Source organism: Lynx rufus, unplaced genomic scaffold (assembly GCF_022079265.1).
Source record: "Lynx rufus isolate CCGP_SWC_20201006 ecotype Redwood Valley unplaced genomic scaffold, mLynRuf1.p SCAF_7, whole genome shotgun sequence".
NCBI classification, from domain to species: domain Eukaryota; kingdom Metazoa; phylum Chordata; class Mammalia; order Carnivora; family Felidae; genus Lynx; species Lynx rufus.
In genome coordinates, this window is record NW_025814889.1 from 79,457,342 (window position 1) to 79,734,888 (window position 277,547).

Here is a 277,547-nt window from a genome sequence, read left to right on the forward strand (position 1 = left end):
GAGAGAGAGAGAAGGAGAGAGAGAATCCCAAGCAGGCTCCATGCTGCTAGTGCAGAGCCCAACATAGGGCTTGAACTCATGAAACCTCGAGATCATGACCTGAGCCAAAACTAGAGTTGTATGCTTAACCGACTGAGCCACCCAGGCGCCCCTTCTTATATCATCTTGTATGTTCTTTTTTAAAAATTTTTTTAACATTTATTTATTTTTGAGAGACAGACCATGAGTGAGGGAGGGATAGAGAGAGAAGGAGGGGGGGGGGACACAGAATCCAAAGCAGGCTCCAGGATCTGAGCTGTCAACAGAGCCCGAACTCATGGACCACGAGACCATGACCTGAGCCAAAGCCAGACGTTCAACCGACTGAGCCACCCAGGCGCCCCTTGTCTTGTATGCTCTTTAATCATTCCATAGCAAGTTGCTGCTATCCGTTCCCCTTTCCCTGCTCCCTTGTTATTTTGGAAGTTCTACTAAACCTTTCCATTCCCTTGATAGTTGCCTTCTTTCCCAGCACTGATGATCCAATACCTACTTCATTACCATCATTTTTAATATGCCAATTGTTTCTTCCATTAAGATGTTTTATTTCCTGCCAGATGTTTTATTTTCTACCCCAGTAAGAAAGACCTCTAGAATGCTTTTACTGATCTTTCTTATTGTGCTTCCAATTCCTAGGTTTGGCTGAGGTAGCACAGTACTTATGTTCCTAGATATAATTAGGTGTCTGTCAAGCTCCATGAACATTTAACAGTATGATATTTTGCCAACTTTCTTGCTCACTGCAGGGTTTTCTCCTCCCCTTCATCTTCCTCTACCTTGACTTCTCTATTCCCTAACCAAATTTTTTCTTAAGTATTTTCCTCAGGTGAGACAGGAGATTGATATACTCTTTGAATCCTCTGTAGCTCCAAATATCTTTCTTTTGCTCTGACAAGTGAAAGCTTTCCAGCCGGGGATGAGGTCCCTGGGCAACCGTCCTTTTCTCTCACTGTCCCCACGGTTGTTAGCTTCCAGTGCTGCCGATGAAGAGTCCCCGGTCAATTGGATTCTTTTCCCTTTGTACAGAACTTGCTCTTTCTGTCTAGAAACTTGAAAATGTTTTCTTTAATCTTAGAATTCAGGAGTTTCATGCTTAGATGTCTGTCTTTTCTTTCTTTTCTTTTCTTTTTCTTTTTTTTTCTTTTTTGGTCTTCCTGTGCCCTTTCGGTCTACAAGCGCAGATCTTTCTTTCAAGTCACTGAAATATTCTTCTATTTTTAAATTATTGCCTCTCTTCCATCTATGCCTTTTCACTCTTTTGGAGCTAATATATTTGAATGTTAGGACTACTGGATCTATTCTCCAAGTCTCATGTTTTCCTCGCTATTTCCATCTCTTCGTATTATTTGCTCCATGCTTTGAAATATTTTTTCCACTTGTTCTTCCAAGCCACTAATTTGAGTCTCAGAAGTGACCAGACTTCTCTCTTTCAATACATATACTGACTTTGTTTTGTTGAAAAAATGTTTCTTTAGTTCCAGAAAGGTTTTTGTTTTTTTGTTTTTGTGGGGTTTTTTTTTGTTTTTGTTTTTGTTTTTTGGTACACTACTTGAATCTCTTTAAGTGCTCCTGATATTTTCTTAAGTTGTCTTATAACTCTTCAGTGGTCCCTATGCTGTCTGGTAGGCAGGAAAACCACCTATGATGACCTCATCCCTGTAAAGTCAAGGCCCTCTGAGTCATGTTCTTTCAAGATCGCCCATGGTCCTGACCTTAGCACAGGGGCTCTCCAAAGCCAGTCTCCAGACTCCTGTGTGGTGAAAATGAAGAAGCTCCTCGCCAGGTCTCCCCACATTAGGCCTTCATTTCACTAACTTGAACTTCAAGCCCTCACTTGCACATCTTGCCCCTGGGCCCAGCAGCAAGATGGCTTAGGAGAGGCATGTGTTTGGAGATGGGAGTGGAAATTCCCTTAGAACTGGAGCATACATTAGAATCACCTCCAGAACTTGCTAGTAGAGACAGTTGAGCCCGGCCGCAGAAGTTTCTGATTCATTCATCTAGGTGGCCTAAGAGTTAGCACTGCTAACCGATCCCCAAGGAGTGTTGGTGCTGCTGGTCTGGGAACCACACTTTGAGAAACACTGCATTAGCGGACACCAAACCAGGGGCATCTGGGTGGCTCAGTCGGTTGAGTGTCCAACCTCAGCTCAGGTCATGATCTTGCAGTTCATGAGTTCGAGCCCTGTGTCAGGCTCTGTGCTGACAGCTCAGAGCCGGGAGTCTGCTCTGGATTCTGTGTCTCCCTCTCTCTCTGCTCCTCCCCCATTCATGCTGTCTCTCTCTCAAAAGTAAATAAACATTAAAATTTTTTTTTAGCATACACCAAACCGAGCTGTCCTTCTTCTTCAAAATTACAGCTTTTGTTTACGGTAAGGAAATTCATCCAATGTCAGGGAGGTATCATCTACTCATTTTGCGTTGGGTTCTTCAACTTAGTCCTAGTACTAAGGCTTGTATACAACGGGGCTCCATCCAGGACCCCCTGTCCACCAAAGCCCTTGTTGGTGCTTTGCTGCCCTGACTCCTGGCACAAGAACAGGGCAGTGGCACCCAGAGCAGAACACTTTTAGGCTGAACTGAAGTTGAGTAGAAGTGAGTCAGACCAGAAAGTCTCTCCTTTGCACAGGCTCTGGAGCCCTCATGGTACCCTTGTTTTACCCTGGTGCACAGAGGGTGGGAGCAGCACTGCCCCAGCCCTCCCTCCAGGATGTCAGTGGGGGTGGGAAGTGCCTGGAGTGGGGGTATGCATGTGAGGCAGGGGAGAGCTCTGCGGCCACCTTCCCGCCCAGCAGGGCTCTCCTCCTGGGCTAGGAACCACCTTGTTCCTAGAAAGGGTCTCCTCTCTTCTCCCCTATCTGTGTCCCTCAAACTCTGTGCCCATCTTCTGCCTCAAACCCCTTCCCTTCACCTCCGTGATTGTGTTCAGTCTTTTATCCAAATCTCCTTGCCTGTCTTGGGACCTCCATATAACACCCACCTTCTCCTGTGGTCCCCTCCCCAGTCTGTGTTGGCCCAGTGGCCTGCAGCCTCCATAACTGCCCTAGCTGGAGTTTCTCCCTCCCATATCACTCCTCCCTTGCTCTATTGCTTGGAGCCCTCCTCCTATAACACACACTCCGCAATTCTGAAACACAGACCTCAAATGGGCATTTCAGCAATGTCCAATGATCTTCCAATTAATCTGGAGGACTCCCTTCCCACTTGCCAAAACAATTTCATTTCTTCTCTCCCCACCATCCATTTCCAAGTCTACGATCCCCCCAAAACATACAAACATACGCTCAGCTTTTCTCCACTCCAAGTCCCTCCTATGAGCTGCAGGAATTCGCCCTCTTTCCATCACAGACCATTCTCTTGCCTCTCACCATCTCCAACACTAAGTCCCTTTTATGAGTTCCCGGTGTCAACCCCCTCCTTTCTCCTCTCTACCAAATGGTTCCCATAAGCATCCAGACATGCTCCTCCACTATGTCCCATCTCTAACTTTCTCCCTCTTAGCCCCACATCCTCATGAAGCTCCTACTTCTCAGCTTCCTTCTGGAAAAAGTTGCCTGGGCTCACTGTGGCTGTTTTCTCACCTCCATTCACTTTTGTGTTAATCCTGGGTCTACAAAGGTGTCTCTTCATAGTTTAGTATGGCTTATTACTCCAGTACCCATCCCTTCCTGTCATCTCCTTTTGTGCCAGACAGATTCACTCTAATACATGACACATCTCTATGTATGCTTGAAAAATAGAGTGTTGTACTCTACCTTTTTAATTTATATGAAGTAATTTATGCCATAATTCTCATCCCATTCATATTCATCGCTCTTTGAGATACATAAATGGTGCTACATTCAAATATGTACATTTCTGCTGATACCTGTGTAGCATTCTATATATGCACACACTGATTTTTTATGTATGCCTTAACCTAGTAGTGGACATTTAGTGTGGGCTTAAGGAAACAGGGATTCTCTCTAGGATTTCCTAGGAACTAATTTTTAAGATATGTTTAGTTCCACTAAAAACTGCCAGATAGTCTCCAAAATGGCTAGACCAGGAACCATCTACTTTTTTTTTTTTTTTTTTTTTTACCAGAAGGGCATGAGGTTTTCAGTTTCTTCACATTTTCAGAGCATGAGGTATTTAGCTAATTTTGCTTACAAATTGCCAATTGTACCACAACCAGTTGTCGAAAAGCCTATTCTTTCTTCACTGAATTGCCTTTGCACGTTTGTTAAAAATCAATTGATCATATATATGTGGATCTATTTCTGGACCCATTTCTGTTCCATTGATCTATTTGTCTCGCACCCTGTCTTGATTACTAAAACTCTCTTTAGGTCTCAAAATCAGGGGTGCCTGGGTGGCTCAGTTGGTTAAGCATCCAACTTCAGCTCAGGTTATGATCTCACAGTTCGTGGGTTTGAGCCCCAGGTCGGGCTCTGTGCTGACAGCTCAGAGCTGGGAGCCTGCTGGGGATTCTGTCTCTCTCTCTCTCTTTCTTTGTCCCTCCCCCGCTCACGCTTTCTCTCTTTCTCTCAAAAAATAAACATTAAAAAAAAAAGTCTCAAAATCAGGTAGCGTAACTACTGCAACTTTTTCTTTCTTAAAGTTGGTTTTGGCTATTCTAGATCACTTGCATTTCCATATGGATTTTATATTATTATTTTTTAAAACAACACCAGTTTAGGGGCGCCTGGGTGGCTCAATCGGTTAAGTGTCTGACTTTGGCTCAGGTCATGACCTCACAGTTTGAGTTCGAGCCCCATGTCGGGCTCTGTGCTGACAGCTCAGAGCCTGGAGCCTGCTTCAGATTCTGTGTCTCATTCTCTCTCTGCCCCTCCCCCACTTGTGCTCTGTCTCTCAAAAATAAATGTAAAAAAAAATCAATAAAACGACACTAGTTTATAAAATTTAATTAATTTTTTTAATGTTTATTTATTTTTGAGACAGAGAGACAGAGCAAGTGGGGGATGGGCAGAGAGAGAGCAAGACACAGAATCTGAAGCAGGCTCCAGGCTCTGAGCTGTCAGCACAGAGCCCGATGTGGGGCTTGAGCTCACGAGCTGTGAGATCATGACCTGAGCCAAAATAGGACGATTAACCGACTGAGCCATCCAGGTGTCCCTCCATATGGATTTTAGGATCAACTGTCAATTTCTATAAAACCATGCTAGGATTTCTATTGAGATTACAGTCAATCTATAAATCAGTTTGGGGAGAATTGGTGTCTCAGCAATATTAGGTCTTTCAACCCATAAACATTGCATATTTCTCCACATAAGACTTATTTAATTTCTCTTACCAATGTTTTTTGTTTTCAATGTACAGGATTTGCACATCTTTCATCAGAGTTGTCCACACATATTTCTCTCTTCTTTTTTGATGATAGTGTACATGATATTGTCTTTTAATTTCAACTTCCAATAGTTTGTTGCTGGTGTACAGAAATACAATTAATTTTTGTATATTGATCTTATATCTTGCAACCTTGCTGAACTAGGTCTAGTAGCACTTTTGTAGATTCATTAGAATTTTCTACATAGATGATCATGTCACCTGCAAATAAAAACAATTTTACTTTTTCCTTTCCAATTTTTATGTTTTTTTTTCCCCTTGCCTTATTACCTAGCTAGAACTTCTAGTACAATATTAAATAGAAAGAGGGAGTGGACCTATCTTGTTCCTGGTTTTAGAGGGAAAGATATATACATATGTAGTATATCACCTTTATTCAAGTATATATACTTTAGTGTTACTCAAATGTAATTCATAAACCATTCAATTCACAAGTCAATGGTCTTAATATATTCACAGATTTGTGTACATTTAATTAATCATAAGTTAATTATGTAAATCACATAAAATTAATCACAATTTTAGTACATTTTCATCACTGCTCTCTAAAATCTTATACCCATTAGAAATCACTTTCCATTTTCCTCAAATCCCCCCCCCCCCAGTTTTGGGCAGTCATAAATCCACTTTCTATTCTGGATATTTCAGGAAAATGGAAACATACCATACAGGGTCTTCTAAGATTGGCTTCTTTTTTTAGCATAACGTTTTCAAAATTAAACCATGTTGTAACATAACCAGTTCTTCATTCCTTTGTATGGTCAAATAACATTCCATTGTATGGATATACCACATTTTATTTACTCATTCATGAGCTGATGAATATGACAGTTAATTTTTTGTTCCCACTCGACTAGGCTAAGGGATGCCCAGAGAGTTGAAAAAAAATTTTTTTTCTGGAAGAGTCTGTGATGGTATTCTAGAAGAGATTAGCATTTGATTTAGTAGACTGAGTAGAGAGATCCTGTCTCGCCAATGTGGGCGGGCATCATCTAATCTTTTAAGGGCCCAAATGGAACAAAAAGGCAAGGGAGGCTGGGCGGCTCAGTTGGCTGAGTGTTCCACTCTTGATTTCAGCTCAGGTCATGATCTCCTGGTTGGCGAAATGGAGCCCTAAGTCGGGCTCCTCACTGACAATGCAGAGCCTGCCTAGGATTCTCTCTCTCTCTTCTTTCTGCCCCTCCCTCGCTCATGCGGTCTCTCAAAATAAACTTAAAAAAAAAAAAAGGCAAGGGAAGGACAAACTCTCTTCTTGAGCTGAACACCTATCTTTTCCTATCCTCAGAGATCAGAGCTCCTGGTTCTTGGGCCTGCAGCCTCCTGCTAGGAGTGACATCAGTGGCTCCCTGGTTCTCAGGCCTATGGACTCAGAATGAGTTACACTGCTGGCTTTTCTGGCTCTCCAGCTTGCGGATGGCAGATTGTAGAACTTGGTCAACCTTCATAACCAGGTGAGCCAATTACTACAATAAATCTCCTTTTATAGATATCTATATATAGCCTATTGGTTCTATTTCTCTGGAGAACCCTGACTAAAACAATGAACACTTGGATTGTTTCCAGTTTGGGGCTATTATGAATAATGCTGCCATGAACATTTGTGTGCACGATTTTGTGTGGAGGTATGTTTTCATTTCTCTTAAGTACATACCTGGGAGTGGAATCCCTGGGTCGTATGATAACTCTGTATTTAACCCTTGGGGAACTGCCAGACTGTTTTTCAAAGTGGCTGCACAAGTTTACAATTCCACCAGCAGTGTGTGAGAGTTCCACATTCTTTACATCCTCATCAACATGTGTTATTCCTCTTTTTTGTTATAACCATCTCAGTGGATACGAAGCGGTATCTCATTGTGGCTTTGATTTCCCTGAGGACTCACGATGTTGGGCATCTTGTTAGGTGTTTATTGGTCATATGTGTATCTTCTTTGGGGAAATGTCTATTCAGATCCCTGGCCCGTTTTTTAAATTGGATAATTTGTCTTTTATTATTGAGCTGTAAGAGGTCTTCATCTATTTTAGATATAACTCCCTTATCAGATATATAACTTGCGGATATCTTCTTCCATTCTGTACATTGTCTTTTCACATTCTGGATAGTGTCCTTTGAAGCACAATTTTTACATTTCGATGCGGCCCAATTTATCTATTTTTTCCCTTTGGTTGCTTGTGCTTTTGGTAACATATGTAAGGAGGCTTTGCCTGACCCAAGCTCACTAACATTTACTCCTCTATTGTCTTCCAAGAACTTTACGGTTTTAGCTCTTATATTCAGATCTATAATTATTATGAGTTAATTTTTGTGTATGACGTGATAAAGGGGTTCAACTACATTCTTTTGCATATGGCTATCCAGTTGTCCCAGCACCATTTGTTGAGAAGACTATTCTTTCCCCCAGTGAACTGTCTTGACATCCTTGTTAAAAATCAATTGACTGGAGGGGCGCCTGGGTGGCACAGTCGGTTAAGCGTCCGACTTCAGCCAGGTCACGATCTCACGGTCCGTGAGTTTGAGCCCCGCGTCAGGCTCTGGGCTGATGGCTCAGAGCCTGGAGCCTGTTTCCGATTCTGTGTCTCCCTCTCTCTCTGCCCCTCGCCCGTTCATGCTCTGTCTCTCTCTGTCCCAAAAATAAATAAACGTTGAAAAAAAAAATTTAAAAAAAAAATCAATTGACTGGAAATGTGAGGGCTTATTTCTGGATTCTCAATCTACTAATTTGGTCTATATGTCTATACTGTAGACCACAGTGTCTTGATTACTGTAGTTTTGTAGTAAGCAAAGCTTTCATTGTCCTCAGGACACGTTACTCTTTCGTCATCAACATATGACAGTATGCACTGAATATGGCCAATCTGGAAAACTCACTTGGATAAAGATTAGAGCAGAAATCAATGAAAAGTAGAAAAACAATTAAGAAAGTCAGTAACACCAAAGCTGGTTCTTTAAGAAGGTCAATAGCAATAAACCTCTAACTAAACTGAACAAGAAAAAAAGAGAGGAGACACAAATCATCAGTATCAGGAATGGGAGGTAACAATACTACAGATTCTACAGATATTAAAAAGATAATTAGGGGTGCCTGGATGGCTCAGTTGGTTGAGCATCCGACTCCAGCTCAGGTCATGATCTCGCAGTTTGTGGGTTCGAGCCTTGTGTCAGGCTCTGTGCTGACAGCTCAGAGCCTGGAGCCTGCTTCAGATTCTGTGTGTGTGTCTCTCTCTGCCCTTCCCCCACTTGCTCTCTCTCTCAAAAAATAAACATTAAAAATTTTTTAAAAATAATAAGATAATAATAATAATAATAATAATAATAATTTCTATCAATAAATCCTGCAACATAGATGAAAATAGGCCATTTTTTGGAAGACAAAACTACCAAAGCTTGCTCAAGAAGACACAACCCTCAATAGCCCTCATCTATTAAAGAAATTGACTATGTGGTTTAAAATCTTCCCCCAAAGAAATCCCAGTATCAATACCTGATATATATAACCCTCAAGTCTATCTTTTCTGCCAGAAGGGAACAGCACCAAAACACCTCCGGTTGACGTAAAAACACTTAAACTTCTCATCCAACTTTCTTGGTTACAAGAAAAAAACTAAAAATAACACACTACAAACTAAGGAAATGTGCAAGCTAATTATGTTGGCACCAGAGAATTTGCTAAAAATGAACTTCAGGAATTTTTCAAAACTAGGCCATCAGACCACTGAATTCCTCTAACATGTGAAAACTGGATCTCAACAACTGACAAACTATCAGTCTAGAAAAGAAAGCACAGAATTATTGCTTTGGGGGGATAATATTAAAGAGATGGTGGCTTTTACAAACAAATGGAATTCCTTTTCAGAATAAACTGTATCTTCTGCTTAAGAGACACTTTTGTGACTTTGTCAAGAACCTTAGCTTTGCTCAGCCTCAGCAGCTGTATTTGTAAAATATAGGGTAAAAAAAATCTGCCTTAAGGCCAAGGTTGTATCAAGCGAGTACTTATGGAGGCCTTTCAACTCCAAGACCTATTATTCTATGAAACTTGTAATGACAATGCTAAACCAAGGGTTGCCTTCTTTGTACAAAACCCAACAAGGTACTCTTAACATTAAAGAGTTAAGGTACCACTTAACATTAAAAAACCTCTCTAAAGAGAGAGAGAGAGAGAGAGAGAGAGAGAGAGAAGAATGAAGCACCACAACTCTGTGTTCTGGATTCTCCCCCCACCCCCCACCCCCACCATGCTTGGTTATCAATCCATTTTCTCTGCTGCCCCTGCGATATCTTCCAGGGAAATATCACTCCCCTCTTTAAAGCTCTGGCCTTTTGTTTCCCTTAGCACAGTTAAGATGGGTTGGGAGATCCAAAAGGATGTTAAATTTTAGAAGTCCCTAACATCTACCCAGGAACTATGAACACACCTGGTGCCTAGATTGTGGTGTCTAAATGTCATTCTCCACTAAAAGGAATTAGGGTTCCTTGAAGACATGGCTGATTCCAACTGGAGCAGAGAAGGCACAAGATAAGCCTGGAACATTTTTGTTGTACCAGGAACAAAGGCAGTGCTTTAAAAACAAAACAAAACAAAACAAAACAAAACAAATCATGCCAAAAGGACATAGGAGCCAGATTAAAGGGGCTTCTTATGGCTAAAAGTGGTACAGTTTGAGCACATTAAAATAAGTAAGCATTAGGTGCCTGGGTGGCTCAGTTGGTTGAGTGACCAACTCTTGATTTTGGCTCAGGTCATGATCCCAGGGTCCTGGGGTTGGGCCCTGACTCGGGCCCGGAATTGGGTTCTGTGCTGTACATGGAGCCTGCTTGGGATTCTCTCTCTCTCTCTCTCTCTCTCTCTCTCTCTCTCTCTTTCTGCTCCTCTCCCCAGCTCACAAGGACTCTCTCTCTCTCTCACTTAAATAAATAAATAAATAAATAAATAAATAAATAAATACAGTAAAATAAGTAAGGATAGAAATGGATTATAACTTATTGAATAAAACAAAGTCCCATATTGATAGTAAATAGATGAACGAATGAATGAGTGAATGAATGAGTGAATTTATAAGGAGAAAGGAGGGTTCTTCTCTGTAATTGAATGCCACATGATAAAAGTGGAGGGAATGTTGGGATTAGAAAATCATCATTTTGCAGCCATTATGATGAAAGTTGGCTTGGGCAAGGATCATGAGTGGATACTAAATCTAGCTGGGGAAGTACAAGCAGAAGAGGATATTGTGTAATCTCAGAATGACTCCACATAGATTGTTTATCAGTTGCAAAGGGGAAAAGAGTGACTGTACTGTGTAGAAACCAGACAACATCTTGATCAAATGACATCACCAATAAGCAGATGGACATTGTGGACCTTGGAGAGTACTTCCTTGAAAAGAACATACATGACTTATATCACATTCCAACTCAGAAAGCATAACCTGAATCCAGTTGAGAGGAAACATCAGGAAAAACAAATAGACGAACATTCTTTAAAATGACTGGCCTGTATGCTTTTAAAATGTCAATGCCATTAATGACAAAGAAGGCTGAGGAACTATTTCAATTAAGCTTAGTTCACTTTAGTTTAAGGAAACAGAAATATAACAACAAAATGCGATACATGATCCTAGCCTGGGATCTTGTACTGGAGAGGGGAAATGCCGCCGTGGGCACTATTGGGACAATTGACAATTTTGGAATATGGACTTTAAAGTATAATGTCAATGTTAAACTTCCTGCATTTGATAATTGTACTATGGCTACTTAAGATAATATTTTTGTTCTTAGGAAATATGCACCAGAGTATTAAGAGATAAAGGGGCATATTGTATAAAACCCACTCTCAGATGGTTCAGGAAAAAAATGTTATAGTATGTATATAAAAGAATGATAAAGAAAATTTGTCAAAATGTGAAAAATTAATACACTTAGGTAAAGAGCATATTGGGGCACCTGGGTAGCTCAGTCGGTTGAGTGGCCAACTTCAGTTCAGGTCATGATCTCACAGTTTGTGAGTTCGAGCCCCGCGTTGGGCTCTGTGCTGACAGCTCGGAACCTGGAGCCTGCTTCCGATTCTGGGTCTCCCTCTCTCTCTGCCCCTCCCCCTCTCATGCTCTGTCTCTCTCTGTGTCAGAAATAAATAAACATTAAAAAGTTTTTTTTAAATAAAAAAAGAGCATTTTTTTTTTAATTTTTTTTTTCAAATTTTATTTATTTTTGGGACAGAGAGAGACAGAGCATGAACGGGGGAGGGGCAGAGAGAGAGGGAGACACAGAATCGGAAACAGGCTCCAGGCTCTGAGCCATCAGCCCAGAGCCCGACGCGGGGCTCGAACTCACGGACCGCGAGATCGTGACCTGGCTGAAGTCGGACGCTTAACCAACTGCGCCACCCAGGCGCCCCAAAAAAAAGAGCATATTGAAGTTCTATGTAACTATTCATGCAGCTTTTCTGTAAGTTTCAAATTATTTCAAAATGAAAAGTTTTTTTTTTTTTTTAAGGTACATAAACAGAAGAGAACCAGCCAGATAAGGACCTAAGGTACATAAGAAAAGTTCCAAGTATTGAGTCAAATTCTGACCTTACTGTAGCTTGCTCCTTTTCATCTACTTTCTTAAAAAGGCTCTTACCATCAACCTCAAGAGCTACAATTTCATAGGTGCCCCACGCAGCTTTTAGCCCCTCAGCCCATGGCCTCCCTATGAAGGTACCACTTTCCTTCCCTAGCTGTGTGGAGTCTGGCCACTTGAACATTTAGACTGCTTTAAACCAAAACCAAAACCAAAACCAAATCAAAACCAAACAAAACCTATTCCAACATTGCAACCCACCCAGGTAGGTATTCTCAACATCCTTATTTGCTGTTTGATGCAAAATACAACTTCTCCAGGCCAAGGGCAAGATGGATGTCCGAACCTGTGCATGACTTCCTTCTTCCCACAAGCAGTAAATCCACAGCCTATAATTAATAAAACGGCCCTAACACCCTCACACCTGTGATTTATGTACACACGACAGACAACAGAAGCAGGCTAGGTCCGTGGTGAAGAACCGAAGAAAGATGGCCTGAATTTGGCTTTGACTCCACCACTTAGAAGTTACGTGACTGAGAGCAAGTCGATTACTACCTGGAGCTCATGAGGCATCTGGTAAGTATCAGACTCCATTTTAGGAAGCAGCTCCCAGAGCTTACATTCTAGTCGGATGAGATAGAAAATAAATAAATAAATAAATAAATAAATAAATAAATAAATAAATTGATAGAAGATAGATAGATAGATAGATAGATAGACAGACAGATAGATAGATAAACTGAAATATAGATTATGCCAGATACTGACCCATGCCATGGAGAAACATAAGGCAGGTAACAGAATAGCAGATGCAAGAACAGAAGGTGAAAATGTAATTTTTTAGTAGAATATTCAAGCAAAACTTCCCGAAGGAGATGACAACTGAACACAAATCTAAAGTCCACGAGGGTGCAAACCGCGTAGAAAGATGAATTTTGAGGCAAAACGGGATAGCAGGTGCAAAGGCCCTGGGGCAGTGACATGCCTCGGGTGAGGGATGACTTCTTAAGTCTCAAGCTCTTTGAAGGCAGCAAAAGGAATTACACATAGCAGGAGCTCTGTATAAATGGTGACGGGAGAGAGAGAGAGAGAGCAGGAGGGAGACTGCCATATTGTATCCAGAGATTTAGAGGCTGAATTTCTTTTCTCGTGAACAAATCTAAGTTATTTATTTAAGCCATCTCCTGCCATAAGCAAAGGGATGAAAGATCGGTGTACGGGTCATCATTTGATACAAGTAAGGAAGGTGAGCTAAAGGTACCATATACTGTTCTGGTCCGTGTGCAGAGTCATGGTCTGAACCAGGGCTGTGGTCCTCACTGGGTAGTGGTCCTCTTCACAGCAGGTCAGAAGTGGATTCACGGGAGAGTTACGGAATAGAGAGTACGATTACCATCTCCCCATGGAAAGGGCTTGGACCTGATATGGAGATGGGGGTAGGCGACGAACTGGGGTCTCTCGTGTCCTCTGTGATGCGACTTCAGGAAGATGTTCAGCCTGCTCACTCTCATGTCGGGAAGAGCTATGAAGTAGGTGAGGGCCTTCCACGTTCAAGCTGAGCCCTCCTCGCCATGGGTGTCCCTCGACATGTACCGACCTAGCAGCCCCCCCGCAAAAAAAGGTTGAATTTTTAAAAGAATACTTATTTATTTTTGAGAGGGAGGAGGGGCTGGAGGGGAGAGGATCTGAAGCAGGCTGTGCACTGACAGCACAGAGTCTCATGTGGGGCTTGAACTCAACAGGTTGGATCATGACCTGAGCGGAAGTCAGAGGCTTAACCAACTGAGCCACCGAGGTTGAATTTTGGGAATAGGAAAGTAGGGGCACCTGGCTGGTTCAGTGGGTGGAACATGTGACTCCTGAGCTCAGGGTTGTTAGTTCAAGGCCACGTTGAGTATTCAGCTTACTTAAAAAAAAAAAAAAAAAGATAGTAGAAGCATTAGCTTATAAAGCTAATGGAGAAAACCTGGTGATCAACTGATTCTAGGCCTTATCTTTCCAACCTTCTCTTAAAAATATTTCTCAAATGGAGATGATTTAAGGATTTTGAAGTCTTTGTTTTTGCTTTCTAGCTTTGTTTTGAGTTGAAAATAAGGATTTTTTTTTTTTAGTCTGTCTTTTTTACTAAGTTTAAGACATTTTGCAGATATGTAGAACTCTTTAAGAATAGGGCTTAGAGGGGCACCTGGGTGGCTCAGTCAGTTAAGCCTCCGACTTTGGTTCAGGTCATGATCTCCCAGTTTGTGGGTCCAAGCCCCACATTGGGCTCTCTGCTGTCAGCACAGAGCCCACTTTGGGTCCTCTGTCCCCCACCCCACCCCCACCTCTCAGCCTCTCCTGCACGCTCTCTCTCAAAAATAAATAAACATTTAAAGAAAAAAAAAAGAATAGGGCTTAGAGTTCAAATTATTAATACTCTCAAGCAACTTTATTATTTGGAAGAAGTTAAATACCATTTATAGAGTAACAAGCTTATAAGGGAATTATTAGTAATTTCTGAATAGAAAGGCTTTTTCCCCAGGCCAAATTGTCAAGAGAATTGGGTCTGCGATTTTGGATGTTCTTTTGCTATGTTTTGTACCATCTGTATTTGCCTCTTCAAATAACTTTGGATGATTTTTACATGACCACATTATTGTTCTCATAAACGGTATTTTTAGGAACTGGAAATCTGTCACTCGTCCTTAATAATTTGGGTAGCGCTGGGGCGCCTGGGTGGCTCGGTTGGTTAAGCGTCCGACTTCGGCTCAGGTCATGATCTCACGGTCCGTGAGTTCGAGCCCTGCATCGGGCTCTGTGCTGACAGCTCAGAGCCTGGAGCCTGTTTCAGATTCTGTTTCTCCCTCTCTCTCTGCCCCTCCCCTGTTCATGCTCTGTCTCAAAAATAAATAAATGTTAAAAAAAATTTTTTTTAATAATTTGGGTAGCGCTGTTTCCTCTTTTACCCAACCTGCCAACATGGGCCGCGTTGGCACCAAAGCTGTGAAGAAGGCAGCCCAGGTCGTCACGGAGAAGTACGACACGGGTAGCTACGTCTGCACCGGCAACCGCGTGTGCAAGGAGATGGCCACTATTCCCAGCAAGAGCTCTGCAACAAGAGAGCAGGCTGTCACGCATCAGACGGAGCACATTCAGAGAGGCCCGGTGAGAGGGCTCTCTGTCAAGCTGTTGAGAGAAAAGAGAGAAAATTATGGTCCTGAAGTCTCAGCCCCAGATCAGGAGAGCACGGAGGTAGATCCTCACACCAAGGAAATATTGAAACCCTTGCACTTTGCCAGTCTGTCCGACCTGCAGGTCACTTGGCCTATGGTTGGGATGTGTTTCAAAACACCACGTGGAGGGGCGCATGGGTGGCTCAGTCGGTTAGGCGTCCGACTTCAGCTCAGGTCACGATCTCAGGGTCCGTGAGTTCGAGCCCCGCGTCGGGCTCTGGGCTGATGGCTCAGAGCCTGGAGCCTGCTTCCGATTCTGTGTCTCCCTCTCTCTCTGCCCCTCCCCCGTTCATGCTCTGTCTCTCTCTGTCTCAAAAATAAATAAACGTTAAAAAAAAAAATTAAAAAAACAAAAAACAAAAAACGCCACGTGGAGCCCTTTGAATCTTTCTGCTGGGCTGTGAGATCTTCAATAAACCTTGGACAACAAAAACAAAACAACTTATGTAGCTAATTGTCTCTTTCCCGAAAAGTGACTGAAAATCAACAGTAGTCCAGGATTGTAAGTGTGAGATGGATGTTTTGTTGCTGGGCTCTTCTTTTCTTTTTCTTTTCTTTTTAAAAAAAAAAATTTTTTTTTAATGTTTTCATTTTATTTTTGAGACAGAGAGAGACAGAGCATGAGCAGGGGAGGGGCAGAGAGAGAGGGAGACACAGAATCTGAAGCAGGCTCCAGGCTCTGAGCTGTCAGCACAGAGCCCGACGAAGGGCTCAAACCCACTAACTGTGAGATCATGACCTGAGCTGAAGTTGGACGCTTAGCCAACTGAGCCACCCAGGCGCCCCTCTTACACCTGCCTTTAGAAAAAAAATTCCCATTCTCTATTATCTGGTTGAAAAGTAACAAACTTCAAAACATACCAAAAATATAGTTGAAGTTTTAACTTTATTATTTCCCTATTATAAAAGTAATGCATATTCATTATATAATAAAAGGGGGGAGCACAAAAGGTATAAAGAATTTAATTATAAATTACCTATAATCCCATCCCAGGGAAAACTATTAACATTTGGCATATTTTATTTTATCAGTTTTTTCCCTATGTGTGTTTGAACATAGCTCAGCTATCACTACATATAAAGTCCTGTATCCAGCTTTTTCAATATAACATTAAATTAAAATCATTTTTTCTCATATCAATAAAAATCGTTTGTAAACATAATTTTAGCGACAGCGTAACATTCCATCATGTGGATGTACTGTAGTTTAAATAGTCTCCTAATACATATATATATATATATTTTTTTGTTTGTTTGTTTATTTATTTTGAGAGAAAGAGCATGAGCAGGGGAGGGGCAGAGAGAGAGAGGGAGAGAGAGAATCCCAAGAAGGCTCCGCACTGTCCACGTGGAGCCCAGTGCGGGGCTCAAACTCATAAACCATGAGGTCATGACCTGAGCCAAAATCAAGAGTCAGATGCTTAACTGACTGAGCCACCCAGGCATCCCAACAGCAAATATTTCATAGAAGAGTCAGTGGGTCAACACATATAAACATTGTTAAGATCACTCTGCTCTTGATAACACAGGAAGGGAATACACACAGACAGTGAGGGTGAGGGGGGGTGTCGAGGCCAGCAGCAAGGAGGAGGCTCAGAGGTCCTGGCCTAGCCGTTCCAGCTCATTGAGAAGGAAGTCCATATCGGCCCGGGTCAGTGCAGGGTTGGCCACAACCATACGGAAGAAGTTGCACCGGGTCCCATGGGGCTGGTAGCCAATCATCATGGAGCCCTCCTTCACCATGCGCTCCTTGAGTACTGGGGCCACCTGTGGAAGGGGTGAAGGGAACTTCCAGCTACAGCCTCAGGTCAGGCTCCCCGAGATGTCTTTCCCTCTCACTCAACCACCTTCCAGAGGGAGTCCTCACTGCTCAGCTCCTGACCTTGGCCCCAGTTCACCTCTTCCACTGCATCCAACCTGCTTGGTCTTCTCTAGCTTCTGTATCATTTCCTACCTTACCTATCTCCAAGTTGTCACACAGGCCATTTTCTGCCAAATCCTGATTGTTCCCTGACTCCCAACACTGCTTTAGTCCAACATCTAGCCTTCATCGTCTTTAACACCTTCTTCTCCTCTCTCTGAATTCCCGGAATGGTTGTGATCTGTACCTTGTGATCTACTGTGTAATTTACAAGATTGCATCAAACATATTGGTTTCAAATAGGTAACTCTAATTTTCGAAATAACTCCTCAAAGGCAAGAACATTCTTGTCCTTTCAGACCATCTGCAGCATCTAGTACCAACCTATCCTTAGGGACCAGGACACGACATATCTCCTTTCCTCTAGGAGGCCTGTCTGGACTGGCCTTATAGAGTTGTTCTGCCCCCAGCATCAGTGAATAAGGCCTCAAGTGTCTGTCCTGGGCCTGAGCACCCAGCAGACCTCCCACAGACTACGTACCGCACACTGGTGACTTCTCCCAGAACATCTCTCTCTGTCTTCCTTTTGCCTTCCAAAAACATACCTTATTCCCCATCCCCACCCCCACAGAAATGAGGACAAGCTGGTGCCCTTTTACAGTTCACGTCCCCACCTCAGGAGCAAACTAGCAAAGGGACCTGCTATGCCATTCACAGCCAGCAGGGGGCAGACACACACCAGATGCGTCACCATTCCCTCAACTGGGCTAACCAGAGCCAGAAAAGAGAGAACCTACCTTAGCCAGCCTTTCACTGTAATCTGGGTTCTCCTGCTTCCCCCGCAGGCTGGGGGGCACGAACCAGAAACACACGTTGACAAACTCAGGCTGGGAGGAATGAGGGAGGAGAAGGTGTGGGCTGTGGAAGGGGTGATGATCCCCTCTCACTGCCCCTCTTCTGCATCAGGGCTTTTTGTGTGGGACAGACTGGGGGGGAGGGGGAGGGCGGGGGGGGAGGGGCAGAGGGATGCCAAAGAGCAGACTTGGTCATACCTCTATAACCAACTCAAATCCTTCTCGCTTTTTCAATTCCTCCACCAGGTACCTGGAAACAGAGAGGAAGAAATCACAAATGGAGGAGGAAAAAAGCAGAGATACAGGAACAGAAGAGACCCAGAGAATGGGCCAAGAGACCCTGAGGGCAAGAAAAATGTGAGGTGCAGGGGTGAAGGCGTGGGAGCGGGGGTGGGACAGGACAGGACTGGACAGGGACCCCGGGAGAGAGGAACCCAGACCGCCACCACTCCTACCAGGCAAGGGCAAAGGCCCGGTCCACACGCCATTCCAGCCCCTGCCCGCCCTGCGCCTTCCACATGAGCCACAGCTTCAGACAGTCCACACGGCGGCCGCACTGCACCACCTTGTCTCCGGTGTCCAGAGCCACATCGTAGAACTTGTCCTGCTGGAAGAGGTAGCTGGCCTGGGAGCCGTGGCAGCGCCTGAGCAGGTTCTGTCGGTGGGGAGAGCAGGGGAGAGGACTGTCAGACCCCACCCTCCCCACCAAGGCTCCCTCTGGAGCCGCACAGGGGGGCTTCTTAGCTCAGCCCAACCCTTCTGTCCCTGGCACCAGGCAGAACTCCTGAGATGGCTGCCAGCTGACTCAGGCCCCTTTCTCCGGGTGTTCTCCCAACACCCGGAGTTCTCCCCAAACTCGGCCCAGGAGCCCTTCAATTACAACCTCAAGCTGGACACATTTTCCTTTGCATGAAGATGCGCCGCAGTGGGGGCGGGGGTGGGGAAGCACTGCAGGGGATTCGGTGGTCGAAGCTACTCAGCTTCAGACAGGACAGTGAGAAGGACACAGCAAGGTCACGACCCTCTCTGACTTGGGACAGGGAGGAAGACAGAGGTCCAGGGTGAGAGGTAGGGTGAGGACAGGGGCAGGGCAGACCCACCGAGGTATCGCGGAGAAGAAGAGCTGAGCACTGCAGGCCTGCCGCGAGGAGTTTGTGGGGATTCCAGGCCACGGAGTCAGCCCTGGGGTGGGCACAGCAAAGCCGGATCAGCCGGCTCCTCCTCAAGCTGCCCAACCAGAGCCCCCCCACCCCCGCCGCTCCCCCCACTCTTCCACATCTCCGGTAAAGGGGCTTTAGTCTCATGTCAGCCCAGCAGTCTGCTCTCCAATCCCCCTTCCCCCAACCCCCTTCCCTCACTCCCATCGGAAGCTCCCTAGTCCAGGACTAGTTTCTGGAGCAAGGATTTGAACGGTGGGATTCAGGAGGTAGGTGGCCGTATGCACCTCTGGATCCCATCCAGGAGATGTCTATGTGTCTGTGACAACAGGACGCTCCCACCCCAGGCAGCCTGTGGAGCAAAAGGAATAACATGGGCCTTGGCCTTGGCTCGGCCCACCCCACCCTCAGGCCTCAGTCTCACTCACATCCACGTGGAGCCACAGCCTGTGACGCTGGCACACATCAGCAATTGCCTCCAGGGGGTCAAAGGCCCCCAGCACAGTAGTGCCAGAGGTAGCACTAACCAGGAATGGCACAGCGCCCTGTGGCAGAAAAACAGGGGGGGAAAGAGGCTGTGAAGGTATCGCAAAAGCTTCCAGAGGGGCACCTGGGTGGCTCAGTCGGTCAAGCATCCAACCCTTGATACGGGCTCAGGTCGTGATCTCCTGGTTTGTGAGATGGAGCCCCTTGTCTGGCTCTGTGCTGACAGTGTGGAGCCTGCTTGGGGTTCTCTCTCCCTCTCTCTCTGCCCCTTCCCCACACACTCTCTCTCTCAAAATAAATAAATAAAAACATTTTTAAAAATTGGGGCGCCTGGGTGGCTCAGTCAGTTAAGTGTCCAGTTTTGGCTCAGGTCATGATCTCACAGCTTGTGAGTTCAAGCCCCATGTCGGGCTCTGTGCTGACAGCTCGGAACCTGGAGCCTGCTTTGGATTTTGTGACTCCTTCTCTTTCTCTCTGCCCCTCCCCTGCTTGTGCTCTCTCTCTCTCTCTCTCTCCCTCTCTCTCTCTCTCTCTCTCTCTCTCTCTCAAAAATAAATAAACATTAAGAGAAAAAAAAAAAAAAAGCTACCCAGAGCCTGGTGACGAGGTCATCTCGAAACTCTTATTGCAAAAAAAAAAAAAAAAAAAGAAACTCTTATTGCAATGCCTGACCTGGGCCCTTTCAACCTTACAAAATGTTACTGTCTTCCTTAATATCCAAGTGAGGACACCGAGATCCAGAGCTGTTAAGAAATTTACCCCCAAGCTGAAGCTCCAGAGATGGAATTCAATCCTAGGTCTATCTGCTGGTCTATTTCCAAAGCTCATATGCTTTCAGAAAAAATTAATGTCTTACTGGAAGATCAAAATGGTATTTATAAAATTCTAACACTACAAAAGTTTGTGAAGAAATTGAATTTCTATTTAAAAAATTTTTTTTTAATGTTTATTTATTTTTGAGACAGAGAGAGACAGAGCATGAATAGGGGAGGGGCAGAGAGAGAGGGAGACACAGAATCTGAAACGGGCTCCAGGCTCTGAGCTGTCAGCACAGAGCCCGATGCGGGGCTCGAACTCACAGACCGCGAGATCATGACCTGAGCCGAAGTCGGACGCTTAACCGACTGAGCCACCCAGGCGCCCCTTGAATTTCTATTTAAAAAAAATATTTTTTTTAACGTTTATTCATTTTTGAGAGACAGAGCATGAGCAGGGAAGAGGCAGAGAGAGAGGGAGACACAGAATCCAAAGCAGGCTCCAGGCTCTGAGCTGTCAGCACAGAGCCCGACGCGGGGCTCAAACTCACAGACCGCGAGATCACGACTTGAGCCGAAGTTGGACACTCAACTGATTGAGCCATCTAGGCGCCCCTGAATTTCTATTTTAAAAAAATACCACCAAGAAAAGCCCAGGCCTATATGGCTTCACTGATGAATTCTATAAAACATCTGAAAAAGAACTGATACCAGTTCTTCACAAAAAGTCCAAAAAACAGAAGAGGAACACTTCTGAATTCATCCTGTTACCAAAACCAGATAAAACATCACAAGAAAACCACAGGTGATATCTCTTTGAATATAGACACAAGACCTACAAAACGCTAGCTAATCAAAATCAGCAATGTATAAGGGGCACCTGGGTGGTTCAGTCAGTTAGGCATCTGACTCTTGATTTCAGGTCGGATCATGATCTTGCAGTTCATGAGTTCGAGCCTCACGTGAGGCTCTCTGCCATCAGCACGGAGCCTGCTTTGGATCCTCGGTCTCCCTCTCTCTCTGCCCCTCCCACGCACTCTCTCTCTCCCAAAAATAAATTTAAAAACATTAAAAAAATCAGCAACCTATAAAAAATTATACATTATGACAAAATTGATTTGTCCCAGGAGTGCAAGCTCAGAGTAGCACCCAAAAAACCAATTAATGTAATACAAGTATCAACAAAATAAAGGAAAAAAATACATCTCAATAGACACAGAAAAACATTCAGCAAAATCCAACACTCCTGCTTGATAAAACTACTCAACAAACTAGAAGGTGACAGGAATGTTCTCAACCTACTAGAGGGCAACTACAAAAAAACCCCAGCTAACATCGTACTCAATGCTAAAAGACTGAAAGCCTTCCCCCCATGATCAGGAACAAGACAAGGATGTCCACTCTCCCCACTTCTATTCAACATTATACTGAGGGTCTAGCAGGGCAATTAGGTAAGAAAATAAAATAAAAAGCATCCAGATTAGAAGGGAAAAAAGCAAAACTATCTCTACTTACAAATAACATAATACTGTATCTAGAAAGTCCTAAGGAATCCACTAAAAAAAACTATTAATAAATGAATTCAGCAAGTTTTCAGGGTATAAGATCAATATTAAAAAGTCATCTGTATTTTTATATATTTTCAATGAACAATCCAAAAATAAAATTAAGAAAGCAATTTCACTTATAACACTAAGAGGAAAAAATACTTAGGAATAAATTTTAAAAAGTAGTACAAAACATATACTCTGAAAACTACAAAGCATTGTTGAAAGAAACCAAAGAATATCTAAATGGAAAGATATCCCATGTTCATAGATCTACTAATTGAACATAATCCCTATCAAAATCCCAGTTGGCTTCTTAGCAGAAATTGACCAGCTGATCCTAAAATGCATGTGGAAATTTAAGGGACCCAGAATAGCCAAAACCATCTGGAAAAAGAACAAAGTTGGAGGGCTCACCCATCTTCATTTCAAAACTTACTACAAAGCCACGTCAGTCAAGGCAATGTGGTCTATAGTATAGACGTGCAGATCAATGGAACAGAACTGAGAATCTGGAAATACCACCTCACATTTACTAAGGTCAACTGATTTTCATCAAGGATGTCAAGATACTGAGTTGGGGAAAAAATATTCTTTTCAACAAATGATGCTGGGACAACTGGATATCCACATGCAAAAGAAATTGTTGTCATACATAAAAATTAACTCATAATAAATTATAGAACTAAATGTAAAAGTTAAAAATATAAAACTCCTGGGGTGCCTGGCTGGCTCAGCCAGTAGCGCACGCATCTCTTGATCTCAAGGTCATGAGTTCAAGCCCCACATTGGGTGTAGAACTTACTTAAAAAAAAAAAAACAAAAAAAACACAAAACTTGAGGCGCCTGGATCGCTCCGTCAGTTAAGCGTCCATCTTCGGTTCAGGTCATCATCTCACCGTTCCTGAGTTTGAGTCCCGCGTCGGACACTGTGCTGACAGCTCTGAGCCTGGAGCCCACTTCAAATTCTGGGTCTCCCTCTCTCTCCGCCCCTCCCCCACTTGCTCTCTCTGTCTTCCTCTTTTTCAAAAATAAATAAACATTTAAAAAGTATTTTTAAAATCTTAAAAAATGTAAAACTCAGGTGGGCATGCCAAAAATAAAAATAAAAACAAATTTATAACTCCTAGATGAAAATATAGGAATAACTCTTCATGAGCTTGGGTTAGACAAAGCTTTTGTATACATGACACCAAAAGCACAAGCAACCAAAGAAAAATTAGATAAATTGGACCCCATCAAAATCTAAAACTTCTGGCTTCAAAGGACACCATCAAGGAGGTGGCAAGATAACCCACAAGATGGAAGAAGCTATTTGCAAGTCACATATCTGATAAGGGACTTCTATCTAGAACAGATGAAGAACGCTTACAACTGAAAAACAAAAGACAACCTAATTAAAAACTGAGCAAAGCATACAAATAGACACTTCTCCAAAGAAGTTCTACAAATGGCCAATAAGTATGTGGCAAAATGCTCAACATCATTAGTCATCAGGGAAATGCAAATCAAAACCACAGGGAGATAACACTTCACACCCACTAAAATCAAAAAGAAAAAGTAAAAAATAAAAAACAAACACACAAATAAACCAATTAAATAATGGGCAGGGGTGCCTGGGTAGCTCAGTCAGTGGAGTGTCTGACTTCAGCTTAGGTCATTATCTCGTGGGTTGTGGGTTTGAGCCCTACGTTGGGCTCACTGCTGTCAGCTCAGAGCTTGCTTGGGATTCTCTCTTTCTCTCTTTCTCTCTCTCTCTCTCTCTCTCTCTCTCTCTGCCTCTCCCCTGCACATGCTTTCTCTCTCTCAAAAAAATAATAATAATAATAAACATTAAAAAGAACTTTTTTTTTTTTAATGGGCAGTGGGGGCACCTGGCTGGCTAAGTCAGTAGAGCATGCAATTCTTGATCTAGGGGTTGTAAGTTCAAGCCCCACATTGGGTGTAGAGAGTACTTAGAAATGAAATCATAGGGGTGCCTGGGCAGCTCAGTCAGTTGAGTGTTCAACTCTTGAGATTTCCATTCGGGTCATGATCCCAGGGCCGTGGGATCAAGCCCCACATCGGGTTCTGCACTAAGCAAGGAGCCTGCTTAGGATCCTCTTTCTCCCTCTGCCTCTGCCCTTTCCCCCACCACTGCACTTGCGCGCTCTCTCTCTCTCTAAATAAACAAAATAATAATAATAATAATAATAATAATAATAATAATTAAATTACATTTGGGCAGAGGACCTGAATAGACATTTTTTTCAAAGAAGACAAGCAGATGGCCAACAGACACATGAAAAGATGCTTAACATCATAAATCATCAGGTAAATGCAAATAAAAACCACAATGAGATACCACTCATACCTCTCAGAAAGGCTAGAATCAAAAAGATACATAGAGATCTTGCCATTAGCAACAATGGGGATGGATGTAGAAGGTACAATGCTAAGTGAAATAAGTCAGATAGAAAAGACAAATACCATACGATTTCATTTATATGTGGGATCTAAAAAAAAAAAAACCAAAAGAAAGAAAAGAAGAGAAGAGAAGAGAAAAGAAAGAGAAGAGAAGAGAAGAGAAGAGAAGAGAAGAGAAGAGAAGAGAAGAGAAGAAAAGAAAAGAAAAGAAAAGAAAAGAAAAGAAAAAAGAAAAGAAAGGGGCGCCTGGGTGGCTCAGTTGGTTGAGCATCTGACTTCGGCTCAGGTCATGATCTCGCAGTTTGACAAGTTCGAGCCCCGCATCAGACTCTGTGCTGACACCTGAGAGCCTGGAGCCTGCTTCAGGTTCTGTGTCTCCCTGTCTCTCTGTGTGCCCCTCCCCTGCTCATACTCTGTCTCTCTCTACCTCAAAAATAAATAAAACATAAAAAAAAATTTTTTTTAAATAAAGAAAAGAGAAAAAAGAAAAGCAAAGCAAAGAAGAGAAAAGAAAGGGACTCTTAAATACAGAAAACAAACTGGTGGCGGCCAGAAGGAAGGTGGGTGGAGACATGGGTGAAATAGATAAAGGGGATTCAGAGGTACAAACTTCCAGTAATAAAATAAAGAAGTCATGGAGATGAAAACACAGCATAGGCAATACAGTCAACAATATTGTAATAATGCATGGTGACAGATGGTGACTGCACTTATTGTTGTAAGCACTGAGTAATGTATACAATTGTTGAATCACTACGTTGTACACCTCACAGTAATATAACGCTGTTAATTATACTTAAATTTAAACAAATGAGGCAAAAAAAGAGAGAAATAACAAGTGTTGTTGAGGATGTGGAGAAACTGGAACACTCACACCCTGCTGGTAGGACAGCTGGTGTAGCCACTTTGAAAAACTGGTGTAGCCACTTTGAAAAACAGTCTGGAGGCTCCTCAAAAGTTAAATACAGAGTTACTGTATGACTCAGCAATTCTGCTCCCGGTACATAACCGAGAGAAATGTAAACGTATGTTCATGCAAAAACTTGTACACAAATGTTCGGAGCAGGATTACTCGTAATAGCCAAAAAGTGGAAACAACCCAAGTGTCCATCAACTGATGAGCAGATAAGCGAAATGTGGTCTATTCCATACAATGGAATATTATCCAGCAATCAAAAGAATGAAGTACCGACACACGCCACAACAAGGATGAACCTTGAAGACGGGGTGCCAAGTAAAAGAAGTTCATCACAAAAGACCGTGCATAGTGTAAGTCCATTTCCACGAGAAATCCAGAATAGGCAAATTCACAGAGACACAGAGGAGCTTAGAGTTGCCTAGTAGGAGGTTTGGGGAAAACGGGATTGATGGCTAAAGGGGGCAAGGTTTCTTTTTAGGGTGATGAGAATGTGCTAACATCTATTGTAGTGAATGTTGCACAACTCTGTTAAAAACCATTGAATTGCAGGGGTGCCTGGGTGGCTCAGTCAGTTAAGCGTCTGACTTCGAGTCAGATCATGATCTCACCATCCTTGAGTTCAAGCCTTGCGTCAGGCTCTGTGCTGACAGCTCAGCCCGTGGAGCCGGTTGCAGATTCTGTGTCTCCCTCGCTCTCTGCCCTTCCCCCACTCACATTCGTGTGTGTGTGTCTCTCTCTCTTTTTTAAAAATATTTTTAAATTAAAAAAAATTTTTAATAAAAAATAAAGTATAACAAAATTTGTAGAGACAGTGCCACAAGGCAGAGCATAGGGAATCTAGTCAATGACACTGTAATAGTGTTGTTACGGTGACAGATGGTAGCTACACTTGTGAGTACAGCCTAACACAAACTCGTCAAATCACTGCATCGTACACTTAAAACGAGTGGAACATTGTGTGTCACCTATACTCAATTAAAAAAAAATATATGTATGTCCATGCATGGGCAAAGCGTTTGAATGCTCAACTTACCAAGAAGCTATAAAGAGAGCAAAGAAGCACTTTATTTTTTTTTTTTAATTTTTTTTTTTAATGAGACAGAGAGAGACAGAGCATGAACAGGGCAGGGTCAGAGAGAGGGAGACACAGAATCTGAAACAGGCTCCAGGCTCTGAGCTGTCAGCCCAGAGCCCGACGCAGGGCTCGAACTCACGGACCGCGAGATTGTGACCTGAGCCGAAGTCGGCCGCTTAACCGACTGAGCCACCCAGGCGCCCCAAGAAGCACTTTAAAAGATACTCAACGTCATTATTTCTTAAGGAAACTCGATCACAAAATGATATCACTACGTAGTTATTAGAATAGAAAACCAACAAAAACAAAATTAAAAACCCCTCCAAATAGAAAAAAAAAAATTTTTTTTTATAGAAAGTGCCAAAATGCCCTCCAAGGTGGCTGCAGTGATTCACACGGGCCCCCAGTCAGCGGGGAGTGCTGGGGCCTCCACATTTCCCACTGCTCAGAGCTGGCACAAGCCTCACCGCTGGCCGCCACAGCTTCCTGGGCTTCTCCCTGCACAGAGCCTCCCAGCTCACAGAAACCTTCCACGCTGCACTTAGGTCCCCAGCATCTTCCTTCTGGTGCCACCCTGGAAACTCCACTCAGTGACTCAGGCCTGCTCCTGTCTCTTCGGGTCCAGTCCTGCCTATGGGTCTCGGCAAAGTCCCTGAGAGCAGCACAGAGTGTCCTCACCCCTACTGATCACTTTAGCCCATGGGGGAGATGGGCACCGAGGTCAAGAAGAGGAAAGAACAGGGGTGCCTGGGTGGCTTGGTCGGTTAAGCGTCTGACTTCGGCTCAGGTCATGATCTCACGGTCCGTAAGTTCGAGCCCCGCATCGGGCTCTGTGCTGACAGCTCAGAGCCTGGAGCCCGTTTCAGATTCTGTGTCTCCCTCTCTCTCTGCCCCTCCCCTGTTCATGCTCTGTCTCTCTCTGTCTCAAAAATAAATAAATGTTAAAAAAAATTTAAAAAAAAAAAGAAGAAGAAGAGGAAAGAACAGTGCCTTCAGTAGGGAGAGCCCAGAGAAGCTTCCAAGAAAAGACCAAGGGGTTCTGCTCCACTGTCCCAGCGCCCCTTACTCACTCACCTCAGCCTCAGCCAGACTGATCTGCCTCTCCAGATCTTCAGGCATCATTTTCCCTCTGGAAAAGAAAACTGAGTGGGTAAAGAAGTATTGGGTTTTCTCAGCTAGGAGGCAGACCTGTTGAGAACAGGGTAATGTGGGGTTCACTATGCAGAGGCCACAATGTTGATCTTTCCCTAAGGGGAGTGAGAGGATCTCAGGGGACAGGGCTAGAGACACTGGTAGACAGAAGTGGCAATTCTGTAGGAACAGCGGGGAGAAAAGCCCACTTGGGGCATGGGCCTGAGCCCAGAACTTCTGGCAGCAGGAAGGTACACTGTGCCACGCTTGGTCTGAGCCATGTGAACGGAAGGACCTTCACCTCTCATCTGTCTTGACTATCCAGACACTGTCGGTGCCAAGTCCCAGAAAAGCAGCTCCCTTCTTAATGGAGTAATGACACTGTGGAGAAAGGCAGAGGGCGGATTAGGCTGGGGGCAAGAGGGCAGGGAGGATGGGGAAGGGAGAGACTGGTAAATGTGCGAGCCCCAGTAGATGAGACCCCGTAGGCTGGGGCTTCTCAAACGTTCCTGTGCCCACAGATCACCAGGGTGTCTGGTTCCAATGCAGATTCAGATTCAGTATGTCTGGGCTGGGGCCTGAGATCCGGCATTTCGGACAAGCTCCCAGGTGATCCTGATTCTGCTGGTCCACAGACCACACTCTGAGTAGAAAGGGTGTAGACTATGTCCGCTGCACTCACTGTCCCTTCGCTACCTTCAGACAGAAGGCAAGGTGAACGGAAGCCTTTACTCAGCCCCTTGATTGGAAGGGAGCACCTCTGCCTGGGGGCAGGCTGGCCCCAGAAGAGATGGGTCTGGGCAGGCTGACTCAGCTGGCTGAAGATTAGAATCAGGAGGCCCAGGGTAGGTCTGAACCTCTTCCCACCTCCTTTGATGTGAAGAGCGCCAGGGGTGGCAGTCCCCGGAGGCCCCTCTGCTTGCAATCCGGGTAGCGCTGATAGCGGGCCAGGTTCATGGCATACATGTTGGAGATGGAGCCACCTGTCACGGGGAGAGTGGCACGAGGGAGGAGCAGTGGGTCAAAACTGGAGCTTGCTGCCCCTGACCTCTCCACCCAGGAGAACTGATCAAAGAAGCACGAGACACTGGCTCCCAGGGCTCTGCAAATGGCCTGCTGACAACACAGAACAGCCCCAGGATCCGCAGATCCCCCTGACTACTCCCCTCCACGTCCTGGGCTGACCCGGGACGGTGCCTCCCCTCCCCAGAGCAGGCACTGGAGTGCTGATCCCATGGACTGTTTGGCAAACATGAGGATACAGAGGACTGGGCAGCTTCTCTCTGGTCTGGCCCAAGCCCAGCTGGAGAGGAAACAAGGAGGAGTCACCCCTCCCTGCACAGAGCATGAGAATAGTGGGAGAGGAGGAACCCTCAAAAAGGCCAGAGAGAAGCTTCCTCCTTCTCACATACCAGGGCAGAAGACCCCATCCCCAGAGCTCCAGCCCACCAGGGCCCGGAGTTTCTTCAGCACCTCTTCTTCCATGAGTACGAACACCGGGGCAATTTCATAAGTGTACCTGCCAGGAGAGGGAGGGATGAGAAGGGAAAAGAGGAGGGAGGGCTGGCCAGGTCAGACTCTCAGAGGAGTAGAAAAAGGAGGTGGAGACACTGAGTGAGGAAAGGTCCAAAGGGAGGAATGAGCTGGTGACAAAGAGCCAGAGAAGCAAGAAAGAGGAAAAACTGGGGTCAGGAGGCATGCGAAAGCTGGGAGAAAGGGAGCCCAAAGGGTACAAGGAGAAAAACTGCCAGTAGAGATGCCAGAAAACAGGGGGCAGGGGGTGGGGAGCAAAACCATTCTCCTCCTTCCCCCAGGGCTATGTCTCCCCGAAACCCAATCCTTTGGAGGGTCGGGGAAGCGGCCTTGGGAAGACTCACTGGCTGGTGTTGAGGCTCTCAGTGATAACGCGCCCGGCCAGAGAGTGGGGATCCAACCCTGAGAAGAGCTGGTTGAAGAAGTGCGGGTGACCTGGACAAGGGGGGCGGGGAGCTCAGAGTGGAGTTGCTGGGGCGAACTCCGGCCACTCCTCCCGCCACGACCCAGGACCCACAGGTCTTCACGCTATAGCGGATCACCGCCCGGCACCGCGCCAGGATCTGCTCTGGTGCCTCGCCCTGGCTGCGCAACTCCAGATCCAGAAGCCGCTTCAGCTCCTCTGGTTCCTTCCACTCGCAGACCTAGCAAGAGAAGCAGGGGATTCTGGGGGCCCGTGGACACTCCAGCGACTGGCTGCCCGAGCCACATCTCAACTTGCACTGAAAACGAGTTAGAAATATTTCCAAAGCAACTCATGAACCAGGGTAAAGACGGTGTGACCCAGGATAGAATCCCTGAGGCACCCAGTGAGACAGTGATGAATTCTGGGGAGAAGCCTGGTGGGAGGAGGACATTTCTGAGCCAGGTGTGGTGCGCGGCAGGAGGAGGGGGAAAGGACCCACCTTCTCTGAAGCACTGGTCCCTTTCCGAATGACCTCATCCACCACAATCCCAAACACATCCCGGAGCAAGGCTTCGGCAGCCACCGGGTCCCCATCAAGGGAGAAGAGTGGTTTCGAGTCAGCCATCAGGATAAAATCTGTGAGCAAAGCAGGAGTTATTCCCTACTCAGCCTGTGTACTCCATCTGGAACTGACCAGCGAGAATCCCAACCCCCATAACAGGCCTATGGCCCGAGTCCTGCAGCCCAGTCCCAGCCTTCACTGTACAGACAAGGGCAAGTGAGGGCCCAGGGAGAAAGTCAGTAGCAACAGCAGGAAAGTTAGTGGTGAGCAGGTGGAAACTCGTGGCCACTGCCCACGCAAGGCAAAGATGAGAGGCGTACCTTTCCACTCAGGTCTCCGTTCAAGTGAGCCAGAGGCAGGGCACACAACTAACTTTGAGAGTGTTAGGACCAGGACAGCAGAGGGGGGTGACATATAGGCAGCAGTCACATGACCATGAGATCACTCTCATGACCCTTGCCCCTAAGAGAACTTACAGATTTGGGACAGGGACAGCGGGTTAAGTCCCTGAATAATCATTAGCTAACATGAAGAAGGGGGAGATGAGATGAAAGACAAAAACATTAACATCAGGGTTAAGAGAACAGCCAGCAGGACTAGAGAATGACAGGGCTGAAGTGGGACCTGGCTGCGACCACCACGACCACAGGGAGGACGTGGGGAATGTTCAGCAGGGAGATGAGGGCAGCCGGGGCAGGAAACCGCCGCAGGTGACCCTGGAGACCGAGGGGGAGGGAGCCTGAGAGAGAGAGAGAGAGAGGTGGAGGTGAAATGGTTTATCTTTTTGCATCCCAACCCCCAGAGGCTTTTCAGACCCATCCTGATTTCCAAAGTCCTCTCCTAGAGCTGGGAAAAAGGGGTTATGTTGAGGAAGCATTTTGTTAAACAAGTGTCATCCTGTGCCCCGCAGGCTGAGTGCTCAATACACAGAAAGCAGTTGTTTGAAGTGAGCACCAACTGTGTTCACGACAGGGTGCTGGGGACTGAGAAAGTCCCCCTGTCTGCTGGGAGGACACAGATGCACCTGCAACAGTCACAGCCCAGGGCAGGCTGGATGCGGCCCCCAAGGGCTATTGAGGAAAAGAGGAGATGGGTGGAGGCTGAAGGCTGGGGAAGATGTGTAGTGGGACTGGGGCTGAATCTTGAAAGTGGGCAGGAGAAATGGGATTGGCGAAAGTGGGGTTGGGGGTGGGGAGAGGCATTCGGGGACAGGGGGCTGCCATGAGCTAACATGGGAAAAGAGTATGGAAGGTCAGTGAAGGCGCCAGGCTGGCTGGAGGGAGGTCTGCAAAGATGATATGGGAGCAAAGGCAGGGTGGGCAGGGCTGCATGATTATGGGGAGGCTTGAGTGCCACCTAGGCCCAAGGATCTGGATTTTATCCTGCAGAAAACAGGAGGCCATTGAAAGACTCTGTGGCATGGAATAATGTGATGAAAGTCACGCTCAGAAGACCAGTATATGGCACAGGATTGCAGAATTAACAGGGCGTTGCTGTAAACCAGGCAAGAAGTGATCCACATTTGAATAAGGGTGGCGTGGGTAGGAAAGGATAGAGGAATGAGGAGGTCAGCCCAAAGTGCTGATGAACTGCTAGAACAGAAAGCAGATTCAAGAGTCAGGGTACAGCTAAAGCCTTGTGATGGGCTCCATTCCCCATGGGAGAGAATGTTCGGAGAGATGGTCAAAGAGACAGGGGAAATCCAAGGCTTAGGAACCCTCGCCCCAAATGAGGGGGCGAGAGGATCCAGGAAACGTGAAGAGGAACCTTCCTCAAAGTGGGCTGCTCTGATATAATCTGTCAACAGCTGCTGGAACCCCGCACTAGTTGAAAAACACAGGTTCAAGGGACCGTAGTGGTCCCACCCTTAAACTTTCCCTCAGCAGACTGGGTTTGGGGAAAATAGGAGAGCTGACCCAGGCCTTGCGAATGAAAGAGTCAATCCTTCATCAATGTCACTTTAGCTCTCCTGACAGGTGGCAGCTGTGGGGTGTTTGGGTGGAGAGACTTGAGGGAGAGAAGCAGAGAAAGACAGCACTTACTACATGCCACACTCTGTACTTAATATGTATTATCATCATCTTTGCAACTGTTCAGGGTACGTTTATTACCCACATTTAAATTTTTTTTAATGTTTATTTTTGAGAGGGGGGTAGGGACAGAGAGAGAGAAGGAGACAGAGAATCTGAAGCAGGCTTCAGGCTCTGAGCTGTCAACACAGAGCCCGACACAGGGCTCGAACCCACAAGCAGTGAGATCATGGCCTGAGCCAAAATCAGACCCTTGACCAAATGAGACACCCAGGTGCCCCTATTACCAACATTTAAAGGTGAGGAAGAGGTACCTCTAAGATTCCAGAGGTACTATGTATATCACTTGTTGAGACCACGCAGCCGGCATGTGGCCAAGCTGGGTCTGAACCCACGTGTGTCAGGCTCTGAGGCCCCTGCTCCTAACCATTATGCTCGATTGCCTCTCATGCGGCTCTCTCGGGCACTGAGTTTGCTGTGGTGCAAAGACCACTGGGCCAGAAGTGAGAATGCTTCAGGGCCTCAGTTTCTGTAAAATAAGGGGTTTTCAAGACAGAACCCCCAAGGCATCTACTGGTGTTCACAGGAGCTCAGTGTGGGTAGAAAACAGGTTGCCAGGTTTGTAAGGAGGGAACAGCTGGTGAGCAACGAGACACCCCTGCCAGGAGGGAGGCTTTTCCCAAAGCTCGGAAGAGAGGGTCTACAGGGAAGACTGTGTGTGGCCGCCTTCCCAGCACCTGCTTTAGCCATTCCACCTCAGTCATGGCTCAGAAATGAAAACTGGAGGTGAGGGCTCTAGCACTCCCAGTTTCCTCCAGGGATAAACAGGGAGATGAGACATCACTACCCTTGTTCCCCATACGCAATCCTGCCCTGGGAACCTTAGAGAGGGAAGGGCCCCTGCCTGCAAAGAGTTTTTCTTTTTAAAAGGAAGAAGGACAAAAGCAAAGAAACATGAATGGAGTTAGGAATAGGGCCTTAGCCCCTAGCTGAGAAGATGGTGGTAGGAACAAGTAGCGTTTGTTAAAAAATTCACAAGTTTCTTCCAATTTCATGGGATCTCTAGTCCATTGACTCCTCTAACCATCAACTCCCACACCTGTATTCCTTTCACTTTTGCAACGCAGATTGTATGTTCTGTCGTTTCAACCACTCTTTGTGCAAAATCCTCAACTCCCCGGCCCTTTGGTGCTTCCACCAAATCCACCCAGTGAAACCCCAATCCAATTGGCCAGTCCTTCTCTTACCAAATCCACCAGGACTACTGGATTCTGCTAGTAAAAGCCACCCAACCATTCAAATCGACATCACTACAAATTCATGGTCTCTGTGCTCATTCCAATTAAACACAGCAGGTTAAACACCTACGTTTACCGCTCTTCCTTCCTGAAACTGCTAAAATTGCATCAGTGAAATTTTAAAGCCGGGAGAATAAAGCAAATGAGAAGAGAGACAAGAGGTGAGAGATGTCATTAATCATAGACGATAGAAAGCAGATGAGAAGTGGTAACTGGTTTAGCAAATGGCAGAAAGTCAAACCAGTGTGTCCGCAGAAGGCCATGCCAATGGGAAACGAACTGGTTCTTGGGGCAGAAGCCCAGAAGGGCTCAGGAATTAAAAACACCAGCCATCTTGGAAGGCAGGAAGGAGTTGTGTAAGTTTGTGTAACGAACAGTTAAACCCGCACTCTCCTCCCCCAACCTGTTCAGCTGGGAAACTCTCCTTCTTTCCCCCTACTTCCAAAGAAAGCAAGAGATTTGTTTTCTAGAGAAAATGAAACAGGTAGGGTGGGACTTAGGGAGGCCAGGGAAGCACAGCAGGTGAGTATGAGGCATTGCACTGAGTGGAGGAGGGTGAGAAGGAAGTGACTATCACATCAGCTCCTTTCTTCTAACCAGCATTCAGAACCAGTGGCCAGGGGTGAGCCTTCTAGGGCCAGGAGACTAGAGGATTCCTCTCCAGAGAAACTGACCTTGATAGCCCCAGAGAAAAGACCTCCTGACGCTCTTATCTCAGTCTTCACCTGATCACCCGGTCAGTGGTGCCCACAAGTCAATATGGCCTACCCATGCACTTGGGCCTTCTAATATGCCTGAGTGCCTCCCTCTTCGATGGGAGCGGCCAGCCAGCCAGAGTTACCAGACCCTTGAGAAAAGCCCCTAACCTGAACCACAGACGTAAAAAGACAAACTGAAAAAAGGCATTTGGTGGAAGAAGAGAAATGCAGGGAGAAGAAAGCCTCAAAATTTCAAGAAGATATTGCATTCATTAAAAAATAGGTCGCCCTCAAAAAGGAATACTCAGAGAACATGAAGAAGCTCTAGGATTTTAAAAATATGACAACCGAAATGAAAAATTAGAAATAAAAGGAAGCCAAGAAAATCACACAGAAAGATAAAAATATAAAGAGATGGATAAAGAAAAGAACTTTAGATCAATCCAGAAGGCCCAATAGTCGAGTAATAAAAGTTTCAGAAATAGACGGGGGGAGAAAAGGAGGAAGGAAATCAAAGACATCTGTAAAGAACAGAAAGATAGATTAAATTTTTTTTTTACATTTATTTATTTTTGAGAAAGAAAGTGAGACAAAGCATGAGCAGGGGAGGGATAGAGAGACAGAAGGAGACACAGAAGCTGAAGCAGGCTCCAGGCTCTGAGCAAGTGGTCAGCACAGAGCCTGATGCGGGGCACAAACCCACGAACTGTGAGATCATGACCTGAGCTGAAGTCAGATGCTCAACTGACTGAGCCACCCAGGCGCCCCAGAACAGAAAGATAGATTAAAAGAATCCACTGAATGACCAAAACAAAGACAGATTACAATATTATTTTAGAACAATGGGGGATCTGAAGACTTCCAGAGATAAAACAAAACAAACAAATACACCAAAACCAGGTCATAGACAAAAGACAGGAGAATCAGACCAAATCAAATACCTCCAACACAGGAGAGAGGTGAAGGGAATCCCAGGGACTGTAATGAAGGCAGTAACCATATTCAGAGGATAAAAGCACTCAGTTTTGTGTTATCTGCCCTCTGGATACCTCCCCCCCTCCCCACCGCCTCCAACTTCCTCCTTCTCTTCCTCCCTTCCTTCTTTCAGTATTTGTTCAGTATCTAGTACGTACCAAGCACTTTGGTGGCCGCTAGAGGTATAATAGAGAGCAAAAGACCATAGCCCTAGGGGAACCTGGCTGGCTCAGTCAGTGAGTTCAAGCCCCATGTTGGGCATAGTGCTTACTTAATTAAAAGGGTGGGGGATGGAAATGCCATAGCTCTGTCATGAAGCTCACAGTCTAAGCAAGGTCACTGGTGAGCCAACTCTCATGCACAGAGGTGGTTTTGTTTGGCTTGTATAGTATGTTTTGTTTGTTTGTTTACATAATCTCTAGGCCCAATGTGGGGCTCGAATTCACGACCCCAAGATCAAGAGCCACATGCTCTGCCAACTGAGCCAGCGAAGTGCCCCTGTTTTAAAACTTTGAAAAGTGATTGACAATACTATAACTTCCAGCTCCTCGTGAAAAAAATCAGAAGGCCTGGCAATCATCTGTAGTTGAAGTTGACCCTTTATTATTATTGCAGTTTTGCATTCATGCTTTCTTTCCGATTTTTATTTTTGAGTAAGCACTATATTCAGGTAGTTCAAAAATCAAAATATATAAAAAATATTAATAGTGAAAAGTCTAATTCCCAACCATTCCATGTGCCCCATTCCCCCTTCCACTCCCACAGGTAACCATTTTTAATAGTTTCTTGGGTAATCTTTCAGAGTTTTTACTGTAAATACTAACAAATGTGACTATGTATTCTTACTTTCTCTCTTTTCACACAAATGATAGCACATAATCACTGATTTGTATCTTGTTTTCTTTCAGTTAACAATATATAGGTGACCTTTTATCAGCATATATAGAACTTCTATATTCTTTTTTTAAGTTTATTTATTTTGAGAGAGAGAGAGAAAGAGAGAGAGAGTGCAAGTGGGGGAGGGGTGGAGAGAGTGATAGGGAGAGAGAGAAGATCTCAAGCAGGCTCTGCACTGTCAGTGCAAGCCCAATGCAGGGCTCAAACTCTCATATCGCGAGATCATGACCTGAGCCAAAGTCGGATGCTTAACCGACTGAGCCACCCAGGCGCCCTATTCTTTTTTAAATAGAACAGCTTTATTGAGATATAATTTATATGTCACAAAACAAAACCCTTTACATTGTGCATTTCAGTGGTGTTTTTTATATATACGGTAACAAAATTGTGCAGCCACCATCACTAATTCTAGAACATTTTCATCACCCCAAAAAGAAACTCATCAGTGGTCACTCCTCATTCTCCATTTCCCACCCCCTTATACCTCCAGCCACCACTAACCTATTTTCTGCCTCTACACATTTGCTTATTCCAGACATTTCATATAAATAGACGCATACAATATATGATCTTCTGTGACTGGCTTCTGTTACTGAACATAATGTTTTCAAGGTTCGTTCATTTTTGTAGCACATAGCGGCTACATATCGGAACTTCATTCCTTTTTACAGCCAAATAATCCATCACATGGATATACCACGTTTTATTTATCTATTCACCAACTTACGGACCTTTGGGTTGTGTCTACTTTTTGGCTATTGTGAACAGCGCTGCTGTGAACATAAATGTACAGGTTTTTGTGTGGGCACATGTTTTCAATTCTCCGGGGTACGTAGCTGGTAGTGGAATCGCTGGGTCGTATAGTAACTCTGTGTTTCACTTTTTGAGGAACTACCAAACTGCGTTCCAAAGTGCCAGTACCATCCTACATTCCCATCAGTATTGGACAAGGGTTCCAATTTCTCCAAATCCTTGTCAGACTTACTATTATCTCTTTTATTAATTTTTTATTTTTTATTTTTATTTAAAAAAAATTTTTTTTAAGGTTTATTCATTTCTCAGAGACAGAGAGACAGAGGGTGAGTGGGGGAGGGGCAGAGAGAGAGAGGGAGACACAGAATCGGAAACAGGCTTCACGCTCTCAGCTGTCAGCGCAGATCCTGATGCGGGGCTTGAACTCGTGAACCGCGAGACCATGACCTGAGCCGAAGTCGGACGACCAACTGACTGAGCCACCCAGGTGCCCCTATTATCTCTTTTATTACAGCCATCTGCATTTGTTATTTTGATAAGGATTGCCAACTTCCGGAGGGTACCAGTATACGAAAGTGCCCGTGATCTTGGCCTCGGTGGCAGAGTATGCCTATCAAACTTCTGAATCTTTTTAATTTGAGTACAATATGATATCTTAGAATGGTTTCATTTTAGTTGAACATCTGCATTAGTCAATTTTGCTGTGGTAACTAACGGCTTCAAAATCCCATGGGCTTGCAACAACAGAAGTTTATTTCTCTTTCATGGTTTACATTGGGGGTGGGGTTGGCTCTAGTCCTGACCCACGTGCCTTTATTCCACGACCCAGGATGATGGAACAGCCCCTATCTGGGACACGATGTTCTCATGGCAGAAGGAAAGGAACAAAAGGCAGAGAAAACCACACAACGACTCTTAAAAATTCTGCTCATACCTGGCATATGGCACATCCACTCATATCCCATTGACCAAGGCAAACCCCAGGGCAGCGGGGTGAGGATGTATGTTCCTCTCACAGGGGGGTGCTGCAAAGCTCACGGCGATGGGTGAAGATGTAATCTCTCATCACAAGGTCATGAGACATAGGCCCTTAAAATTTTGCATTCTGTTTCACCGCAGTCCACACCAGCCCACCTCACTCATCTACATTACCTGCCTGGCCCTATAGATATCCAAGTTGAAACCACTGGTCTAAACGCTTCCTCTCCTTTTCCCTCAAGGATACCCTCTCGGTTATCCCCTCACTTCTTCAACTCTCCTTCCTACTACTTCTTTCTCACAGCATTTTAAATACCTTAAACCAAGGGGCGCCTGGGTGGCTCAGTGGGTTAAGTGTCTGACTTCGGCTCAGGTCATGATCGCATGGTTCATGGGTTCAAGCCCCCGCGTCAGGCCCTGTGCTGACAGCTCGGAGCCTGGAGCCTGCTTCGGATTCTGTGTCTCCCTCTCTCTCTGCCCCTCCCCCACTCGTGCTATCTCAAAAATAAACATTAAAAAATAAATAAATAAATAGTTTAAACCTCACACATTCCCACTCCAGCCGCCCCCTACCTTCCTAAAAGGGCTGTCCCCACTCCATCTTCATTTTCTCTCCTCTCACGCTTTCCTCAGCCCACCACGTAGCTTCCACCTTCAAAGCCACCAAGAACTTCCAAATCCAATGGGCACATATCACCCTTATCCGAGCAACATTTTCTTTCACTGGCTCCATTGGATTACCACCAACTGTTTCTCAGTTCCCTTTGCATTTTCACCTTCCCCTGGCCCTCCCTGAAATGCTGGAGTCCCTCAGGGCTCTGTCCCAATGCTTCTTTTACCTGTAATCTGCACCACTCCCTAGACAACTGCATCTGTGCTTTGGGCTACCTCCTGGTAGCTCCTCCATTCCAGACCTCTCTCCTGAGTCCACGTCCAGGAAGCCGCCTGCCCAACTTAGAAGTCTCATGGGCACTTCATACTCAGTAGCTCCAAAACTGAACTCAACATCAGCCCTCTCAAATACACTCTTCTTAGGTGTCCTGGTTTGATGAATGGCAACCATCTTCCACTGGTTACTCAAATCTAGATTCTGACTGTTCTCCTGCCTCCTCATCCTCGACTGATTTTTTTTTCTTTTTCATTTAATCCTCAAATATTGTCACATCTTTCTCTCATTCAAAAACATCAGCATCACAGTAAAACCTGGATAAAGCTTCACTTTTTTCCTATGGGCTATGTTGCAAAATTCCTTTCCTTAAAAAAAAAAAAAAACACTTTAAGGGGAAAATGATGACCTTCTAGTGGAGAAACCTGGTAGACCACCTCACCCAAGATTCAAGGCAACATCACCAATAATGGGATAGACTGACATACCAGCCCTTCTGATGTAAGGCATTGAGAAGCACTCAACATCACTCATGTCACATTTCTGCCAAAAATGCATAACCTGAATTTAATGGTGAGGAAACAGGCATATCTAAATTGAGTGTAATTCTACAAAATAACTAACTCGGTATTTTCTCTTTTTTTTCATGTTTTTATTTTTGAAAAAGACATAATATGAGTAGGGGAGGGGCAGAGAGAGAGGGAGACACAGAATCTGAAGCAGGCTCCAGGCTCTGAGCTGTCAGTACAGACTCTGACATGGGGCTCGAACTCAGGAACTGTGAGATCATGACCTGAGCCCAAGTCAGACGCTTAACTGACTGAGCAACCCAAGCACCCCAGTCACTTGTTATTTTCAAAAATGTCAGCATCGTGAAAATCAAAGAAATATTGAGGAAATGTTCCAGAAATAGAGACATTACAATCAAAAGGAATGTTTGAGGGGCACCTGGGTGGCTCAGTTGGTTAAGCGGTTAAGTGTCTGACTCCTGATTTCAGTTCAGGTCATGATCTCTTGGTCATGAGATCAAGGGCCATGTCGGGCTTAGCACAGAGCTCCGAGCCTGCTTGGGATTCTCTCTCTCTCTCTCTGCTCTTCCCCCAATCCTACTCTCTCTCAAAAAAAAAAAAAAAAAAAAAAATTTAAAAAGGAATGTGTGAACTTAAATCGGCTCCTGGATAAGGAAGAAAAAACCTGCCACAAAGACCATTATTGGAACAACTGGTGGAAACTAACTGTGCATGGCATCATAAATATTAGTATTCGGTCAGTGTTAAATTTCCTGAATTTGATCACTGGATTGTGGTTATGCAAGAGAATATTCTTACATATGCGGAAACATTTAGCAGAAAAGGAGCATGATATCTGCAACTTGCTCTCAGGTCAGAAAAAGGCAACACTTTATGTATCTATAAACATTTTTAGAAGAAGAACAGCTTTATTAAGATATGACTCACATACCAGGAAGTTCACCCTTTTAAATTGTACAATTCAGTGGGTTGTTTTTTTTTTTTTTTAGGATATTCACAAAGTTGTACGTCATTCACACTTTTTAATTCCAGAACATTTTCATCACCCCAAAGAGAAACCCCATACCTGTTAGCAGTCATTCCCCATGCATTTTTAAAAGACTTTAAAAAGATGGAAAAAGCCTTCAAAATATTAATAAGTTATTCCTGGATATTGGAATTATAGATTATTTTCATTTTCTTTTCTAAATTTTTTTTCACGTTATTTTGAGAGACAAGAGAACATGCATGCACAACAGAGGAGGGGCAGAGAGAGAGGAAGAGAGAATCCCAAGCAGGCTCCCACAATGTCAGCACAGAGCCTGACATGGGGCTCAATCTCATGAACCATGTGATCATGACCTGAGCCAAAATCAAGAGCAGACGCTTAACTGACTGAGCCACCCAGGTGCCCCTATTTTGATTTTCTTATACACCTATACTTCTAAAACTTTATATGATAACTTCATATTACTTGTGTAATTAAAATAAAGGTTATTATTATTTTTTAATTTTTTAACGTTTTTTTATTTTATTTTTGAGACAGAGAGAGACAGAGTATGAACTGGGGAGGGGCAGAGAGAGAGGGAGACACAGAATCTGAAATGGGCTCCAGGCTCTGAGCTGTCAGCACAGAGTCCGACGCGGGGCTAGAACTCACAGACCGTGAGATCATGACCTGAGCCGAAGTCGGACGCTTAACTGACTGAGCCACCCAGGCGCCCCGGTTATTATTTTTTTTAATGTTTATTTATTTCTGAGACAGAGGAAGACAGAGCACGAGTGGGGGAGGGGCAGAGAGAGAGGGAGACACAAAATCTGAAACAGGCTCCAGGCTCTGAGCTGTCAGCACAGAGCCCAATGCAGGGCTCAAACCCACGAACCTGAGATCATGACCTGAGCCAAAGTTGGACGCTCAACCGACTGAGCCACCCAGGCACCCCGTAAAATAAAGGTTATTTTTAATCAACAAGAAAAATTAAGGAATTTAAGGGGCAGTAAGAACTCTAAAATATAAAAAATCACCAGGCTCAAGAATGGCCCTAGTACCTCACATGGTTTCCCAACTCCTTGATCCACTATCATTAAAAAGGTCTAACTGGTCACAAAGGTAGCCAGCTATATAGTGCTCATTTCTATTACACAACCCAAAAGGCTCTCAGAGAGAGGAACGGGCTCAGCTAGTTCAGCAAACACTGACTCAGTATCTGCCTGGGGGGGCTGTGTCTGCCCTGTGAGCTCCAGCTGACAGACCAGTAGGGAGGTGGACAGGTAAAATAAAGGCTCACTTGCCACAATAGAATGGAATGCTCACAAGGAAAGGCAGGGCTGGTTAATTCTGCTCAGATTGGCCCAGGGCAGTCTTCAAAGGGAAAACGTTCAGGTCTTAAAGGCGATAAAGAGCTGGTGCAGGAAAAGACTAATCAGGAATCTGTTAGGATACTATTTGAATAACTGATAGGGTGGGCCTGAGCGAAGAGCAGCGCCAAAGAAGTTAGGGAAGTCATGCAGGAGGAGGCCTGCCTGTGGGCAAAAATGACCAGGGCAGTTTCTTAAAGCACTTTCTGCCAGGCTAATTGTTAGAAAGTGACAACACCGACCTCTGTACTGTCCACCTGCTAACAAATCCCATGGACTCAATACCCACATCCATAAAGGCACCAATTCTCTTTATATGTACAGTGATTTCTCTGCTTCTAGATTGTAAAGTCCTGGGGGGTTAAGGTCTTATCTTTAAGGAAAGCACTAAATACAAAACAGGCACTCAAAAAAAAAAAAAAGATAGTTTTAATCTTCCCAACTCTCCACTCCCTTCCCCCAAGGTCTTGCACAAAGGCACTCAATAAACATTTGGATGAATAGACCAACTATTACCTGATACTGAAGAATAATGCTGCATTCCACTTACATTTTATTTGCATAGACCAAAAATCTGTATTAATGATAACTTAGAAAATTTGCAAAGGGTTTTCTTCTTTCTCAAAGCCTTCTCATCTATGACCTCATTTGATCCTGGCAGTAGTGCCAGAAATTAGCCGGAAAGGTATTTATTTATTCGCCCCAGCTTTCAAGATGAGGACTCTCAGTCCAGAGTTAATTTGTCCAAGATTACAAAGGAGACACGACAGCAAGCCTAGATCTCTGATTTTCTGAATTCTAGGCTAGTACCTCTCCCACTACAGTATTGGTTACTTTTAGGTCTGGCATTTCTAACTACCTCTTACCATACACAAAAATAAACTGCAGCAGAGAGAAAGACAAAAGCTGAAAATATACAACTATAAGAATGTCAGAAGGAACTATGGGGAGAGACTTTTTTTTGTAATGTTTATTTTTGAGAGAGAGACAGAGTACAAGTAGAGGAGGAGCAGGGAGAGAGAGGGAGATACAGAATCCAAAGCAGGCTCCAAGCCGTCAGCACAGAGCCCAATGTGGGGCTCGAACACACACACCAAGAGATCATGACCTGAGCCAAAGTCGGACGCTTAACCAAGTAAGCCACCCAGGTGCCCCAAAGAGACTCTTAACAATAGAGAACAAACTGAGGGTTGACAGAGGGAAGTGTGTGGAGGATGGGCTAGATGGGTGATAGGTATTAAGGAGGGCACTTTTTACGATGGGCACTGGGTGTTGTATGTACATGATGAATCACTGAGTTCTACTCCTGAAACCAATATTGCACTACATGTTAACTGACTAAATTAAAAAAAAAAAGAAAAGAAAAAGAAGGAACTACAGGGAAATATTTTTTTAATCTTGAGATAGCATCAGAGAAACCCAAAAGCCGCAGGCAGATTTGACTATGGATAACTTCTAAAATTCTGTATAGAGAAAGACACCATTAAAGTGGTTAAAGATAACCCATGGCTTTATCCCCCCCTCATTATTTTACCCACTCCATGTTTTCCAAAACAATTTTTGCTCTCTTTGCAATTATTCTTTTCCATCAAAAATTTAAAATCAGACTAAGTTCCATGCAAAGTCCTGTTTTAATTAGAACTTAACTTAATCTAAGGCAAAAACTTATGCTGTTACACAAGTGTTTCTATTCACAGACATGGTAAAACTCTTCATTTAACTAAGACCTTTTTGTCTTTCACTAAGATAGTCTGGTTTTCTTAGTATATGACTTGTAGTTTTCTGTTAATTTCTAGAAATTAACACCTGGGGGCACCTGGGTGGCTCAGTTGGTCAAGCATCCGACTTCGGCTCAGGTCTCACAGTTTGTGAGTTCAAGCCCTGAGTCTGGCTCTGTGCTGACAGCTCAGAGCCTGGAGCCTGCCTCAGATTCTGTCTCTCCCTCTCTCCCTGCCCCTCCCCCATTCATGCTCTGTCTCCCTCTCAAAAAGAAACATTAAAAAATTTTTAGAAATGTAATATTCTTACTGTGAGATTATTTCATTTTTATGATGTTATTGTTCTTATATTTGATATATACAATTTTTGTTTGTTAACCTCATATCTGGCCATGCTGCTAAGCTCACTAGTTTTAGCATTTTGTCAATCAATTCCCTTTCTAGATGAATATACCACATGAAAATAATGAGACTTCTCAATGTCCAGGAGCTCCAGTACAATATTAGCTTTGATGGTAAACATTCCTGTCTTATTCTTATTTTTGATAGATTTCAAATATTTTCACATAAAGCATAACTTGCTCTAAAAAGGGGGGGGGCTGAAAGACAACTGAAAAACTAAGAGAAAGGATTTTAAATGCATATAACAAGTAAAAAGTTAATATAACTTAGAAAAGAAGCAACAGAAGTTGTCAACTCCAGTATTAGTGACATGCAAGTTTAAACGATGAAATTACTATTTTTCATCTATCAAATTGGCAACTGCACTGAAAATTCATAGTATCCAGTATTGCTATGTTGTAGGAAATGGAGACGTTCACACGTGGTTCTGAGTGAGCATGTAAATTGTTACAAACTGAAATTCAATTTTATAGAATTAAAATTTTAAATGCACATATCCTATCTACAAATCTATAAGCACAAAAGGATACCTATATAAAGATATTCCTTATGGCACTGTTTATAAAACAAAATAATGGAACTAACCTAAATGTTCATCAGGATGAGTCTAGACAAATCAAAGTACCAATATAAGTTGGAATTTTATGCAACAACTGTTAAAATGTTAAAGAACTTAGATGTCTACAATGTAGCACTTGTGTCTTGCACTGTAGGTGCTCAATAAATATACTCTGGATGAAAAAAAAAAAAGAAAGAAAAGTTTTGTATGAACATAGAAAAAAGCCTGGAGCGCCTGGGTGGCTCAGTCCGTTAAGCGTCCCACTTTGGCTCAGGTCATGATCTCACTGCCCGTAAGTACGAGCCCCGCGTCGGGCTCTGTGCTGACAGCTCAGAGCCTGGAGCCTGCTTCGGATTCTGTGTCTCCCTCTCTCTCTGCCCCTCCCCATTCATGCTCTGTCCCTCTCTGTGTCAAAAATAAATAAACATTTTTAAAAATTATAAAAAAAGAAAAAGAAAAAGAAAAAAGCCTGGAGGTGTATTTGCCAAACTGATAAAAGTGACTATCTCCAGGAGCATAGGATAGTAGAAGAGAAAACTTAACATTTTTTGCCTTTTATTCTTTTGTGTGTGTGGACTTGCCAAAATAAATACGAGCTAATTTTTTTTTAAATTAAAGACTCATTAAAAAAATAAAATAAAATAAAATAAAGACTCATTTCTGATGACGTTTCTCTATGTTATCTCAATTTTACAAGTCTAAGAGCACCAAGGTTTGCGGTCAATGGCTCAAAACATGAATTGCTCAGGGAAATGAAACCTGTATTATACAAATAGTTGGGAATTCCTTTCTTCCTTCGTAATTTTTTTCTTTTGATATTCAATTAATTCTTCTAAACTCACAACCTGATGGCACCTACAGCAGAAGCTGGGACCTAAATCGAATTGACATTTCCTTCCATTAAGTACACTTGACATAGTCTATCTTTAGCGGGACCTCTCCCGAATAGCTAAAGTTGGGAGATTTTGAAGACAGGCTCCAGTTTCCATTTTCCTAACGCCGGGCCCAGGGGCCACCCTGCATCACCAAGTCTCTAACGAAACTAGTCTACTGAGGGGAGTCCTATGGCTTCTTCCTCCAGACGAGGAGACTAATGTCAGAAGCTGGAAAGTCTGGAATGAAGGAATAGCGGTATAAGGTAACAAGACTGGCCTCGGGGTGCGCGGTGTGTGTACACGGCAGACCCGTGCAAAGTTAACTCTTCTCCCAGCTGACTGGGCGCCCCCCAAATCTGCAGAGCTGGGCCTGATAGAAAGATAAGAGGACCTCGGAGCTGGGCCTGATAGAAAACTCAGATAAAGAGGATCTCGGCCGAGTTACGTGAAAAGGCTGGGTAGAAACTATTCAGGCTCTATTTGGGGCTCCAGGCTGAGAAGCGACACGGAAAACGTCCGCGAAGAAGGGAGACTGATGGCGCTTTTTCAAGGAGCCCTACTTAACCAGCCCACCTAGCAGAACCCATCAAACAGCTCCCGGAGAACGTCACTTCACGGTCTTCGTTCCTGCCCTCAGCCAAGATGGCGGCCGAGGCGCGCCCGTACCATGGCGCACGCGCCGTACAGCCGGTCTTCCCTCTTCCCGTCCTTCCGCGCGCCGGCACCGCCCACTCACCAGCTGCACCCCCTCCCAGCGTCCTCAGCCTCACCCCCTTTCTGGCTGCTCCCGCCGGTCCAGGCTCCGAGCCCGGAAGTGGATATTGCGGCTCGGCTAAGAGGACGAGGGGGAGGGGGAAGTACTTCCGGGGGAACGGGCCCCGGGTTGGTGTTTGTAAACTTGCCTCGGTCCCGGCAGGGCAGCGACGGCCACGGGGTTGGCACGGTGCGCTGGGACCTGGAGGAGGCGTCGCGCGGCGGGGGAGACTGCGAGAGGCCGCGCCTGGCAGGTAGAAGCACGCCTCAGGGAGCGCAGCGTCGTCCGGGCCGGCGGCAGCGCCTCAGCAGCTCGCAGGCCGTGGGGCGCCGCGCGGGAAGGGGGAGGGGAAGGGAGGAGGGGCGCGTGGCGAAGGGAGGGGGCCGGAGAGGGGAAGGGGCCGCGCGCGCGCGCGTACCGCCCCCCCCTCCGGCCCGCCAGTCCGGCCGCGTCGCCGGCCCGGCGGAGGGGGCTTGCTTGGCGGGGACGCGGGCGCGAGCACGCACCTCGCGCGCTCCTCGGCGCTCTCCTCCGGCTTCTTGCGGTGGGGCGCTGCGGCTGGGTGGCTGGCTGGCAGGCTGGAGGAGGAGGAGGGAGGGAACGCGCAGCGCCGGCGTCCGTCCGCCTGCCCGCCTTCCACCTCCGCAGCGAGTTTCCGTACCTTCGGGCGGAATCGGAGAACGCGCACGTGTGGGCCGGCCCGGCGCGCACTGCCAGTCCGGTTGCTGCCTGCCGCTCAAGCGTCCAGCGATAGCCCTCGAGCTGTCCTCTACCCCAGTTCTGGCCTCCTTAATAGAGTGCGAGGTTCGCGGGCCGGCCCATTGGGCACAAAAGCCCCGAGGGGCCTCCGCCCCCTTCTATTCCTAAGATGGCAAATCCAAGCAGTTGTCCCGTTGCGGCTCTTCTATGAGAGGCCCCAATTACTTTTACTCCTGTTGGCAGCTCCTCTTTGCCCAGGAGACCAGTTTCTACTCCTGACCTAGAAAGAAAACTCTGCTTGACTAATGTCCTCTTTCTGAGGTTCACGGAGAGCGCCCAGCAAAAAAAAAAAAAAAAAAAAAAGTTCAACCTACCACAGGTCGTATGGCCTGAGAATGTTGCACCTAACAGCCCCATTTCCTTTCTGGTTTCAGGTTTCTGAAACAGATCGTGAACTTCAACGAGAGGATTCAGTTGGAAAATCAAGACTGGCAAGCTTTTTCTTCAGACCATAGGCAGGATCCAGGCAGAGTCCAGGGATTCTTGGAACATCCATCTTCCCCTTGGAGGACACTAAGCTCTGTCTGAAGACAAAGGCAATTCAATATGGCAGCAGGACTGAAGGGACATGAAGGAGTTGTTACAGTGATTTGGTGACAGTTCTTCAAACAACAGTGTCTTAGGAAAGGTGGATTGAGAAACTCCTGAACTTTTGGGTTGCATAAGTGAGAAATCAGCATGGCTCAGGTAAAAAGCTATAGAATCCTCCTCCTTCAAGATCACTGGGAAGCGTGTTTGCAGTTTCACTCTTGAATGCTGTCCTAGTCAACATATTGACCAACCCAGTGAGCCAAGCTCTGTATTAAGCACCAGGGGGAGATCTAGAGGAAGGAAAGGAGACAGGCCACAGCCCCTGCCTTCAGGGAGCTTCCAGTCAAATGAAGGAGGTAGGCTATTCTGCATCACAGGCACTGATGGGACATTGCAAAACAACTATTCAGCTTACACTTGGTACATTAAGTGCTGAGGGGCATGAGGGAGTGAACAGTCTGGTGAATGCTTCATTTGTTTTTTTTTTTCAACAGGAATTAATTGAACTCCTGTTACATGCAAGGCATTGTGCTGGGGATACAAAGATGAATAAGATTGTCCCTGTCCCCAGCAAGCTTCCAGGCTAGTCGGGGTGGGGCGGGGGGCGGGAAATGAAGAAACAGTCTATTATTTATCTTTATATTCACAATACCTTGCATGGTGGTTGGCTAGCAATCAATGAATCTGTTGATTGAAGGAACGTGCAATAATAGAGGTATGTACGCTGCAGAGGAGAGAAGGGTACCTCTGCCTGGATGGAAAAAAGTGGATGGAGCTTGAAGGATACAGAGGATTTTCCTAGGTAGACAAGCAGAACAGGGCAGTCAGATAAGGAGAACTGAATGGGCAGAGGCCTAGAGGCATGGGAGAATGCGATGAGGTTAGGAGTACTACAGGGTTTGCTGGTTAAGGAAGAAAAGATTCAAATGGGTGAGGGAGATAGGATAGGTAATGCTAGAGGGAAAAGTTAGGGTGAGGGAGTTGTTTCCTAGAGAAGTAAGAGTATAATCCCAGGGCTTTTTATGCCTTGCTAAGGAATTAGACTTTATTCTGTAAGGAATGGGAACTCTCTGAAGAATGTTAAGTAGCAGAGTGATGTCAGGTCAGTGTATTTAGAAAGTAATTGTCACTGTGAGGGTACAGGATGGATTGGAGAGACAGGATGATGTTATAGGTTGTTGTAAGTCTGGATAGCAAAGCCATGTGCAGGCACCCCCAGAGCTGCTCCCAGCTTTCTTCCAGGGACCCTCCCCTACCAGTCTCACCAGGATGGCAGCCTGATTACAGTATAATTGGCTTCCTTCCAGCTGCATGCATAGCTTCCTCCTTTCCATGCAGATTAGGAGCCCTTCAGTTTCTTCTTTCTTTGTTTGCAACCCACTTCACAGCATCATGTTCACTCTTGTTCTGAGAACACTGCCTTTCACTAATCACTAACTGGGCCCTGCTAGACATTTATACCTTAGTTTCATTCCCATCAACCATGTGAGAGTAGATACTCTCATAAACATTTTGCATTTAAGGAAACTGAGGCCCAAAGAGGTAGAGTAATTTGCCCAAGATTGTACAGTGTAAATGGCAGAGCTAAGCTTTTCACCTGTAGACTTTTCTATCCAAAGCCCTTGAAGGAGAGAGAAGGGATCCTAGGATATACTAAAAGGAATTTCTTTGTTTCTTTCTTTTTTTAATGTTTATTTATTTTGGAGAGAGAGAAACAGCACAAGCTGGGGAGGGGCAGAGAGAGAGAAGGAGACACAGAATCCAAAATAGGCTCCAGGCTCTGAACTGTCAGCACAGAACCTGATATGAGGCTCGAACTTGGGACTGGTGAGATCATGACCCGAGCTGAAGTCGGATGCTCAACCAACTGAACCACCCAGGTGCCCCTAAAAGGAATTTCTAAGAGGAATTTTTGTAATAAGTCACTTGTGGAAGTTTGCTGACCAACTATTTTTTTGAAGTGTTTCTTCCCCCTCACCACCCCCCCCAAAAAAGGTATTCCTTCAGTAAAAAGAGTAAATTCTCTAGTGCTGGCTAGACTAAATCAGTTGGAAGAAGGTAGCCATAAAAAGGAAATTTTCTTAATCGTCCTTTGTTTAAGTATTGTCTAAAGTGTATATAGAACAGAGGATGTGAAAATATATGGATATGCACACAGATAAATGACTGTGGGAGTCAAGAGAAAGTGATAATTCAATCCTAAAATCCTTCCAAGTGATTTAATTTTTTTATATCTCTTACAATTGATGGCACATAGGGAGTTTAAAATCCAAAGGGAGGAATGACCTAATTTTACTGATAAACATGTTTGTAGAACCTGATAGAATATATATGTGGCACCAGTGAGGTCTGCCAATCATAAGTGGGCTCTGAAGCTGCTGTTGAGAGAGGAAGGAGGCAAGGTCTGCTAGAAATCTCCCCTTTCAGTGAGTCAGCAGGGCAGACACTCAGACACTCATGCCCATTCACAAGGCCTAGAAAACCTAGTAACACGCAGACACACCACACGCTATACCTAGCACTCTATCAATGCCAAAAGTGTTGATAATACTTGGTTATTCACTTGATGTATACCTAAATGCTGATGAATGACAAAATAAGTAACTTGTTCCTGGTGAGGTGAGTTAGGGAGGACTCTTGAAGGAAGCAGAGTTTCGCAGTAAGAGGGACACTCCCTAGAGAAGCACTTTGTTTGTGGCTGGGTGGAAAAGGTAGTTCTATAGAAGATGGCAGCGTGTTTTTGCCCTGCCCTGCCAGGTGACCTGACACCTCATCTCCTTTCAACTTAGGCAAGTCTCCTGGCTTGTGAAGGCCTAGCAGGTGTGAGTTTGGTTCCCACTGCAGCCAGCAAGAAGATGATGCTGAGCCAGATTGCCAGCAAGCAGGCCGAGAATGGAGAGCGGGCAGGTAGCCCTGATGTGCTGAGGTGCTCGAGTCAGGTACAGCATTTGAGTCCGTTGTGGCACCTGGGGATTGGGTGGCCCAAGATCTCTGCCAGATGTCGAGTTTTGATTCCTCGGTGCTTCTGTTTAGGGAACTGGGCAAAAAAGAATCCAGCTGGGGAATGAATGAATATGGGTATTTTAGAGAGCTAAGGAAGGTCTTTTCTATACCTACAACCCTTAACACCATAGTACTTGCAGAGGAAATGGATGGGTACCTTCTCTAAACCTTTGGGGCAGGTGGTTATTCTCATTTATAACTTGTCTGAAAGCAGACAAGTTTGGTTTCCTGTCTTGTGTTCTGAGATAGACTGTGAGTTTAGATTTGATTTGTTTTCAAAGGGCCACCGAAAAGACAGCGATAAGTCCCGTAGTCGCAAAGATGATGACAGCTTGGCTGAGGCCTCTCATTCAAAGAAGACTGTTAAAAAGGCAGGTAATGGGGTAATCCCCAAGTTGGTACTGTTTTGTAATGGGGTAATCCTCCTCTTCTTCCCTCTGTGGTTCAACCTGAAACTTTCCCTTGATGTTTTGGTCACTTAATAGCCAGTGTGTGTGTCACTCAGATTTCATCCATAGGTCACTTTGGTATTTGATGTCTGCCCTCTCTGGAACATCCTTCGTGAGGGAAGGAGGGTCAGGGAAGCATGGGATCCTGTGCCAAAGAGGCAGGTAGACATTCAGAGTGTTGAGTTTGATGGGGGCAGACAGCTTACCCACACCCACCTTCTTCCTCAGAGGGTCTTTTAGTAAGCAGTGTGGGAGATGACAACATCAGAGAGATTACTTTGTCCGGCAACTGGAAATTGACCCAGATTAGAATGGAGGCAAAAAGGAGGCAGAGGGATAGCCTTATGACATGCCTGATTGTTGCCCCCAGGTGGTGGTAGTGGAACAAAATGGTTCTTTTCAAGTAAAGATTCCCAAAAATTTTATTTGTGAACACTGCTTTGGAGCCTTTAGGAGCAGTTACCACCTCAAGAGGCACATCCTAATTCATACTGGTAAGTCTTTTGCTCGTATTTTCAGAGGAGAATAGTCTATGGTTTGTATTGTGTGTGTGTGTATAGCTCTTGTTGGGTTTGTTTTAAAGGCTGGGTATTAGAAATAGAGGAGGAAGGTGAGTGAGTGAGCTAGAGAAATCACATGGCTCTGTTACAGTCTAGTGTCACTGAGAACAACAGCTTTGAGGACCTTTCCCATTAGGTGTCTGCACATTGCTGAAATTTAAAATTTCTGGAAAAATACCTGAAATGAAATCCCTGCCATGTGTACCTCCTTATATTAATTTCTCTTTCCACCTGGGCCAGGTGAGAAGCCATTTGAGTGTGATATATGTGATATGCGCTTCATCCAGAAATACCACCTGGAGCGTCACAAGCGTGTGCACAGTGGCGAAAAGCCCTACCAGTGTGAACGGTGTCATCAGGTAAGCTCACATGTCATCCATCCACCCCACACGTGGATTTTGCCTTCACCAAGAACCAGGGCCAGTTCCCATCCCCTGCCCGACAAGGGACCATCTAGTATTCCTGGCCATGATAGGGTTAGTACCTCAGTGGGAGGTGTATCTCTCTGGCCTTACTGCTGATTGTAGGGAGCGGCCATAAGAATAATTGTAATAACAATAGCAGCATTTCTTGAGGACTTATTTTGTGCCAGGCACTGTGAGAGCATATTTGACATAGATTATTTTATTTAATCTTCATGTTAACTCCATAAACTAGCTGTGTTCCCGTCATGTCACATGTGGGGAAATTGAGATTTAAAGAGGTTAAGTTTCCTAAGGATACAGCAGATCAAGGGTAGAGCTAAGATTCAGTCCAACTTTGGAGCTGGTGCTCCTGGAAGGAGAAATACAATCTCTGCCCTCGGGGTCATATCTGATCTGATGAGAATGTAAGAGCTTGGACCAAAACAAGACAAGAACAAAACATGAGAAATGATAACAGCTAACATTTCCTGGTTGCTTTGCTCCACCCTCTTAAACTGAATCTCAAAATACTAGAATAAAAACTCCATGAGGCAGAGAATTTGCCCCTCTGGTTCTCCACTCTATCCTCAGCCCCAAGAACTGTACCTGCCTTGAGACAGACATTCAATAAATATTGGATGAATAAAGCAGCCATTCTGTGAGTAGGTACTTTTAGTCCCATTGCAGATGAATGTACCGATTAAGTACTGTTAGATACCATGTCCAAGGTTGCACAGCTACTAATTGGTAGAGCCAGGATTCGGACTTCAGAGCTTGTGTTCTTAACCACTGTGTGCTCCTGCCTTCTATGTACATGCTGAGGGCATATGGAATGGGACCTGTGCCTCCTGTGTGGGGAAGACAACTAGCCAACAGGTAGCTGAGTTTCTCCTCTCAAGCACTTAATCCTTCCTTTCTTCTCAGTGTTTTTCTCGGACAGATCGATTACTCAGACACAAACGGATGTGCCAAGGGTGCCAGTCCAAGACTTCCGACGGGCAGTTTTCTCTATAGGCGCAAGGGGCCCTGGGTGGTGGGAGTGATCAGAAGAATTTACCGAAGAGCGCACCCCCTCTGGTCTGATGGTCCCACCACCACCCCGTCTGTACCTGTCCCCCTCCTGGAGGAGTGGACCCAGGAGACCAGAAGAGTGCATCAGGGGACAGCAGCCTCAGAGCCTCAGCTCTGTAAATAATCTGAGACTATGAGTATCTCGGGGAAGTTCCTACAGCATTCCTGGGTAGGGAAGCTAGTCCCTGGACCCTTGGCTGAGGTTATAGGTGGGGACTCAAGGTACAGGACCAAGACTGGTGTGGCTCCCACAACCTTGGACTCCAGCTGGCAGCTGAAATGGAAAGGATTGGGGAGAGGGATTTGTTTGTTTGTTCTATTCTTGTTTTTGTTTATTCAAAAGCAATTTTAGCAGGTACACTGTGGATAAAGGTAATATGGAGGCATAGAGCCCTGGTCAAAGCAGGGACTATGGCTGGTGCAGCCCTCCCCAAAACTGAGTTTTTAGTTGCAGTTGATCCTCAGTGTTCCGCAGCCCTGCACCTCACCTCCTGTTTGAAGGAGAGTAGGATCAGGAGTGGCAGCTGAGCTTACTTTGGCCTCCTTATACACTGTAGGGACAGAAGGAAGAATGGTGGGAGGAGCAGACGAGGGCTGGGTCCAACTGGAGTGGACAGGTACCTCTGATTTCCTTCGGGAAAGAGCAAGAATTGTGCCCAGGGCTGATGTAATGGCCCAGGCCACACTGGTACCTAATGGGGTCAGCTCAAGTGCCTTTTGGAGGAAACTTGGGTGAGAGTGGCCCATGAAGCCCTTTCGTGCCCCTTTTGGGCACTCGATCTTGGACATAGTTTGTGGCTACCTCGCTGCCATTGACTCCTGAGCCAGACAAAGGTGTCGAGCAGGTAGTCATGGATATCAAAGTGGGCTCTCTCTCCTTGTGCCCTCTTAGGAACAACCCGAGACTAGTCCCAAGTTGGGCAACAACTGTTCAAGAAACAAAGGAGTTTGGTGTCCCCTAACATGACTGTTGAGCAGTGTGAGCTGCTTTCCCTGCCCAGTCCTATCACTGTATTCAGGTAAAGGAGATAGGGGTGTGGCTTTTGGTCCCAAAGAACAAGATCTTGGCTTCCTTCTTAATGGCCATCCCTACCCGACAACGAATGCAGGGGAGGGAGGTGCTGCAGAGAAAGGACTGAGGAGGAAACCTTTTGTGGGTTTTATTGTTAACTGTATTCTTTGCTCCTCTCTGCCCCAACACCACCACCTTATCTGCCCCCAAAAAAAGTGATCAGGGGTGTATGTGTGTGTGCGCGCGCACGTGTGCATGAGTGTGTTCATTCACATGTGTGCTTGTGTTTGTATGCTTGGAGATGGCATATTATTGAGCCAAACCCTTTTCTGGCCCTCAACTCAGGGGAGGATGAGCATAAAGCAGCCCCCACCACCACCACCATGAAGGGTGCTTGGGGTCCCAGCAAGAGCTGAGGAACTCAGTTTAGGGGACTGAAGGGCTTTGTTTTGGAGGGAGTTTTTTAGATTGATTTAACAGGCTGGTTAGGGTGTTTAACCCAAGCCAGAGCTTGTGAACATGAATTTTCTAAAGTGAAATAAGAAACCCTCTTCCTGCTATGGAAGGTTCAGGGGGTTGATTGACCCCCACTGTGGCCTGCCCTGACCTGTTGGGGGAGTAATCATGGCGTAATCCTGGATGCTTGGTGAACCTGACCAAGGTGTCAGTGGGGATCTGAGATGGCAACTCCGGGAAGTGTGATTTCATTTCCTCCAAAATGTAGGGAACAGCAGCAGAAAATTCCTAGCTGTTACCTAATCAGGAGGAGATTGGGGCGGGGGGTGGGGGGGGAGGGCGGGGGGCGTCCATACCTCTGAAATGTGAGGATTCCAGGGAAAAAGAAAGGTGTGGCACCTTTCAGATTTTCCCTGATGGCACCTGAGATCCTTTGGGAGAGACACTAGGGAATGCGTTTGCCACCTGTGCTCTTCTAGCTTTATGCCGGCACTTCCATTTGATAGGGTCCAGAACCTAGACCTCGGTCCTTGGAGCTGCCCTGTTGTCCCTGCAAGCAGGGTATCTTCCTGTGTGTGAGTGAGCCCCTTTCCTGTTAGAGGGCTCTGCTGGGGCCAGAGTTGATCATTCACATCTGGCAGTGTATTCTCAGAAGGAGGCTACATTCAGAAAACAGTTGTCCCATGAGCACTTTTGAAAATAGGAGGCTTTGTTCACTGTCACTTGCAGCTAATCTGTGTAGAGTTGGGGTGTGGGTGGCTAGAGTCCTAGGAGTGACCTATGCGCCTACGTGTATGGACGTGTGCTTAGGTCAGAATGTGCCCTGGCCCCCCACAGCCTCAGCCTTTTGCCTGGGTGGGTGGGAGAGAGGGAATGTGTGAGCAGATGTGTGAAGAACCATACCAGAAGCACCCCTGCCAAGGATTGGGTGTGGGGGAAACTCAGGAGCAGGTGGTTCGTTCAGTTGTCCAGGTGTTGAGGATCTGGGGCCAGTGATGTGTGAGGAGAGAGGAGCAAAGAGGTGAAAAGGAGTGATTCAGCCCCCCCCCCCCAGAGGGTCCAGGAGCCCCACTTACACCCCAGGGAAACCACAGCCTAAGAGCGCTTGCAGAGGCTCCTGGGCCCAACACCCCAGCCCTCCTTAGCTGGTGGGGCCTAGCACTGGACAGATGCCTCAGGTGCGTGTGGAGTGAAGGGAAAGGGAGATAGGGCAGGCTCTCAGAGACCAGGACATGGAATTTGGGGACCTGGGAAAGAGAGTAGCACCCGTTCCAGGTGGGCCATTGTACCAGGCCCTACTAGCCCTGCCCTGTACCCATCTCTTCTCCGTCCACCCCCCTACAGCCTTTCATCACTTAGCTACTGATTGTGCCCCATGGCTTGACATTGGAGGGTTAAATGAGACATGGGGTCCCGCCACAACTTCTAACCCTCTCCCCAGATGCTCTTTGCCTCTGCTGCAGTCCTGGGGCTTTTATCTTAACAATCCCTCCTACTCTTCCTCTTTCCCTCCCACCTTCCCTCCCTCCCCCGCCCCCCGCCCTTTTTTTTTTTTTTAATATACTTATTTTGCTATTGGGGGAGGGGAATATCAAATGAACAAGATCACTTTTAAATGGTAGTTTTTATAAGATGTTATAAACTTGTATCTTTTTACCATTAAAGTGCAGTGTATGTTCCTTCGTGATATATTTAGGATATTTAAATAAAAAGAAAATGGGGCTTTTCTACATACTATCTCTTTTTTGGGAAACCTTTTCTTTGGGGCCAAAGTGGTTATCCTTTTTTCTCCCAAATATAACCACCCCAGATGTCCTGCATCCGAGAAACCACCATGTAAAACTCCACAGGAGCAACAAGTAGAAGTGAAAACAGGATATCACTTCTGAATAAGAGAAAAAACATGCACAGCAGAATGAAATAAGGTCAAGTACCAGCTGTGTTTCTCCAAGTGTGGTTCTGTAGTCCTCCTGCAAATGCATGACTGGAGGATTCACTAGCCCACCCTGACCAGCCACTTCCCAGGCAGCCACATACTGAATCTCCTGCACACCAGGTTAGAGGACCTCTCCCCACCCTCAGGTGGCAGGAGGAGGAATGAGCAAGTTTTCCCGAGGCCCAGGCTCCACAGCCTGCTTTGGCCTTGAGTGAAGCAAGATGACAGCTGTGCTCTGAGGTCAGACTCTTTATTGTATACAGGGAGCGGGGGAACTAAGCCCACACTCCTTGTGAGGTAGGGAAGCAAGGTTGCAGTGGGAGGCCGCCCTCGACTGTCACTCTGAGAAGGAAGTAGGTGGTGACCATTCCTCAGCAGTGCCCTACCGGGCTGTTGAGAAAAAGAAGAGTCCTGGGATGAGTGTGCCTCTTCCCCCTTCAAAGAAAGGGACTCCTTGCCTCCTGAAAGCGGGGATTGACCGTGGTCGTGATGGCACTTCTGTAGAGAGGATTGCTGTCCTGAGGAAGAAGATGGGAAATGAGGAAAAACCTCCCGACTGCTCCTTTACCTAGTCCTAAGAGGCCAGCCTGGAACTTGAGCAGCACCCCCAGAGCTGATGGAAGTTAGCAGACGGGTGGGGCAGAGGACGCACAGACCAAAGTGAAGGGGATGACCTAGGTCGGAGGAGTCCAGGTTGGGGGTGGGGCAGGGAAGCCGAGACCAGAGGTCTTAACCAGGGAAAGCGAGCAAAACCCAGCCCAGTGGGGTAGGACACAGTCTCCCTACCTGCTTCCAGTTGAGCTGCTGCCGCTCCTTCTCAAAGCGGTTATATTCTTGGCGATCATAGATTTCCACAGAAAGCCGGTAAGCCAGGACCAGCCCCAGTCCCACTGCCACGATGCCCCCCACGCAGCCCAGCACGATGGCCAGGGTGTGATTTACTCCTGTGGGGAAGAAACAACACAGACTTCTGGGGGCTGGGGCATAGGGGTTGATCAACGGTTGCCCACAATGTGTCCAGCTTCCCTAGCCCTGCTTGTCATTGAAAACAAAGGGAACCCAGCAGGGTCCGAGGTTATCTCTGTGGTGCCCAGGGCCTTAGCTTTGTCCACTTGGTCCATCACCTCTGCTTTTGCCTGGACTCACTGCTCTGCTTCAAACCCTACCTGGTTTCCCATTATCTTCACCTGCCCAAGCCCAGAGTTCTGAAGCCCCACCCATCAAACTTCCGGGGCTCCCTCTGGCACGTCCGCAGCATCTCTGCCCACTTACTCTCTTGGGCTCTCACTCTCAGTATGACCCTGCCTCTGGCTTCCTCCTCCACCAGGAAGAAGAACAGCTGGTTATCCAAGGTCCTCTCTTTGCACCAGCCATCATCCGGGATAGGGTCCAAAACCAGGGTCACGTTGGCATCAGCACAAGCGATACTGCAATTGGTAGCCAGGGGACCGGTCCCAAAGGCCCCACACTCTGCACAGTCCCTGTCCAGTGGACACCAAGAAGTTACCAGCTGGGCAGCTGTGCTCCCCACACCACACGGCAGAAAGAGGTGGGCAGGTGGGAGTGGCTCAGCGACCCCCGCCGTGCTCCTGTTCCCAAGTTGCAAGACGGGAGGCCTCACCTGTGTCTCTCGCATGACGTCTTGCAGCCTGGGCACTGCTCACACAGGGCACCGTAGTAGCCATCCAGGCACTGGCAGCGGTTGCACGTGCAGCGTCCATGCCCACTGCAGAGCACTCCCTCAGGACTGACACAGCTGTCCGTGTCCCCACTGCACTCACACGCTCTGCCCGTGCGATTGGCATGACAGTGACACGTTCCACAAAGGCAGCGGCCAAAGCCTGGGACAGAATCATGCTCAGGGTGACAGCCATACTCCTCACACACAAAGGACATCACATGCCACCACGGGATGCCTAGAGCTGAAGTGTTCTGTGCGTCCAGTTCCCTCTCAAGTGTGCCAAATAGCTGCAACTCCTACACCAGTCTGATACTTGCCCTTAGTGCCATGATGTTCCCAGAGCCGAAATATCCTGGGAGCCACTCTGACCCCACCCTTCCCCCAAAGTCTGCAGGTACCTCCACAGAGGATGCCCTCATGTCGTTCACAGCTGGCATCATCACACTCGCACAGGGGCCCGGAGCTCTGTCCACTGCAGCTGCAGCGTCCACACTGACACCGTCCCTTCCCGCTGCACAAGGGCCCTGTCCCGTTGGGGGCCCGGCACCCAGATTCCAGATCTGGGGAGGACAGTTCAGCCTCAGAGCATTCACAGAGTCGACCCAGACGGCCAGAGTTACAGCTGGGAGGGGAAGGCAGAGCCAGAGGAGGGAAAGGTGGGTCAGAGAGTTTGACCATCCCTTGACCTATCTTTCCCAGGATCCTCTAAACCTAAGCTCTCAAAAGAACTGGAGAGAGATGAGTGGCTGAACGGATGCCGGTGTATAGTTGAGCACCAAGGAGCAAGAGAGCAGAGGGAGTTCGGGGGGAGGCGAGGGTCTTGGCACATCTGGGAAGCTGCACATGAAAATCAGGATGGAGTCTTGGGACGTCTGGCAAAAGAGGTCTGGAGATGGCCAGTGGGAGGACAGAAGGCAGAGGAGGGATACCAGGGCTGGTCATGTGTGGACAGTCACATGGGTGAAAGGAAGCAGGAATCCTCACCTGCACACCCCACATTGCAGCAGCCCCTGGCCATCACTGCAGTGGGGAGCCCGGGGCTGGGTGTCACCGCAGTTACAGTCACACAGTGTGTGCAACTCCACTGTCAGCTCCTCTGAGAAGCCAAGGGCTCGGAGCCTCAGAAGATGGGGCTCTGAGAGGCAGTGAGTAGCTTGGATAGTAACCAAAAAATTCACCTGAGGACAGTGCGGGCAGAAATCAGCCTTGAGATCCTGCACCCACACATGCACACCACACCAAACCCATTGATCATCCAGAAACCTATTCCTTAGGAAATTAAGGGATAAGCCCATGCTAACACCCATCTCGTAGAAACCTGCTGGAGGAAGCTGCTCATTAAAGCCTTTTAGAAAGGATGGATGAAGAACTACCCCACGCTTTTGCATTGTTCTGTGTCTGCCCCCCATCTTTTCCTGCCTGCTTCAATTTCCCACCCCCCACCCCCACTTCCTTCCTTCTGCCTATCTCGGCTGGCTCTTACCGTCTGGTTGATTCGGACCTCGTTGCACTGGCCCCGGTCCCCAGCCTCACGCTCCCTCTCCTCAGGACCCCCACACTGAGATTCATAAGAGATGTGGACCCCAGGAGGGAGTGGAGAGTGTTCGAGGGTCACAGTGGATGATAGGCTCTGTGGAAGAGAGCAAGTAACCACGTGAAGGCAGGACTCCAAACCCCACCTTGTGTCCTCTCCAGCCTTTCCAAATTCTGCCATGACCTGCCCCAGCCTGCCTTGGGGACCCCTTGCATTCTGCCCTGTCAAGAGGTATTTCTGCAGGAAGGGCACTGTGAGAACTTTGGGTGCATCACACAGGAGCTAGAGGCCTCTCGGTTAGCATTTCAGTGCGGCTGCAGCAAGGGCTCCACTGTGGGGGGGGGGCCTGTCAATGTGCAGTGGCTGCTTCTCAAACCCCAAATGACGACACATAACCTGTGTGCATAAAAGGCAGAGTCTTTAAATCGAGTTTGCCCTGGGAAATTTGGTACCGTCTCAAATTTTCTCACCATAGGTTTAGGACATGGTGGTCCCTGTCCTAAGAAGCCTAGAGCACGGTTAGAGATAGAACCTAAACCCAAGAAGCACTTAAGAATCTTTGTGGTTCCCTCTACCTGTAAAACTCTATGGTTCCTGTGAAGAATATCTCTGAATTATTTGTAAGCTTAGTGAAAGTAGGCTCTAGATGTCACATTCCTTCTGTACAGATTGACTGGGGCACGAATGCCAGCCCTTCCGTCCATTAACTATGTGACCTCGGGCAAGTCATTCAGGGACCTGTGTCTGTATCCCCACCTATGAAATAGGGATGATAATAGCAACCAGGGGTTTAGCAGAGTTAAGTGAGACGGCAAACAGTATGTGCACTTAAGACAGTGGTTGGCATGAAAGACAAGCTCAGTGAGTGTTCCTTCCCTTCCTTGCCCAGTGCAGGGCTCCGTGCTCGGCCCAAACCAGACGCTTCAGATTTGAGAATGTAAGATTGAGCAGATGAACTAGGAATGACAGCCACAGGCAAACCGTAGGTAGTTGCTAAAAGTGATCAGTCCCTGATAATTCTGCTGCCCCCCACCTGAGGCCCCTTCCCAGTGTCCGCCCTCTCCATGCTCCCCCGGTCCCAGCCCCTCACATTATAGGCATCCATGATGAGCTGTACCACGTTGCTGGAGTCCTCACTCAACTCCCCAACTGCGGACTTAGGAATCAGCTTACTCAGCTCCTGAGTTAAGAGGAGTCCAGGGAAATGGTGGGTCACAGCTCTAGGGAAATGGGCTTCTGCGGGTCTGGAAGGAGGGCATATGGGGGTGGGGTGGAGAATGGGGTCTTTGAGGAAGTTGAGAAAGGCTTGAAGTGGGAAGGTCTGGCATTCAGCCAGCTCTCACCTGGTAGACAGGCAGTGTGGCACTGGTGACGGCAAAGATGGGCTGGATGTTTGCTGCAGAGAGGGCCTGGGCTACCTGACCCACAGAGGGGTAGTCCTGGGCAGGGAGCGGGGAAAGGTGAGCACCACAGGTCTCCCCCATAACATCCAAGGTGCCCTCAGCCCAGGAAATCCAGGAACCAGGGCTCCACCAGCTAGAGGAACCCTGGAGGCTCGGGAAGGCAGAAGGGGCTAGGGAGTGGGTGGCACAGGGTTCTGTCTGAGCAGTGGGGGCACATGGAGCGAGGAGCTGGTGGGACAGATGGCAGGGTGGTCACTGGTAAGGACAACGAGGCTGGGGAGAGGGGGGTCTGGGAGTAGAGGAGGTGTGGCTCGGATGGGGAGGGGTGGAGCAAGGGTGGGGACTCACAAACTCTGGGCTTCGACTATAGAGGCCATTACTGTCCAAGTGGCAGTGCCCGTCGCTGGGCATGAAAATGCCACCCAACTTCCCATCCCCAGCTGTGTGGAATGTGTCATCTGAAGTGAACACCAGCAGTCGGGACACATTTCTCCAGCCAATCTGCTCCTGGAATCGGGGTGGGGGGTGGGGGTGGAGGTAGGCTGTGCACCTGGGCTCCATGAGCCAAGGATTTGCCAGCCTCATTCTGAGTCACTTTGTCTATCTCCATACCCAGCCCCCCCCTCCGCCATCCCACCCCCCCCCATCTCCAGCTCCCTGCTTCCCCCCAATCTCCCAGACAGGGCTGCTGCTAGAGGAGGCCTTCTTATGAATTAGAAAAACATGCCTCTTCCTCAAGATATTTTACTCCAATCCACCAGGAAATTATTAAAATAAATATGCAAACTCCAGTGACTATGGTACAAAGGACACCCCCAGAACCAGGCACTGCACGACCCTAGGTGGCAGTCTTGGCCCCAAAGGGTTCTTCAGACTCAGATCCCCTCCCCGCCTCCTCACCTGGCAGAGCGCAGCCTGCAGAATGGCATCAAAGCCACCTTCAGGGGAGTCCAGGTTGCCAGACACGCTCTGGCGTCCCACCTCCCGCTCGAAGGCCTTAGCATCCGAGGTCAGGGACAGCACGTGGCGAAAGCTGAAGGGAGGCTGGCAGCGCTCCAGCCGGGTAGGGCAGGGGTGGATAAGTTTGGAGGGCACTGTGCTCACAAAGGGCAGCACCGTTTTGTCCACGAAGGAGCCAAAGCCTGGGGGGGGGGGGTGGAGAATCGCGAAGGTTGTGCCCAAAGTCAATGGCCAGCAGCAGGGTGGAAGGTCTGCTGCTGAGGACTCAGAAGGCAAAGGTCCTTGGGAAGTGGGGGGGGTGAGGGGGACAGTCAGAGAGGAGCAGAGGAGATCACGAGAGCGGGTGCTCCTAGAGCACAGGGACTGAGTACCTGGCAGGGACAAAGGGTTTAGGCCACTGACTCAGGGCAGTGGGGGATGGAGGAGATTAAGAGGAGGATGAGGGGAGGGTCAGACAGGATCTCTCTCTCCCGAGGAAGAAGGAGAGGGTGTAGGGTGTAGTAGCAGCATGAGGCAAAGGAGGGGATCTTGAATAGGGTAGATGTGAGTGTGGAAGCCGCAGCCAGGGACAGGGACATTTAGACCTTTTCCTAGAGACACAGACAGGGCTGAGAAAGTGGCATCAGGGCAGTATCTGGGTTGGCAGGTCCACAGTGCGCTGTCTGACCCCTGGGAGCTGTCTGAATGCGGTCTGGCCAGACTCTGGGCCTCGGTTACCCCCACCCGCGTAGTCTCTTAAATCCCCTCCAGTTCTGTCCCAGAAGGTGGATGTTCTGGGAGAGAGACGCCAGAAACCCGGGGCCTGGCCAGGTCTGTTAAAAACCGGGAGAGGGCAGGCAGGGCCCCTGTGCGCCCAGGACGCTGGCAGAGGCAGAAGCGGCTTTTGCAGGTAGAGGCCGAGCTCACCGATGCGCACTGAGTGGGTGACCTCCTGCAGCCGCGCCAGCAGGTCTTGTCCGAGCTGGCGCACGCGCTCCAGGTCGTCCTTCATGGAGTAGCTCAGGTCCATAAGGTAGTACAGGTCGACCGGGTAGCCCTCTGCCCGGAGGAAGCGCACCCGGAGCTGCTGGGGCTCCCCTGGGGAAGCGGGGTGGGGGATGGCGCGGGTCAGCGAGCGCCATCGAATCTCAGCCCGGACCTCCAGCCCAGCCCGCCGCCCCCTGACTCACCCGGCCGCAGCGTGACCCGGACCTTTTGCGGCGCCAGCTGGGTGGCCCCCTCGCCGCGATCGCCCTGGCCGAGCGGCTGGTCCTGCAGCACCTCCTGCCAGCCGCGGGGCTCCTCCAGCTCCCCCGGGGGGCAGCCCTGGGCCAGCAGCTCCTGTCGCTGGCCGCAGCGCCGCGCCTCCGCCACCCCCGACGCGGTGAAGTTCTGCGCCCAAGGGGAGGCGCGTCGGGGACTCTAGTCCTCCACACACCCCCCAGCCCTGTTCCCAGACCACCTCTCCCCCACCTCCCCCCCTCCCCCCCACCCCTGGGATGCCGGCCGCTCCTAACCCTCCCCTCGCGGTCAGTTCCCTGAGCCCTTAGGATGCCCTCCCTTCCCCGTCCCCCCAACAGCCACCTCGTCTTGTCTTTGTTCAGAGCCCGCTTCCTCTAGCACCCCACCAGCCCCCACCTTATCTAGACAACCCCCTTTCCCTAGCCACCTACCTTTCTCCTCCCCCTAGAGCCACAGACTTCCTGTTGAGATCTCAGGGACCTCACTACCACAAGAAAAAGAGGAGCCTGGCCTCCTAGTCCAACCTCCCCTGCATGCTTAGGCCCAAACTGGAAGGGGGTCAGGCTGAGACCCAGGCTAAATTCCTGGGAAGGGGAAGGACAGGGACAGAAGAGAAGACACCCCCTCCCCCCAGTTGGCTGGCACCCCTGGGACTGGCTGGGAAGTGGCAGAGGAAGGAAATAGTTACAATGGCTTCTCAACTGGCCCTGGTGCCAGACTCAGGTCCAGAGATTGAAGGAGGCAAACACATATCTGACTGTCCCCAAAGCCCCTGCCTGGCACCTCTGCTCTCTGCCTCCTGCTGACTCTGAGTCTCCTCTTCCCGTCCTCCCAGATTCCTGGGCTGGCTCAGCCTCTGCTCAGCCACTGTGGCTGTGCCTTCTCCTTCTGGTGAGTTTGCCCTCATCTCTCATCTAACTCTCCCTCTTCCTTTGAGGGAGACAGTTCTGTTCTCACCCTCGCCCCCAACTCAGTTACCTGCCATGCTCTGTCACTCCATGAGCCCTGTCTCTTTAAGGCATAAAGCAAAGAACGGCCTTGTTTGACCAGCCAGGGAGACACCTGCTCCCCAGCATCCTTCCTGGCCACTTAGGCAGATCAAGCCTTTCCCCCAAGGTGTGCACACCTCTAACTCCTTCCCTTCTACTCCCCCAGCCACAGGCTGCTACATACCTTAGGAACATTATGAGGTACACACACGCCCAACACAGACTCAGAAACCCAGTCACACACTTTCTGCTAAAGACTAACCCCCAGTGTGATGGCATTTGGAGATGGAGCCTTTGGGAAGAAATTAGGGTTAGATGAGATCATGAGGGTAGAACCCTCATGATGGGATTAATGCCCTTGTAAGAAGAGGCACCAGAGAGCTTGTCTACAGCCTGCCTGCAAGCCAAGAAGAGTGTTGCCACCAGAAACCAAATTGGCTGGCATGTTGATCTTGGACTCCCAGCCTCCAGAACAATGAGAAATAAATTTCTGTTGCTTAAGCCACCCAGTTTTGTTATGGCTGCCCAGGCTGACAAACGCACTTCTTCACATGTATACACGTACCACAGGTCCCTCTCCCTGTACACAAGCATGAGTTCCAGCACAGACACACTTCCTCCAAATTTATGGTTACAAGTCTTTTCCGTACATACACAAACGCACAGGTACACAAACATATACACACAGGAAACTTGCATGCTTGAGTATGCACACACACACAACCACGCACAGGAGTCCTATGTGCACAAACTCAGTCACGCACAGGACTGCAGAGAGCACCCGGAAAACCACACAGTCGCAAACCTATCTCCGTTCTGCACATACACATACACAGGGTTCAAAGGCCACGGAACCGTCTTTACCAGTTGCTTGCACCAGGCACAGCTTGGGTGTGAGAGGATGCATTTCTGGCAGGTGGGGGCCGGCTGGCAGGACCCCGGCAGGGACAGATCAGGATCCCCCCGTTCTGTGACCTTCTCTGGGGATGAGATCTTGGCATCCAATTCACTCTCACCTCGGCTCAGAGCCAGCAGGAAAACAAGGACCATTGACAAAGCCACCATGGCCTGCAATACGATACAAAGGGGGACACATGGGTCCTTAGGGAGGACCTCCAGGTTCTCAGTCCTCTAAAATTAGTCTGTGGTTGGGGCGCCTGGGTGGCTCAGTGGGTTGAGTGTCCGACTTAGGTTCAGGTCATAATCTCAGGGTTTGTGAGTTCTAGCCCCACATCAGACTTGCTGCTGTCAGCGCAGAGCCTGCTTAGGATCCTCTGTCCCCCTCTCTACCCTTCCCCCACTTGCTCTCTCTCTCTCAAAAATAAATAAACATTTTTTAATAAAATAAAGTAAGTCAAGGGGCGCCTGGGTGGCTCAGTCGGTTAAGCATCCGACTTCGGCTCAGGTCGTGATCTTCCGGTTTGTGAGTTCGAGCCCCGCATGGGGCTCTGTGCTGACAGCTCGGAGCCTGCTTCGGATTCTGTGTCTCCTTCTCTTTCTGCCCTCCGCAACTTGTGCTCGGTCTCTCTATGTCTCTCAAAAAGTAAATAAATGTAAAAAAGAAAAAAAGAAAAAATACAAAATAAAATAAAGTAAGTCTGTGGTTGTCACTCTCAAAACTCTACCCCAGGGGTGCCTGGCTGGCTTAGTCGGTAGAGCGCGAGTCTTGTTCTTAGGGTCATGAGTTCAAACCCAACCTTGGATGTAGAGCTTACTCAAGAAAAAAAATAAAAAACCTCTACCCCAAATCTCTATCTCCCTTCATAGTTTCACTTCCCCCTGTGGATTCAGCAGTTTCTTCAAAATGTTGGGAAGGGGCAGGTCCCAGGCCTGGGTAGGAGCCTCAGACAAACCCCGTCCCTCCTGTGTGCAGACTTCCCTAGGGCCAACGTGGGCAAAACGGCCTAACAAGAGTCTGGGGACTAGGCCTGGAAGCACTAAGGTCTACATCCGCCCAGGTCTATTCACCAAGATTGCAAGCCACAGTGGAATCAGAACCGAACAGGAAACAGACCGGGTTCTGGTCCTGCTTCAGTCCCTCACTGGCTGTATGGCAAGTCAGACTTTTTCTCTGGGCCTTAGTTTCCACATCTGTAAAGAGAGAGAGTTGAATAAATAATCTGGCAGTCCTTGCAGCTTTCATAATCTTGGATTCTAAGGACAGGAAGAGGGTCAAGGATTCTAAATAAAGGAGGAAGGTCGGGGAATAGGAATGAGAGGAAAGAAGGCTGGAGCTGATGAAGAAGTGTGTGAAAGAAGCAGGGAAGGGTAGCCGACACGGTAGCAAGAGGAATGAAAATTAGACCATAAGAAAACTTTCTAAAAGTCTGGGATAACGGAGGAAGGCAGGCCATGGTTGGCAAAATTTTCTTTTTCCTGTCCTTTGCACAAAGCAAATATAGACTGGAGAAAGAGCCTGTGGCAGGGTAATTCCTGGAATGACCTCTAGGCAAATTTCTGATTTTAAAAAACATATTAATTAAAAAAATGTATTAATTAAAATTTTGAATAGGCAATCCATAACCATGCTTCAAAACTCAAAAAGTTAAATCACAATGGCCTTTTTTTTAGAGGTGGGAAAGCTGATCCTATACGGATCCATTATATGGATTGATTCAATTATATGGAATTGTGGGGTGTCTGGGTGGCTCAGTTGGTTAGGCGTCCAACTTTGGCTCAGGTCATGATCTCGGAGTTTATAAGTTCGAGCCCCAGGTCGGGCTCTGTGCTGACAGCTCAGAGCCTGAAGCCTGCTTTGGTTGTGTCTCCCTCTCTCTGTGCCCCTTCCCCTCCTCAAAATAAATAAACATTAAAAAAAAAAAAAAACCAATCTTGAAAAAGAATGAAATGGGAGGACTCTCACTTCTCACTTGCAAAACTCACTAGAAAGCTATAGTAATCAAGACAACGTGATACTGGCATAAAGATAGGCATATAGATCAGTGAAATAGAATGGAGAGTCCAGAAATAAATCCATCCATTTATAGCCAATCAATTTTCAGCAAGGGTGCCAAATTATTTGATGGGGAGAGAACAGTCTCCAACAAATGGTACTGGGATAACTAGATATCCACATGTAAAAGAATCAAGTTCAATCCCTACCTCACAACATATACAAAAATTAAGTGAAAATGGATCAAAGGCCTAAATGTAAGCCCTCGAACTATAAACTCTTAGAAGAAAATGTCAGGGTAAATCTTTGTGATCTTGGCCTTGACAGTGGATTCCTAGCTATGACATCAAAAGCGCAAGCAACAAAAGAAAAAAATAGATAAACTGGACTTCATAAAAACATAAAACTCTTGTGCATCAAAGAGCACTATGAAATGAAAAGACAGGCTACAGAAAGGGAGGAAATATTTGCAAATCATGTATCTGATAAGTATCCAGAATATATAGAGAACTCTTACAACTTGACAACAAAAAGGCAAACCACCCAGTTTTTGAACAGCAAAGGATTTAAATAGACATTTCTTTGAAGAAGATAGACAAATAACCAACAAGCACATAAAAAGATGCTCAACACCATTAGTCATCAAGGAAATGCAAATCAAATACCACAGTGAAATACCACCACACACCCAGCAGAATGGCTAGAATAAAATAAAATAAAATAAAACAGAAAATAAGTGTTGGTGAGGATGTGGAGAAAATGGAACCATCATACGTTGCTGGTGGCACGGCACTGTGGGGAACAATTTGATAATTCCTCAGTAAGTTAAAACAAAAACTGGGACGTGACTGTTCAAAGCAGTGTTATTCACAGTGGCCTAAAGGTAGAAACAGCGCAAACGTCCATCAACTGATGAATAGCTAAACAAAATGTGATCCATCCATACGGTGAAGCATTATTTGGCCCTAAAAAGGAGCGAAGTGCTGATTCAGGCTACAACATCGATGACCTTGAAAACACTAGGCTAAGTGAACGAAACCAGTCACAAAAGACCACATCTTGTCGGATGCCGTTCATGTGAAGTATTCTGATTCCCCAAATCCACAGAGGCAGAAAGTGGATGCCAGGGGTTGGGGAGGGAGGGGAGGATGAGGAATAACTTCTTGATGGGCAGTCTTCTTTTGGAGTGAAGAAAAAGTTCCAGAACTAGATGGTGGTGATGGTCACACAACATCATACATGTACTTAAGGCCACTGAACTGTACACTTAAAAAATGGGTTAAATGATCAATTTTATGTGTATTTTATCTTATCAAAAATCAAAACATTGAGATAGTGAGAAATCTCCCATACCCATCCTCCTCCTCCCATTTCCACACCTCACCCTAAATGAATAACCGTCATTTTAAGTTATCTTTTGTTGCTGATAATCCTTCTAGAGATTGTTTTATGCATACACAAACTAATGTGAAAATATATACTCTCCAAATGGTAGAATCACATGACAGAAGTCTACAATCACAATTCTAGAATACATGCGGGTTTGTCCCCCTTTTTTCTTTTTTTAAAAGATTTTTTTTAATTTTTTTTTTTTTAATTAATCCTGAGAGAGAGAGAGAGTACAAGCAGGGAAGGGGCAGAGAGACGAGGGAGAGAGAGAATCCGAAGCAGGCTCCATGCTGTCATCACAGAGCCCGATGCGGGGCTCGAATCCATGAACCGTGGGATCATGGCCTCAGCCGAAATCGAGACATTTAACTGACTTGAGTCACCTAGGTGCCCCTTTTTTTCTTTTAATTGCTTTTCTTGGAGATCCTGCTACTCAAGAAAATAAAGAACTTCCTTGTTCATTTTCACAGCGGTATACATTTCCGTGGCATGGATGTATCATATCCCAGTTAGTCTCTCAATGGGATTTAAATTGTTTCTAATTACTCACTGTTAAAACTAATGCTGGGGGCGCCTGGATGGCTCAGTCTGTTAAGCATCTGACTTTTGGTTTCCGCTCAGGTCGTGATCTCACAGTTTGTGGATTCGAGACCTGCACTGGGTTCTGTGCTGTCTCTGCTGAGCCTGCTTGGGATTCTCTTTCTCTCTCTGCCTTCTGCCCCCTCTCAAAATAAATAAATAAAACTATTGCAGTGAAAACCCATGCATTTATCATTTCACATGTGTGCAAGTGAATCCGGAAGATAAATCCTGGGAAGAGGATTTGTAGGGTCAATAAATTGGCATCATTTGTAATGCTGGCGAGTGATTGCTGACGCAACCACCTTCGCAACTATGCCAGTTTATATTCCCATTGGCGGTGTGTGTATGAGAAAGACCAACTAATTCCTTGTCCCAAAACGTCTGCATCCGCCCCAGCCTGGGCTTAGATTCAGACTGGGGAAGGGGTGGGGTGACCTCAGCTGTCCTGCTCCCCACTGTGCACCATTTGGGACCTCAGGTGTAGTATATATATGTCTTGGAACCTCCACCCCCATGCGAGGCCGGTTCAGACTCAGCCTCACTGTAACCTCAGCCCCGCTTGCTCTGCACGCCTGTGGTCGAGGAGGCCTGAGATGCTGTAGCACAAAGCCCAGTTTTGACTCATCTGTCACAGGTGGGGCCCCCAGGACAAGACAAACCAGAGACCTCAAGCCCACTCATGTCCCCTAAAGGGAGCCCCTGGGACTCTCTGGACAGCGTTCCCCCACTCTCTTCTCCCAATTGTCCCCCTCATTTCTTACTTGGGGATACATGGCCTGCCACTTGTTAATTTCTCTCTGTCTCCTCTCTCCCCCACCACCCTCCTGTTCAAAAGTTTGATGACATCCCTCTGCTGCGTTTCTCTTCTCCGCGTCTTTACAGTTCTTTGTTTTACTTCCTTTTCCTCTCCTATCCTAACCAAAGGAAGGCAGAGCTGTCTAACTCAATCCCCTCTTACAAATGGAAACCTGAATCCCAGAGTGATAAGTGACTTGCCCACAGTCACACAATGAACAGGGATGAAGACAGGTCGGGACTCGGTCTGTTTGCCACTTTCCTCGCCTCCAACCCAGGCACCATCATCATCAAAAGCCGTGCCTTCTCCCTTCCAGTTCCAGTGGGCTCCACCTAATCCCCTCTTTCTTCCCTTGATGGGTCCTCTTCAGTCGGTCTTCTTTCCCCCCGTGGTTATTCCCTTTTCCTGGGCTCTATCCTGACTCCAACACCCTAACACCCCCTTCAGCACCTGAGAAACAGAGCATTTTCCCAACCTATCCAGATCTTCGAAATCAAGTGGAATCCTCTGCTGCCCACTCAGTGTCCCAAGGAGGGAAGAGAACCGAGCCACGCTGCCACAGTCTCCCAGGACACCATAGCCAAGGTGCCACTGGCAGATCTGAGCTGAGCACCAGGCACTAGGCAGCAGGGATAGCAGCTGGGGAGTCCTCTTGGGAGAGCCCTACCATGACATAACCCTTGGCACATGGCAGGCACTCAGATGATAGCATCATACATCCCCTTCCTTCTTTGCCTCCCTCCAGGCCCACTTTTGGGAAACACATGCAGGAGAGAGAGGTGAGGAGGGTATGGGGTGGGGGGGGGCGGGGAGGGAGAGCTTGAGAAGCTGGAGGGAACAGGGATGAGGATCTCAGGAATGCAGAAAGGACTTCAGAGCCTTTCTCGAGTCTCACCTGAACCCTGGGTGTCTTGGGATCAGAGCCCAGCGTCCTCTTCCCTGGAGATTGGGAGCAGGGGTGGGGGCTGGGCTAGTAAGGAGAGGAGGCTGGAGGGCTGGTGCCCTGGTACTCACAGGTGCGTGCAAAGCAGCCCTTCCTCCAGCCGCGGCGGCCTTTGTGTACTGATCTGGGAGGCTGCAGAGGAGGAAGTGACACACCCTGGGGTGGGGTGGGGGAGATTTCGGGGTGGTGGGGTAACTGATCTAGAAGGTGGGGCCCAGAGGGGTGGAACTGGGCCAAGGGGGTTGACAATACAGGGATCTGAAAGGAAGCACGGAGGCTTGTCTGTCTACTGAGCACCTACTACATGCCGGGCATATCACAATATTGTCATTAATCCTTGCAACAACTTCATGACATATCCGTATGTTAATGTCCCCCCGGGGTCAAATTTTACAGATGTAGAGGCTAAGAGGGAAAGGTGGACGTTGAGGCTCAGAGGTAAGAAATAAAAATCCTTGCCCAAGGCCACATAGTAATAACTAGCTGGTCTGGGTTTCAACCCAGGTCTGCCTGCCTGGCAAATTGATGGGACCCTTCCACTTCTTCACACAGGAACACGATAGCAAGGAAGAAATATGGAGGTAGTAAGTCCTGGAATGAGTGGGAAATCAGTGGCGACAGGCTCTAATTTTGAAAAACGAGTGCCCACTGTATGATGGTGGATGCTTAACTCCATGGGCTCTGGAGCCAAACTGCCTGAGCTCCAATCCTGGCTCTATCACTTACAGCAGTGGGAACTTAGGTAGTTGCTTAACCTTCCTGTGGCTTCTTCTCATCTGTCAAGTGGCATTCAGGATTGTTGCGGGAATCAAATGAGGGGACTCCTACCAATTGCTTACAAGAGAGCCTGGCACAACCTAAGGGCTTGAAAATAGACTCAGTGGCTGAGAAGTAACACGGTGAGAAGCGGAGAGGCTGAGAAATCCAAGGTTGGGGCACCGGGAACTTGGAGAAAGACACAGGGCCGGGCTCAGAGAATGAGACTGGGAGGCCACTGCGCAGAGACAGCAGTGGCGGCTGGGAAAGGCGTAGAGGAGGCAGAGACTGCGGTAATGGCAAGGATGAAGCCTGTCTGGAGAAGAGGGTGTGGAAAATACCTGGCCCTGGCCCACACTTGACCACAGGGAACTCAGAAGGAACTGGATGTGAGATCTGTCACAGGTCTGTCTTACCTGCCCGGAGGGGCACTCTGTGCAGCAGGGACTGACAAGCCAGGCACCGAGCCAGGTGCCCGTCTCTTAGTGGGTACACAGGGAGCATCAGGTGGGTCTTAGGAGTGTAGCCGCTGGAGGGAGCAACTGGGGACAGGGCTGGGGGGAGGTGGGCTTCTTCGGCTGGCCTCAGGCTACCGGACCTTATACCCTTCCCCCACAACCAGGGGTTACCATGGTGATGACCCCTTCTTCCCCACAGGCCCTGTGGTTTCCTCTAGAGCTTCTTTCACTTTCTTCTTCTGCTTTTCCTCAATCTTCTCTCTCCCCTACTCCCACATCCTCAACCCCTCTCTCTCCCACAAGCACAGGTCATTCTTGAAGGCGGCCAGGTACAAGGTAGGCAGGGTGCTGTCCCAGGGAAGAAGGCGGGCCCCAGGGTGGGGGGAGGGCAGCGTGGAGGGGGAGTCACAGAGGGAGGGGGGAGAGTCCAGGGGCACAGTGGGAAGGCCTGAGCGGGCTGAGGATGGGAGCTGTTGCAGAGGGGAGGCATGGAGGGGCAAGGATGTTAGTACAGAAGGTAACAGTGGGGTCATGGGGATGAGGTCACGGGGTGGGGTGGGGTCAGAAGGGGCAGCGGGAGTGATTTGTAAGGTGATAGTGGGGTCGTAGAGTCAGGGAGCTCATTAAGTAAAGGGAGGGGTGGTGTAAAACAGAAACACTGTAACTTAGATGCAGGCTGCGGTTCTTTTCTTCTGGGGCCAGAGACCCTCCCGAGAACCAAGTGCAGCTTCCATGAACCCCTTCCCCAGAGATGGGCAGATATGCACATACACATAACTGGGGGTGGGGACAACTTAAAAGACCTCCGGGCCCATTCACACCTCCCCAGAGGCCCACCGCATCCAGTCTAAGAACACACACACCTGGTGGCTGCAGGAGGCCCAGACACGCGCCTCCGCCTCCCGCCTCCGGGGATAAGCTCCTGGGGGCTCCCTTTACCCCACTTTCCCACCACCGCCATCCAGGCACATTTCATCCAATTTCCTTGGTTTCCCTAAGAAAGCTGCAAAATCCGGTAGATTGGGAGCTCACCTTCCTCACCCAGTCCCTCTCCACGTCAGCTAGTCATGTCCCCTGCCACTTCCCAGAGGGAGCCACATGCCATGAGTTTCCATCACTTTATTTTGCAAAAATAGAAAACTCAGCAATATGCGATACAGCGGGGAAGGGGAGATGTAAACAGAGGGGAGGGAACAGCACCCTGACCCCCCAGAGAAAAAGGGGAGCCAGTGGGAATCTTATTTGGCAGCTAAATACAAACTGGGGATTGGTGGAAGAAGGGAGGGGTCACAGGGGCCCTGGGCTCCCCCTCCCAAGACCCCTGGAGGAAGGGGTCAAGTCCAGGGTGTAAACAAAAGCTAATAAATAAATAGAGGTTTCCTCTGGGTCAGGGAAGGACCAGCTAAGCAGCGCCCACCCCCCACTCCCTGGGCCAAGCTGCTCTGGAGATCAAGGGGGGTAAGGCACTAGGGGGAGAGGGATCCCCTGGCCCCTCTGTAGTGTAGGAGCGTCCCTGCCCCGGTGGCTGAGATGGGAGGCAGGGGAAGCCCAAGGCACATGACAGGGCTCGGGGAGGGGCTTGTAACGGAGGGCACAAGGTCAACTCTGGGCCCAAGCAAAGAGGTGCCGAATGTACGCGCATCTGTCCCTTTCACCCTCTGGCCCTCCACAGAAATGCAGGGCCCAGCCTGCCCCAACCTGACCTGGCACGAGGATGGGGCACAGAGGGCAGTGTGAGCCCGGCAGATGCATTACGCAGCATGAGGCACCAAGGGCAGGGGCAAGAGGGTGGGCTCAGCCCTCCCCCTGCGCCCCTTTTTTGGTCTCTAGTGTTCCTGTTTGCTCCCAGAGGCCTAAGCACCTGGCAGAGGAAGGGGCTTTGGAACTGGCAGGGTCTTCCTCCTGCCCTGGGGAGCCTGGGACCCTGGTGTCTGAGGGGCAGCGCCGAGATTTTAGAGTCCAAACCCAGGCTCACTCCTCTGCCCTCTCTCCTGGTGGGAGCAGGGCAGGCCCCCGAGACAGGAAAGGGAGCCAGTTAGAACAAGAAGGGGATGAACACAGAGGCACCCCTGGAAACTTTGGCAAAAACAAGGAGCTCACTGGAAGGGGTGGAGAGAGGGCAGAGCTCGTCCTCCCCCAGTCACTGGCGGTGTCTGGGAGATGGTCAGTCTGCTGCCTGGAGCCCCAACCCCCACGGCAGGGGAAGTCAGGGGCCCTGGTCAGGCTGGGGGCTGCAGGCCCCTTTGCCCTGACCCCGGGGAACCTCATCCTCGCTAGAGGCCTTGGGATGGGGACCAGGCTGCGAGGAGTCGTCCTCAAACATTTCAGGGTTCTCCAGCATCTCTCGGATTAGGGGAGGCATCGGGCCTGGAATCTCCATCTTCAGGGTAATGGCCCTTTCTGCTCCTGCAACAGAGGAACAAAGGTTCAGGGGTACAGAGGCCCATGCCCCTTGAGGCCAACTTGCTAACCTTTCTTGGCCTTCCAGGGGCTCCCAGCACAAGCCTGCCACTTGTCTGTCTCAGATTCACCCTCTCTTCTGCAGAGTTCCTGGGGGCCACTCCTCTGCCTGCAGCTTCTACCTGCCTTCTCTGCCAAGCCCGTTGCCATTCTTTCAAGCCATCCCATTGTTCAGACCATCTCCTCAAAGATCACACCGAGTCCAACTGTCACCTCCACTCCCCAGGCACTCCATCCTCCTATGTCCACGACTGGCCAATTGTTGCTAGGCCTGTTCTTACTCACATTCATAACAATAGCTAGTATTTATTGAACACCTACTATCTGCCAGGCATCCTTCTGAACCATCAATGTCCAACAGAACTTTCTGCGATGATGGCATTATCTGCTTCATCCAGTACAGTCATCACTAGCCACTGAGCACTTGAAATGCAGCTACCGCAACTGGGGAATGGCGTCATTAATTCAGGGCGGTTCTAAGCCCGTTGCGTTAACTCGTTTAGCCTTCTCGATAGCTTATGAGGTAGATGTAAGTATAGCCCGGTTTACAAACATGAAAACAAGGTACCAAAAGTAAAGGAATTTGCCCAGAGTCTCCCCACGAGCCCGTGGCAGACCTAGGATTCCAGAGCGCAGGCCGCCCGGTTCGCACCCACTCTGTTCTTGTCTCTGCTTGTCTGCCTGCCTGTGCTGGGAGACCAACAGCTCCAGGGAGAGAGAGGGGAGGTTCCCTCATGACTAACCCTTGGTGCTGATGCCCCGGAGGTCAGTGATCTTCATGAGCATCCTTGGGAACATGTAGGGCTGGCTGGGCCGCCGCCGGCGGGCATAGAGCCTCAGGGCTTCCAGCAGTGGCTCCTGCAGCTTGTCTACTTTTTCAGGTTCCTCCAGGTCCATGCGGTCTACAGGAACAAGCACAGTGCAGTGAAAGAGAAAGAAATGGGGGACACAGTGACAAGTGGCTGATCCCCAGCTGTCCCTGACCTATGGCACTCCAAGCCCCAAACTCTGTCCTATCAGCCCTTTGCCTTATTGTTCCTGGGCCTACCCAGGCCACTTCCCCTGCCCCACGCCCTGTACCTTCTCCCCTCTGGTAAATCACTCCTGCCCACACCCCTATCTCGGCACCAGTATCTGGGACCTCCTCAGCTCTCTCTGGCTCTTCTCTCCTTTTTGTTCTATGCTCCAAGATGCTAGAGGGCCTGTCCTGGGTCTGAGAAGTCTGTGGACGGGGCAGGTGCAACAATCCCAGGGAGAGGGACCAAGGTCTCCTGGCGGGTCAGAGATCAGGTGTGGGCTGTGGTGGGAAAGGAGTCTGAGCAAACGCCAGGGGGCGCCCCTGCACCTCCGCAGATGAGGCAGATGGCGCTGAGCAGTCCTGTCTCCGTGTCATCCATCTCCAGTGGCAGGAGCTGCCCAGCAAAGGCAAAGACGAGGTCTGTGAGGGGCCCAAAGCCGGCGTTGTGCATCTGTGTCCGGTTCAGAGTCAGCCCATCAGAGAAGGTCATGGTGTCCTGCTCTGGGGTGTACCTTGTGCAGATCCGCAGCATCTGGAGGTGGGCAAGGGGGAGGGTTAGTGCTGTTTCTGGGGAGGACCACATGTCCGGTGGGGAGAAGAGGCAATGGGATGCACGTGGAAGGTGAGGAGGTTAAGTCCAGAAAGAGGGCAACCTGCAGCAGGCATGGGAGGAAGGCAGAGGTGGAGAATCTGAAGCCTGGGGAGGGAAGGGGAGTCAGAAGGAGGCAGAGCGTCCAGAAGCGTAGGATCGGGTCTTGGGGAGGGGAGTTAAGATGAAAAAAAATAAAAAGCTTGGGTTTAAAGGCAATCTGGGGAGTCCCAGAATGGAGGGGGAAGGAGAGATAATGAAATCTTTGTGGTAAACCAACTCCTTGGCCTCACATGAGGGTCAGGCCTAGTGGGAGACATGCCACAGGGCTTAACTTACCAGGATGTCTAGGCAGGCAGCCTTGAGCAGAGTGATCTGGTCAGCAATGCTGAGCCCTGTAAAGCCAGGCAGCCGCTTGGCAAACTCCACGATCTTGATGATGCACTTGGTGGCCAGCTCACTGAACTTGTCCCACAGCCCCAGATCCAGCTGCACCCGGTGGTCTGCACTGGAGTTCTATAGGGAGGGCAGGTTGGAATGCAAGCTAAGCCCCGCCCTGGGGGCTATCTTCCTTCCACCCAAACCCCCAGCTCCCCCCTCTGCATTCTGTTGCCTTTCCTTGTCCCTCAGCACCAGACCATGGCCTCAATACAACCCGTACCTAGTCCCCAAAGCGAACAATCCCCTGCCCTCACCGGACTCACCGTGGTGTATTTGCCCAGCTGGCAGAGTGAGGGGAAGGTCTCCTGATGAGCTTTGCTGACCTTGGTGATGAGCTCTTCTAACTGAGGGCTCAGCTCATAGCTGTCAAGCGACCCTTCTTCCTTCACCTCTTTCTTCTTCTTATTCCGGTCATTCCGCACAGCTTGGGGGCAAAGGCACGGGAGGGTCAGGACCCTCAGAACCTCCCTCTGGGTATCCCCTCTCATCCTAATATCATGCGCTCAGTCCTTATCATGAACATCTGCTCCCTGGGACCCTAACCACTGCCTCAGTTTCCCTAGCTCCTACATTAGCTCCCATTCCCAGGCTGGCTCTCTCCAGCCCCACCCAGGGCCTGCAGCCCCTGCTCCCTTCCAGAGCCATTCGGCTCCATCCTGCCCTTCCTGTCACCCCTCAGGAGCTAGGGAGGGGGGGCAGGATATGCGGGCGGCAGGATATCCACTTATAGCCTTGGCAGCACAATGGCGCAGGGGAGGGGACTGGCAAGCCCCCCCCCAACCTCCCCATAAAACAGGGCAAAGTGAGCCGGTAGGTAACCCCCACTCACTCATTCAGAGGAAGGATTAAGCTCTGAGAGGGGAGAATGGCAAGGGGTGGGGCCTCCTAGGTGAATGGCACTAACCAAACAGGACTGGCCAGGGAGGAGGCAGCATCCCAGGGCAGGCCAGGTCTCAGAGGTCAGAGAAGTGGGGGTGGCCAGTGGGAAGAGGGCAGCAATGACAGGGGAGGGCGGAAGGGCTCCTGCTCAGGCCAGCGCTAGGGGCCTACCTTCTTTGGACATGCCCACTTCGAAGCACTTCTGTAGCCGGCAGTACTGGCAGCGATTCCGCGTCACCTTGTTGATGATACAGTTTTTGTCGCGGTGACACGTGTACACCATGTTCTTCTGGATGCTGCGGCGGAAGAAGCCCTGGAGTTGGGGGTGGGGGGTGGGCAGTGAAGCAGGATGCTGGGAGTACCAGCCTCTCTCACAGGCCCTGCGGGTCACCCCAGGCTGGACCCAGCCTGCGAGCCACGTGTGTGCAAAGCAGCTCCTCCCCACTCTGTGGGAATGGCCACCCACGCACAGTGTCCTGCCCCTCTGGTCTGGACCCGGAGGCCCAGCGCGCCCCACCCCCACTATGCACACACCTTGCAGCCTTCACAGGAGCTGACCCCATAGTGGTAGCCAGAGGACTTGTCATTGCACACGAAGCACGGCTTGTAGACCCGAGGAGGTGGAGGGGGCGAGGGCGAGCTGGGCACCATCTCCTCTGAGCTAGTGCTCTGCGTCTCCACCGCTGAGGGGGAAAGCAATGACATGAGGGTCGGGGGAGAAGGACCCCTCAGATCTCCCCGGCATCCTCACTACACAGGCACACCCCATTCCCACTTGTCCCTCCAGCTCAGAGATGACAACACCATCATCACCACAGAGGCTTAAAGTCCCAACAACCACGCACGGCCCCATAGTAAACACTTCCAGAAAGTCCCAAACGACGGCTACCAGTGCGCCTCCCGCCGCAGTCTGGCCGTCTCCCTGCACAACAGTGCCAGCCCGAGCCCTCAGATACTGCCAGCCCTCATGACACTGCGAGGTTCCTCAAATTCCAGGCCAAGGCCATCTTGGAAGTTAACTTCTGGGCCTCAGTTTCCCCAGCTGTGAAGTGGGTAGGTGGAGGGATTATGGGCTGTGGCTCTGCACCCTTCAGTCACTCTCTGTCACATCGGTCCACCTTGCTGGGTTATCTACTTCCCATCATCCTCCTCTTCCTGAGGCAATAGATTTGGGGCTGGGTAGGCAAGCACCAGCCACCTGTAGCTCGCGCCTGGATAAATGACTCAGTACCCCAGGTACCCCGAGGTCAAAGAGGACCTTGTTCTCTCTCAAGTAGTACAGGGTAAATAATCCTCCAACTCCTCCCTCTCATACCCACCCCCCCCACCCCAGATAATGGCCAATGTCCTTTTTCCCAGAAACCACTGAAGCAGTGGAGCAAAGGGGACACAGGTATCAAGAAAAGTAGGTTAGCAGATATGCAACAGCCCGATTTTACACCTGAAGGAACTGAGGCCAAGGGGGGGAAGTGACCAGCCCAGGGACACACTGCCAATTGATGGTGGAGCCCAGGCTCTCAGGTTCTCTGACTAGACCTAAGTGGCCAGGCAGGGAGTCTGAGAAGTCAAGAAGTCAGGGAAGGAGAGAGACTGAGGTATTTGCTCAGAGCCTCAGGTTGAGAAGCGGTTGGGGGTGTAGCAAAGCGGGAAAAGTCAGGTGACAGTGGGTAAACAGGGCTCCTGGGGGAGGGGGAGGGGAGCTATCTCTGGACCCTCTCTGAGCCTATGTCTTCACTCCTAAACTTTCCCCACAAATACCCAATCGCAGCTCAAACGGGGCCTCGGCCCACGCCACACGGAAGGGGTGGGAGTGGGCACCCTCTGTTCAGGAGGCTGCTCAGTAAACCTTTTTCGGTTTTGGGGGGGGGTTGGGGTCTGTGGTTCATCTTCAGAGGCAGAAAAACCTAGAAATTATTCAACCTGTAGGACCCGCTGCCCAAACCTAGAGGGCCCAAGTTAACGCAAGAAAACTCGAAGACCCTCCCTAAGGAGAGTCCCACGCACCCACCTCAAGAGCACCTTCTTCCTTCTAACCCGCTGCAGCCCACCTGGTCAAAAGTCCGCCCCATACCGCCAGAAGGGCAGAAGGAATGCCCAGGATGCTGGGGTTCCGGGCTAGCTCCACCCACCCCACAGGAGGGAAGCCCTCCCCACCCCCCAACACACACCGACACGATTAGCATAAGAATCCTGCTGGAGTGAGATTCCCCAATGGAAAAGGACAGAGAAGAGGGGAGGAAAGAAGGTGCCTCGAGTCTATTCAGGCCCCAGGGCGGGAGACTCCAGGAGGGGCACTGAGAGACGTGGGGCTGGCTGGAATGCCTTTCAGGACCCCTCCTGCAGTCCTAGGAGGGCACACGTGCTGCCCGCAGGCCAGTGCGTGGGGTGGTGCTCACTCAGGCGCTGACGCCCTCCCTGCCCGCAGAGCGCTGCCTCATTTCCTCTCTTGCGAAAGGGCCCTGGGTGCGGTCAGACTGGCATAGGGCAGTGCCAGGCAATTATAAAGACTGGGGGCCGCAAGCAGACAGGCCTGGGGATAGCTTTTCCTGTCTGAGTGGTACTGTCACCCCTTCTGGGTACCCCTCTGGCACAACTCGGCCCCCTGAACCCTCGAGTGCGCCCCAGTGGCTCTGGTCAATCTGAGGGTGAAGGGCACAAGAAGGCTAATTGGGTCAAGCCTGCTCAGATTCCCTTCTTCAGCCCTGGGCTGAGACCCCACCATCGGGATGCTGCTCCCAGGCTAGGCAGGGGCCCCTGCTGGGGAGGAGGGGGGTGGGCTCTGGGTTTTTCTCCTTTTAAAGCCCAAATTGCTGAAATTGAGGAAATTCCTGGCCAGGCTGAGCGGAGCTTCAAACAAACTCTTTATAACCGGCTGTAAACGCTCCCAGCTGCGAGGCGCAGGACTGAGAAGCCCAGACTCACAATCTGATACACACCTCCTTGGAGACACTCTCACACATCAACAACAGTCAGGGCACAAAAGTAGACATACTACCAATGGCTTCCTATGTCCCAACAGGCCCCCTGGCACCAAAGAGCACACACGGGCGGGGGTAAAGGCACACTCACTCCAGCCACACTGTGGAAGTGAATGCACAAATCATAAAGCTGCCCCCCAACATCCAGCTTCCCATTTGCAAGAGAGCAGCTCAGCTACCAGACAAACACCCGGGCCTGCCAGCGCAGCACCAGGACACCGCCAGACACCCGCAAACACACCATGTGGCCCTCCCCTCAAGGGACCTCTTTCCTTCCCTGCTTTAGACACAGGTCTCAACTACTTTCTAAAAGTGTGTGGAGCAGGCCTGAAGCCCACCGAGACCCTAGAGGCCAAATTAATTGGTCCAAATTGAAATGCAAAACCATACTGCCAGCCAAGGGGGGGGGGGGAGGGGCTGCCATGCTCCAGGAAAGGGCTGGATCCCTACCCAGCCCCCACAAAAAGCCCTCCTGGGAGTCTCTCCACCTCAGCACCCCTCCCAACATACCCCAATTCCCCTTTCTATTGGACAGTGAAAGGAAGGTTAAGAATTCACCAGGATTTGGTGCAAAGCAAGAACAGTTCCATGCTTTCTCCACCCTATAAATGCCACACTTTTACTTCTTGCCGCACCCCACCCCAAAGTACGGTCTCCTATTTGCCACCTCCCTCCTTCAGTCTCAGAGTTGTTAAATCTGAGCAGCTCTGCCCTGGAACCAAAAAAAAAAAAAAAAAAAGAAAAAGAAAAAGAAAAAAGAAAGAAAGAAAGAAAAAGAAAGAAAGAAAAGAAAAAGGAAAAGAAAAAGAAAGAAGGAGAGAAAAAGAAAAAAAAAAAAAAAAAAGCCGAACTCGTAAACAGCGCTGCCGAGTGCCAAGCAGCGAGGCGCGTTGGCGGGGGCTCGGTGACCCCGCGAGCGCACTCCCCCAGCGCCCGCCGCCCCGCCCGCCACCCGCCCCTTCCCAGCTGCCCCCAAGCCCCTCGCGCCGGCGTCCGCACCGGGCTACCAGCGCGGTCCCAGCCCGGGGTAAATTTGGGGGGTGTTCCAGGCTCCCCTCTCGGCTCCTCCCTACGCCCACCCCCGCCAGGCACTTCGGCCCAGGCTTCAAAGCCGCCTCTCATCTGGACTTCATTTTTACTGCCTCTCAGTCCCCAGCTTTTTATTACCGCTCTGGAAAGGGGTTCCAGGGCCCCAGGCCTGGCATCTCCCATTTCACAGAGAGGGGAAGATGGATATTTGGGGACCCAGTAGTCTTACTCTCCGTGCCGCTGCCTCCTCCAGGCCACCGCCCCCCACCATAAACAGGCTTTGCTTTAAACTTTACGCTTCCTACTGAAGTTGTGTGTGTTGGAGCCGTAGGAAAAAGTCATCTCTCTGCATACAATCCTATACACATTACCACACAGTGCTTTTTAAGATGGGGGAGGGGGCGCCAGAGCCGAGCCTTCTCCTGGTTGTGTGCACAACCCGGTGCACCCCGCACGAAGAACACACAGGAGGAACTCTCGAACGCAGCACTTTCCAAAACCGCCCCCGCAGCCACGCAGGGGCACACGCCTTCCCGGCCTCACGCCACAAACATCCCTACATAGGGCCGCGCGGAGGACCTGCCAACGCTGTCGGAGGGCGACATTGCGTGGAGAGACCCCCTACCCTCACACCCACACTGCCGACGCCAGGCGCCGCACACTCCAGGGATTCACACGCTCTGCAAATATTTTTTACGCTCTCAACTTCCCACATGGACCCTACTAATGCCACCCACGGCCCTGGGTGCTATATCTCTCCGGGGCCACGGACCTGCGGGCACAAGCTACCAATAACACCTCGGTTTCTCCCTATCCCCAGGAATTCTGGAGTGGCATCAACCACAGCTCCTACCTAAACACCCACCATAAAAACCACACACACTCCAAACACTAATGCACACACCCAAAGGAGTCGCTGAAGTCCCACGTTTAAAGGGCCAGTACCTCTCTTTCGTACACACCCGCCCCTCACATAGAGAGGGTGAGAATCTCCGCTTGCACCCCAGTTCCACCTTTTACACACGGAAAGAGTGAGCCGCTGCTTCTCCTGCACCCCACCCCCCACCCCTGGGCTCTGGTACCTACATTGCAGACTGGCGGGTTGCGGCCAGGCAAAAGACTCAAATCCGGCGAAACAGGAGCTGCCCGTGGCTCTGCGCAGCAAGCCGGCCCCGGGCCCCGACGCCCCGTACAGCCGTCGCGGACCCGGGGCAAATGTTTCCATGCAGTCGTACATCGCGACCCGGCTTGGAGGGAAGCTGGGTGCTAGGAACACCAAGGACCCGCAGCCGATTCCCCCTCCTCCCCCGGCGGCGCCCCGCTCCTGGAGGGGGGGAGGGGGAGGGCTAGCATAGGGCGCCAGGCTGCATGGGGGGTAAGGGGTGGGCGGGGAAGAGGGGGATCCCCAGCAGGGGAAAGGGACTGGGCGGGGCGCAAAGCCAGGGCCGCCGCTTCGGCCGCGGGCCGGCTCGCTCTGGGCGCCTCCGCAGCTAACACTGGGGAGACCTTTTGTAAAAGCGAAGCCCGGAGGGGTGGGGGGTGGGGCTTGGAGAGCGAAGGGGGCCGGGCACTAAGACGAGCTGAGCTGGGAGTGGAGCGCACACTTACACACACTCGCACCCGGCGCGCGCGCTTGCTTAGACACATACCCGTGCATGCATTTATCTAGGCAGGCGCCGCATATTTGCAAATATGCAATAGTGCGCATGCATTTTTTCTGCACGCACATAAAATCACAGAGGCACACAGACATCTATGCAAGCACATATTTGTGCAAGCACATCTGGCTCGGGAAAATGCTTGCAAGCATTCTCTCTCCACAGCCCCGAGGCTTTGCACGCATTTGCACTTCGGCGCGTGCCCTGGTCCGGGATGGGGGGAAGGAATAGAGGAACCAAGCACACGCATTTCCTTTTGAGTTTTCCCCCTATCCCTCCCAACACTCTTTGCACACCAGTCATTACAGGCTGGGGTGTCAGCGAAGACGGAGAAGAGGGGAACATGCAGGTTCCCAGCGCGGGGCAGTTCTCCCGGGCCCGGGGACCTGCACTACCTCCACCCCCTCATTCCCAGGCCTGGCTCCTCCCTCTCCCTCCGCGCGCGCGCTTCGAGGCCGAACCGTACATTCCTGCGGCTCGGCGCGCGCGGCCTCCTCCTTCCTTCCCGTTCTCCCCACCCCCGGTCGAAGGGCCGGAGCGCGCTCCCGCCGTGAACTCTCCGGGACCCCCCCTCGGGGCGGGTGGCCGGGCGCGCTCACCTCCTCCTGACCCGGCCCCGCCCCACCCCGCCCAGGCCGTCGCCAGCGCCGCCGCGGAGTCCCCCGCCCCCTCCTGCGCTGCCTGGAGTCTACTCCTCCTAGCCCGAGCTGTCCTCCCTCCGCCGCGGCCCGGACTGCCTCCCTCCCCAGTCCCCGTAGCCCCGTCGCGCGACCGACGCTCCCCTGGCGCTCCACCGCGTCTCTCACTGCCCCTTTCTCGAACCTGACTTCACTTTCAGAGCACAAAACTCCCACCCCAAACTGCCCCTACGGTGCCAACCGCGCCTCCGACGAAGCTGCCCTGCTGAGTGCCAACTCCCCTCCCCCAGACTTTCTACCGTGCCAGTTGCCCCAAACTGCCAAGGGCCCCTCTCGGCTGTAACTGCGGGTCCGGTCGTCAACTGTTCTCACAGCCATTACATATCCCCCCCCCCATTGGCAATAACAGCCCCTTCTCCCCTTCAGTGCCACACTGAGTGCCCTTCAGATCTCAGAGGGCCGCCTCGCTGTCCCCTCGGTAGCCCCTTCCGGGCACTGAGCGCCCTCGCCCGGCGGAGCAGGGGGTGAGGGGGGCGGGGGGTTGGCCACGTCAAGAGTTTGCCCTAGCCGCCCGGCCGAATCGGGGACCCTGGCCCCGGGACAGCTCCAGCGGCGGCGACTCCCGGAAACCGCCCCCTCCCCCGCGCCCCGCCCGCCCGGCCGCCCGGCCGCCCGGCGGGCCGGCCCAGCCGGCTCTGTCAGCGCGGCTCACACGGGGAGCGCCGGGGGAGCGGGAGAGGCGCCCGGCCGGCCCCTTCCCCCGCCTGGCGGCTGTGGCTGGGCCAGGGCGGGGCGCGCTTTTCTAAGAATCTGTTGTACCGGGTGGGGGGCGCACTGGGGGTGCTGCAGGAGTGGGGCGCCAATTTGGAAGAATGAAAAGCAGGAAGGGGTGCCAGAGTAGGCAGGGAAGGGAAGGCGGGCGCGGAGGAGGGGCCGGGGTGGCGGCCGGGTACGGGGAGGGGGGGGCAGGGCTGGGAAGGAGGGCCAGGCTTGTGGATGCGGGGGGCGGCGCGGGGTGCCAGGCCTGATTGGGGGGCTCGAAGAAGGGATGAAGCGGGACTGCAGTGTTCTTTCCAACCCAGTGTGAGCTCCTTGCTGTTGCCCCCAACCTGAAATACCCCATTTCTGAAGCCAGCCCCCCACCCCCAAAAAAGGGGGGGATGATAGATTTCTGAATCAGAATCTGGGCAGTGGTAAAAAAAAAAAAATTAGGTACAAAATGGGAAATACCCCCCAACCAGGGGGAAAGAGCCCTGATTAGTCAACTCCAGGCTGTCAGTACCCCCCCCCCCCTCCTCCCAAATCTGAAAGGTCCCAATTAAGTCAAGCCTGCCTGGTTGGTAATTAGAACCAGAAGTGGCCAGGCCACAGGGAGGGGGGTTGGGAGTGGGGCACAGGAGGGGGGTGGAGGGCTCCAGGAAGTCATGAGTCCTCAATAGCCCCCCCTTTCTCTTCACCAGATGCACCCCACTCCTCATCACCCCATCTGTGGTGCTTCCCAGGCATTGCAGGGAGAGGGGGCCTTTAAGGGACAAGGCATTAGAGTGCCAGGCCCACCCTTCCCGTCAACCCCAACCCCCCATTCTAGGCAGTCTTACTTAGTACAGCCTTGAGGAGAAGGTAAGAGGATGGGGGGATCTAGTGCCCCCTCTTATCCCCAAAGTCCCCCCAGCCCTTATTGCAGCAATTAGACCCATTAGCCTTCTAGCATTTCATGGGAACCAGATGTTCTCCACCAGCCTGGTGGGAGTATGAGGGGGGGTTGCTGCCTGACTCACCCCCGTCCCCATCTATGATCCCCACCATCACAGTGCACCCCTCCCCACTAGAGCCCCACAAAGTCAAGACCCCGGAGGCAAAGAGAAGCATACCCCTCCCCCACTAACAAGGCCATTAGCACTGAGAGTCTTGTATGGTCACCCCTCAGAGCCTCTACAACCCTGGCAAGGATGAGTTTGGCCAACGAGGGACTGTGGAGGGAGGAACAGCTAACTCCTTATGCACCCCTCCTTTTCCCCCCCTCCTGCCACCTTCTGGATGGGGCTGGAGGATAACTGGCTCTGAATTCCTCCCACTAAATTCTCCTTTTCTTCCAAAACCTTCCCTCAAAAAGGTGAAGAGGGGGCATTTCAAAGCAAGAAGCCCCACCCCAAGGGTAAGTCCTAACTTAGGAGTCCCACCTGAAGGGCGGTGGGGAGGGGTCTCTGGAGGAGGGGGCAGCAGAAGAGAGAAGGGAGGTGTGAATGGGGGACGGGGCCCAAAGCAGGGGTGTAAGGAGCGCTGGGCAGGATGGGGGCTGGGACTGGGTAGGGGGCCAGGAGAGGGGGGGTGCAGCCTGGGCCCCAGCGGCGGCGGCTTGCCCAGCTCCCCCCGCCGGAGAGGTTTCCTGTTGCAATCAAAGCCCCGTTTGTGTAGGCCTGGAGTTGGAGCCCGAGCCTGAGCGGCGGAGACCAGGGAGGGGAGGGGAAGGGAAGGAGGCAGTCGGCTGGGGTTTTTTCCTGGAGGAGGCCTCACTGCCGCCTGCTTGCCACCCTTACCCGCCTGCTTGTTCTGCTGGCCTCTCCCAGAGTCTGGGTTCTCTCTGTGTCTGTGCCTTTTGGCCTGTGTAGTGCTCTGTCACCTTGCTTAGGTCTCTGAGTCTCTCTTTTTCAGTTGCTTTTAAGTAGAACTCTTTTTCTTCCTGTGCCAGCCTGCCCTCAGTTTCTCCATGTGACTTAGTGTGGTGCCGCCTGGGCTCCTTGCCCCAGGGACACCGTCACCAAGTTCAGAGGATAAACAGGGCTAGGTCCTCACCACCACAGACATCTCCTTGAGAGGGGGAAGAGGGAAGTGGGTCCCTCCCGACCCACTCTGTTCCCTGTAGTCTTGTCAAAGCAAACAGAACACATCAGTGTTCGTAAGCACGGAGATACAAAGAGACACGGACCCCAGGGTTTCATGCACACGTGTGAGCACACGCACGTGCACACACATACACACCTCTGCTCTCCCATGCACACAGGCCTGTGCTTGTCTCTGCAGCACATGCCCCCCTCCCGCCGCCCCTCCTCTCCTCCACCACAGGGTTCTGAGATGCCTGCCTTACCCACTCAGGCCCCTGGAGAACCCCAGGGGTGGGGCAAGATTTCCCTTCTCAACGTGGATGTCTCCAAGGTGCTAGGGACCCAGCAGTAGGATCCTGGAGGCAGCCTCAGGGAGAAGTTGCAGGTTCTCTCATGGACCACCCTCCCTCCCATAGACTAAGAGAGAGACACAGACTCAAGGTGAGTGTGGCTTTGGCATCAGACTTAGGCCTCCAATCCCCCTCCATTGGGTGGCTCCAGGCAAAAAAGGGACAGCAGGTCAGAGAAATGAGAGACTAGACCTTTTCACCCCTCAGCTTCTCTCCCACTGTGGGAGGTCTCCCAGACTCCAGGATCCCTTCCTCTCCCCTCTGCCTCCTCATTTACCACTGGGTGCTGCATGCTCCACTCTCATGCAGGCTGTCTGGACCCAAGCCTTCCCCTCCTCCCCACCCCACCAACATCTCTCTGCCCGGGCCTGTCTCCTGCTGCCAGCCGCACCCTCTCCAGCTACCTGCCTTGGTTCTGGCTCCTCCCTTGGATTTCTCCTTTTGGCCCCCACCCCCTCCTTCAGGGCAGCCTTGGGGGATAGAGCCCAGGGTGACCCCTTCCCCAGTCTTGACCTTACTTTGATCCCTGACCTTGATCTCCATGCGTCCAGGGCACAGGGGCCCAAGGAGAGCTTCCCTGGGGGCTTGGCCACTGGCTCTCAGCATTCCCCCACTACCATTCTTTTTCTCCTCTCCCACCTTCCTCCCTCTGCCTTAGTGGCTTCTCCCAGAACCTGAGAAACTCAAGTCCCAAGGGACTGAGTCGTGTGGTTCTCTGCAAGAAGTACATTCATGTGGGAGGATGGTTTCTTCCTACCTCCCCAGGCCCTGGGACAGATTCATGGGGTGTAAATGAGGTAGGGGAAGCCCAGCTGAGGTTTCCAAAAAGGGGGGCTTTGTGCTCTCCTGTTCACCTGCATGCCACCCAAATAACCCCTGTTGGGCTACAGACATGCCACTGGCAGGTCTCACCAAACACCAGACACACCGTCAGCAGCCCTATTAAATACCGCCTCACTCCTCACACTGACTCTTTGTTGCACACACTGGAATTTTGTATATGAGCAGAGTCTCGGGGACATGCTGTGCACACACAACTGCATGTGGTCTACACACACACACACACACACACACACACACACATGCCTTCTCCAGATGAGCACAGTCTTTCCACTAAAGCTGCCAGCCCCATCTAGTCACCCCTTTCTTTACACATACACACGACCCTCCGACTGCCCCTCCTGAAGGCAGGGCCCCTTTCTCCCACCTCCCTCTCCCTGAGCTTGTGGAGCTTATAAAGGATGTCTTTATCTTTTTGTCTTTTTTTCTCCATCTCTGTTTCTATGCCTCTGGAGCTGCCCTTCTCTGTGTCTCTCCTCCCATCACCTCTCTTTCTTTCCAGGTGAGGGCTTCTCACATGTTCACCCTTTACCCCACTGAACCCGGCGGTCCAGCCCTCCAGCTCATGGGCACCCACGCCTGTAATGGCTTGGTCAAGAAGACCAACTACCAAGTGGGAGGAAAGGAGATCCAGAGGGAAGAGGAGAGGCCTAAGGCTTGTCTGCTGTCAGCACTCAAAAGCTTAACCCAAAGAGGGCAGGCCTGAGGGACAAGTAGGGATCTGCAGCACGTGGGCACCATGCCAGACCTAGAGGGAGGGGAGGCATCCAGAACACACATGGCTGGAGGAGAGGATGCTTCTGGAAACACCCCCTCCACCTCCCTGGATTACTTATGGTGCAAGAGCCACCTTCTTTGCAACTGATTCCACCCTCCCTAGCACCAACAAGAGACTTTCCTGACCCCACACATCTTTGGGCACCTGGCTCCATTTCATTTCCTTTTCGTGCTGCCTGCCCCTAATTCAGAACAATATCACCTCTCTATCACAGTCAGCTGGTTGGCCTTCCAGACTCCTCCATTCCCCAGAGTGCTTCCTGGTACCCACCACTGCATGCAGGCAGAAGCCTCAGACTTCACCAGACCCAGCCTTGGCTGCCCATGCAAAGTGTTCCCCACTGCCGGTTGACTCGGGAGGCGATTGTAGACCCCAACATTCTAGACATCTTGGGTAAGAGAACTCTCATTTGCAAACAATGCCATTTGCTCCACATCCAAACCCCCTCCTGTCATGGCCACCCCTGTCATCTACTCCATTAGATCAAACCCCCATCCCTGCCAGTCTTGCTAACTAGGGTGCCAATTTTCTGTAGCACCCACCCTCCAAATGTCTTCCTATTGCCACCTGCCCTCATCCCCCAAGGTCCCTGAGACTCACACAGAGAGGCCATCTCCTTGGGGAGGTCAGGCTGGCCCAGGCCCCGGAAGCTAGGACTCAGCATCTCGAAAGGTGGAGACCCCCTGAGAGCCCCTGGGAAGGCAAAGGGGAAGCCAGCCCCTGGGTAGCCAGATCCAGGCCCCAGGACACCAGCCGCTGCAAAGAGTCGTTCCTTATTGGTGGCCATGGCAGCTGCGGTGAGGGAGGCTGAATCCCCTGGGGTCTGCAGTGGGCGGGGGAGGTCTTCAGCCACAGCCCCCGCCCATGCCCACTGCCCCAGCCTGGGAGGCTCCGTGCCCGCCCTTCCTGGCCTGCCCACTGGGTCTCCAAGAGTCCTAGGGAGAAAGAGAGGAAAGGGAGGGATGAGAGAATGATCACCCTAAGGTTCCAAGCCCCATGGCCCTCTCTCACTTGGAGCCTTTTCCCTGTATGCTTCCAGGGTCTGTACTGCCCTGCCTCAGGGCCCTCTACCACATGGTAGAGGGCAGGGCAAGAGCTAATACAGGTTGAGAAAAACTCCCCAGGGAAAGGTAAACTGGTTTCCAAAGTGAATAATGGTCTTAGGACTCCTGGCAGAGAGGACTCCCAAGCTGAGAAGGGACCATTAAGCACCAGTGGGCTAGACACTTGATTCAACCTTCACATCAACCCTGTGAAGTAGGAATTATGATTCCCATTTCACAGAGGAGGAAACTGAAGTTAAGTGACTGGCTTAAGGTCCCATGGCTGTAAGTGGTGGAGCCAGGATCCAAACTCTCAGGGCGCGTGGCTGGCTTAGTGGTAGAACATGCAACTCTGAATCCCGGGGTCGTGAGTTCAAGCCCCATGTTGGGTGTAGACCTTACTTTATTAAAAAAAAAAAAATATATATATATATACACACACACACACACACACACACACATACATGTGTGTCTATATACGTGTATATATATCTGTGTGTGTATACATATATATATTCAAATTCTCTATTACCCCGGGAAAAGCAAACATCTCTGTTGTCACTTTGGGGCCCTACACCTCTCTGAAGAGGAGTTGCAGTCCGGTGAGTAGGAACACTGACTCTGGAGCCAGGTGCCCTGAGTTGGTCCCCACCACTTGTTAGCCGGACCTTGGGCGTGTTACTTAATCTTTCTTTGCTGAATTTAGTTTCCTCATTTGTCAACAGGGAATAATAATAGGGCCCACTTCATAAGGCTGCTGCGAGGATTAAATGATTTAACATATGTAAAGTGTTTTGAATGATATGGGGCAAATATTACATACTGTGTGTCTCATGTTATTTCTCTTTGTACCTTCTCTTCCTCAATACCTCTCTTGTAATTAGCATTTCCTTCTGTCTCTATCTTCCTCAATACTCCTCTCCCAGTTTCCTCTCCCAGTTCTCTCCAGTTACCCCTTCCTCACTCCCTAACTGGTCTTGCATTCTCTCCTTCAAATCCATAGATGCTGATGGCCACTGTGTGCCAGGTATGATGCCAGGGAGCTCCTCTCCTTGTCCTCCCCTTACTTTGCTTCTCCATCTCCTTTTCTCTGTCTTCTCTGAGCCCTCTGCTTCCAGGAAGACCTCCCTACATCCTATCCTCCCTCCAATGTAGCCTGCCCCTTGAGATTTTAAACCTGAGCTCAAGGGAGGGAGAGAGGAAGAAGGAAGAGAGGAAATGGGAATCCTAGTGCTAGGCAAGTGGTTTCTCTTCTGCTGTTCTGATAAGGGTAATATTGGCTTTCTCAGGAGCCCCAGAACCACCCTCTAGGGAGTGAGGGGTTGGGGAAAGAAAGTCACCCCAGTCTCGGTAACTCCTCTATCAGCCAGAACCATAATGGATTGAGATGCAGAAGGACAGAGAAGGACTAAGAATGAAACACAGAGACCACGGCATGGGCAGGCCCAGAGGTAGGTGATAGGAATTTCTGTATCTCCTTTTATTAGTCTTTGCTTCTAGAATCAATATATCTCAGTCTTTGTACCTCTGCTTTCCTTTCTCTCCCTTCCATCCTCTTTTCTTCTTTTCTTTTCTTTTCTTTCCTTTTCTCTTCTTTTCTTTTCTTTTCTTTTCTTTCCTTCCTTCTTTCCTTCCTTCCTTCCTCCCTTCCTTCCTGCCTTCCTTCTTTCCTTCCTTCCTTCCTTCCTTTTCTTCCTTTCCTTCCTTTCCTTTCTTTTCTATCTCTCATCTACTTTGGCCTTCAAACTCCTGAGGCTAAACTATCAAGGAAGTTACAGGAACTCAGACTCCAACCCCACCACGCTTCACTCAGTCCCCATGTATGAAGCTACCCCTGTTCCTCACCGGGCATCACCCATATCCCCAGCACCCTCAGACTCCTTACCCCAGTCTCTTCCCAGGCCCTGAAAGTCTGAGCCCCAAGCCCCCAGGGTCCTTCTCCTTTTCCTTCCCCTATTCCCTCAAGTCCTCATCCCTGGTTAAGCCCAGGTGGAGCCAGGAGTCCGGGCCCCAGAGGCCCCTGGGCCATAGCTCAACAGGCTGGGCCACATTCCAGGTGGATTAACCCCTCCAATGCCAAGGGTGAGAAGCTACAAAAGCCCCCCCATCTTTTTCAGACTGCCTTAGACAGGACCTGGGATCTGTCTCCAGCACCCACTGTCTTTGCTTCTCACTTACAGGTGGGAAACAGAGACCTGAGGGTGGGGTGGGAGGACTTCGGGTCCCAGAGAGGGATGCTCAGACTCCTGGTCCTTACCAGAGAATGAGGCTGTAATGAGTGAAGGGCAGCCCAGCTCTCCCCCAGACTTCCTCCTAATTTCCCTCAGAGAAGAGACTTGAGAGTTGAGTGGAGAGGGGAAGGAGACAGAGAGGCATCCCATTTCTGAGCCTTGCTTCCTATCTGCCCTGGCTGGGAAGGGAAGGGGAGGGTCTTAAGTCCTGGGTGGAGGAAGGGACCAAGGGATCGAAGACAGTGGTACAGAGAGTAAAAGGCAACCCTACACTAGGGACCCAGATGCCTTGGTTCTTTGGGGAACCTGTGGAAGGAAGAGAGTCCTTCTTTCCTCCCAAGATGCCACCTCAGATGGAGGTGGGGCTGACTAGGGGAAAGGGGCCCTTACAAAGCTGCTTCTCTTAGGGCTGAGGTGGAGTTGAGGGAGGGCATGGATGAAGGGGGCTGCCGGATGGGGGGGGGGGGCGCGTCTCCCTGCTGCCCTGCCTGCTCTAGAGCCTGGAACAAAGCTGCTCTTGTCGGCTGCTCTCCACCCGCTGCCCCCCTCCCCTCTGTATAAACACGACCACCTTTTTCCATGACCCCATCTCCAGCCTGGGCGGAGAACCCAGGCATCCTCTGCTCTAGCCTGGGCCCCCAGCCTGCTCCCCAGGAGGCAGCGGTGGCCTGGGTTTCCCTGGCCTTGTGCCACCCTTGGGGGAGTCCAGACCCTTGAGCTCTCCACCTCTCATCCCCAGGTGCCCTCCCTCCACCCCACTGGCCCCAGGGAGGGGCAGTGCCCAGGAGGCAGGCAGGCAGGCAGGCAATGCCAGTGGAATGTGTGTGGGCAATGGAGGGCACGGGCAGGGTGGGGCAGAGGGGGGAACTGGAGGTGCCAGTTAGGTGGCTTTCTGAGCCAGGGGTGGGGGTGTGCCGGGGCGGGGGTGTGTGCCCTATGCTGCCTACCAGACTTTAAGCTACAGCGTGCATGTGTATGGGTGCGTGCACGCGTGGGCATGTACGTGTGCGTGTGTATGTCCATTTGAGATACCCAAGCTCCAGGCGCCCTGCATACACTGCCCCCTGCCCCTCTTCCTTCCTCTCTTTTCTTGCCTCAAGGGTATGGGACACTGCCTATGGTCCTCAACCCCAATTCAGCATCTGAGGAGTAACAGTAAGGGCAGGAGTCTCAGACCTGATCTGGGATTGCAGCTGTCCTGGACATGCCCTGCCCCCTTCAGGGGGCACAGTCATCTCAGCTTCTTGCCTTACAGACACCTCCTCAGGCTCCCCTGCCCCCCCCCCACACCCATGCATACTCTTACCCTCTGGCCACCTGCAGAGATCCCCTCCTACATACTGGGTCAGGCTGAGGGGACTGGGCTGTAACTGCTGAAGACAGAGAGGCATGTCAATGGGGCTCCCAGACTACAACTCCTAGGTCTTCCTGCTCTTCCTTTGTTCCCTTTGGGCTCCCCTCCTGAATACTCCTGAGGAGCCCCCATCCTTGGCTGGAAGGAACCAAGACTCACCCCCTACCTGGGGACAAATGAGAGGGAATATAGAACTGAGGGTTTAAGGGACCTTCACAGACCCCTACCCTATCCACTTGTCTCTGCAAACTCCTGGACCCAGAGGGCTAGGAGCGCTTGCCTCTGGATGCTTTCCTTGCTTTTCTGATGTCCAAACTGGGCCATTCCACTGGGGAAAGAGGAACTTGGACCAGTTTGGACCAGAAGGCCACCCCTCAGACTCCCCTGGGGAAGCCTGACCAAGGGCTGGCCAAGGTCTTTCCACACGAGAGGGAACCCTGGCTTCCCTCACACTCCAAAGCACAAAAGTAGGCTAGAACCCCTCTGCCTGAAGACTCGTCCCCAAGTGCTCTCCCCACTATTCACAGAATGCAGCTTTGCTGAAGCCCAGCCCAGCCTCAGCCTGTCTAAATCTTCCCCAATCCCTCCGGCATCGGGGCTGACCCCCAAGTCGGGCAGGAAGCCCCTCCAGCCTTGTGGACCGCCCGAGCAGCCCCGGCAGGGACTGAGCGGCGTCGCTCCCCAGCGCCCCCGCCCCCAGCCCACCTCGGCGGGGACCCAGGCGTCCGCGGGCGGCGGCGAGCCTGCTTCCCCGCCTGACTCACCTGGAGGGGAGGGAGGGGGAAGGGAGGCCGCTGAGCCCCAGGTCCCGGCGTCGGGCGGTCGCGAGGATGCGGCGTCGCGGTGTCAGGGGCTCACGGCAATGGGGGGCTCTGGGCGGGGGGGGCACGGGCTCTAGGCTGGGACTGTCCCGGGGCCTCTCGGAGCCCGCCCGCCCACGTGACCGCCCCAAAATATCCGACACATTTTCTCCCAAACCGCACACTGACTCTGCAGGCGGGGACACGGAAAATATTTTCTTTCTTTTTCTCCCTCCCCACCCCCCCCACCTCCCTCCCAGCCCGGCTCCCTCCTCCCCCTCCCGCCCTCGCTCCTCCCTCCCCTGCCGCCTGCCCCTGCCCGGCTCCCTCCTCGGTGCCCTGGGGCTGGGGGGCGGGGGTGGGTGGGAGGGGGACTGGGCGGGGCAGCCCAGGACGCCTGGGTCTCTGCCCCTCCCATTTGCTGGGCTTCAGTGGCTCCATCCCCAGGAGGCCGGGCAAGGCTGGCAGACGAGGTCAGTGTCCTGGGCCCATGATGCCACCCTTTCTCTCTGGCACTTTTCCTCTTCCTGCCATTTAGGGGGACTGGTTGAGTTCTCTGGCCAGGCTGTGTGGTTCAGTGTGGCCAGTGTCTGCTACCTCCCGAAGGGAGGCGATGGGAGCTGTAGTCTCACCATCCCCCGGGTGGAATGATGGGGCAGGGGTATGACAGAGCAAACGCCACAGTCTTTGCCCTTTGCTTCGCCTCCACCTGCAGGTCAAAGTAGTCTCTACTTCCCCTGGCCTATCCCAGATGGTCCCTTGGTCCCAGGAGCAAACTGGTTTAACTAGTGGGATTGGAGGGTGGCGGTGCTGAGGCCCCCCGCCTGGAAGACCTCGTCATCTCACCCTGCCTTGAGTAAGCTCAGGACTTAGGGTGCCTGGGTCCCTGGCTGCCAAAGTTGTCCCCACCTTTGGGCTTGGATCTGGAGGGGGAGAGACTGGCGAGCAGGGAAGGAGGAACCTTAGCTGGGAGTGGGAGGGGCCTCTGGCTGGGTGTGAGGGAGAAAGCCCAAGCAGAGGGTGTGTGTCTGCCTTAACCAGCGCCTGCTTGCCTGGTAGATGCGCCACGAATGTTGTTGACTCTGGGTGTGTGTGTGTGTGTGTGTGTGTGCACGCGCGCGCATGCCCAGAGTCAGTGTCAGTGTCTGATGGGGAACACTCTCTGACTTCAACATGACCACCAAAGACTGTTAGCCCTAGAGTGGGAACCCAGGGGTTTATTTCCATTCTACTGAAGACAGAAGGGAAACGGTAGCAGGACGGGGCTGGACGGGGCTGGACGGGGCTGGAGAGATACGCCCAAAGGACCTTCCCCCAGCAACAACCCCAGGGTGGCCAGCACTGGGGATGTGGACTCCTGATCACATCATCACATTTTCCGTACAGAAATTACTCTGCTCTGTCCTCACTGCCACCCTGAGGCTCAGGTGTCCTCCCTCTTAGGAAAGGCCACTTTTGGTTAGCCAGAGTCAGCTGATAGAGAGGGCGGAAGAAGGGGCATGCTGTGGCTATCTCTGGAGAACAGAAGGCGTCGATGGGGGTGCAGACAAGGCCCTCTCTTTCACTCCAGGGGTGGAAAGAGCTGGGAATAGGTACTCCAGGGTCCCGTCCCCAGGTGGCCTGGCTGCTGTTGACTTTGCTTGGTTACCCTGGGAGCAGCTCTCAGCAGCGTGGGAGGGGCAAGTGTCAGGGAGTTGGACCCAGGCATCCAGGCTGGGGTGGGATAGCACCCGCCTGTGTGGCAGGGATCCTGCCAGGAGGCTGCAGAATTAACCCCTCCAGCCCTGCTGCTGGTGGCTGGTGCAAGGAGGGCAGGCCCAACTGCGGTTTGTGAATGTGGCCCTAATTCCCCCTCCCTGTCCCAGCACATCTGTACTTGGTTTACAGTGAATGAGTCTCCTGTCCTCATGACCGGGCAAGGGCACCACTCCCTCCCTAGCCCTTGGCTGGGCATCCTGACACAGAACCAGGCACCACCCCCGTGACACTCTTCCTGCTGGGTATCTCCTCTCTCAACTCCCCCCACCCCCCCGGCCTTAAGGGGGCTCAGGGGCTGGTCCCCAGGCCAAGAGCTAGAGCTCTGAGACTGTGCAGCTGGAGTGGCAGATGGGAACAGGGAAGCTAAACAGGGGACCAAACACTTGTGGTAAACTGGAAAGAGCAGATCTAGAATTCTCTCCCTTTCTGCCCTTCTCTTTGTTTTGGTTTGTCTGTCTGTCTGCCCCTGTCTTTGTCTCTGGTGGGTGTTTGTCCATCCATCCGTCTTTGGTAACTGTGGCTCCTCCCTTCTGGTGGCCTGCTGCGTCCCCAGCCGAGGACGGCAGCCAGGGGGCGATGCCCAGGAAGCCCCGCCCAGTGCTGGCCCCTCCCCTCAGGGTTGCCGCGCCTCCGCCCCCGCCCCTCCCGGGGACCCAATGACTGGGGTCTGTTTGGAAGTCAAACCAAACATCCAGGCCGACTGGGGATCGGGGAAGTGGAACATTGTGAGGGGTTCAGGTTCTTCTCTCCCTCTTGCAGTAGAACCGGTGTTCTGTCCAGGGATTCCAGGAGGAAGCTTGGAAAGAGGGCCTTCTATTCTGGAAGCTGGTGGAGAGAGCTCCCCTCATTTCTCCTTCCCTTCTGTCATCCCTGTTTCTAGCCTTTACTCTGTTTGTGATTGTTCCACTGAGTCACCCCGGGGCAACTTGGAGAAATCATTTCTTGGGGGCCCTAGGCCCATACCAGGCTTCCTTGGCTTTCCTCATCACAAAGACCAAAAGGAGAGATTGTGAGGACAGGACATCTGACCCACCTACCCTGACTGTGCTATTTTGCACCCCCCCCCATTGTCACCCTCACCCTCTCCCCACCAGAAGGAGGACATTGAGTAGGTGATTGTCCCATGCCCACTCTGGTGCTGGGGAGAATGCCCTATGCCGCTCTCGGAGGTGGCTGGCAGATGTCTGTGGGAGGTGGGAGAGCTGTGTTACAGCCCCCAAGGACATCATTAAGGCACCAAAGTGCCATGGGAGCTTGGAGCCCAGGGCACCCAGGGAGAGTGTGATGAAAACATGTTTTGTACAACACGTGTCTTCTCTTTTCCTTTCCTCTTCTCCTCTCTCACCTCCTCCCCCTCTGCCTCCTCCGTGCCAAGGTTGGTGCCAGCCCTGCCCCAGGTGCTTGCTCAATTCCACCCCTTTGACCAGGCCTAGTTTCACTTTTTTTTCTTTAAGTTTATTTATTTATTTTAAGAGAGACAGAGACAACATGAGTGGGGGAGGGACAGAGAAAGAGAGAGAGAGAGAGAGAGAGAGAATCCCAAGCAGGCTCTGCACTGTCCAACACAGAGCCTGACGTGGAGCTCGAACTCAGGAACTGTGAGATCATGACCTGAGCCAAAACTGACTGAGCCACGCAGGTGCCCCAATGACCAGGGCTATTTTGCCACTTGCCCGTTTGTTGGCTTTCCTAGTGAATGAATTTGTGTGTAGAAGGTCCTCACCAGCCTCGGTACCACCTAGATTCCCATATAGAAAAAGGCCTTGATTTTGAAACACAGGATTTGGGGACTAGCCTAAACAATCCTAGGAGTTTCTTCCCTGAACATCCATTATTCATTATCTCAACAAATCTTTTTTAAGTATCCACTGTGTGCCAAGCAAGTACTAGACCCTGGGAATGAATACCCAGGTATGGTTCCTGCCCCTGCAGGCTCAGTCTGGGGGAGGAGTCTGATGTTAACCAAATAACCCACAAAATTGCAAGTGATCACTAGTATACAGACACCTAAGGTATACAATGAGAATGGATAATAGGAAGATTTTTCCTCCAGCCAAGGAGATCAGGAAAGGCTTCTGGGAAAAACTGAGGAGGAGAGTAAAGAGAAAGGAGGGCAACAAAAGAATATGTGCAAAGGCCCTGTGGAATCAGGGCCCTGCTTCCCAGCCACCCTGCTCCCCTCAGAAAGAAGAGGATCCCCCGCCATGTCTGTTCCCCTCCTGGATTTTTATATGGTACAAGGGAGAGATGATAAGCACCTCATAATGGCCAAAGGGGGACCCTGGGACACCTGGTGACCCCACCTTGAAATGATTCCAGCCATTCCTTCATTTCCTCCTCCGGAAAGGGAAATAGAGGCACAGATAGGGAAGAGGAAACCACAGGCTTAGGCCTCAGATTATACACAGAAAACAAGGCCCCACGTTGTTGCCAAGTCCCCCAGAGTGCGGGATTCCTATGTTTGCCTAGCTGGAGCTGGAGCTGGAGCCTCACCAGACAGAAAGCCTTCTCCTAAGAGCTGTTCTGCCATGCACCTTCCCTCTTCCTGATCCAGCCCTGACCTGTCCCACTCCCTGGAACTAGGAGCATGTCTGCCTCCACGGTTGCCTGGAGTATGTGTGAGGTGAGAGCTCCAGGTGTCTGCCAGTCGTCACGTGGGTGGGTGTAGCAGTGGTTAGTACAGAACCTCAGTCCAGGGGTTAAAGGGTTCTCTCTCCTCTGTCCACTGGGGGGCTTCCACTTCCTCTAGCCCAGACACCTAGGTGCCAATGTTCTTCCCTTCTGCGAAAAGGAATCGAAGGCCCTTTGGAGCAGGGAGCAGGCTTCTTTGTGGCTGTGCCGCCTCTGGAGCTGGCAAAGAGGTCATGGGACCAATGGAGTTAAGTTCCAGCCCTGCTCTGACCCACTTTCCTCCCTGTGTCCACATCCCCTGGAGCAAGGGTGTTGGGTGGGGCCAGCCTGGCACCCCCGCACCCACACCTGGGACTTCCCCTGGATGGAAACTCCCAGAACCTTGGTGTCCTACCTCATCTGCCAACTCCCACCAATTGCCTGGGATCCGTTCAGCTTCAGTTGGATCGCGCCGTCTGCCAGCTCTCTACCAGACTACAGTTCCACTTTAGCCTCAGGGGCCTCCCCAAAGATGTTGTCCCACCCTCTGGGCCCATCTTTGAAGTCTGGCTGCCCCTTCCAGCAGACTCCTTTGAAGAAAAGATGTGGGGGGGCGCCTGGGTGGCGCAGTCGGTTAAGCGTCCGACTTCAGCCAGGTCACGATCTCGTGGTCCGTGAGTTCGAGCCCCGCGTCAGGCTCTGGGCTGATGGCTCGGAGCCTGGAGCCTGTTTCCGATTCTGTGTCTCCCTCTCTCTCTGCCCCTCCCCCGTTCATGCTCTGTCTCTCTCTGTCCCAAAAATAAATAAAAACGTTGAAAAAAAAATTAAAAAAAAAAGAAAAGATGTGGGGCTGGGGCCAGGGGGTTGGGAAGCTACCCTTGGTTGAGCACTTACTGTGTTCCAGGCGCTGTGCTACGCATGTACCTTACTCAATCCACAAAGCAGTGCAGAGAGGTAGCAGTTATCGCCCCATTTCACAGAAGAGGGAGCTGAGAACCAGAGTGGTTAACAGCAACGTGCCCAAATCACACAGCTAGGAAGTGCCAAAGCTGAGATGGGAACCCAGGTCTTGGTGGTCCCGAGGGCCCTTTGCCATAGCCGGCTCCCTCCTCTTCTGTAGCTTCCCCTCTCTCTATGGGATGAGAGACTTGGGAAATTCAATTCAGTCCAATTCAGCAAACATTTATTATCTGCCTCATGCCAGGCATGGAGAGATGCCAAAAATACAAGGAAGGTGGCTGTCCTTGAGATCTGGTTGGAAAAGTCAGGTATAGGAGACTAGGCAATATCTAACTTCAGCATAACGATCTGAGCAAGGTGGTGTGGACCAGAGGGAAAAAAGCAGTACTTTATTTTCTCTTTCTATACAGAATTTATAAATATATTATGAACAGTATGTGAGTAAGCTGGAATACAGCAAATACCTATTTAACTGCCGGGCAAGTCAAGAAATAGTATTTCCTGCACTCCAGAAGCTCCCATGTGTTCTTCCCACAATTCCCTGCCCCCCCTAAGAAGTAACCACCATCCTGACTTTTGTGATGACTATTTTCTGGTTTTTCTTTATAGTTTTAGACCTATGTATGCACCCCTAAATAGTATTGCTTAACCTTGCCTGCTTTTGTAAAATAAATGTTGCTTTTGTTTTATTTTATTTTTTTCAGAGAGAGAGAGAACAGGGGAGAGGGGCAGAGGGAGAGAGAGAATCCATACTCAGCGTGGAGCCGGGTGCAGGGCTCCATCCCACAACCCTGGGATCATGACCTGAGCTGAAATCAACAGTTGCACGCTCCACTGAGCCACCCAGGCACCCTGATCTTGCCTGTTTTTGAGGTTTATGTAAATGGAATGATACTGTATTACTCTTTCGTGTCCTCTTTTGTTCAACTTCCTGTTTGTGAGACACATCCAAGTTTTCGCATATTAACTGCCTTTTTATTGTTTTCATGGTATGCATGAATATATCACAATTTATGACTGACGTTTTTATTCTGTTGGTAGATGTTTGAGTTGTTTTCAGTATGCCTACCATAAACAATGGTGCAAAGAACATTCTTGTACATGTTTCCCAGTACATACATGCAAGAATTCTTCCAGGCTATATAACTAAGAGTTATGGGGCGCCTGGCTGGCTTAGTCAGGAGAGCATGGGACTCTTGATCTCGAGGTTGTGAGTTCGAGCCCCACACTGGGCATAGAGCTTAGTTTAAAAAGGGATGGGGCAGGGGCGCCTGGGTGGCTCAGTCGGTTGAGCGTCCGACTTCAGCCCGGTCACAATCTCGTGGTCCGTGAGTTCGAGCCCCGCGTCGGGCTCTGGGCTGATGGCTCAGAGCCTGGAGCCTGCTTCCGATTCTGTTCACCTCTTGATTTAGGTTCAGGTCATGATCTCATAGTTCTTGAGCTTAAGCCCTATATACTCTGCACTGACAGTGCGGACCCTGCTTGGGATTTTCTCTCTTCCTCTCTCTCTGCTCCTCCCTTTCACTCACTCTCTCTCTCTCAAAATAAATAAACTTTAAAAAATATATTAAAAAATTAAAAATAAAAGGGGGACGCTTAGGTGGCTCAATTGGCTAAAGCATCTGATTCTTGATCTCAGCTCAGGGTTTTTTTTAATATATCATTTTTTAAATGTTTATTTTTGAGAGAGAGAGAGAGAGACAGGGTGTGGGCAGGGGAGAGGCAAAAAGAGAGGGAGACACAGAATCTGAAGCAGGCTCCAGGCTCTGAGCTGTCAGCACAGGGCCCAACTCAGGGCTTGAACGCACGAACGTGAGATCATGACCTGAGCTGAAGTCAAACGCTTAACCGACTGAGCCACCCAGGTGCCCCTCAGCTTATGTCTTGATCTCAGCTCAGGGCTTGATCTTGGTCATGAGTTCAAAGCCCCATATTAGGCTCCATGTGGGGCATGGAGCCTACTTAAAAAATACAAAAAACGGGCACCTGAGTGGCTCAGTCGGTTGAGTGTCTGACTTTGGCTCAGGTCATGATCTCACGGTCTGTGAGTTTGAGCCCTCAGCATTGTCAGACTCTGTGCTGGCATCTTGGAGCCTGAAGCCTGCTGTGAATTCTGTGTCTCCCTTGGGACACCTGGGTGGCTCAGCTGGTTGAGCGTCTGACTTCTGCTCAGGTCGTGATCTCATGGTCCGTGAGTTCGAGCCCCACGTCGGGCTCTGTGCTGACAGCTCAGAGCCTGGAGCCTGCCTCGGATTCTGTGTCTCCCTCTCTCTGCCCTTCCCTGCTCATGTTCTGTCTCTCTCTCTGTCAAAAATAAGTAAACATTAAAAAAAATTTTTTTTAAAGAAATAATGGATTCTGTGTCTCCCTCTCTCTCTGCCTCTCTCCCACTCATGCTCTCTCTCTCTCTAAAGAATAAAATTAAAACATTAAAAAATAAAAAAAAAAAACCTAACAGTCAAAGTGTATGTACAGGCAATTTCAATTTATCAAATAATGCCTGACTGTTTTCCAAAGTGCAGTTTTCCAATTATGCAGGAAGAAGAACATTCTAAACAGGGGCAGGCGTAGGACCAAGAAGAACTGTACACTCTGTTGCCTAAAACCCTCAGCGTTTTTCCCTTTTACTGGAACAAGATCCAAGCCCCTGCTGTGAGTGCCAGGGCCTTGCATGTTGAGGCCCCTGCCCTGCTCTCTACCGGTGCCATTATGACTCTGCCCCTCACCCCCAGTCCCATGGTCATGTGTGACTGCCTAACCCCGCCTCTGCCCCAGTGTTCTTCCACTAGACATCTCCATAGCTCTTTCCCTCATTTCCTTCAGGTCTTTGCTAAAATATCCCTTCTCAGTGACACTTTCTCTGACCACCCAGTTTTAGATGGCAACCTCCCACATTCCTTACCCCCTCCTCAGCTTTGCTTGTCTCCACAGCCTGGCCACCTGGGTTCCATTCAGTCTCAGGCAGCTCTCCCCTGGTCTGCTAGGACTTGACACTTTATCTCCCCCCAAGCCTTAAGTGCCAGCATACCTGACTGTTGGGGGCTGGCTACCTGGCCCTGCTGATGGACTGGCCTCTCGGAGCCACTTTTGATCCGGACAGCCTGGGTTTCTCACAGTTGTTCTCATGCTCTGAAAAAAAGCTCATGTATTTTCTTTATTTACCTGTTTGGTTTTGGTCCCCACCCTGCCCGAGCCCTCACTTTTATGGGAGCTCTATAAAAGAGGCAACCTCGCTGTCTTATTCACTACCCGATATATGATAAGTCCTCAAACAATAACTGTCCAGGCTGGTTGTCAATCTCCCAGAGACCTCTGAGCACCCCTACACCCACACCTGGGAATTGCCCTGTGTGGAAATCCCCAGAACACAGGCATCCTCCCTCCACTGCCAGCTCCCGCCAACTTCCCTGGTTCGGTGTCAGACAGCTTCTGCTGGGAGCTGCTGCTGCTGCTGCTGCTGCTTCCCTAAATCCCCTCTGGGGACTGTCTGGGAGCTCTGGCCGCAGCTTTTCTGGCCATCAGGGCACAAGGGTGATGGGCAGGGGTCCTTAAACAGGCAGGGGTCAGGTGCCTGGAGCTCGAGAAAAACCTTTTGATGGAATAAAGTGGAAGACTTCAGAGATGAGAGGACCTCACCAGGTGGAGAAATGAAAAGGGCACGCTGAGCAGAGCAGAAGGAACAGTGGGAACAAAGGACTGGAGGCATGAGAGCGCATGTCGTATTTGAAGAACACGTTCTGGTCTGGTGCAGCTGGAGGGTTTTCGGTGGAAGGGAGCGTGGCAGGAGAGCATCCCTGGGCTGGCCTGGAGGGGGAGGGCTGGCTGGGGAGGTATGAGCTCCCAGCAGGATCAGCAAAGGCTCAGCAGTGTCTTAGGTTTAATCCTGCCCCCACCCCTGCCTCTGTCAGTCTGCCCCTCCTACTTCACCCCTGCCCTTCCCTTCACCCAACCCCCAGCCTGGCCGCTCCTGCAGCTGAATGGACTTCTCCCTCGGCCTACGCTTGGGCCCTCGCAACAAGAAGGCCACCCACCAACAGCCCCCTACACCCTCCGGGCACGCCGCACCAGCTGCCGCCCCTTGTCTGTCCTGTCCCCCCTCCACCTGTTTTTGCCCCTGCCCTAGCTGTCCTCCTCCCACCTGCTCCTGCACTGCCTATCCCTCTCATGCAGCTACCTGCCCCTCCTGCCCCGGTCTTCCTGGCCCACCCTGTACCTGCTCCTGCCCCCCCTGCCCTGCCTGTCCTCCCCTGACTTGTCCCCACAGCTCCTGTGTCTTGTGTGCTGGTCCGCACGTGACCTGCTGCCACCCCTCACCTTGCCCAATTTACCCTTGCTCCAGAGGCCGAGCTGCCTGTCCCAGCTCCTGCCTGGGCTGCAGTGACAGCTGTGGCTGTGGCCCAGGGGCTCCTCCAGGCTCCACTGGCCGCTGCAGCCGCTGCTTCCGGGGACAACGCACCTCTCAGAGGCACTGTCTCATAGTCTAGCTGGACTGCTGCCCCGCTGAGAGGTTGTCGGTCTGGTCTCCCGGAGCACTTCTGCCAGCTGCTTCCTCTGGGGGGAGGCAGAAGCTCTGGAGTGAGGAGAAGCATCAGCTAAACCCCTCACCCAGACAGGTAGAGGCAGAAGACTGCTCAGAGCCCCCGCGCATCCCCCATAGTCCCTGAGAGTGGGGCATCTGCTTTGATGTTAGTTTCTGGGCCTGCTCCCGCTGGTTCCAGAACCTCCTCTTCTGCAACTTCTGAAATGGCAAGCATGCTTCTCAGAGCCTCCCTCAAGGCCTTGGAAGGTGAGGAAGTTGGCCATTTTCTTCCTGTAGTCAGCCTCTGCTGGACATCCTTCTTGGCTCATCTTCTCTGCAGTTCTCATGGATAAGGTACATCCCTCCTCTAGAGGCAGTAGGGGGCCCTTTGTCCAGGGGTTGCCTCTTGCCACTTGGGCCTCCACCCGTATCCCTTACTGACCCAAAAGTCTGTGGACCCCTTACCTCTCATCCTGAGTCAGGCAAAGAAGGTCAGTGGCTCTTAGCCCAGAGGAGAAGGCTGAGCAGAGGGTTCTTGGCTCTTCCTTCCCCTTGGATATCATGACATCCTTCATGGTCCTTTGCTTCTAGGAACCTGGAGTTCTCTGCCTGGATGTCTTGTCTTTCAAATCTCTGAGTGCTTGCGCAGTGTCATGACCTCAATCTTCCAGCAATAATCCCCTCTGTTACATCCATGCTCATCTGGCATGGGGATAAGGGAAGCTGGGAAGTCTGGTCTCAGTGATCCCATCCATATAGCTAAGTCAAAATACCCTGTCCCTGTGGATAGGACCTGAGTTTGGAGAAGCCACCAAGAGGAAGCTGGAAGTAAGAGCCCCAGGTATCTGCTCAGGGCTGGACCCTAAGATAAAAGCCCCTAAGCATCCCTCCACACTCAAGTCCTCTGACATCAGTCTGTTTCAATGTTCTCTTTCTCGGCCTCCTTCTCTGGGACTCTTTTGAGCTTTCCTTTCTATCTGTTTATCTTTCTGTGTACCCTTCCTTCTGTCTTTCTACATCACTCTCTCCATTTCTATTTCCTTCTTTCTGTCATTGGGAGGTTCTGCCTTCACTTAACTTTGCCTCTACATCAGCCTTCCTCATTTTCTATCCTTCTATTTCTCCCTCCTTCTATTTCCCCATCTAATGTAAAGTCTATTTAACATATATGTCTTTTTCTTTCCCCCTTCCCTGTCTCAGTTTGTGTCTTCACCTCTATTTTCTTCCTTGGTCTTTCAATCCACCTTATCTCTCTCTTTTTCTAAGCAAGCTCTACGCCCAACATGGGGCTCGAACTCAGGACCCGGAGATCAAGAGTCACACGCTCCACTGACAGAGCCAGCCAAACTCCCCTCTCTCTGCTTTTCTATCCTGTTCTGCTTCTGGTGCATTTCATTCTCAATCTCTTCCATTTCTATTTCCCTTTCTGTGCTTGCCTCCCTTCCAATCTTCTGGGTCTAGCTGTGTATTCATTTCCTATCTCTTTCTGCCTCCCCAAATCTGGCTTTCTCTCTCTCTCCCTGAGTCCTGCAGGTGCCTCTACACCATGCCTGTGTCATGCCCATCTCATTACTGCACAAGGTCCAGGACACTGAGTCCTCTGATGTCTGTCTGTCTCACACACACCCCATGCCCTGGAGTGAGTAGAGCTGGACACAGCTACCAGAATTGTCCTTCCTTTCCCCACCATCTAGGCCATCCATCTCAACTCAGCTCCAAGCCCAAACTTTTTAAAAATGATGTTTCTTCCAATTTCTTATTCTGAAAATTGGCAATTAAAAACAAAAAGAATTGGGGTGCTTGGCTGGCTCAGTTGGTGGAGTGTGTGACTCTTGATCTTGGGGTTGTAGGCTCAAGCCCCACGTTGGGTATACAGATTATGTAAAAATAAAATCTTTGGGAAAAAAAAACAATTAGGTATTTATGCTGCCTGTGCTGTATAAACTATATTTCAGGGTAGCCAAATAGCTCTTAAGAAGAATTCCAGCTAATGTGGAAGGAATACGGAATTAGAAAAATCATTGGGCAGCCCTTGATCAAATAATTGATCAAAGCAAGAATCATGAATGGATGAAACCAAAGATGATGGTTGATGGTGAACTTTACAATGGAGGAATCAAGCTGTGACCACCTAACCCCACTGAGGAATCTTACCATCACTAAAAGGGGTATAACCCCTCTACTGTGTACCCTGGGGTGATGCAATCTGAAGCACTCAGCACCACCCATGAAAGACTCTTGCCAAACAAAGGAAAAAAAACACACACAAAACTGAACATGATTCTAATCAAACCTTTAAAACCAACCTCCATTTAACAGGAAATATCAGGGATGGAGGAACAATTTAAATGACACAACGAGGAAGTAAGAAGACACATCCAGAGAGTGGGAACTTTTCAAGGAAATGTGGCTCAATTTCTTCAACTAGTCAATGGCTAGGGGGGAAAATTGAGAGAGGACATAAAAGGACTACTATTATATGGGGCATGTGGACTCTTTTGGTTCCTGATTGGATAACCCAATTGTAAAAAGACAGTTTCAGACAGTTGGAGCCTTTTACTTACGGACTGGAGAATGCCAAGGAGTCAGTATTGATTTTGTTAGACATAAAATGGCTTCGGGGTTTTGTAAGAAAAGGGCCTTATTTCCTAGGGGTGCATATTGAAGTATGGAATGAAGTGACATACTTACTTTTAAATATTTGGGCAGATAAAAAAGAATGGAATTAAAGGAATAGAAGCAACGAAGTGACAGAATTATATTATTGAATTAACTATGTAGGGGTTCATAGAACTCTGCTCTCTACCTGTGTGTATGTTTAAACATTTTCATAATAAAAGTTTTAAATGTTGCTCCTCTGGTAAGCACAGTTCCTCAATATTCCCAGACCACCCTCCCACCTTCCCTGAAAACTAGGACTTCCCCTGTGCCTCCCCAATGCACAGACCTCAGCCCTCCTTGCAGTCTGCTAGAAGCATCTTCTAGAGATATGTTGTATTCACAGGCTGCCTTTTATCCCCTCCAGTCCTCTGCTGGTACATTTCCCATGTTTAGGAACTTTCTCAGCTGTTTTTCACAGTTCTGAGGTGACAGAGGAGCCTTAAGACTAAACATATTTTGGGGGCGGTTGGTTGGCTCAGTTGGGTAAGCATCTGATTCTTGGCTTTACCTCAGGTCATGATCTCATGGTTCGTGAGTTTGAGCCCCACATCAGGCTCTGTGTTGACAGCACAGAACCTGCTTGGGATTCTCTCTCCCTCTGTCTCTGCCCCTCCCTTGCTTACTTGCTTTCTCTCCCTCTCAAAAATAAATTTAAAAACTTTAAAACATTTTTTAATGTTTATTTATTATTTTTGAGAGAGAGGGAGAGAAAGAGAGAGAGCCTAGGAAGGGCAGAGAGAGAGGGAGACACAGAATCCAAAGCAGGCTCCAGGCTCCAAGCTGTCAGCACAGAGCCCAATGCGGGGCTTGAACCCACGAACCGTGAGATCATGACCTGAGCCAAAGTTGGACACTCAACTGAGCCACCCAGGCGCCCCAAATTTTAAAAACTTTTAAAAATTAAAAAAAAAAGACTACCCATATTTTGGGGGTGTCTGCCTGGGTGGTAAGTCAGTTAAGCATCAGACTCTTGATTTTGGCTCAGATCATGATCTCACGGTTCACGGGTTCGACTCCTGCTTTGGGATCCCTGCTTGGGATTCTCTCTCTCCCTCTCTCTCTGCCCCTTCCCCACCCTCAAAAATAAATAAATAAACTTAAAAAAAAAAAAAAAGACTAAACATACTTTGAGGCCCCTGGGTGGCTCAGTCAGTTGAGTGACCAACTTCAGTCCAGGTCATGATCTCACGGTCCATAGGTTCCAGCCCCATATCAGGCTCTGTGCTGACAGCTCAGAGCCTGGAGTCTGCTTCAGATTCTGTGTCTCATTCTCTTTCTACCCCTCCCCTCCTCACTCTCTCTCTCTCTCTCTCAAAAATCAATAAAAAACATTTAAAAAAGACTAAACATATTTTTAATATGTCCCACAATAAACAAAAATAATCCAAAATAATGTAATCTTGCTGTAAGTCTCTTTCTGCCAGGTGCTTCTGAGCAAAATGCGATTCAACAATGGGGGAAAACTGGCCTCCCTCCTGGAAAACAGAAGGTCAGGAATGCAAGGCCATCCTGTCCCATTCCTGCCTTCATTCAGGATGACCTCCACCCCCAAAAGAAATGGGTGACATGAGTCCAAGGAGTCATCCCGGGAATGGGATGGAGAGCATTTGGGTTGCCTTTGCCCTAACTCACTGAATGACCTTGGAGAAATCATGGTTTTTGAGGCTTTGTGTTTCTAGATGAATGCATGGGAACCACTTCCCCTGGGAAGCCCATGGGGGAAGCCCTGGGTTCCCTATGGGAACCACCCTCTGTAGGAGGGTGCCAGTTAGGAATAAAGGCACTTTGGAACTTGTAGATATAAATCTTCGCTGTTTACCTCATCGTAAGAAAGTATTTCTCAAGATATGATCCCAGACTCTCCCACCCTCTACCCTCCAAACTTTAGTATAAAGGAAACCAACACTTGCCAATCACCTGTGCAAGTGAGTGAACTCATTTAATCTTCTCAGAAACTATGAGTGTGGAATTGGAAAGATCTGGGTCCCAGTTCTAATCACGTGACTCTGGGCACATTATTTAACCTTGCCAACTCTCAAGGATAATAATAGTACCTACCTCGTGGGTTGTTTGTGACAGTTAAATAATTCATCTGCAGCAGACAGCCCAGGAATTCTTAAAACAGAGCTTAGGTACATGATAACCGTTTGAGGAGTGTTACCAGCTAATATGGGCCAATACTTTTTAGAGTAACTTATCTGGATTAACTTATTCAGTCATCAAATATTTACTGAATCCTTTGTACTTACCAATAACTGTTTCTTAACTTTCTTAATTTTTTTAATGTTTATTTATTTTTGAGAAAGAGACAGCGTGCGGGAGAGGGAGGGGCAGGGAGAGAGAGATACAGAATCCGAAGCAGGTTCCAGGCTCTGAGCTGTCAGCACAGAGCCCGACCTGGGGCTCAAACTGACAAACCGTGAGATCATGACGTGAGCTGAAGTCGGACGCTTAACCAGCTGAGCCACCCAGGAGCCCCACTTTATTTCTTTTTTATAGTAATCTCTACACCCAACTTGGGGCTCAAACTCACGACCACATGTTCTTCCAGATGAGCCAGCCAGGCACCTCCCCAATAACTGTTTTAACTACTGGGAATACAAGTGAACAAATAGATAAAAATTTGTAAGGAGAAGAGACAGTAAATCAGTAAAACACATAGTGTGCCAGATGGTGTGAAGTATGGGGGAAATGCAGCAAAGGTGAATAGAGGCTGGAAGGATAGCAGGTGGATTGCTGTGGTGGATGTGGTGGTGTTGCTATTTTAAGCAGGATGGCTCAGGAAGGTCTGATAAGGTGACATGTGAACAGAGAACTGGAGGGGCCGAGGGAGGGAACCATGTGGGTATTTGGGAGAAGAACCAGAACCTTGCAGGCCACAGTGTGCAAAGGCCCGGGAGGTAGCCAGTATAGACGGAGTAGAAAGACTCTAAAGGGAGAATTGTAGATGAAATCAGAGAAGTAGCAGAGGAACAGAGGATAGAAGGTTTTGTAGGTCATTATAAAGATTCTGACTTTTACAGTTAATGAGATGGGAAGCCACTGGAAATAACAGTAAGACAGGAGACGGGTTAAATAATCTTTCCAATGTAACACAGCTTAGGTAAGTGGCAGAAGGTGGGCGTTCAGCACCAAGGCTGAACTTGAGCCTTTTTAATTTGTGCACTGCTCTCCTGTGACTGCAGACAAAGGAATTGGGACAGTGAGAAGTAATGTGGCTTGCCCGAGGCCACGCAGTGGTAAGTGACAGGGGTGCGATTTGAGCCTTAGCCCGGCGAAAGTCCTTTACACCACACTGCCTCCCTCAGGTGTCTGGGCCATACTGACGTCGGGCCCGGCGGTCGCTACTGTGAGAAAGAGGGAAACCGAGGAGCCGGCTCGGCTCGGGGTAGCGACATTTCTTAGGAAGCGCCAGCCCGCGAGTCTGCGGCACTGCGGGCATTCTCCATGTTGCGGAGGGAGAGAAAAAATGGATCCTTATTTCAGGGCGGCCCCACAGGCACCCGGGAGTCGAAGAAGCGGGTGTCATGGGAAAACAGCGAAGGGGGTAGGAGCCATAGTAGCAACTACTACTGCCTCTACTCTTTACTGCGGGCGTCGAGAGTTGGGCTCCTAGCAGAGGTTGGGGGGGGGGGCAGAAGGCGGAGCAGGGGCGGAGCTTGAGCGCCGCGCCCCGTCACGTGAGGAGGCCATCATGGCGGCGGCCAGAGGCCTACCCGGCTCCCGGAAGCAGGCTGAGAGGCGGGCAAGCTGCTGGAACCCGAACCCGAGCCGGAGGTAGAGTGAGCAGGGCGTCCGGGCGGCCTGGAGCCGGACGTGTCCGGGGCGTCCCCGTAGACCGGGGCAGCAGGTGAGACGGGGTCTGGGCGAGGCGCGAGTGGGTGTGGCGGCGACGGGGCGCTGGGCGGGGGCTAGGGGGCGCAGGGGGTTGCCTAAGACCTGGAGGAGGGGGAACCCGAGATGCACGCGCGTGACCCTGAAGCAAATCGGGAGGCCCGCGCGGGCGGGAGGGATGCCCTGGACAGATGGAAAGACTTTGAGGGCTAAAACGAGCTCTCGAGAGGGAATGGGAGGTAATAGAAGTATGCAGAAGCTGTCGTGGAAGAAGAGGGCAGCGTCCCTTTAACTCGTGGGGCCGGAATTATTGTATTGAAGGGACTCCCTCTTTGCTATGCCAGGCAAGGGTGGGGCGAGTGCTCAGTCTTCTCCCCTCTCCTCTTACCCCTCCTTGCCCCACCGTGTCCTAGGAGACGGCTCTGGCGGGCCACTCCTCCCACCCACCCAACTGGTCCCTCCGGTCTGAGCTCTAGAGGAGTGGAGTTGAGGGGTGGGGAAATGCAGTTGGCGGGGGGGGGGGGGGGGGGGGGGGGGGGGGTGGGGGTTGGGTGGAACTGCCTTCTGCTTAGACACCCAGCCCCTTGACAGTGCTACCTGGGCAATGGATGTGACTCTCACCCCACCCCCACCCCTCCTTCTCTAGGTCGTCCGGGGGCCCGCCATGCTGGTGACTGCCTACCTTGCCTTTGTGGTCCTCCTGGCCTCCTGCCTAGGATTGGAGTTGTCAAGATGCCAGGCTAAGCCCCCTGGAAGGGCCTGCAGCAACCCCTCTTTCCTTCGGTTTCAACTGGACTTCTATCAGGTCTACTTCCTGGCCCTGGCAGCTGACTGGCTCCAGGCCCCCTACCTCTATAAACTGTATCAGCATTACCACTTCCTGGAGGGTCAGATTGCCATCCTCTATGTCTGTGGCCTTGCCTCCACAGTCCTTTTTGGACTGGTGGCCTCCTCCCTTGTGGATTGGCTGGGTCGCAAGAAGTCTTGTGTCCTCTTCTCCCTCACTTACTCTCTATGCTGCTTAACCAAACTCTCTTGGGACTACTTTGTGCTGCTGATGGGCCGAGCACTTGGTGGGCTGTCCACCGCCCTGCTCTTCTCTGCCTTTGAGGCTTGGTACATCCATGAACACGTGGAGCGCCATGACTTCCCTGCTGAGTGGATCCCAGCTACCTTTGCCCGAGCTGCCTTCTGGAACCATGTGCTGGCTGTAGTGGCAGGCGTGGCAGCCGAGGCTGTGGCCTGCTGGATGGGGCTGGGGCCTGTAGCGCCCTTCGTGGCTGCCATCCCTCTTTTGGCTCTGGCTGGGGCCTTGGCCCTTCATAACTGGGGAGAGAACTATGATCGGCAGCGTGCCTTTTCAAGGACTTGTGCTGGAGGCCTCCGCTGTCTCCTGTCAGACCGCCGCGTGCTACTGCTAGGCACCATACAAGCCCTGTTTGAGAGTGTCATCTTCATCTTTGTCTTCCTCTGGACACCTGTGCTGGACCCACATGGGGCCCCGCTGGGCATCGTCTTCTCCAGTTTCATGGCAGCCAGCCTGCTTGGCTCTTCCCTGTACCGCATCGCTACCTCCAAGAGGTACCACCTTCAGCCCATGCACCTACTCTCCCTTGCTGTCCTCATCGTCGTCTTCTCCCTTTTCATGTTGACTTTCTCCACCAGCCCAGGCCAGGAGAATCCAGTGGAGTCCTTCATAGCCTTCCTACTTATCGAATTGGCCTGCGGGCTATACTTTCCCAGCATGAGCTTCCTGCGGAGAAAGGTGATCCCTGAGACAGAGCAAGCTGGCGTACTCAACTGGTTCCGGGTGCCCTTGCACTTACTGGCCTGCCTGGGGCTCCTAGTCCTCCATGACAGCGATCACAAAACGGGCACTCGGAACATGTTCAGCATCTGCTCTGCCGTCATGGTGATGGCCCTGCTAGCAGTGGTGGGGCTCTTCACCGTGGTAAGGCACAATGCTGAGCTGCGAGTGCCCTCGCCCACCGGAGAGCCCTATGCCCCTGAGCTCTAGCCCTGCTCCAGGATGAGGAGGCTGGGAAGGACTCTTGAATCCCACCTCTCTAGAATTGTACAGATCTCTCTGTGACTGACTTCGCAGCTGTCTGGGCCCTCAGCCTGTCCCGGGGCCCCTCCCGCCAGTGCTTTGAGCCGGAGAGCACGTGGGGGTGATGGCCTAGAAAGAAGATGCCAGAAGTTGCCTCTGTGTTACTCCCTTTCCATTTAAAAATAAACACTTTTAATTGATCATTGATTGGATTCACTTACCCTCACCTGTACCCACATCAGTAGTTTCTGGTGAGTGGGCAGCTGGAGAGTTTGAGGATAGAGATGGGGTTGCCAGCAGACGGTATTTGTATTTCTAGCCTCTCTAAGACTGTCTCTAGTATATATAAACTGAGAGCCGTAGCATTGCCTCGTAGCAGAAATGGGTGGGAAATGCTTGAGGCCTCTAGATCTTCTAGATCTTGTTACCCTGGAGACAGGTACCCTTTCTAGTTGCCCAGCAAGACCCTTGCTCCACATCCAGGGTGAGACCGTGTCTGGAGGATGTGGGATGAATGCACACATCACTGAACAAAGATTCCAGAGGTTTGAGTTGCTTCTATGACCACCCCCTTGGGACAATCTGGGACCTTCCTGCAGAAACAACTTGGAGCTCAGCCCGTGTACGCTACCTGGCAGAATGCACCATTTGTCCAGCACCACCAGGGCTCACCAGGTCCTCTGTCCTGTATCCTTGCATGCAACCTAAGTGAAGGGCATGCCAAGGGGAGAGAACAGTGAATGGCTGAGGGACTGGGACATCTTGTCTGTACCTGACTCTTCCCCACCCAGCCTGAGTGAGGGTGAGGAAGCCATCAGGGCAGGAAAGAGTACCAGTGGGAACACCAGTTTGGTGGGCCCCTCCCTGCCTCACCTGATGGTATCTGCCTTTCCTCCTCCCACCAAAACCCAGGCTTGTCAGAGGAAGCAGAGCCAGCTTTTAAAAAGGTGGGGATGAAGGGAGGGCAGGCTCAAGGTTATGTCCTGGAATGTGCTTGAGCCGGGCATGGGGGACCCACCCATTTTGGAAAGGGATTGACAATATGTCCCTGGGTCCCAGACTGCTTTCCAGACAGGAAGATGCAAGATGGACCAAGACCTGCAAGTTCTGACCTGTGCGGAGAGATAACATCAGCTGGTGCTGTAGGAATTCGGCATAGATAGGCTTCTGCAGGGTGAGGCTGAGGGGGAAGGAATGGGTGGTGGTCTCAGGACCCTATTCGGTAAAGAAGAAGAAGAAAAAACAAGTTCCGTCACCCAGACTGCAGGGAACAGAGGTTAGGTACAGAAAAACAGATATCTTTTCCGTCCCCTATCTTGAAGCAAAGACAGAATCTCTTGCAAAACTCCACTTCCTCTTTCTGCCCTGTTGAGCTGGGCCTACATATATTTTATAGGTATTTGTAGACTCTCCGTCCCTCTCCACCATAGTATGGTCTCCTTGAGGACAGGCACAAGTTGTGGCTTACTTGCCTTCGTGTCCTCCATATGTACACACCAGTGGGTGCTTTGCCCGTGGCTGTGCTTAGTATGTATCTGAGAGGAAACAGGCTAGTCCAACCTGGCTTTTTAAGAGCTGCCCATTTGGGAAGTCTACGAGACTGGAATCCAGAGCCTAGTCAATGATTGGTTGTTTTGGATAGCAGTAATTTTTTTTTACTGATGGAAGCACGAGGAGGTCTCACATTCCTAAGTGATCAGGAAATAGGGAGGAAGAGGAGACCGACTAATGAGGTTCCTAGCTTTGTCCCCCTTGAGCTTTCTCCAAAGGTGCTGGGAAAAAACTTTTTTTACGCACGAGGGAGGTCCACTTGAAGAGCACGTAGCACGTGAATGGCAAAACCAAAGCCAAACTGCTTCATGCTGCCTGCCCAGTGCCTCCTCTATGCCATGGACTGCCTGTGTCCCCTGCCTTTCCCCCTCTAGCCTGGCTCCCTCATCCCAAGCCCTGTCCTGGGAGACGGGCAAGCGACCTGGAGTGTTTAGCCTTGGCCATCCGGTCCACTTTTTGGTATCTGCCCATCTAAGTCAAAGGAGGGATGGATTCACCAGGTGCGCACTGCCTGCAAAACACTGCTTTTGATGCTCTGCTGAGGGGCAGCGTAGGGAACTGGTTAAGAGGATGGTGCCAGAGCCTGACTGCCTGGGTTCAAATGTGTGCCTTCGTTTTCTCATCTGTAAAATAGGGATGATATAGTCATTCCTACCCCCATAGGGCTCTTTTGAGGATTAAAAACATTATTGTATATAAGGGCTTGGAACGGCACTTGGCCCACAGCGTAAGCACTACAGTAGTGTTTGCTTTTATGTTTTATTTTAAAACTCTTCCAATCCAGCTGAGCCGAACCAGATTTGGGTGTGAGAATGAATGGATAGGGCTGTAATGGGGGTATAGAACTTTCCAACGCATCCCAGTGGCTGGGTGATTCCCAGAAGTGTTTATCCTTGGTCCCGGCCCAGATGGAAGCATCAAGCAATTGAGAGGCCTTCTGCTCTGGGGTATGTGAGCAGCTGAGTAGGGTGTCAGTGTGTTCCACTTGAACTCATTTCCTCTTCCTCAAGTGGGAAGGTCAGCTTGGTGTCAGACTCGATACACACCACTATCTTTCACTAAGAGGCTCCTGATTTTCTGACTTCCCCTCCAGCTGGACACATGATTATTTGATTTGGAACTTTGAAGTGATCCTGAGGAGAGCAGAAACATCCCAAGGAACCAGGAGCCAGTGGACAAGAAGGCAGGAGAATTGGAACATGAGGTCAGCACTGGGTTCTGAGACCTGGAGGACTGTCTCTTCCTGGAAATTCAGTCCCTGCTCAGGGAGAGGGGGAGCTTTTCCCAGCTAATGGCCATGGCCCTTTGGCTACGTCTAGGTTCCACTCCCCATCACTGTTCCCCTAACCCCAACCCTGTGGTTCTCTCCGTCCCTTTTATTATTTTTTGCCACCACTTCCTCACAGAACCACAGAAGAGAATTATAAAACAACAATTTGTCATGCTTGGGATTAGATCTAATGTAAAAATACTTCATGTTTGCTTTAAGGTGTGTGTGTGTGTGTGTGTTTTTACAATAAATTGAATGAACTCATTGTAAGATCATCAAATGCAAATACATATATATGTATATATATATACATATATATGGAGAGAGAGAGAGAGAGGGAGAGGCTCCCTTAATCCCACTCTTCATACCGCTGTTTGGAGTCTAATCCACAGATTTAATATTAGTTGGGGTTTGTCATTTTTTATTTATTTTATAAATGGGTAGGGCCCAATTTTTTTTCAAAGTTTGTTTATTTTGAGAGAGAGAGTCGAGGAGAAGCAGAGAGAGAGAGAATCCCAAGCAGGCTCTGCACTGTCAATGCTGAGCCCCACATGGGGCTCAAACTCATAAACCGTGAGATCACAACCTGAACCGAAACCAAGATTCGAATGCTGTTTGGTTTTTTCAAAGTAAACTCTATGCCCAACATGGGGCTTAAACTCATGACCTTGAGATCAAGAGTCCCATGTTCTACCGATTGAACCAGTCAGGTGCCCCAGTTGGTTTTTATTTTGTCTTTTAATAAAAATTGAATCAAAGTGTTGAATCATGCTGTTCTGCAACCTTTTTTTTACCTAACAGTAATCTCGTTTTTCACTCTTTAAAACCATTGAAATCCTCAGGAAGACTATAACAGTCATCCATATATCTCTGACATCTTTATATGGCAATACATATAAAATGTCTATGTAGCATTGTTAGGGCCTTTGGAAATCATTTCAAGGCTATTCTATTTGAGGCTGGCAGAACCCCTGGGAAGTAGTGAGGCTTGATGCTTCTATCCCTGTTTCACAGATTAATAATACAATGAACTGGGACTAGAATCCAGTTTCTCTGTCCAGACTCAAAGTGCTTTCCACTATCCTGTGCTTTCTCTTTAGAAGCTGGGCACTCAAATGAGGGATTGAAATTTGTGACTAAGGTTCATAAATGGTCAGAATTTATCAATCTCTTAATACTTCAGGAACTTCCTATTTCTTGTAAGAAGTAGATGAGGAATAAAAAGGGGTGCCTGTGTGGCATAGTCAGTTAAGCACCCAACTCTTGATTTCGGCTCAGGTCATTATCTCACGGTTCGTGAGATTGAGCCCCGAGTCAAGCTCTGTGCTGAGAGTGTGGAGCCTGCTTGGGATTTTCTCTCTCTCTCTTTCTTTGCCCCTCCCCTGCTCACAAGTGCCACGCTCTCTCTCTCTAAAAATAAATAAACATTAAAAAAAAAGAAGGGTGCCTGGGTGGCTCAGCCAGTTGAGCATCTGACTCCTAATTTTGGCTTAGGTCATAATCCCAAGGTCATAGGATTGAGCCTTGTATCGGGGTCTGAGTTGAATGTGGAGCCTGCTTCAGATTCTCTTTCTCCCTCTGCTCCTCCCTGGCTTGTGCAGGGGTGTGAGCTTGCTCTCTCTCTCTCTCTCTCTGTCTCTCAAAAAAAAAAAAATTGAAAAAAAATTTTTGAATGTTTTTATTTATTTTTGAGACAGAGACAGAGCATGAGCAGGGTAGGGGCAGAGAGAGAGGGAGACACAGAATCTGAAGCAGGCTCCAGGCTCTGAGCTGTCAGCACAGAGCCCAGACGTGGGGCTTGAACTCACGGAGTGTGAGATCATGACCTGAGGTGAAGTCAGACGCTTAACCGACTGAGCCACCCAGGCGCCCCCCCAAAAAAATTTTTTTAAAAAGAGGAGGAGGGGGCCTGGATGGCTCAGTGGGTTAAGCATCCAACTTTGGCTCAGGTAATGATCTCACGGTTTGTGAGTTCGAGCCCCACACTGGGCTTTGCACTGACAGTGCATGGAGCCTGCCTGGGATTCTCTCTCCCTCTCTCTCTGCCCCTCTCTCGTGCTCTCTCTCTCAAAATAAACTTTTAAAAAGATATATATATATATATATATATATATATATATATATATATATATAAAGAAGAGGAATAAAAAGGACAAATTCTCTCCCCTTAAGGAGTTTAGAATCAAGTAGATGTAACAAAACACAGGAAAATAGTTCTAGAACACTTGCTACACAACATGTAAATAAATGAGTAGTGATTGCTAAGATGTAAGCAAGAGGAAATGAGCAGTATGAGAGTTGATACGTTCACTGATCATTTACAAACACCTCTGTTGGGTCCTCTACCCCACAAGAGATATGTATGTAATGTCTACAACATACACTTAGCACCTACATTAATATTATCATTCCAACACTGAGATTCTTTGGGGATGTTCTCGTTCTTGTCTTTGTTTTTAAAAATAGTCTCTGCTAGAATCTCAGCTCCTAAAGAGGTGGATAATGATGAAGAAAGACGATGATGATAGGGGCACCTCGCTGGCTCAGTCAGAAGATGCCACTCTTGATCTCAGTGTCCTGAGTTTGAACCCTGCACTGGGTGTAGAGATTACTTACATAAATAACACCTAGAAAGAAAAAGAGAAAGAAAGAAAGAAAGAAAGAAAGAAAGAAAGAAAGAAAGAAAGAAAGAAAGAAAGAGAAATTAAGAAAGAAAAAGAAAGAGAAAGGAGATAGATAAGGATGAGTTATCCAATAGAATTCATCAGGAAAAAGCTAACTGGAAGACCAGAATTTTGAACTGAATTCTTTGGTGGAGGAAGGAAAGAGAAACAGAACCAATTGAATCTGCACGTTTGGGGATGTAGTTAGTACTTAGCAAACGTAAGCCATTAATGACTGTGAAATATCCCAGTGAAGTGAGTTTTCCTGGTTCTTCCCTTAACCCTCCCCTCTACCTTCTACACCCCATCATGGAGCATTAGATCCTCTGTCTTCCTCATACAATCCAGTTGATGCCGTTTATGTAAAGAGCAAGGCTGGAAGGCCGAGAGAGGGAGAGAGAGAGAGAAAGAGAGAGAGAGGGAGGGCTGGAAGTCATGGTACTCCTGTCAGTGCCCTCAGAAAATTATATTTTTAAAGAACTCCAGGAAAGGCTACGCCCTATTTTCCCAGTAACCCAAACCGCGTGAGTTTCCAAGTAAGTTCTTTTTGTTGTCTACCCTATTTCTCTTCTCTTGAAATTTAAACTCTGAGCGCTGAAGATAAAGGGGAGAAGGAGGCAGAGGCCTGGCTCTCCCGATAGCGACTAAGCAACGGGTAGCTAAGGATCTCCGCCTTGGCGTAAATGGGGAAACCCGCGCCCCCAAGAGGCCTTAACGCCCACAGCAACTCGACCCCGCCGCCGGTATCACGTGATGGTGCGGCGCCGCGGGTAGACTACAACTCCCACTGTGCCGCGCGGCACGCCGGCGTTACAAAGCTCTCGCTCATTGGTCGCTGGAGATATTTGAAAGGGGGGGCTGGCGCGGAAAACGAAGGTTGGGTCTTGGGTTTTTGCCGAGCTCTTCTTCTGGCGAGTAAGTCCTGGACCTGGTGGGGAGGCGACCTCTGGGGCGATAAAGCTCAGAGGAACTCGTGAACGTGTGTACGTGCCAAGGTGAGGTGGGGTCCCGGCGCTGACTTGAGGGGAGGGGCGGCTCTGCGAAGGAAGGTTGGGAGACCTCCGGATGTCCTGGTGAGCTCCGAACTCAGTGGAGGCCTCCCGGTATGGAGCGTTGGGGTGGTGGAATGGGTAGTGAGGCTCCGGATCCCCCGAGAGGAAGGAGAAGCAGAAGCGTCCGTTTATAACGGGAGCCTGCTGTCCTGACATGGGCGTTTTTCCCGAATAGGGTTTCTTTCTTTCTGTCTGTTTTTCTTTCTGTCTTTCTTTCTCCTTCCCTTCCCTTCCCTTTACCTTCCCTTACCTTCCCTTTTCTTGTAATCTCGTAATCTCTACAAAGTGGAACTGGAAGTGACGACCCGGAGATCAAGAATCCCACAGCTCCACTGACTGAGCCAGCCAGGCGCCCCTCCCGATAGGATTTCTCATGGGATTCTTTGCAAACAACCCCCCCCCCACCGCCCCTCACTTCTGCAGCCTTCAAGCCCTTCTCCTGCCCTCCATTATGAATCTTCTCCGCCTACTCTAATCCTTCTCCTTTTCCCTAGCCCTCCAACACCATGAGGAGCTTCAAAGGAATCAACTTTGGGACCTTGCTAAGCAGCGTGAAGGAAGCTGAAGAGTTGCTGCCTGACTTGAAGGTAGGATTGTGTCTAGCTCTGGATACACCTGGCTTTCCAAGATGAGCTGGGGGTTTTTGTCTTATATGAAGAGATAGGCTAATAGGGGATCCTCTCCTGAGAAGCCCCCTTTCTAGTTATCTGTCCCTACTTTGGTGGTCCCAATCACATCTTCCTCTCCTCTTAGGAGTTCCTGTCCAAGCTTCCAGCTGGTTCATCCAGCTGCCGATCTGATGCCGAGAGGAGACAAGCTTGTGATGCCATCTTGAGGGCTTGCAACCAGCAGCTGACTGCCAAGCTGGCTTGCCCTCGGCACCTGGAGAGCCTGCTGAAACTGGCGGAGCTGGCTTACAATGGCTACTTGATGTCTACCCCCCAGCGCCCACCCCTGTACCTGGAACGAATTCTCTTCATCTTTTTGCGGAACATTGCCACACAGGGAATCCCAGAGGCCACGCTCCGATTTGCAAAACCCCTTCATGCCTGTTTGGTGCATTGCTCTCGCCAAGCTGCTCCCCAGGACTATGATGCTGTGGCGCGAGGCAGCTTTTCTCTGCTTTGGAAGGCAGCAGAAACCCTGGAGGAGCGGCGAGCTGCATTATCAACTCGGCTGAAGGCCTTGAGCTTTCTTGTACTCTTGGAGGATGAAAGTACCCCTTGTGAGGTTCCCCACTTTGCTTCTCCAACAGCCTGTCGAGTGGTAGCTGCCCATCAGCTATTTGATGCCACTGGGCACAGTCTGAATGAAGCCGATGCTGATTTCCTAGATGACCTGCTCTCCAGGCATGTGATCAAAGTTTTGGTGGGTGAGGGAGGGGGTTCTCCTGGTCCTCTTTCTCCCCAGAGGGCCCTCTGTCTCTTGGAACTCACCCTGGAACGTTGCCGTCGCCTCTGCTGGAGTGGCCACCATGCCAAGGCCTCGAGAGTAGTGGAGAAGACCCATGATTACCTAAGGAACACCAGTCTGGCCCCCAGCCTCCAGTTATGCCAACTTGGGGTTGAACTGCTACAGGCTGGGGAGGGAGGATCCCAGGCACTGGCCGAGCTTCTGATCAAGGCATCAGCTGTCCTGAACAACAGTGTGGAGGCACCATCACCCCCATTGCGGGCATTATGTGACAGCTGCCAGTTCCTCCTCTCAGGACTGGAGCGAGGCATCAAGAGACGCTATGGACTGGATGCTGTTCTGGGCCTCTTTGCTTTTCTTGGCGGGTACTGCTCTCTCATCCGGCAGCTGCAGGATGGTGTGAGTTAAAAACCTAGAGGTAGGGTGGGAATGTGGTTCTGCAGACTATCAGGCTAAGGTCTTTGGTAAGATCTGGAAGCCCTGGCTCCCTCCTCAGTCAGCTGCTCTCTGGATTATGCCTAGTGCAGCCACCAGAAGCCTAGTCTACTCTGGGAGGGCCATGGCCCCTCCTAATGCCCTTCTTCCTACTCCCTGGGCTGAGTCAACTCTCCAGGACTCTGGGCCAGTCTTCAGTTTGGAGCTCATCCTGTATCTCTGCCTCTCAACCCTACCTTCCCCTTCCTTCCTCAGGTCTGTGGGGATTCCTCCAAGCAGCAGCAGTCTCTGGTTCAGATGCAATTTCAGGGACTTCACCTCTACACTGTGGTGGTTTATGACTTTGCACAAAGCTGTCAGGTACAGTCTGGGAATCAAAAGACCTGGACAGGTCCTGGGGTCTGGGGTTGCTGGACTGCCCTGGTAGAGCTTTGGAGTTGCTTTGGGTTTGGGGTGGGGTAGATGTCACCTTGGACCTATTATGTCTCTTCTGACTCTCAAGACCTTCTTGTCCCTTTAGGTAACTGATTTGGCTGACCTGGCCCAGCTGGTGGAAAGTTGCAAATCTACTGTGATCTGGATGCTGGAGGCCTTACAGAGCCTGTCAGGCCAAGAGCTGACTGACTACCTGGGCATGACTGGTTAGTGCCCTGGGGCCCAGATGCAGGGGGGAAGGTCATCACTCACTAGGCAGACAAATAGCACTTGCTGGATGGTTCTGACCACCTTGGGGGCTCCTCATGGTTTAAGGAGGCAGTGAAAAAAATGTTCTTAAGTGACCCTCATCACTTGTACTTATAAACATTTACAGGGGTGCCTGGGTGCTCAGTTGGTTAAGCATCCAACTTTGGCTCAGGTCATGATCTCGTGTTCATGGGTTCGAGCCCCATGTTGGACTCTGTACTGACAGCTCAGAACCTGGAGTCTGCTTCGTGGATTCTGTCTCCCTCTCTCTCTGCCTGCCGCCCCCGCCCCCGCCGCTTGTACTCTGTCTCTCTGTCTCTCACAAAAATAAATAAAACATTAAAAAACATTTTTTTAAAACATTTATAGTAGTAGAGAAGTGATAAGGCTAACTTATGATAGCAGACACAAGTTTTTTGTCATTGACTTTGAAACATGATTTGGTGTTTTCTTTCATGAAAATGTACCTGATATGCAACTTTATGACCTTTTTTTTTTAAATGTTTTTTTATTATTTATTTTTGAGAGAGAGACAGAGTGCAAGCAGGGGAGGGGCAGAGAGAGAGGGAGACACAGAATCCGAAGCAGGCTCCAGGCTCTGAGCTGTCAGCACAGAGACCAATGTGGGGCTTGAACTCACAAACCACGAGATCATGACCTGAGCCAAAGTCGGATGCTTAACCAACTGAGCCACCCAGGCACCCCTATGACCTTTCTAGAAGTTTTATTTTTTTTAATGTTTACTTTTAATGTTTATTTTTACTTTTGAGAGAGAGAGAGAGTCAGAGAAAGAGGGAGACACACAGAATCCGAAGCAGGCTCCAGGCTCTGAGCTGTCAGCACAGAGCCCGACATGGGGCTCAAACCCACGAACCATGAGATCATGACCTGAGCCGAAGTCAGACACTTAACCCACTGAGCCACCCAGGCACCCCAAGTTTTAAAGAATATTTATAACTTAAAATTTTTTTTTAGAAACCAGGTAAAAATGCTTCAACAATCAAATTGCGCAAAAAGGCATGTAGTCTAAAGTCTCTCTCTCCTAATCCTGGTCACAAAGTTCTCCTCTACTGAGACAACTAATATGATCAATTTCTTACGTATCATTCTGGAGATGTACTGTGTATAAATGAATTTGCATATATACTTCTCCACACCCTTTCAGTTGAAACGTGCATACAGAAAAGTACAAAGTACAAAGTGAACATACTTTTTAAATTTTTTTTTTTTTAACGTTTATTTATTTTTGAGACAGAAAGAGACAGAGCATGAACGGGGTAGGGGCAGAGAGAGAGGGAGACACAGAATCGGAAGCAGGCTCCAGGCTCTGAGCCATCAGCCCAGAGCCCGACGCGGGGCTCGAACTCACAGACCGTGAGATCGTGACCTGAGCTGAAGTCGGACGCTCAACCGACTGAGCCACCCAGGCGCCCCTGAACATACTTTTTAACCAATGTCTAGGTCAAGTAAGAGCATGATTTAGACCTTGGGGAAACCCCTCCTTCTGCCCCCCTCCTAGTAACCCCCCCTCCTCAAAGCAACCATTATCCTAACGGCATACTTTAGTTTTGTCTATTTTTGTATTTTATAATACGTTTTCCCTTCAGTTTATAAAAAGGATGGCCCCATTAAATTATACAAACCCAATGAGTTCAGTCACTGAAAAGTTTTGGAGAACTTTTTTTTTTTTTTTTTTTTATGTTTTTCTTTTATTTTTGAGAGACACACACACACAGTGAGAGCAAGGGATGGGGCAGAGAGAGAGAGAGAGAGACAGAATCTGAAGCAGGCTCCAGGCTCTGAGCTGTCAGCGCAGAGCCCGACATGGGGCTTGAACTCACAGACTGCAAGATCATGACCTGAGCTGAAGTCAGATGCCCAACCAACTGAGCCACCCAGGTGCCCCAGAACTTTTCATATTTATATATTCAGTAGTTGAACCTACCCATTGAGATGAAAATATCATCAGCAGTCACAAAAATTACTAGTTTGAAAATTCTTCCCGGAATATTGAAGCCTGACTTAATTTTTTCCAGCCATCTGTGTTGATAGCCAAAAAGCTGCATAAACTAGAGTTTAGGGCAAATTTTGTTCATTCAACAAATATCTATTGAGCACCTACCATGTGCCAAGCACTATTGCGAGGACTTGGGTATATCAGTAAACGAATCAAAGATCCCTGCCCTCACGGAGCCACAGTCTGGTTAGGGGAGAATGATAATAAGCAACAGAATAATTGAATTATCAATATGTTAGAAAGTGATAAGAAATGTGGGGGCAGGGGGGAAGAAATATAGAGCAGGATAAGAAAGGGAATTAGGATGGGTGAGGGGGCAAGTTACCACTTAAAATAGAGTCAGGATAGGCCTGCTTGGGAGGGTGACATGAGCAAAACTTGGAGGGTGTGATGGAGTTGGCCATGTAGACACCTGCGAAAGGACATCCTTGGCAGAAGAAACAGTCAAGGCCAAGGCCCTAAGGCAGGAACTAAGGCGTGTTCAAGAAACAGCAAGGAGGCTCCTAGTGTGGCTTTCGTGGAATGAGAGGAGGAGGAGATAAGGGATAGGCCAGAGCGTTAACCCCAAAATGCTGCCCTTCGGAGGAAGATGAAGGCAAAAGTTGGCATGTGAGGAAATGGGCCCTGTGTAGGAGTGAAGACTCAGCTTGCGCTTGTAGAACAAGTGCAAAGGAGCCGCTGGTGTGGGTGTGCCTTACAGGAATGGACGTCACGGGCTGAGTTGGAGCAGGTAGGGGAGAGCTGCCCCTATCTCATTCCCTAGCAGTAGGGCTTCCTGTCTGATCTGGAAGCTACTGAGCCGGCCACAGGTTGAGCTTCTCTCTACTGCCTCTCCAACAGGAGAGCGGCAGTGGGAACTATTTCCGCTGTCAACTCTTCTCTCTCTCACTTGCAGCCTCTTACACCAGTAACTTGGCCTACAGCTTCTATAGTCACAAGCTATATTCCGAGGCCTGTGCCATCTCTGAGCCCCTCTGTCAGCACCTGGGGTTGGTGAAGCCGGACACCTATCCTGAGGTGCCTCCTGAGAAGGTACGAGGGCAGGAAGGGAGGTTATGTTGGAGGCCTGAGTAGCATGAAAGGGCCTGGCCAGGACCCTGCCCTGCAGTAGCGTGTTAAGAGCCAAGTACCTGGGACGGTGTCTTCCACACCTCACTTGTACTATTACTTTTTTTTTTTTTTTTTAATGGTCTCACTTTTTATATTTAGCTACGTTCAAGCTGGTGGTTCTCAACCTGGTTGCATGTTAGAATCCCCTGAATGTACTTAAAAAAACTCATTCTGATGCCTGGCCCAAGCCGATTGCATCAGAATCTCTGGTGCTAGAGCCCACGCATCTGGTTATTTTTAAAGTCCCCGAGGAGGCCCTTTAAGTAACCAGAGTGAGAACCATCGCAAGGAGACCCATGAAATGATGGGTTGGCTGGAGTGGCAGGTGAGATGGGTTGTAGAGGGCCTTGGTTTTCATCTTGAGTGAGGCAGATGAGCCTCTCAAAGGAAGGCATGACATCAGCTTGGCATTTTGAGTTTCTCTGGCATCACTATGGTGAATGAACAAGATACCAGGACAACAGTGGGCACCCCCAGTGCTCTTGTAGCCTGGGCCGAAAAGGGTGGGTATCTGAACTGAAGTAGCGTCTTGCGGGATGGGAAGAAGGGAATGGGTGCAAGAAGCCCGGGATTAATTTGGTAAGTGACTGGCTGTGACGGGGTGGGGGGGTGGGGTGCGGAGGGAACGTCAAGGATGGCCTGGCATTTCGGACTGAGAAGACGCTGACTTGTGAGAGAGGGGTTACAGGAGGAGAAACAGGTTTCTAGGGCTGTGGACATAAATATGTGGGTGGGGTGGATTGAAGCCTCAGATTGAGAACCCCTGGGGTGTTTAGTGCTTTGGTGTCTTCTGCCTTGGGGCAGGCTTGGGGGCTGGCGGACCACCTGGTGGTGTATGTACCTGTGTGGCATGTACACCCCACTATTACGGACTCGGTGGTTCCTCTCTGCAGTTTGGTCTCTGCTTTCTATGGTCAGTTGCACAGGTGCTTCCGGCTGCATGGAGAGAGTTTGAAGAAACTGGGTAAACAGGCCCAGGGCTGCGAGATGGTGACTTTGTGGCTGACAGCCCTGCAGCCCTGTGGCCCCCAACACATGGCTGAGCCTGTCACCTTCTGGGTTCGGATCAAGATGGATGCAGCCAGAGCAGGAGACAAGGAGCTACAGCTGAGGTGAGTTGGTGGGGAGGGAGACAACCATGTTTGCTCCCTGGCTAGGGCTAGCTTTTGGTACTGGTGGTCTCGTGTATCCTTCTGTCTAAAAAAAGGCACTGATTCCTCTGTTCGTTGTTATTTATCAAATGCCTACTATATGACAGTCACTGTGCTAGGTATAGGGGAGCAGTGGGGGACAGGCAATGCCCTTGCTTTAATGACTGGGAAGTCAGTGACCTCTCAGCAAGCCAAGGCTGGGACTCCTTGGCACGGGGCAGAAGCTCCATGCTTCACGACTCCCTGACATGGCGTTGGGCCTGCCTTCTCTTAGGACTCTGCGAGACAGCCTGAGTGGCTGGGACCCAGAGACCCTGGTCTTCCTGCTGAGGGAGGAGCTGCAGGCCTATAAGGCTGTGCGAGCGGACACAGGGCAGGAACGGTTCAACGTCATCTGTGACCTGCTGGAGCTGAGCCCTGAGGAGACACCAGCTGGGGCCTGGGCTCGAGCCACCCACCTGGTGGAACTGGCTCAGGTGCTCTGCTACCATGACTTTGCCCAGCAGACCAACTGGTGAGGAAGAATAGCTGGGGAGGCCACTCTTGCTTCTCACCCTAGGTCATCTTACCCTTTTCAGAGGCCGTTTCCCTCTCCCAAGTCCCTGAGCAGCCACTTCAGTTTGTGGCCATGGGTGCTCATTCAAAGGGTGGGGCCGGCTATCCTGCAGAAGGTCCTTCCCAGGACACTATGGCAGGTACTCGTCATGGGCCCAGCTTAAGTCCATCCTCTCCCTTCAGCTCTGCCCTGGATGCTATCCAGGAAGCCCTACAGCTTCTGGAGTCTGTGAGGCCTGAGACCCAGGCCAAGGATCGGCTTCTGGATGATAAAGCACAGGCCCTCCTATGGTTCTACATTTGTACCCTGGAGACCAAAATGCAGGAAGTAAGTGTGGCTTCTGTGGGGCTTAGCAGAACTGGATTATTTCCCCCAGGCCCACAGTAAGCTGGTGCCAGCCCTGTTTTTTATCCTGATCCCCCCTCCCCCCCATCTAGGGTATCGAGCGGGATCGGAGAGCCCAGGCCCCTAATAACCTGGAGGAATTTGAAGTCAATGACCTGAACTATGAAGATAAACTCCAAGAAGATCGTTTCCTATACAGTAACATTGCCTTCAACCTGGCTGCAGATGCTGGTGAGGGTTGTGAATGTAGTGTGCTAGATGGGGTCTCCTCTGTGTCTTCCTAAGAGCAGAATGGGGACCCCAGGTAGGGGAAAGGAAGTAGGGTGGGAGGTGGGCACAGAGGGCAGAGGGCGTTACGAAGAAGGCTGCATTCTCCCCAGATGGCCCACACTGAGAGAGTGGCCGGTCCCTTTCTTCTGACTTCTAGCTCAGTCCAAATGCCTGGACCAAGCACTGGCCCTTTGGAAGGAGGTGCTTACAAAGGCACAAGCCCCCGCTGTACGGTGTCTCCAGCAGACAGCAGCCTCACTGCAGACCCTAGCAGCCCTCTATCAGCTGGCGGCAAAGGTAATGGGGCAGGGCATTAACACACGCCAGAAGCCCACTCTTTCCTCTTCTTTGGCTGGTGTATCTGCTAAGAAGCCATGTAGCCCGTTGTGGCCTCTATCACCGGGCTTCCTAAGTTGAAATACAAGCTTCGTCCTTTATTTTAACTCACCTTGGCAAGTGACGTAACTTCCTAAACCCAGGTTTCCTTGTGTCTAAAATGAGGACAGTAATAGCACTACCTCATGGTGTCCTTAAGTGGCATATTCAAATGTCAGATATAGTTATTAATTCTTAGGTAATTTGAGCTGTGTATTTTCTGAAACATACATAGATGCCTATAGGTTTAATTTTACATTTTTACATGCAACATCAGGACATTTCACAGACTCCCTGAAGCTCTTCCCTGGACCCCACATTAGGAACCTCCGAAAAAGAACATGGTACATAAAAAAGATCTTTGTTACTGTGGCCATTAGGCCATATTTCTAGCATGAGAATCGAGGGAAGCTGCCTCAGCGCTAGATCTGAGTCTTGGCTCTCCCCCGTACCTGTGATGTGAATTTGGGCAAGCAACTTAACTTGCGTGAGTCTTAAGCCTCTTAGTCTATAGTCATCTGTAAAATTGGGGTTAGAGTCGCTATGAAAGATTAAAAGAGCTGATGCACGTGAACCCCCTCTTTTTGACAATTTGATATTTTTATAATGACTTTTGAAGTTTCACTTCAAATTTTATTTTTCAGTAATCTCTACACCCAATGTGGGGCTCAAACTCACAACTTTGTATGCCCCCCTCACTGAACCAGCCAGGTGTCCCTTCAATTTTTTTTTTTTTTTTTTTTTTTAGATCTATGAATTCTTTTTTTTTTTTAAGTGTATTTTTATTTATTTTGAGAGAGAGAGAGAGAGAGAGCAAGCAGGGTAGGGGCAGAGAGAGAGGGAGACAGAATCCCAAGCGGGCTCTGTGCTATCAGCGCAGAGCCCCATGTGGGGCTTGAACCAACTGGGTGGCTCAGTCGGTTGAGCATCCCAACTTCCGCTCAGGTCATGATCTCACAGTTCAGGGCTTTGAGCCCCGCATCAGGCTCGTTGCTGTCAGCACAGGGCCCGCTTCAGATCCTCTGTCCCCTCTCTCTTTCTGTCCCTCTCCTGCTCAGGCTTTCTCTCTCTCAAAAGTAAGTAAACATTAAAAGGAATTGAAGTATGGTTGACACACAATATTATATTAGTTTTAGGCGTGCAACATAGTGATTTGGCAATAGCGTGCATTACTCAGTGCTCACCATGGTGAGGGAAGTCACCATACATTATTATCACAATGTTATTGACTGTACCCTCTGTGCTGTACTTTTTCAGCCCCGCGACTTACTTATTTTATAACTGGAAGTTTGTACCTCTTGATCCTCTTGCCTGTCTCGCCCATCCCCCTACCCTGATGTAAACCTCTCAGCACAGTGCCTGGCCCATAGTAAGCTTTCGGTAACTCCCAGCTGTCGATGCTGACTGGTACCTAAGCTTTCACGCGGGAGGCTGGATGGTGGTAGGCTCCCTCGCTGCTCTTATCTCAGGCTTCTTGAGGATGGCAGGTGGTGGCCTTGTCTGTAGCCACACCTCATCCAGGCTCTGAAGTCAGACCAAGGTCTCAAAGGGCTGAGGAGCAGAGGGTAGAAAGGGAGGTTCGAGCAGGAGCTGGGTAAACTTCCTGCTCCTGGCTGACCAGCCCCTGCAGGCTCTGGAGGTCCTCCTGCTCGTACGGATCGTCTCCCAGAGACTGGAGGACCACGCGAAGGCAGCCGGCTCCTCCTGCCACGCCAGCCAGCTACTCCTGATGCTTGGCTGTCCCAGCTATGCCCAGGTGAGTGCCCAGCCAGCCAAGCCCGGAGCTGCGGGGGGACCTGGCTTTAGTGACCCATCTTTTCTCTGAGAAGACAAGATACTGAAGGGGCATCTTCCCTGCCTTCTACTGCCACATCCTGCTGGAGGGTCGTAAAGTGTGGAGTGGCTGGGAGGCAGCTGTGGGAAGAGGAAGCGTCTTTCCTTCTCACTGCAAAACCATTGTTTCCTAAGTCTTATAGATCCTGCACCAGAAATACACCACTAATCCTGCATTTCCCCACCATTTGCCCTAGTCACCCTTTCTCCACTCACTTAGGACTGCTCCAACACCACCTAGCTGGTCTCCCTGCCTCCAGCAGGGAGGCCCCTTTTGTCTTCTAACATGATCTTTTAAGGCACAGATCTGATCTCATCTTTTTTCCTGCTTAAAGGATTTCATTGGTTTCTTCATTACCTGTAGGATGATACTGTCTAGACACTTTACTTGGTATTGCACACCTTCTGTATCCTGGCTCATGCTTTTTCTTGCCACTCCCCACCATGGAACTTCTGTCCATCCACGCCAGTTACTTTATAGCCTTGTATGTGCCTCCCTCCCTTTGGTTCTATTAGCCCCTCCACCCTAAATACACCTCCTCCACCCACCTTTTTTCTACTTTCTTTTCAAGGCCTAGCTTAATTGTCCTCTCCCTCATGAAGTATTTTATACATCCTCTTCTTCAAGGGCAGAATCACCTGCTTTCCCTGGGTCCCCATACCACTAATGGCATTGTGTCACGATTACACAGGTGTGTCTGCACCCCCACTGCATTGCAAGCTATTGGATGGAAAGTCTTGCTTATTCCTTATTCAGCTATGTCTTTCTAACATAGCAGTTAACCGAAAGATATTAAATGAACATTTTAGCGAGTGATTGAATAACTCTCATGTTGTAGATTATAATATATGAAATAATTGAATACTTAGTTGGAGGTGTTCTGCATTTTACTTGCAAGTGTTTTAATCCACTTTAATTTGAAATGTCTGGCTGCCTTTCCTCACCAGCATATTCATGAATCCCATGATTGTTTTCTTAGCTATACCTGGAAGAGGCAGACTCAAGCCTGAAGCTTCTGGATCACAACACTGACACGTACCTGCTCCTTTCGCTAACCTGTAACCTACTTCGAAGTCAGCTCTACTGTGTTCACCAGAAGGTATTTCTCACTTTCTTAACCCCTGAAGTTCCCAGGTATTGGAAGGATTTTTAGGATTTTCGGGATATTTTTCAGGCTTCTGAGATTTCCCTGGAGCTAGGAAGAGTATTCCCAACCGTGAGAAGCAGTGCTGTTTCCCAGCCTTGTCCTTTCTATTCTTTCCCAGTTGCCTCAGTCACACTGTCCTGTGACTAGAGACTGAGATGACATTGATCCCAGGAAGGCAATGGAGCCCAAATTGGAAATCAAGTGAGATGCAGAAAACCTGAGTTTTCTCACAGCCTAACTGTGTGACTTGTCTGCGTCTTGCGCCCTCTCAGGCTGTCGTTTTCTCCACAGCTTTTATTATTCTCAAAAGCAGGGGCTGGGCCAGATGATCTTTAGGGGCATCCTAAGCTCTGAATCGCTGCTCTGACCTCACTCACCACTCTTCTCTGGCCCTCCCTGTCTCCCAGGTGACTGAGGGTGCCTCTCTGTTGCTGTCTGTGCTTCGGGACCCTGCCCTCCAGAGATCATCCAAGGCCTGGTACTTGCTGCGTGTCCAGGCCTTGCAGGTGGTGGCATCGTACCTCAGCCTCTCATCAGACAGCCTCTCAGCCTCCCTGCGGGAGCAGCTCTGTGCCCAAGGTGAAAGAATAGGGTGGATGATGGCCCTTTGTGGTCAAATGGTGTGGATCGTCCACTCTCAGCTCTTCTCAAGCCCTTGTCCCCTCTGCTGTCCCAACTGTGTGGACTAGCCCACTGAGAGGCTGCACAGAGTAGGCCTGGGATAGCATATGAGTCTCTGTTTGTCTGCCGACTGATCGATTGCTTAGTACCTGGCTGGAATGCTATACTAACAAGGGTTCTGAGGCCCCACGTGGTCTGAGGGAAAGAGTTCTGTGATTGATTCGCTCTGTCTGCCTTAGGCACAGAAGAACAGCAGCAGCACGTTTTGCATTTGCTATCTTAGTAGGTGAAGGTGGTGGCAGTTCTGGCGGCATCATCTCCCTTCTTGTCCCCCCGCCACTCCCTGCACAGGCTGGCAGACGCCTGAGATTGCACTCGTCGACTCCCATAAGCTCCTCCGAAGCATTATCCTCCTGCTCCTGGGCAGTGACGTGCTCTCGATTCAGAAGGCGGCTGTGGAGACCCCATTTCTGGACTATGGTGAGTCTGAGGAGGAGAGCGAGGCCCAGTGGGAATGAACAGGCCAGATGGTGGGGCTGCCAGCTTTGCCTCCAGAGGATCCAGGCTGTGACTGAGTGACGGTGGTCTCGTCTCTCTCCTTTGTACCAGGTGAAAATCTGGTACAAAAATGGCAGGTTCTGACAGAGGTGCTGAGCTGCTCAGAGAAGCTGGTCTCCCGCCTAGGCCATCTGGGTTGTGTGAGCGAAGCCAAGGCCTTTTGCTTGGATGCCCTGAAACTTACAACGAAACTGCAGCTACCACACCAGTGAGTACAGGCCAGAGGAGGCCATTCCAGAACCTGAGTGCCCACATCCTGGACTCTGGGGTCCCAAACTCTTCCACAGATTTACGTGTTATGTTTGGAGGGGTTGGGAGAACGTATCCCATGGCTCAGTAAGTAGGAAATGCCGACTTAACCAAGCTTAGACATTTTTATTTCCTGTAGGACTTCTCACATCCTTCAGTACGCTGATCCACACTGTAACTCTCCAAAAGGGAGAGCTGGTGTGCCATGTTTCCCTAAGTCCCTTTGCCCACAGGATCCTTTTTTTTGGGTGGGAATGTGGTTTGGGAAATCCTGTCCTCGTGCACAAAGACGACTGGGGATGAGGGAGAAGTGTAGAGAGTTTTCCCAGGGTAGACTTGAAGTCAGCTCGAGAGAGTAGAGGTCCTCCAGAGGCCAGGAGCCTGCCCCAGTGCTGCCAGTGAAAGGGACAGGAAGATGGACTCAGGAACACAAAGACTTGCATGAGTTGCTTGTCATCTCTTCTCCCAACAAGGTGTGCCCTGTTCCTGGTGCTGAAGGCGGAGCTGGAGCTGGCACGCACTGACATTGACCTCTGTGAGTCGGACCTGCAGCAGGTTCTGTTCTTACTGGAGTCTTGCACAGGTGAGCAGCCATGCCCCCACACCCACGGGCAGTGGCGGGAGTGGCACACAAACACTACGACACATCTTTGTATGTGAAAGTGTGAGTTCCTTCTAAATCAGGGACCTTTTTTTTTTTTTAATTTTTTTTAATGTTTTAGAGAGAGAGAGACAGAGACAGAGTGCGAGCAGGGGAGGGGCAGAGAGAGAGGGAGACACAGAATCCAAAGCAGGTTCCAGGCTCTGAGCTGTCAGCACAGAGCCCAATGCAGGGCTCGAACTCACAGACCACGAGATCGTGACCTGAGCCGAAGTCGAACGCTTAACTGACTGAGCCACCCAGGCGCCCCTAAATCAGGGACTTCTAACTCTTCTGCTTCAATCAGACCACTGGTGTCCCTCCTTCTTATCAACCACTTTTCCCTCTCGTATTTCATTTGACCCACACAAAACCCTGGAAAGTCAGGTGGACACATGGATTTTTTTTCTCACTTGTGAAATGAGGAAGTTGAGAAATTCAGTGTTTTGGACCAGGATCATGGGCCTAGTTGGGGCCCAGAGCCAGGATAAAGACGTGGGCCTCCTGGTGCCCACCTGCTTTCCTGACCTATGCAGCCGTCTCAGGTGCAGGTATGGGGGTTTTGCGGGTTGGGTTTATCTATTATGGGATGGGAAGAAACATTAGGGATTTTACTGAAAACAAAAATAAGCCATATTAATATTTAGTCCGATCAGACAGTAATCCATATAAGCAGTAAGTAAATAACACCTATATTAAGGAGTTGGGCCCTGGGGTAGCTCAGGAAGCACTTGGTATCACTTCTCCCAGTTTTGTAATTCTGGCTCCACTCTCCCCAGAGTTTGGCGGGCTAGCCCAGCACCTGGACTCAGTGAAGAAAGTCCACCTGCAGAAGGGCAAGCAGCAGACCCGGGTCCGTCGTCCTCCAGAGCTCCCTGAAGAGGAGCCCTTCCTAAGAGGCCCTGCCCTGGAGCTGGTAGCCACTGTGGCCAAGGAGCCAGGTCCTGTGGCACCTTCTACTAACTCCTCCCCTGTCCTGAAAGCGAAGCCCCAGCCCAGCCCCGGCTTCCTGACCCACCTGCCCACGTGTGACTGCTTGCTCTGTGCCAGCCCCGTGCTCTCGGCAGTCTGTCTGCGCTGGGCATTGGTCACAGCGGGGGTGAGGCTGGCTTTGGGCCATCAGGCCCAGGGTCTGGATCTGCTGCAGGTCGTGCTAAAGGGTTGCCCTGCAGCCACTGAGCGCCTCACCCAAGCTCTACAAACTACCCTGAATCACAAAGCACCTCCCTCCCCTGTCCCGAGCCTCTTGGATGAGATCTTGGCTCAGGCCTACACACAGCTGGCACTGGAGGGGCTGAGCCGGCCATCACACAAGAGTCTGGGGAAGGTCCTGGAGTCGGGGCTGAAGTTTGTGGCAGCACGAGTACCCCACCTGGAGCCCTGGCGAGCCAGCCTGCTCTTGATTCGGGCCCTTGCAAAGCTGGCCGGCCTCAACTGCTGCACTACCCAACTTTTTGCAAGCTCCTGGGGCTGGCAGCCACCATCAGTAAAACCCTCCCCAGGCTCAGAGCCCTCTAAGCCGCGAAGCCAAAAACTTTCTGGAAGGGGGCGTCAGCGGGCAGCCTCATCTACCCAGCACCTCCATAATACCTCTCTGAAAAGTCTGGAAGGTGGAGGACTGCCCTGTACACCGAAGCCCCCAGGCCAGGTCAGGCCAGCAGGCACTCGAGTCTCTTTTACTGTGTTTGAGGAAGTCCTCCCTACAAAGAGCAAGCCTGAAGTTCCCAAGGCCCCTAGAGTACAACAGAGGGTCCAGACGCGCCTCAAGGTGAGGTGGGACTGCGGCTGGGTGGTGTTGGTGTCAGGTGGGGTGGTTCTGGAGAATTCAGAATAGGTGCCTTTCCCAGGACCTGGTGGGGCCTTCAGCTCTACTGTTAACCTGCACAGAAAGACAATTCTATCTTTGTTTCAAACAGAAGGTGCTTTCCTTAACTCTGTGGTTCCTCTTCCTTTTCATCCTTTGTCTTTTTGTTCCTCCCTTCTCTCCCTCCTTCCGCACCCAAGAGTCCTGGCCCTTGATTGAGCTGCCTCAATTGGAGAGGTTAATTTTTAAATCTTCCCCCAAAGGCCTCCGAGAGTGTGCCTCTGCAGCACCACCTGCTGGCAGATGTCTTATCACTGAAGGCCCCTTGGCCCTTCTCCCTTTCCCACCCATCCCAGGTGAACTTCAGTGATGACAGTGATTTGGAAGACCCTGTCTCAATTGAGGCACGGCCTGCAGAGGGGCCCAAGAGACGGGGCACTGCTTCCCGGGGCCGGGGCCGGGGCCAGGCCAGGAAGAACCCGAGCCTGAAGACAGTTGCAGTGGCAGCCTCAAGTAGTGCCCCTGGGCTCCCGGGCCTGGGTGGTAGGAGCCGGAGGGCCAAGAAGGTGACATCAGGACACTGTAAGGAGCTGGGCTCTGAGATCATGAGGACCATCCCTGAGGAGGAAATGACTGACAACCAGATGGAAATGAGCTTTGAGATCCTCAGGGGCTCTGACGGGGAAGACTCAGCCTCAGGTAAGATGGTAACGGTGGGAGGTAGAAGGTGCATACATCTTTGGGGGTCGGGGTTGCCCTGGGACCAAAGCACAAGAAATAACTGATGCCAAAGACAGTACAGATATACAACTTTGTTCCTGGCTCCGGGACTGGATCCTAGAAAGAACAAAGGAGACGACAGGAGGAAGAAACTACAGAAAGTCACGTTCTCTCCCTAGGTGGGAAGGCACCAGCTCCAGGACCTGATACAGCCATAGGAGAATGTGAAGTGTTGAGACGTGATTCCAGTAAAGAGGAGCTGCCGGTCCCATGCCCAGACAAGGAGAGAGACAAGGGTCTTGGTCCTCGGCTCCGACTCTCCTCTGCCCCTGTAGCCATTGGTGAGGCTAGCCACTGAGGTCTGGTCACTAGGAGAGGGCGAGCCTCTAGGTTGCTTGATCTGATGCCCTTGTGGCCTGCCCATGGTTCTGTCTTCGGATCCTCATCTAGATCCGGTCGCCTTTGAACCTGGGTTTGAATCCCATCACTCTCTTCACTAGATGTGTGCAAGTTGCTCAGCCTCTCTGAGCCTTTATTTACTTACCTATAAAATGGGGTTTGGGGGGATGGGGTGAGTTGAGGTAAGTTGCATAGCATCCCACCTGGCACATTGCCCTGCATTAATGGTAGCTTTTTTTATCCAAGTGGGAGATGAGATAGAACCTTGGAAACTTAGAACTTTCCATAAAAGTTTTATGAAAAGTTGGGACTTTTATGGAAAGTTTCATCACCTAAACAGTATGGGACTCATCAACAGCAAGTATCTTCACCTTCCTCTAGGTCTCTCTACCCTGGATTCCATCTGTGACTTATTGACCATTGCTTTCCGTGGGGTTAGTCATTGCCCTCCTAGTGGACTTTATGCTTACCTCTGCCGCCTCCTGGCTTTGTGCTTGGGCCACCGGGATCCCTATGCCACAGCCTGCCTTGTCACTGAGTCTGTGTCCATCACCTGTCGCCACCAGCTGCTCACCCACCTCCACAGGCAGCTCAGGTGAGTTTCCCCAAGGCCCATGCAGGGGACAGACTGGAAGGAAGGTCTAGATTTTGAAGGAGGGAGAACTCACCCCTACTTATGTTATCTGCAGCAAGGCCCAGAAGCACCGGGGATCACTCGAAATGGCAGACCAGGTGCAGAGGCTGAGCCTGCAGGACAGGCCTGGAGATGTCCCCCTGGCCCGCATCCAGCACCTCTTTTCCTTCAGGGCTTCAGGATCTGGTCAATTCCCTGAGCCTGAGAAGGAGAGTTTCCAGGAGCGCCTGGCTCTGATCCCCAGCGGTATGGCAGCAGGCTTCAGCTGGCTCTCCTGTCCTTTTTTGCATCTTCTTACTAAGGAGTTAGGGGAAGGAGTTTAAGGCATTAGTTAACGTAGATTTATGACCCTATGGAAGAACATATCCTCCCTTTTCACTGATTGTCATTTTGTTACTCTCACCAAAGAGAAATACCCTAAATTTGGAAGTCTTGTGCTTTTTTTTTTTTAACCTCCACTCTGCGTTACTAGCAGATTCAGTGTCTTTTTTCAGGGGTAGGTTCAGATGTCCAGAGTCTCCCTGCACTAACACAAAACACATTAACAGATGATTTGAGTGCCTCCCTCTGTTCAGGAACTTTTGTTAGTTTCTGTGAGGGACACATCGAAGTACAAGATGTGGTCTCTCTCCACAGGGGGCTGTTTGGGGAGAGCAGCTTGAACTCCAGTGAGCAGAGATTTTTTAGAATTGTCTTGAGTGATGGGTAGGATTGAGTGCAGAAGATGGGGAAGGGAGTTCCTTGTAAGAGCTGAAATGATTCTGGGTATGCTCTGTGTGTCAGGGGTGACTGTGTGTGTGTTAGCTCTGGCCACACTTCAGCCTGGAACTGTGGGCAACACCCTCTTGCTGACCCGGCTGGAAAAAGACAATCCCCCAGTCACTGTGCAGATCCCCACTGCCCAGAGCAAGGTAGGTTTCCTGGGCCAGCAAGCAAAGTTGGGCTGGGGTAGGCTTCTGGTCAAGCTGCTCATATCCCGCAGCTGGGGGGATGGAGAGGTGGTGATCACGTGGACAAGCAGAAAGCTCACAGTCCCATCTCCCAAAGCTTCCTCTGAGTTCGGCCCTGAAAGAGTTTGACACCATCCAGAAGGAACAGAAAGAGAACAGCAGCTGTACTGACAAGCGAGAATGGTGGACAGGACGGCTAGAACTGGACCATAGGATGGAGGTGTGTGCTCCCAAGGTGGGGTGGGGTCAGGCCTGCCCTGGGAGTGACCCTGCGTGTCACTGTCCTCTCTCTCAGAAGTCCGGGCTAGTGCCGAGTTACCTCAAGTCCTTTCTGGAAGCATAGCCTAAATAAAAAATTATGTTACTTGAGAACGACTTCAAAAAAGAGCTAAAAACTTAAAGGGGTGATGCCAACAGAATGTTTGAGGATACATACAAGAAAAAAGATTTAAGCCCAAGTATCAGCTTCCCAGGTTTAGCTTTCATTGCCCACCTGTTTGTATTTGTCGAGACATAGTGATATGTGATAAATCATCTTATCTGTACCCCCCCAGAGTCTCAGCAAATGAAAAACGTTTCTAGCTTCTTGCCTTTTTAACTGGCGGGAAGATGTGTAAAACAAATATATACGTTGGAAAACCCATTTCCTCAGCTCCTCTCTGACCGAACGTTCTATTCTTCCTCATTCAGGCACTCATCATTTCCCTAGAGAAACATGTATTGGGCTGCTGGAGGGGACTGTTGCTGCCATCCAGTGAGGACCCTGGCCCTGCCCAGGAGGCCTCCCGCCTACAAAAGTTGCTGCAGGAATGTGGCTGGGAATATCCTGATGCAGCTCTGCTGAAAGTGAGTTGAGAAATCTGGGAGGGGGAAGAAGCTGGACTTAATTCTTCCCCCACTGCCATTGTGAGTGGAGATGGGAGCGATGGCCCTCACTGACCACTGTTCCCCTGCAGACCATGCTCAGTGGTGCCAGTACCCTCACCCCTCAGGACATTGAGACCTTGGCCTATGGGCTGTGCCCAGCCTGGCCAGAACGAGCCCAAGAGCTTCTGAGTGAGGCAGTACGACGTCTTCAGGGTCAGACAGTACCAAGCAATAGGCATCTTGTCTTAGTGCTAGACAAGGTAAGGAGCTGGGGGCTGGAGGGACCGTATCTGGTGGGCAGCGGGCACCAGGTCACCCCTCTGCCCCCTTCTGATGCTTGTGGATGCCTGGCTGGGGATGGTAATCCCTGCATGCTTTTTGTCCAGGACCTGCAAAAGCTGCCATGGGAGAGCATCCCCAGTCTCCGGGCACTGCCTGTCACTCGGCTGCCCTCCTTCCACTTCTTGCTCAGCTATTCCATCATCAGAGAGGTGGGTTTCAGGGAGTGGGGGAATGATTAGTAATTGAGGGAGATCTGGGAAGACAGGAGAGGGTCTTAGGGATGGGATGGTTCAGTCGTGGAAAGGGGTTTGGAGTTTGTTGAAGCTTGGGCTCTCTGGCCAGACCAGGATCCTGATCACCAGTGTCTTCTCCTCAGTCGGGGGCCTCAGCAGTGCTAAGCCAAGGGGTGGATCCACGCAATACCTTCTACGTCCTAAACCCTCACAATAATCTGTCAAGCACAGAGGAGCAATTTCGAGCCAATTTTAGCAGGTCAGGGGGAGAAGAGTAAGAAAGGGGGTGGGGGAGGGTAGAGAGGGGTAACATGTCCTTTTCCCCTGAATCAAAGCTTGCAGCCCACCTTCTGCCTAGTATTCCCTCTGCCCTCTTTGCCAGCTGACCCCAGTTCTTACTCCTACCTTTTCCCTGCAGTGAAGCTGGCTGGAAAGGGGTGGTTGGGGAGGTGCCGAGCCCAGAACAAGTGCAAGCAGCCTTGACAGAGCATGACTTATATATGTGAGTGCTCAGGGCAGGGAAGTGGGGGGGGGGGGGGTGGGTATCACCATAGTTTGTTTTGTGGCTTTCAAGCCACTGGCTGACTCAGGACGCCCCCGGAGACACTCCAGAGGCCGGCTACTGCTGGGTCAGATTCATTTCACATCCTTTTGCCTTAGCTATGCAGGGCACGGGGCGGGTGCCCGCTTCCTGGACGGACAGGCCGTCCTGCGGCTCGGCTGCCGGGCAGTGGCCCTGCTGTTTGGCTGCAGCAGCGCAGCCCTGGCTGTGCATGGAAACCTGGAGGGGGCTGGCATCGTGCTCAAGTATATCATGGCTGGCTGGTGAGTCTCGAGGGCCTAACCTAGGTCCCCACCCCAGGTTCTTTCCCAGGTCTGAACATTAAATCCTTCCTCATGTATTTTGTTTTAGAGCCCTCACTTTGTAGTTCTTTTTTTTTTCCCCAGTCCCCTGTTTCTGGGTAACCTCTGGGATGTGACTGACCGTGACATTGACCGCTACACGGAGGCTCTGCTGCAGGGTTGGCTTGGAGCAGGCCCAGGAGCCCCTCTTCTCTACTATGTCAATCAGGCGCGCCAGGCTCCCCGACTCAAGTATCTTATTGGGGCTGCACCTGTGGCATATGGCTTGCCTGTCTCCCTGCGGTGATCCCTTGGAGCTGTCCTATCACAGATAGAAGCCATGTGACTGTTCTACCTCCTGTTCTTAGATTTAACCCTTAGGATAAATATTTTAAATGACTTTTCCAGTGTTTTATATGAAATATTTCCTTTTGATTTAACCTTAATATAATAAAGATGTAACATTTAAACCCTGTGTTTTGTGTGGTTCATCTGAGAACATTTGAAGACAAATTATTGCTCCCTCCCACTATGTGGTACTGTAAAGAGGTGAGAATAGCTTGCAGGAGTCCAAGTCTGAGAGTGTTAGGAAGAAAGGCAAAACCACAGGACAAAGGTGGGCCTGGCTTGGCCTCAGCAGACAAAGCTGAAGGGTATCAAAATGCTCTTAAGTTGGGGGTGCCTGAGTGGCTCAGTTGGTTGAGCATCTGACCTTTGATTTTGGCTCAAGTCATGATCCCAGGGTCATGGGTGGAGCCCCAAGTCAGGCTCCACACTGAGCGTGGAATCTGCTTGAGAGTCAGTCTCTCTGTCTCTCTCCCCCCGCCTCCCCTCCCCTCCCTCTTTCTCTCTCCTCCCACCTCCCACCTCCCCCCAGAATGCTCTAAGTGGATACAAAGGCTTCAGGAAGCATAGAGATAGACCCATTGAGAGTGTCTTGGCCAGGTCCTATCATGTCTGTCCTGTCTTCCTGTGCTCAGGTATCCTGGGAGGAACACTAGCTTTAATGCCTCAGCTGCCCTGCCCTGCTCCAACGTGGGTGATAGAGGCTCTTGTTCTCTCCCCCACATACCCCTGTTACACTTGTCAGGACCGCACACGTCAGCAGTAGATTCTCTGGGATTCTATTTACATATGTTTTTTCTCTCACCAACTAGATTGTTAAATTCCTCAGAAGCACATTATCTTACACTCTTGTGTATCCCTCACATCTAACACATTACGGTAAAACATCGTTTTGATTAATAAACCTTGTACTGGGGGCGCCTGGGTGGCGCAGTCGGTTAAGCGTCCGACTTCAGCCAGGTCACGATCTCGCGGTCTGTGAGTTCGAGCCCCGCGTCAGGCTCTGGGCTGATGGCTCAGAGCCTGGAGCCTGTTTCCGATTCTGTGTCTCCTTCTCTCTCTGCCCCTCCCCCGTTCATGCTCTGTCTCTCTCTGTCCCAAAAATAAACAAACGTTGGAAAAAAAAAATTTTTTTAAAAATAAACCTTGTACTGTACTTATTGGTTGATAACGTGTCTCCTTATTCTCTCCATCACCAGACTCTTGGTGATCCCAAAGCACCGCGTTTGCGATGCTATTGACCCGCGAACTTCCCAGGTTTCTTGCTTGCCTGTCATTCACTATGTTTATACGACCCACGTGGAGTAGCATACATTGCTTTGCAATATTGTTATGAACTGGATATTTTTAAGATTTTTATAAGTTCCTTGAGCGTAGGAAGCCTGTTTGCTACAACTTTGCTATGCCAGGCGGGCGAGGTTTTGTGAAAATCACGAGCCGCTCTACAATTCAAGTTAAAGACTCCAGCCCTTCTTTCTCTTCCGGGATGGAGGATCATAGAGATGTTCGGCGCAGCGAGGCCTCCAGGCGCATCCATCGAGATGCGCAGAGGGCGGCTAGAGCGTTGCTCGCCGAGGCGGCTTCCGCTTCGTTAGTCCTCCTTCCCAACATGGCGCAGTCAGTTAACATCACCGAGCTGAACCTGCCACAGCTAGAGATGCTCAAGAACCAGCTGGACCAGGTGAGGACGGGCGGCTGACACCCCTTTCCCGCCTCACATCCCTTTTGCCCACGCGTACTCCCTCGCCCCCATTCCTCCCCCCTTTGGAATGCTTGCCTTCCCCTGCGAAACCCCCACACCATCCCAGGATGAGCCCCCTCTCCGGCAGTGCTTCCCCTCTTTCTCCAGCTCCCAGACTGACCCTGTCTCCCGTCCTCCCTAGGAAGTGGAGTTCTTGTCCACGTCCATTGCCCAGCTCAAGGTGGTACAGACCAAGTATGTGGAAGCCAAGGACTGTCTGAACGTGCTGAACAAGAACAACGAGGGTATGGGGTAGGCGCGTGAAGGCGACATGGGGGATGTGGTGAGCCGGCTACTCTCGCCCCGCCTTCTAATCCAGTTGTCCTTACCTGAGAAGAGAAAGCAATCCACTACGTATTGTATGCCGCTACGTGAGCCCTTTGCATGTTGCCTGCCTAGAATTGAAATGTACAGGACATTCCTCTGCTCCTGTTGTCCCTGTTTCTTACTATCTCTGTGCTGTGCCGTATTGGAACTCCCTTTAACGTCTTAACCTTCCCTGCTTGTTTGTCTTAATTGCTTTCACAGGGAAAGAATTACTCGTCCCACTGACGAGTTCTGTATCCTTTCGACAGAAACTGCTACCCTGCTGTCTCTTTTTCTCTCTCACCTGTCTCTCTCGAGGAAAAAAAAAAAAGGTGGGATTAGTTTTGATTACTGCAGAGTGTCCCCATGATTCTGAGAACACTCTTATTATACACAGTTTATACCTCTCCTAGCCTGGGGCCAATATCCAGCTAATGCTTTGTGAGCCAAAGTCATATGTAGAATTGAGGTGTGATTATTTCCCTTTGCTGTTTGAGAATATCCTCTAATATGAAGACAAAACAGGTGTGTTTACACTTTGACTAATAACTTAGAAGACATAAACGATAGAAGGATAGGATATAGAAACAAGGTGGTCGGCTCTGTGTGTGAATCCTCAATTTTGGTTTAATAGTGGCTATTTCCAAACTGTTGTTACTAAGAAATCTGGATTGTTTTACTTGAATGAGTGAGTTGTGACAGTAGGGCACCTGGAAGCTGAGAACTGACAGGCTGAAAAGAAAACAACAGAAGTAGTGTCATAGGGATTGGCCACTTAGCATTAAGTCCGTCGGGAATTAGCTAGTGATTTTGTGATTGGGGCTGTTGAGGGAAAGTGGTCTGGCTATTTTTTTTTTTAATGTTTTATTTTTTTTATTTTTGAGAGTGAGAGAGAGTCTGAGCAGGGGAGGGGTAGAGAGAGAGAAGGAAACAGAATCCAAAGCAGGCTCCAGGTTTGAGCTGTCAGCACAGAGTCTGACGCAGGGGCTCGAACCCATGAACGGTGAGATCAAAACCTGAGTGGAAGTTGGACCTTTAACTGACTGAACCACCCAGGTGCCCTGAGGCTGGCTTTTCACTTTTACTACTCCACAGCAGTAGGAAAACACTGTATGTAGTCCTTCTGGAGGGGCTAGTGGGAAGAATTATAAGAACTGCTTGGAGAATGGGAGGGCCAGAGGCCCAGCATATGTCCTTTCTCCATAAGGCACCGAGTTCTCTGTCCCTCCCCATCTGGAGTGTATAGGTATAGTTCTAAGGCCTCCAGATCCTTCAGTCCTTGTGCCTTGTAGCTTTTTAGAAAAGGCCAAGCAGGTTAGCTGACAGGGAATCATGACTCCTGTTGGGCTAGTTTTCCCTTAATCCTTACTTCTCAGATGTATGTCCCGGGGAAGCTACATGATGTGGAACATGTCCTCATCGATGTGGGAACAGGCTACTATGTAGAAAAGGTGAGTGGAAGTAACCACGTGGATGCCTCTCTGATCAGGGAAAGGAAGTTTAGGGGATGAGCTAGAGTGCAGCATGGGGTCCCCTCTTAGCCCTTCATTTACCTCTGGCCTTGCAGACAGCTGAGGATGCCAAGGACTTTTTCAAGAGGAAGATAGACTTCCTCACCAAGCAAATGGAGAAAATCCAGCCAGCTCTGCAGGAGAAACATGCCATGAAACAGGGTAAGGTTGGCCTGGAGCACCTCTTCACTCTTTCTACCTCCATGATAAAGAACGTGGATTCCAGTGTGAACTGGGGGCATCCCCTTTGCTAGACTAAAGCCATGTCTTTCTGTTTGATGTCTAGATGTGTTATTGTCTAGATTCTGTGCATTAAAGATTCACTATTTGTGGATTCCTGGGTTGGGTGCTTGAGAATTTTAGAAGAAGGAAATTATATCTTTGTTCTTGAAGAGTTCCTATCTAATGGGATGGAATGGGGGAAATGATATGTGTAAATGAACACACAGGAAAGAAATACAGCCCTAACTAAGGACTAGCCGTTGCAACGCTGGTTACACATTAGAATCACCCAGGAAGTTTAAAAAGGAAGCCCGAGTCCGATCCAAACCAATTAAATCAACCTGAGGGTGGGGGAGTTCTGGGGGTCAGTGTTTGTTTAAAAGCTCCCCAGGTAATTCCGTTACACAGAATTGAGAAGCACTGTTCTAAAGGCAAAACTCTCGTCCACAGTATAATTTTCTGGTTATGTTTGAATCATTTAGGACTGTATTTTGTTCATTTTTATGTCCCAGTGGTTATATTTAGACACATTGTAGACTCTAAATTTGTGTGTGTCCCCCAGTGAATCACTGTGTTAAAAGTTTTATTAACTGTACTTGGTTGTCCACCTGTCCTTAATTTTTTTCTCACTTCCTGAACTCTGGGTTCTCCCCTCTAGCTCCAGACCAGGGTCTGAACGCTTCTTTTTTTCCACAGCTGTCATGGAGATGATGAGCCAGAAGATTCAGCAGCTCACAGCCCTGGGGGCAACTCAGGCTACTGCCAAGGCCTGAGAGCTTGTATCAGAAATGGGACAGAGGGACCCTGCTTCAAGGAGCCTGGGACTTTGTGGGCGTGGCTTCCTGGGGTCAAGGAAGGGAAGGGTCTTATTCATGCTAATAAATGTGCCAGCTGGGCAGAATGTTGGTCTTTTCTTGCATTAAGCAAAGGACTGGTGGTGAGACCGGAGGGCGGTGGTCGAGACGCTGTGCCCCTCCCTAGAGCCTGCTCTCTAGGGATGGGGCGGTGCTTATCTCGGAGGCTCCACCCTGAGCCTCTCGGGGAGTTGGGGAGAAGTACCGAGCGGACCTGGTCTTTGCGGACGGTTGCCATGGGAACCGTCCAGCGGAAATGGAACTGAGCGGGCTCTTCCTCTTCCGGGTCGGCGGCCCGCTTCCCCACGGGGGGAGGCTGCATGGGTCACCGCTCCCTGCGTGGTCTTCTGCCTCTGCTGCTGCTGCGGCCGCCACCCTCCCGGGCCGGGCCCTGGACGCTCAGCCTGGAGTCCGTCCCGCCGTCCAAGCGACCCCGCGGCAGCCGCATGGCACCGCCCCGGATCGGGACGCACAACGGCACTTTCCACTGCGATGAGGCCCTGGCGTGCGCCTTGCTGCGCCTCCTGCCCGAGTACCGGGTACGGTCGGCCGAACGTGCCTCCGGGGCGGGCCGCGCCCGTGCGCCCCTCCTCCCTCGCGACCCCGGCCGCCCCCTCACCTCCTGTGTTCCCTGCAGGACGCAGAGATCGTGCGGACCCGGGACCCCGAAAAACTGGCCGCCTGTGACATCGTGGTAGACGTGGGTGGCGAGTACGACCCGCAGAGACACCGATATGACCATCACCAGAGGTGAGCTCCCAGATACCATTTCTTGAACTCCTTTGACTTCGGCTCTCCTCCGCTCCGAGGCAGCCGTCCGCCGCGGTGGTCTGGCCCGCGTCAGCGAAGGGGACCGCCTCATCCTTGAAAGCCAACCCCCTAGTCCCGCGGGACGGCAGCCCGCCAGCCCTCCGCCCGCTCTGCACCCGTCCATCCTGCTTCGGGCCTCCCCTGGCTCCCGGGCCGGCCTCTGGCCCCTCGCGACCGGCCGCCTTCCTCCGCTCAGCCAGGCTTTCCTCCCACTGGCGCCGTCCTCGCCCCCGTCAGCACCCCAGCCCAGTGTCGTCCTTTCACGTGTCCGTGCCTCTTCAGACAGCTGGGCCCACGCGGTGGCGGTGGTTGGTGGCCGCTCAGACGTGTGTGGTCTTCCGCTTCGTTTATACTCTTCCACTGGGAAGTCTTTCTTTTCCGAGGCCAGCACATCGTCCGCAGGACCGTTCCAGCCCTTTTCCCCTCTCCTCAAGGCCCTGCCTCCTCCAGCTCCCCCGGGAAAAGCTCTCCCACTTTTCCAAGGAAATTGAGCCTCTGCGGGCACACCCTCAGATTCCCACTCCCAGGCATCCTCAGCTCCCTCCGTCCTGTTCAGGAAACTCATTCCCTTCTCTTCGCCCCTTTCCAGATGTTATTACTTTTAACTCTGGGGGCTCACACCGCCATTCTCCAGAACCCCAGCCCTTCTGCTGCTTTTTGCCCACCCCTCCCCTCTCCCGCCTGGAAATCAAAGGAGTAACCGAAAAACAAAACCCTCCTTCATATACACCACACTGTTGAAAGTGGTGATCTCCGAGAGATTATGAGGATGTTGTATTTTAATTCTCTTTTTTTTAATTTTTTTTTAACGTTTATTTTTGAGACAGAGAGAGAGAGAGAGAGAGCATGAACGGGGGAGGGGCAGAGAGAGAGAGAGAGGGAGACACAGAATCGGAAGCAGGCTCCAGGCTCCGAGCCATCAGCCCAGAGCCCGGCGCGGGGCTCGAACTTGCGGACCGTGAAATCGTGACCTGAGCCGAAGTCGGACGCTTAACCGACTGAGCCACCCAGGCGCCCCATTATTTTAATTCTCTTTAAGTATTTCTCTCCCTCGCTTCCTTCCCAAGTGTGCATATTACGTTCATAAATGATGTGGTGTGGGAACCCTCTATTTATAGCCTCATCTCCTCCCCTCCCTTCAAAGCCTGTCTTCAAAAGAAGAGCGGACCCTGGCTCCACCTCCCTTCCAGTTCATTCCATTCATTCATTTAGCTGGTCCTCTCCCAATCTCTCCACTGGCAGTGCTCATGGAAAGGGCACCGGTGACCTCACCACCAAACTCAGGTTGCTGGCTGAAGGTCTCACTTCAGTTGACCTCTTTGGGACATTTTACAGTATTGACTAATTTCCTTTTTTCTCATGATTTTATATACTTTTTTTAAAATTATGCAGCATTTGATACATGAAAGAATGTACGTTTTCGGAATATAAAACCTGTAATGAACACCTAAGAACCAATCTCCCAATCTAAGAACTAGAACATTACCATTACCTTTGCATCTGTGCCAAGTACTTCTTCCCTGTCCCATCCCCCTGTGTCCCCAGAAGTAAGCAGTATCCTTAATTTTGTGTCCATCTTGCCCTTGATCTCCCGTGTAGTTCAGCACATGTCTGTTTTCCATCAACAATTTAGTTTTGCTTCTTTTTGAACTTTTACCTGAGGGAGTTACTATGTTAGTCTTTATACCTATGGACATTTTATAAATATTTTTGTACTTACTAATAATAACACTAAAACAAAAAATGAGCTCCCTAGGGGATTATGATGGACTGGTAGTTAGAAATTACAGCTGTGGTTGGTTTCTGTTTCCCTGAGAACTGCCCTACCTTTTCCCTATTCTCTGTGCCACTGAGAATTCAAATTTCTGCCTTCCTCACTCACCTACACCGCTGCAGGTAATCTTGCATATATTTTTTTTTTTTTTTTTTGTATGCCAGCCAGCACAGTGCTCTAACAGGCACTTATCCACTAAAGTGTTTCAGTGGCTCCCCACTACGTATACATCAAGTCCAAGCTCCAAAATACAGCGGACAGGGCCTGCCCTAATTTGGCCCCTGCTGACCCTTCCAGCTTTATTTTTTGGCACTCCTCGCATCCCAAGCTTGCCTTTCTTGCAGTTCCATGAAAAGATCTCTCAGCCATCGTACATGTTGTTCCATCTGCCTGGAACGCCTTTTCTCCTTCACTCTTTGTCTGGCTGGCGACACCTACTGATTCATCTTTTGGCCTGAACACACTCCCTCCCCCTTCCCTCCTTATCGTTGTTTATAACCTAGCTGGAGCATTCACTTGGTCGTTTGTGTGCTTGTCTACCTTTTTTTTTTTTTTTAATTATTTTTAACGTTTATTTATTTTTGAGATAGAGCATGAACGAGGGAGGGTCAGAAAGAGGGAGACACAGAATCTGAAATAGGCTCCAGGCTCTGAGCTGTCAGCACAGAGCCCGACGCGGGGCTCAAACTCACGGTCTGCGAGATCATGACCTGAGCTGAAGTCGGCCACTTAACCGACTGAGCCACCCAGGCGCCCCGCTTGTCTACCTTTAATAGATGAACTTGAAGGCAGGGACGTTGTCTTAGGTCTTTTTTTTTTTTTTTTTTTTTTTGTAATCCCTAACGTCTAAAACACAAAGCCTGGCATGTAATAAGCATTCAATAATCCATTGTTGAATGCGTGTATGAATGGGGACTCCAAGCTGACGTCCATGTAGAACCCCAAGGAAAAGCCGAAGCCTTCACAGCTGGGCTTCCTCCTCCCAACTCCTGACTATTCTCCAGTGTCCTCACCCACTCGTGTGTGCACATGCACACACACACTGTGGGTTTCCTGGGGCAGCTCTGCCTCAGCCCCACCTCCCTGTGCTCCTCAGATCTTTCACAGAGACCATGAGCTCCCTGTCTCCTGGGAAGCCGTGGCAGACCAAGCTGAGCAGTGCGGGACTCATCTATCTGCACTTCGGGCACAAGCTGCTGGCCCAGTTGCTGGGCACTAACGAAGAGGACAGCATGGTGGGCACCATCTATGACAAGGTGGGGACCCGAGGACAGAGATGACCCATATATGCATCTCCACCGGCTGGGAGTGGGCCTCACGCAGGACTGGGCCTCAGGTCAGGATTCCTGGCCCAGAGCTAGCCCAGCACCCTCTCCCTCAAGCTCATCTTCTCACAAGGAGACGGTCAGTCTCTCTCATCTCTGTCATGGGGCGGTTGTGAGAAGTGGATGAGGTGGTGTTTGGAGAAGGGCTTTGAAAACTGTAAAGCAGCATTTCCTGGTCCTTTTCTTGACCTGACATGCATTAACAACTTGGTAATAGAGGTGGCTGCTTACGTTTGGAAGCATTAAGGCTTAGAGGTTCTGGCTGCCCTGAAGGGGGGTCGGGGGCAGATCTCGGACGCACGGATTGGGAAGCTCAGCTGGGAAGGGTTTTGATTACGAGAACTTGTGCAGGTTCCATCAGCAACCCCTGCAAGCAGCTCAACACGTTCCTGCTGCGGGGAGGGGATGGGGCCACTCACCCTGGCACACGTGTTACATCAAACAGGGATTCTGAGGACACCTACTTGACCCCACTCCTATGAAGCTCACAAGTCAAACTTCAGGAGTGCCTGGGTGGCTTAGTCGGGTGGGCGGCATACTCTTGATTTTGGCTCAGGTCATGATCTCATGGTTCGTGAGATTCAACGCTGAGTCGAGTTCTGTGCTGAGCTTGGAGCCTGCCTGGGATTCTCTTCCCCTCTGCCCGTCCCCTACTCGTGCATGTGCACTCCCTCTCTCGAAATAAATACATTTAAAAACATAAGTCAAACTTCAGATTTAGCTCTGGTCGTTGCAGAGGCCATTGAGTTCATTTCTGTCTCCGCTTGCCTGTCATCTGCCCCTGTGACACAGGAGGAGTATGATCCAAAGGAGTGAAGAAATATAAATGGTTGAACTGGAGCTTTTGGAATACTAAGGTTTTTAGACTGCTGGAGTCTGCTTTCCCTTTTGCTGAGGAGTTTCTAAGCAATTAAAGGAGGTTGTACCAAGTTTTAACTGAGCATCATGTTGGGGTCCAGACCAAGAGGTGCTGGGCACAGAGGAGTTTATCGGCTCTCTCCAAGAACAGCACTTTTCTGCAAACCGCAGACATATTGATATTGTAGGCCTGTGTGTCGGGCAGTTTTGCTTTAAGCATTGATATCGCATATCATTTCTACCCCCCAGGCTCTTGAGGCCCTGCCCTGCCATTTCTGCAGGCTCAAGAGGTACAGCACATGGCACATTCTGGGCTTCCCTGGGACCACATCCCAGCTTGTGTCTCCTCCAGCCGTCTCTCTACCTGACTTGTGTTTGGCCAGACCCCTCTGTACCTCATTCACCAGGTCACTGATGACCTCCCTGGAGACGCACCTACTCTCAGCCAGAGATCCATCCACTTCCACAGAGCCCCTCATGGAACTTGTTCTGAAGTTAGCAGCCCCCACCCCACACACACTGGCCTTGACTCAGGCTCCGCACAGTAGCGGAGGGAGTGCTGGATTAGAAGTCGGGTGATCAGAATTCCAGCCCCAGCACTGTTAGCTTGACCTCCCCAGTTCCCCCTTTCCTCGTCCAATGAATGCCGAGAGGCTTCACAGGACTGTCGTGAAGATTCAATGAAAGAGTGTGTGTGCACATACTTTGAAACCTAGACCACTGTATGCAAGTGGTAGGTACCCTCAAGAGCATTTCTCCCGCTGCTGCCTTAGATGTATGAGAACTTCGTGGAGGAGGTGGATGCAGTGGACAATGGGATCTCCCAGTGGGAGGAGGGAGAGCCTAGATATGTGCTGACCACCACACTGAGCGCCCGGGTTGCTCGGCTTAATCCTACCTGGAACCAGCCCAACCAAGACACCGAGGTAAGGAGAGCCCCAGGGGAAGGGACTGTGAGGCACGTAAGTGCTTCGGGGGAGGAAATGAGAGTGGTTGCCTCTTCCAGTCTTAGCAAAGTCAAAAGTTGGGGCCGGCACCATGGTTCTGATTCCCACGATTCCCAGGCCGGTTTCAAGCGTGCAATGGATCTAGTTCGAGAGGAGTTTCTGCAGAGAGTGGGCTTCTACCAGCACAGCTGGCTGCCAGCCCGGGCCTTGGTGGAAGAGGCCCTGGCCCAGCGATTCCAGGTACAGGCCTGGGAGGAGGCACTGTGGTTCACGAATTGGTGACTGCTGGTAGGCTGCCGGTCGGCAGGGGCTCCCACTTTCATCCTGAACCTTCCAACCATGCCTCCCTTTCAGGTGGACCCAAGTGGGGAGATAGTAGAACTGGCCAAAGGTGGATGCCCCTGGAAGGAGCACCTCTACCACCTGGAATCTGGGCTGTCCCCTCCGGTGACCATCGCCTTTGTTATCTACACTGACCAGGCTGGACAGTGGCGGGTACAGTGTGTGCCCAAGGAGCCCCACTCATTCCAGAGCCGGTAAGGCCCTTAGAGGACCGCCCTGCAGACCTTCAGGTCTGTTTCAGCCCTTTATCAGAGGGAGCCACTAACCTTGGCCTCTTCTGTGCTCCCTCTCTCTCTTCCTCAAGGCCTCCATTTGCTCCCACCAACTTCCTCTTTCTGCTCACTTGTAGGCTGCCCCTGCCAGAGCCATGGCGGGGACTTCGGGATGAGGCCCTGGACCAGGTCAGTGGGATTCCTGGCTGCGTCTTTGTCCACACCAGCGGCTTCATTGGTGGGCACCACACCCGAGAGGGTGCCTTGAGCATGGCCCGTGCCACCCTGGCCCAGCGCCCAGTGCCGATGAGTCCCACAAATCCCCTACTCTAATAAAATGCCATCTGTCTCATATTGATCAAGTCCTTGCCCCATTATTGCCCTGCACCCTTTTGGGAACCTGCTGAAATTTGGGAAAAGTGAAATGTTTATTATATGCCAAAGTCCATGGTAGGTACTTTCTCAGCTTTGCTTTCCAAAGCATTTGAAAACCACCCAGTTCCTAAAGTTAAATAATCTGACCCATTTCATGAAAAGTGACACAGCCATCTTAACCCGAAGTCCACACCTTCTTTTCTTCACTAAACCCCAGCGCAACTCTCTGGAAAAAAGTCTCATAACTGAGTGGAAAACAAAGAAGGTAATTTATTATTATTATTATTAGAAGTGGGAGTGAGGGGAGTGGGGCTGGGCAGTAGGTGGCCCAGGGAGAGGATCCCATGGAGCAGAGATTGGGGATGTCTCAGTAAAGAGGGGCAGATCATGAATAGAGCCTCCGCCCCCAGCTGGGGGCTCCTGGGTTCGGCCAAACACTGGGCTGAAACGTGGAAACTGGGCATTGACAAAGTACAGAGGGATGTGGGCAATTCGGCCTGTGGACCAGCACTGCAGAGAGGGACAAAAAAAGTCTTTCAGAGCCTAGGCCCAAAGAAGGCCACAGAGCAGCCAAAGCCCGGGTTCTTCCACCCCGCTCCCGAAGAGCCCAGTAGCCTGGCCTACTCACCACACTGAGCAGAGCCCCTTTGTTGAAGGAAGGATGGAAAGCGATGAGCTGTGCCTGGGCCCCTGGCTCCCCCTGGATAACGCCACTAGGGGGAGAAGGTGAGCAGGCATCTGGAGCCGGGCAGTGGAGTAGGATGTGGGTTCGGTGTGGGAAAGCTGGTGGGGAGTCCAGACCTGATGGGCCTACCTGGCACTTACCAAGGAAGCAGCTCAAACACAGGGCTGTTTCGAGTGCGAAAAAGGAGGATGACTGGTTTACCATCCTGGACGCGTGGATTTCCTGTAAGAAATGGATGTGACAGGAAGGCCCCCTATAGGCAGAATCCCGGGACAGGGCAGAGACCTGCAGCCAGGACATGGACACCCTCCATTAATGGAAGATGGCTGTAGCCGAACAAAGTCCTTCCTCCCCAACTCTTACCTTTCATGAGCACAGCCAGACGTTCCCCACTGGGGTCCCAGACCATGGAGTGAGCCTCTCCCCCAAGTCTATGGGTCAGAACAGTAGGTTGGGAGGGCTCAGCATGGCCCCTCCACCTTTTGACTGCCCCTCCCTCACCAGTCAGCTCACCTTTCCTCTCCATCTGGTGTCTGTACTGTTGTCTCAGACAGATCCGCCACAATGGTGGCTGACTTTGCACCTCCAACGCGCCCCTTTCCCTCCCCTGCAAGAAGGGCAGAGGCTCTGGAGTACAGGAAAGGGCCTCTCACTGGTCCCCTGCCTCCCACCTATTGTAAGCATCAACACCTCTCAAGTCTCCCAAGTTTTACTTCCCTTTATCCTTCAGAGTAGCATATTCCAGGGGGTTCTTGCCTTCCTCTGACTGCCCCAGATACTCTGCATCCAGAGCCATTTCCCCTGACTCACCGCAACGTTCTGGGAATGACAAGGAGTAAATGAGTGGTTCCCCCAATACAGTGAACAGCAGTCGGTTTCCATCTGGGCTCCAGCAGCCAGTCTGGGGTCAAGGAACAAAAGGTAGAGGAACACTGGTCTGTAGGGGGACAAAGGGAGACAAGCTGGGACAATCTGGGGCCCACCTGCTCCCTGGCTCTCTGAATCACAGTCGCCTCTTACCTGACACCGCCCTGACAGAGTAGGCCACCTCTCGCACGTCCACATCTGGGCCTCCCAGACTCTGCACCAGAAAGAGTCAGGTCACAGCTTAGGACCTCTAGGTTCCAAAACTTGTACTTCCCTCCCTCTGCCGGTCTCAGGGCCAGGTCAGAGAATGGTCACAGAACTTCCTGCTGGAAGTTCCAGGAGCCAAGTGCCTTTTTCTGGGTCATTCCTGTCCTTACCCCTTCCCCTGCTCTCCTTCCACTCACCGAAAGACAGCTGAAGGAGTGGTAGCCAGAACTTTGCTGCCATCCGGAGACCAGAACAGATTGGTAACCCCACCGCCACGAAACCAGGGAAGGGGAACACAGGTCTCCGTTGAGACATCCCATACCTAGGCAGAAGGGGCAGGAGTGAGAGGGAACTCCAGCATCCCCAACCTGTCACGGGGGCTGCCCTTCTTCTAGGTAGAAAGACACAGAAAGGGGAGGAAGCAAGAGAGGGGCTGTTAAAACAGGAGAATAGGTTTATACGTACAGGGATAGCAAGCAGAACTTTATTTATTTTGAGACAGAGAGCAAGCAGGGGAGGGTGCAGAGAGAAAAGGAGAGAGAATCCCAAGCAGGCTCCACGCTGTCAGTGGAGCCCCCAGGATATTTTCCACCACCAGAGAAGAATGCTCTTGCCTCACGTCTGAGGGGGCTCAAATGGCCAAAGGATGGGTGGGGACCACTCACTAGGATAGCAGCATCCACAGGTGAAGCTGAGAGCAGTCGTCCCCCACTGGGTGCCCAGGCCAAGCTGGTGACAGGTGTGTGCCCAGGGTGAGAGAGCACTTGTGCACAGCCAGAAGAGGGTCTGCCGAGGGGAAACGGTATCAAGTCAGAAGGCGACAAAAGGAACGCCCCCGACTCTACTTCCTTGCCTTCCACTAAAACTTCCAAACCCAATGGCCCCTCAAATCCAAGTTAGAAGACATGAATAAGGGTCAGGGAAGTGAAAGAGGAAGGAAGGGAGGAAGGGAGGGAAGGGAGGGAAGGGAGGGAAGGAAGGGAAGGAAGGGAAGGAAGGAAGGGCAGAGTCGTCACCATGAGGTCCATGGATGAAAGTGCATGAAAGAGAGGAAGCTTGTATCGTGGGCCTCCAGGAGACAAGAACTGACCAGCAAAGCTGGATGGTGCTGAGCAGGGGAGAGGCCGTGCTCAGCCCCAGACCAGAGCCCTCTCCCCGCCGCATCGCCCGGCCTGGGGCCTGGGATCATCTATGACTCTACTTCAGGGTTCCAAGTTCTCTTCCAGAAATATCTGCTGCTGCTCCCCAGAACTCATCCCATGCTGCAAACCCTGTCTTTCTGTCTTTCCTTGTCAGAATTAGTCTTCCTGTCTGTGCTCCCGCATTATTTTCTGCTTGTCACAAAGGTGCTGCATGTGAGGTCATCCTCCACCATGAGGCTGTGACTTCGTCAGCTCTGTACATCCAGAACCACATACTTGGCCTGGCGGGTGCAGGCTGTGACCTGAATCAATGCCATCCTCTTCCTTTTCCACCAAACTGTAACTACCTCTAGTGCCAGTGAGATCCTACATCATAGAACACAACTTATTCTTGAACTTTACAATAAGTCAGTTATCTTTTCAGGTCCGTTCACAGAGATCCATCTCATTCTTTTCAGTGGCTCCACTGTCTCTGTTCCCCTGAACAGATAAACTGTAATTCATTCACTCATGCCTCCACCAATGGAGATTTCACAATTGTTTACGATGTAGGTTTTTTTTAAGTTTCTTTATTTATTTTGAGAGAAAGAGAGCACACACGTGACCAGGGGAGGGGCAGAGAGAGGGAGAGAGAAAATCCCAAGCTCCATGCCGTCAGCACAGAGACTGACACAGGGCTCAATCTCACGAACCGTGAGATCATGACCAGAGCCGAAGTCGGACGTTTAATCAACTGAGCCACCCAGGCACCCCCGTGATGTTTTATTACAAACAATGCGGCAAAAAAATTCTCTGTATCGATATCCTTATATACTCACGTTACTATGAGTTCAGAATTTGGGGGTAAAAAAGGCTGGCACTTTTTAAAAAATAGGGGCGCCTAGGTGGCTTAGTCAATTAAGTGTCCAACTCTGGGTTTCAGCTCAGGTCATGATCTCACAGTTTGTGAAATCAGGCTCCTTGCTGAGAGTGTGGAGCCTGCCTGGGATTCTCTCTCCCCTCCCCTGCTCACTCTCTCTCAAAAATTAACTAACTAAATAAATATAAATACACCAACAAATTATTTCGTGAAAAGTTTGTACAATATAGTCTTCTCACGAGAAAAAAAAAGTATCCACTTTCCTGGTCTTGCTAGTACTAGATATTACCAAACATTTTAATTTTAATAATATCATTCTGAATAAGAAATATTCTGTATTTTCTTCTAGTCCCTTATTTCTATGTTTAGTTTTTTAGTCTGCTTGGAATTTACTTGTAGATAAAGTATAAAGCAAAGACTACCTTTATGATTTCCCAAAAGGATATAGCCAGTTATCCCAACACTACTAAACTACTAAAACATACACACACACACACACACACACACACACACTAAACTTCTTTACTATAATAAGCCAAATTTATCATATATTCAATTTTCATATATTCTTAGATCTGTTCCGTTATTCAGTTATACTGATCTGGTTTGTTTATCCAGACAGTGGTAACTTTCCATTACTGTAACTTCATAAAATATTTTAATACTGGGTAGGGCAAGTCTCCCCTCAATATTCTTTCTTTGCAAACTTTTCTTGGCGATTCTTCCAGATTTATTCTTTAATAAAAATTCTGAATATCATTTTGCCCAGTTCAGAAAAACAAAAGCCAGAAGAATTCTGGTTGCAAGTCCACTTAATTTGGTATTTTTGTGATTACACTTTCCTGTCTGGGCATATAGTATGTCTCCCCATTTAGTCAGCTCTAGTTCAAGTTTCTTCCACAACTTTCTTCAGATGTCTGGTAGATTAAATACATTTAATAATTTATTCTTAGCGATTCAGTAAGTGTATATACTGTAAATAGAATATTTTTTCTCCTTCAATTTCTCAATAATTTTTATAGGTATAAAAGAAAACTATTAAGTTTTTGGTTTCTTGGATCCAGTCACCTTACTACATTTAGGTGTATTAGATCAAACAGTTTTTTTAGTTGAGTCTCTTATCTAGGTATGAAATCCTACCTTCAAAGAATAATAATTTTCCCTTCGTTTTCAAGACATCACATTTTTTTTTGTTTTAATGCACGCACTAGAATCTCCAAAAACAATGTTGATTAACAATGGTGACAATGAGGGGCGCCTGGCTGGCTCAGTTCATAGAATGTGCGATTCTTGATCTTCAGGTTGTGAGTTTGAGTCCCAGTTTGGGTGCAGAGATTACTTCAAAGAATTAAATCTTTTTTAATGTTTGTTTTTTTTTTTTTTTAATGTTTCTTTATTTTGAGAGAGAGAGAGAGAGAGAGAGAGAGAGAGAGAGAGAGAGAGAGAGAATCCCAAGCAGGTTCAGTGCTGTCAGTGAAGAGCCCAACACAGGGCTTGAATCCACGAACTGCAAGATCATGACCTGAGCCGAAATCAAGCGTCACACACTTAACCAACTGAGCCACCCAGGCACCTCCAAAAAATAAAACCTTTAAAAAAATAAAAAAGAAAAGAAAAATAACAGTGATAATGGTAACTGTCTTTATCTTGACATTACTGGAGAAAATACCTTTAATATTTCCTATTTCACTGTCTAACACGAGAGCTACTGATTCTGAGTAAATACTTTTTTTTTTCCCTCCTAAGTAAATTTTTATGTTAGGTCATCTCTTTGTATTCCTATTTTACTTTCTGTTTTCACCTGGAATGTCTGCTTTTTAAGAAGAGCATTTATGGACATAAATATTTTTCTCCTTTAACTTGCTAGTGCAATAAATCATATTAATAGATTTCCTAACGATGAATAGTCTTTAATTTCTGAAAAATTCTACATGGTTAAGATTTTTTTTAATATGCTTTTGGGGGCACCTGGGTGGCTCAGTTGGTTAAGCACTTGACTCTTGGTCTTGGCTCAGGTCATCATCTTGCGGTTGGTGAGTTCGAGCCCCACATCAGGCTCTGCTCTGGCAGGGTGGAGTCTGCTGGGGCCTCTCCCCCCCCCCACCCCTCTCCCACTCATGTGCACACACTCTCTCAAAATAAATTAATAAACTTAAAAAATACATAAATAAATATGCTTTTGGACTCTATTTGCTAATATTTCCTTTAGGATTTTTAATATTTTTCTTAAATGTTTATTCATTTTTGAGAAAAAGAGAGTGTGAGCAGGGGAGGGGCAGAGAGAGAGAGGGAGACACAGAATCTGAAGCAGACGCCAGGCTCTGAGCTTTCAGCAAAGTGGGGCTCGACCTCACGAACTGTGAGATTATGACCTGAGCCAAAGTCAGACACAGCTGACTGAGCCACCCAGGCAGCCCTATTTAGGATTTTTGAATCTATGCTCAAATATCTTTCTTATACTACTTATTGTCAGGTTTAAATTTTAGGATTTAGCTTCATAAAAATAAATCAGGATGAATTCTGGGATAGAAAGAGGACATCAATGGAAAAACTGGTAAAATCTGAAGAAAGTCAGAGCTTAGCTAGTCATGTACAAACATCAGTTTCTTAGTTTTGACAAAGGTAACATGGTAACGTAAGATGTTAACAATGGGGGAAACTGGGTGACAGGTGTACCATGACTCTGTACTATCTGCAACTTTTCTAAACATCTAAAATTATACCAAAATAAAGTTTATTAAAAGGGAAAGAAATCAGGAGGCTTTCCAAATTTTTCGATGATCTGATCTAATTCAAAAAATATGGAAAGGTGCCTGGCTGGCTTGGTCAGTAGAGCATGAGACTCAATCTCACGGTCACGCCCAATCTCAAAGTTCAAGCCCTATGTTGGGCATGGAGCCTACTTTAAAAATAAACAAACAACATCCAAATTATCATAGAACTCTCATAATGCCATCTCATTGGCAAAATTGCCTGGCATTTTTTTTTAACGTTGATTTCTTTTTGACAGAGAGAGAGAGAGAGACAGAGCATGAGCGAGGGAAGGGGCAGAGAGAGGGAGACACAGATCTGAAGCAGGCTCCAGGCTGTCAGCACAGAGCCCAACGCGGTGCTCAAACCCACTAACCATGAGATCATGACCTAAGCCAAAGTCAGACACTCAACGGACTGAGCCACCCAGGAGCCCCGTAGCCTGGCATTTTTTTTTTTTAGTGGTAGAACTCATCTGTTTTAATTTCTTACACAATCCACTTTGGTTAAATTTTGCTAGAGAATCAAATATTTCCTTTAGGTTTTCATTGGTTGGTCTAAACTTGTATATGATATTCTCTAACAGTTCTTTTATTTTCTTCCATGTCTGCTGTTACCTCTTCTTTCCCACTTTGAAAATACTATACTTTGATGTTTTCTTTTACCCTGATAAGGCTGGCCAAAAAGTTTTCTTTCTTTATTCATAATTCAAAGAATCAGTTTCTGGTTTTATATTTACTTAGTTCTCGTGGGTACTCTTCTTCAAATTTCCTTGATTTCAACTTCTGTCTACATTAATTCCCTCCCCCACTTCCTTTAAACCCTACATCAGACAGTCCTCTGAAAAAGAAGTCTTTCCACTCCACGATCCATGGATACACACTCCCCACAATTCCTGAAGTTCCTAGTTCCGTCCCTTTCTCTAGATTATGGCATTCTCAGCACCTTGACGCTGACCTTAGGTCTGCTTCTCCCACAGCCCGGCGAAGCACTGTGAAGACAAAGAACTTCTTCCAGACCTCAACACCCACCACCACTGGCCTGGCCGCAACCCTCAGGCCAAGGTAAGACAGAGGCTGTTGGGACTCACCGGGTAGACAAAGAGGTGGGGTCCAGGGTCCAGATGAGAATGCAGGTCTGGCAGGCCACAGCCAAGACAGAGGCACTGAGGGGCTTCCAGGCCAGAGCCGCCACATTTCGCTGCAGCCGGTGCTTCAGGGAGGGGACTATAGTGCTGTGGGGAAGATTAAGGAGCTGAGTCAGAGCAGGGACACTATAGCTCAGGGGACCGGAGTTCAGCTGAGGAGGGAAAGCCAAGAGAAGAAAGCTGATCACACAGAGCCCAGGGGTTTTGTGAGACAGAAGGCTAGGATAAAGATTAGACCCGGAAATAGGACGTGTCTAGCTGTAGAGCCTCCCTGACACGATTCTGGAAGGGGTCCTGTGGACCAGGCCCAGGAACTACAGGACCCCTGGAACCAAGGCTAGCGGGGATAGGGAGATGACTCATGGACATGGAGACTGCAGAGTCGGGGCCCGCCACATACCTGCTGGCATTATACACGCGGACTGAGTCATCTAGCAGGGCCACCGCAAACTTGTTGGTGTGGGGGTGCCACGCAAAGACTCGCAGGCAGCAGCTGGACCTGGCGCAGGAGTGAGCATGAGGAAGGGGAACCTGCACCTTCCCGTCCCCCAGCCCAGAGGCTCAGATTCCCTTTCCCGGGAGGGCAGTATTGTTTTTCCCTTTTCATTTCTTTTGTCGGGAAGGAGGAGGAAGGAGAATGTGGGTAACAGTCAGGAAAGCAGTGGGAGGGGTCTCTGCTTTGACTACCCTCTCCCTCAGAGAAGTTCCAAGGTTCAGGACTTCCTTCCCGCAAAAGCCCTGGAGTTCGTACACTCACCAGTTTGTGACTTGGGCAAATTCGGCAATCAGATCTTCACTCTTGAGCTGTAAGAACAAAGCGGATAGAGGGGGTGCTGGGACACAGGGATTTTATCCCCTCAATGGGAGCTGCACTGCTCCCACCCTCTGCAGACTCCCACCCCACCCTGACCTTAAGGGATGGGAAATGGAAGGGGGCAGGAGGGAGGGAGCAATGGCTGGAGTGGTTGGGGTTGGGGGGGAGCCAAACTTACGGACAGGTGGGGGAACAGGGACCCGTGGAGGGAGGAGGCCCATCGACAGAGTGCCAGGGCCCAGCTGGACGCCGTCTTCACCCACTCAAACACTGTGAGGTTGAGGAAGCAGCTCTGGTTAAACCATTCACAGGGCTCTCAATGCGTACCCTAAGATGAAGGATGAGCAAGGACGAGCATCCCCCAGGTCCTTCCGCCCAGCAAATGCTTGGGGTACCCACTCTGGGGGATGTGAGGTAGGCAGAGGGGAGAAAAGATGGCATGGGCACAGCAATGCGGCAGGAAAAACAGGGCTAAAGGGAAATGGGCTGGGAGAAGTTAAGAAAAATATGGAGGGGAGATGCCAACCATAGAACTAGAGAAGGCTGGAGGGGAAAACACTTACCCTCTTCCTCCGAGTTCGCAATTTCATTCAGCACCCCAAAAAGGCCCATATCACGCCTGGTGAGAGAAAGCTGTGAGTCAGATTATTCTGATGCCTTCAATCTCCCTCCACAAGTTATATTCATTCAATAAACATGCATTAAAAATAAGAGCATTCAGGGGCACCTGGCTGGCTCAGTGAGTGGAGTGTGTGACTCTTGATCTCTCGGCTGTAAGTTCGGGACCCGCATCGTGTGTAGAAATTACTTAAAAATGAAATCTTAAGAGGGCCTGGGTGGCTCAGCTGGTTAAGCATCTGACTTCAGCTCAGGTCATGACCTAGTGGTTCATGGCTTCAAGCCTCACATCAGGCTCTCTGCTGTCCGTGTGGGGGCAGCTTTGGAACCTGTCTCCCTCTCTCTCTGCCCCTCCCCCACTTGTGCATTTGCACTCTCTCCCTTTCTCTCTGTTAAAAATAAATAAACATTAAAAAAAATTTTTTTTAACTTTTTTAATGTTTTATTTATTCTTCTTGAGAGAGAAAGAGAGAGAGAGAGAGAGAGAGACAGAGCATAAGCAAGGAAGGGGGACAGCAAGAGAGGGACACAGAATCCAAAGCAGACTCCAGGCTCTGAGCTGCCAGCACAGAGCCCGACGTGGGGCTTGAACTCATGAGACATGAGATCATGACCTGAGCCGAAGTTGGACGCTCAACCAGATGAGCCACCGAGGCGCCCCTAAAAAAAATTTAATAAAATCTTTAAAAAAAAAAAAAACATGCACTCACATCTTAATGAGTGCCAAGTATGTGCTAGGCACTTTATATATAATCCTTTCATTTAATTATCACATTCATCTAAATGGCATTCTGCTCATTTTACCAACAAGACAACTAAGGCTCAGAGGTCTTTCAGGGCCTTGTAAGCAGATCGAGGGATCAAGACTTGCCCTAAGCCAGCAAATGGAAAACCAAGAAAAGATTTTTTTTTTAAAGTAATCTCCACACACAACATAGGCTCGAACTCACAACCCTGAGATCAAGAGTCATGCTCTACCAACCAAGCCAGCCAGGCTCCCCACGATGGAAGGATTTTAAACAGAGGAATCAACTGATCACATTGGCATTTTAGAAAGATCAATCTGGGGCACCTGAGTGGTTCAGTCGGTTGAGCATCCGACGCTGGCTCAGGTCATGATCTCACAGCTTATGGGTTGGAGCCCCGTGTCGGGCTCTGTGCTGACAGCTCGGAGCCGGAGCCTGCTTCAGATTCTGTGTCTCCCTCTCTCCCTCTGCCCCTCCCCCACTCATTCTCTGTCTTTCTCTCTCTGTCTCTCTCTCAAAAATAAACATAAAAAAAAAAAAAAAGAAAGAAAGATCAGTCCGGCTACAAATTAGAAGGGGACAAAAACGGAGAGAAGGAGATGGGGTAAGAGGCTATTTCACAAATCTGGAAAAAAGGCCAAAGTGCTCTGAACCAATAAGGTTGGAGAAAAGCAGACAGATTTGAGAGGCTGAAGAAGTAAAATGAACAGAATGTGAAGGCTTATAGACATTAGTAAGAGTAATAGCAAAGGAAACACCTATGTAATACTTATAGCAGCTAATACTGCTTACAGTATGCCGGGGGCTGGGCGAGATGCTTCACACGCATTATCTAATTCAGCCACCATCACAACCCTACAAAATCGGTACTGTTAACATCTGCATTTTTAGATGAGAGAACAGAAGCCTGAAAAATTAATATGGTCACAGTGACCTAGGTAGGAAGCAGTAGCATCAGGATTCAACCTGTCTGTCTGCCCCAGAGCCTACATTCGACCCACTTGCTCCTGAATGAGCAGTAAGGTCATTCCCTGAGACAAGAAACACAAGGTAGAAGCAGGTTTGGAAAAGGAAATGAAGAGATCGGCTTTGAACATGTCGAGTGTCTGAAGCCTGTGTTAGAGCCAACTGAGGGGGTTTGGCAGACAAGGCAACACCCGGTATGAAGTATCAATTTTAGGTCCAGCCCAGGACACCAATATTTAAGGGACATCAGGAAGAGGGGGCACAGAAAAAGGCGGGGAGAAGCAGCAGCTGCTCGTGAGAGCACAAAGGAACACTCCCTTTGAACCCACCTACTGGATTTGTAGGAATTTATCCTACACATGACAGTGATAATAACTAACCCTTGAAGGGATTAATGTGTGTGGGCCAGGCACTGTTCTCTAAGTGCTTTACATCCATTAATTCATTTCATTGTCACTACAACATTGTAAGATAGGTTCCACTTTACAGATGAGGAAAGAGAGGGACCAAGTGATTAAGTAACTTGCCCAACATCACACACCTAAAAAGTGATACAGCCAGGAACTGAATCCAGACAGGGAGATGCACCAAATGAATGACCTAAATAGGAGATTATTTATTCACTGCAACATAATACCTATACCTAAGCTTCAGACAAAAGCTCAGAAAGTGGTAATGATGTGAAGAGGGGGCAGGGAGCAGACTCACTTAATCAAATCAGAAAGCAAGGCAAGTCACTGGAGATGAAATGAACTACTGCTGACTTAGGTTTCTCAGTAAGGGCAGCTAATTTGTTATGATGGATGATATCCAGCCCTAACCTAGAGAGAGCTTGGCAGCCCAAGGCAGAGGGACGGTGACCCCATCTTCTTCAGGATCTGCAGACCACCGCCCAGGAGACCCTATGCCACCTCTCACCATATGTTGATGCATCTCTTCCACACCTGCTCCCGGTGGTGGATGAAGGCAGTTCTTGTGCCATGGTCCAGCCTCCCAGGGGTCTTTAGGGGATCCTTAGTCAGGTTCAGAACAGGAAGATTGATCCACTATAGGCCAGAAATAAGTGGTGTAATAATGAGTCAGTCTCTCCCCCGGATCTTTGCTGAACTCCCGGTCAATCTCCAAACCATGGCTGGGCTAAGAGTAAGAGGCTCCAAACACCTGTTTCCCATTCCCATACATGTAACCCTGGTGGGAAAAGGAAACTGAGCTTAGCTCCCTTATCTGGAAAACTAGAGTATTTCATAGGATTGCTGTGATTATTAAATCTTATAATATCTGTGAAGCACATCTGACTCAGAGCCTCTTTCGTAAGTAGCAAATGCTCAGTGTCAGTTTCTCTCCCTTTTCCTCCCTAGGAACGCTGTGGGTAAAAAAAACGCTCCAGGTTGTGCCTCCGCAGCGTAGACAACTACCGAACTTTTCGGTAGTTCTCCTGCACCCTCACATCCCCTAAGTTCTCTCTCATTCTCTCCATCCTCTCTAGGCCTGCCCCCACAGCTCCTCGACATCCCTCACTCTCCAATCCCAGCCCTAAAATACATTCCAGCCCTTCTATTCTCAAACCTGGGCCAGGCGGTTTCCAGTTCGCCGGACTGAGGACAGCTACCCAGTCCCCGCTACGCTGCCTCCGGTTCCCCGTGCCCCGTGCCCCGCCCCCATGTCTGTAGGTCCCTTCCCTCCTCGCCCCGGCCACCTGGCCCCGGAAGTCAGGAGGCGGACTCTCATAGCTATTGCCTGTCACCAACTCGTTATTGTGCTCGTAGAGGGTGACTTGACCCCTAGGCGGCGGCGGAGGGAACAATCCCAGGGAGCACATCTTGCCGGTCGCGAGGCCGTCCGGAATCGGTAAACTCGCGGATCCCGCTCCTCTAACTCTTAGTTCCCGGGCTAGATTCGGACCCGTACGGGTCGCCGTCTGGGACAAACAGCGATGCAAAATTCAGCGGAAGTGAGGGGAAGAGTAAGGCAGAACACGAACGCGTGCGCAGTCCGGGGCCGACTTCCAGAGCTTCCTGGCGCGCCGCCTGGCGGCGGGAGGGAGAGCGGCGCGGGTGTGTCGCGGGGCCAACCCCTAGTTAACGGTCGGAGCGGGTTTTGTGTGTGCGTGTTTGTTAGTTTGTTTTATGCGAGACTGCTGTTTTTCCCAGTTCCAGACTCCACGACACAGTTTCCCACTCCCCCTCTCAGCGCTCGAAAAGCCCAAAATAAGCCACGTTCAGGGAAGTATCTAATTAAACTCTCCCAGGACTGTGGATCATCCAGAGGAAAATGCGGACTGTCTGGGGCAGCTGGCCAGAAAGCTGAGGGAAAAGCCTCTGAGAGGAGTAAAGTCAGGGGAGACCTTGAGAGGGAGAGGGAGAGGTCCGAAACCTCCGGTCCCCAGGGTTAGGCGTGGAGGGCGGAGTGAGAACAATTAGAAAACCGTGACCTTTCCTGAGCACGTATTACATAGTGAGGTGCTTGTGTAATCTTTACAACAACCCCATGAGGTGGGTACTGTTCTGTCACCAAGAGGAAAGTGAGGCACAGAGAGATTGGACCTAAAAATATCAAAACCAGGCATCCTAAAAATTGAGATAGGGGCGCCTGGCTGGCTCATTTGGTGGAGCATGCGACTCGACCTTGGGGTAGCGAGCTCGGGCCCCAAGTCGGGTGTAGAGTTTACTTAAAAAATAAAATCTTGGGACGCCTGGGTGGCCCAGTGGGTTAAATGTCCCACTTCAGCTCAGGTCATGATCTCACGGTTGGTGAGTTGGAGACCCACCTACGGCTCTGTGCTGACAACTCAGAGCCTGGAGCCTGCTTTGGATTTCTGTGTCTCCCTCTGCCCCTCCCTCGCTCATACTCTGCCTCTCTCTCTCTCTCTCTCTCTCTCTCTCTCAAATAAATAAACATTTTTTAATTTAATAAGTAAATAAATAAAATCTTTTTTAAAAAGAATAAAAGTGAGATTGGTTTTATTCTAATTCCAAAGGATGGAGCTAGAACGCAGAATTGGAGCTCTTCTTGCAGCTGTGTGACTTTGGAAAAGTCTTTGAATTCTTTGAGCCTCAGCTTCCTCACTTTTGCACTGTCTTCATTATTTCACATGGTTGTTTCCCATACAAAATAATGGAAATGAAGCCGTTTAATAATTCATAAAGTACTAAACACTTGATTAGCCATAACTGCCATGAACTTGGTGACCTTGGCTTTGGTTTATTGATTTTTTTTCAATGTTTATTTCTTTTGAGAGAGAGCGAGAGCGACCAGAGGAAGGGCAGAGAGAGAAGGAGAGAGAATTCCGAGCAGGCTCAGCGCTGTCTCAGCACAGAGCCCAATCTAACAGCAAGATCATGACCTGAGCGAAATCAAGAGACGTGTGCCTGACCCACTGAGCCACCCAGGTGCCCCTGGTTTATTCATTTAACAAAGGTTAATGAGCAATTCCAAGGACCATGTTCTGGGGACACAGAAATGTATAAGGCATAGTCACTGCTCCCAAGAGTTGCCAGTCAAGTTGGAGAAACTAGGGGGCGTTCTAAGTTTAGCATTCGTGGACTCTGTCTGCCCCTTCCTTCTACATGAAAAGTTGCCCCCAAGAGAGTTATTCCAGGGTCAGAAAACAAGAAGTCTCCTCTGAAAATGCCCTTAACAAGGAGAAAGCCACGGGTCTCCTCCATTCTAGTACTTTCCAAATGCTAGTGAACATAGACCCACCAGAGAATCCTGCTAAAAATGCAGATTCTGCGGTGGAGCTTTTAAGCTGTATTTCCAAAACGCCTCCCACGTAATACTGCACAGACCAAATTTTATTTATTTATTTATTTATTTATTTATTTATTTATTTATTTTGACCAAATTTTAAATAGCCTCAGTTTAATTTGCTAGGTTAGTTCACCGTCACCTGGAATGTTACAGAAAGCTTAAAGGATGTAGAGAAAAGCCGAGGGTAGTTGGGGAAACTGGCTGGAAAAGCTCTCCTTGAGAAGGGGAAGCAGGACAGGCTTTGGAGGAAAAGAGGGAGTCAATGACTCTGACAGTTAGTGGGGAGCACTGAGAACCCGCCAACAAAGTTTTTGCTTGAACCTCAATCATGGCACCATCCAACCCATACATATCCCCCAAGAAATCACTGCGGACTAGGCTTGCAACTTCCACCTCCTTTTGGCGAAGCCTGAGTTTCACCAACAGGTTGTGTTGTAATTACGGGTTAGGGGCCTTCCTCTCACCCTGTAATGTGAACTGGGGAGAAGGAACAGTGCGCCGTGTATTCACATCGGACCCCCGCCTGCCCCGTGTTTAAGGTTTGTCCAGTGTTTTTCACGAGTTGCGGATTCTTGGGAGGCCGACCTCCAGGCCTAGCGCACTTCCCACTAACTTCACCAGGGGGCGCGGCGGCCCCGGCAACACAGAGACTGTGACCCACCGCCCCCAAGAACTCCGAGCGCTCAGCGGGCGGTCTCCAAATGGGGGGGGGGGCTTCCCTACGACCTGGGCGGGAAACCGAGGCAGCGGCCCTGCCCGAGGCTTTTAAAGGGGCCCTCAACTTTGGGAGGCGGGAGGCGCCGCTGGAGCCTGCGTGCCCGGAGATCGGCCCGCCGAGGCCCGGCGCCCCGGCTCAGGGCCGGTAACCAGGCGCACATGGCCCGCCGGGCCCTGTTTGTCCTGGCAGCGCGCCGCCGCTATTTGAGGCGGTTTTTATCTCCCAGAAACCAGCAAAACCCCAAGCGGAGTCTAGGGAAGATGAAAGGGGCCGAGGGGCCGGGAGGGAAGGACCGCGAGGCCGCGGCGGGTGGGGGCTGGCACCGGACAGGCGGGGACAGGGAGGCGAGAGGGCCAGGCCCTGGGGGGGTCCCGGGGAGCCTGCCCGGCGGGATGGGGGCGGGAGCCCGGGACCCCCTCCCCCACCCCGCGTCTCTTCCGCCGCGGCCCCCAACCCCAGTCCGCGGGAGGAGCCCTGGAACGCGGCCCTCTTCAAAGCCCCTTTGAAGCGGCGCGCCCCGCCTGAGCGCAGGAGGGTTCGCACCTGGACGGGGCGGCCGCGGCGGCCGGCTGAGGAGGGGGCTGGCGGTCCGAGCCCGCCCGCAGCGCCTCCCGAGCCAGCGGGAGTGGGGGGGGGGGTGACGGTCGCCGGGGGCGCCGCCCGTGCGCCCCCTCAGCCCAGCGGGGGAGCCCGGGGGCGGGGGCCGCACAAAGCCCTATTGTGGCTCCGGGCTGGCCGCCACAGAGTGGCTTTTGTTCGTCCGCTAACTCGGCGGCGGGCACGGCTGATTGCAGGCCCGGGGCAGGGGGCGGTTACGTGCCAGGCCGGGGCCGCCCGCCGGGACCGGTTCGGGGCGGCGCAGTAGTCAGCGCGGCGATCGCGGGGCCGGCGCGCCGGCCGGCTCCCTGCCCTGGCCGGAGTCCGGAGGTAGAAGCAGGAAAGAGCCGGGGAGGAAACCTCCCCGCCTTCCCGACTCGACACGGAGAGCTCTGGGCGCTCGAATACTGACCTCCGCCCGAGGGCCTGGCCGACGCGGGCGTTCTGCCGCGGGCACAGTGTGCCAACGGGCACGATAGGATGCCCGTGGGGAGTGCCCAGTTTGCCAAGGAAAAATCCTGTGGTTCACTCTTCTTCCTTCCTCTTTTTCTTTTCTCACCAGGACAAATGTTAAAATCGAATTTTTTATTAAATAATAATAATAATTAAAAAAAAAAAAAGACTCCATGAGGGCATGATCCTTTCCCTTCCCCAATATTACCCTCTCCCCAAGCTCCAGAGGCTTTAACCCTTTAACTTGGGGCCTTGAGGAAGCAGGAGACAGAAAAGGAGGATCCAAAGTCACAGGAAAGGCATTCAAAGGCACGAAGCGGCTTTAAAAGTCACCAGAGGTGGAGTTGGGAGCATTGGAAGTCCCAGGTTGAGGGCCCTGTGGACGCAACCCCAAATCTGCTTGGGGACCTCTGTCCTCCTAGCTCTATAAATTCTTTCTCATGGCTTTTAGGCACCAGCCTAGTAGTGCCTTGTACAGAATAGGCACTCAATAAATACTTGATTTACTTGAATCTGATCCCAGAGAAAGCCTTCCCCACCTATTCTTTAGGAGAGGCACATCCAAACCATTGTGCTCCTCCTGTTAGGTGGGCTTCCACAAAAAAGCGTGTCCAGGATGGCAGCTGCAAGCTCTCCATAACCATGGCAACAAGGGATTAGCCTGCCGGGGTCATGGTGTCAGGGGAGGGGCAGTGGAAGAACCTGCTCTGGGGTCAAGGAAGCTGGGGTACATTCCAGTCCTCCCCTCCATAGGGCTTGAGGTTTCACAGCTTCTGGCTGGGGCTGGGAATACTAGGGATCCCTAATTGAGAGACACCCCCCCCATCAACTCTTTAACAGAGATCTAGCTAACCAACCCTATTAGCAGAGATTCCATTAAAAGAGAAACCCCATTAACTGAGACCCTGATGATAGAAATTCTATTAACAAGATCTCCACTAACACTTTTTCTAAACAGAGATACATTTAGCTAAAATTTCCATAGCAGAAATGGACCTCCTTCCCTCCCCAGCTCACTCTACCTGACCTGTCATCATAACTTAGATAAATAGAATTATTATTATTAGTATTCATTTCTCTTGGAACATAGGGGTTAAATATACAGGCCTGGGGGCAGCCTCCCTGACCCTGGGGTCACCCCATCTCTGGGATCAGATCCCCACTGGTCTGCCCCACTTTTGGCACCCTGCTCCCTGCCAGGTCACTAACCCCAATCCCCCTAACTCTGGTCCCTAATAAAGAGGCCACCAGGGGGCAATAAATTATCATCATCATCATCATCATCATGTGTTTGTAAAAAAAAAAAAAAAAAACAAACAAACAAACAAACAAACAAAAAAGAACGCTCTGGAGCGTGGAAAGCTAGTGGAATAAGAAATTGGGAAGACTGGAGCCTGGAAGCTAAGTGATAGTGGGAAATCAGCCTGGGAAGCTGATCTTGACAAAGGATGTTTGTTAAGGAGTTAGTGAGATGGAGAAATAAAGCGTTGAGAGCCCAGATGGAAGGAAAATGAGATGATGCTGTGAGAGCAGAGGAGAGGGAAGCCGTGAGCAGGAGCGAGGGAAGAACTTAGGAAGCCAGAGTGCAGAAATCAGGCACGAGGTGAGGGCCTGAGACGAGAGTTTGCACTACAGGCTCGAGGCATAGGGAGGGGTGAGCTGAGGAGGCATGCTGGGAGACCCCCAGGCCCAGAATGGCCAGGGGGGAGCCGGCAAGAGCCCCAAGGGCAGCATGCAAGGGGCAAAGGGGGTGAGGGGCAAGCAGTGGTCCACGAAGCCAGAAGAGGCTGGTGAGGCAGCCCTGGGGCTGGAGACCCTCCACCCAGCTCAGATCTCCAGCAGGTTGCTCTGCTCTGGGCTGCCTTCAGGGGCTTTCTCTGGGGGGGCCGGCGAAGCCGAAGGTCGGGGCGTCTGACTGGCCTCCTCTTCCCCCGCACTGCGGCCCTCCCCCAGTTCCTTGGGGCCGCTGGGAGGGGGCCCTGGGCCGGGCTCGCCGTGGGTACGCTGGTGCTTGCTCAGGTGGTCGCTTCGGGTAAAGCGCTTGGAGCAGAGCAGGCAGGTGAACTTCTTCTCCCGGGTGTGGGTGCGCACGTGGCGCTCCAGCTCGTCCGAACGGGTGAACCTCTTGCCGCAGAAGAGCCAGTTGCAGACGAAGGGCCTCTCGCCCGTGTGCCAGCGCAAGTGGGCCTTCAGGTGTGAGGCCTTGCCGTACACCTTGCCACAACCGGGGATGTGGCAGCTGTGGATGGGCTTCTTCCGCAGCCCAGCTGCCGCTGCCCCCAGGCGCTCTAGCTCCTGGCAGTTGGGGCAGTCGCAGGAGGAGCGCCCCGTTCCGCTGCCTCCGTATCCGCCACTGCCCCCTGTGCCTGCGCCCCGAGGGGGTTTGGCCCCACTGCTCCCCTCCAGCTGCCCGCTGTTGCTCACTGCCTTGGGTTTATAGACATCTTGGGGCAAGACGTGCTGGGGCCCTGGTTGCAGGAGGTGGGGAGCTGGGTAGGGAGCTGGATTAAGGGGGGCAAAGTCGGATGGGTAGGTGGGCAGCTGGGGGTTCAGTGGAGGCTGAGCAGGGCCTGTGGGCAGTGTCCCTTGCAGCCCATCACCCTGACCCTGCCCACCACCTAGCCAATTGCCCCCAGGATGCATGTCCCACCAAGGAGTAGGAGCGTTGCCTGGGCCCGGTGAGATGCCTGCGTGGATGCCTGCCTTGTACCAGGAGCCGTAGGGGTGTGCCATGTCCAGAGAGGTGTAGACACTGGGCAGGCAGTCAGAAGAGCTGTGGCCCTTGGGAACTAGCAGCCCAGGGTCCTGGGTGCCCGTGGGCCCAGGGAATGAGTGGGAAAAGGGAGGGTAGTCATTGGCATAGCCCGAGGTGGGTGCCGGAGGACTGCCTGCAGGTGAGAGGAGCCCATTGGTGCTTGAAAAGGGGGCTGGGTAGGCATCCCCCATGGTTTTGGGGGCTGAAAGGTCACTGCCCACAGAGTATGGCTTCTTTGCGCCTGCTTTGCCCAGTGTCGTTGAGTCCCGCAGAGGGCTGGTGCCACCAAATTTGCTGCACGCCGCCGTCAGCATGGCCAGGGGACTGGAGCCATAGTGAGCTTCCTCCTGTGGACAGAGGGAAGCACTGCTTAGGGAGAGACGAGAAAGTTTAGAAGGAAGAGCAAAACCCTGGGGTGAGGCCCGGAGGCCTGGAGAGCAGAACCAAGGGGGTTCCAGGAAGAGTTCAAGAGGATGGGAGGTGGAGGGGCCAGCCAAGAGCCCTGGGCCCCAGGGCAGAGCCCAGATGGTTTCACGGAAGGAGAGAGAGGTCCAGACTGCAGCCTAACAACCTGACCCAGGCCAAGCTCACTGTGGAGTTCCTGGGGGGTGCCAGGGACTCAGAGGAACAGGAGACACTTCTTAAATAGCAACGAGAAGAGCCTGGGATGGACGCTGCACCTGGGTGAGGTGAGAATTAGGGGTCCTGCCCCTGGAAGTGGGTTCAGAGTAGAGGTCATGGTCCGAGACTTGGAGAGGAAAGATAAGTCTCAAAGAGACACACGGGGAGAAAGAGAAGTATTAGGGGACTGCAGTCACCCCCCCCCACTCCAGGTTTTCTCAGCTTTACCCCCATATTCCACTTCCTGTCTCTGCTTCAGCTCTTGACGAAGGCAGCGAGTGCCCCGGTCTCCCTGAGGCCACAGCCTCATGTAAGGAATAAGGAATCTCTTGGCAGGGACTCTGGAGCTGGGGAGCAAGAGGAAGCGACGCGGAGACACTGGGACATTGAGAGGGAACAGGGCTGCCGCCAAGCCAGGACTGTGGCTGAGGCAAGAATGTCTTTCAAGCGGGCAGTGGGCACCCTCCTGCTTTGTGGAGCCAGCTGGTACCCCTTTGGGAAGGCTGGAGGGGCCCGAAGTCCTCACACTCCTCTGGGGCTGGGAATTGGGTTGGCTAAGATATTGGATCATGGCCATGCCCCTCCATGTCCAGTGTCCCCTAACATGTAGCCCTCATGTAGCTGATCTCTCGACACCCTTCCAGCCCCGTGAGTGAAGGAAGATATATAGATGTGAGGCACGGGGCTCTTTTCCAAGCACAAGACGCCCTTAATACCCATAATGCTACTGCTACCTGGCCAAACCACCCTGAGATTCCCATCCCTCGGGAACTCGTGGTACCCCTCCCTGGGTCAACCTCAGGACACCCCAGGAAGAGAAGATCCCCTCCAGAATCTCTGACTGGTACAGACATCCATACTGAGAACCCCACCCAAAAAGATGCCCTCAAAAGCTGGCCCTGTACAGTTCCCCGACTGGGGTCCTCAAAAGCTGATGTACCCGGTGCTTTCCCAGGAAAGCTAAAAAAGAACCCAAGCATCTAAGACCTGCCCGGTCCCTCCGAGCATGCGGTTTGTGTGTGTGACACCAATCCTACAGGTAGGTCTGGGGTTTTAAGGTTGCAGTGAGGGGTGTGTGCAGTCATCACCCCTGTGCTGCTCCCCAAGTGCAAACCTGAGGCCCCCACCCTGCCCAGTTACCTCTCTCTGAAGTCCTGTTGACCCCACGGACTCCTCCCAAATTTGAGCCACCAAAACCTTCCTCAAATCTGGCTACGGGAAAAGCCCTGGGTCCTCCCCAGCCAAAGTTTCCCTGGAGTCTTCCAAGCAGAGGGTAGGCTGAGGCAGGGAAGCCAGCGCAGGAGTCAAATCCTAGCAGAACGAAGAGGGAAAAACATGCAGTGCCAAGGGGAGAGGCAGAGACCCAGAGCCGAGAGGAGCAAAGGACCCTGCACAGGGTGAGGCACAGACATAAAAGCCACCGGGGGTGGGGGAAGGGGAGGCAGAGGGGAAAACTGGCATCAAGGGGCAGAAATGGGCAGAAACCCAAAAGAGCAGGAAGGTGAAAAGACAAAGGGCAGGGAGAGAGAGGAAAAGGAGAATAAACAAAGAGGTGATGGAGAGAGACTGGGCTCGGAAGGCAGGAAGGCGGAGGAAAACAGAGGGAAAGAAAGGAGGAAGAAAAAATAAAGTGGAAGGGGGAGGAGGAGGAGGAGGAGGAGGAGGACAGATCTCCTACCTAAGAGAAAACCACCATGATGCTGGGCCCCAGAAAACCCCCAGACCAGGCCACTCCTCCCTCCTTCTCCCCCTGACCGCTTCTCCCCCTCGGCCCAGCCCGGCTCCGTTGGTTTCCCTGCGGTCGGTTTATTTTTAAAAACGCCGACGCCGTCCCCCCCGCCCGGCCCTCACACTGTGGCCACAGGGGCCTCAGCCAAGCCCAGGGACCCCACCCAGCTGGGGAGAAGGAAGGAGGGGTGAAAGAAGGCTAGCAGCCCCAGGCCAACAGGAGACCCCAGCCCTGGAGTGGTGGCCCCCAGGGCCCCTGAAGGCAGAGAAGGGGGAGCAAGGCACCAGACCCACTCGGAAGGTTCTGGAGGCCAAGAGCCGGGCACCTGGCTAGGTTCATCAGAGCCTCAGTTTCCCTTCTGCGGCCGCTTGCGTGCTCCTGAGGGGGTCCTACATATGCACCCCCATAGCTGATCAAATGTATCACCTTCCTGGGCGCCCAGGGGTCCCACCTTCCGGTTGTTTTTCTTCCGACCTCTGCCCCCCCACCTTCCGCTAAAACAATAAAAGCAGGCTTCAAGTACTGAAAAGGAGTCTCCAGAGAAAGAACAAGGAGCTGTCCCAGCTCTCTCACTCCTACATGCAGCCAGGGAAGGGGGCCCCCTTTTTCCGGGGAGCTCACAGTGCCGGGCTGACCTCCTGCTGAAGCTCACGCTACATCTGAGGACCAGCTGGCCATCCACTCTGGGCACACACGGTCCTGGGTTCCAGTTCTCCATTTCAGCCACCGCCATGTTGTCTGGTTCTCCCCACTTGCAATTCTCCCTGCCCACCTGGCCCGCACCCCCATTCCTCCCTCTGGCCTCTTCCCCTGCAGTTCATTCAGCCCAGGTGATCCTCTCATCAGACAGCAGCCGTTTCCCTCTCTGAACCTCCAAGTTCTTCCCACCACCAGAGAGCCCACCTATACCAGGCAGAGGGCTTCCTGGGTGGGGGAAGGGGACAATTGAGGGCCCCAGTGCCCCAAGAGTAGGAGAAACAGACAGAAGGACTGGAGTGCCTTTGTGTTGGGGGCATCTCCAGCTCACGAGGAGTGAGGGACATGAAAAGCCCAGAAGTGCTACCCCGATCCTGTGTCTTTCCAACAGGCCTCTGGGCCAGCCCCTCCCCCCAGGCACCAGTGCCACGCTGGCAACCTGGCGTGGTGCCCACGCCCACTGACACTGCCCCTGCCCTGGATGGACCCAGGATCCCCACACACCTTGGTCCTGGAACTTCCTCAAGACCAACCGCAGTGTTTCAATGACGGCTCAATATAGAGTCCAGTGGGAAAATGGCAGGGTCAGCGATCTGCCCTCGTTGCAACAGGAAGTAGAGCACAACACCTGGGGACCCCGACTGGATACGGAGCAGTGACGAGAGACATCGTGTCCACACCACTGGCTTGCATGCCATTCCCTCAAACTCAGTCACAAACTCACCATTCCCGGTCTTACACACACACACACACACACACACACACACACACACACACGATTCTTCACTTGGACGACCAGATGCTCAGATGGCCCAGCTGATACACATACACACACACCTGTGCTCGCACGGAGCCAGCCATGCATATGCAGGCACGCTGATTTCCATCCGAGCACTTCCGCCCAGGCCAGTGAACACAGGTGTTAAAAAAGATTTTCGCTCGGGTCTCACACACATCTCTCCTGGAGGCTGAATGAATCCGCTTCCTGGTCAGCCCATCACCCCTGGGACCTGAGCTAGGGCACTGAGAGCAGAAGTGGGGGCTTCTGAGGGGCCTGTGAATATGGAAAGTTCAAGGCTACTGAAGGTGGCTGACCTGAAGGGTGGGCTGTCGGCCCCAAACTCCTGTGGAGGGACCCAGAAAACAGGACAGAGATGATGACAGAGAAACAGAGTCAGAGACCCAGAAGCCAGGAGAACTCAGGACATTCTCAGTGGCTTTGAGTGGCTAGGAGTCCTTCCTTTCCAACTATGCACCTGGAGTCTCCCCCTGCCCCCGCTGGTAGAGTCTGTGATTTCTCAAGACCCCCAAACCTGACCTCCATGGTACCCTAGCGCCCTCCAACCCCAGTGCCGAAGGCAAGGGATGCCGGGGTCCCAGCCTGTAGGGGAAGTGGCCCAGTCCGCCTTGGAGCCTCCCACTCCCAAAATAGAGCTGAGTTTGTCTTTGGCTGAAAGCTAAATATTTGTGAGCCGGGCAGGCGGCCTCAGACCCTGGCCCTCCTCCTTGCTTCCCTCTCAGGCCCGGGCCCAGTTCCTCTGGTCAGCCCCCCCACATGCACAGGGCTGCCCTTCTCCCTTCTCTCATAACTCACCTCTTCCCCTACACAGCCCAGCCCCGAGGCCCAGCCCCTGCCCACCTACAAACCAGACAAGCTGCGGCCCAGGCTCAGGCCAGGAGCTCCCGGATATGGGACCCCCCAAGGCACTAATACCAAGTGTAGTGCCTGGTGCCCACCGCACCAGTCCTCTCACTCTCTCCCCCTGTCTGTGAGGGCTGACTCATCTCCTACCCCTCCTCTTCCTCCTTTCTCCATCCCTGTCCACTCCTCGGGGTTGGCGTGTGCTGTGGACCTCAGAGGTCCATGCCTTCTTCTGACCTGGCCCCTCTCATCTTCCTTTGACAGCTCTCTGACCCCTGGCCCCTCTCTCTCCAGCCCTTCCTCCTGCCCTCTGCTCCCCCCTCTGAGCCCTGTCCTCTCTCCTCATCAGAGGGACCCTGGAAGTGACAAGCACCACAGCCACTGTCTGTGTGAGTTGGGAGGCAGGGGGCGGGGAGGGATTAGGACCATTAGGACCGTTGCTGGTGTCCTGGGGGGAGGAGGGGGCAGTTACCTCAAGCAGGGAGGACGCCATCCTGAGGCTGGGGAACGGGTCCCAAGGAGCTAGGCAGATGGAGAGAGCCAGCCGAGCCGGAGAGAGAGGGAGAGGGAGAGGGAGGGAGAATGGGAGAATGGGAGAGAAGAGATCTAAAGTTAGAAGGGACTGGGGGGTGGGGGGTGGGGGGGGCTGCTCTCTGTCTGTAGGGATCCACCCTCTAATTACAGCTTTCCCAGCGGAGAAGGCTCCAGATCCAATGAGCAGGGCGAGAGAGGGAGGCAGAGGGTCCAAATTTCCTGCTCCATTTGCTGAGCTCCCCAAAGAAGGGATCTGGGCGGGAGAGGACAAACAGGGCTCCAGGGAAGGGGTGGAAGCAGGAGGAGGGTAGGACCCTGGGCAAGTTGTCAAGTGTCTGTCCTGGGTTGGGGGGGGGGTTGCTGAAGGGGAAGGGTGGAAGGGACGGTGGGCCCAGGTGTCCCACACCCTGCCCCCAGCAATCCCATAGACCAACGCGGGAACCCCTCCCAGGGCTGCCCAGTGTCATGTACCTGGGGGGCTCTGGGGCTGGGTGTCCTGGGTGTCTCCTCCTTGGAGGTCTGGCAGTGGGAGTGCAGGCAAGGGGTGGCCTGAGGGCCCCAGGAGGGCTCCGCTCCTCTCCCAGGCCAGCTCCACTCCTGCTCCCACTCGGGCTGCGATCCTACAATCCTACTCTGACTCCAGAGTCCTGGCTGCTGCTGCTGCCGCCGCTTCTGCTGCCGCCGCTCCTACTGCTGCTGAGGCCGCCGCGCCGCTGAGGGAAGGAACAGGAGGGAAAAGGAACAAACCCCAAACCACTAATTAGAGATCCAGGGGGGGGGATGGGGGATTGGGGACGACACTCACACAGAGAGACTGGAACACATTGACATACGCACTCACGGACAAACACAGGATGATACATGCACACGTCCGCACACACAGCACTGCCCACACGGCCACAGCCGCTGTCATGAATGAACACAGGCACACTCACACTCAAATGAGCCCAGGGACATGGCTGGAGGTGCACACACCACACATACACCCGAGCTGACCACAGAGATGCTTGTGTCCCCCCGTCACCCACCTCTAGATCAGGAGAACAGTGTGTGTGCGCGAGCGTGTTGTGAGACACAGGAGGGGGGCCGTGCTCTGGGTGGAGGCTTCAGCTGCCCAAACTTTTAGGGTCACTGAGGCAGGTTCCAGAGCAAGGCCTAGAGGAAGGGGTGGAGAGTGGGAGGAAGGCTTGGCACAGGCTCAGGAGTTCCCCAATCTTCTTCCCAATGCCTCAGTTTCACTCCTAAGAAAGTACCACCTAGGCCTACCTCATTTTGTGGGGCAGAACCTGGATCTTCTGATTCTAAGAAAATTTCAGGTGGGAAGGAGTGAGGGTGGAGGTAGAAGTTCATTGGATCAACTCATCCATGCTCGAACCTTGCCCCTTTGGATTACTTCCCAAAAAGATAAGCCCTAGCCTTCATCATTCCTTGCCAGTTACCATCCCTAAGCTCCTCTTGGCCACACGTCAAATCTCTATGCTTTGCTGGATAGTTCTTCTGAGTGATCATGCTCTCCTGGGAGAGAGCTCCCAGTTCTCTGTCTCACTGCCATGCATCAGTTCCCTCTGCAGCAGGCAGACTTGAAGTTAGAGCTTCGGCAGGACTTCCCAACTATGACTTCTCATCACAAAGGGAAGAAAAGAAGGAAGGTCAACTAGGTTGGGTGAGGGAAACCCAAAAAGTCTTAATAATTGAAACCTGGGTCCTAAGGTAAGTTTATGAGAGAGAAGGGACTGGGCAGCCAATCGGTAGCATCTCTCCCACAGCGGGTTCCATGTCCATCAGTGAAAAGGAACCCCCCCCAACTCCCCAACCCAGTTCTCTCACTTTCTCCCCTGAGTGCCCACTGCCTAGCTTCTTTGGCTCCCACTGAGGAAAAGGTGGGGAAGAGGGAGAAGCGGACTGGAGGTTCAGGGAGGGTTAAGTGCAGTTTAATTAGCAGGCAGAATCAAAATTCAGGACCAGGACCAGGCATTTGGATTCCAGCCCCTTGATGTGAATTACCCCAAGCAACCCTGGGGGCTCAGCATTTGGAGAAAGGGTTTAGGGAAACAGAGTGTCTGGCAGACAAAAGAGAAAGAAACAAGAAAACAAAGAAGAAAGAAAGAGAAAGAAAGAGAGGGAGGAAGGAAGGAAGGAAAGAAGGAAGGAAGGAAGAGCGAGTGAGCAGAAAGACCTAGAGATACACAAAACAAATAAAACAATCCAAGAGAATCAGAAGAGACGCTGTGGGACATAAAAGAGAAAAAGACAAGAGGGAAACAGAAGGCCAGGTGCTTGGCTTTAAAAAAACAGAGAACAGAAAAAAAAGAAAAAGGAAAAGAAACAGGCCCAGAGGAACAAAGATAGAGACAATGGCTTGGAAGGACAGGACAGAAAAAATAGCTGGAGGCATGGCCAGGTCTGGAGGAGGCAGAGGGTTAAGCGGCCAGGCAGGTGGGGGGCGGGGAGGGAGTATAAATAGCGCATAATTGTGTCCGATGATTACACATGGGCCACCCCACCCGTCTGCCCAAGAGGAAGTGCCCGTGGTGGGGTGTCCCCTTGACCTCCCAGTCTCCCCCTGGTGGGGGCATCCGAGGCTGAGGTGCCAGATGGACTTCTGGGGCCCCCCACTCAGAAACTGGGAATAAGAAGGGGAAGCTTTGGAGAAATTACTGCACAGCCAGTAGAAAAGCCTGAGACTAGTTAGATCAGGCAGGCAACTGAGGCAGAGGAGAAAAGTGTAGACTCCAGAACCGAGAAGAGCCGTGGCAGGTGAGAGAAGAGGTTGGGTCTCAGCCTACATTGGGGAAGAAAGGAAAGGACTGAACAAGGAAGGATGAATAGAGATGCAGGGTTAGGGAGAGGAGATGGGGGCAGAGGTCAACCTTCTCCACTTCCCTTGGGGGCTTTATCCCTAATTGTACCTGGGGAGGGACTGGAGTGCTAGGGAAGGAAAAGGAAGGAACAAGTTTCCCAGAAATATGTCAGCCAGGGTCCCTGATGCATCACCCCCAATAGGATAGCGCCTGGACACAGAGCCCCCTCCCAAAGGCCGGTGCCAAAGCCAGGTAGAGGGGTTGCCTGAAGCCCCAGCTGCCTCCCTTGGGATCCTGGGTTCTGACTTTTTCCACACTCATTTAAAAGATAGTCCTACTGCCCAGCCGAGGCCCTGGTATTCCTGGGTCCAGACCCCTAACCCCCTTTCCAGTTCCCCCAGGGGGTAGGGGCAGCGACTGGGAGCCCTGACCAAGGACCTGCCTCCACCCTTGCAGGCCTCCCTCAGCCCAGCCTCCCAGGGGGTGGGGCAGCCCAGGCAGAGGCGCCATGTGGCAGGGGCGGGTAGAGGCTGCGGCTCTGGTCCTTCCAGTATAAACCCCCTAGGCATCTGGTTTCTATCCACCACCCCCCACCACCCTGGGGGCCCCTCAGCCTCCGCCCATGGCCACCCAGATGCTGAGCTCTGAGATGGACGCCCCTGAAGGAAGGGGTGGGATGGTGCCTTTCTGATCTCTCAACCCCAGGACTGGGCTGAACCACAGGACCGCTCCCTTCCCTCCCTCCCCTGGAAGAATCAGGGTGGGATTTCTAGGTTAGAGGGGTTGAATCCGGAACCTGCCTCAGTTTTCTCTAATGGTTTGGGATCTTTTGGAAAGACTGGGGGGTGGGATGGGGTGAGGTGGAGAGAGAGTGAAAACTAGGCAGAGTGGAAGACTGCTTATCCCCCTACTCCTTAAGGAAGCTGCCTCCTTCCACACCCACTGCCCGCTGCTCACCCTCCTAGACCGGGCTCCCTCTGACAGCCGTAAGCCAAAGGGACTCCTAACCCTTTCCTGTTGTTGTTATAGAAGGTTTGGCTACCCTAGAATCACCCATGAACAGCTAACAGAGCCCCTGGAATACATCCACATACCCTAATACATACCTAATGAGTGACACACTTTTAGATACACGCTCACACACATGCTGAGTTATGAACATATACTGACCCTTGAACAATGCAAGGGTTGGAGGTGCCAACCCCCTCACAGTCGAAAACCAGCATATAACTTTTGATTCCCCCCGAACTTAACTACCGATAGCCTACTGTGGAACCAGAAGACTTCCCCATAACATAAAGTCAGTCAACACAGATTTTGTATGTTATATGTATTATAGACTTGTACGTATTCTTACAATAAAGTAAGCTAGAGTAAAGAAAATGTTATTAAGAAAGTCATAAGGAGGGGCGCCTGGGTGGCTCAGTCGGTTGAGCATCCGACTTCGGCTCAGGTCATGATCTCTCAGTCCATGAGTTCGAGCCCCGCGTCGGGCTCTGTGCTGACCGCTCAGTGCCTAGAGCCTGTTTCAGATTCTGTGTCTCCCTCTCTCTCTGCCCCTCCCCTACTCATGCTCTGCCTCTCTTTCTGTCAAAAATAAATATTTGAAAAATTAAAAAAAAAGTCATAAGGAAGAGAAAACATACTTTTGTACTGGGCTGTAAGAAAAATGGGTGTATAAATGGACCCACACACAGTGCAAACCCATGTTGTTCAAGGGTCCACTGACTACTCCATAGGCACCCACACTGATACACACCTATATATCTAGCTCTATATAGATGATGTTTGTACAAGACACCTACCTTAACCCCCAATCACAAGAATGCGCACACCAGCGTACATACATAGGGACAGACTCACAGTCACCTAGAACACCTTCCCAACTGGGGACTCCCACCCACTCCTATCAGTACACACATTTACATATATGGCAGGCGTCATACATATACACACAGGCCCATCACCACAGTTGTACAGCTCTAAAGGTCCCTGAAGTCTCCTTGGGGGGATTTAGGAACCCCTCTTCCCGGAGGAATCTGAGAATAAGGGTGATGAGGAGGGCGCTGCCAGTCCTATAAACTGCTGCCTGCAGCTCCTACTAGTGTAGCCACCTCTAGTGAACCTTTTGGGGAACCAGAGCTCCTTGACTCCCCATATCCTCCAGAGATGAGAGACGGAGATGCCCCAGCGAACTCCCTGGCCCTGGGAAACCCCGGCATCCCCACCCCCACCTAGACCCCCCCCCTGCTCTGCGGGCCCGCTGACTCATCTCTCCCTCTGTGGAGCTCCCCAACCACAGGGGCCTGGAAGAGAAGCTTGGAAAGTTGCGCTCATGTCCCGGGCCCCTGGTCTGGCCGCTACCCCCCACCCCCATGCACCCAGGCCCAGCCCTTGTCTCCAGGAGAGACACCAGCGACAGAGAACACAGAGGGGATGGGAAAGAAAAAGGCACCTAGAGACAGGAAAACAGGAAGATGAACGGAGAGAAACAGGGGAAAACAGAGATGGTGGGGCTAGAGATAAAAGGCCCTGAGGGACAGCTGCTAATCTGGTAGGGTCCTCCAAAAACAATGGAGCTGGTGACCAGGAAAACTTGCTCCTTGGGTTGAGGGACAATCCACTCAGGACTTCTGGATGTGAGCACGTACCTGTGCTTTGATGGAGCATTCTGAGCCTAGGCTCAGGGCCCTTGGGCAAAAGGATCCAATTCTGGGAGGCAAAGCTGAGAACCCAGGGCAAAAGGGAAGCTTTTAAGAAGCCAGAAACCTCTGTATAGGAGAGCTTGGAAATGGTGCTCCCCTCACCAGCCCATAGGTATCCACACTTACATGTTATATGTATAGCCCAACTCCCTCACTCTCTGCTGGGTCTCCCCATTCCTTCTTCCGGCATCAGGGCTGCAAGGCAGGACTCCTGGTGCTGGCCCTTGCTCCCCTCTGCTCTGAGCCTTGGCTTCTTTAGTGGACATTGGAGTCCTGAGATAATATAGTAATTCCAGGAGAGGCTGATCAGAATCAGAAAGAGAAGTCCTGGGGCACCTGTCTGGCTCAGTTGGAAGAGCATGCAACTCTTGATCTCAGGGTCATGAGTTCAAGCCCCATGTTGGGTATAGAGATTAAATAAATAAAACAAAAAAAAATTTTTAAATAAAGAGAAGTGCTATGAAAAGGGAAGGAGCAAGGATGGCAGGGGACAAAAGGAAAATGGAGGAAAAGACTGAGGCCTGATCCTGGAATAAGGGAACCTGCCGTGGGTGTCTCGCATAGGTCAGCACTGGATTAAGACTCTATTCATGCCCAGGAAGTGCCTCTTTGTAAAAATATATGCCCTGGAGTTGGATATATGAAATATATTAGTGTTTTTATTATTTTTAAAAAAAATTTTAACATTTATTCATTTTTGAGAGACAGGGTGTGAGTCAGGGAGGGGCAGAGAGAGAGGGAGACACAGAATCCCAAGCCAGCTCCAGGCTCTGAGCTGTCAGCACAGAGCCCAATGCGGGGCTCGAACTCATGAACCACGAGATCATGACCTGAGCTGAAGTTGGATGCTCAACCGACTGAGCCACCCAGGCTGCCCTGTATTAGTGTCTTTAAACAAGATAACTTGGAATGATGGGGCCCTGATCCCATCTTCTATCCTTAGGAGTGAACAACCCAAGGGAATGGTTCTTCAAAACCCTAGACACACATTTCCCTCACTATCTCTGACCTGCTCCACTTCTTCTTGGAAGCACAGTTTTTGTTTTTGAGATGTAGACTGGACCGGGGGAATATTCTTTCATGCAGCAAATGCTCAATGAGCACCTAGCACAGCGACCTAGACTCAGGCGTGCAACCTGAACAACAGTCCTAGCCCTTTGCCTCACAAACCAGCAACTAACATAAAGAGTAGGAAGTATTTGGAGAGAGAAATTACTAGATGTTACTGAAGACAAGAGTGAAGCTAATCCTATGTTTGGGGAATCAAGGAAGGCTTCCTGAAAGAAGCAATGACTAGGTAAAGAAAATGAAGAGTAAATAGTTAGCCAGGTGAAGAGAGGAAAAGCATTTACAGGCAAGGGGGAGAGTGTATGCAAAGGTCCAGAGGTGTGAGAGATTAACAACAGGTTTTTTTTTTTTTAATGTTTATTTATTTTTGAGAGAGAGAGAGAGACAGAGTGTAAGTGGGGGAGGGGCAGAGAGAGAGGGAGACACCATCTGAAGCAGGCTCCAGGCTCTGAGCCCTCAGCACAGAGCCCAATGCCACCCAAACCCATAAACCATGAGATCATGACCTGATCTAAAGTCGCAGGTTAACCCACTGAGCCACCCAGGCGCCCCAACACTTTCGAAATGCTCAACGTTGAGTGTGACTGAGCACAGAGTAGAGGCTGATGTAGAAGTTCTAACCAACTGCGCAAGGGCTCTGAACCTGGTCCTAAGGGCAACATACGGGAATATTCATATATTAGAAAGATAGTCCCCGCAGCAGAGAGTAGATTGGAATAGGGGCTTAGAGCCAGGAAGTTCTGGGTAAGTCAGCCATTTACTATGGTGTAAGCTTGGCCAGGCGATATAACCTTTGATGCCTTAGATTCTTCTACTTCAGAATGGGGAAACATAATACAGCAACCTCCCAGGGTTGTTATAAGGATTAGGAATAATACATGTGGAACTCTTACCACAGTGTCTGGCACTTAGTAGTTGTTGCATAAATGGTGCTTATGAGTATTGTCAGAGTTTGAAGGAGGGCAAAATTAAGAGACACGGGGACCAGAGTGTGGCAGCAGTCCAGGTAAGAGGTGAGGTGTGGCCTGTAGCAGCAGCAGAGGGGATGCCTAGAAGTGAAGGGAAGGGTGGTGTGGAGGAGGCAGTGCAGGCAGGACTTAGTGCTGACCGGATGTGAGAAGGGAGGTGGGGGGAGCAGTCAAGAGGGACTTCCCTTGACTTGTGTGTGTGTGTGTGTGTGTGTGTGTGTGTGCATACGCACACAGGACACGCAGGCATTTTACCTATTCAGTTCTGAGAACGGCCCTTGACAGCCACTGGATCTGGTCAACAGAAGGAAGGCACCATGCTGTGTCAGAGGACCAGGCTTCCAGTCTCGCAGGAGGACTCCCCTCCCCCCCACCCCACCCCCACCCCCACCCCCGCCCCGTCCCCAACACAATGCCCTAATCCCTCCTTAACTATTTCCTTTCCCGTTTGACACCCATTCCTGCCTCTCCCCACCGACCCTCCCCTCCCGCTACGAAGGAACTCTCTAAATTCACAGTCAGCCTAGGCCACCCTTCTCCATCCTTCCTTTTTCCGGGGCCCGGGTTAATGCGATTCCTTGGGACTCAGCCATCACCACTACCACCTCCTTTCTACACACCCTCAATCGGGCGCCCCCCTTTGGATCTCAAAGCACTGCTCGACCCTTTGGGCGTGGAGGTTTGAGGCCCGGCGAGCGGTCCAGCGAAGGCGGGACTGGGGGCGGGGGGTCTCAGCCCCAGTTCCAGCTGCTTCGAGGATAGGTGTCCCCCCCTCCCCCACCAGACGGACGGATCGTGAGGTCTGGGGACGTGGGGAGAGGGCTCTCAAGTCTAAACCCGGCCGTCACCGGCCAGGCGTGCCTCAGTGCCCCGCGCGGCCGGAGGCAGAGGGGCGGGCCGGTCGGGGGGCGGGGCGCGGGCGGGGTCGGCCGGGCCGGGCGCCCGGGCAGGAGGCAGCTGCATATCTGCGGTCCCAACCACAATTGCTGGGAGTCGCGTCCCGGAGACTGGCGGCGCTGACTCTGCCCGCTGCGGCCGCCGCGCCGATTAGAGCCCGAGAGGGAGCGCCAACCGGGGGGAGGGGGGTAGGCGGCGGCGGCGGCGCTCCGAGTGCCCCTGTCCCCTCCGCCCCAGCCAGCGCCCCCAGCGGCCCCGCCCAATGCTTTCTCTGCGGCCTGAACCCAGCATGGGAGTCCTGCCTCCCCAGCCCAGGCTGTCTCGAGACCTGGATCCCAGGCGTCCTCCTCTGGACCCTAAGTGCCTGAGGTTCCGACGGTACTAACGCGCCGTCGACCCTAGGCTGCCAGCCTCTGGTGCCGGTCTCCTCACCCCCATATCCCCGCAAAGAGGAATCTGAATCTCGGGGCTCCCCGTTTCCTTATCCCCCGCTCCCCATAAGCACTCTCTAGGCAAAAGTAGTTCCCAGCGAAGAAGGGGTCCCACTCGAGAGGACAAGCATCCGGGGGCCAGAGCACCCCCTGCTGGCTGGCCCGAAGCCCCTGCCCCTCCCCCTCCAGCTGTGACCTCCAGCTGTGGTGGTTGGGAAGAGCTGGGCTCTTTGATCTAGGAGCGTGGCCACCCCCTCCAGGCGCCCCATTAACCTCCATTATCCCAATTAGGCAGCCCTCCCAGTCCTGGATCCAAGCTTCAAAGCCCCCTCAGAGGGGAGAAGAGGGGACTGAATCCTATGCCCCCCCCCCCCCCCAGCTACACTACTTTCTGACAAGACCCAGGTGTCCTGATCCCCAGCTTGGATACATGCTAGCAGGGCCAGAAAAGGAACACAAGGGCCACCCAGATCCCAGTCCTCAAACTTCACCGGAAAGAGAACCAGATAAGAAAAGGAACCTTCTTTTGTTGGCTCTCAATTTTCCTGCATTAAATGATTTAGGTAGCAGCCTCCAGGTTCCTGGGTGACCTGAGCTTCCCATCAACTTACCCTGCTTTATCCCATGGAAAGGGGAGCCAAGAGCCACCCCCCTCCCTTAATCCTATCTCGACACTCCCTTCCCCCTCCCGCTGGAACAATTTCCGCTGGGGGAGCCGGAGCAGGGCCCGCACAGTGGCCGCTTCCTGGAACATTTTCCTGCATCCGAAACCGCGACTCTCTCCCCAGGGACCGGCTGATCAAGGCCAGATGGGAGCAGGGGTGGGGGAGGAGGAGAGGGAGGCAGGCTCTCACTATCATCCCCTCCCAACACATGCGCACCACAGGGAGCCCCTGCCCTGACACACAAAGGCACACACCACATGCGACAGTCACATAGCCATGGGCATTTATGGTGACACTTCATGAACCACAGGGGCCAGGTGTTAGAGGACACACAAAGTCACATAAATACATTCAACAAACACCTAGGTGACCTATCTCTCTATGTATATACATATAGTCCCTTACCCCTCTAAAGTCTCCTTGGGCACTAGATTTTCCTTGCCAGCTAAGGAGAACTTAGGAATCCCAGAATACCGGAGGAGGTAGGACAGCAGGGAGACTTTAGCTAATAGAGGGTAAGGGGACAGACAGACACACCTAAGGCAGCCTGTGCCCTGCCAGACAACACCTACCATTCCATTCGACTTCTGGATGGTTCCTAGGCCTGACCCCTTTCTCCAGGATCCTGGGGACCAGGGTAGAGAAAATTTGTGATGCTCCCCTTTGGTGCTAGCCTCAGAGCACTTTCTAGTTGCTTCCAGATTCCTAGAGAAAAAGCATATGGTGTCCGTGGGCTCATTCATGGCAGTCAAAGGACAAAGAGGAGGCGAGAATATGCAGCTCCACGGAGCTCTGGGAACCTGGGACCTGTGGTCTCACTGGTGACCGCCCACCCTCCACTGCTCCCCCAGATCCCTTATCTCTTAGAAGGGTGATTAAAAAGAAGAGTGTGGGTATTGTGCCTCCTGCTCAACCCATTCTTTTTTTGTTTGTTTGTTTAATGATTATCTATTTCTGAAGGAGAGAGAGACAGAGTGTGAGCAGGGGAGGGGCAGAGAGAGAGGGAGACACAGAATCCATGACAGGCTCCAGCCTCTGAGCTGTCAGCACAGAGCCCCATGCGGGGTTCGAATTCTCAAACTGTGAGATCATGACCTGAGCCAAAGTTGGACAGACTAAGCCACCCAGGCACCCCCCTGCTCAGCCCATTCTTTGGCCTTATCCTCTTCTGCCCACTGCCTTTCCAGTATGGGGGCCTAATTCTTTTCTTTTCTTTTTCTTTTCTTTTTTTTTTTTTTCTTCAGGGATCTAATTCTTACATCTGGCATATTTGTCTTTTGCTGGGAAGGGTACAGATTTCAGCATGGATACAATACGGGACAGAGCACTGGAAAAGCTGAGGGTGGAGTAGTTGGCTCTTTTCTGGAACATCTTACTGGTTTGGGAGAAATATTTGGTTATTTTTATTTTTATTTACTTACTTATTTTTAAGTAGGCTCCATGCCCAACGTGGGGCTCAAACTCATAATGACCCCTATACTTTTTTTTCAATATTTATTTTATGTTTGACAGAGAGAGACCCAGACAGAGTGTGAAGTGTGAGTGGGGGAGGGGCAGAGAGAAAGAGAGACTCCGAATCTGAAGTAGGCTCCAGGCTGTAAGCTGTCCCCACAGTGTCCAATGAGGGCTCGAACCCATGAACTGTGAGATCATGACCTGAGTCCAAGCCAGATACTTAACTAACTGAGCCACCCAGGTGCCCCATCAAACTCATGACCCCTAGATCAAGAGTCTCATGCTCTACCGACTGAGCCACCCAGGTGACCCTAGAAATATTTGAAATTGTGGAGTTCTGGAAATTCTAGGATACAAGATCACCATAGAGGGATAAGGAAATATGATAATAATCATAAGAACCACAACTAATCATCCTGACCAAAAGTCATTGTGTTCTTTCCTTGGTCTTGTGGCCTAGTCAGAAGGCATAGCCTCCTCTTTCTCAAGCTTTCACCTGGTAAGGGAATGACTCAGGCCATCTTTACTCACTTACTTGATAATTTCCTTCTATAAATACATGGAAGTCCTTTATTTAGTGCAACCATCATCTTCCTCCATCTAGCCTATGACTTCTTGCCGTAGTTCCAGTGTAAAAGTCCTTTTTTTATCTTTGCTTTTAATTTTTTAATTTATTTATCTTTTTAATGTTTATTTATTTATTTTGAGAGAGAGAGAGCGAGTGGGGAGATGGTTAGAGAGAGAGGAGAGAGAGAATCCCAAGCAGGCTCCAAGCTGTCAGAGCACAGCCCAATGTGGGGCTTGATCTCATGATCCAGGAGATCACGACCTGAGCTGAAATCAAGAGCCTGCCACTTAACTGACTGAGCCACCCAGGTGCCCTGAAATCTTTTTTTTTTTAATTTTTAAATTATTATTTTTTAATCTTTTTTAAAAAATATTTGTTTAGTTTTGAGAGAGATCATGTGTGAGTGGGGGGGAGGAGCAGAGAGAGAAGGAGATAGAGGATCCCAAGCAGCTCTGCATTGACAGCAGAGAGCCCAATGCGGGGCTCGAACTCATGAACTGTGAGATCATGAAGTTGCATGCTTAGCTGACTGAACCACCCAGGCATCCCTTAAAGATTTTATTTTTAAGCAATCTCTGTATCCAATGTGGGGCTTGAACTCACAACCCCCAAGATCAAGAATCACATGTTCCACTAAGACAGCCAGGTGTCCCTCCAGTATTAAAGCCTATTAATCAATTCAGTGGTCAATTCCATTTATTTTTATTAGTTTTTGTAATTTTTTTTTAAGTAAGCTCTATGCTTCATGTGGGGCTTGAATTCACAACTGTGAGATCGAGTCACCTGCTCCTCCAACTGAGACAGCCCGGCACCCCGAAAGGCAAAATCTTATAAAAGACAACAACCCTTGCCCTCAGGTAGCTCACTAGGAAGATTCTGTCACCCAAAACAGGGTCCATGGTGTGCTACCCAGCATTACGTTAGTGCTTAGTGCGTAGGACAGCAAAGCAGGGGCACTAAAACAAACAGAAATGTTGAGATAAATACTTTGTATTTTATATTTTAAAAAATAAAGGCATTCCAGTAGTCATCGTAAGAGAAATCAGAATTTTGTGGCACCTTACTTGTACTTATTTTTTACTTTTAGTGTCGCTTCTGTCTTGAAGCCCTTATGGTGGAGGTGTACAACACAATGTTTCCAGAATTTACGATCTTTAGGGGTCTTAACTTCAGCTCAGTTCAGTGCATTGGAATAGCAGGAATGTTGATGTGTGCTGTGAATGGGAAGGGATTCCAGAGAAAGCAAAACTCCTGGACTGAAGAGCAGTGTGCAAAAGCTTCCAGACTTTTTCAGACAAGACCTTCCTTGGATCTGCAAGGAAGATTGAGCAAGGCTCCTCCGTACCACCAGGTGGCAGGAGTGAGCTGCTCAGTGACTCCACCTATCCCTCTCCCACCGGGGTCTGGTTAGGGGAAAGAGGTTGGCACATTTTTGCTGGGGGCAGTGGCAGAGCTATCAGCACTGAGGCAAGGGCTCGGGTGGGAAGAAGTCTCAGAGGCCTATGGTACTGATTCTGCCCCTTCCCCCGATCTTGGCTCAGAGAGGACAAGGCACTTGCCAAAGGTCCAAAGGTGTCCTGTCTCCTAAGCCAGAATTCAGCAAGCAAGGGTCTATTTCCTGCCCCACCTACCTGCCTGCCCTCCTTTCACAGATATTTCCTGAGCATCTTTTGTGTTCCAGGTATATGCTAGAAGTGTCCAATACAGCATTTAACAAGGATCTAGTTGTGCAATCTAGTAGAAGAGAACCAGGTAAATAGCTATGTTCCTATGATACCGGGAGGCAGTTTGAGTAGTGGGTAAGTGCAGTATCTTTGAAGTCAGACAGACTAGAGTGTGAATTCAAGCCCCACCACTTGCAATTTGTGCAAACTCCGTGAGCCTCAGTCTCCTTATCTGTCAATGGGAGTAAATGACCCTCACAGAAAACCAACAAGATACTTAATATTTTATTAAGTAAAATAAAGAAAATTCACTGCCTGCTGTGTAGCTGTTATGAGTGCTGAATGCTAGGGGAGCAGCACCCAGTTCAGACTTGAGGAGACTTCCTAGAGGAGGGTTCCACTGTTATAGAAAATTGAAGGATGGATGGAAGATACAAAGGACAGGGGTGTGGGGAGAGAAGCCATTAAGGTGGTGGGGAGGTGGACGGTGAGGAGTAGACAGACAACTCGGGGGAGCATGGAGGCAACAGGGACAAGGACAAGGCTAACTTCCCACATTTGAGCCTGGCATAGTCCGGATTCTCTCCACCAATCAACATACATTTAGTATGCATCTATGATGAGCCTTTCTCGAAGGTTATAAGGCATAACAAAGATAAATGAAAAATATAAAAGCCTGATCTTCATACTCAGATGCCTACAGAAACTGGGAAGGAGAAGGGGCAGGGATCCAAAACCCCTGCCCTAAGCCTCACTAGCCTGATCCCCTTGCCTCCAGCCTTCTCACAGTCCCTCTTCCCTCACTGTATTAACACCAGGCCTGAGTGCTGCCAGGAGAATCCAATGAGTGAACCACCCACTCCCTACCACCCACATTTTTACATCACTCAAGTCCGGCTAAAATAAACATGAAGCCTACCTCTAAGAGGAAGAAACATATTAAAAGACAATCTATTAATAAAACCAACATTTCTATAGTTTTTTACAGGCTACAGTGGCACTTCCCCTACATCAACTGATTTGGACTTTACAAGTGCCTTATGGGGGCGCCTGGGTGCCTTGGTCGGTTAAGCATCTGACTTTGGCTCGGCTGTGATCTCGAAGTTCCTGGATTTGAGCCCTGTATTTTGAGCTGACAGTGTGGAGCCCCCTGGGGATTCTCTCTCTCCTTCTTTCTCTCTGCCCCTCCCCAACTTGTGCTCTCATGGGTGCGTGCTCTCTCTCTCTCAAAAATAAATAAATAAACTTTAAAAAAAATCTGCACTGATAATTTAAAAAACAAAACAAAAACAAGTGTCTTATGGATTAGGCAGTATTGGTAGGTCATTTTAGGAAGGAAAGAAACATACAGAGATGTAAAATGACTTGACTCCTTTTTCATGCTAAGAAGTCTGTGCTTTCCTGGCAGCTGGGTGGCTCAGTCAGTTAAGTATCTGACTTCAGCTCAGGTCAAGATCTCACGGTTCAGGAGTTCAAGCCTGGCCTCAGGCTCTGTGCTGACAGCTTGGAGCCTGGAGTCTGCGTTGGATTCTGTGTATCCTTCTCTATCTGCCTCTCCCCTGCTCTTGTGCTCTCTCTCTCTCTCTCTCTCTCTCTCTCTCAAAAATAAATAAACATTTGGGGCACCTGGATGGCTCAGGCGGTTAAGCGTCCGACTTCAGCTCAGGTCATGATCTTGCAGTTTGTGAGTTCAGGCCCCACATCAGGCTCTGACAGCTCAGAGCCTGGAACCTGCTTCAGATCCTGTGTCTCCCTCTCGCTCTCTGCCCCTCCCCCGCTTGCACTCTCTCATGCGCACTCTCTCTGAGATAAATAAACATTAAAAAATTTTTAAAACAATAAATAAACATCAAAAAAAAAGTTAGTGCTTTTTCCTAAGGAAATGAGAATTATTGAAGGGTGTGGAACAGGGGGGTGAAATGGCCAGATTTTTATTTTGGAATGATCACTATCATGGGACACCTGGGTGACTCAGTTGGTTTAGTGTCTGACTCTTGATCTTGGCTCAGGTCATGATCTCATGGTTTGCAGGATCCAGCCCTGCATCAGGCTCTGTGCTAAGAGCACAGAGCCTGCTTTGGGATTCTCTCTCTCCCTCATTCTCTCTGCCTCTACTCTGCTCACACACACCCTCTTCTCAAAATAAATAAATAAAAACTTTAAAATTTTTTTAAATAAAAGAAAGAAAATACTGCATAGAACTGTAGGAGAACATGTATGAGGATATTTATGACAGCTTTGTGGTATAAGGAAGTTAATTCTCCATCATCAAGGGACTACTATGCAACAGAAATAACGAACTAGATATATCTATAAGAACATGGATAAACCTTGTTTTTTTTTAAATTTTTTTTTAAGTTTAATTATTGGGGTGCCTGGGTGGCTCAGTTGGTTAAACGTCTGACTCTTGGTTTTGGCTTAGGTCTTGATCTCATGGCTTCATGGGTTTGAGCCCCACATCGGGCTCAGTGTTGACAGGGTGCAGCCTGCTAGGGATGCTCCCTCTCTCGCTGTAGTAGCCTTCTTTCCTGAGGAACTTATAATCTTTGGGGGAAACAAAAGTTGAAGTAACTACAGGGTTATATGAGACCTAAGGCTCTTTTAGGAGTTGGGGGAGGAAGGGTTCCCCAAGGAGATGATTGTTAAACTGAGTCCAGAAAGATGCATGGAAGTTAGGTGGGGGTGGAAGATCGTGGCACATTGGAAGAACGTGTACAGACAGGGAGGAGGAGACCATAGCCAGACTTGAAGACCAGATGACTCAGAGCCTTGCAGGCCAACTTAAGGTTGGAGCACCTTGTCCCCAGGGTACTGGAAAGCCTTGAAAAGATTTAAGTGGGGGAGTGTAATACAAACAGATGAGAGTTTTTAAGAAGGATCAAGTAGGTGCTCTGTGGAGCACAGATTGGATTTGGGTGTTTCCAAATCTCATCAGCCTCTCCTTTGCAGATAATACTTTGGGGTCTTTTTTTTAAACTTTAATTTTTTTTTTCAACATTTATTTTTATTTATTTTTGGGACAGAGAGAGACAGAGCATGAACGGGGGAGGGGCAGAGAGAGAGGGAGACACAGAATCAGAAACAGGCTCCAGGCTCTGAGCCATCAGCCCAGAGCCCGACGTGGGGCTCGAACTCCCGGACCGCGAGATCGTGACCTGGCTGAAGTCGGACGCTTAACCGACTGCGCCACCCAGGCGCCCCTGGGGTCTTTTACTGACAGTTAAATTTATCACCTGTGACCTGTTCGTGTTAGCCAAATGATCAGAATATGACCCTATTTACAAATTTCTAGGGATAGCAGAATTCCTCACTGTTGTTGAGTCATTCAATAAACACTTATTGGGGCTATTTTGTGCCCAGTACAGGTCCAGGTACTGGAGATATGAAAATAAATGAGATCCACCTCAATATGCAAAGAAGAGAAATGGATTTGATCCATAAAAAAATAAGTTTTATTGCATAGATAACAACATCGAAATTAAAAGGCAACTGACAAGGAGATGGGCGCCTGGGTGGCTTGGTGGGTTAAACGTCTAACTTAGGCTCAGGTCATGATCTCACAGTTTGAGCCCCACATCAGTCTCTGTGTAGACAGATCAGAGCCTGGAGCCTACTTCAGGTTCTGTGTCTCTCTGCCCTCCCCTGCTCACGCTCTGCCTCTCTCTCTCAAAAATAAATTAACATTAAGAAAAAAATTTTTTAAAAAGGCAACTGACAAGGAGGAAATATTTCCAGTATTTTTTAGAGGATGAGTATCTAGTATTTATGTATATTTAAATTTTTTAAATGTTTATTTACTTATTTTGAGAGGGGGGAGTGCAGAGGGAGAGAGAAAATCCCAAGCAGGCCCTGCACTGTCAGCTCAGAGCCCCACACAGGGCTTGAATCTGAACCGCAAGATCATGACCTGAGCCAAAACCAAGAGTTGGACGCTTAACCAACAGAGCCACCCAGGCACCCCAAGTATTTATGTATGTTTAAAAATGTAAAATAGTATAGCAACTTTGGAAAACAATTTGACAGTTTCTTATAAAGTTAAACATACATTTACCATGAGACCCAGCCACTCCAATCCTAGGGATTTACCCCAAGAGAAATAAAAACGCAGAGACATATATGGGATTCATAGCAGCTTTTTTCATAAAATCATAATATTGGAAACACCTCAAACATCCATCAAAAGGTGAGTGGATGAGGAATGCCTGCTGGCTTACTCGCTGGCAGGTGTGACTCTTGATCTCAGGGTTGTGAGTTCAAGTCCCGTGTGTAGAGATTACTTAAATAAAACTTTAAAAAAAATAGAATGAAATCTAATCAGAAGGCACATCAGTGGTTGTGTGTGGGCTGAAGGCTGGCAGGGATTGGAACAATGGGGCACGGGGAACCTTTTAGGGCAATGTTCTATATCCTGATTGTTGTGATGGTTACATGGGTATATATTTGTCTAAACTGATCAAAATATACATTTAAAATGGGTGCATTTTATTGTGTAAAAATTATACCTCCCTGAAGTTGATTTTATCTCAAAAAAAAAAAAAAAGACAATTGCTAGGGAGAAAATATTTGACATATTTTAACAAATTTTGCGGGGCTTTTTAAGTTTTTAATTCCAGTTAGTTAACATACAGCGTTATATTAGGTTCAGGTGTGCAATATAATGTGCGCGCGGGCGCGCACACGCGCACACACATACACACACACACACACACACACACACACACACACACAGCACCTTCCACACATCACCTGGTGCTTATCAGGACAAGTGCCCTCCTTAATCCCCATCATTCATTTCACCCATCCCCCCACCTCGCTCCCTTCTGGTAACCATCAGTTTGTTCTCTACAATTAAGAGTCTGTTTCTTGATTTGTCCCTCTCTCTTTTTTCTCCCTTTGACTCATTTATTTTGCTTCTTAAATTCCACCTTTGAGTGAAATCATAGAGCATTTGTCTTTCTCTGACTTGTTTCACTTAGCATTATGCTCTCTGGCTCCATCCCTATCCTTGCAAATGGATTTTTTTTTTTAAGATTTTATTTTTTTTAAGCCATCTCTACACCCAACGTGTGGCTTGAAGTTACAACCCAGAGATCAAGAGTCACGTGCTTTACTGACTGAGCCAGCCAGGCGCCCCTCATTGCAAGTGGATTTTAACAAAGAATTAATATCTAATACACATAAAGAACTTCTTTAAGTCAAACATTTCAGTAGAAAAATGGACAAAGGAAATGAAAGGACAATTCACAGAGAACAAAATACAAGTGGACAAAAACAGAAAAGACATTTGTCCTTATAAATTTTGGTAAATCAGGAAAAAACAAACGTCAAGTATGGAATTGCCAGATTGCCAACGATTTTGAATTTAGGGAAATGACCACTTTCACAGTGGGTATGAGTGTAACTGGGAGTGCTTGGGGAAGATAATTTGGCAGTGTATCAAAATTTTAAACGTGCGTAATCTTTACTCAGCCATTCTACTTCTGGGACTCTATACGGATACTATATATTGAGTGTTTACTATGTGCCAGGATTCTGACCATACCTCAACTATTCTATGGAGTAAATACTCTTATTTCTGCATTTGACAGAGCAGATAAGTGAGGCAGATAGTTAAGTGACTTGCCCAAGGGTCACACAGCTAGTAAGTGACAGAGTCAGGATTCACAACTACGGTCCGTCTCCAGAATCTGTGCCCTTAACCACTCTGTTATACACAGCTCCCCACTCCTGTCCTAATGGCCACCCATGAGCCCAAATGAAGATATTTGCTGTGGGAGAGTTTGAAATATTAAGAAAGAATGAAGTAAGTTAACATGAAAAGATCTTTAACAGATTTTGTTAAGTAGAAAAAAGCAAGCTATTAAATAATACCTATACCTACCTATTGGCACACACAAAAAACCAACAACAAAGTTATGTGTGAACATAGCAACTACACTCAAAAGAGTGCAGGACTTTTCTATTTTGTTCACTGTCGTGTGTCTTCATTACCATACCAAAACAGTACCTGGCACATAGTAGGCATTGAATAAATGCCTGTTGGATGTATATAAATATGTGTAAATGCATATAATTAACATATGCATAGAAAGGCTACAAAGCAACTATTAACTGGTGAAGGTGGGAAAAGAGAGAAAGTTGTGTGCAAGATAGGTTAATAAAGGGAGGTGTGCATGTACTTTCCAAAACTACTAGCTGTTTGAATCTTTTTTTTTTTCTTAGAGAACACGCACAGAGCTGGACAAGAGGGGCAGAGGGAGAGAAAGGACTTAAGCAGTTTCCACACTTAGCACAGAGCCCAAAGTAGGGCTCCATCCCACAACCCAGGGATCATGACCTGAGCTGAAATCAAGAGTTGGCCGCTGAACTGTCTGAGCCACCCAGGTGCCCCTGGCTGTTTGAATCTTATACAAAGAGATACTTCTCTTTTCGTGTGTTACCAGAGTAATAAAAACAAACACCAAACAGATTACCGTGGGTGGGGGGATGGGGGAAATAGGTGATGGGGATCAAGGATTGCCCTTGTGATGAGCACCAGGTGTTTCATGGAAATGTTGAATCACTATATTGTACACCAGAAGCTAATATTATACTGTATGCTAACTATTTTTAGTTTTTTTTTAAGATTGTATTTTATTTTTTTAAAAAAATTTTTTTAACGTTTTATTTATTTTTGAGACAAAGAGAGACAGAGCATGAATGGGGGAGGGGCAGAGAGAGAGGGAGACACAGAATCCGAAACAGGCTCCAGGCTCTGAGCCATCAGCCCAGAGCCCGACGCGGGGCTCGAACTCACGGACCGCGAGATTGTGACCTGAGCTGAAGTTGGACGCTTAACCGATTGAGCCACCCAGGCGCCCCTTAAGATTTTATTTTTAAGAAATCTCTGCACCCAGTGTGGGGCTTGAACTCACAACCCTGAGATCAAGAGTCACAGGCTCCACTAAGCCAGCCAGGCACCCCAAGTTTTTAAATTCCAATTAGTTGTGGGGTCCCTGGGTGGCTCAGTCAGTTAAGCATCTGAGTCTTGATTTTGGCTCAGGTCATGATCTCACGGCTCCAGGTCAGGAGTCTGTGCTAACAGCACAGAGCCTGTTTGGGATTCTGTCTTCCTGTCTCCCTGTCTCTCTGTCCCTCCCCTGCCTGAGTAGGGCTCCATGCTGACAATGCAGAATCTCCCTGGGATTCTCTCTTTCCTGCTCACTCTCTCTGCCCCTCCCCCACTCGTGCTGCCCTCTCTTAAAATAAACTTTAAAAATATGAAGGGGCCCCTGGGTGGCTCAGTCTGTTGGGTGTCAGACTTTGGCTCAGGTCATGATCTCACTGTGGGTTCGAGCACCACATCGGGCTTTGTGCCCACATCTCAGAGTCTGGAGCCTGCTTTGGATTCTGTGTGTGTGTGTGTCTCTCTCTCTGCCCCTCTCCAACTCGTGCTCTGTCTCTGAAAAATAAAATAAAAACATTTTGAAAATTAAATTTAAAAGTATGTACATAAGTAAATTTCAATTAGTTGGGACACCTGGTTGGCTCAGTTGGTGGAGCATGTGACTCTTGATTTCGGGGGTGTGAGTTTGAGCCCCACATTGGATGTAGAGATTATTTAAAAAAATAAAACCTTTAAGGGGCACTGGGCTGGCTCAGTCAGTTGAGCATTGGATTCCTGATTTCAGCTCAGGTCGTGATCCCGGGGTCATAGGATCAAGCCCTGAGTAGGGCTTCACGCTGGGCTTAGAGCCTGCTTAAGATTCTTTCTCTTTCCTCTGCCCCTTCTCTGCTTATGAACGCTTTCTCTCTAAATAAAAAAAAAAATAAATAAATAAATAAAATCTTTTTTTTTTTATTTTTTTTTAACATTTATTTATTTTTGAGACAGAGAGAGACAGAGCATGAACGGGGGAGGGTCAGAGAGAGGGAGACACAGAATCTGAAACAGGCTCCAGGCTCTGAGCTGTCAGCACAGAGCCCGACGCAGGGCTCGAACTCACGGACCGCGAGATCGTGACCTGAGCTGAAGTCGGACGCTTAACCGACTGAGCCACCCAGGTGCCCCAAAATAAAATCTTTAAAAATAAATACAAACTTAAAAAAAGATTTTTTTATTCTTTTTTTTTTTTTTACATGCATTCATTTTTTTGAGAGACAAAGAGCAAGAGGGGGTGTGGCAGAGAGAGGAGTAAACAGAATCCGAAGCAGGCTCCAGGCTCTGAGCTGTCAGCACCGAACCCGGTGTGGGGCTTGAACCCACAAACTGTGAGATCATGACCTGAGCTGAAGTTGGATGCTTAACCATCTGAGTCACCCAGGTGCCTCTAAAAAAAAAGATTTCTTTTTCACACACACACAAAATGAAACAGATTAACAGATTAAAAAACAAAACAAAACAAAAACAAACAAACAATACAACCTCACAATGAAAGCAAAAATGACTTGCCACTTTTTCATTTATTTCTCTACAACCCTTCCAGACAAGTAATACTATCCTCACTTTATAGATTAGGCAACTAAAGCTCAAACAGGTTAAGTAACTTGCCTCATGTTGCACAGTTATTAAGCCTGTATGTGAACTTTGACCTGTGGCTCCACAACCCAGGTTCACTTTACTCCACAATGTTTATAAATGTACAGACAATTAAATGCAATAAAGTGTGGAACCTGCAAAGGGGAAGAACAGCAGAGGTCGCCATGGGGGCACGTGGAGAAGTATGGCCAATTCTAGGGACAGATGGGATATTTCTGGAAAGGATTGCAGAGATGAAGCTTGATCTAAGACTTGAAAGGTGAGTTCTTGAACCACTATGGGGGAAGGGCAGTGCAGGCACATACTTGTGTATGCATCAGAGGGATGTCACAGAGGAAATCACTTGGCCTATTTTGTGAAGGGTAAATAGTTGAATGGGCATGGCTGGAGCTTTATTTACATCTCTAGATGAAAGGTAGGGCCTGGAAAGATGTGATCCCACTTTGCATCAGATGATGAGATCTCTCTTGGTAAGATAAGACGCCAAGGGGGCAGTGGAGCCTAGTTTGAGGAGGGTCAATCTACTCTTTATGGTAGTATCATCAAGTAGGTAGTAATGGGGATGCCTAAGAAGGCAGTGACTAGGGATATGAAGAGAGAGAGGTGGGGATAAATCTGACAGGTATTTGTGGAGTAGGACTGGTGGGGCTTGTGGCTGATTATTGCTGTGTGGGGAACGGCAGGAGTCTGAAGACAGAAGTTTGAGAGAAGAAAACTGGGCATCAGGCCCTTTAAAAAGGGATCACTCGGGGCGCCTGGGTGGCGCAGTCGGTTAAGCATCCGACTTCAGCCAGGTCACGATCTCGCGGTCCGGGAGTTTGAGCCCCGCGTCAGGCTCTGGGCTGATGGCTCGGAGCCTGGAGCCTGTTTCGGATTCTGTGTCTCCCTCTCTCTCTGCCCCTCCCCCGTTCATGCTCTGTCTCTCTCTGTCCCAAAAATAAATAAACACGTTGAGAAAAAAAAAAATAAATAAAAAGGGATCACTCGTGTATGCATTTCCTTCATTGCACTAAGGCAGGATATTATAATTAGCTGTGTGTGAGTCGGGCCTCCGTGAGTTCCTTGAGGGAGGACCCTGTTCATCTCATCTCCTGAAAAGTCTAACCTCTCTATCACATGGAGCATATTCAACACTGAATGAAAGGGGACAAGGGACAGATTGGCTTTGGTCTGGGATGGATGGGAGGAGATGGGAATGGTGGAAGATGAAAAAAAAAAAAAATCACACAGATTTGGAGGCAGGAAGTTCCCCAGCCTACTGTCTCACTCCTGAGCCTTGGTCAGAAGCCTGCCCCAGGGGAGATTGCCCAATTTTCCCTGAGTTCTTTTCCGGCTGGCTGAGAAATGTATGGCTTCGGGGGGGGGGGGGAAGTGTCTCCCCCCAGTTCTGCTATCACCACCCGGAAACTGATTCTAAAAAGGTGCTATAAACGAAGCCTCAGACTTCTACTTCTGTCCTCTAAACCACCAAATCTTGAGCTGTGTGGCAAGAGGTGGCATGTCTTTGGCACTGGGCCCGAAGCTGATGTGGCAAGGGGAAACGAGGAGAGAACAGGGGAGAAGATCTGTACTCCAACAGAAAGAAAAGGAGGCCACGGGCCTGATACTGGGGATGTAAAGGAGAAAGAAGCTAATGGGTATTTTAGTTATTATGAGTATTTAATTTTAAAATGTTAACCATTTTATTATTTAAAAAATTATTTATTTATTTATTTATACATACGTTTTACTCATTTTTGAGAGAGAGAGAGACAGACAGACCATGAGTGGGGGAGGGGCAGAGAGGGAGGGAGAGGGAGACACAGAATCCGAAGCAGGCTCCAGGCTCTGAGCTGTCAGCACAGAGCCCAATGTGGGGCTCGAACTTATGGGCAGTGAGATCATGACCTGAGCCAAAGCTGGTTCACGCAACCGACTGAGCTACTCAGGTGCCCCTATTTTATGTATATTTTTAATGTTTGCCCTTTTTTTTTTTTGTTTTTGTTTTTGTTTTTGTTTTGTGTGTGTGTGTGTGTGTGTGTGTGTGTGTGTGTGTGTGTGTGTTTTATTTTTGAGAGAGAGCAACTGGGGGAGGGGAAGAGAGAGAAGACAGATGATCTGAAGTAGGCTCTGTGCTAACAGCGATGAGCCAAATGTGGGGCTTAAACTCACAAAGCTCAAGATCATGTTCAACCGACTGTGCTATCCAGGCACCCCTTAAAAAAATCACTTAAATCAGAATAGAGGAGAAAATGAATTTGATGTAAATATCATCTGGACTTAACAATTATCAATATTTGCCATATTTAGACAAATATTCAGTTATTCCTCTATTACTTTTTTCTTTTGCTTTTCTATCCCAAAACTGCTTCCTCCCTTACCTGCCACCAGTTATTCTTTTTCTTTTCTTTTCTAAGTTTATTTATTTATTTCAAGAGAGCGAGTGAGCAAGTAAGCGACCAGGGGAGGGGCAGAGAGAGAGGGAGAGAGGGAATCCCAGGGAGGCTCCGTGCTAGTGGGGCTCGATCCCACGAACCAAGAGATCATGACCTGGGCCAAAATCAAGAGTGGGAAGTTTAAGCAACTGAGCCACCCGGGTGCCCCTCAGTTATTCCTTTTTAAAAGTATTAAGATAATTTACAGACATGAGGGGTACCCGGGTGGCTCAGCTGGTAGAGCACGTGACTCTTAATCTCAGGGTCATTAAGTTTGAGCCCCATGTTGGGAATAGAGTTTATTTAAATAAAAAAAAAAATTTATTAATTTACTTTTTTTTTTTAACGTTTATTTATTATTAAGAGACAGAGAAAGACAGAGCATGAGCATGGGAGGGGCAGAGAGAGGGGGAGACACAGAATCGGAAGCAGGCTCCTGGCTCTGAGCTGTCAGCACAGAGCCTGATGCAGGGCTCGAACTCACAAACTATGAGATCATGACCTGAGCCAAAGTTGGATGCTTAACTGACTGAGCCACCCAGGTGCCCCATAAAAAAAAAAATAAATAAAAAAAATTATGTACAGACAGGACATTAAATCTTTAAATATTAAAAAAAAAACCCTTAAATATTTCAATATGCATTGCTAATAAAAATGTCCTTCTATAATCCCAATACTATTATCATGTCCACCAAATTAACAATCATTCCTTAATATGTAATACCCAGTCCTTATTCAATTTTTCCCAACTGTCCCCAGGACGTCTTTTTACAAGTCATTTGTTCAAAACAGGATCATGTTGCATGTGACTGTTTTGCCCCTTAACTCTGTTTTTTTTAGCAAGAACAGCCCTTCTTCCTCTTTTTTCCAGGCCATTGACTTGTTGAATCAACAGTCAATGCCCTGTAGAATGTCTTACCTTTGGGATTTTTCTGATTTGTTTCTTTCTGTTTCCACTTACTTTGTTCCCCCAGCCTTCCTATTTTCTGCAAACCACAGATTAGATCTAAACACTTCTTTAGGTTTAGGTTCAATATTGGAAAGAATACTGGTAGGTGATGCGGTGCTCTTCAAATTGCACTACATCAGGGACACATAATGTGCATGGCTGGCGGCCTGACTCCGTGTTTTTGAAGCTGGGAGGAGGCGAAGCCTAAGGAGTCAACCCTCTATGGACCCAGGAGCTGAGCTCTGTCTGAACCCCAACCTCTGTGGCTGCTGGTATGTACCATCACAGAGTGGGTGGAGGTCAGGGAGGAGGCACAAAAAGGTTAGGAGACTAACCAGGCAAAATTCCCCAGGATTGGGGGTGGGACCAATCTAGGACCTGTTCACCGTGTCCTGCATTCTCCTCTGTGAAGAGCAAGAAGCCTTCCTTTTTAGCATTGAGCCCTTCCGTGGTGAGCCTGGTGATGGTGTGGCTCAGAGAAAATTCCTGACTCTACTAGCTCAGTTTTTCTTTTTCCCTGGCTTCCAGATCCTGACTTATGATACTCTTTAATTGCTTTTAAACTTTAGAATGTCAGTGCTGGAAGGAGCCTTGTGCATCCTCTAAACTAGCCCCTCACCGAAGAATTTCCATTCTTCCTTAGAAACAGCTGCATACTAGATTGAAACCAGGATGTACAGTTTATTTCCCCAGACTTCAATCACTTATACTCCATCTCCATAATTTTTGACATTATCAGGTTCCCTTGTTCCATAGTATACCATTAATTTTTATTTTTTTCTTAAAAAAATTTTTTTTAATGTTTTTATTTATTTTTGAGACAGAGAGAGACAGAGCATGAGCAGGGGAGGAGCAGAGAGAGAGGGAGACACAGAATGGGAAGTAGTCTCCAGGCTCTGAGCTGTCAGCACAGAGCCCAACTCTGGGCTGGAACTCAGGGACTGTGAGATAATGACCTGAGCCGAAGTCGGACACTTAACCGACTGAGCCACCCAGGCGCCCCAATTTTTTCTTTATCATAACAATAACACTTGTGAAATGATAGGTTTGATACATAATTCAATTTATTTGTCAAGTTCATTCCAAGAACACATACAGAAAACTTCACATTCCATCAGTAGTAGGTGCACCACACTTTGGGAAAATGCCAGAGAAGTAGAATTGGTGTCTGGGAGTTTCACTCTGCCTTGAGACCTTAGTTGGGCCCACTTCTGAAATCCTGAATGTATTTCCTAATCATTAAGAAGGAGATATACTATCTATAGGTGTTAGTCACTAGTCTTGTGAGTGACTGAGTAAGTTCTTCCTGAGAGACTCCCAGGGACCTTTGTCCGGGCAAGTCTGAGCACCTGCAGTGGTGGGGGAGGGGAGAGCAGAAAGAAGGCAGGCGTTGGTAAAGGTTACCTCTAAGCTGGGCATCAGCATCAGGACAGTGGTGGGAAAACCCCTCTTAGAGGCAAAAGTCTGTGAAGCTCCTGCCCTCTCCCACCTTTCCCTCTCCACCATCCTCCAGCCACCTCAGGAAGGAATGAACAGGGTGTTCTAGGGCCTTCCTCTCACCCCCCCCCCCCCCCCAGGAGCCACCCACTCGCCCTGGGGACAGTGCAAACTTCCGGAAGAAGAGAGAAGTGAGGTGTTAGGCCTCTGCGAACTTCAGCTGGCTTCTGGGCCCAAGGGAGGGAGGGCAAAGCAGGAAGGAGGGGTTTGCGGTTGGGGAGAGCCAGAGGGTCCACCCCTCTCCGGAAACTGGGGGTGGAGAGGCCCAGCCCGGCCCACACCAGACATCCAGCTCCAGGCTGGGCCCGAGAGGCCGGCAAACCCCACCCCATTCCTCTGGGCACCTCGTGGCCCAGGCGAGTTTGTTTATGAATCCGCCTCCCTCCTCCCCCAGCCCGGCCCTCCGCCCGCCCTCAGGGTGGCCCCAGTTCTGTGGGAGGGGGAAACCGGGCCAGCCCCCCTGCCTTCTCCTCCTCTTCCTTCCTCCAGCTTCTGTCCTGGGTGCCCGGGTAGGGCAGGCCTTTTTTTCCAGTCCTCTTGCGCCTGTCGGGGCCATTTTCCTTTCTGGGAATGGAAAGCCGGGGGTGGTGTGACTTTCGAATCTGGACTCTGGAGGGGACTCAGGACGATTTATCCCAGGAGAGGAAACTGCTTCATTTTTGCTGAAAGAGTACTTTTTCCTTTAATTCTCTTTTAGTGCTGAACTAACTGCCAGGCAGGACCCCAGCTACCCTTGGGGTGCAGAGGTCTGGGTGGGGGTGGGGGTGACTGGTGGATGAATTGGCATTAAGCACTGGCACCCTTCCAGGTCTGGTGAGCTGAGGATCCCTGAGGAGCCTGAAGGGTTTGGACATTTTAGGAGAGGGAAGTGTTTTGATTATGTGTTTGTTTTAAGTCCAAGGAGTCCGTAGAGGTCAGATTTATATGTTCAGAAAAGCTCTCTGTTTGCTCAATTTGGGGTTTAAGCTCCTCTCTGAGCCTTCCTGGTACCTGAGCCTGCCTTCTCTAGCTTTCTAGAATGCAGATGGATTGTAGAATTTAGTCTCAGCCATTCCTCCTCTTCTTCCCCACCACCTCAAACCACCTCTGCTTTTATTTGCCAAACTGTCTTCAAGCTCCAGTGACCATCAGCTGGGTTTAAAGTCAGGCCTGTCATCTTGCAGCCCTCTTCAGAAAAGAGAATACTCAAGAAGTTTGGGCCAGAGCTTAGCTCCAACAATAACTAAATTCTTTTCTTGACCATGCCTCCCAACTCTCATTCCTTCCAAGCCTTTCTTCCTCCTCTAGGGCTTTCAAGACCACCAGAGCCACTGACAGGTTGCCAGACTGAACGGAGGCCTTCCTAGTACAAGCTACAGACTAGGCAGGGATGAACCACAATACTTCTCAGACAAGGAAATAGACATAGCAAAGGCACAGAATGAATCCTTTTAAATAATGATAATAATAAATTTATGGATTTCTTATCAACAGGTTCTGGGCATCCCAAAGAAATCACACTTGTTATAGTTCTTTTCTTAGGTGTTTTTTGTTTGTTTGTTTGTTTTTGTTTTTGTTTTTTGCCTTTCCAGGGCCTTGAAAAGACTGAGGGATGTGTGTGATGATCCACCAAGCTTCTCTAGTCACCATTGCACTTCAGATGACCTTAGATAGCATGATGCGAAAACTCTAGGCTTGTTTTCTTGCTCAGAGAGAAGCTTTCTTGCTCAGAAGACTGTTGATACTTTATTATCTTATCAGGGACTCTCTCTTACTTTTTCTTTCCTAAGCTCCTTTATCCTAGAGTAGGCACAACAGGTAAAAAAAAAATTGAGTCTGTTTTGTACTTAATAGCTGTAGTCGTAAGCTGACTTACGACTTGAGAGGGAAGCTTACAATGATGGTGTAAAAGGAAGGTTTTGAAATATCTGCGTATTTTAATTTGTAAAATGTTCCCAGTTTTGCTAAGTAGGAATTCTTTTTTAAATTTGTTTAGTTTTTTTAGTAATCTCTACACCCAACGTGGGGCTCGAACTCATGACCTGGAGATTAAGAGTCCTACACTCCACTGACTGAGCCAGCCAGGCACTTGGAGTGGGAAATTGATGAAAACTAGAGTGACTTCAAAATCAGGAAGAATGATTTAGTTTGTAAAAGGCAAACAACTAAATGTGGAAGGTCAGTCCTTGGTATTGTATTATCTGGAGACCTATTCAGGATTTTGGGGACTAGGCTTCTTTCACTTAAGTGTTTTTTTCCTGGGTATCAATTCTATGCTAGGCCCTGAGGATACAAAGTGAAAAGGTGTATGGCCTCCATGTTGGGGTGGAGCCTGCTTAAGATTGGCTCCCTCTCCTTTGCCTCTCTCCCCCCAAATAAGTTAATTTAAAAACAAACAAATCAATTAATTAAATAAAAGCAAACCTAGAGGAAAAAAATTCAATAGTAAAACAAAGAAAATGGGTGCCTGGGTGGCTCAGTCAGTTAAGCATCCAAACTCTTTATTTTGGCTCAGGTTGGTGAGATCGAGCCCTGCATCAGGCTCTGCTCTGACAGCGTGGAGCTTGCTTGGTGTTTTCTTTCTCTCTCTCTCTCTTTGCCCCTCCCCGTTCTTGTGCTTGCACGCACGCACACATGCTCTCCCAAAATAAATAAACATTTAAAACAAAACAGAAAAACAGACAAAACAAAGTGAAAAGGCATCATCCATGCCCTCAGTCAGGATGCTTTATCTAGTTGGATAGATATCTAGTTGGAAGAGATTGGATATTTAGATACCTCTAATGGAGGTATGTAAAAAGAGCATAGTGGACAGAGTATCCAATACCTGGGGGAAGTAGGAAAGACTTCATAGAAGTCGTTCTTATTGAAGAGAAGAGAAAAAGTTTGGTAGCCCAGGAGGGCAAGCTGAGTAAATTGTGTTTCTGGACATTGAAAACCCAAGAAAGAATGCTTTGTGGGAAGAGTCCAACAAAGAACAAAATGAAAGGTAAGACTGCAGTGGACAGTAATGGAGGATGAGCCTGAATAAGGGCAGGCAGACCACTAAGAGTCTTGACTGCCACCCTGGAGTGTTACCACTTAGTACATGTACTATTGTGATTGATTTTGAAGTAAAGCATCTCTCAAATGACCCATCCGTGTTGCTTTTCAAACACAGTCATTAGGAGTTATTGGAATGATTTCACAAATGGTTATGTAGACTGACATTGGCATACATGGGATTTGAGAAAACTTGAAATAAGTTATTCATTTGAAAAAATGTATTTTAGTTTTGGAAAAAATAGAAATTATTTTAGTTCTGTTTAAATAAATTTTGTTCAGGTTTTCAGAGATGAATTGGAGATGGATCATACCCCTTTGTTCTCTTTTTAAAAATTTTTAATTTTAGAGACCAAGCAGGGGAGAGGGGCAGAGGGGGAGAGAGAGAATCTTAAGCAGGCTCCATGCTCAGTGCAGAGCCCAACATGGGGCTCAGTCCCAGGACCCTGCGATCATGACCTGAGCTGAAACCAAAAGTCCTATGTGCAACTGACTGAGCCACCCAGGTGCCCCCCATTTTTTCTCTCATCAGTAAATGAGCATATGTGTAAGACATCTCTCACTAGCCAGATTGGGAATTCTGTCTGGTCCTGAAGAAGCAAAAAGAGTGAAAAGGATGAAGGCCCTTGAATGTCTGAGTCTAAATCTAGACCTTTCTCTCAGTACCTCAGAATCAAACTCTAGTTCCCATTTCAGGCATAGACCAGATTTGAATCATGGGGAAAAACACAATCTTTGGAACTAAATAACCATCATAATTTAACTTAAGTACTGGAGCCTCAGTTTTCTCATTTGCAAAAGGGGATGGCAATTTAAATTAATTGAAAGGATTAAGTCAGAGAATACATACAGTATATACATGAAATGTTCTGAAGACTGCTCTCTAATGTTAGTTCCTCCCCCCACCCCTTCAGCAAGTTTAGGTGTGGTCTTTCGATGAATACACTAAACAGCTGTTAGAATCTCCAGAGCTTGGTTTACAAAGATGACTAATGCAGTTTCTAACCTCCAGGAAGTTTCTTCCCTTCTGGAAGTTTCTTCTCTTCCAGTTTTATCCCTTAGTGTTTCTTAAACTCTGGCTTAGGGACTAATCACTTGAAAGAACTAGTTTTTAGTTTAAAAGAATCACTTTTAAAGAACTTTAAAAATACATATTCTCAAGCCCATTCCAAAGAATCTGATTTGATCAGTCTGAGATGGAGACTAGGAATCTCTTAATTTAAAAAAAAAAAAAGTTTGAGAGAACAAAAGAGAGCTTGCGCATGACTGTGTGTGCAAGGGAAGGGCACAGAGAAAGAGAAGGAGAGAGAGAGAGAGAGAGGGAGAGAGAAAATCCCAAGTAGGCTTCATGCTCAGCGAGGAGCCTGACACGGAGACCGTGACTTGAGCCAAAATCAAGAGTCCCATGTTCCCCCGACCCCCGACTGAGCCACCCAGGCATCCCCAAAGCAGCCCAAAGGATTTGGATAGAGTCTGTCTGATATTATATTTTGAGAATTTTGATCTAGAGGTATGCTATTAATTGTAATGTAATGTGATGTTTTATATAAAGGTATGCAAGAGGATAATGCCATCTGAGCTGTCATGGAAATTAGGGCAGGAATTTTTTTCAGGAGCTAGAGGAGAATACAAAAGTGTTTTTGAAAAACTGTGTATATACTCATATATACATATGTAATGGTTAGAGCAGGCATGCTTTATTTGTTTTAAAATCTACAGTAGACTTTTTTTTGGGGGGGGGGCGCCTGGGTGGCTCAGTGGGTTAAGCATCCAACTTCGGTTCAGGTCATGATCTTGCCATCTGTGGGTTCGAGCCCCGCGTCGGGCTGTGTGCTGGCAGCTCAGAACCTGGAGCCTGCTTCAGATTCTGTGTCTCCCTCTCTCTCTGCCCCTCCCCTGCTTGCTCCCTGTCTCTTTCTCAAATAACAAACATTAAAAAAAAAAAAATTAAAAAAAAGTCTTTGTGGGATTGTTCCGGGTTGGAACCTGGCGCTACAACTTACTAGCTTCGTGACCTTGGGCCAGTTATTTCCCAGCCCAACTTTCTTATAAAATACGTAACATCCTACTACTATCATCTTCCTTGTGAGAAGGACAGGAGAAATGGGAAAGCCTAACTGACCTTAGGCCCCTGACACGCCCCAACAACCGCCTCACCTTATTCAGGCCCTATCCAAAGCAGCAGAGGCCTGTTTTAGGGAGATCCAGACCTTAAAACATGACAACGTATCGCGAAGCGCTGGATTGTAGATAACGAAGTGACAACACGTAAGTGCTACAGAGAATGACCTCGTGGCAATGACAAATCACCCAGGCCGCCTCCACCGAAACCAGGAAAAAGGAGGGGTGGGATGGAAGGCCAGAAACTCAGGTGCCTCGGGAAAAAATCTCCTTTAACTTTGTGGTTGCGAAAGCAGGAGCTCTTTATGCTTGGATGGTATTTGCAATGAAGGGGAGAAAAAGGAAGTGGTTTGCAGGGCATTCGCTCTAGGTGGTTCTCCAATGCGCTTCGCCTCAGACCAGCTCCTGGAAGGTTAACCCCACAGCAATCAAGCAGTTAGCACCTTTGGCTGGGAGAACTTAATAAAATGGCGCTAGATGGGAGTCTCAAAGCCCTCGCGAATGGTCAGTTCAGTATTAACTGAGAGCGCGTTGCCAGATTTCGTCGCGCCCGCACCCACAGGGCTTACACCCACATTCAGAGGCATCCGCCCACCCCGGGAAGGAGTAGACTTGAGAGGCACTTTTAAGAGCGGTTAAGCGAAGACTCAAACGAGCCCTGGTGGCCAGGCAAAACCGAGCACCGAATGTCGTGGCCCTGACACTTGTGGAGCAGAAGGGCTCCACTGAAGCGTGCCACCTAATCACTGCGAAGAAGTCCCCTGAGGAGGGCCAAAATGGCGACGGACTCCTCTTGGCACAGCCCTGCTCCCTCCCCCACGTCGGGAGGTTCCCGTAACGCCCATTGGCCAAGTTGGAGGCGGTGCCTGGTTTCCTTCGCCGCCTCATTGGACTGAGTGACTGAGAGAGACGCCAACGCTTCTCTGCCCACTCCAGAATCCCGCCCTCAGAGTTCATTCGGCGTTTAATTGGCTTTCCGTTCGCGTCAATTTGCGTCCTATCGTGTCTTTTTTTCAGTGTTAATCCAATCAGAACTTTCCTGGCTGCCCGCCTGATTTCTGATTGGTTTTGATCAGCTTCATCCTATCCCATTTCTGCCTACTTCTTACCACCTCCCACCAGGGACTTTGCCCAGGCATGTCCAGAGTTCTGGTTGGTCGTTATTCTGTCATTCCAATCAAAGCTCTTCCTATCCCTACCGCTCAGAGAGCCCGCCTGGCGGCTGACTGGTTTCTTTCCAAGCCTATCATCACCAGCTCCCGCCCACCCTCACTTCCTGCGTCTTTCATTGGCTTTAAAAACTGAGAGGGCGGCCTCCTTGGGCGGACACCCGGCACGCAACTTTGTCTTACACGCCTCAGAGCGCAAGCGAATCTTGCCATTGGACAGCCTGCCCGTCCTTCTTCTTCATGTCCCTCCTTTCTCCCTCCCTCATTGGGCGGGGCAGCAGTGAAGGGGCGGGGCCGAGGCCGGGCTTGTGGCGCGCTGCTCCCTCCTCCTTACCCCCCCCCTCCCTGTCCGGTCCGGGTTCGCTTGCCTCGTCAGCGTCCGCGTTTTTCCTGGCCCCCCCCAACCCCCCCGGACAGGACCCCCTTGAGCTCGTCCCTCAGCTGCCACCATGAGCGGTAAGGATGAGTCCACTCCACGCTTAGGGGTGGGAGGGGAGTGAGGGGGCGCGCGCGAGGGCCGACCGGGCGGTCCCCGCCGTGAGGGGGGGCGGGCGGGAGGCGGCGGCGGCGGCCTTGGTCCCGCCCGGGGCGGAGGGAAGGGAGGGAGAAGGGGCAGTGGCGGGGCCTGCGAGAAAGAGGGGGATGGGCCGCCCGCCCCGGGGGAGGGGGCAGCGTGGCCTCGCCCGCCCCCTGCCCGCCCCGGCCACGGGGGACGGGCCTTACCCCCCACTATTCGGCGGCCCGCCTGAGGCTCCTCCCGCCGGGGGCTGGAGCCGCGGGGGCGGCCCGAACAGTGCAGGCCCCGCCCGGGCCAACCGCCTCCCTGGTCCGCCCTCTGGTCGCCGCCTGCCCCAAGGCCCTCCCCTCCCCCCGTAGATTTCCCCTCCCCCCCACCGTCCCGCCCTTTCCACGCCCCTCACCCCGAAACCGCCCTTTCCCTCTAGGGCCCGCCCTCTGTCTTCCCCGAAAGCTCCAGATTCTTAACCCCTGGACCCCTTTAGCCCCTTTAGCAGTATTCACAAATGTTTCCTCACTCACACTTTTTGTTCTTTTTACCTTGCCCCTCTTCTATTGTTGCTTTTTACACTTGAATTTTCTTTCTCCATATCCTTTGACCCTAATTTTAGCAAGATTTCCATCCACCCACATGTTGTTTTTTGCCTTACCTATCTATCCTTCTCCTTTTTTTCCCCCCGGGATACTTTTTTATATTTTGAAACTCTTTGAGCATGTCCACTGCTCCTCATATTTCCTATACCCAAAGCACATTTTCAATGTTTTAGGAGTTTAATTTTGTGCAAGGGGGAATTGAGGCCCAGTTTTAGCATTACCCAGCCTAGTTTATGTTCTGTATGTCCTACAGCTGTCCCTTTTCCAAGCCACTTTTTTTTGTTGTTTTTTACGTTAGTGCTTTAAACCGTACTGATGTTTCTGTTTTATCATATCATTTTACCTTTTTTCTTTCTCCAACTTTAAGTTGTTTGTCTCTAATTTTTAGACCAAGATCACTCCATGGATGAAATGACAGCTGTGGTGAAGATTGAAAAAGGAGTTGGTGGAAATAATGGGGGCAATGGTAATGGTGGTGGTGCCTTTTCTCAGGCTCGAAGCAGCAGCACAGGCAGTAGCAGCAGTGGAGGAGGAGGAGGGCAGGTAAGTGATAATCAGGACAGACTGGGGGACATGTTAAGAGAATGTAAGTTTTCCTGGATGATTACTGTTTCACAGAAACATTTTTAGGAAGGGGCTGAACCATTTTGTAGCTAGGGACACAGATGATTGGGAGATCCCCTCAGATGAGAATTTCAACAGTGTAGATGGGGCAACTTTTTGTTTCTGTTATTTTTCCCCATTCTTTGCACCTTTTGGCTGTTTATTTGTTTTATACTGCCCCCTGGGCTGGCAGCTGGGTGTCAGTGAACTAACTCCTTTCCTTTCCTATCCTTTCCTTTCCTTTCTTTTCTGGCCAGGAATCCCAGCCATCCCCTTTGGCTCTGCTGGCAGCAACTTGCAGCAGAATTGAGTCACCCAATGAAAACAGCAACAACTCCCAGGGCCCAAGCCAGTCAGGGGGCACAGGTGAGCTTGACCTCACAGCCACACAACTCTCACAGGGTGCCAATGGCTGGCAGATCATCTCTTCCTCCTCTGGGGCTACCCCTACCTCAAAGGAACAGAGTGGCAGCAGTACCAATGGCAGCAATGGCAGTGAGTCTTCCAAGAATCGCACAGTCTCTGGTGGGCAGTATGTTGTGGCTGCCACGTCCAACTTACAGAACCAGCAAGTCCTGACAGGATTACCTGGAGTGATGCCTAATATTCAGTATCAAGTAATCCCACAGTTCCAGACCGTTGATGGGCAACAGCTGCAATTCGCTGCCACTGGGGCCCAAGTGCAGCAGGATGGTTCTGGTCAAATACAGATCATACCAGGTGCAAACCAACAGATCATCACAAATCGAGGAAGTGGAGGCAACATCATTGCTGCTATGCCAAATCTACTCCAGCAGGCTGTCCCCCTTCAAGGCCTGGCTAATAATGTACTCTCAGGACAGACTCAGTATGTGACCAATGTACCAGTGGCCCTAAATGGGAATATCACCTTGCTACCTGTCAACAGCGTTTCTGCAGCTACCTTGACTCCTAGCTCTCAGGCAGTCACTATCAGCAGCTCTGGGTCCCAAGAGAGTGGTTCACAGCCCGCCACCTCAGGGACTGCCATCAGTTCTGCCAGTTTGGTATCATCACAAGCCAGTTCCAGCTCCTTTTTCACCAATGCCAATAGCTACTCAACAACTACTACCACCAGCAACATGGGAATTATGAACTTTACCACCAGCGGATCAGCAGGGACCAACTCTCAAGGGCAGACACCCCAGAGGGTCAGTGGGCTACAGGGGTCTGATGCTCTAAACATCCAACAGAACCAGACATCTGGAGGCTCTCTGCAAGCAAGTCAACAAAAAGAGGGAGAGCAGAACCAGCAGACACAGCAACAGCAGCAAATTCTTATCCAGCCTCAGCTTGTTCAAGGGGGACAGGCTCTCCAGGCCCTCCAAGCAGCACCATTGTCAGGGCAGACCTTTACAACTCAAGCTATCTCCCAGGAAACCCTCCAGAATCTCCAGCTTCAGGCTGTTCCAAACTCTGGCCCCATCATCATCCGGACACCAACAGTGGGGCCCAATGGACAGGTCAGTTGGCAGACTCTTCAGCTGCAGAATCTCCAAGTTCAGAACCCACAGGCCCAGACAATCACCTTGGCCCCAATGCAGGGCGTTTCCTTGGGGCAGACCAGCAGCAGCAATACCACCCTTACACCCATTGCCTCAGCTGCCTCCATCCCTACCGGCACAGTCACTGTGAATGCTGCTCAGCTCTCCTCCATGCCTGGCCTCCAGACCATTAACCTCAGTGCATTGGGTGCTTCAGGAATCCAGGTGCACCAGCTTCCAAGCCTGCCCTTGGCTATAGCAAATGCCCCAGGTAAGCCTCCAATCTTTTATATTAATTTCCAGAGCTAAATAGCATCTTAACTGCAACCGTTGGGTCTAAGGAAGGAAATAGACACTTTTGTGGGTGACAGTTTCTTGAGGGCAAGTTGATTAGAGAAATGGCAATGATTCTGTTTAAGTCATTTGGAACTGACTTAACGGAAACTTTTTTTCAGTTAATCTCATGAGAAAGGAGCACTTCTGGGCAGCGTCCCTGGGGTCACTGTACTTCCAGTGCCTTTGGTGCTACAGAACAAGGGTCGGCAACTTTTTCTGTAAAGGGCCAGATGGTAAATATTTTAGGGCTTGTGAGACATGTAGTATTCTTTTTGTTTTGTTTTTTTTTTTTTTGCAACTTTTTAAAAACGTAAAACCATTCTTACCTCAAGGGCTTTATTTGGCGTACAAGCCCACCCCTTTGTAAGATAAGAATTGATTATAAACTTGACCTCTTTGTATGACAGTTACTAAATAATCAGATATTTCTTATGAGCTGTAAGTCTTAAGTGAGGGAAAAGTGACGTAGTGGATTCCAGAAGAATTTTTAATGAAATAAATTTCATGGTTAATTTTTAGTTAGCTAGAGTATTCTATTTTCTGAGCAAGCCGGTTAATTAAAGTTTAATTTTTTAAACTTCTGGTTACCTTAAAAGTGGAATCCGTCTGCCTCCCCTTACACTAATGTATATTTTCAGTAAGCTTGCTGGGTGGTTCTGGTACTTCCTAGATGAGAAAACCACTTCCTAGACTGCTTTGAAAGTAATGTATGGTTGAGAAGGGAGGGTAGAGAAAGGGAGCATGGCCTGGAATGGAGTGGGGAGGTGGAGTTGAGAGGAGTTAGGAATAAGGAGAGCATTGAAGGGAAAAAGAGCCCTTCGGGAAGAGGTATGTATTGGAATGTATGTTGAATCAGTTGACCACAATATTCAATTATTCATTTTGAACAGTGTTTCACTGTTGGTTAATTTGAAATTTGAAACGTGTCCATTTAAAAAAGTGAAAGTCTGTTTAGAATTTTGTCATTTTAAATTCTGTGGCAATAGAGCTAATCTTTAATAAAGTACAAGAAGATGATTCTATAGATTTTTATATTCTGCCATGATATATAAAAATTATGATGGGAAATAGTTTAATGTCACCAAACTTCTAGTTCTGTTGGAATACATGTGGGTTTATGAATTGTTTACTTTTTTTTATTAGAGTTCTCAGTTCATTTTTTTAAAAAGTTTTATTTAAGTAATCTCTACACCCCACATGGGGCTTGAACTCATGACTCTGAGACCAAGAGTTGAATGCTTTTCTGACTGATCAGCCAGGTGCCCCAAGTTCTCATTTCATTTATACTGGTTTTTACATTAAAGAGGATAATAAATAGCCATATTTCCTGTCTCCTGCAGTTTTGGAAAATGGTGATGGGGGGGGATCTGTTCAAGTTCCCTAACTTTTTTACATTCTTGAGGTCATGTTTAGAATGATGACATTTTGAGCCTTAAGATAACAATTTTCTTAATAAATTGGAGATCTTGGAATAGAAAGTTAGAGCTGGAAGGGGCCTAAGAAATCATCTAGTACAACTGTCTTATTTTCTAGAAGAGGATGTTGAGGTATGAAGAAGCAGTTAAGTGGCCAGACTACAGCCAGAGCTAGGGCTTGTGGTTAGTTCTAGTCTAAGGCATTCCCTGTTAGTTTTAACTTAGGACATGAGAGATCTTTAGATCGTTAAAAATGTTTTAGAAAAGCTGTCTTTGCTTCTTTGAAATTTAATGTTCTAGAGTTGGCCAAGTGTTTTATAGGCTAAAAATTATGATAGTAGAAATGGGAAAAAGTTAATGAAAACGAAATTCAGCAGCCTGGAAAATTAGACACTTTGCTGGATAACCTTTACTAGCATGTTTGTTTTCTCTTTGCTCTTAGGTTGTTCTATCCAGCAGTTTTGCTCTTTGTCAAAGGAAGGCAAAACTGCGAGATTGTTCCAGTTAGTAATAATTTGGATCCTTGCAATTTTTAAAAGGTTTATAACTTAGGCTCTGGAGAACAGTTATGAGGTACTCTCATTGCTAAATCATGCTCTGGGGAAGCCTGCCATTTAATATGTCATAGGATAGGGCTACCTAGCTATTATTGATGGTCTCTGAGCTCAAGAAAATGCATGCCTTTCTGTAAAGTAGCAGCAGCTTGACATTCACTAATGAAAGAATGAGCCTCTGAAAGGCCATTTTGTGAGAGTTGGGATTGGTTGCTTCATTAATAGTGGTTTCTGAAGAGAAAAGTTTCCTTCTTTCTGGTTAGTCTTCTGCAACATTTTTTTCCCCTTCAGTTGATCTAACTTTATCCTTAATGAAAGCTAATAAAATCGTTTCCTAGAAGCCTTAATGCTGTTCAGCAGTTGCCTGGCTGCTAAAAATGGCTCATTTTACCCCCTTACTGGTATATAGTGATTTTACTGGAAAAGCTCAATCTTTTGCCAGTATAATGTAGTAGAAAGAGCATTGAATGTGAAGTCCTGTTGTGAGGTATAGCTTGGTGGATAGATACATAGCATTCTACAAAATGAGACTTCATTACATGGTTGTGGAAGCCTGCAGCCTCCTTGGTGTTCACTTTGTTTACTTTTATTATTTTTAAAAATCATCTTTTAGAAATCATTTAAGCTCCCCTGTTGACTTTCACTGTTTATTTTTGTTTGCTGAATACACAGGCAAAAGCACAAACTTAGAACCAAAGTAAGCCAGCCATCTCAATATCCTGTGTTTTTTATGGCTCAGCCCCTGGTGGGTGGTAGTGAGGAAGGGACCACCCAGTAAACTAAGTTTAATTTCTAGACAGTGAAATGATCTATGGGCTCCGAGGGGTTTTTGTTGTTGTTGTTTTGTTTTGTTTTAAGTTATCTGCAGCTTGTTTTGTTGTCTTTTAAATCAACACCCTTTCCTCTCATTTTGTAGTTACACTCTCACAGATCTTGTTTTTTTTTTCCAGTTTAAAGCTTCAGGTTTTTTCTCAGACACTGCTATGTCCTGAAAACTCTTCTACCAGGTTGGGGGGTGGGGGTGCAGCTTTGAAAGACAGTTTGTATGACTTCGTGGGAGTTCTGCCTAATAAAGAGTTCAGGGCTGGTCTTTGGCAGGAGAATAGAACATATTTCCTTGATGGCTATAATTCACTCAGGCAAATTTCAGGCACTAAAAATAAAAATTTCACATCTGCTTGGTTTTATCGGGGTCAGGAAAATGTCTTCTCTTAGAAGTTAAGTTAAATGTGATACCAGAGTTAGTTTGCCAACAGTGTCGCTAAACTTGCGGTCAGATTGCTGAGACCTAATTTGTTAAAAAGTTGCATTTTAGACTAGGGTACCTGAACAATGTAAATGGATTTAGCTGATTTGAATGTGTTTAGAATTATTCTAGGGCAAAAGATTAAATGAGATAATTTTCTTTTTTAAAATAATACACTTTATCAAATATAACATCACATGTTTCTGCATCGTTTGCCTTTTTTATCTAATGTTATATTTGTTTCTGAAGGTGATATTAGTGTTTTTAAGTAGATTTCAATTTAAGTAGAAAAGGTCTCCTTTAAAATCTAGGTGCCTTCATTGATTTGAAAAGAATGAGAAGACAGTCCTCAGACCTTGTCAGTTGCTCCTATTTATTCATTCCAGTGGCTTTCTGTAAATGACGTCATTGTTAAATCACGTTGCATTGTGTAATGTGGCCATTTTAGTTCTTAATTAAATAACAAGAGCACAAGGGTGCCTAGTGTTTCAGAAAAGTTTAATATCTATTCTGTTCTCATATCTCCCTTTCCTTTTAACTGTTCCACTTTGTAAAGTAGCATTTAAATGTTGCCACTAATAATTTAGTTTTCCTCATTCCTTGCTTCTAATTGTTTTCTCTCCTTGAAAATGTTTTAAGATGTAAAATGAACATCTGTGGAAAAGCTCTATTACATAATGCTTTGTAAGTTATTTATCAGATGTCTAACCATTAATGGATAATATTAGTTGAACTTTTCTACTTTGATGTTTATTGTTCTTCATATTTCCTACAGAAGGTGTGTCATAATAGTGCTATTCCTTTCTCTAACATTTAGCATTATTATTTGGGCTTGTGTGCCTAACCATTATTTTAAAGTGTATATGCCCTCATTATGATTATATTATTAATACCATGCTAGGTTTTAAGAATTGTTTCCCTTAGAAGACCCTGAAAAAGTTTCTGTAGAAAGATTTATTTTTTTATTTTTTATTTTTTAGAGTTGGTTGCAAATTTGAGCTGGAAGTTGAATTGTACTTTTGCTTCAGTGTTTTTAAAACTCTGAATAGCTTATGGAAACTGGGCAGTATTACTTGTTTGACAACTTTGGATGTGCCTTTCTAATTTACTGTAAATCATCCTACCTCCGTGTCTATGTACAAAATAAATAATGACTTAACAATTTTGAAGGAGTTAAAATATAAAATCCCTATGTGAAGATAGAGACTTGACCGTTAAATGATGAGAGAACTAAATTAAAAATCTATACATCTCTGAAAATGTAAAAAATATTATTTTTGTAGGAAAGCAAATGTTTGCTGCAAATAATCTAAAAAAGGTTAAATGCTATTAAGGTGGATCTTTTCATATTATTCAGTATGTTCTTCGTTGAATTTGACCTTTTTTGATAGATTAAAAATTACAGCTCTTTGCAAACAATACAATTAAGCCAGACTATCAATGGTAGTAGCAACTAAACTGAAGACTGTTAGAGCTGAAAACCCTCACCCCTTCCAGTACCCCCATTTTGACAGAATGTGGAGTAGTTTCAACGACTTGCCAGAGGTCACTGTAACAGATCTTTTGAATTCAGATCAGTATCTTTTTCCACTATACTACACTAGTATTTTTTTGTTTTAAGATTTTTATTTTTTAAATGTTTATTTTTGAGAGGGAGAGAGAAGAGAAAAGAGAGGGATGGAGGGGCAGAAAGAAGGGGACAGAGGATCCAAAGTGGGCTCAGTGCCGACAGCAGAGAGCCGGATTGGGGGAAGGGTTCAATCTCACCATCCGGTGAGATCATGAGCTAAGCCAAAACCAAGAGTCTGACGCTTAATGGCCTGAGCCACCTAGGCACCCCAACAACAACTTCTTCATAAACTTTTTGTTATGAATCATGATTTGTTGTAATCAGATTAATTTGAATTTAATTAAGCAAAATATAAATAATTAGTGATGTGATCAAAACATTAAGAAAGAAGGAGCAAGATGGCAAAAGAAAAATCAAAGACATCTCGTTACTTTGAAAACATGAAGGTCAGCTATATCATATAGAGATATGTGTGTAGAATGGTATTATCCCCACCCCCTTTTTCCTTTTTACAGTTAAAGAGATGCGATGTGTTTTCCCTGTTACCTTTCTTATTTTTTTTCCTGATATGCTTGAGACACTTTCATAGCAAACTTTATCTCCTTATTGTTCGTCATCTATTGTTTTCCATGTTATCAGGAAATTCCCTTTCAGTGCCTGCCTTCTCTACCCACCACATTTCTGATTTAAAAAAAAAAAAAACTATCCTGACATACTCGTTGGGGATATAGTTTAACAACTCTTCGAGAGACTATATAGGCCCCAATTTTGTCCAGGCCTTACATAGACAATGTATAATATCTCTTATGGTCACTGGTGGTATCTGAAAAGTACTATGCCTAGAATTCTTTGGCAATTTCTTGCACTCATGTTTATTTTGTTTTAAAGAAGGTAAAAAGCTCTTAACTCTGAAAACTGTATTTGGAAATTTTCCATATTATCAAGAAATTTCTTTGGTTTGGCATTCTCTTAACAGATTATCTTGTTGGTATTATCATGTTTTGAATGGCTTCCTTGTTTAGCATTAAAGGCTGTTAAGAAATTCAGTAATACTCATGGTTAGGTTAACTTACATAGGCATTTACTGAACACCAGTATACTTAGTAATATAATTGCCCCCAGCAGACTTAAGAGTTAGATACAAAAAGTGTAGCAGTGAAAATGGATTCATGCTTTATTCATAGACAAATTTAGCAAAATTTATTGAATATTTACTGTGTGTCAAATGTGCTAGGCTCTCAGAATTCACTGAAACAGATGATGGTCCTTGGCTTTCATGGAGCTCCAATTATTGTTGTGCTATAGTTATCTACTCTTAGTGCACTCCAGAGGGGACAAGTTTTCACACAACGAATACTGACAGTTGCAGAAAATATATGAAACCATAGGGCCACACTATTTTGGATTTATAGTTTCCTTTTACTGTGTTATATATTGTCAGGTATGTATGTATGTATATATGTATGTATGTATGTGTGTATGTATGTATGTATTTATTTATTTATTTATTTATTTATTTATTTATTTATTTATTTATAGTATTTATTCATCTTAGAACAGGGGAGGGGCAGAGAGAGAGGGAGACACAGAATCCGAAGCAGGTTCCAGGCTCTGAGGTGTCAGCACCTTCATGTTTTCAAAGTAACGAGATGTCTTTGATTTTCTTTTGCCATCTTGTTCCTCCTTTCTTAAATTTACCATCTTAATCATCTTTAAATGAACAGTTCAATAGTGTTAATTAAGTATATTCACATTGCAGAAGATTTCCACATCTTTTTTACCATACAAAACTGAAACTGTACCCATTAAACTCATTTCCCCTCCCCCACCATTCCCTTGCAACCATTATTCTACTTTCTATAAATTTGACTACTTTAGACTACTAATTTGTCACATAAGTAGAATCATAGAGTACTTGTCTTTTTGTGGCTGGCTTATTTCACTTAGCACAATATCATCGAAGTTCATCTATATTGTAGCATATGACAGGATTTCCTTTGTATGGCTGAATAATATTCATTGTATGCATATACCACATTGTCTTTATCTGTTCATCTATCATGGACATTTGGGTTGCTTCTGCCTCTTGGCTTTTGGGAATAGTACTGCTGTGAACTTGGGTGTATAAATAATCTCTTTGAGATCCTGCTTTCAACTCTTTTGCATATATACCCAGATGTAGGATTGATGGATCATATGGTAATTCTGTTTTTCATTTTTTGAAAAAATATGCTTACTTTGGTAACTTTGCTTTTACCTTCTATAAAGAAACTTTATTTTCATTTATTTAAAAAAATTGTTTTAATGTTTGTTTATTTTTGAGAGAAAGAGTGTGAGTAGGGGAGGAGCTGAGAAAGAGGGAGACACAGAATCTGAAGCAGGTTCCACGCTCTGAGCTATTGGCACAGAGCCTGATGTGGGGCTCGAACTCATGAGCCGTGAGATCATGACCTGAGCTGAAGTCGGGTGCTCAACTGACTGAGCCACCCAGGCGTCCCTCTATAAAGAAACTTTAAAAAAAAAAAGAAAAAAAAACCCTCACATTTTTGTGCTATGTTTATAGTCAGAACTACATTTTTAACTTTTCTGAGTACTTTTCTCATAAGATGATTTCCAAATTTCCTAACCTAATGGAACAAGATCATTAATGTATACATAATAGTTATTATCCAGCTGCTTTTAGGTTACTTAAATGTAAAGTAAGATGCTTAAAATGGAACTCAAGGGCTGAGATTTGAGACAGGAATTATTGCTGGTTTGGATTGTATAAGAAAAATTGTCATGATATACAATGTGAGCATGCTTTTAATGATAAATCATTCTTAGGTAACTGGTAATTGCTTACCTCCTTATTTTAATTACTTTCGCATAAAATGCCACAAAAAGTAAAGATGGCTTGTTGCTGGCAAACATTTCCCTTTATGGAAATAATTCTGTGATTCCCCCACCCCCCAGCCACAGAAAACTGTTGTCCCAGACAATTGGATATTCTCATCTCTAGCTTATATACTTACTTATATACTTATTGCAGCTTGGCCAGACATCTTGGTGTAATGGTAATTAATCTTTTAGTCAAATGCCTGGTGGGAGCTGTCTTAATAAAAGCTCTAACATATCATCAAATTGTATTACTTTTACCTGCAATATGAAGCAAACTCAGATGCATCCAGACTTAAATTACTCGTGGTTCTTTGATTTACTTCTGAAAACGTTCTGACAACTAATTGGTTTATTTTTTTTTAATGTTTTATTTATTTTTGAGACAGAGACAGAGTGTGAGCAGGGGAGGGGCAGAGAGAGGGGGAGACACAAAATCTGAAGCAGGCTCCAGGCTCTGAGCTGTCAGCACAGAGCCTGACGGGCTTGAACTCACAGACTGCAAGATCATGACCTGAGCTGAAGTTGGACCCTCAACCGACTGAGCCACCCAGGCACTTCCAATTGGTTTGATTCTTTTTTTTTTTTTTCCTTAACATTTATTTATTTTTGAGACAGAGAGAGACAGAGCATGAACAGGGGAGGGTCAGAGAGGGAGGGAGACACAATCCAAAACAGGCTTCAGGGTCTGAGCTGTCAGCACAGAGCCCGACGCGGGGCTCAAACTCATGGACTGGGAGATCATGACCTGAGCCGAAGTCGGACACTTAACCGACTGAGCCACCCAGGCGCCCCTTTGTTTAATTCTTAAAATGTTATTTCAGTAACTAAAATGGAGGTATTGAAAAATATTATATATATTACCAAGGTGTGTCTTACTGTAAAAATTTAAGAAATAAACATCTCAACTTAAATAGGCGCATGTTGAAAACATGGGTGGCTCAGTCGATCAAGCAGCCGACTCTTTTTTTTCTCTGTAATGTTTGTTTATTTTTTAACTTGTTTATTTTTGAGAGAGTGTGAGTGGGGGAGGGGCAGAGAGGGGGATGGAAGATCTGAAGCAGGCTCTGTGCTGACTGCAGTGAGCCCAATGTGGAGTTGAACTCACAAATGGAACCATGAGATGACAACCTGAGCTGAAGTCAGACGCTCAACTGAGCTACCCAGCCCCCCCCCCCATGGATGTTTATTTTTGAGAGAGAGAGAGAGAGAGAGAGAAGAGAGGGAGGGAGGGAGGAGGAGGGGCAGAGAGAGGGACAGGGAATCTGAAGTGAGCTTCATGTTGATAGAGAGCCGGATGTGGGGCATGGCCAACTCTTGATTCCTGCTCTGATCATGATTTCCAGTTCATGGGATCGAGCTCTGAGTTGGTCTCTGTGCTGACAGCATGGTGCCTGCTTGGGATTCTCCCTCTGTCTCTCTGCCCCTCCCCCGCTCATTTTCTCTCTCTCTCTCTCTCTCTCTCTCTCTCTCTCAAATATTAAAAAGTAAAAAACATAGGGATGGAAAATTGTGTAAAAAAATTTTATACTCCATGGACTATTCAGTTTTAAAGTTTATATGTTTATCTTGAGAGAGAGAGAACACGTGCACAGGAGGGGCAGAGAGAGAGGGAGAGAGAGAATCCCAAGTAGGTCATGTACTGCTTTGCTAGCCCGACTTGGGTTGGAACCCATGAACAGTGAGATCATGACCTGAGCCAAAATCAGGAGTCAGACATTCAACCCACTGAGCCACCCAGGTGTGCCCCTCCTAATTATATTCTTTTCTTTTCTTTTCTTTTCTTTTCTTTTCTTTTCTTTTCTTTTCTTTTCTTTTCTTTTCTCTTTTCTTTTCTCTTTTCTTTTCTTTCTTTTTGAGAGAAAGGGCACTGGTGAGTGGGAAGCAAAGAGAGTGGGAGAGAAAATCCAAGGGACAGAGAGAGTGATAGAGAGAGAAGCAGGGCTCACCCGAAGCAGGGCTTGACCATATTTTACCCAAAGTGGGGCTTGTGCTCACAAACTGTGAGATGATGACCTGAGCCAAAGTCAGATGCTTAATGACTGAGCTACCCAGGCATCCCCCTAGGTATATTTCTAAGAGAAAAAGGAACATATGGCCCCACAGAAACTTGTATACAAGTGTTTATGGCAGCATTATTCATGGTTATGGAAAGATGGAGACAATCTAAATGTCCAGTGGATAAACAAAATGTGATCTATCCATGTGATGGAATATTATTCAGCCATTAAAAGGAATGAGGTATTGATAAATGCAATGTGAGTGAGCCTGGAAAACATTCTGTTGTGGGTGTTTTTTTTTAATAATGTTTATTATTTACTTTTGAGAGAGAAAGAGACAGAGCACGTGCCAGGGGAGGGGTAGAGAGAGGGAAACAAAGAATCCCAAGCATGCTCCAGGCTGTCAGCATAGAGCCTGATGTGGAGCTTGACTTCATGAACCGTGAGATAGATCATGACCTGAGCCAAAGTCAGACGCTTAACTGACTGAGCCACCCAGGTGCCCCAAAACATTCTGTTAAATAAAAGAAATAAACCAGAGAGAAGAGGTCACATATTTTAACATTCTGTTTATATGAACTATCTAGAATAGGAAAATCTGTAGACACTGGTTGCCAAGGTATGGGGTGAGGGGAGAATGGAGAATGATTACTTAATAGGTATGGGTATTTTTCTGGGGTGCTGAAAGTTTTGAAAGTATAGAGAGGTAGTGGTTGCACAGCATTGTAAATGCACTAAATGCCACTGAATCATACACTTTAAAATGGTTAATTGTATGCTAATGGTTAATGGTATGCTATGTGAATTTCACCTCAATTTAAAAAAAAATTCTAAGAGGGGCACTTGGCTGGCTCAGTCGGTAGAGCATGTGGATCTTGCTCCCGGGGTTGTGAGCTCAAACCCCACGTTGGCTGTGGAGCTTACTTAAAAAAAATTCTAAGCATCAGTGGGTCAAAGGTTTTATACATTCAATATTTTGATATTTACAGTTAAACTGATTTTCTAAAGCTAACAATTTATATTCCCATTATTATCAGTCTTTGCCAATAAGAAGGGGAAAAAGATTCTTGCTTTAATTAGCATTATTTGAGTATTGGGGAATTAAATATATTTTCATTTATTATTTGCATTTTTTTCTTTTCTGAGTTGCCTGTTTTTATTTTTTTTCCTAGTACTTTGTTTTAATAAATCTTATAAAAGCTTTAATATTTTCCCTCATTACTACTTAAAAATTTTTCCTGATTGGTCACTTATTCTTCAGATGAACTTGACACATTTTGTCAGATTCCCCAAATAAATCCTTCTGGGATTTTTATTTTACATTTGATTTTAGCCAAAAAGCCGAGAAGTGATGGGAATTTTTATTTTGATTGATTCATTATGTTTTCATTATTTTCTTATTTGTCCTACACATTTCTTGCTGGTTAAGCTTAGCATTTTATAGTTTTTGCTGCTCTTATGAATAGGACCTTTTCTTCCTTTTTTTAATTAATGTTTAAGATTTGTTTTCCATTTTTACTTTTTTTTAAATGTTTGTTTATTTTGGGTTGGGGGATGGGGCAGAGAGAAGAGAGAATACCAAGCAGGCTCTATGCTGTTAGTGCAGAACCCTACTTGGGGCTCGAACTCATGAACTGTGAGATTGTGATCTGAGCTGGAATCAAGAGTTGGATGCTTAACCCACTGAACCACCCAGGCACCCCTTCTGGTTTTTACTTTTATTTGCATTTATTTTATGCAGAATTTACTTCCAGGCCGTAAATTTTTTTTTTTTTTTTTTTTTTCAGTTTCTTCTGGGATATTTTTTACTTCTGTGCAACTTCCTCTTCTGGTTTAGGAACAATCTGCTCTTTTTCAGTAAAGATCATCTCCATGTGCCAGGGAGAGCTCATGTATGGATTAATCTGACCCTGAGCCCTGTTAAGTTCTGTGCTGCATCTTGGGGACTTTGTTCACCTGGATGTGCTCAATGACCAGGGAAATCTACATCTAAACCCTTAAGGTCAGCATTACTCTCTGCATTTTTAAGCATGTGCAGTAAAAATTCAGCACTCTTTCTGGGCCACCAACATTGTGTCCAGCCCCACTGTTTGGCCTTGGGCACACCTACCAACTCCACCATTGTAGCGACAGAATGGCACACATTGCTTCCGCAAAGTGACATCTTTCAGATGCTTGGTCCTTTTCAGATATGCATGTCCTTAATGGCCTGAGTAGTTTCACCAGTATTCTTTAAGCGAGCATGAAGATTTGAACCTCTTGATTTGCATGATTTTGTTGGGTTCTCTGGGCTAAGTGAATAGCGGACCATTTTCAGAGATCCCCTCAGGCTGCTTACGGGAAGAGCTTTAAGATTTTATTTTTAAGTAATCTCTACACCCAATACGAGGCTCATACCCACAACCATGAAATCAAGAGTCGCATGCTCTACCGACTGAGGCATCCAGTCACCCCTCTTCCATTTTATTTCTTACGGATTCTTATTTGTAAATAGGAAAGCTATTGACTTATGGGCATTGATTTCATATGGCTTACTGTAATCTTACTGCTTTCAATAGTTTTAGTGATTTTCTTTGGATTTCTAGGTATACTCCTGTGACCCACAAAATAATTTTACCTACTCCTTTCTAGTATTTGTACTTCATTCTTGTTAAGTAATAGTTGTAATAGTAAGGATCCTTGTTTTATATCTCTTTCTAAAGGGGTGGTTTTTAATTACTGTGTCATATTCTATCAAGTCATTTGCCACAATTTATTTCTCTTTTGTCAAATATTCAGGTAGTTTCAAATTTTCCTGTGTTTTAAATATAGAATATAATAGAGCATACAGCTTTGTCATTTTGAATCATAATGTACTTAGAATAAGTCGTTAGGAGTTTATTGGTGATTCATTCATTACGTAGTATTAAAGGAACAGAAAACCTAAAATATATTAAATATGTCTGAATTATCCATTGCCATATCAAGCAAAAGTTGAAGGAAACCAGTATAAGAGAAGGAGTACACAGATGCATAGATGAGCACCTGTATATTTTCATGGAGTAGCATTTCTATCTCACATTCTTTTGTGATACTGTCATTGGCAGTTTAAAGCAGCAGTGTGTTTTTGCAACACTAGGTATAAATGAGAATATTTGCTTTTAGTACTTATCTAGTAATCTAGGTAAATTAAGACAAGATGAAGTCTGGTTCTCATATTAAAAAGTGACTGTAGAGTTTATGCTTAGGGAGCGGTTGAAATATTAACCATAGTACATCAGATTATATAATTGTACTGCAGGCATTACTCATGCATAAACTTTAAGAGCTCTATCATTAAGAGGTACCCAGCACGTAGGTGCGTATTTGGTCACTGCAGGGAACTCAGAATGGTGTGGATCTGAAGAGTTACTTCTTTATTTCAGACTTTTATGTATAATGTAACTATTATCACAAACAGGTAAAGTGTATTGTGCCTATGAATAGTATTGGGAAAAGATGGAAAAGTGATAATGATTTGATGGGATGGTAGGATTTTGGATGTTTCCATATCCTTTTTTGGTTTCCGTTACTCTTATTAGTACTATATTTAAAAAATCTTATCACAAAACATGATAGATGACTATTACTATTCATTTTTCTTCAGGCCCTACAAACAAAATTAATCTGGTCTTGTTTAGGGGAGAGTCTCTAGGCTACCTGAGTTTAAAGAACTTATCTTCCCTATGTATATTTCTACTTCAACATGCTTTCATGGTTTTATTATCACATAGCATCTCATTACTATATTTTATCCAGAAAGTTTTCTGAAAACATGAAGTTTAATCTGTACTGTTTCTCCTTTCAAGACAACACTGTGTATTCAGAATGGTTATTTCTGCATTACTAATCAACACCAAACTACTTTTAATGGGAATCAAATATAATTTGAAGACTTTGATATGATTTTCCTTTTTTAATGGTACATCCAGTGGTTAGAAGCAAAATATTAATGTGCATTTTATTTTTTGTTTGTTTTACAATATTCTTTTATTGGTGCTGTTTTAGAGATACTGATGATTGAGTTTTTTTCAAGAGAAAAACTTTAAATAATATAAATCTTATTTTGTGGGGAGGAATGTGAGAAGAATACATTAGTCACAGTAGATTCTTCTTTACTGAAAACCTTTAGAGAAGAACCAACCCGTAGCTTTTTTTTCCCCCCAAGGAAAAAAAAAACACTGATGATTGAATTTGATATTATAACTCTTCTAGTTAAGTTCAAAATAACATACCGTGAGTAGTAGGGGTGCACATATAGATGGGAGGAAAAAAACATTAAAAGTCACATTCAGCCCTTTTATTTTCTTAATATACAGTGATTTATTGAGTGCCTCCTATGTGTCAGGAACGATGCTAAGTATGCTTTATATTAAATTTTTTTAATGTTTATTTTTGAGACAGAGAAAGAGTGGGAGCAGGGGAGGGGCAGAGAGAGGGAGACACAGAATCTGAAGCAGGCTCCAGTCTCTGAGCCTGCTGAGTCAGCACAGAGCCCGATGTAGGGCTCGAACCCACGAACCATGAGATAATGACCTGAGCCGAAGTTGGACACTTAACCAACAAAGCCATCCAGGTGCCCCTGCTTTACATTAATTTTATTAGTCCAGTATAATTATATCTTTTTTGCTGATGAGGAAAGTAAGGCTCAGAGAGGTTACTCTCCTGGTAAGTGGTGAAACCAGGATTCAGACCTAGGTTTGTCCAACTGCACCATTATAGTGCATTAATAGTGTATTTAATGTCCTTGTTAATTTTAATCATCAGAGCCTCCCGGTAATTTAAAAATATCAGTTAATGGATATGAACAGTCCAACTGTCAGTCAAAATAATCTTGATTTAGGGCACCTGGGTGGCTCAGTCGGTTAAGCATCTGACTTTTTTTTTTTTTTCCAACTTGTTTTTAATGTTTATTGATTTTTGAGAGACAGGCAGCGCATTGAGCAGGGGAAGGGCAGAGAGAGAGGGAGACACAGAATCTGAAACAGGCTCTAGGCTGTCAACACAGAGCTTGACATGGGGCTCGAACCCACAAACTATGAGATCATGACCTGAACTGAAGTTGGACACTTAACCAGCTGAGCCAGCCAGGCGCCCCCATGCATCTGACTCTTGAGTTCAGCTTAGGTCATGATCTCATAGTTTGCAGGATGGAGCCCTGTATTGGGCTCTGTGCTGTGTGGAACCTGCTTGGGATTCTCTCACTCCCTCTCTCTTTCTGCCCCTCCTCTGTGTGTGTGTGTGTGTGTGTGTGTGTGTGTGTGTCTCAAAATAAAAACTTAAAAAAAAAAAAAAAGAACCTGATTTAAAAACCAACAAGAGAGGAGAAGATATGCTTATCTCTCCTTTATTTTATTTTTTTGGTGCAGAAAAAGTGGTTTTATTAAGCATGGGGATAGGACCTTTGGGCAGAAAGAACTGCCTCATCTTTCCTTTAATCAGTAAAGTGGAAGCATGAATTAAGTCCAAAATTAATTTTATTATTCTCCTGTTCATCACTTTCTTGCTCTTAATAAACTGAACCAAATGACTATATTCTCTTAATCTTTATATCCTTCTCCCACAGCTTTCCTCTGTGTGTGTATGTTTAAATAAATTACAAATTATTGTATCATTAAATTAAATGATTTAAATAAATCATACCAGTTTGAATAATAATAGTAATTACAGCTAGTTTGGGAGGGATGTTAAAGTGAGACCCCTTCTCCAGGAAACTATCACTGTGCTGAGAGTTGGGGGGAAAGATGTGACAATTCTTATTTATTTTCTCTTTCTTGAAAAACAGTTTTCATTGTGGAATGATGTTGATAAAGGTGGGAAGTAGGTGAAAGTCTTGGAATTTAGTAGGAGAATTTCAGTATGTTACTAATAATCAAATTTTGAGATCTTTATTTTTTGGACACAAAAAATAGGGATATCTGTACTTTTGAATTCATGTTGGGTAACATAAAACTACAGTGTTTAGTAAAGAAGCATTACTGGGGCGCCTGGGTGGCTCAGTGGGTTAAGCTTCCGACCTCGGGTCAGGTCATGATCTTACCGTTCAAGAGTTCGACCCCTGCATCAGGCCCTGCACTGACAGCTCAGGACCTGGAGCCTGCTTCAGATTATGTGTCTCCTTCTCACTCTGCCCCTCCGCACTCACCGCTCTGTCTCAAAAATAAATAAATGTTAAAAATTTTAAAAAAGAAAGAAACATAACCAAAGGTGGGAAAAAAAATCTAGTTTTGATGGAGAGACCTCTGAATTATACTTCCTTAAGTGATCCCAGTTAAAATTTGTGGATTGCTTTTCCCTTTTTTTGCTCCCCTAAGCCTCTTTGCTGGGAGGGTGGACTTTAAAAACTCCTCCATCATTTAGTTATAGTGACACCTACTGGTAAGAGCCTTTGACATCATTGTGCAGATTGCTCCATACTTCAAGAAAACTACCCATTTCCTGAGATGTGAAGAATCAGTTGTTAAATCTATAAAACACGGTTGATAATAAAAGGGTGAGATGCACAGGCTGATTTTTTTTTAATTTAGTTTTTTGCTGTGTAGGTGTTTTTAATGATAAAAGTTATATAATTATATTACAGAAAATAAGAGAAACTGAAAGGAGAAAAAACTAATAACTACTCCCCATCACAGTCACCAATTTTGGTGTGTTTTCTTCTACTTTATTTAAATTTGAATGTATTTAATTTTTTTTATTTACTTATTTTGAGAGAGAGCATGAGCAGGGGAGGGGCAGAGAGAGAAGGAGAGAGAGAAAATCTCAAGCAGGTTCCGCACTGCCAGCGCAGAGTCCGACATGGTGCTTGAACTCACGAACCTGAGAGATCATGACCGGAGCCGAAATCCACAGTCGGACACTTAACCAACTGAGCCACCTAGGTGACTCTTCTTTAAAGCATCTTAACTGAGCTATAACTCCTATACCATATAATTCACCCATTTAAAATGTACAGTTCAGGGGGCACCTGGGTGGCTCAGTTGGTTACACGTCGAACTTTGGCTCGGGTCATGATCTGACGGTTAGTGAGTTCTAGCCCTGTCAGAGCCTGGAGACTGCGTCAGATTCTGTGTCTCCCTGTCTTTGCCCCTCTCCCACTCATGCTATGTCTCCCTCTCAAAAATAAACATTTAAATTTTTTTTATTAAAAATTTTTTTTAATTTTTTTTAATTAAAAAAAATTTTTAGTGTACATTTCAGTAGATTTTAGTATATTCACCCAGTTGTGCAACTACCACCAGAATCTATTTGAGAACATTTTCATCACCCTAAAAAGAAATACCATGTGGTTCATTAGCTGTCCTTCTCTGTTCTCACTTGTCATTCCCAGTCCAAGTCAACCACTACTTGCAGGCTCTATGGATTTGCCAGTTCTGGACATTTCAATAAATGGAATCATGCAATATGTAATGTGTAGTCTTTTGGGACTGCTCTCGTTAGCATAACGTTTGCAAGGTTCATCTATGTTGTAGTATGTATCAGTATTTCATTGTTTTTTATTGCCAAGTAGTATTTCATTGTGTGGATATAACACATTTTGTTTATCCATTCATCAAATTGACACAGTTGGGTTGTTTTTGCTTTTTGACATTATGAATAATGCTGTTAACATTTGTGTACAAGTTTTTGTATGGACATAATGTTTTTATTTCCTTTTGTTACATACTTAGGAGTGGAGCTACTGGATTAGATTCCAAATTTTTTTTAGTGTGCTTTTATTATTTTTGAGAGAGAGCGTACATGTGTCGTAGTGCGCGCACATGCATGCAAGTGGGGGAGGGGCAGAGAGAGAGAGGGAGACCTGAAGTGGGCTCTCTGCTGTCAGTGGGGCTCGAACTCATGAATTGTGAGATCATGACCTGAGGTGAAGTTAGATGCTTAACCAACTTAGCCATCCAGATGCCCCTCAAAATTTTTTAAATATTTATTTATTTATTTATTTATTTATTTTCAAAGTTTTTTTTTTTTTTTTTTTTTTTTTTATTTTTGGGACAGAGAGAGACAGAGCATGAACGGGGGAGGGGCAGAGAGAGAGGGAGACACAGAATCGGAAACAGGCTCCAGGCTCCGAGCCATCAGCCCAGAGCCTGACGCGGGGCTCGAACTCACAGACCGCGAGATCGTGACCTGGCTGAAGTCGGACGCTTAACCGACTGCGCCACCCAGGCGCCCCTTAAATATTTATTTTTAATGTTTGTTTATTTTTGAGTGTGTGTGTGAGTTGGGGAGGGGCACAGAGCGAGAGGGGGACAGAAGATCTGAAGCAGGCTCTGTGTTGATAGCAGAGAGCCCGATGCAGAGCTCAAACTCATGAACTGTGAGATCATGACCTGAACTGAAGTTGGATACTTAACTGAGAGCCGCTCAGGCGCCCCAGTTTTAATGAGTTCCTTTGTGTGTTTGAAAGTTCTTAAAAATACAACAGCCTTACCTTATCTGCTGGGGATACTATCATCCTCTAGTTGATGTATGAAACTGTGGATAGTACTGAATCTTATATATTCTATGTTTTTTCCTATATGTGCATATCTATGATAAAGTTTAGTTTATAAATTAGGCACTATAAGTGGTTAACAACTAATAATAAAATAGCAGTTACAATAATATATAATAAAACTTATGTGAATGTGGTTTCTCTCTCAAAATATCTTATTGTAAAGAATATATATTATTGTACTTTACTCACCTTTTCTGTGATGCTGTAAGATGACAAAATGTCTACGTGATAAGATGAAGTGAATGATGTAGGCATTGTGACATAGCATTAGGCTGTAGTTGACCTTCTCACAATAATGTCAGGAGGATCATCGGCCTCCAACTGTGATTGACTGTGGGTAACTGAAACTGCAGAAAGAGAATCTGCAGATAAGGAGACACTACTGTATTTATTGCCTCTCTTTTGTTCATATCCCGTGCAGTCTTGCTGTTTCATTTATCTCCCAGAAACTTTGAAGTTCCCTGTATTGAGTCGTTAAATCCTGACTGTTTTTACTCCTAAATATTTATTAAAAAAAATTTTTTTTTATGTTTATTTATTTTTTTCATGTTTATTTTTGAGAGAGAGAGACAGCATGAGCCAGGGAGTGGCAGAGAGAGAGGGAGATACAGAATCTGAAACAGGCTCCAGGCTCTGAGCTGTCAGCACAGAGCCTGACATGGGGCTCGAACTCTGAAACAGCGAGATCATGATCTAGGCCAAGGTCGGACGCTCAACCAACTGAGCCATCCAGGCATCCCATCTTAATGTTTATTTATTTATTTAAAAAAAATTTTTTTTTAATGTTAATTTATTTTTGAGACAGAGACACAGCATGAGCAGGGAAGGGGCAGAGAGAGAGGGAGACACAGAATGTGAAGCAGGCCCCAGGCTCTGAGCTGTCAGCACAGAGCCCGACGCGGGGCTCGAACTCACGAACTGTGAGATCATGACCTGAGCCGAATCGGATGCTTAACCGACTGAGCCACCCAGGTGCCCCTTAATGTTTATTTTTGAGAGAGGGAGAGACGCAGCATGAGTGGGAGAGGGGCAGAGAGAGAGGGAGACACAGAACCCGAAGCAGGCTCCAGGCTCCAAGCTGTCAACACAGAGCTGGACGTGGGGCTCGAACCCACAGACCGGGAGATCATGACCTGAGCCGAAGTCAGATGCTCAACTGACTGAGCCACCCAAGGCACCCCACTCCTAAGTATTATCTGTGCCTTTCTCTTCATTGGAACCACAGCCCTACTTTAGACATTTATTATCTTCCACCATTATCTAATGGGATAGCCCATAATATTTCACTTTTTTTTCTTCTAATACTCCCCCTCCCAATTCTTATGATACTTAGAGCATTTTATTAGTACTTTATTTTATAAATTATAGGGCAGATATTATAGTTGATTTTATTTTATATCTTCCCAGTAAGATAGAAGCTTTATAATGGCCAGGATTATATCTGACTATCTCCAGAGCTTAATACAGTATCTGGCATGTGTCCTTATTCCTAGACTTATACTTACTGGGTTAAAAAATAAGTCAGGGGCACGTGCTCTCTCTCTCAAAAATAAACATTAAAAAAAGGTAACGGGGCACCTGGGTAGCCTAGCTGGTTAAGTGTCCGACTTCAGTTCAGGACATGATCTCACGGTTTGTGGGTTCACGCCCTGCATCAGGCTCTCTCCTGACAGTTCAGAGTCTGGAGCCTGCGTCAGATTCTGTGTCTCCCCTCTCTCTGCCCCTCCCCCGCTCCCACTCTGTCTGTCTCTCTCAGAAAAAAATAAACATTAAAAAAAAATAAAGATTAGTCAGATTTTAAAAACTTGATGTACACTGGGCCATAATGCCCTATGTACACACACCATGCTGATTCCCTGCTAAATCCTTTTGTGCACTCATGCTGGGAGTTGTATGAAAGTGCTTACCTCTCCATGCTCTCTCTACCATAACTTCAAAAACTCAGTCATTTGAATATCTGTCTTGGATCTGATGATGTCATCTATTTTGAAGTTCATCTCTCCATATCCATCTTCTCCCTTTACTCAGCCATCATTCTACACCATATTCCACTCCTCTTCATTCCTTCACTCTACTCGTAGTGTTCCCTCTACTTGGGAACCCCTCCCTTGCCAACATTTTTCACCTGGCTAACTCCTATGCATTCTTTAGAGTTTGGCCCAAATATCAGCTCCTCTGGGAAGTAAGCCTTCTCTGAAGTTCCAGAATGGGGAATTTACCCTTTTCAATACCAGAACATCCTTGGAATGGCTTTTACTATAACATTTATGTTACTATTTTGAAATTATCGGTTTCTTTCTTCTCTAGAGAACTACAAGCTCTTCACAGCAAGAACTATTTGTTTGAATCCCCAGAGCTTAGGATAGTACTTGGAACAATAGACAGTAAATAATTGATAAACATTTCTATAGTCTACTCTTAGGGAGTCCACATGGCATAGGGTACTATAGGGATAAGCCCTAAAGGAAGTTTATATATAGTAAAGTCTGTAAAGTGTGTGTGTGTGTGTGTGTGTGAGAGAGAGAGAGAGAGAGAGAGTATAATATGCTGTAGTAATTCTATAATCAGGAAAGAATTAATGTGGAAAAAATGAATTTCAAACTTTTTTTTTCCTTTTTGAGAGGGGGTATGTGAGCTGGGGAGAGGGGCAGGGGGAAAGAGTGAGAGAATCCCAAACAAGCTCCATGCTCAGTGCAGAGCCCAAGCTTGATCCCTCGATTCTGGGATCATGACTTGAGCCGAAATCAAGAGTTTGATGTTTAACTCACTAAGTCATCCAGGTGCCCATGGAAAAAATGAGTTTAGAAGCAAGGTATATGGATTTGTATCGAGCACAAGTTACTAATGAATTAGCAAGGGCTTATGTTCTGTCTCAGGAGGAAGTAAGTTTCTGGTGTCTGTTCTCTATTCTTGTGTGGTCTAATTTAATATAAATTAATTAGAATTTTTTGTTAGATGTGTACCCACTTATAGTTCTGGGAGCTGGACAAAAAAAAAAAAAGGCTCTTACCAATTTGACACAAAAAATAGTGACACAAAATACTTGTAGGACATACTGAGGTGTAGACCATATAGTCAAGAAAAATTAATGGGCCCAGCAGAGTTATGACTTACTTAAAAAAAAGAAAAAAAAAACATATATATTATTGTATATATTATATACATACATAATTTCTTTTCTTTTTTTTCTTTTCTTTTTTTTTTTTTTTAATAGTTAGGGAACGTATATTTAGCTGGATATACCAGGAAACCTATTATGACTTAACTAGGTAGGGGGTTATTTTTATGTAACATGAAGTCTGAAGGTAGTGAGTCCAAAGTTCTTGTGGCAACTCAGGGAACCCTGGTCATGTTTACTTTTGCCTGAATGTGAGACAGTTGCCATGCTTGTAAGGCAGCTGCACTAGCTTTGGGCATTGTCACTTCTTTCCAGACAGGATAAAGGAGGAAAAAGTGAAGCTTGATAAAGGAGGAAACAAGCTTAGTTGTTCCCGTTTAAAGAGCTTTCCTGGGATGGCGTGGATGGCTCAGTCATTTAAGTATCCAACTCTTGATTTCAGCTGAGGTCATGATCTCATGGTTCATGGTTGAGATCAAGCCCTATGTCAGACTCTGCTCTGATAACGTGGAGCCTGCTTGGGATTCTCTCTCTCCCTCTTTCTCTGCCCCTCTTGTACGCACGCTCTCTCTCTCAAAATACATGGATAAACTTAAAAAAAAAAAAAAAAAAAAGAGCTGGAAGCCTTACCCAGCAATTTTGTTTTACACCTAATTGGCCAAGACCTTGTCACTTGACTACTTCTCATCTGCAGGGGTATCTGAGAAGGGGAATATTTTTAACCTGGCACAGTGTTAACCTGAAAAAAAAAATCAGGTGGCTTTTGGGCAGGAAGAAGGAGTGAATGAAAACTGGAAACATGTGGTAGTATCTACTTTTGAGCCCCATAGCCTAATGCACATGCATACACATACCACTGAAACAACCACAAATAGAGAATCCACTTAGAGAATCCACTTAAATAATTATGTATGTATGTATTTAATTTTTTGTAAGTGTGTTTATTTATTTTGAGAGAAAGAGAGCATGCAAGCGGGGGAGTGGCAGAGAGTAGGGGAGAGAGAATCCCAAGCAGGTTCCACGCTGATAATGCAGAGCCCAATGCAAGGCTCAGTCCCACAAACCATAAGATCATGACCTGAGCCGAAATCAAGAGTTGGACACTTAACCAGCTGAGCCACCAAGGCACCCCTGTACTTATTTAAAAAATTTTTAATGTTTATTTTTTGAGAGAGAGAGAGAGAGTGTAGGCTGGGGAGGTGCAGAGAGAGAGGGAGATATAGAATCCGAAGCAGGCTCCAGGCTTATCATGACCTGAGCTGAAGTCAAATCAGATGCTCAACCAACTGAGCCACCCAGGTGCCCCTATTTATTTTTAAAAATAATCTCTATGCTGAATGTGCAACCGGAACTCATAACTCCTGAGATTGAGTCGCGTGCTCTCCCAACTGAGCCAGCAAGATGCCCCCTAAGTAATTACTTTAAAAGACTGAATCTTTATTTCAAAACTTTCAAAATATGACATACTGAAAATTGTGGGAAAATAGTGGTAGTTGTCTTTTTCCTTCTTCCTCCCCCCCCCTTTTTTTTAATTTTCCTGAATCTCCCTTCTAAAAACAGTATGTTGAGCTTGCATATCTCCTAATGTGGTGTGATGAGAATGTATTGCCCTGATATGATATTCTTCTGCAAAACACATAAGTCTAGTCTAATGAGAACCCCCCCCCCAAAATTCAAATTATGAGATATTCTACAAAATACCAACCAATATTCTTTTTTTTTTTTTTTTTTCAACGTTTTTATTTATTTTTGGGACAGAGAGAGACAGAGCATGAACGGGGGAGGGGCAGAGAGAGAGGGAGACACAGAATCGGAAACAGGCTCCAGGCCATCAGCCCAGAGCCTGACGCGGGGCTCGAACTCACGGACCGCGAGATCGTGACCTGGCTGAAGTCGGACGCCTAACCGACTGCGCCACCCAGGCGCCCCCCAACCAATATTCTTAAAAACTGTCAAGGTCATGAAAGGCAGAGACACATAGATCTGAGGAGCCTAAGGAGACCTGGCAACTCAATGCAGTGTAGTATCCTGGATGGGATTCTGGAAGAGAGTAAAGACATTAGTGGAAAAACTGATGAAATCCAGATAAAGCCTGTTGTTATTTACTAGTATTGTATCACTTAATTAGTTTTGACAAATGTACCTTGGTTATATAAGATTATTAAGGGAAGCTCATTGAAGAATGTGTAAGAACTTTCTGAATTATCTTTATAGTGTCTCTGTAAGTCCAAAATAGTTCCAAAACAAAAAATTATAATAGCTACAGAAACTAAGATAGCAAAACCAAAAACTCTATAGTGAAACCTTATTATCTATAATGAACTGTAGGGTACCTTGGGTGGCTCAGTCAGTTAAGCCTCTGACTTCGGCTCAGGTCATGATCTTGCAGTTTGTGAGTTTGAGCCCCACATGAGAGTCTGTGCTCAGTGAGGAACCTGCTTCAGATCCTCTGTTCCCTTCTCTCTGTGCACATCCCCCTCTCATGCGCGCATGTGCTCTCTCAATAAACATTTTAAAACATGAATTAAAAGAATTTAAGGTAGAAGTTATGAGAGAAAGTATAAATTCACATTAGGGGTGCCTGGCTGGCTCAGTCAGTAGAGCATCTGACTCTTGATCTCAGTATCTTGTGCTCAGAGTTGTAAACTTGATTTATTTTAAAGTTTATTAAGTAATCTCTCCCCCAACGTGAGGTTCGAACTCATGACCCTGAGCTCAAGAGTAACGTGCTCTTTTGACTGAGCCAGCCAGGCACCCCAATAAACTTGAATTTGTAAGAAAAGGAAGGGGTGTCTGGGTGGCTCGGTCGGTTAAGTGTCTGACTTCGGCTCAGGTCATGATCTCACGGTCCGTGAGTTCAGGCCCCGCGTCGGGCTCTGTGCTGACAGCTCAGAGCCCGGAGCCTGTTTCAGATTCTGTGTCTCCCTCTCTCTATGCCCCTCCCCTGTTCATGCTCTGTCTCTCTCTGTCTCAAAATAAATAAACGTTAAAAAAAATTTTTAAAAAAAAGAAAAGGAAAAAAGTCATCTTGTCACTTTGCAAGGATTCTAGGACATCTGCTAATTGTTATGCAGACTAGTAATTGACAGAATCAAGCATTAATTTTGTCTCTTATGTTAAATTGTATCTCAAGCATAACCAAGTAGTCAATGTAGAGATGAATTTGGAGGCCATCTATATGAATTTTTTTGTAAATGTTTTGTAAAAATGTAAAATTTTTACATTTTATCACTCCCAATTGTCAGCTTTTGTGTCATTAAAAAGTACAGTCCTTCTCTTCCTTTTTCTGATTTGCTTGGACTGGGAAACCAGATTAATAAAATTATTATTTTGAAAAATAAAGTACAATATATTATGAATTACTATTTCTGTTACTAAAGATGCTTTTATTTCTTGATTTAGAGCTATATTCTGGATGTTCCTACCGCTTAGATGATGTGTTACCTATATTGTGCTTGAATGTGGCTGAACACACAAACACTTCCTGGACTGAGATTTGATTCTTTAGATTAAATCTATTGTGTAAAATGAAACGTTCAGAAAACTCATTGTATGCTTAATATAGGTATAGTTTTGAAAATCAGTCATACTGTGTTAATACTTACTGAATTAAAGAAGACCGTGTTCTCCGAATAATTGCAGAGACCAGGTGAATAGAGAAGGGTGTGGGAACTACCCTTTTGAAAATTATTGAGGAGTTTCTTATTTTAGTATTGCCCGGGGCTTTTATCAGAGAAGAATAAGTTATTTGACTTGTCATGGTGGTCTTCTTAAAAGTTCATGACTTCAGCACACTTCTTCCCTTTGAAGAAACTGAAAAAGTGTGTTAACTGCCACAGCTATTACAATAACTGATGCTAGAGGCAACCCTGGGTTGGGCAAGACTGTCATTAAACTGTGCCTTTGGTTTACTTGTTATTTTCATCATGGAAAGGAAAATCTTTAATTTATTTCATTGCTTAACTGATGCCACATTCTAAGATAAAACTGTTCTTTTTCTAAAACTGTTATTAAAAGAGGCTGGAAACAGACTCTGGTCTGATGCTGATGCTTTGTTAGTATTTCATCCCTTTTTAAAGTTAAATGAAACTCATTTAACCCCATTTCCAGTTTCATATTAAAAAAAATCCTTTGCAGTCATAGCAGGGGTCAAGGAGGACATTAGCTTTGACTGTCCATTTTGTTTTTAACATTTTTTTAAATGTTTATTTATTTTTGAGAGACAGAGCATGAGCGGGGGTGGGGCAGAGAGAGAGGGAGACAGAATCCGAAGCAGGCTCCAGGCTCTGAGCTGTCAGCACAGAGCCTGATGCTGGGCTCGAACTCACCGCGAGATCACAACCTGAGCCTAAGCCGGACGCTTAACCGACTGAGCCACCCAGGCGCTCCTTGACTGTCCATTTTGTAAGAATTTGATAGAGGCTTAGAGATACGGTTTTACAGAGTCCTAGTATCTAAGTATTTCTTTGTTTCCCTTTTTACTGAATCATGCCATGTCCTGGATGTTAGGCTTATGTCTCAGTAAAATGGAGAAAAGTTTGCTTCTTTCTACTTGATTGTGACAGTGGAGAACTTTGGGGTTTAATGAATTGCTTCTCTGATTTTAATGGAGTTAGATTAATTTGGAAAGTAGATCAAAGATGATTTGCTTGTATGGATCATGGTTTTGCTTATTTTGTTTCTAAAGACCCATTGTAGATAGCTGAATCTACAGGTTCATAAATATCTCTTCTGAAGGTAATTTTTGGTAGGTAACTACTGGTGATATTAACTAGCATTCTGTCTTACCTGCTGAGCTTTTTGGGCTTATTTCAAGAGGAGAAATTATCCATCCCCATCACAGGGAGTTTCTCCTCAGTTTCATATATAGTTTTTAAGGCAAATTGATTAAATAAAATAGTGGTATATATCTTATTCCATGATTTCTCACAGTTGTTTTCCCACAAGATATTTTCCTAATAATATTAGCTACAGTGTGTTAAATGTTTGTTATGTGACAGATACTGTGCTAAACACCTTACATGTATTATTTTTCACAACTTTATGAGATTGATAATGTTTCATCCCAGTTTTACTGAGGGAGAAACTGATAACTAACGAACGGTCACATATCTACATCTGTCCTACTCCAAAACCTGTTCTTAACCTTGTACTCCAGTCCTTCCTGTTAAGCTCTGCCAAAATTATGAACATCTCAGAACACTACAATTTATTTTAATGCCATAGGTTGATGCTTAGAAGTGGTGCAATGAGAAGGAAAGCACCAGGAGAGCTTATTATTAGGCATTGTAACAAAATTATGTTGATGAGCTGAAAAGAGTGGAGGTTAGGTGCAGAAGTAAAACCAAGCACTGAGATTTGTAATGTTGTTTCTTTTTTTAAATGTTTATTTACTTAGAGACAGAGAGAGAGAGAGCGAGAGCGAGAGAGAGAGAGAGAGAGAGAGCGAGCGAGAGCGAGAGAGCGCACATTTGCAGACACACATGCAAGCAGGGGAGCAGAGAGAGAGAGAGACTGAGAATCCCAAGCAAGCTCTACACTGCCAGTGCAGAGCCCCACATGGGACTTGAACCATGAGATCATGACCTCATGTTTCTAGTTTTTTGTTGTTACAAAGCTATAGAAAACATTATCGTCACTGCGCCTGAGTGGCTCAGTTAGGTGTCTGACTTGATTTCAGTTCAGGTCATCTTTCAGTTCGTGAGTTTGAGCCCCATGTCAGGCTCTGTGCTGACAGCGTGGAGGCTGGGATTCATTCTCAAGCGCGCATGCGCGCTCTCTCTCTCTGTCTCGCTCTCAAATAAACTTTCTTAAAAAAATCATCACATATTTTTGTATACTCAGGAGTATATCCATAGGATATTGTTGATTCAAAGTGGAATTACTTTGAAGATGTATATTTAAAATTTTTTTTAATGTCATTTTATTTTTTAAAATAAACTCTGTGCCCAACATGGGGCTTGAAATAATCACCTTGAGATCAAGAGTCACATGCTCGAGGGTGCCTGAGTGGCTCAGTCAGTTGAGTCACCCACTCTTGATTTTGGCTCAGAATCCCTGAAAGATTCTTTCTCTCCGTCTGCTCCTGTCCCCCACTCGCACTCTCTCTCTCAAAATAAATATTAACAAAAATTGCCAAATTGGCCTTCAAAATGTACTGATTTATCATCACCTATGTATAAAAATGGCTTTTTCCCCATATCCTTGCTAATTCTGTGCATTATTAGTTTTAACTTTTTGTGATCTGATAGGTGAAAAATTACAAAAGTCCGCTATACATAGAATTGCATTTTAAAAATTAAATGAGAATGGGGTACCTGGCTGGCTCAGTTGATGGAGGATGCAACTCTTTTTTCTTTTTTTTTTTTTCTTTACACTTATTTATTTTTGAGAGACAGAGTGAGACAGAGTGTGAGCAGAGGAGGGGCAAAGAGAGAAGGAGACACAGAATCTGAAGCAGACTCCAGGCTCTAAGCAAGTGTTCAGCACAGAGCCTGATGCGGGGATTGAACCCGCGAACTGTGAGATCATGACCTGAGCCAAAGTTGGACATTTAACCAACTGAGCCACCCAGGCACCCCTAGAGCATGCAGCTCTTTATCTCAGAGTTGTAAGTTCGAGCCCCACATTGGGTATAGAGATTACTTAAAATATTTTTAAAAAATTAAATGACGTTGATCATGTTTTTATATATTTGCTAGCTCTTTGTATTTTCAATGATGGTTTTTGAGATTTCAAGAATGGATGGCAATATTAGTAAATGTGGCTTCAAAGCTTTGAAGAAATGGTGCTGTAAATGTAAAGTGTCACTGAAATAACTGCAACTTGATGACCTCCCGTACTTCACCTTAACCCTTTTGCTCTCTTAATTTCAGGTGATCATGGAGCTCAGCTTGGCCTCCACGGAGCTGGTGGTGATGGAATACATGATGACACAGCAGGTGGAGAAGAAGGAGAAAACAGCCCAGATCCCCAACCCCAGGCTGGTCGGAGGACCCGGCGTGAAGCATGCACCTGCCCCTATTGTAAAGATAGTGAAGGAAGGTAAGTTGACCCAGCCAGTGTCTTAAGGGTATAAAGGAGAAAAATGAATGGATTTGGAGGTAAGCAGAGGAGGGTTAATTTTTTAACATTTAAGACTTGGCAGTGTTGCAGAGGGACCAGAGATAGAGAGTACAATACATTTGATTGGGTTATATTATAGGATTTTAGTTCCAGCTCTGAGCCTTTCATCTACTCTAAGACCTGGGGCCTTAATAGGTGCCTGCTTTCTCCAGAGATAAGGTAATCAGATGCAGCCAACTGGTCTGATGATTGTTACCATATGTCTGTTTTGAGATGGTTTTAACAAAGTTGCTTGTAAAATAGTCTTGCAAAGAAAAAGAAACATACCTACTGTAATGATTTTTTTATAGTGGCTATGTGAGAGTCATAAGGGTTTTCTGAGTCTTCTTTTCCTTCAAAACAGACAAAAAATACTACTCCAGTTAGAAAATTCTTCCAGGGGCTCCTGGATGGTTCAGTTGGTTAAGCTTCTGACCTCGGCTCAGGTCATGATCTCACAGGTTGTGAGTTCGAGTCCTGCATCGGGTTCTGTGCTGACAGCTCAGAGCCTGGTGCCTGCTTCAGATTCACTGTCTCCCTCTCTCTGCCCCTCCGCGCTCACACTCTGTCTCTCTCTCTCAAGAATAAATAAAAACATCAAAAAAAAATTTTTTTTTTAAAAAGAAAAGAAAATTCTTCCATCATGGAACCCAATATGTCCTGCAGAGCAAAGTTCTGACAAATTTTTCTCATTAGTAGAATATTCTATTTTATTCAGTATTATTTCTGGAGAGTACCAAGTTCTATTCTTTTTCTACAATTCATTGCTTTTGAAAGAAAATAAAGTCATATAGATTTTTTAATGCCTTAAAAAATCTTAACACCTTAAAAATCTGTTAAGCTTAGGTCTCAAAAATAAATACAAAAATGGGCACCTTGAGTGGCTCAGTCGGTTAGGTGTCCAACTTTGGCTCATTCGTGATCTCATGGTTTGTGGGTTCGAGCCCCTCATGGGGCTGTCTGCTATCAGCACGGAGCCTGCTTCAGATCCTCCATCCCCCGCCCTGCTCCTCCCCTGTGTGGTGCAAGCTCGCGCACTCTCTCTTTCTCTCTCAAACATTTAAAATAATAAATAAATACAAAAATGAGAAAAGCACCAAAACCAAAAATAATTTGAGTTCTTTGTAGGTTAACCATATGTTACAGGAAAAACCTGCATCAAAAGCACACTGAGGGTGCCTGGATGGCTCAGTCAGTGCAGTGTGTGACTCTTGATCTTGGGATTCTAAATTCAAGCCCCACATTGGGTGTAGAGATTTCTTAAAAATAATAAAATCTTTAGAAGAAAAAAATAAGCACTGAGTACAGTAGTTTCCTTCTAACAAAGCTTAAAGTGGATTTAAATTTTTGAAGTAAGTTCTCTGATTTCTACCTACATGTGATTTCATTTCCGTTATGGTTTTTTCCCCTCTGCTAATATGTGCTGTTAAAACCCAAGAAAAGTCCCTCCTGGAAATCTCCCCAATGCCCACTAATGGATCACACATGGAACAAATTGGTTTGGCAAAAACATTTCAGAACTGATTGCTGAGAGAAGCTTAGGAACTGCTTCATATTGGGTGTGTGGGTGTGTGTATATGTATGTATGTATGTATATACATATATATATGCATACATGTATATATATGTGTATGTGTATATATATATATGTATATATGTTATGCATTTTTTAAAATATACCTTGAATTAGTTAGGATTTTTTTCCCCCTGTTTTAACTTTTATACAGCCCATCTTTCTCTCCCACTGAAGTCCCTGATAGTGCTCTAGCTTTCCAGCTTTTAATATTTACCATTTGGCTCTTGAGCTTTATTTTAGGAGATAAGTTTATAGTTGTAAACCATTATATTTTCTTTAAAGTTTTCCACTAGGTGCTTTGCTCCTTAAGTAAGTTCCCAGCCAAAAATATCACCATGTTCACAGTAGTTCCCATGGAAAATGCTTGTATTGAGACTTAAACTTCCTGAAAAATACAGGAAAATGCCTTACAGACTTTCCAAGTCACCCACAAACATCAAACATCAAAACTGATTAAGGAATAAAAAACAGGGAAGAGTAAATATCCAGTAGAAAGGAAACTTAAAACTTGAATTTTGAGTATTAAGACTCAGAATCAACCAAAGGTTTTTCCTTTGATACTAAAGAGAAGCCTTTTTTTTTCCTTTTTTCTTTTTAAGTTTTTTATTTTGAGAGAGCGTGCATAAGTAGGGGAGGGGCAGAGAGAGGGAGAGAATCCCAAGGAGGCTCTGTCCTGACAGTGCACAGGGCTAAATCCCACAAACCATGAAATCATGACTTGGGACTCAAACTCACAAAACCATGAGAGTATGACCTGAGTCGAAACCAAGAATCAGACACTTAACCGACTGGGTACTTAACCCAGGCGTCCCAAGAAACCTTTTTTTAAAATAAAAATTTGGGTTAGTTTTTGAGGGCGTCAGGTAATAACCTGTTGACACTGGGAGTCTTTAATTTTTCTCTCTGGAATGCATGATGAATAGTTGTGTTCTTATTTTCAGGGGCTCTGGGGATCCTGGCAAAAAGAAACAGCACATTTGCCACATCCAAGGCTGTGGGAAAGTATATGGCAAGACCTCACACCTACGGGCACACTTGCGCTGGCATACAGGCGAGAGGCCATTCATGTGTACTTGGTCATACTGTGGGAAGCGCTTTACACGTTCAGATGAGCTACAGAGACACAAACGCACACACACAGGTGAGTAGGAGCCCAGAGAAATAGTAATAGATCAGAATAGAAAGACACAAAATATATCTATGAAATAACTAAAATTTCTGAACAGCTTAGTTTGAAAGTGAATGTGTGGATCATAAATGGAATTAGAGTTAATCTGGAAAACGTTTAAGAAGGAAGAAGTTAGGTTTTCAGTGGGATTTTCTGCCTTATTTTTTGCTATGTTCCTTCCTTTCTGAGTACTGCTTGACCTTTACCTGTTTTTCTTCCCCTTCCCCAAAAAGATACTTAACAGATTTTTATTGTTTTTATCACCTTCTTAAGATTGCCTAATATTCTAATATAGTTTGAAAGCCATGAATTGGACAAGGTAATCCTATTTCCTAAGATGTCTGTTTCTTATCTTCTTTTCTTTTACCAAGGTGAGAAGAAATTTGCCTGCCCTGAGTGTCCCAAGCGCTTCATGAGGAGTGACCACCTGTCAAAGCATATCAAGACCCACCAGAATAAGAAAGGAGGCCCAGGTGTATCCCTGAGTGTGGGCACTTTGCCCCTGGACAGTGGGGCAGGTTCAGAAGGCAGTGGCACTGCCACCCCTTCAGCCCTTATTACCACCAATATGGTAGCCATGGAGGCCATCTGTCCAGAGGGTATTGCCCGTCTTGCCAACAGTGGCATCAACGTCATGCAGGTGGCGGATCTGCAGTCCATTAATATCAGTGGCAATGGCTTCTGAGATCAGGCACCCGGGGCCAGAGACATATGGGCCATACCCATCAACCCTGGGATGCAAGGTAGCATGGGTCCAAGAGACATGTGGGAGAGAGAGCCATGAGGCATTAAAATGCATGGTGGTGGGAAGAATTTGGGGGAGGGATACAAGAGAAGAGATGGGGTCCTGGCACCCACCTATATCATCAGTACCTCCTTGAAGTGGGAAACATTAGTGAAAATTCTGTTGGTGCCACCCTTTGATGGGCATTTGTTTGACCCCAAACAGTTTCTTATACTTCTTACCCCAGCCTCCCCTTCCTGCCTTTCCCTTCTCAGCTCCCCCATGATGGATCCCCCCCCTTTCCTAAAGCCATCATGCCTTGATAAATATATATGATCATTGAAATACTTTTTAACAAAAAAAAAAAAACCAGATTCTATATTATATATATATACATATATATATATATATAAAAGATATATAGAGATGCATTTGCAGGGGTTGGCTGGGAGGAGGAAGGAGACCATTCTGTGACCAAAATACCTTGGTCATTTTTTATATTGCCTTATTTCCCTATGGCTGAGCCTTGTTGTGACACATCAAGCTTTTCTAGAGATGTTGTCTTGGCTTCCCACCAGATTAAGCATTCATATGCTCTGCTTTTAGTTTATATACACATACATAATGTTTTTCCTTTCTTAATTTTGTCTTTTTATTTGGGATCAGCTTCTTGCACTCCTTTCTTGACTCAACCTTTCTGTCTCCCTTTCTCTCACCTGATTGCTTCATATTTTGGTAATGATCCCTGGATGAGGCACTTCTGTCAACCTTTTAAGGTTCTTGGTCCCAGCAGCAGAATGGAGAGCCTGGAAGCCCAGGCTGATGCTTGAGGTAGCTGTGGAGAGAGTGTTCAAAACTACTACTGACGCAGGCACCCTCTTGGCGCTGGAGAGTCAAAGGCACCTCTTCTCATCAGCTGCTGTATGCATCAAGAGTCAGAAGTCTTTCTGTGGAATTGTACAAGAGACCCTTTAAAGGTTATAATCTGGGATCAATTTGTATAAACTGTCAAAAGTGGTCAAATAATATGTAGGGGCTTTCAATAGGAAAATGATGCGCTCAAAAGTGGAAGTGACTCAGAGTAGTCCAGTTCAGGAATTAGTGGAGTATTTGGACTTTTGTACAGCTGTCTTCCAAAGTAGGTCTAAGCTTTGGTATGGGTTTCTGAGGTCACATTCTGAAAGGAAATGCACTTCCTCTTTTGAACATCCCTGGTAGTTTCTTTCTCATGTTATTAAGGAGCATCAGCCAATAAATCTGTTCCAGGTTTCCATTCTGCAGAGCTCCAGAGTCTGTACCCGTGGCAAGGCAGTGGTTCTTTGATCTTTTCTCTTAATTCTTCCTTGGGTGGTTCCTAAGGGAAAAGGAAGCACACGATCATGGGAACAACAGCCCAGAACAAAAAGAAATCTTGTCTTACCACTGTGGTTTATAGGAGAGATTGGGAGACACCATCCTGCTTTCTCCATGGCCTGATTCTTGAAGAGACTGATCCAAAAATTATAGCGGCAGGGAACTCTTAGTGCATTTGGCACTGAGACTTAAATGCAACCAGAGTTGTCCTCAAGGCCCAGCCATTAAAACATTGTCTCTCTTGACCTTCTGGTATCTGTCAGAGAGCTTTTCACTGTGAGGAAGTGTGGAAATGGCTGTGTGTATGTGTGTAATCTGTTAGATTGGGGATAGGTTTTCTGTTAGCCTATACTAAAAGAGACCTGCAATAAAAAATTGCCCTGATCTGATAGAAAATGAAGTGTTTGTGTATGACTGTGTGTGAGTGTGTTTTGTGCCTGTATATATCTACACACAGATGAGAAATTATATTTGAAATTGTTGGAAAATAAATCAAATTCAGCTCAAAATGCCTTTCAGGCCCATTACCTAGAAATCTGTCTTAAAACCTGGGTATGTTCCTGAGGTCATTTCTTTGCTTATGCTAAATTAGCTACAATTATGAATGGGGGATATTCTACTGCACTTTTTAAAAAGAAACTATTTTTGTGTTTGAAAGGAAACCAACATCCAGATCTATAGCAGAGTCCTAGTTTCTTTCATAAATCTTTTTACCTTGACTACAAATAGATGATGCTATGATTCTATATATTTTATATAAAATCTATCCAAATTAGTGTCTGGGTAAGTTTGTGTTGTTGTTTAACCTGAAATACAATAACTGTTAATATCCTGAACAGTAGTTCACTCCATTTGGTCCTTCCTCTCCAGACTTAAACACTCAGGAACTATTGCGAGAAACTTTCCCCAGATCAAATTCTGTTAATACTGAAGTAAAAGTCATCCATGCCCCGCCACTTATCACACACCCTTTATTCCCACTGAAAGGCAGAACTCAACCTATTATTTTATATCTGTAATCATGTATATAGGCATCTTTTGGAGGAAAAGGGCAGTATAACTCACTGGAGCGTGCAGTATTTTGCTAGAGCATTTCAAAGAATGGAATCTTCCCCAGTATGAAATTATTTGCTATAAACTAGCTTAATGATGCTGAGGACTTATAAGCGTTTAGAAGGTTATTTGGTGATGATTTTCTCTGGGATGGAATGCTGGTTTACCTTCAGTCCCCTTCATTAACCTTGTTGTAAGTGAATTCATAGTTCTTTCCACATACCCTTTTGGAGGCTCCAGATCCAGTATCTTGTTTGGCCCCCAAACTGAAGCAGCTTCTGCTCTTGTCTCCCAGTAGCAGGGAGCTGCTCAGTCTTTTCCACAGGGAGTGAGGAGCCTACATTCCTTAAGACGGGAGCTTACTGCTGAAAATCCTTTCCCTGAACTTTTTGGCCAGCAGAAATCAATGTAACTGACAGGTATATTCTCAAATACCTTTCATGAGTTGCTTTTTTATTTAAAAATGTTAAATGACCAAGCCTGTGAGGCAGGAGATGCCCAGAGGACTGGTAATATTAAAGCACTCATTCCCTTGTCCTTTCAGGTTGCCCATACACATTTATCTGTGTGTCATTTGATTGTCTCACTTTTAACCCATAGCAGTAACAACCCACACCATCTTCCTTCAGGGACCTCCCAGCTAGCACCCTGTTTGTGGGTGCTATGCAGAATGCAATTTAATGGATATTTCTCAGCCTGATTCAGAATAAATAGAACACAGAACCCTTGATCCCAGAAAATATAGACTGAAGTGTGGGGTAAAGATTATGATTGGGGGAGGGTTAGAGACAAAAGCTGTAAATTACTATGGCTGATTGATTTATTTCTACTATATACATATATATATATATATATTTTTTTTGCTTTTGTATATCCTATATAGGAAACTAAGCATTGTATTTTTTTAACAAATCTGAGAAAGCACTATGAACTGCAGATGTTTGACTTTCAGAATATATTTTGTATTGTTAATATCTTCACACTGTGTGAATACTGGAAGCTGCAGATCTTTGCTAGGACGCAATAAATTTATATACTTTTTGAGGGGTTCTTCTGGGGGTATTAATCAGGCCCCTGTTACACTTCGGGGGAGCCCTGGTGCTACTCGCTTAGAGTTTCATTCAATTGTAAGTACCCTGATGCCTTTTGGACCTTGGGATCAGACCAAACACGTTTTGGAGATCCCAGTACCAAGGAAATGAGGATGGTCTAGCTGCCTCAAGTGAGGGGCCCTTAGCATAGCTCTCCTTCCCCCTATTCAAAGCTGGGTAGCCTCTTAGGGTTGGGAAGAGAAATGTGAAATCTCAGAGTTTCATCTCCCTTAGAAGAGAGCCAGTAACTTAATATGCAAGGATGAAAGGTGGCAGCAGTAGTTTTGGGGAAAGGGAGGAGGATATGGCATTTCTCCAACCCCGGAAAACATTGCTTTTGAAAACTGCTGATAAAATGTGGGCAGGTTATTACTTTTGTTTGGGAGCATGTGTTCTCTCTGGTGCCTCTCTTGGCTCTCCTCCTGGGGTACAGACCTTTTCTAGGAGGATGAGCAGACCAGCTTTGAGGTTGACCTGTTTCTTTTCTTTGTCTGCCTTCCCTAAACACCAGCCCCCGGGAGGACATTGAACAGCCTTAAGCTTAAATTCCTACTCCCTCTTTCCAGTTTGGCTCACTTGCCTTAGATTGAAGGCTAGGCAAGGGGAAAAAAAGGGGGTCCCTGGCTTCATTCCTCCCTTATGTCTTCTCCAGTTTGACGTCCCCAAACCCAGAAAGATTTCCTCTACCATGTTCATTTGAGAGAAATGAGTACATTGTCCTATTTTCCTCTTTCCTTATTGTCAGACATCCCCAGTCTTCTTTGTCCCTGCTAAGTGAGAAGAGGTGTGGTGATCTGTCCCTCAACTCCCTTCAGTATCAAAAAACATAACAAATGGGGTTAAGCTGGGGCTGCAGGTGGTGAGGACTCTGTTGATACCTCTCCTGGGGTGTGTGTTTTCCTCTGTCTCACCTTCAGGAATTACACTGTGCCTTCTCCACAGGGGAATGGGCTTTATCTACGCTGCCCTCCACTCTCCCAGCAACTGCTCTTGAACGGTGTGGACTAGGGCAGGCCTTCACCTTTTCCTCCCAATGACGTCCTGTACCCTCACCTGGAGTCTAGGGTACAAAGACTCTGGGGGGAAGATGGGGATAATATGCTGAGATTGACCTGAGGAGACCATCTCTACACACACCAATGGCAGCTGCCCCAGGGCCTGCTTCCTCTTCCCGGGTCTGTCATCCTCTGGGAGGGAGGGGCAGTGCTCCAGTCTCCGGTGCCTACAACAGGTTTCTCTTTCTCAACACTGGCGATAACCAGTCTCCATACCACTGTTGCCTTTTTAAATCTCTTAATATTCTCATGCTGTGTTTGTTGTTGATTCCAATCTGATTATCACCAGGGCTGTGTGGGGAAATACTTCTAAATGCGCTCTCATCTTTCTTGCTCTTTTTTTCCCCCCTGATCTTATGTATGTATGATGCTAATCTCTTGTCTTTCAGTTTCTTCCTGCTCTTTTGTATCTTCCTTTCTTGTCTCTCCCCCTACCTTTTGTCTCTGGGTGTTTTGGGGCTTTTTTTTTTTTTTTTTTTTTTTTTTGCCTTTTTTGTACAAAGATTAGTTTCAATGTAGTCTGTAGCTCCTTTGTAAACCAATTAAAAAAAAGTTTTTTTAATAAAAAGCCACGTCTCTGGTGTGTTGACAGGGTGGGAATGGGGAGAAATATGGTTGTGATTTCATATACTGAACCCAACAAAGGTTTCCAGGTACACCATTGTGCTGTCGTCATACATGTTAATACAATTGCCCTACACTTAACTCCCAGGCAAACAATTTCATGACCATATCAATGTACCATGAGTACATAGAAATGTGGAGGACCAAGAGAAACGGGGCAGGCCCAACTTCTTTTTTTTTGGTGTGTATAAGCATTTTATTTTGGAATACGTTTAAATTTAAAGGAGAGTTGCAAAGATAGTGCAGAGAGATTCCATGTACTCCTTACCCAGTTTTTTTCTATTGTAAATATTCTGTGTTGTCAAATCTCAGAAACTGACACTGGTACATTCTATTAGCTAACCCCTAGGCTCTATGGGTTTCACATTTTCTCATTGATGTCCTCCTGTTCCAGAATCCATTCTGGGATGCTACATTGCCTTTAGCTGATACTCTTCCCAGGTCTCCTCTGGTCTGTGACAATTTCTTAGTCTTTTCTTATTTTTCATGATCTTGACAGTCTGGGAGTATTGGCCAAGTGTCTTGTAGAATATCCCCCAATCTGAATTTTTCTGATGTTTTGTCATTATTAGATTGAGCTTATAGGTTTTTGGAAGAAACACCACACAGGTGAAATGATGTGAAATGTCCTCATCACATCCTATCAAGGGTCATAGCCACATGACCCTACTGATGATAGTCTTCATCACTTGGTTAAGATAATGTTTGTCAGATTTCTCCACTGTTTTTCTTTCCCTGTTCTTTGGAAGCAAGTCAGTAAATCTAGCCCACTCTTAATGGAGTTGGTAGGAATTAAGTTTCCCTTCCTAGTGGAAATAGTATCTATGTAGAGTATTTGGGATTCTCTGAGAAAACGGTCTTTTCTCCCCTCACTATTAATTTATATTGGTATGTACTCAATGTATATTTATTTTAGACCTGGTCTGTAATTCGGTACTATATTATTTTCATTGCTCAAACTGTCCCAGCTTTGACCATTGGGAGCTCTTTCAGGTTGGCTCCTGTGTCTCTTTGATACATCTACATCCTTTTACTTTTTTGAGCACTTTTTAAAGAACTTTCTGAAGTACAAGATGCTTCATGTTCATCTTGTATTTTCCCTGTCCTAGCCTTAGGATCAGCCATTTCTCCAAGACCCTTAGTTCTTTATTGGAGAATGGTATTTAGAAACTAAGATGTAGCCCCAACGTATTTTACATCAATTAATACCAGTCTGTGTCTAACATGATCGAATCTAGATTATGGCCCCATCTGAAACTGAAATTGAAGTTATTCTGACAGTCTTTCCACTTCCCAACAGCCTATGGCTTCACTTCACTTCCTACCTATCCAAGAATCCTTGGTCACTTGTTTATACTGTGGCTACCAGCATTCTCAGTCAATTGTGTTCATTTGACTATCTTTGCTTTGTCAGTCACTCAGCCATGGCTAAACTCAGCCATTGGATTTCCTTATGTAGCCACTAGCGATACAACATTTTAACATTTGACTTTAATGGTGCGGGGGAGGATTTTTTGGTTTTGGGCTCTTGTTTTGGTTTTGTAGCTCTAAATAGGCCTTTAATATTTGTGTCATCTATGCATTCAGTAAACATGTATTGGGCCCTTACTGTGTCCTGGGTACTAACCTAGTTTGAGGATAAAAAATGACAGGTCCTGCCATCAAGTACTTCATAGTCGGGTGAAAGAGAGACACCATTAATTGCAGGTTTCCCAATCCTGACCCCATTTTTTTAGCAGATGATTTACTTCCTATTACACGGAGATGATGAATTTCTTTACTTCCCTTTCCCTACATTTATATAGTCACTGATACTAGTTTACCTCCTTATCTTTTCTTGGGAGTGAAACAGTTTGCCTTTGCAAGGCCAGCACTGCCATTTGTGCACTCAACCTCACTTGTTTTGATGATATTTTCCCCTTTCATCTTCAGTCTCTCCTGGGTTCCCTTTTGTCACCCTGTAAGCATGTTATCTGTCCCTCTGTCCTTCTGCTTCCACTTGTGAACTTCAGATCTAGTCTCTTTTGATTGCCACAGTTAGTGCAAGTAGTTTACACTTAGTTCTTCTCTTTTATTCACCCCTCAGGCCACTTTGTTCAGCACCTATCATTTACGAAATTGTTTCTTAGAAACGTCAACGATCTGGTTGCCAGCTCCAGTGGTCTTTCAGTCCTTTGCCTCTTAGACCTTACTAAGAAGCAACCATGTGCATCTCAGAGCTCTGGTCCCTTGGAGTGTGGGGCTAATAACTCCTCGTTCTCCTTCAGCCTTTCTGACTCTTTGTCTCCTTCATAGCTACTTCTGTCCCTTAAATGCTGGTGTCCCTGTCGTGTGTCCTTTCCCTTACTCTGCCTTTCACCCCCTTAAACAAGTTGTATCCACTCTTCAGCTATCCCAAATTTTAAGCCCAACCTTTTCTCTCAACCTGGCAGACTGCTTACAGGACATTTTCATCTGGATGTCCCACAGATAACTCAAAATGAACATGTAAGACGGGGAAATAATCCTTTATATTCCCCATCCCACTTAACAGTGTTACTACCCCTTGATCATTTATACTTGAAACCTCAGAATCATCTTTCAATTCTCTTTCAAATACCAACATTCATTTGATTACCAATCCTGTCAATATTACCAATACAGTGTATCTCAACTTTATCTCTTTTTATTTCCACTGTTCTAGTACTCACCTTGGCTAGTGCTCAGGTCTCATAACTGATCTCCCTGCTTCTAGTCTCCCCGAGCCAATCATCCATCTTCCGCACTGCCACCAAATCCCTCCCTAAAAATTTTTTGCTTTTAGGAGAAGTCTAGTCTCCTTGATAGAAACTTGAAAACCTTTCCAATCTAGGGTGCTTTTCTTCTTCATATCTCATACCCCTTTCTCCTGCTTACTCTCCCTGCCCCCAACACACACCCTCTAGGTACTTTTCTTCCCTTGTCTGCCCTGGACAGAATTAACTTATTTGATCTTTCTCCTTATATAGCTCCTTGCCCATACCCCTAGTCTGACACGTAATTTTCTGGTTGCTTGTTGATGTATCTTCTTGCCTTTCTAGACTCTGAGATCCTGGAGGGCAGGAATCACACATCTCTTTGTAGACCCAGCACCTAGTGAAATTCCTTTGTAAGACTGAGACCTAAGGGCGCCTGGCTGGTTCAGTTGGAAGAGCACGAGACTCTTGATGTCAGGGTCGTGAGTTTGAGCCCCACCTTGGATGTAGGGATTACTTCAATTAAAAAAACAAAACAACAGAATAGATATTTCTGAGTTAAGTGAATAAACAACTCACTTTAGCCCTGTAGACATGGGGGTCACAGGTAACTTACTGGGCCACTGCAGACTTGAATCGGGATCCTGATGAAGATCTTTGTGTATGTGGAATCCAGGAAGACTTTATTTCTATACTGAGGTTCTTTCTCAGGACCTTCCTAATCCCTCAGCTCTCAGATTCTTACCCCTTCTATCACCACCTCACCTCATAAACCTGGCTGGAATGTTTCTGTCTTTGAAAAGGAGTGGTTATCCAAGGCTTTGGGTGAGGAGACTGCCTTCCTGCCTGATCCTTGCCTTGTTCCCCTCTGGAGGAGGTAGTCTCTTGAGACACTCCAGACACAAGAAGTTATTTGATCTTCAACTCCTGCCTGCCCACCTCCCCACTCCCACCCCGAGACTTATCTGATCTGGGAGCTGGTGAAGGAAGATCGCTGTAACTAAGTACAACATTCCATCTCACTGGCAGGGCCCTGCAGACTCCCAGAAGGTCGGAGGGAGGGATGGGCAGCTGTCTATCTGCCTCTGACCCTCGTCATTCCTCCAGTTGCTCTTTCACAACTACTGGAGCTTTTACTCTTTCCTTCCTTCTTCATGCAGGGTCCTCAGGAGAAAGGCTCCAGAATCAAAGAGTTGGGGCACCTGGGTGGCTCAGTCGGGTAAGGCGTCCGACTTCAGCTCAGGTCATGATCTCTCGGTTCGTGAGTTTGAGCCCCACATTGGGCTGTCTGCTGTCAGTGCAGGGCCCGCTTTGGATCCTCTGCCTCTCTCTCTGCTACTCCCCTGCTTGTTCTCATTCTTTCTTTCTCTCTCTCTCTCTCTCAAAAATAAATAAAACATTAATAAATATATTAAAAAAAAAAAAAAAAGAGTTACAGCCTCATTCCTGGTCTAAGCCAGACCATTGCCAGAAAGGGTTTCTAGGCAGCCACCAGGGGGACAGAGGCTAGGAAAACAGGGAACCGGTCCCCTCTGACTCTAATTCTCATGGGAGCCAACTGCTCACAGATGTGGAAATGATTACCTATTACTGTAATGTCTTACTCTGGGGAAGAGTCTGGTGGAGCTGGACTCCTGTCTCCTATTGCACCACAAACCATAGACTTCTTCCATCTCCATGCTGACGTTCCCACTGTATACCCTGTGCTCTCCCTTCACGTTTTACAGTCTCTGCAGTTTAGTAGATACAGGAGATGTGATACTAGTCCTCAGAGGAGGCTGGCCCTTTTTGCCCCCAGGAAGCATCCTGAGTTTCTCCTATGTCTGCTGACCTCTGGTGGCGATAGTTTGAACTGGACCCTCCTTGTCTAGTTAGTGCCTGCTGGCAGGTAATGAATGGTGTACATTCTCTCAGCCATCCAAATTCAAATATTCAAACACTGTATCAAATGGAAATATTTTTTACTGCTGAATTTTTTGTTTTCAGGCCTCATGACATAATGTAAAGAACAGAGCCTGGGCTTTGGAATCAGACTTACCTAGGTTCAGGTCCTAGCTCTATTTCCTAGCAGAGTGACCTTGGGCAAGTTACCTAAGCTTAGCTTTCTTACCTGTAAAGTGAAAATAATAATAAATAGCTCAATGGGAAAATGAGATGATTGTAAAATGCATAGCCCTAGCTGTGCCATAGCACATAGGTGCTCAATAAAAGTTTGTTACCTTCTCAATAATAGTGATTTTGTTCAGTGTATGATTCCATATGATTTTAAAATTTTTGGTAACATAAAATTTACCATTATTCCCATTTTTCAATGTGACTTTTTTAAACTCTGAGAAGTTTTATATAACTGCTTTCTGATTCTTGAGTTTGGAAACTGAGGTCAACTTTAGTATGGTCTGTGAAGCCTGCCTCTGCCCAGAGAGCTACAAATCCGAGCCCTGAAAATAAGGGTTAGAGAGATCTTGGGCACAGCCAAATGGCTCAGTTGACCTCACTCTGGTTTCCAGCCTAAGAAGGACTGACAGGATCCAGCACTTTCTTCCAGGGTCAGCAAAGGGCAGAGGTCTGAAGTCAGGCATCACAGGGTTCTCAGCTGGGCCTCCAAGACCCCCTCCTCCCACTTTGCAGAGAAAAGAGGAGGCGGCTGCAGAGAAGAGGATATGTGATTGCTTCTCTGCTCCTCCCTCTCCCTGCTTTTCCCTACACCCATCCTCTCCCCCACAGCAGCCATCTCCCCCGCAGCAACTGGAAAGAGGGAGGGGGGCGGAGTTGGGGACTGAGGGATCAGAAGACCCACAGCGTCCTGTATCTGAACGAAGCTCTTGCCGGGGGCAGCTGTGCTGGTTCATGCTCCCCTCTCCATGCTGCTTGCCTCCTCCAGCATGATGCTGGGGACTCTGGGCCTTTGGGTACTCCTCCCCATAGCTGTGCAAGGTAAGTGTCTACAGGGTGGGGCAGGGCCTTTCCACTCGCCCATTGAGGGAAAGTGGGACTTGAAGCAGCAGCCATCCCTTTGGAAGAATCAGTGGGGTGGGTGAGTGAGGGCAAAAGGTACAGCCATGTGTCCCCATGGTGGGGTCAGGTTCCAGGCCTCTGCTGACCCTGTTTCCTCCTGTGGCTTTACCATGCTGGCCCTGGGATATGAAACATGTTCTGTCCCTCCTTTTGGCTGCTGCTTTTGCCCCTGCGTTCACTCCCATCTTGAACCCTCCCCTCTCCCCACCCTGGGCCACAGCACCCCCAAGCAGGCGGACCTGTGTGTTCTTTGAGGCCCCTGGAGTGCGGGGAAGCACAAAGACACTGGGGAAGCTGCTAGATGCAGGACCAGGGCCCCCCAGGGTTATCCGCTGCCTCTACAGCCGCTGCTGTTTTGGGATCTGGAACCTGACCCAACACCAGGCACAGGTGGAGATGCAAGGTGAATGGCAAAGTATATAGCAGGTGATAGCTATGGTGGGAGACAGGTACATCCTGGGGTGGGGGGTTATAGCAGTGGGAGAGAAGGAGAAATGGAATGTGTGGAGGGAAAGAAAAGCCCATATGAGATGGAGGGGATGTCTTTGATAGAGGACGGGGTTACCCTCTCTGTTCCTAGACTCCATTATGCTCGCTCGCCCTCTCTCTCTCTCTCTCTCTCTCTCTCTCTCTTTCTCCCTTTCTCCCCTCTTGTAATTCCACCCCATCAGGATGCCGAGACAGTGATGAGCCAGACTGTGAGGCCTCCCACTGTGAGCTGAGCCCCCGAGCCCACCCTGGCCCCAGGTCCACTCTCTTCACCTGCTCCTGTGGCACTGACTTCTGCAATGCCAATTATAGCCATCTGCCTCCTCCAGGGAGCCCTGGGACTCCTGGCTCCCAGGGTCCCCAAGCTGTCCCAGGTAGCCCCTCAGGGTGCTGCGGCCTGGTGGGGGCTGGGGCCCAGGTTAGGATGAGAGGTAGAACCAGGGCCAGTTCTCACCCTACCCCCATCCTAAGTTTTCCTCCTCCTGGCCTTGAGAAGTTGGTTGCCCTGGTGACTGGGAGATAAGGGGCTTGTGACCAAGGTGGGGGTGGATCCAGAAGCAAGTTCTCTGAGGAGGGTGAGAGGAACAGAGCAGATTTGGGACAGGGCTCATCTAGGCTGCATTCTTGCCTTAATGTCCAGGCGAGTCCATCTGGATGGTGCTGGTGCTGCTGGGGCTATTCCTCCTCCTCCTGCTGCTGCTGGGCAGCATCATCTTGGGTACTAATCTACCCCATTCCTCCCTTGTGACCCCAAGTCACTGCCCCAAAGCTCTGACCCCTCTCCACGTTCCCCTGACCCCATGGTTCTGAGATCTCTACACCCTGAGCCCATTACCTCCCACAAAACCCCCTTCCCAGTCTCCATGACTGTGCACCCTGACACAAGGGCTTTTTTCTGCCCCAGCCCTGCTACGGCGAAAGGCCTGCAGAGTCCAAGGTGGCCCAGAGCCGGAGCCAGAGCCAGAGCCAGGCTCAGGCAGGGACTGGAGTGCTGAGCTGCCCGAGCTGCCTGAGCTGCCCGAGCTGTGTTTCTCCCAGGTGCCCGGGGAGGGGTGGGGGAGGGTCCTCCAGTCACCCCCAGAAGGTGGTCTGGGGAGGAAGCCCGGCCCTGCCGCTGGCTGAGACCCACCCCCGGCACCGTGTCCCCACCAGGTAATCTGGGAAGGAGGTCACACAGTGGTGTGGGCTGGGCAGCTGCAAGGCAAGCTGGTAGCCATCAAGGCCTTCTCCCTGAGGGCCGTGGCCCAGTTCCAAGCTGAGAGAGCACTATACGAACTGCCAAGCCTACAGCACGACCACATTGTCCGCTTTATCACCGCCAGCAGAGGGGGCCCTGGGCCCTTGCCCTGTGGGCCCCTGCTGGTATTGGAGCTGCACCCAAAGGTGAGGACCGAGGGACATCTCTATGTGTTTGCATGTGTGTGTATGTGGGTGCATGGCTGGATGGCAGCGGGGCCCTGCTCGTGCTTATTCTTCTTCAGACTTCTTCTTCTCCACATTAAAAATGGTTTTTTGTTTTTTTTCTTGGTTTTTTTATTACACAAGCAATACTTGCTAATGTTTTTAACTCATAAGATACAAAGAAGAGGAGATTTCAAAACGATCATATTCCCATCCTTAAAGAAAACCATTGTTAAAGAAATATCTCAAGGCACGGCCCTCCAAACTCCTTTATATATTCATTCAACAAATATGTATGAACTATATGTCACACCTCCTGTGCTAAGAAAGACATCTTAGTCCCTGCCTTTGTAGACTTTATTTTATTTTATTATGTTTTAAGCTGTTTAAATGTGTATTTATTTATATTGAGAGAAAGAGAGAGCATGAGCAGGGGAGGAACAGAGAGAGAGGGAGAGAGTGAGAATCCCAAGCAGCCTCTGGTACCATCAGCCCGGAACCAATGTGGGGCTTGAACTCATGAACCATGAGACCATGGCCTGAGCGGAAATCAAGAGTCAGGGGCTTAACTGACTGAGCCACCCAGGTGCCCCTGCCTTTGCAGATTTTAGAGAGTAGTGGGGGAGACAGAGTGGGTCAGGTAAACACAAAACTGAGTTTTGTCAAGCGCGTTACGTGCTGAGAGAGGGGGTACTGTGAGAGAAGAATAAGAGATGTGACTCGAGGGGAGGGTCACGGACGGGAAAGAGGAAGAGGAAGAGGCAGGCAAGGATCAGACCCGGCCTGGCCCTGTGGGCCTGCTAAGGACTTGGGACTTTATTAGCACCTGCAGTCCTCGATCTCTGACATCTTGAATTCTGGGAAGTCCCCTCTTTGTGCCTTAATGCCCAGCTCAAAAATCTCTGCTTTCTTGGTATTGTTTGTTTGTTTGACTTCCCTGGCACACTGATGGCACTTGGTAATGTTTGTTGAATGAGGGATGCTGTGACTCCTTTGCCTCCCAATTTCCACCTGCCCCCCACCTGCTGCTCTTCTGCCCAACAGCTGTCCCCATCGGCTGGCTATCCTATACAGGCCTGACACTTCAGGCCAGGAGGTTCACAAAAGGTACCAGTACCTAGTTTGCCTTGCCTCTTCTGTTTCTGTTTTTGTCTCAAGTCCCCAGGCAGTAGAAGGTGGTTACTAGTGAGCGACCCTAGAGTGAGACCGCTTGGGTTCAAGCTCTGGTTGTCTCTCACCAGGTGACTTCCAGCAAGTTTACCTAGCTCTCTTTCAAGCTCCTCATTGGTGAAACGTGAATCACAGGAGCACACACCTCCTAGGGTTGTTGTGAGGATTACGGGAGGGCTGACACATCGTAAGAGCTCAGACATTTGAAGTAGGGTTACTGTTTTTCCAGTCAATCTGACTGATGCACATTCTCACTCCTCCACCGCCTCTTGTCTCAGCCTGGATGGATCAGTGTGTCAGTCTGCTGGGGGAGGCAGGGGGATGTCTGTCAATTGATCTCTGCTCCCTGGGGTAGATCAGCCACCTCCAGCTTATCATGTGTCTTCCTCTTCTCTCTGCTTCTCCCTAGGGCTCCCTGTGCCACTACTTGACCCAGCACACCAGTGACTGGGGAAGTTCCATGCGGATGGCGCTGTCCCTGGCACGGGGCCTGGCATTTCTCCATGAGGAGCGCTGGCAGGATGGTGGGTGAGCTGGGAGTAGGAAGCCATGGGAATCAGGAGCCACACTGCTATGTTTCTGATTCTCCTTTAGCTAGAGATGGGAAGAACTAGGGTCAAGAGAAAGGAAGAAGATCCATACCCCTTCAACCTTGGCTTCTACCACAGGCCAATACAAACCAGGTATCGCCCACCGAGATCTGAGCAGCCAGAATGTGCTCATTCGGGAGGATGGGTCGTGTGCCATTGGAGACCTGGGCCTTGCCTTGGTGCTCCCTGGCCTCACCCAGCCTCCCACCTGGGCCCCAACTCAACCCCGAGGCCCAGCTGCCATCATGGAGGTGAGTACTCTGGATAAGGGTGAGGCCCAGAGATGATGGCAGTGTTCCTGATGAAGATGTGGCCTTTGCTGTGGCAGCAATGCGGCAGTACCTGTAGAATTTGGGACATTGCTGAGTCTAGTTGGGGGGATGTCGCGTGTACCAGTGTTGCAGCGAGGCTTGCCAGTGAGATGATTCTTGGCCCTCCATGCCTTTCCCTCTAGGCTGGCACCCAGAGGTACATGGCACCAGAGCTCTTGGACAAGACTCTGGACCTACAAGACTGGGGCACGGCCCTCCGGCAAGCCGATGTTTACTCTCTGGCTCTGCTCCTATGGGAGATCTTGAGCCGCTGCCCAGATTTGTGGCCTGGTAAGGATGAGTGTGACAGTGCCCCCTCTCCCCTCCTCTCCATGTCTCACTTGCCCATTCTAGATCCACTTGCCTCCTGACACAGGAAGCTCTGCCCTTCTCCCTCTCGGCCTTTCCACAAGGAGACACCCTAGGGCTAGCTGACACCTAGCCCCCTGTGCCTTTCCCCAGACAGCAGACCACCACCCTTCCAACTGGCCTATGAGGCAGAACTGGGCAGCACCCCTACCACCTGTGAGCTGTGGACCTTGGCGGTGGAGGAGAGAAGGCGCCCCTACATCCCATCCACCTGGCACTGCTTCACCACAGTAAGAGGCCACCTGCTGGTGGGCTGGGGACCTGGAGGGTGTGGGTCTGGGCTTCAAGGACTTGACTACCAGGACCAGCCCATCTGCTCCTGTCTCCTCTCAACTGCCACCACTCCTGGCTCATGTTCAGCTGGAGCTGAGCAAACTTGCCCTGTACCTCAGCTCATCCTCTTCTACCATAAGTCTCACACAGCCATTCCTGAGACAGGCATCTTCCTCTTGCTCAGACTTGCTTGGTCTGTCTCTCTTGTCTCCACCATCCGTAAGCCCTGTGTCCCAGTCCCCTCCTCCAGGAAGCCTACCTTGGCCTTGCTTCTGCCCTGAGCTCTGCTCCCAAAATGGCTCCACTCCTGGTACCCAGGAGCCCAACACTCCATCCAAAAATTCCTCGCCCTGTCCTACACATCTGGGTTTCTACCATGACCCAATAAAAGCCAGCCCTGGGTATAAAGGGTTAAAATAGTGGCCAAATGGTGAAATTGCAGGGTCTGTATAAATAGTTTCCTAACAGGAAGCCCCTTTCCCTGCTACCTGGTCTGAAATTTCCACTGCACAAGTATCTGTTGGGTTAAGCAGTGTTTGCCTAAGACCCTGGTTGCCTGAAAGGAAGAAGAGTAATTTCCCATCAGTGTGTTAAGTCATTAACCTGAATTAGCTTCTCAGAGGAAAAGGTGGTCCCTCTGGAAGGCACCCAAAGAACCTGTCTCATAGGAAGCAAGATGCTGAGGGCTGGGTCTCATTTGGGGCCGGGGGAGGGAGGCTCCAGGGAGGGTCAGAAGAGGAGTGTTGAGAACAGGGTAGCGGTGGGCACCTTTCAACTCTGGGGCTGGTCAGGGGGCCACTCAGGATCCCGGGATTAAACTTGCCTCCCGGTCCTTCTTGCCAGGACCCTGGTGGCCTGAGAGAGCTGCTAGAGGACTGTTGGGACGCAGACCCAGAAGCACGGCTGACAGCTGAGTGTGTACAGCAGCGCCTGGCTGCCCTGGCCCGTCCTCAGGAGGCCCGCCCCTTCCCAGAGAGCTGCACCCACGACTGCCCACCTCTCTGCCCAGAAGACTGCCTCTCACCTCCTCCCCACTGCCATTCCCCCTTGTAGGCCTCCACTGAATGTCTGCTGCTTCAGCATTCAGCAAGGCCCTGATGCCAGGAGTCCTTCTGTACCATCTCTCACCTGTAAATATGCAGTTTATGTATAACCTATGTTCATGCAAACATAAATATGGTGATCAGATGCCTGTCTGCTCTGCCTCACCACTGCCTTTCCTACTTGCCGAATGCTTGGATCCTTCTGTGGCCATCTAGTACACTGCAGTCCCGATGAGTGACTAGGGGTGGGTGTGCACAGGAAGGAGACGAAGTCAGCATTATCTCCATGTCCTGGGGCCTTCCTTCATGTGATCCTGGGGCTCCTTCTGTCTGTTGTCTTTTCTTTCTCTTCCCCAAGCCTTTATTTGGTGGGATCGCATGGCAGAGCACTGGGGAAAAAGGGGTGGATGTGATGAAATCAAATCGCTGCTCTGAAGGTGCTCAGAGAGGCACAGCTCACTTTGTGGGGCCTGCACAGGGTCCTGGGGGTGTCCTCTCCTGAGGCTTGAGTGGGAAGACCTCACAGGGCACGGGAAGCTTGGGTTTTGAATGAGTGGTTTTCCAGGAGTGGTGAGGGCAGTAGGTGTCGTGTCATGTGGTGCAGTAAGAAACCACAAGGAACCTGGGGAGCAAAAGCGCAGGGTGTGTTGTGGAGAGAGAGAGGGGAGGTTATGTGGAGATTGTAGGCAAGGCCTTGTGAGCTCTGCTGAGAAGTTCTTCCTTCATTTCTTGTGTGTGTGTGTGTGTGTGTGTGTGTGTGTGTGATTTCTAGTGGCTTTTCTTTCCCACCCCAGACCCCATTCACACAGGGTGCCCTTCAGGGACATGTTACAATGGGTGCCTGGTTTATAGCACTAGTTCATTTTTTTTATTTTTTTTATTTTTTTAATGTTTATTCATTTCCTGAGAGAGAGAGAGAGAGAGAGAGAGAGAGAGAGAGAGAGTGCGAGCAGGGGAGGGACAGAGAGAGAGGGAGACACAGAATCCGAAGCAGGCTCCAGGCTCTGAGCTGCCAGCACAGAGCCTGATGCGGGGCTCAAATGCATGAACCATGAGATCATGACCTGATCTTCTTTTTTTTTTTTTTTTTTAAACTTTATTTAAGTAAGCTCTATACTCAGTGTGGGGCTGGAACTCACGACCTCAAGATCAAGAGTTGCATGCTCCTTCAACTAAGCCAGCCAGGAGCCCCCCTAGTTTAGTTTCTAACTACCTGAGTGCACTTGGGCAAGTTATTTTCTCTTTCTAGGCCTCAAGTTTCTCACTTGCCAAATCAGGGGGTTGGAGGCCTTCTGGTCTAACTCCAGTAGATGATTGGGACAGCTCTGACTTCACTACAACAGGATTGATTCCGGCTCAGTGACTGAGCCCTATGTCTTTGAGCAAGTTACTTAACCCTAGAATCTGTTTTATCATGTGTAAAGTATGGATAAAAATGCCCACCCTGATTGCAGAGTTGATTCAGGGTAAAAAAGAAGAGGTGACAGGTCCTGTGCAGCACCTGACCTCAGTGGACACTCTATAAATGGGAACAGTTGTGACTGAACATTGAGATGATCTCTCGTCCCTTTCTAGCTTGGTTGTTCTAGAGTTCCAGGATTTAGCCTGTGCAGAGCCTGTCCACTCTCAAGCCCTGAGACTTCACTTTCCTTCAGAACTCTAATTCTCTGCAAGACATCATCATGTGAACAGGCAGCCACCACCTGAAACCAAACACATCAAAATCCAAGATCCTGCTTCCCCCTCACCAGCTGGGCTGCCCTACCCTCTTCCCTGGCTCTCAAGAGCACCCCGTTTCTCTCTCCATCTCTCTCTCTCTTTTTTTAGTAATCTCTACACCCAATGTGGGGTTCAAACTTACGATCCTGAGATGAAGAGTCACATACTCTTTAAATTTTTTTTTCTTTCTTTTTTTTTTTTAGAGAGAACAAACAAGGGAGAGGAGCAGAAGGAGACAGAGAGAGAATCTTAAGCAGGCTTGACTGACTTGGTTTTGGCTCAGGTTGTGATCTCGAGATTCATGAAATCAAGCCCCCTGTCAGGCTCTGTGCTGAGAGTACAGAGCCTGCTTTGGATTATCTCCCCCTCTCTCTACACTTCTCGTTCTCTCTCTCTCCCTCTCAAAATAAATAAATAAACTTTTAAAAATCTTAAATGAAAACTAGAATCAAAAACAAACAAAACAAACAAACAAACAAACAAAAGAAAGCCTAAGAAACTGTCACAACGAAGAGGAGCCTAAGGAGACATGACGACTAAATAAAATGTGATATCCTGGGTAAGATTCCAGAATAGGAAAAGGACACCAGGTGAGAACTAAATAAATCTGGATAAAGTATGGAGTTTAGTTAGTAATCATGAATCTCTACTGGATCATTACATTAAGGTAACAAACATACCATAATAATATAAGGTGTTAATAATAGGGACCTGGGGGTGGGGGATATGAAAACTCTGCCTTCTCAATCGTTCTGTAAATCTAAAACTGCTCCCTGCAGGGGCGCCTGGGTGGCGCAGCAGTCGGTTAAGCGTCCGACTTCAGCCAGGTCACGATCTCGCGGTCCGGGAGTTCGAGCCCCGCGTCAGGCTCTGGGCTGATGGCTCAGAGCCTGGAGCCTGTTTCCGATTCTGTGTCTCCCTCTCTCTCTCTGCCCCTCCCCCGTTCATGCTCTGTCTCTCTCTGTCCCAAAAATAAATAAACGTTGAAAAAAAAATTAAAAAAAAATAAAAATAAAAATAAATAAAACTGCTCCCTGCAAAAGAAAGCTTATTAAACAAAAGTATGACCATCTCCAAAACTCAGAGCGGCCACAAATACAAAGAACAATGGCAGGGTTGTTGTAAGCATGACAATGCACACTTGCGGTATTTTTGAGTAGGTGTGTTGTAATATGTTGTATTGAAGGGATCACTAACATAAAACCCAGAAAACTTAAGATGATAATCTTGGCTCTCCTAACTGTGAACTCTTAGAAATGTTTATTTGTTTAATTTTCTCAGCAAGGGGAGTGCATTATTCTCTAAGTCATTTACAATCCTATGATTCCCTACTTCTGTGATAAAATATTAGAGTCCCACTTGTGAAGATTACTTCGCCAAACCCAGTGTTTACCTCGTACGATACTGCTGATTAGTGACCCCATGCTCACAGAGATGCGTATTATGTCATGGAGATGCAATTTTGGGGGAATAATTGTATTCCTCACACCCAGTTCCCCCTATTATTAACATCTTACATTAGTATGGTATATTTGTTACCTTAATGATCCAATATAGCCTCGTGATTACGTGATTACTAACTAAACTCCATACTTTATAAGTACACTTTTTAGAGAGTTGAAAACATAAATCTCTGAACAGAGATGGGCTCATGGGAAGGAAGCTATGTGGCTGAAGACAGGGGCAGTGGTCGGTGAGAAGAAGACGGATTCGTCACTATCCAACTTTTTTTTTTTTTTACCTCTTGGATCTTGAACTATTTGCATGTTCTATTAAAATTAAGTGTTTACTTAAAAAGTTCATGCCAGAAAAAAAGGAAATGTGCCGAAGTATTAATAGTAGCAATTCTGGGGGCGCCTGGGTGGCTCAGTCGGTTAAGCGTCCGACTTCAGCCAGGTCACGATCTCGCGGTCCGTGAGTTCGAGCCCCGCGTCGGGCTCTGGGCTGATGGCTCAGAGCCTGGAGCCTGTTTCCGATTCTTTGTCTCCCTCTCTCTCTACCCCTCCCCCGTTCATGCTCTGTCTCTCTCTGTCTCAAAAATAAATAGACGTTAAAAAAAATTAAAAAAAAATAGTAGCGATTCTGTTTGGGTAATGGGACCTCAAAAACAATTTTCTTTTTCTTTCTGCTTTTCTGTTTTCCAAATTTTCTTTAATTCTCATGAATTACTTATAGAATTTATTGAAAGCACGTAAACAAATTATCATCAGGAAACATTCCTTGAAAAGCTACATGTGACTTTACATTGTCTCCCTTTGGTACTTAGGAACACAACTTGTAGCATATTTTGTGCCTATTGTTATGTTGTTTGCTGAAATTATTTCATATGTGAGCATCACACTCTCACCTAGACTGTAACTGAGAGCATAGAGGGTGTGGAGGAACATAGTTTATACTCCTTCCGGTTCCTTTATAGCACTCAGTTCAGGACTCTGCATACGGCCTGGGGGACTGGATAGAGTCCCGAATTCCTGACCTGAATTTGTTACTAACAAGGGTGAAGCCTGCACTAAACCATTTCTGCTTTCCGAGCTTGTTTTTCCTCATCTGTGCAAGGAGGGTGTCGTTCACTTTTGATGTGCTAAATTTCTTTTCAATAAATGCTTTTTGACCAACAGACCTAGTAGGAAAAAGATAAAGAGCCTATAGAGTAACACATATTGGGTTCTGGGATAAAGTTTTATGCCTTCGTCTACCTGCCATAGGCCTACCTGAAGTTCTTAGAAAGCAAGTGAAAGGTGTCTCATGCTGCTTGGCATTTCTATAGTGCCTACCTCGGGTCTAGGGAAATATCTACAAAATCTTCTATATCTTCAACCTCTTCTCTGAATGTCCTTTTCACTTTCTCCCACCCATGAAAATGAACCTTGCTTTTCCCAGAGTGGTAGCTTTTTTCCTTTTGCATACTCTGGAGGACGGTAGATATTTTCCTTTCTGTCTGTGGTTGCCTCCAGATCATTTCTCCATCTTTCTCCTCCAAAAACCCAAGCATCTCTGAAATACATGCCATCAGGGGCAGCTGGGTGGCTCAGTTGGTTAAGCACCCAACTTCAGCTCAGGTCATGATGTCACTGCTCATGAGTTTGAGACCCGTCCCAGGCTCTGTGCTGTCAGCTCACAGCTCAGAGCCTGGAGCCTGCTTCAGATTCTGTCTCTGTCTCTCTGACCCTCCCCTGCTCATGCTCTGTATCTCTCTGTCTCTCTAATATAAAAAATAAACATTAAAAAATTGATTTAAAAAAGTGAAATACATGCCATCAGACCATACCACTTGCTACTTCACCTGTTGTGATCATTTACAGACCTCCTGGTCACGCCTCTGTATTTGTTGAACATTTCAGCAACTGGCTCAAAGTCTCTTTTTATCACTACTTTTATCATCATTATATACATTCTATACATCACTAGCAGATAAATCTATTTAATCTTTTCTTCTTTGACCTTTTCCTTCCAAGGAGATTTTCCTCCACCAAGAACTGTTTCAAGCATTCCACTTTCTGGATACCACCTTCTACCTATTCAGCTCACTCTAGAGAGCCTCCACTGAGACATACAATCCATTGACCTGCCACTTTGTCACTGTCCATTACATCCTTGTGTCTTTCCTTCCTTCTTCAGCTTATTTTCCATCATCTATCATCATAATCACTACCATGCAAGCACACTTAACTGCCTTGCCCTCTTTTCCCTTTCCCCTTACTTGTATTTTCTAGGCAAACCCTAGTCCAAGTTAAATCCAGTTCTATTCCACAGCTGTACCTAAGCATTGGAGTTTTACGGCAGGAAACCACCACCTGTGCTGAATGGTCTCACTTTATATACTTGGCTCACAGACCTCAAGTGGGCCCTTCAAGCTGCCCAGCAACCCTATTACAGTTCCCTAGTCAATTCATTTGCCCACTTTCCGAGATGACTATTTCTAACCTTTTCCTCCTACCTCCCTGTCAACTGACAGCTTGCTTTTTACTTCCGTGAAGAAACAAACAAAAAAAAAAAAAAGAAAAGAAAAGAAAAGAAAGAAAAGGACAGCAATCAGCAAAGAATGTTTACATCTTCCCACCATTCCATCTACCAATGCATTTGCATTTGGACCTGTAGACTCTGATTTCCCTCCTATTACAATAATAACAGCCAATACATATATAGGGCTTACTGTATGTCCAGTGGTGTTCTAAATCTTTCATGTGTATTAAGTCATCTAAACTTCTCTATATGCATTGGGCTCTGTGCTGACAGCTCAGAACCTGGAGCCTGCTTTGGATTCTGTGTCTCCCTCTCTCTCTGCCCCTCCCAGCTCTCCAGAAAGAGCTCTGTCTCTTTCTGTCTCTCAAAACTGAATAAATTTTTAAAAAAATTTTTTAAAACTACTAAACCTCACTATAAATTAAGTATTATTATGATCCTTTGTCTTATAGATAGGAAAACTGAGGCCTGGAGGTTTCTTTTTTTTTTTTTTTTTTTTTTTTTTTTGAGCAGCAGGCAAAGTTTATTAGAATATAAGATTAGAAAGGAAGAATAGTAGGAAACTCTCTTTACAGAGAAGGGACATTCGAAAGTGGATGCCCAATTTTTATTTATTTATTTATTTTCAGAGAGAGAGAGAGTGGGGAAGGGGCAGAGAGGAGGGAGAGAGAGAGAATTCCAAGCAGGCTCCACACTGTCAATGCAGAGCCCGACACGGGACTTGATCTCATGAAACTTGAGATCATGACCTGAGTTACATTCAGAATTGGACGGGTGTGGGGGGGAGGGCACCTGGGTGACTCAGTTGGTTAAGTGTCCGACTCTTGATTTCGGCTCAGATCACGATCTTACAGTTCCCGGGCCTGAGCCCCTGTCTCTTCGCTGACAGTGTGGAGCCTGCTTGGGATTCTGTCTCCCTCTCTCTGCCCCTCCCTCCCTTCCTCCCTCCCTCCCTCTCTCTCAAAATAAATAAATAAACTTTAATTAAAAAAAAAAAAAGAGTTGGACGCTTAACCAACTGAACCACCCAGATGCTCCTGGAAGTTTCTTTTTAAGTGCCTTGTCCAGAGTCACAAAGTAAGTAGTCTGGCTCCAGAACTCATTTTCTCAACCACTGAACTGTACCCTGTGAACTGACCTATCTAAGGTCAGTCCCTCCATCCATGGACTGAAACCTTACTCTTTCTGGTCACTTTGTTCTTTCAATGATCTCTTCTTTTTCCAGCAATGTCATTTTTCCTCCCTACTGGATTATTCCCATCAGTTTACAAACATGCTTTAAGCTCTCCCATCTTAAAAAGCCCTTCCTAGGGGCTCCCGGGTGGCTCAGTCGGTTGAGCATCCAACTTTGGCTCTCGTCATGATCTCACAGTTTGTGGGTTCAAGCCCCACATCAGGGTTACTGCTGTCAGCCTGTCAGCATGGATCCTGCCTCAGATCCTCTGACCCCCTCTCTCTGCCCCTCTCCCATTTGTGCTTCCCCCTCCCCCCCCCCAAAAAAAAGCCCTTCCTGGACTTCTCACCCTCTTCTGATTACTGCTCCACTTCTCTGCTTCCTTATTTACCAACACTCCTTGGAAGAATTGCTTTTATTTGCTGTCCTACTTCCTCATTTCTCATTTTGTCCTCAATTTGTTTCAGGCAAAATTTCATCTCTACCATGTCATTAAAACTACTCTTAAAAAGTTCATTATCCTTGGGGCGCCTGGGTGGCTCAGTTGGTTGAACGTCTGACTCTTGATTTCGGTTCAAGTCATGATCTCACGGTCATGGGATCAAACCCTGTGTTGGGCTCTGCACTGAGCGTGGAGCCTCCTTGGGCTTCTCTCTCTCTCTCTTTCTCTCTCTCTCTCATAAAATAAAATAAAATAAAATAAAATAAAATAAAATAAAATAAAATAAAATAAAATAAAGTGTTAAAAAAAGTTCACCATCCTTTCAAAATCCAATGGCCAATTCTCAGATGGTGCCCTACATAATTTGTCAGCAACATTTGACACATTTGATAGCTTCCTCCTTAAGTGCTTCATTCATACTCTCTTCTGATTTTTCCCTTCCTCATTCACCACTCATTCTGTATCTTTTGCTTGCTCCTCTTCACAATTTCTAAACATTGTCATGCTGAAGGCCAAATGCTAGACCCTCTTTTCTGCTCTGGCCACACTTGCCCTCTAGTGACCTCATCTAGCTCCTTGGCTTTTCATACCTGGATAACTCTCAATTTTTTTCTCTTCAGACCAAAACTCTCCCTGAGTTCCAGATTGCCAAATCCAACTGGTTTCTCAACATCTCCACTTGGATATCTTGTAGGCATCCTAAACTTAACTTGTCCAACAAAATTGTACTCATATTTGCTCCTCTGCTCATCTTCTTCATTTCAGTAAATGGCACCACTATTTTTCAGTTGCTCAGTGTCCTTGGGTTCATCCTTGATTTTTCTATTTTTTTTCACACTTCACATCCAGTCCAAATCTGTTAAGCTCTACCTTAAAAAATACCCAGAGTCTGACCATTCTTCACAATTTCCATCCAAGCCACCACCATTCTTCCTCTACACGACAACAGTAACCTCCTAACTGGGCTCCCTGTTTCCACTTTATTTTATTATTACTTTTTTTTTTTAAAGAAATATATATATATTTTTAATTTTTATTTTTTATTTTATTTTTTTTTAGAGAGAGCATGAGTGGGGGAGGGACAGAGAGATAGGGAGACACAGAACCTGAAGCAGGCTCCAGGCTCTAAGCTGTCAGCCCAGAGCCTGACATGGGGCTTGAACACACAGAAGGTGAGATCATGACCTGAGCCAAAGTCAGATGCCCAACCAACTGAATCACCTAGGCGCTTCCCTGATTCCATTTTAACCACCTCTCCCTATCTTGTTCTTTCCTCACACAGTATCCAGAATGAGCTTGGTTTTTTTTTTTTTTTTACCCTTTTCACTATTTTTAAGGGTACAGTTCAGTGACATTAAGTACATTTACTTTGTTGTGCAACTATGACCACTATTCTTCTCTAGCACTTTTTCACCTTTCCAAACTGAACCTCTGTGCCCACTAAATAATAACTTTCCATTCTCCAGTCCCTGACAATTTCTTTCTGTCTATGAATTTGATGACTGTAGGTACCTCATATAAATGGAATCATACAGTATTTCTCCTTTTATGCCTGGCTTACTTCACTTAGCATAATATCTTCAAGTTTATCCATGTTTTAGCATGTGTTATAATTTCCTTCCTTTTAAGGCTGAATAATATACCATTATACACACATACTACACTTTATTCATCTGTTGATGGACATTGATTGGATTTGTTTCCATTTTGGGGCTATTATGAATAATACTTCTTTTAAAAAATTTTTAAATTTATTTTTGAGAGAGAAAGAGCAAAAGCAGGAGAGGGGAGGAGAGAGGGGGACAGAGGATCCAAAACAAGCTTTGCACTGACAGCAGAGAGCTCACGGCGGGGCTTGAAGTCATGAACCATGAGATCATGAGATCATGACCTGAGCTGAAGTCGATGCTTAGCCAACTGAGCCCCCCAGGAACCCCATGAAATATTTAACTTCTAAAAGGCATTATGGCCATATAGAGACAACAATAATTTCTTTCAAACCGAATCTTCCAAGAAATAAATAATACAGATATAAATTGTCCTAGAGCTTAAGGAAAAATAGAAAATATTCCAATTCATCTCAGATATTTAGCACAAAGCTGATTAGGAAGTTGTATCCAAATGCGCCATGGTTATGTAAGATATTATCATTGGGGAAGGGTAGGTACACGAGAATTCTAGTTTTTTTGCAACCTCTTGTGAATCTAAAAATTATTTAAAAATAAAAAGTATTGGAGCACCTGGGTGGCTCAGTCAGTTGAGTGTCTGACTGTGGCTCAGGTCATTATGTCATAATTTATGAGTTCGAGCCCCACATCAGGCTCCCTGTTGTCAGCATGGAGCCCACTTTGGATCCTCCGTTCCCCTCTCTCTGCCCCTTCCCCGCTCATGCTCTCTCTCAAAAATAAATTAAAAACATTAAGAAATATTTCAGGGGCGCCTGGGTGGCTCTGTCGGTTGAGTGTCCGACTTTAGCTCAGGTCATGATCTCGCGGTCCGTGAGTTCCAGCCCTGCTTCGGGCTCTGGGCTGATGGCTCAGAGCCTGGAGCCTGCTTGGGATTCTGTGTCTCCCTCTCTCTCTGCCCCTCCCCCGTTCACGCTCTGTCTCTCTCTGTCCCAAAAATAAATAAACGTTAAAAAAATATATATTTCAAAATCTATCAAAATCCTTAATTCAAGATGATGAATTCAATATAAAATTTATTTTCTTCATATTTCTTGTATCTCACAAATCTGGGATGTAATATTTCCATTATGATTTAGTTCAAAGTATTTAATTTCCATCATGGTTCATTCTTTGACCCAAAGTTATTTGGAAGCCTTTTTGTTTGTTTTCTTAAGTTTCCAGATATATGTTTGTATTTACATTTTACATTGTGATTAGAGAATATGGTATGTATTCTAAAATTCTTTGAAATTTGAATTATATTAGTTGAGACCAATTTTTATGAATAGTCTAAGTACGCTTAGGAAGAATGAGTATTTTTAAAAATTGTTTATTGGGGCGCCTGGGTGGTGCAGTTGGTTGGGTGTCCGACTTTGGCTCAGGTCATGATCTCACAGTTTGTGAGTTCGAGCCCCGTGTTAGGCTCTGTGCTGACAGCTCAGAGCCTGGAGCCTATTTCAGATTCTGTGTCTCCCCCCTCTCTCTACCCCTCCATTGCTCACGCTCTGTGTCTATCTCTCAATAATAAATAAATGTTAAAAAACTGTTTTAATTGTTTATTTATTTGGGGGGAGGAGGGGGCAGAGAGAGGGAGAGAATCCCAGACAGGGTCAGCGCAGTCAGTGCAGAGCTGGATGTGAGGCTAGATCCCACGACCTTAAGATCATGACCTGAGCAGAAATCAAGAGTCCAACGCTTAACCGACTGAACCACCCAGCTGCCCCAAGAATGAGTATTTTTAAGTTTGGAGTGTATGGTTTTCTATGTTTATTTAAAACAAGCTTGTTTGTTGTGATAAAAAAAAAAAAAAAAAAAGGAAAAAAAAAAAAGTCCATGGCAGCAATCCAGTCCAGAGATGATGGTAGGTTGGGAGCAGGAACGATGGAGAGAAGTGGAAGGCATTCAGATTTATTTGAGAGACAAAATGAACACTTCGTGGTGTTGGAAGGGGATGAGGGAAAGGTGAAGAGAGCCATCAAGGATGACCTCTTCAGGGGCTCCTAGCTAGCTCAGTACATAGAACATGCCCCCCCCTTTTTTTTTTAAAGTTATTCCTTTATTTATTTGAGTAATCTCTACAGCCTACTTGGGGCTCAAACTCAGGACCCAGAGATCAAGAGTCGCATGTTCTTTCCACTGAGCCAGCTAGGCGCCTCCAAGAGCATGCCACTCTTGATCTCAAGGTCGTGAGTTCAAGCCCCACATTTGGCATTGAGCTTACGGGCGAGAGGGGGGGTAGGGTGGGGAAGATGACTTGTTTTATCTGTTTTATCCAATTCGACAGGTAGCAGAGCTATGCACCTAAAATAGGGACTCCAAGGAGGGATTAGGTAATCTCTGTATTTCGCCCAAGCACGTTTCTTTACTTCCCACGGCAGCTAGGAGGAAGGTGGCGAAATTAAGGCTTGGGGCTGAGCCTCAGCAGCTCCCCGCCCTTTATTACATGCTCTATATTCGTGTTACAGTACTTACCATGGTGTATTATTCACCTTACAAGGTGTCGCACCCTTTGGACTGGGAGCTCAGAGGGCATGGGCTGAGTTTCTTCAAAGCCTCTGGAGGGACTTTGCCCAGAAACTCGCTCCTCCGCCTCCCCGGTCTTTCTTGGCCCCGCCCCCAGGGATTTCCGGCCGGTCCGCTCCTCTACACCCGCCTCCGCCGGGGCAGCCGGGTTCCGCCCCTATTGCAACGGTTGTCCTCTAGCCTAGTTCGGGCTAGAGTGATTGATGCGTGTGTCCTCCAATCACTAACGCTAAAAGATCACGTAATTACCTTAGGCGGTAGCAGAGGCGGGTGCTGAAGCCTGGGGTTGGGGGTGACCAGGAAGTGAGAGCCGAGATGAGTCAAGCCCAGGCGGTGGCGTAAAGGTGACCGGGCATCTGGGTTCCTCCTTTCCCGTCTCTGGGTCAGGGGTCCCTCCGCAGCTAGGAGCCAGGACCTCCATTTACTCTTGTTAATGTGGAAGGGGGTGTGTCTACATTTGTAAGCGGCAGAGGATTTTGCTGAGCCTCCTGCCCTTTCGCCGGGAGGCGGGTCCTTCTCTTAGCCTGGGGGTGAGGACTGGTGGGGTGGTCCTGAGTCCCTCCCCCTCCGAGCTGGCGCCTGTAAAATTAAGGTCCTTCCTAGGCTGTGGGTGGTTAAAGTCACCACGGAAAGGGTGGTGAGGGATGACGACGGTGAGATTCGCGGACTCTGCCCTTCTCCTGAGGAGTTAGAGACCTCCAGCTGCAGTCAGAGGTAGTAGAAGGTGGAGGGGTCCTGGAAGCTAAATTCCTATAGTTAGGAAACTAGGGAAAAGAATAGGTAGGAGAAGGAACGGGTGGAAAAAAAGCATTTATGTAGAGGTCCTAGTAGTTCTGAGTCTACTGTAGGGCTAGACGCGTTGGGTTTGGCCTCAGGCTCAAAATCCCTTTCCCACCTCTGCGCCGTCAGCTTTTTGCCTTCATTTCTTTCTCCTCAGGCTGGAGGAAACACCTGAACATGTGGAATCCCAATGCCGGTAGGTGTTTGGGGATCTCTTCTCTCACCCCCACCCCTTTTCATATGAAACCCACAACAGGAAGTTTTTGTGTCAGTTTTTCCTCCGCCTCTCTCCACCGCAAAAGCAGTCCTTAAACCATAGCTGACCAATGGTCTTTCCTTAGAGTTCACGGTCTCCCTTTCCCCCCAGTCCTGTCAGTCCTTAACCTTTGTCTCCTGCGCAGCTTTGTCTCCCCTACGCCCCGTTCTCCTTCCTCACCTTTGCTTTTCCCTCTAAGTATTGAGTGAGAAACGGTGTTTCTCACCTTCTTTTGTAGGCATTTGTTGCCAGAGGGTCTGAGCAATTCTGATCTTAATTTATTCTTTGCTTCTTCCACCAGGACCACCAGGGCCAAATCCATATCCTCCTAACCTTGGGTACCCTGGAGGTTCCAATCCTGCCCACCCACCGCCTGTAAATCCTGCCTATCCTCCAGGCCCCTTTCCAACTCCTCCAGAAGCTCCCCAGGGGAATCCAGCTTTTCCCCCAGGTGGGCCCCCTCATCCTGTGCCACAACCAGGGTATCCAGGATGCCAACCCCTAGGTCCCTACCCACCTCCCTACCCACCACCTGTTCCTGGCATGCCTCCTGTGAATCCCTTGGCACCTGGCATGGTAGCACCAGGAATGGTGATGGACAAGAAGATGCGGAAGAAAATGAAGAAAGCTCATAAAAAGATGCACAAACACCACAAACATGGCAAGGTCAGTGCCCTCTGGAGTCTGGCTAGGAAGGGGTGCCCCCTCAGAGGGACTAGGCTGGCAGGAATGGGTAAGGGGGATTTGCAGTCTGAGGACGTGAAGCAGCCATTATATGGCTCTGGTAGATGGTTCTTCTTTGTAAAGGATTCCCACTGGTAAGAATCTGATAATCTTGGAATATTAGGCTAATTGGACCTTCTATCAGGGAAGGCTAGGTTGAGCCTTAGACATAGATATTGGAATCTAAAGCCCTTCCTGTCTGTCTTTCTCTGTCCCAGAACTTTTGCTCCCCCCCACCCCACCCCACCCCAGATGCTTTTAGCAACTTAGATACACCCACTTTCAGTGTTCACAAGGTGTTGTGCTAATTACATGGGCCTTTTTGTCCTACCACCCAGCAGGACTCTCAGTGACTCTCAGCCTCAGATAAAAATTTCGTGCACAGCCCCAAGGTGAAGTATCTTCCTTCTAGAAGAGTGTTAAGCAGCAAATAGCTCTCAGGACAACTCTGGAAGACAAAACCAACCTGGATCTTGAGGAGGCCTTAGTTTACCTTTTTCTGCCTAGTGTTTATTTATTTGCCTTGGGGCTTTGGGCACTACCTCCTGGATCTAGGTCTTTGGTGGAAGCTTGAGGAGAAGGAAAGATGAGATTGAATTGGGGGGAAAATTACCCCAGAGAGACTCAAAAGTGTTTTTGATGACAGTTGATGGGAGTACGCATGTAAAGAATCTTGACTAGTACTCTCTCCACCTTCTCTCCCACCTTCCTCACTTTCTCCCATTTGGGGCTTAGGAAAAAGAAAAGATAGTTGGGCACACAGCTGCTGTTTCTACTCACTTGTCTTAGAATCATAGCTACAAGAACTTTCCATGTGACCAATCAGTAAGCATTTGTAAAGTAGCAGCTGTCTCTTAGCACTATGTTATGCTAGTGCCTGTATTTATTCCTTGACAAGGCATTGAGTCAGGTAAAGAAAGTTGGAAATATGCTCCAAATGCAATATTAAGTTCTGTGCAATGATTTAGGAAAGTTTAATCCATTCTTATATGTTCACTGCTGAAAGAAATGTTTGCTTTTGCTGTTTAAGAGACAGTCTGTTTCAAAACTGCTGACCTTCTTAGGAAGCAAGGGGGTGCTGGGTGGAGGGGTAGAGCACCAAAGAATGTCCCATGGAGTGATCAATGGTCATTGGATCTGATGCTGTCTCCTTTCCCCTTTCCCATTACAGCATTCCTCCTCCTCCTCCTCCTCTTCCAGCAGTGACTCTGACTGAATACAGGGCCTGGACCCTTCCCTCAAGCCTCTCCAGTTCTGCTCTCCCATCAAGCTTCAGATGCCATCTTGTTACTGGGGAAAATTAGCTCTTGTGCCCTTCCTCGCTCACCTTCCCCCCCCCCCCCAGCCCCTACAATCTGAGCCTTCCTCTTCTGTTCAGCCCTAACTGGCTAGGGAAAATGGGAAAATAATTCCCATGGGCTAGCAAAGACCTTCTTCTCACTACTGGGATAGAACTTTTAGCTGATGAGTTTAGCAGGACTATTTTTTGAGGATGATGAGACCTTTGAGTTAAGTGCTGAAGACAAGTTTAAGATCTGTAAAATGTGGTTTTGTAATACTTGTAGTTGGGAGGTGTTGTGGAAATTTAATTACAGCGAAAAAGAAACTGTACTGTTTTTGTAAGGTGGCTGGCACACTTTGGTAATTTAGTGGCAAATACATTTCCCATCAGGCCTTTATTGATCGTACTAACTGGAAGGCTGCTGGGAGGTGGAGTCCATTTGGAACCTAATCTCACTCCTTAGCTTGGTAGGCTGGCTCAGGTCCTTCTTATTCTCCAACTCTCAGTGCAAATAAAGCTGTTTTTCCTTGTCTCTGTTCACCCGTGCCATTACCTTGGTTGGGCCCAGCACATTCTACCACTTTTGCTGCCCTTCCTTAGACCCTCCAAAGTGTATCAGTTTTATATCCAGGAACTAGAGCATCAGTGAAGAAGACGCCATACTGTCTCTATGTTTCTTAAGTGAGAAGAACCTTCAGAATTGGTTCAGTCTACTGGTATGAATCTTTACTGTCTTCCCTTCAACGAACAGAAATAGGTCTTTAGCTTAAGTTTTCATATCTGCTACAGAGGTTCTTAACCCTGGCTGCCCATCAGCTATCAGAATGATTTAGAGTTTTGCCCCAAATCTATTGAGTAAGACCCTCAAGGATGGGGCCCTTTTCCCTGTCAGGAAAAGTGACATTTCAACTGCCTCTTGGGCCTGGAGCATGGAAAGGATGAGTCGAAAAAAAATGAAAGAGTGGATTTTCCAAGTGGAGTGGGGAGAGGGGTTGGGAAAGGCATGTGTGCTTAGGTACAGAGTCACAGAATTCCATAGCATGTTTGGGAATCACAGGTCTCCCAGTGGGACTAGATTGGTTTCCTGGAAAATTGTTTATTGAGGAAATACTGTGTTCTGGGTGCTGAAGCTACAGTTCCTGCCTTTCATGATTCGCAAGATCTAATGGAACAGATGGACACGTAAATAGGTTATTATAATACAGTAAAAAGGACCACAATAGAGACATGGACCAAGCAGTGAGAGAACAAAGGAAGGAGTGACAGTGCCACTGGGAAAATGAACTAGATCCAGGCTGAGCCTCAGAAAAAGTAGGAGTTGCCCAGCTGGTAAAAAGTACCAGCTAACACTGAGCATTTATTGTGTGCCTTATGTTTATAACTTCTAGAATCTTCACAGCAACTCTATGAGGTAGGTACCATTGTTCCCATTTTGTAAGTAAAGAAAACTGACGTAGGAAGTGGTTCTGTCAGGATTCAAACTCAGGCAGTCTGGCTCCTGAGTCTGTGCTCTTAACCCAATGGATTCCAAGCAGAAGAAACAGTTTTATAGAGGCACAGAGTTGTAAAAAGGGGTAGGATGAGGGATGCCTGGGTGGCTCGATCAGCTGAGTGTCCAACCCTTAATTTGGGCTCAGGTCATTATCTCGTGGTTGTGGGACTGAGCTCTGAGTTGGGCTCTGTGCTCACAGCACAGAGCCTGCTTGGGATTCTCTTTCTCCCTCTCTCTCTGCCTCTTCTCCATGGTTGCTCTCTGCCTTCTCTCTGTCAAAGTAAATAAACATTAAAAAAAAAATGGGGGTAGAATGAAAGTTTAGTTCTTGAGCCTGAGTCACCATGCAGGAAATGAGGGGCAGAGAGCCCCTCATTTAGAGGGAGAGAGCATGTGCATGCACAGGAGAGGGGCAGAGAGAGAAGAAGAGAGAGGATCCTAAGCCTCAGCGTGGAGCCTGACTCGGGGCTCGACCCCATGATCCTAGGATCATGACCTGAGCTGAAATCAAGTTTTCAGTATTCATCAGCTCTTCTTTTTTGAGGAGAAGGGAGATATGGACACAGGGGGGTTGTGGGGTGAAGAGAAACAGATGTTGACAAACTAGAAATAAGGAGAAACACAGCAGTGGCTAGAAGGGGAAAACACAAAAAGAAATTGTGAAATTAGGAAACTCACTGACTCCTTTTCTCTCCCACTCTTTCTCTTTTTTTTTTTAAATGTTTATTTATTTTGAGAAAGAGCATGAACGGAGGAGGGGCAGAGAGACACAGAATCGAAAGCAGGCTCCAAGCTCTGAGCTGTCAGCACAGAGCCTGATGGGACCTGAACCTATGAACCATGAGATCATGACCTGAGCTGAAGTTGCACACTTAACAGACTGAGCCACCAGGCACCCCACTGTTATTGTTTTTTTTTTTTTTACATTTATTTATTTTTGAAAGACAGAGTGAGACAGAGCACAAGTGGAGGAGGGGCAGAGAGAGAAGGAGACACAGAATCTGAACAGGTTCCAGGCTCTGAGCAAGAGTTCAGCACAGAGCCCAATGCGGGCCCGAACCCACAAACCATGAGATCATGACCTGAGCCGAAGTCGGACACTTAACCAACGGAGCCACACAGGCGCCCCAACACCCCACTATTTTTTAATGTTTATTTATTTTATTAAAAAAATTTTTTTAACGTTTATTCATTTTTGAGAGACAGAGTGCGAGTAGGAGAGGGGCAGAGAGAGAGGGAGACACAGAATCCCAAGCAGGTTCCAGAACCTGAGCTGTCATCACAGAGCCCCACCTAGGGCTCGAACTCACAAATCACGAGATCATGACCTTAGCTGAAGTCGGACACTTAACCAACTGAGCCACCCAGGGGCCCCTAATGTTTATTTTTGAGGGAGAGAGAGAGAGAGAGAGAGAGAGTGCTAGTGGGGAAGGGACAGAGAGAGAGGGAGACAGAGGATCTGAAGCCCAATGCGGTGCTCAAATCCATGAACCATGAGATCATGACCTGAGCCGAAGTTGGAGGCTTAACCGATGGAACCGTTCAGGTGCCCCCTTTCTCCCCACTCTTTTTTTTTTAATTTTTTTTTTTTTAGCATTTATTTATTTTTGAGACAGAGAGAGATAGAGCATGAACAGGGGAGGGGCAGAGAGAGAGGGAGACACAGAATCGGAAACAGGCTCCAGGCTCTGAGCCATCAGCCCAGAGCCCGATGCGGGGCTTGAACTCACGGACCGCGAGATCGTGACCCGAGCTGAAGTCGGACGCTCAACCGACTGAGCCACCCAGGTGCCCCCCTTTCTCCCCACTCTTAACCATGGAGAGCACATCTCCCCATCCTGGCATTTCTAAGCCATATGCACAGTGCCTTACTATTGTTTTGTTATTTCTCAAAAATTTATCAACTTTTTAAAAAGTTTGTTTTGAGAGAGAGAGAGAGCATGGGAGGGGCAGAGAGAGAGGGAGAGAGAGAGAGAATCCCAAGCAGGCTCTCAGCTCAGAGCCTCATGTGGGGCTCAATCAGAATGAACTGTGATATTACGACCTAAGCCGAAATCAGGAGTTGGATGCTTAACTGACTGAGCCACTGAGGTGCCCCTCAAATTTACTAACTTTTTAAAAGCTGAAAGCAATACATGTACTTGAGAAAAAGATTGTAACTTTTTTGTTTTATCTTTTAAAATTGATTTATTTTTTTAAAGTAAATTCTATGCCCAGCCTGGGACCGGAACTCATGACCCAGAGATCAAAAGTTGCATGCCCCACCAACTGAGCCAGCCAGGGCCCCCAGATTGTAACATTTTTGAAAAAATGTTTATTTGTTTTTGAGAGAGAGTGTGAGCAGGGAGGGCAAAGAGAGAGAGGGGCACAGAGTATCTAAAGCAGGCTCCATGCTGAGAGCACAGAGAGCACAGAGCCTAATACAGGGCT

At 48.0% G+C, this 277,547-nt stretch overlaps 15 protein-coding genes, 2 long non-coding RNA genes and 1 pseudogene across 28 annotated transcripts; 11 read left to right on the forward strand and 7 right to left on the reverse strand.

The window, feature by feature from the left end:
* Nucleotides 1-14,905: 14,905 nt before the first annotated feature.
* On the forward strand, nt 14,906-15,652 carry LOC124501913 (40S ribosomal protein S17-like). The gene is made up of 2 exons (XM_047066360.1): nt 14,906-15,281; nt 15,633-15,652. The coding sequence occupies exons 1-2, from the start codon at nt 14,906-14,908 to the stop codon at nt 15,650-15,652; spliced, it is 396 nt and encodes a 131-aa protein (XP_046922316.1).
* A 908-nt stretch (nt 15,653-16,560) lies between these two features.
* Nucleotides 16,561-29,971, reverse strand: CSAD (cysteine sulfinic acid decarboxylase). Its single transcript, XM_047066063.1, has 14 exons — nt 29,789-29,971; nt 29,401-29,527; nt 29,228-29,318; nt 28,763-28,869; nt 28,218-28,333; nt 27,652-27,731; nt 27,294-27,348; nt 19,460-19,576; nt 19,319-19,383; nt 18,975-19,056; nt 18,330-18,529; nt 18,073-18,124; nt 17,818-17,907; nt 16,561-16,926 (listed from the first exon to the last, which is right to left on the reverse strand). Exons 1-14 carry the CDS (start codon nt 29,912-29,914, stop codon nt 16,753-16,755), a joined length of 1,482 nt encoding a protein of 493 aa, XP_046922019.1. The 5' UTR covers nt 29,915-29,971; the 3' UTR covers nt 16,561-16,752.
* A 15,591-nt stretch (nt 29,972-45,562) lies between these two features.
* ZNF740 (zinc finger protein 740) lies at nt 45,563-55,516 on the forward strand. Of its 3 annotated transcripts, none has more exons than XM_047065592.1 (7): nt 45,563-45,794; nt 46,675-46,987; nt 49,621-49,770; nt 50,116-50,205; nt 50,654-50,777; nt 51,084-51,202; nt 52,172-55,516. In XM_047065592.1, exons 2-7 carry the CDS (start codon nt 46,979-46,981, stop codon nt 52,259-52,261), a joined length of 582 nt encoding a protein of 193 aa, XP_046921548.1. In that variant the 5' UTR covers nt 45,563-45,794; nt 46,675-46,978; the 3' UTR covers nt 52,262-55,516. The 3 variants fall into 3 exon arrangements, with proteins under 3 accessions (XP_046921548.1, XP_046921550.1, XP_046921549.1); XM_047065594.1 differs by having other exon boundaries at nt 45,565-45,794; nt 49,589-49,770; XM_047065593.1 differs by lacking the exons at nt 45,563-45,794; nt 46,675-46,987 and adding an exon at nt 46,997-47,187.
* A 440-nt stretch (nt 55,517-55,956) lies between these two features.
* ITGB7 (integrin subunit beta 7) lies at nt 55,957-70,226 on the reverse strand. 4 transcript variants are annotated; one of them, XM_047065587.1, is made up of 16 exons: nt 70,066-70,226; nt 65,525-65,601; nt 64,375-64,578; nt 62,470-62,671; nt 62,207-62,377; nt 61,241-61,482; nt 60,689-60,847; nt 60,281-60,376; nt 60,028-60,117; nt 58,887-59,033; nt 58,388-58,581; nt 57,802-58,025; nt 57,344-57,563; nt 56,995-57,203; nt 56,509-56,666; nt 55,957-56,240 (listed from the first exon to the last, which is right to left on the reverse strand). In XM_047065587.1, exons 3-16 carry the CDS (start codon nt 64,573-64,575, stop codon nt 56,160-56,162), a joined length of 2,394 nt encoding a protein of 797 aa, XP_046921543.1. In that variant the 5' UTR covers nt 64,576-64,578; nt 65,525-65,601; nt 70,066-70,226; the 3' UTR covers nt 55,957-56,159. The 4 variants fall into 4 exon arrangements, with proteins under 4 accessions (XP_046921543.1, XP_046921544.1, XP_046921545.1 ...); XM_047065588.1 differs by having other exon boundaries at nt 65,479-65,601; XM_047065589.1 differs by having other exon boundaries at nt 70,185-70,210.
* A 1,387-nt stretch (nt 70,227-71,613) lies between these two features.
* LOC124501422 (uncharacterized) lies at nt 71,614-74,207 on the forward strand. The gene is made up of 2 exons (XR_006959756.1): nt 71,614-71,663; nt 73,873-74,207. It is a non-coding gene; the product is annotated as an uncharacterized LOC124501422 (long non-coding RNA).
* Nucleotides 72,432-82,224, reverse strand: RARG (retinoic acid receptor gamma). The gene is made up of 8 exons (XM_047065591.1): nt 81,808-82,224; nt 77,249-77,397; nt 76,886-77,027; nt 76,099-76,259; nt 75,734-75,910; nt 75,133-75,337; nt 74,531-74,689; nt 72,432-73,733 (listed from the first exon to the last, which is right to left on the reverse strand). The coding sequence occupies exons 1-8, from the start codon at nt 81,956-81,958 to the stop codon at nt 73,534-73,536; spliced, it is 1,344 nt and encodes a 447-aa protein (XP_046921547.1). The 5' UTR covers nt 81,959-82,224; the 3' UTR covers nt 72,432-73,533.
* Nucleotides 82,225-88,662: 6,438 nt separating this feature from the next.
* Nucleotides 88,663-93,347, reverse strand: LOC124501421 (uncharacterized). Its single transcript, XR_006959755.1, has 3 exons — nt 93,200-93,347; nt 92,388-92,454; nt 88,663-88,742 (listed from the first exon to the last, which is right to left on the reverse strand). It is a non-coding gene; the product is annotated as an uncharacterized LOC124501421 (long non-coding RNA).
* A 9,193-nt stretch (nt 93,348-102,540) lies between these two features.
* On the forward strand, nt 102,541-103,047 carry LOC124501615 (sperm mitochondrial-associated cysteine-rich protein). The gene has a single exon (XM_047065961.1). It carries the CDS (start codon nt 102,541-102,543, stop codon nt 103,045-103,047), a length of 507 nt encoding a protein of 168 aa, XP_046921917.1.
* A 6,378-nt stretch (nt 103,048-109,425) lies between these two features.
* MFSD5 (major facilitator superfamily domain containing 5) lies at nt 109,426-111,830 on the forward strand. The gene is made up of 2 exons (XM_047066435.1): nt 109,426-109,593; nt 110,224-111,830. The coding sequence occupies exon 2, from the start codon at nt 110,242-110,244 to the stop codon at nt 111,592-111,594; it is 1,353 nt and encodes a 450-aa protein (XP_046922391.1). The 5' UTR covers nt 109,426-109,593; nt 110,224-110,241; the 3' UTR covers nt 111,595-111,830.
* Nucleotides 111,831-111,887: 57 nt separating this feature from the next.
* ESPL1 (extra spindle pole bodies like 1, separase) lies at nt 111,888-138,764 on the forward strand. The gene is made up of 32 exons (XM_047066434.1): nt 111,888-112,801; nt 114,272-114,382; nt 118,658-118,750; nt 118,917-119,975; nt 120,267-120,371; nt 120,532-120,652; nt 123,608-123,744; nt 124,741-124,934; nt 125,248-125,487; nt 125,712-125,856; nt 125,967-126,105; nt 126,302-126,441; nt 128,141-128,275; nt 129,333-129,452; nt 129,908-130,079; nt 130,473-130,601; nt 130,731-130,887; nt 131,402-131,511; nt 132,348-133,336; nt 133,729-134,071; nt 134,272-134,433; nt 134,873-135,086; nt 135,181-135,371; nt 135,909-136,036; nt 136,173-136,295; nt 136,766-136,921; nt 137,032-137,202; nt 137,329-137,433; nt 137,601-137,716; nt 137,876-137,959; nt 138,118-138,282; nt 138,406-138,764. The coding sequence occupies exons 3-32, from the start codon at nt 118,670-118,672 to the stop codon at nt 138,605-138,607; spliced, it is 6,333 nt and encodes a 2,110-aa protein (XP_046922390.1). The 5' UTR covers nt 111,888-112,801; nt 114,272-114,382; nt 118,658-118,669; the 3' UTR covers nt 138,608-138,764.
* Nucleotides 138,765-140,225: 1,461 nt separating this feature from the next.
* Nucleotides 140,226-143,326, forward strand: PFDN5 (prefoldin subunit 5). Its single transcript, XM_047065626.1, has 6 exons — nt 140,226-140,326; nt 140,529-140,631; nt 140,915-140,946; nt 142,069-142,143; nt 142,260-142,365; nt 143,122-143,326. Exons 1-6 carry the CDS (start codon nt 140,255-140,257, stop codon nt 143,196-143,198), a joined length of 465 nt encoding a protein of 154 aa, XP_046921582.1. The 5' UTR covers nt 140,226-140,254; the 3' UTR covers nt 143,199-143,326.
* Nucleotides 143,327-143,559: 233 nt separating this feature from the next.
* MYG1 (MYG1 exonuclease) lies at nt 143,560-149,905 on the forward strand. The gene is made up of 7 exons (XM_047065624.1): nt 143,560-143,818; nt 143,917-144,029; nt 146,960-147,119; nt 148,820-148,972; nt 149,111-149,233; nt 149,348-149,529; nt 149,685-149,905. Exons 1-7 carry the CDS (start codon nt 143,600-143,602, stop codon nt 149,878-149,880), a joined length of 1,146 nt encoding a protein of 381 aa, XP_046921580.1. The 5' UTR covers nt 143,560-143,599; the 3' UTR covers nt 149,881-149,905.
* A 267-nt stretch (nt 149,906-150,172) lies between these two features.
* Nucleotides 150,173-162,647, reverse strand: AAAS (aladin WD repeat nucleoporin). 3 transcript variants are annotated; one of them, XM_047065621.1, is made up of 16 exons: nt 162,421-162,647; nt 161,643-161,770; nt 158,958-159,013; nt 158,573-158,664; nt 158,338-158,384; nt 157,981-158,079; nt 157,524-157,667; nt 152,347-152,467; nt 151,879-152,003; nt 151,628-151,688; nt 151,418-151,508; nt 151,121-151,214; nt 150,971-151,038; nt 150,748-150,829; nt 150,551-150,635; nt 150,173-150,432 (listed from the first exon to the last, which is right to left on the reverse strand). In XM_047065621.1, exons 1-16 carry the CDS (start codon nt 162,541-162,543, stop codon nt 150,208-150,210), a joined length of 1,641 nt encoding a protein of 546 aa, XP_046921577.1. In that variant the 5' UTR covers nt 162,544-162,647; the 3' UTR covers nt 150,173-150,207. The 3 variants fall into 3 exon arrangements, with proteins under 3 accessions (XP_046921577.1, XP_046921578.1, XP_046921579.1); XM_047065622.1 differs by having other exon boundaries at nt 162,473-162,642; XM_047065623.1 differs by lacking the exon at nt 162,421-162,647 and adding an exon at nt 162,291-162,358.
* Nucleotides 162,648-168,069: 5,422 nt separating this feature from the next.
* On the reverse strand, nt 168,070-174,178 carry SP7 (Sp7 transcription factor). Its single transcript, XM_047065064.1, has 2 exons — nt 174,158-174,178; nt 168,070-169,344 (listed from the first exon to the last, which is right to left on the reverse strand). Exons 1-2 carry the CDS (start codon nt 174,176-174,178, stop codon nt 168,070-168,072), a joined length of 1,296 nt encoding a protein of 431 aa, XP_046921020.1.
* Nucleotides 174,179-199,383: 25,205 nt separating this feature from the next.
* On the forward strand, nt 199,384-247,862 carry SP1 (Sp1 transcription factor). 2 transcript variants are annotated; one of them, XM_047067225.1, is made up of 6 exons: nt 199,384-199,594; nt 208,629-208,783; nt 209,101-210,616; nt 238,849-239,017; nt 241,595-241,794; nt 242,193-247,862. In XM_047067225.1, the coding sequence occupies exons 2-6, from the start codon at nt 208,643-208,645 to the stop codon at nt 242,504-242,506; spliced, it is 2,340 nt and encodes a 779-aa protein (XP_046923181.1). In that variant the 5' UTR covers nt 199,384-199,594; nt 208,629-208,642; the 3' UTR covers nt 242,507-247,862. The 2 variants fall into 2 exon arrangements, with proteins under 2 accessions (XP_046923181.1, XP_046923180.1); XM_047067224.1 differs by lacking the exon at nt 199,384-199,594 and adding an exon at nt 207,471-207,586.
* On the reverse strand, nt 222,077-222,654 carry LOC124501182 (60S ribosomal protein L17-like; annotated as a pseudogene).
* Nucleotides 247,863-251,798: 3,936 nt separating the features above from the next.
* On the forward strand, nt 251,799-259,241 carry AMHR2 (anti-Mullerian hormone receptor type 2). Of its 2 annotated transcripts, XM_047065550.1 has the most exons (11): nt 251,799-253,369; nt 253,671-253,853; nt 254,122-254,313; nt 254,580-254,657; nt 254,844-254,977; nt 255,092-255,322; nt 256,920-257,034; nt 257,179-257,351; nt 257,555-257,702; nt 257,874-258,010; nt 258,897-259,190. In XM_047065550.1, exons 1-11 carry the CDS (start codon nt 253,297-253,299, stop codon nt 259,104-259,106), a joined length of 1,674 nt encoding a protein of 557 aa, XP_046921506.1. In that variant the 5' UTR covers nt 251,799-253,296; the 3' UTR covers nt 259,107-259,190. The 2 variants fall into 2 exon arrangements, with proteins under 2 accessions (XP_046921506.1, XP_046921505.1); XM_047065549.1 differs by having other exon boundaries at nt 251,799-253,853; nt 258,897-259,241.
* Nucleotides 259,242-270,865: 11,624 nt separating this feature from the next.
* Nucleotides 270,866-274,155, forward strand: PRR13 (proline rich 13). Of its 3 annotated transcripts, none has more exons than XM_047067101.1 (4): nt 270,866-270,928; nt 271,522-271,560; nt 271,922-272,286; nt 273,515-274,155. In XM_047067101.1, exons 2-4 carry the CDS (start codon nt 271,542-271,544, stop codon nt 273,557-273,559), a joined length of 429 nt encoding a protein of 142 aa, XP_046923057.1. In that variant the 5' UTR covers nt 270,866-270,928; nt 271,522-271,541; the 3' UTR covers nt 273,560-274,155. The 3 variants fall into 3 exon arrangements, with proteins under 3 accessions (XP_046923057.1, XP_046923056.1, XP_046923055.1); XM_047067100.1 differs by lacking the exon at nt 270,866-270,928 and adding an exon at nt 271,050-271,114; XM_047067099.1 differs by lacking the exon at nt 270,866-270,928 and adding an exon at nt 271,132-271,298.
* Nucleotides 274,156-277,547: the final 3,392 nt, after the last annotated feature.

What these genes read in the sequence shown, in the direction of transcription:
- LOC124501913 (XM_047066360.1), top strand. Translation starts at nt 14,906, where the DNA reads ATGGGCCGCGTTGGCACCAAAGCTGTGAAGAAGGCAGCCCAGGTCGTC. An exon ending in GATGTGTTTCAAAACACCAC is followed by an intron (nt 15,282 to 15,632) that starts GTGGAGGGGCGC and finishes TTTCCCGAAAAG; the next exon opens with TGACTGAAAATCAACAGTAG.
- CSAD (XM_047066063.1), bottom strand. Translation starts at nt 29,914, where the DNA reads ATGGCTGACTCGAAACCACTCTTCTCCCTTGATGGGGACCCGGTGGCT. An exon ending in CTCCTGGATGGGATCCAGAG is followed by an intron (nt 19,057 to 19,318) that starts GTGCATACGGCC and finishes TGCCCACCCCAG; the next exon opens with GGCTGACTCCGTGGCCTGGA. An exon ending in GATTTGAGTTGGTTATAGAG is followed by an intron (nt 17,908 to 18,072) that starts GTATGACCAAGT and finishes CATTCCTCCCAG; the next exon opens with CCTGAGTTTGTCAACGTGTG.
- ZNF740 (XM_047065592.1), top strand. An exon ending in TGCTGAGGTGCTCGAGTCAG is followed by an intron (nt 49,771 to 50,115) that starts GTACAGCATTTG and finishes TTGTTTTCAAAG; the next exon opens with GGCCACCGAAAAGACAGCGA. An exon ending in CAAAGAAGACTGTTAAAAAG is followed by an intron (nt 50,206 to 50,653) that starts GCAGGTAATGGG and finishes TGTTGCCCCCAG; the next exon opens with GTGGTGGTAGTGGAACAAAA.
- ITGB7 (XM_047065590.1), bottom strand. Translation starts at nt 64,575, where the DNA reads ATGGTGGCTTTGTCAATGGTCCTTGTTTTCCTGCTGGCTCTGAGCCGA. An exon ending in TGCAGGCTGCGCTCTGCCAG is followed by an intron (nt 60,848 to 61,240) that starts GTGAGGAGGCGG and finishes CCCCGATTCCAG; the next exon opens with GAGCAGATTGGCTGGAGAAA. An exon ending in AGCAGCTCAACTGGAAGCAG is followed by an intron (nt 56,241 to 56,508) that starts GTAGGGAGACTG and finishes CTTCTTCCTCAG; the next exon opens with GACAGCAATCCTCTCTACAG.
- RARG (XM_047065591.1), bottom strand. Translation starts at nt 81,958, where the DNA reads ATGTACGACTGCATGGAAACATTTGCCCCGGGTCCGCGACGGCTGTAC. An exon ending in AGCTGGGCAAATACACCACG is followed by an intron (nt 75,911 to 76,098) that starts GTGAGTCCGGTG and finishes CCCTCCCTATAG; the next exon opens with AACTCCAGTGCAGACCACCG. An exon ending in CTGCCTGCCTAGACATCCTG is followed by an intron (nt 75,338 to 75,733) that starts GTAAGTTAAGCC and finishes GCCCACCTCCAG; the next exon opens with ATGCTGCGGATCTGCACAAG.
- LOC124501615 (XM_047065961.1), top strand. Translation starts at nt 102,541, where the DNA reads ATGGACTTCTCCCTCGGCCTACGCTTGGGCCCTCGCAACAAGAAGGCC.
- MFSD5 (XM_047066435.1), top strand. Translation starts at nt 110,242, where the DNA reads ATGCTGGTGACTGCCTACCTTGCCTTTGTGGTCCTCCTGGCCTCCTGC.
- ESPL1 (XM_047066434.1), top strand. Translation starts at nt 118,670, where the DNA reads ATGAGGAGCTTCAAAGGAATCAACTTTGGGACCTTGCTAAGCAGCGTG. An exon ending in TCCGGCAGCTGCAGGATGGT is followed by an intron (nt 119,976 to 120,266) that starts GTGAGTTAAAAA and finishes TTCCTTCCTCAG; the next exon opens with GTCTGTGGGGATTCCTCCAA. An exon ending in CACCTCCACAGGCAGCTCAG is followed by an intron (nt 135,087 to 135,180) that starts GTGAGTTTCCCC and finishes TGTTATCTGCAG; the next exon opens with CAAGGCCCAGAAGCACCGGG.
- PFDN5 (XM_047065626.1), top strand. Translation starts at nt 140,255, where the DNA reads ATGGCGCAGTCAGTTAACATCACCGAGCTGAACCTGCCACAGCTAGAG. An exon ending in TCGTCCCACTGACGAGTTCT is followed by an intron (nt 140,947 to 142,068) that starts GTATCCTTTCGA and finishes CTTACTTCTCAG; the next exon opens with ATGTATGTCCCGGGGAAGCT. An exon ending in CAGGCTACTATGTAGAAAAG is followed by an intron (nt 142,144 to 142,259) that starts GTGAGTGGAAGT and finishes CTGGCCTTGCAG; the next exon opens with ACAGCTGAGGATGCCAAGGA.
- MYG1 (XM_047065624.1), top strand. Translation starts at nt 143,600, where the DNA reads ATGGGTCACCGCTCCCTGCGTGGTCTTCTGCCTCTGCTGCTGCTGCGG. An exon ending in CGATATGACCATCACCAGAG is followed by an intron (nt 144,030 to 146,959) that starts GTGAGCTCCCAG and finishes TGTGCTCCTCAG; the next exon opens with ATCTTTCACAGAGACCATGA. An exon ending in TGGGCACCATCTATGACAAG is followed by an intron (nt 147,120 to 148,819) that starts GTGGGGACCCGA and finishes CTGCTGCCTTAG; the next exon opens with ATGTATGAGAACTTCGTGGA.
- AAAS (XM_047065621.1), bottom strand. Translation starts at nt 162,543, where the DNA reads ATGTGCTCCCTGGGATTGTTCCCTCCGCCGCCGCCTAGGGGTCAAGTC. An exon ending in CTCCTGACTTCCGGGGCCAG is followed by an intron (nt 161,771 to 162,420) that starts GTGGCCGGGGCG and finishes TCTGGCCTATAG; the next exon opens with TGGATCAATCTTCCTGTTCT. An exon ending in CCCTGTTCCCCCACCTGTCC is followed by an intron (nt 158,385 to 158,572) that starts GTAAGTTTGGCT and finishes TTGTTCTTACAG; the next exon opens with CTCAAGAGTGAAGATCTGAT.
- SP7 (XM_047065064.1), bottom strand. Translation starts at nt 174,178, where the DNA reads ATGGCGTCCTCCCTGCTTGAG. An exon ending in TGGCGTCCTCCCTGCTTGAG is followed by an intron (nt 169,345 to 174,157) that starts GTAACTGCCCCC and finishes CTCTGTCCACAG; the next exon opens with GAGGAAGCTCACTATGGCTC.
- SP1 (XM_047067224.1), top strand. An exon ending in GTGGAGGAGGAGGAGGGCAG is followed by an intron (nt 208,784 to 209,100) that starts GTAAGTGATAAT and finishes TTTTCTGGCCAG; the next exon opens with GAATCCCAGCCATCCCCTTT. An exon ending in ACACAAACGCACACACACAG is followed by an intron (nt 241,795 to 242,192) that starts GTGAGTAGGAGC and finishes TCTTTTACCAAG; the next exon opens with GTGAGAAGAAATTTGCCTGC.
- AMHR2 (XM_047065549.1), top strand. Translation starts at nt 253,505, where the DNA reads ATGGTGGGGTCAGGTTCCAGGCCTCTGCTGACCCTGTTTCCTCCTGTG. An exon ending in CCGAGCTGTGTTTCTCCCAG is followed by an intron (nt 254,978 to 255,091) that starts GTGCCCGGGGAG and finishes TGTCCCCACCAG; the next exon opens with GTAATCTGGGAAGGAGGTCA. An exon ending in GCCCAGCTGCCATCATGGAG is followed by an intron (nt 257,352 to 257,554) that starts GTGAGTACTCTG and finishes CTTTCCCTCTAG; the next exon opens with GCTGGCACCCAGAGGTACAT.
- PRR13 (XM_047067101.1), top strand. An exon ending in AACACCACAAACATGGCAAG is followed by an intron (nt 272,287 to 273,514) that starts GTCAGTGCCCTC and finishes TTCCCATTACAG; the next exon opens with CATTCCTCCTCCTCCTCCTC.